Source organism: Aotus nancymaae, unplaced genomic scaffold (genome assembly GCF_030222135.1).
Source record: "Aotus nancymaae isolate 86718 unplaced genomic scaffold, 86718_ANA_hifiasm-v0.15.2.pri h1tg000028l, whole genome shotgun sequence".
Classification (NCBI taxonomy): Eukaryota; Metazoa; Chordata; class Mammalia; order Primates; family Aotidae; genus Aotus; species Aotus nancymaae.
Window position 1 is genome coordinate 8,086,805 of NW_026988441.1, and position 250,285 is coordinate 8,337,089.

At 49.0% G+C, this 250,285-nt stretch overlaps 4 protein-coding genes across 7 annotated transcripts; 2 read left to right on the top strand and 2 right to left on the bottom strand.

The window, feature by feature from the left end:
- The first annotated feature begins 10,044 nt into the window (after positions 1 to 10,044).
- On the top strand, positions 10,045 to 13,744 carry TMEM160 (transmembrane protein 160). Its single transcript, XM_012446757.2, has 3 exons — positions 10,045 to 10,262; positions 12,937 to 13,029; positions 13,397 to 13,744. The coding sequence occupies exons 1-3, from the start codon at positions 10,055 to 10,057 to the stop codon at positions 13,660 to 13,662; spliced, it is 567 nt and encodes a 188-aa protein (XP_012302180.1). The 5' UTR covers positions 10,045 to 10,054; the 3' UTR covers positions 13,663 to 13,744.
- Positions 13,745 to 13,933: 189 nt separating this feature from the next.
- On the bottom strand, positions 13,934 to 38,700 carry NPAS1 (neuronal PAS domain protein 1). Of its 2 annotated transcripts, XM_064381133.1 has the most exons (11): positions 38,579 to 38,700; positions 37,879 to 38,114; positions 27,159 to 27,232; positions 26,773 to 26,862; positions 23,291 to 23,459; positions 20,748 to 20,863; positions 20,334 to 20,491; positions 19,078 to 19,184; positions 18,512 to 18,659; positions 16,932 to 17,026; positions 13,934 to 14,394 (listed from the first exon to the last, which is right to left on the bottom strand). In XM_064381133.1, the coding sequence occupies exons 1-11, from the start codon at positions 38,698 to 38,700 to the stop codon at positions 13,934 to 13,936; spliced, it is 1,776 nt and encodes a 591-aa protein (XP_064237203.1). The 2 variants fall into 2 exon arrangements, with proteins under 2 accessions (XP_064237203.1, XP_064237202.1); XM_064381132.1 differs by lacking the exons at positions 13,934 to 14,394; positions 37,879 to 38,114; positions 38,579 to 38,700 and having other exon boundaries at positions 16,938 to 17,026; positions 18,512 to 19,184; positions 20,334 to 20,494; positions 20,748 to 20,896; positions 27,159 to 27,750.
- A 17,832-nt stretch (positions 38,701 to 56,532) lies between these two features.
- On the bottom strand, positions 56,533 to 194,176 carry ARHGAP35 (Rho GTPase activating protein 35). Of its 2 annotated transcripts, none has more exons than XM_021668552.2 (7): positions 194,143 to 194,176; positions 138,470 to 142,338; positions 121,798 to 121,942; positions 72,681 to 72,758; positions 71,083 to 71,214; positions 62,137 to 62,242; positions 56,533 to 61,221 (listed from the first exon to the last, which is right to left on the bottom strand). In XM_021668552.2, the coding sequence occupies exons 2-7, from the start codon at positions 142,148 to 142,150 to the stop codon at positions 60,864 to 60,866; spliced, it is 4,500 nt and encodes a 1,499-aa protein (XP_021524227.1). In that variant the 5' UTR covers positions 142,151 to 142,338; positions 194,143 to 194,176; the 3' UTR covers positions 56,533 to 60,863. The 2 variants fall into 2 exon arrangements, with proteins under 2 accessions (XP_021524227.1, XP_012302067.1); XM_012446644.3 differs by lacking the exon at positions 194,143 to 194,176 and adding an exon at positions 147,784 to 147,929.
- Positions 194,177 to 204,959: 10,783 nt separating this feature from the next.
- Positions 204,960 to 216,301, top strand: AP2S1 (adaptor related protein complex 2 subunit sigma 1). Of its 2 annotated transcripts, none has more exons than XM_012446738.2 (5): positions 204,960 to 205,109; positions 209,908 to 210,057; positions 214,927 to 215,040; positions 215,672 to 215,731; positions 215,921 to 216,301. In XM_012446738.2, exons 1-5 carry the CDS (start codon positions 205,107 to 205,109, stop codon positions 216,020 to 216,022), a joined length of 429 nt encoding a protein of 142 aa, XP_012302161.1. In that variant the 5' UTR covers positions 204,960 to 205,106; the 3' UTR covers positions 216,023 to 216,301. The 2 variants fall into 2 exon arrangements, with proteins under 2 accessions (XP_012302161.1, XP_064237204.1); XM_064381134.1 differs by lacking the exon at positions 204,960 to 205,109 and adding an exon at positions 205,192 to 205,210.
- Positions 216,302 to 250,285: the final 33,984 nt, after the last annotated feature.

Below are 250,285 nucleotides of genomic sequence, written 5' to 3' on the forward strand. Positions count from 1 at the left end.
ACCAACAACTTGTGCCAGGTACTCTTTGGGTACCTGCCCTGATCCACTGCCCAGATTCTACAGGTGTTTCCTGTTTCCTGTATTTGCTTGTTTTTTGTTTTAGTTTTTCTTTTTCTTCTCTTTTTTTGTGGCAGGATCTCGCTCTGTCACCGAGGCTGGAGTGCAGTGGCATGATCTCAGCTCACTGCAACCTCTGCCTCCCAGGTTCTAGTGATTCTCCTGCCTCAGCCTCCCAAATAACTAGGACTACAGGTGTCTGCCACCACGCCTGACTAGTTTTTTTTTTTCTTTTAAGACAGAGTCTCGCTCTGTCACTCAGGATGAAGTGCAGTAGCGCAATCTCAGCTCACTGCAACCCTCGCATCCTGGGTTCAAGCGATTCTCCTGCCTCAGCCTCTTGAGTAGCTGAGATTACAGGCTCATGGCATCACGCCCAGCTAATTTTTGTATTTTTAATAGAGACGGGATTTCACCATGTTGGTCAGGCTAGTCTCAAACTGCCAACCTCAGTTGATCTGCCCGCCTCGGCCTCTCAAAATAGTGGGATTACAGGCATGAGCCACTGTGTCTGGCCGGCTGATTGGGTTTTTGGAATTCCATTTTGGCATTCCACTGGTATTAGCGCCCCAGGGCTGCCTACATATCTCCACAGCTGAGTGGCTTAACATGACAGCAATTTGTTCTAGAGGTCAGAAGTGCACCATCAAGGTGTCTACAGGGCGAGGCTCCCGCTGAGGCTCTAGGGGAGAATCCTTCCTTTCCACTCGAGGCTTCTGGTGGCTGTGGGCAATCCTGGGCTTGCAGTGACATTGCTTCAATCTCTGTCTCCATCTTCCCCGGGCTTTCTCTTCTGTGTCTGTGTCGTCTGCTGTCTCTTAGAAAGACTCTTGGCTGTGCGAGGTGGCTCATGCCTGTAATCCCAGCATTTTGGGAGGCTGAGGCGGGTGGGTCACGAGGTCAGATAGAGATCATCCTGGTCAACATGGTGAAACCCCGTCTCTACTAAAATTACAAAAAAATTAGCTGGGTGTGCTGGTGCACGCCTGTAGTCCCAGCTACTCAGGAAGCTGAGGCATGAGAATCGCTGGAACCCAGGAGGCGGAGGTTGCAGTGAGCTGAGATCCTGCCACTGAACTCCAGCCTTGGCAACAGAGCGAGACTCCTTCTCAAAAAGGAAGCAAGCAAACAAACAAACAAAAAACAACTAATATCCTGTTTCCCAGCCAAGTGTGGTAGCTCACACCTGTAGTCCCAGCACTTTGGGAGGCCAAGGCAGGAGGATTGCTTGATGCCAGGAGTTCAAGGCCAGCCTGGGGAATATAGGGACACCCCCCGCAATCTCTACAAAATGCAAGAAAAATTAGCTGGGTGTGGTGGTGCACACGTATAGTCCCAGCTACTGTAGTCCCAGATGCTCTTTGGGGTTCAAACAATTCTCCTGCCTCAGCCTCCCCAGTAGCTGAGATTACAGGCGCACACCACCATGCCCAGCTAATTTTTGCATTTTTAGTAGAGACGGTGTTTCACCACATTGGCCAGGCTGATCTCGAACTCCTGACCTCAGGTGATCCACCACTCTCAGTCTCCCAAAGTGCTGGGATTACAGGGGTGAGCTACCACACCTGCCCCCAAATGTATTCTCTCTCTTTTTTTTTTGAGACGGAGTTTCACTCTTGTTGCCCAGGCTGGAGTGCAATGGCATAATCATAGCTCACCACAACCTCCGCATCCCGGGTTCAAGCGATTCTCCTGTCTCAGCCTCCCGAGTAGCTGGGATTACAGGCGCTCGCTACCACACCCAGCTAATTTTGTACTTTTAGTAGAGACAGGATTTCTCCATGTTGGTCAGGCTGATCTTTGTAAGGCCGGTTGCCTAGCCGGGAGTTTGGACGCACACCCGCCCCCTTTTTTCTGAAAGCTCGGACATGCTTGGACATGTTCCCTTCTCCCCTTCTCACACAACCTGGCTTTCCCTTAAAGAACCCAGTATGCAAGTGGGGTCTTGTGATTCTAGCCAATAGTAGCCAAATCTTTCTAGCCAATAGCAGCCGAGTCTTTCTAGCCAATAGCAGCCGAGTAATTCTAACCAATAGCAGCCAAGTCCTGTATGCAAACAAAGGCTCGTAACCTTAACCAATAGTAGTCCTGCTCTCCCACAACCAGTCGAGCTCCTTCACTCCCTATAAAACCCCACGTCTGAGAGGAGTCCGTGCGACTTCTCCAGCCCTTCCTGTCGGACCGCAGAACCTCATCCGGGAGCCTGAATAAACCCTTCACATTGGCTCTTCTTGTGTTGACCTCAGTTTCTTCCTTTTAAACTCGGCAAGAACAAACCTTACAATCTTGAACTCCTGATCTCAGGTGATCCACCCACCTCAGCCTCCCAAAGTGCTGAGATTACAGTGGTGAGCTATTGCACCCAGCCACAAATGTATTCTCTTTCAGAAATCTAAAACCAACATGCAGCCAGGTGTTGTGGCTCACACCTATAATCCCAGCACTTTGAGAGGCCAAGATGGGCGGATTTCTTGAGCCGAGGAGTTCGAGACCAGTCTGGGCAACATAGCAAAATCCCATCTCTACCAGAAAATACAAAAGTTAGCTGGGTGTGGTGGCTCACCCCTGTAGTCCCAGCTATTCTGGAGACTTAGAGGGGAGGATCGCTGGAGCTGGGGAGGTCTAGCTTGCAGGAAGCCATATTGGCACCACTGCACTCCAGCTTCGGTGACAGAGCAAGACCCTGTCACAAAAATACAAATTAAAAAAAATAAAAGTGGCCGGGCACGGTGGCTCAAGCCTGTAATCCCAGCACTTTGGGAGGCCGAGGCGGGTGGATCACGAGGTCAAGAGATCGAGACCATCCCGGTCAACATGGTGAAACCCCGTCTCTACTAATACAAAAAATTAGCTGGGCACGGTGGTGCGTGCCTGTAATCCCAGCTACTCAGGAGGCTGAGGCAGGAGAATTGCCTGAACCCAGGAGGCGGAGGTTGCGGTGAGCCGAGATCGCGCCATTGCACTCCAGCCTGGGTATCAAGAGCGAAACTCCGTCTCAAAAAAAAAAAAAAAAAAAAAAAAAAAAAAAAATAAAATAAAATAAAAGTGGCAGGGTACAGTGGCTCACACCTCTAACACACTCTGGGAGGTTGAGGTGGATGTATGGCTTGGACCCAAGAGTTTGAGGCCAGCCTGGGCAATACGGTGAGACCCCATCTCTACAAGAAATACAAATATTAGCCAGGTATGGCAGTGGGTGCAGGTGGTCCCAGTCACTGGGGAGGCTGAGCCCTGGAGATGGAGGTTGCAGTGAGCCTAGATCAAGCCACTGCACTCCAACCTGGGTAACAGAGTGAGACTCTATCTCAAAAAAAAAAAAAAAGATAAATAAATAAAAAAAATAAAAAAGTAAAAGAGGCCAGGCCTGTAATCCCAGCACTTTGGGAAGCCAAGGTGGGCAGATCAGGAGGTCGGCAGTTCGAGACCAGCCTGACCAACATGGTGAAACATACAAAAAATTAGCCTGGCGTGGGAGTATCCTCCTGTAATCTCAGCTACTCAGGAGGCTGAGGCAGGAGAATCTCTCTTTTTTTTGTTTATTACTTATTTTTATTTATTTTTTCTTCTTATGGCAACATGCATGCCATTGCAAGGAGAATCTCTTGAACATGGGAGGCAGAGGTTGCAGTGAGCCGAGATTGTGCTATTGCATGCCATTGCTCTGGGTGACAGAGCAAGACTCGGTCTCAAAAACTAATAATAAAATATAAATAAACAAATAAATACGTACATACATAAAAGAAAAAATAAATAAAATGAAACCGTTGGCTAGGTTGTGTTTCTCTCACGGCACTCAGAGGAGAATTCATTTCTTTGTCTTTTGCAGCTTCTGGAGTCTGCCTGCATTGTTTGGTTCCATGTAACGAAGAATTTAACCTTCCCCAAAGAGAGGTAAGACCTTTGCCCTCTGTGCCTTCCACGTCCTCTCCTCTAAATCCCTGGAATGTCATTTCTGATAAGATTATCTTGGTTTACCTAGAGGCCTTGGGCCAACTAGTTAGTAGCAGTGTGACTCAGGGAGGGGCCCTGGGGTCACAGGGTATCAGTTGACCTCTGGAAGGGCTGGCGACTGAGGTCAGCCTCAGTCTCAGGGAGGCCAACTGGGTTTACGTGTCTCAGGGGTAGTGAATGTTCTCCACAGTAAGGCTTCCACGAGCTGCCCTGGTCGACAAAGGTCCGCGTGTACTGTCACACACCGTTGCTGGGTAAAGTGAGTGCTGTCCACGTTCTCTGGGGACAAGAGGGCTGGGAGCCTCATGACTGGCCCCTGCCCCTGGGCTCTGCTGAATGCCCGTCTTCCCTCGGCTGATTTTCACCTGTATTCTGGGACTACAGCATTCCATTCTTGGAATACCCCATAACTGGGATCATGACCACTTTCAATGAATTCTGTGAATTCTTTTTCTTTTTCTTTTTTTTTTTTGAGATGAGGTCACTGCACTCCAGCCTGGACGACAGAGCAAGACTCCGTCTCAAAAATAAATAAATAAAAATAAAGATAAAAACTTATTTATTTATTTTTGAGACGGAGTCTTGCTCTGTCACTCAGGCTGGAGTGCAGTGGCGCTATCTCAGCTCACTGTAGTCTCTGTCTCCTGGGTTCCAGTGATTCTCTGCCTCAGCCTCCTGAGTAACTGGGATTACAGGCACATGCCACCATGCCCGGCTAATTTTAGCATTTTCAGTAGAGACAGGTTTTACCCTGTTGGCCAGGCTGGTCTCCGAATCTTGACCTCAGGTGATCCGCACACCTCAGCCTCCCAAAAAGCTGGGATTACAGGTAAAAATTATTATAATTATCATTTTTATTTTTTTCTGAGATGGAGTTTCGCTCTTCTTGCCCAAGCTGAAGTATGATAGTGCGATCTCAGCTCACTGCAACCTTCGCCACCCAAGTCAAGTGATTCTCCTGCCTCTGCCTCCTGAGTAGCTGGAATTACAGGTGCGTGCCACCACACCCAGCTAATTTTTGTACTTTTAGTAGAGATGGGGTTTCTCCATGTTGTCCAGGCTGGTCTTGAACTCCTGATCTCAAGTGATCCGCCTGCCTCAGCTTCCCAAATTGCTGGGATTACAGGCTTGAGCCACCGTGCCTGGCAGGTAAAAATTGTTTTTAATGATGGGGTCTCTCTATGTTGCCCAGGCTGCTCTGAAACTTCTGGGCTCAAGAAGTGATCCTCTTGCCACAGACTCCCAAAGTGCTGAGACTATAGGCTCGAGCTACCATGCCCAGCCCCCCAAAAATTTAAACATATCCAGGCCCGGCATGGTAGCTCATGATGAAACCCCTTCTCTCCTACAATGCAAAAAATTAGCCAGACATGGTGGCGTGTGCCTGTAGTCCCAGCTACTTGGGAGGCTGAAGCAGGGGAATTGCTTGAACCCGGGAGGGAGAGGTTGCAATCAACCAAGATTGCACCACTGCACTCCAGGCTGGGCAACAGAGCAAGATTCTGTCTCAAAAAAAAAAAAAAAAAAAAAATCCAAACTGAAATACTGAGAAACTTTATTTATAAAGTTTGTTGCATTAGAGAGAATGTCCTGGTCTCAGAAATCTTCAAGCACCTCAAAACCAAACAAAAAAGACATTTATTTTCTATGTTAAGCAGGGGTTTGCAGTCTGGAAAAGCTGCGCAGATGACAGGGACTAAGCCAATTGCCAAACAGGGCTGAGTGGGGTCAGGCAGTTCTCAGGACACGAACCAGGAGGCAGCTTCCACGTTTCATTCTTGCTCAGACTGGAGGGTGAGCTAGAAGTTCAGGGGCCCCTGGAAGGAGATAAACCTGACTCACATTTGCTCTAGACAAAGCAGCGGTCAGATGGGGGCAGCTAGGCTAGGCGTGGTGGCTCACACCTGTAATCCCAGCACTTTGGGAGGCTGAGGTGGGCGGATGACCTGACGTTCGGAGTTCGAGACCTGAAGTTCGGAGTTCTGACCGACATGGTGCAACCCTGTCCCAAAAAAACAAAAAGGTAACTGTGAACTCTTGATCAGAAAAAAATGTTAAAGCCGGGGGCAGTGACTCCCACCTGTAATTATAGCACTTTGGGAGGCCAAGGCGGCCGGATCACCTGAGGTCAGGAGTTTAAGACCAGTCTCACCAACATAGTGAAACCCCATCTTAAAAAAAAAAAAAAAAAAAAAGAGAAAAGACAGCGTCTCGCTCTCTCGCCCAGGCTGGAGTGCAGTGGCACAATCATAGCTCACTGCAGCCTCGATCTCCTGGGCTCAAGCAGCTCTCCCACCTCAGCCTGTGAAGTAGCTGGGACTGCAAGTGTACACCACTACACCCAGCGAATTAAAAAAAAAATTATATAAAATGAGGTTTCAGGCCCGGTGCAGTGGCTCACACCTGTAGTTCCAGCACTTTGGGAGGCCGAGGCAGGTGAATCACCTGAGGTCAGGAGTTTGAGACAAGCCTGGCCAACATGGCTTGTCTCTACTAAAAATACAAAAATTAACCTGGCATGGTGGCACACGTCTGTAGTCCCAGCTACTCAGGAGGCTGAGGCAGGAGAATCACTTGAACCTGGGAGGCAGAGGTTGCAGTGAGATGAGTTCACACCACTGCACTCCAGCCTGGATGACAGAGCCAGACTCTGACTCAAAACAAACAAAAAATGAAATGAGGTTTCATTTTGTTGCCCAGGCTGGTCTTGAACTCCTGGCCTCAAGCCATCCTCCCACCTCAGCCTCCCAAAGCACTCAGATTACACGCATAAGCCCTTGTGCTCAGCCTTCAAGGATGCTTTAAATGTGCATCTGGTGATGTTCCCCAGCTTAAACCCATCAATGAGAGGAAGACCTTCCAGAGCCCTCCACTGCCCCTGGGACCTTGTCTACAAGGCCTGCTGGGCCAGGCCCCTCTTGAAATCGGCTCCTTTATCTTCTACTGGGCAGGGCTTGGATTTGATGGAGAGGAAGGGTAGGGGAGCTACCAAGGGGGTTAAGCTAGAGGAGGGAGTTCAAATGGACTGCACTGCACAGCCTGCAGGCTGGCCATGAATGCAAAGCTTTAAATGGGATTAAGTGCAAGCTGAAAATATTCCAGACACATTTTTCACATTCTTGGCTAGTGAAATGTTTTATGCTGATGAGAGAAGGTGAAGCTGAATAGCTGAATACCAGAATGGGTCAAGGCAGAGAAAACAAATCCGCCTTAAAGAGACAGATCTTGGCTGGGCACTGTGGCTCATGGCTGTAATCCCAGCACTTTGGGAGGCTGATGCGGGTGGGTCATCTGAGGTCCGGGGTTCGAGACCAGCCTGACAAACTGTCTCTAAAATACAAAATTAGTCAGGCCTGGTGGCACCTGCCTGTAATCCCAGCTACTTGGGAGGCTGAGGCAAGAGAATTGCTTGAACCTAGGAGGCAGAGGTTTAGGTGAGTTGAGATGGTGCCATTGCACTCCAGTCTGGGCAACAAGAGCGAAACTCCATCTCAAAAAAAGAAAGAAAAAAAGAGACAGATTTTTTCTTGAAAAAAGTTTTTTTGGCCAGGCGCTGTGGCTCATGCCTGTAATCCTAGCACTTTGGGAGGCCAAGGTGGGTGGATCACCTGAGGTCAGGAGTTCAAGACCAGCCTGGCCATCATGGTGAAATCCCATCTTAAAAAAAAAAAAAAAAAGAAAAAAATTTTTTTTGACACAGAGTTTTACTCTTGTTGCCCAGCCTGGAGTCCAATAGCATGATCTCGGCTCACCACAACCTCTGCCTCCTGGGTTCAGGTGATTCTCCTGCCTCAGCCTCTGGAGTAGCTGGGATTACAGGCATGCACCACCACACACGGCTACTTTTTGTATTGTTAGTAGAGACAGGGTTTCATCATATTGACCAGGCTGATCTCGAACTCCTGACCTTGTGATCCACCTGCCTCAGCCTCCCAAAGTGCTGGGATTACAGGCATGAGCCACCACCACCGGCCTACATTAATTGTTTCTTGGTTCTCTGTCCATCCCAAGAATGTCATCACCCTCAGGACATGAATATTTATAATTTCTTTGTTGTTTGCTGCTACATTCCCAGTTCTTCAAACAAAACCTGTCACACAGTAGATTATAAATATCTGCTGAATTAATAAATGGGAAATCTACCTTAGGGAGCCTGGAGACCATTGGTCATCCTGGTTTCAGTTTTCTAGGTGAAATACAATAAGGATTTGGACTAGGGGAGGGATTGAGAGAAATAGATAGCTGTTGATAAGCTCACCTATCCACCTGTATGTCTCCCTGCCACAACAGATCCTCTATTGAGAGACAGAAGGATCTTTTTTTTTTTTTTTTTTTTTTTTGAGATGGAGTCTTGCTCTGTTGCCCAGGCTAGACTGCAGTGGCTCCATCTTGGCTCACTGCAACCTTCGCCTCCTGGGTTCAAGCGATTCTTCTGCCTCAGCCTCCCAAGTAGCTGGGACTTACAGGCGCCTGCCATCACACTCAGCAAATTTTTGTATTTTTAGTAGAGACATGGTTTCACCGTATTGGCCAGGCTGGTCTCAAACTCCTGACCTGGTGGTCCACTCGATTTGGCCTCCCAAAGTGCTGGGATTACAGACATAAACCACAGCGCACGGCCAGGATCTTCTTATTTATTTATTTATTTTTCTTTCTTTCTTTTTTCTTGGAACTACAGGCTGCTATGTCCAGGGAAGGCTCTTCTTTTTTTGAGGGGGATGGAGCCTCGCTCTGTCACTCAGACTGGAGTGCAGTGGCAAGATCTCGACTCACTGCAACCTCTGCCTTCCAGGTTCAAGTAATTCTTGTGCCTCAGCCTCTGAGTAACTGGGATGACAGGTGTGTGCCACCATACCTGGCTAATCTTTGTATTTTTAGTAGTGAGAGAGTTTCACCATGTTGGCCAGGCTGGTCCCAAACTCCTGACCTCAAGTGATCCACCTGCCTCAGGCCCCCAAAGTGTTGGAATTACAGGCCTGAGCCACCACGCCCAGACAGAAGGATCTTCTTCTTCTCCTTTTTTTTTTTAATAAAGACGGGGTTTCACCATGTTGGTCAGGCTGGTCTTGAACTCCCGACCTCAGGTGATCCGCCCGCCTTGGCCTCCAAAGTACTTGAATTACAGGCATGAGCCACCACGCCCAGCCCAGAAGGATCTTCTTAACGCATAAATTGAACGTTGTCTGCCCCTTCATAAATCCTCTGTGGCTTCCCAGTGCACAGGATCAGAAGGATACGGATTTAAAGGTTTTTTTTTTTTTTTGGTCTCATAATAAATAGAGCTGCAGGGCCAGGCGTGGTGGCTCACGCCAAATTAATGCCATGGGTTAATGATCACGATATATTTTTATGTGAAGAAAAATTAGGCCTGGCGTGGTGGCTCACGCCTGTAATCTCAGCACTTTGGAAGGCCGAGGCGGGCGGATCACCTGGGCTCAGGAGCTCAAGATCAGCCTGGCCAACATGGTGAAACCCTGTCTTTAATAAAAAAAAAAGAAAGAAAGAAAAAAAGAAAAATTAATGTGTCAGGTGGCATCTTATTTTACATCTACATAGAAAAAAGAGAGGAATACAACAAAATGGTAGTAGTAATTACTGGTACTCTCCTCTTTGGGATCCTGGAGACTTTGCAAAGGTTCTATATTAAGTGCCGCACGTTTTATTTTGTTTTCTCACCACTGGAATTAACGTTGTTAATACAAACTACAATAGGTGTTCAGCATGTACTTCGTTTAAAAAAAAAAAAAAAGGATAAAAACTACAAGTCCCTGCAGACATCTCGCTTACGGCTTCTGAAGATCGGCCTTCCCCGAGTGCAATGATTTCTGGGATTCGTAGTCCAGTGACAAAACCAAGGAGGGACGCGCACTACCGGCCTAGATGACAGCGGGGGAAATCACTATCATTCCGACCAATGGACAGTTCACGCCGGGCCTGAATGGCGAGCGCATAGCCAATGGGTAAGCCGTTTAGCCTGAGTGACGTGGGTTGCAACCTACGGGAGACCCGTGGGGCGGTACGGCGCGCAGCGGCAGTAGTGCGAACCATGGGAGGCGGCTGGTGGTGGGCTCGGGCCGCCCGCCTGGCCCGTCTCCGCTTCCGGAGGTCGCTACTGCCGCCTCAGCGGCCCCGGAGCGGGGGCGCCCGGGGGTCCTTTGCCCCTGGCCACGGCCCCCGCGCCGGGGCTTCGCCGCCCCCGGTGTCCGAGCTGGACCGTGCAGACGCCTGGCTCCTCCGGAAGGCGCACGAGACAGGTCAGTGGCTGGGGTTGAGGGCGGTGTGGATGGGACGGGGGTCCCAGGCGCGCCTGGAAGCGCGACGGGGCGGGGGCTTCTGCAGGAAACAGGGCCCGGGCTCGGCTGCGAGTAGGGCTTCCTTGTGAGCGCAGGGAAGCGCAGGCTGCAACAGCGCAGGTGCCCGCAGAGAGGACGGGCTTGCCGGGAGGACGGGGACCCCGGGTAACCGGGCGCAGTAGGGATGGGAGGGAGTTGTCGGGTTGCTCGAGGCAGCCTCATAGAATCGCGCCTGCCGTGAGGAGAGGGGCTTCCAGGGAGAGCTTAGGGTCTGTGGAGTTGTATACAAGAAGGATCTGTTCTGATTGCAGGGGCCACCACTGTGCAGAGAGCGGGAGTGTGGATCCCCGCAGAAGAGGGGCAAGTTCAGGATTTGAGGAGGGGACAACCAATAGGGAAAAACCTCTCAGCTGATTGGAAGGGGAGGTGATCTAGGCTGCAGGGGGAGGGGCCTGTAGCAGAGGCGAGGTCCAGAATGGAGCAGACTAGCTATCTTTTTTTTTTTTTTTTTTTTTTTTTTTGAGACGGAGTTTCGCTCTTGTTACCCAGGCTGGAGTGCATCGGCTCACCGCAACCTCCGCCTCCTGGGTTCAGGCAATTCTTCTGCCTCAGCCTCCCGAGTAGCTGGGATTACGGGTATGCGCCACCATGCCCAGCTAATTTTTTGTATTTTTAGTAGAGACGGGGTTTCACCATGTTGACCAGGATGGTCTCGATCTCTTGACCTCGTGATCCACCCGCCTCGGCCTCCCAAAGTGCTGGGATTACAGGCGTGAGCCACCGCGCCCGGCCCTTTTTTAAAATTTTTTAAAATGACAGCGTCTTGCTCTGTCACCTGGGCTGGAGTGCAGCGGTGCAGTGGTAGCTCACTACAGCCTTGAACTCCTGGGCTCAAGCCATCCTCCTGCTTCAGCCTCCTGCTTAGCTGGAGCTACAGGCACACACCACCGCGCCCAACTATTTAAATTTTAATTTTTTTTTTTTTTTTTTTTTTGAGACGGATTTTCGCTCTTGTTGCCCAGGCTGGAGTGCAGTGGCGCGATCTTGGCTCACCACAACCTCTGCCTCCCAGGTTCAAGTGATTCTCCTGCTTCAGTCTCCTGAGTAGCTGGGATTACAGGCATGCACCACCACGCCCTGCTAATTTTGTATTTTTAGTAGAGATGGGGTTTCTCCATGTCAGGCTGGTCTTGAACTCGCGACCTCAAGTGATCTGCCTGCCTTGGCCTCCCAAAGTGCTGGGATTACAGGCGTGAGCCACCGCGCCTGGCTATTTTAATTTAGGTAGAGATGGGGTCTCGCTTTTTTGCCCAGGCTGGTCTCGAACTCTTGGGCTCAGACAGTCCTCCCGCCTTGGCCTCTCAACGTGCTGGGATTACAGGCATGAGCCACCTCACCTGGCCAGGACTGGGCATCCAGATATAGGATGTAGTGGGCTGTCCACACCAGGGACTTGACTGGAGATGGACGTGGATGGGATTGGTCCAGGCCATACTCGGTAGGAGATGGCGACATTTGAAGGAAAGATGGGGCAAGCTAGAGAGCAGCTTGGGTTAGGAAACAGTTTGTCCCAGAGTTCTGAGAAAGGAGTGAGCCTGCAGGCTGTAGGGGTACACGTAGAGGGAAGGGGTTGGCCAAGATGGCTTTTTTTTTTTTTTTTTGAGATGGAGTCTTGCCCTGTCGCCAGGCTGGAGTGCAGTGGTGCAATCTCGGCTCACTGCAACCTCTGCCTCCTGGGTTCAAGTGATTCTTCCGCCTCAGCTTCCCAAGTAGCTGGGACCAGAGGCAAGTGCCACCACGCCCAGCTAATTTTTGTATTTTTAGTAGAGACGGGGTTTCACCATGTTGGCCAGGATGGTCTCGATCTCCTGACCTCGTGATCCGCCCACCTCGGCCTCCCAAAGTGCTGGGATTACAGGCGTGAGCCACTGCGCCCGGCCCCAAGATGGCTTCTAAGAGTCTGGAGGTTCAGCCACTTTGGTTCTAGATTTTTCCCCACATTCTGCAGGAACTATTATTTTTTTAAAATTTTATTTATTTTTTAAGACAGGGTTTCACCATGTTGGTCAGGCTGGTCTTGAACTCCCGACCTCAGGTGACCCGCCTGCCTTGGCCTCCAAAGTGCTTGGATTACAGGCGTGAGCCACCGGGCCCGGCCAGGAACCATCATCTTGAATCCTTTTTATTTTGAGGCAGAGTGTTGCTCTGTCACCCACGCTGGAGTTCAGTGGCAGGATCTCGCCTCACTGCAACATCTGCTTCCTGGATTCAAGCGATTCTCCTGCCTCAGCTTCCCGAGTAGCTGGGACTACAGGTGTGTGCCACCACACCCAACTAATTTTTGTATTTTTAGTAGAGATGGGGATTTTACTGTGTTGGCAGGCTGGTCTCAAACTCCTGACTCATGATCTGCCTGCCTCGGCCTCCCAAAGTGCTGGGATCTACAGGTGTGAGCCACTGTGCCCAGCCCTTGAATCCTTAGTGTTGCAGAGTTTGGGGGAGAGGGGCTCTGAAGTGGTGGCCAGAAAGGGTGTGGGGGACGGGGTGGGGGAGCTGGAGGCCCCTTAGACTGGGTGAGGGGGATTGAGGCAGGGTTGCAGGTGATGTTAATCCCCCCATATCCCCCTCCCTGCAGCCTTCCTCTCCTGGTTCCGCAATGGCCTCCTGGCATCGGGCATTGGGGTCATCTCCTTCATGCAGAGTGACATGGGTCGGGAAGCAGCCTATGGTGAGTACAGACTCCCACTCTTGCCCGCCTCAGGGATCCAGGGAATGCACAGCCCCTGCCCTCTGCCCTAGTGAGGGTAGCCTCTCTCCCCATCCTAACCCCAGTAGTAAGTACAGAACCCCTATTCTTCCCTTACTGGATGACACCCCTCCCATGGGCACTAGGCCCACGAGTGGGTGGCCCAGGATATGGCTATGGTTCCCTCCCCTCCGATCTGATTCTTAAAGGTGCAGTCCAGCCCCTACCGCTGTTCCTGGCTTCCTCCCCATCCTGGCTTTGCTCCAGACCATCCCCCACACCCCGGGATACCTTTTCCTCCCCCAACCCCCCCAACCTTGGGCCTGGCACTACCCTGCCTCTCCCGCAGGCTTCTTCCTGCTGGGCGGCCTGTGCGTGGTGTGGGGCAGCGCCTCGTACACAGTGGGCCTGGCGGCGCTGCGGGGACCCATGCAGCTGACGCTGGGGGGCGCGGCCGCGGGCGTGGGTGCCGTGCTGGCCGCCAGCCTGCTCTGGGCGTGCGCCGTGGGCCTCTACATGGGGCAGCTGGAGCTGGACGTGGAGCTGGCACCCGAGGACGACGGGGCGGCCTCCGCGGAAGGCCCTGATGATGCGGGCCGGCCACCACCTGAGTGAGCCACACGGCCGCGGGGCCTGGCAGGCGCTGGACGGCAGCGCCCGAGGACTGGGACATTAAAACCTGACCTCCCCTCCTCCAGATGCCGAGTGCTGGTTCGTGTTCCTTGGGGAAGGGCGGCCAGGAGCGGACTAACCCGGGAGGCGGGAGAGGGAGACGAGGACCCGCGGGGAGACAGAAACGGACAGAGGAGCTCACAGCCTGGAGCCCAAACCACTGCAGGGGGAGCCGGCGTTTAATTCTCAGGGCTACCTGCGGCTCTGCCAGTCCTCAGTCCCCCTTCCGCGGCAGCCTGGTGCCCGCAGACCCCGGGTAGGGCAGGCCCAGGGGCGGGTAAAAGGCCTCCGGGAGCGCGGGGCCTGGGCCCAGCCTCTGCAGATGCGGGTACACCAGGCCCAGCTCCGCCGGGCCGTAGCGGATGGCACCGGGTGTGCACAGACCCCGCACCACGGGCGGCAGGAAGCCCGCATGCAGGAGGGCGGGTGGGGGGTCCCCGGCGGGTGCCAGGCCCCACGGCCGCACTGGGTCCTGCTTCAGGGCCCCCGCCCGGATGACAGAAGTGAACTCGGGCCGCGGTGCGGCCAGGTGGCTGGAGGGATCCTCATCGCCACTGTCGTCTGAGCCTTTGGTTTCCCTTGGGATGGGCTCCACTTTGATGCGTTTGCCCTGCGTCTGGGGGTCCTCCTTCTCCAGCGAGGCAGTCTCCTTCCCTTCCGTTGGAGGCTCTGGCTCTGGAAGAGGAAGATGCTGAGAGCTTGTGTGTGTCCCCAGCCCTTAGTCTTCCCATCTGTGGAATGGAGCTGTGCTCAGTGAGTGGCCCAGGCCTGTAGTTCTCAGCTGGGAGTGTTTTTTTTTTTTTTTTTTTTTTTTTGGAGTTGGTCTTGCTCTGTTGCCCAAACTGCTGGAGTGCAGTGACACAATCTCAGCTCACTGCAACCTCCGCCTCTGGGGTTCAAGTGATAAGTGATTGTCCTGCCTCAGCCTCCCAAGTAGCTGGGATTACAGGCATGTGCCACCACACCCAGTTACTTTTTCTATTTTTAGTAGAGATGGATTATCACCATGTTGGCCAGGCTGATCTTGAACTCCTGACCTCAGGTGATTGGCCCACCTTGGCCTCCCAATGTGCTGGGATTACAGGCGTGAGCCCCATGCTGTCTAGCTGGGAGTGGTTCTGTCCCCAGGAGACACCTGGCAATATCTGAAAACATTTTGGGATGTCACAGCCCTGGGGAGGATACCATTGGCATCTAGAGGGGAGAGGCCAGGGGTGCCGTGAAATAAACATCCCAGTATCTCCCCAGCATAGAACCACCTGGCCCTAAAATGTCAGTAGAGCCGAGATCAAGAAACCCTGGTCTAGACCTGTGCTGTTCAATGCAAGTTTCCAGGATAGAGCTATGGTATTGGAAATGTTCTATATCCGAACTGTCCCACAAAGCAGCCACTGGCCACATGTGGTCACTGTGCACACGAAATGTGGCAGGTGTGGGCGAGGACATGGATTTAACGTTGTTTTTTTGCAGGGCTCACGCCTGTAATTCCAGCACTTTAGGAGGCTGAGGAGAGTGGATCACCTGAGGTCAGGAGTTTGAGACCAGTTTGGCCAACATGGCAAACCCCGTCTCTACTAAAAATACTAAATGAGCCAGGCGTGGTGGTGGATGCCTGTAATCCCAGCTACTTGGGAGGCTGAGGCAAGAGAATCACTTGAGCCCAGGAGGTGGAAACGGCAGTGAGCCGAGATTTTGCCATTGCACTCCAGCCTGGGCAACAAGAGTGAAATTCCATGCCCCCCAAAAAATAAATAATTTTTTCTGAGCCTGTCACACAGGCTGGAGTGCAGTGCAGCCGTCACAGCTCATGCAACCTCTAACTTGCAGCCTCAAGCAATCCTCCCACCTCAGCCTCCCGAGTAGCTGGGACCATGGGTATGCACCACCACACCTGGCTAATTTTTAAAATTTTTAGTTGAGACAAGGTCTCACTATGTTGCTCACACTGGTATTTTTTTTTTTTTTTTTTTTTTTGAGACAGAGTCTTGCTCTGTTGCCAGGCTAGAGTGCAGTGGCGTGATCTCAGCTCACTGCAACCTCTGCCTCCCCGGTTCAAGCGATTCTCCCGCCTCAGCCTCCTGAGTAGCTGGGACTACAGGCGTGTGCCACCATGCCCCGCTAATTTTTGTTTTTTTTTGTTTTTTTTTTTGAGACAGAGTTTCGCTCTTGTTACCCAGGCTGGAGTGCAATGGCGCGATCTCGGCTCACCACAACCTCCGCCTCCTGGATTCAGGCAATTCTCTTGCCTCAGCCTCCTGAGTAGCTGGGATTACAGGCATGCGCCACCATGCCCAGCTAATTTTTGTATTTTTAGTAGAGACGGGGTTTCACCATGTTGACCAGGATGGTCTCAATCTCTTGACCTCGTGATCCACCCGCCTCCCAAAGTGCTGGGATTACAGGCTTGAGCCACTGCGCCCAGCCTAATTTTTGTATTTTTTAGTAGAGAGGGGGTTTCACCATGTTGACCAGGATGGTTTCGATCTCTTGACCTCGTGATCCGCCCACCTCAGCCTTACAAAGTGCTGGGATTACAGGCGTGAGCCACTGAGCCCGGCCACCCACAGTGGTCTTGAACCCTTAGGATCAAGCAGTTCTCTTACCTTGGCCTCCCAAAGTTCTAGGGTTACAGGCATAAGCCACCACACTTGGCCTCGATTTAAATTTTTTTTTTTTTTTTTTTGGAGACAGAGTCTTGCTCTGTTGCCCAGGCTGGAGTGCAGCGTGATCTCGGCTCACTGCAACCTCCACCTTCCAAGTTTAAGCTATTCTCCTGCCTTAGCCTCCTGAGTAGCTGGAATTACAGGCATCTGCCACTGCACCTGGCTCATTTTTATATTTTCAGTAAAGACGGGGTTTCACCATGTTGGCCAGGCTGGTCTCAAATTCCTGACCTCAGGTGATCACCTGCTCAAGTCTCCCAAAGTGCTGGGATTATAGGCATGAGCCACTGTGCCAGGCCCTAAGTTTTGTATTCTTAGTAGAAACGTGGTTTCACCACGTTGGCCGGGATGGTCTCAATCTCTTCACCTCGTGACTGCCTGCCTTGGCCTCCCAAAGTGCTGCGATTACAGGCGTGAGCCACCGCGCCCAGCCTGGATTTTAATGTAGATATAAATGGCTGCCTGTGGCTAGTGGTTTTTGGACTGGACAGCCAGGACCCAAAGATTCCTTGGTGTTTACCAGGGGCCAAGGTGGGAGGTGGGGCTCACCTGTGGGCTCTGGCCCCGGGCTGGATGCGTCCTCACAGGTCATGCTGGCTGGAAGCTGGAAAGCATCCAAAGGAGTCTGGCCACCCTCAGCTTGGCTGGGGACAAGATGGATGCATGCAATTAGGAGCAGGGGTCTTTGGCCATCCAGGGATCCCTCCTGCGCCTCCCAACAAGTGTGGACACTCCGATGGGCAAATGTGGGAGCCCCACCCTGAGGCATTTACAGGGTTTGGCTTGGCCCTCTAAGGCCAGACCTGTACAGCTGGCGGCCACCTGGAATGTTGTCACCTGGGTGTCCCCTGGCACCTCATGCCTATCTGATGTCTGCGTCTTCCTTTCAAACCTGCTGTTCCTCTCCAGAGCCCAAATCCAGACCCAGCAAAGCCAGAGACCCGGGCAGAAGACGATCTCCTCCCCTCCTCCCGCATAGAGTTGGGCACTGCCCAGGGCTGGCCCCAGGCTTTGCCCTCATTCTCCAGTGCCCATCTTGTCCCTCAGTGCCTCCCTTCATGGCAGTGAGAGGGGTCTCTTTTCCTTGTTTTTTTCTGAGAAAGGATCTCACTCTGTTGCCCAGGCTGGAGTGCAGTGGTGCGATTTCAGCTCACTGCAGTCTCTGCCTCCTGGGTTCCTGCCTCAGCCTCCTGAGTAGCAGAGACTACAGGTGCCCACCATCACGCCTGGCTAATTTTTGTATTTTTAGTAGAGACGGGGTTTCACCATGTTGGCCAGGATGGTCTCGATCTCCTGACCTTGTGATCCGCCCTCCTCGGCCTCCCACAGTGGTGGGATTACAGGCGTGAGCCCCTGCGCCCGACCTCATTTGTCACTGCTTTCTACTCCAGCCCCAAGCACTACCTTTAGGGTTAGGCTGCTGCTCAGAGCCCTTCGTCTGCTTCAACACCCGTCCCTGTTTCTGGCTTCTTGCCGTGAGTTGCTCTGCTCTGCGGGCTTCCCCTAGTAAGAGCCTGCTATGGCTCCCCAGGACCCCAGAGTCAAGAGTCCATGGTCAGGCATGGTGGCTCACGCCTGTAATCCCAGCACTGTGGGAGGCCGAAGTGGGCGGATCACTTGACATCAGGAGTTTGAGACCAGCCTGGCCAACATGGTGAAACCCTGTCTCTACTGAAAATACAAAAATCAGCTGGGCGTGGTGGCACATGCCTGTAATTGCAGCTAACTCAGGAGGCTGAGGCAGGAGAATCACTTGAGCCCGGCAGATGAAGGTTGCAGTGAGCCAAGGTTGCACTACTGTACTCCAGCCTGGGCGACAGAGAGAGACTCAATCTCAAAAAACAAACAAACAAACAAACAAGTCCAGACTCTCCACCTGAGCCTGCTCTGGCCTTCCTCAGAGATACTGTCCCCCTCCCCCTGGCAACTCCTCCTCTCTGTCTCCTGCCAGCAAGACCGTTCCACTCTGGGCCTCTGCCCTCACCATCCTCCCCTCCTTCCCCTTCCTGTCTGCAGACCCCTCAGGCTTGTCCCGAACTATAAGCCCTCCCTGAAGCGCCCCCACCAGAGGTGGGGGAGAGACAGCAGGGCCCCGAGTCCCCTGCAGAAGGGGTGGGCACAGCCCTTACCTGAGCACGTGGCTGACCCAAAGCACGTGGTGCTCCCCGGGGCTCTTCCCACTGCCAGCCACCGTGGCCACAGACTGCAGCCACACGAAGCCCCCAGTGCGCTGCAGCCAACGGTAGTAACCAGTCATCACCTGACCCTTGTCCAGCACTGGGCCCAGCCCAGGGGTGTGGTGGGGACAGGGGCAAGGCAGAGACAGGTGGATAGGAGGAGACAGGAGAGGCAGAGTCAGAGAAAGCAGCAGGGTGGACAGGGAAACAGCAGGGAGGAGAGAGAAAGGCAAAAGCAGAGAGAGAGAGAGGGGCAGAGTCAGAGACTGAGAGGTAGCCCAGCAGCGAGGCCTCTTGGGTGTTTGAGAGGCCCCACAGCCGCCCTGACTCCCCGCTACAGCCTGAGCCATTGCTCAGTCTCCTTGCTGCTCTTCCAGTGCTACAGGGAGCCCCTAGAGCTGTAAGTGCAGCAGGAGGGACTGTGGGCAGCCCTGAAGAAGGACTTTCAGGGACCAGGGAATAGGGTAGTTGGGTCGGGGTGGTGGTAGGCAGGCGTGGTGGATGGAGGCGGGTCTCACAGTCCACATGGCTCTGGCGGATCCTGGTGGCATCCTGTCCGTGGACGAACTGGTAACAGCTGCGGCCCACCAGCTCTGAGGGCCCCAGGTCCATGTGGTCGCTGACTCTGGGGGGTGACAGAGAGAAGAGGGGAGAAGGAGGGAGTCCAAGACCACGGGGTGGGGGAGAGGCAGAGTTGGCTCCAGAGTCACCTGGGGTTCAGACCCTTGCTGTAAAATTAGTACAATAACGGTGTCGGCAGGCATGGTGGCCCATGCCTGTAATCCCAGCACTTTGGGAAGCTGAAGCGGGTGGATCACCTGGTCAGGAGTTCGAGACCAGCCTGCCCAAGATGGTGAAACCCCATTGCTACCAAAAACACAAAAATTAGCCAGTTGTGGTGGTGCATGCCAATAATCCCAGCTACTTGGGAGGCTGAGGCAGGAGAATGGTTTGAACCCGAGAGGTGGAGGTTGCAGTGAGCTGAGATCATGTCACTGCACTCCAGCTTACATGACAGAGCAAGACTCTGTCTCAAAAAAAAAAAAAGTCTGGGCACAGTGGTTCAGGCCTGTAATCCCAGCACTTTGGGAGGCTGGGGCATGTGGATCACCTGAGGTCAGGAGTTTGAGACCAGCCTGCCCAACATGGCAAAACCCCATCTCTACTAAAAATAACAAAAAATAGCCAGGCATGGTGGTGGGCACCTGTAGTCTCAGGTACTTGGGAGGCTGAGTTGGAAGAATTGCTTCAACCCAGCAGGTGGAGGTTGCAGTGAGCCGAGATTGCGCCACTGCACTCCAGCCTGGGCAACAAGAGCAAAACTCTCAAACAAAAACAAAAGAAAAAACAAACCATCAAACAACGTCCCTCCTGGGGTAGCTGCGAGCGTTTCACGCAGATGGTAAGTGGCAAGGCCTCAGAGCGTGGCGCTACACCACTTAATCTGTCTCCACTGCGGGGTACAGGAGAGGACATGGATGAGACACGAGAGGCCAGAGAGATGGGCTGAGACAGGCAGAGCTCTGCAACCGCTGGAGGAGGCCCGGACCTGAGACACAGCCCCTTCCATCCCCTAAGAGCCCCCTGGGCCAGGCCTCTGCCCTGGGCCCCTGCCTTCCCTTCCCTTCTCCCCACCACCCTGCCCCTCCACTGCTCTTCTGCCTTCCATGGCTCCCTGGTGCCCTAGCCTGCAGACCCAGCACCCCCTCAACTTCCCATGTACCCCAGATCTCCAGTGTCCCCATCCACCCACCACAGCCCCCAACCCCGGTACCTGCTCTCACAAGCAAGGATGGTGAGACCCAAGCTGAGACGGAAGACGATCATGTGTCCGTGGAGTGGCAGCTCAGCCAGGGGAGCTGGGGGCAACGTGTGCCCGAGGGCCACAAGGCCCAGGGCGTGGGCCCGAAGGCGCCCAGTCACGTGGATGACCTGCTGGTGGTGGGCATGGTTGGAGGAGGGGTGGGGCAGGCCGGTGGGGGCAAGAGGATCATCACCAGGGCACTGGGCAGGGTTCCATCTGTCACCCACAGGTGCTGGGGAACTGACTGGGCAGTGTGTGACCCTCCCTCCAACCCGGTGCCCTAAGCCATCTGAGCCAGTGAAGCCACCAGCCTGGTTCCCTCCATCACCCTCAGGTTGGGGACATGGCTGGCTGGAACGCAAGAGCCTGACTGCTCACACCCACCTTGTACCCCGAGGCCTTGACGTGCAGCCCCCTCTTGGTGAGCGTGGATTTCATGCGGACAAAGAAGGAGCGCTCCTGGACCAGGGAGGAGGGGGGCACCTTGGTGAGGCTGGCCTCTGGGACGGAGAGTGAAGGAAGGTTATGGGGTCCTGAAGAGGAAACACACAGGCCACCCCAACCCTGCAGAGCCAGCTGGACATAGACACAAGATGCCCATGGGGCCACGGCCACACTCAGAGGCATGGCTGATGATTTTACAAGCTCACGGGGATAGTACGTGGGCTCCCCTGTGTGGCAGTCATTGAGTTTTTTTTTTTTTTTTTTTTTTTTTTTGAGACCGAATCTCACTCTGTTGCCCAGGCTGGAGTGCAGTGGCACGATTTCGGCTTGCTGCAACTTCCACCTCCTGGGTTCAAGTGATTCTTCTGCCTCAGACTCCCCAGTAGTCAGGATTACAGACGCACACCACCATGCCTGGCTAATCTTTGTATTTTCAGTAGAGACGGAGTTTCACCATGTTGACCTCAGCTTCCCAAAGTGCTGGGATTACAGGTGTGAGCCACTTCGCCCGGCCCCATCTGTGTCTCTAATGGTTCAACCTGCCCCACCCTCCCCTGCTCTGAGCCTGCCATAGCTCCTTAAGGCCTTTAGAAGAAAGCTCACCGCTCAAGCTCCATCTTCCAGGTCTCAACACTGACATCTCCAAGAAGCCCTCCCTGACCCCCGGGCTGGGCCAACCATCCCCTCTGGGAGCCCAGGTGGGTGGGGCTGGAGCTGTCACGGGTCACTACCGAGTCACCAGGACAGGGCCTGGCCCACTACAGGGGATTTGGGGAATAGCAACAAAGACGACTCACAAATCCAGATTCTCCTGTAAACCCCACAAAACAGTCTTAAAAATATGCTCACACACAGATGACCCTGTGCCTCAAACTCAGGTACAGACGCAGTCCCATTCTCCGACAGCCGGCACATGTTGGAACCATCACCCCACAGTTGCAAGCACAGCTGATGTCTCAGATGTTTTTGGTGTTAAGCAAACCCAAGATTGGAAAATCCTATTTACAGGATGTTAGCCTCATAGGCCCCCAACATCTCAGAGCTATAAAGAGCCGGCAGGGTAATCTGCAACACCCGCCCTCCCATACGCAGTGGGAGTGGAAATTTCCACTGGAGAGAAGGGTTAGGCGTGCTGACCCCAGAGCAGACAGACCTGGGCTGGAATCCAACTCAGTCACTTACAGCTGTGTGACCTGGGGCAATTAACTTAACCTCTCTGCGCTGTGCCTCCATCTTCTGCTCCGTAAAATGGAGATGACTCTTCCTGCTTTGTGGGGCTATGCTTAGGATCTAATGCAAAAAAAAATTTTTTTTTTTTTTTTTTTTTTTTTTTTTGAGACGGAGTCTCACTCTGTTGCCCAGGCTGGAGTGCAAAAGCATGATCTCGACTCCCTGCAGCCTCCACCTCCTGGGTTGAAGCAAGTCTCCTGCCTCAGTTTCCCAAGTAGCTGGGATTACAGGTGCTTACCATCATGCCTGGCTAATTTTTGTATTATTAGTAGAAACGGGGTTAGACCAAGCTGGCCAGGCTGGTCTCGAGCTCCCAACCTCAGCCAATCCACCCACGTCGGCCTCCCAAAGTTCTGGGATTACAGGCGTTAGCCACTGTGTCTGTTTTTTTGTTTTATTTTTGAGACAGAGCCTCACTCTGTCGCACGGGCTGGAGTGTGGAGTGCAGTGGTGTGATCTCACTGCTGCAGCCTCTGCCTCCCAGGCTCAAGCCATCCTCCCACCTCTGAAGTAGCTGGGACCTGTATTCTCCCTTCCACCTCCCAAGTAGCACGTGTCGTCATGCCCAGCTTTTTTTTTTTTCCTTTTTGAGACCGAGTTTTGCTCTTGTTGCCCAGGCTGGAGTTCAATGGTGAGATCTTCGCTTACTGCAACCTCCACCTCCCAGGTTCAAGCGATTCTCCTAAGTCAGCCTCCCGTGTAGCTGGGACTACTGACTTCAGGTGATCCACCCGCCTCGGCCTCCCAAAGTGCTGGGGTTACAGGTGTGTGCCGCCATGCCTGGCCTTTTTTGTACTTTTTTTGTAGAGACTGGGTTTCACTATGTTGCCCAGGCTGGTCTCCAACTTAAGAGATCTGCGCCCCCGCGCCGCCCCGGCATCCCCAAGTGCTGGGGTTACACTTTGCGAGCAGCGGAGCCAGGCCCTAATGTAATTACGTATTTAAAGGCACAGCCCCGTGTAGATGCCCAATAAGCCTGCCTTCTAATTAATTTACCTAAGCGTCTCCCAACTTGTTTCAGCAGCCGGGGGTGGGGGGCGGTCTTTCTGTAGCTCAAATTCTGGGGAGCTTGGTAATTTTAAGGAGCCAAGTCTCACAGCCTCAATTTAGTCTCCGATTCCGTTTGCAGAGATTCATTCTACCCAGCTCTAACTTCAGTGTTTTTTGTATAAACGAGGCATGGCTGGAAACAGAACAGGGGGCGTCTCCCGACCTACCCTCAGACTACATTCTTTGGGGGCCCTTAGAATTACCGATTTCGGGGGTATCCGCAAGCGAAGAGGAAGAGGAGGAGGAAGAGGAGGAGACGGAGGGCGGGGTTGGGGGGCCGGGGGTCGGGGCCCGCAGTCCCAGTTGCTCCAGCACCTCCGAGTGGTCGCCTGGGTGGATGTAGTCGAAGACGCTGCTGCCCGTCATCTCCACCTGTCGGCGAAGGAGGGGAATACAGGGGCGGGTGGGGTGCGCGCGCAGTCACTCGCCCGCCCGCTGGGTTCAGCCGTATTTGCCTGCACGCAGGTGCGCCTCGTGCCAGTTTCTTTTTTTTTTTAAGAAAAAAAATTACCTTCCAAACGGAAGATACAAACTTAGACTCTTCTCGCTTCATGCCCAGTGATTAGTAAGGATTTTTCCCCCCCGCCCACTCTATTAAGGGGCTGTGTGAGGGTGTGGGGAATGGGTGGGAGGTGTCAGAGCCTCCGTTTACCCAACTCCTGCTTACTCACTGCCACCCCCATACAGCAAACAACTGTGCCCTAGCATGAATCACAGGGTGTCCCAGCAGGAATGAGATTCAGGATACAAACAGTGGTTTTTAAGCTCTTTAAGGAGTTAGAGCTTTTCAATCAGACACTTTTACATTCAATTCTATCTCCTAAATCTCTCTTCCAGCAGTCTCTTCTCTCTGCCTCCCTCAGTCCAGGCCCCCATCTTCTCCCCATTGTCTGTCTGCCCCAGCGTCCTCACTGGTTTTCTGACCTGCAGTTCACTCAAAATTGCCTCCGCAAGTTACTGACCTGACCGCCATGGCTGCCGTGACTCCCACTGCCCCTCAGCTTCGGGGAGGGAGGTCACATGATACTCTCTGTCCATTATCCCTCTGGGCTCCTCCCCCTCGTTAAATCCGCCCCAACCCAGCTTCAAGCCTTTTCTTCTTTTTTGAGACGGAGTTTCGCTGTCCTTGCCCAGGTTGGAGTGCAATGGCACAATCTTGGCTCACTGCAACCTCCGCCTCCCGAGTTCAAGCGATTCCCCTGCCTCTGCCTCCAGAGTAGCTGAGACTACAGGCATCTACCACCACACCCAGCTAATTTTGTATTTTTAGTACTGATGGGGTTTCACCATGTTGGTTAGGCTGGTCTCGAACTCCTGACCTCAGGTGTTCCGCCCACCTCGGCCTCCGAAAGTGCTGGGATTACAGGTGTGAGTAACCATGCCCAGCCAAGCCTTTCCTCCACTCTTCCTCCCTCCCCTCCTCTTGTCCAAATTCCCCTCCTTTTGGTGTCTTCCTTCTCCAGGAATCTCACTGAAAAGTGGCTCACAAGTTGCCAATGCACTGAATTTCCCAAATTTCCTATTTGCCAAAAATATTTGTAAAAAGAATCAAAGTTGATAGCAGTTTGTATTGGAGGGACCCGCAAAGCTTAAGGTGCCTTGAGATGCCAAAGCTCCAAGGATGGGGCTTTCAGTAGGTCTTCCTGCCCTCCTTTTTTTCTTTTTCTTTTTTTTGAGACAGAGTTTCACTCGTTGCCCAGGCTGGAGTGCAATGGCGTAGTATCAACTCACTGCAACCTCCGCCTCCCAGGTTTAAGTGATTCTCCTGCTTCAGCCTCCCGAGTAGCTGGGATTACAGGCACCTGGCACCACGCCCGGCTAATTTTGTATTTTTTTTTAGTCGGGGGGTGGTTTCTCCATATTGGTCAGGCTGGTCTTGAACTCCTGACCTCAGGTGATCCACCCACTTCGGCCTCCCTAAGTGTTGGGATTACAGGTGTGAGCCTCCGAGCCTGGCCACGTGCCCTCCTTTTAGTTACTCATCAGCCTCCATCTGCAGGAGCTGAGGTGAAAACAAAGGCCTGAGGTAAAGACAGAAGCGCAAGCTGGCACACACAAAACCCAAAGCCGGCAAACCTCAATCCCTTCCAATACTAATTGCTCTAAACCTTTATTTTTTGTTTTTGAGGCAGTCTTACTTTGTCATCCAGGTTGGAGTGCAGTGGCTCCGTCACAGCTCACTGCAGCCTTGACCCATGGGCTCAAGGTCCTCCCACCTCAGCCTCCTGAGCAGCTGGGACAACACTGTGCCAACATGCCGGGCTAATTTTTTTTCTTTTCCTTTTTTTTTTGAGACGGAGTTTTGCTCTTGTTACCCAGGCTGCAGTGCAATAGCGCGATCTCGGCTCACCGCAACCTTCGCCTCCTGGGTTCAGGCAATTCTCCTGCCTCAGCCTCCTGAGTAGCTGGGATTATAGGCACGCGCCACCGTGCCCAGATAATTTTTTGTATTTTTAGTAGAGACGGGGTTTTACCATGTTGACCAGGATGGTCTCGATCTCTTGACCTCGTGATCCACCCGCCTCGGCCTCCCAAAGTGCTGGAATTACAAGCGTGAGCCACTGCGCCCGGCACATGCCGGGCTAATTTTTAAGTTTTTTGTAGAGATGGCGGGGTTGGGGGTGGAGGGGTGTCTCACTATGTTGCCCAGGCTGGTTTTGAATTCCTGGCTTCAAGTGACCCTCCTGCCTCAGCCTCCCAAAGTGTTGGGATTACAGGCACGAGCCAGCATGCCCAGCCTCTAAACCTTTAAAATTGTTAAGAAGAAACAAGTGTTGTTAAATATGGTGCACCTGGCCCGCCAGTCATTGGCAAACCGATCTTTCAGCAAACCTGCTTTCCTCAGATCCACTTGTGACGTTTTTTTTCTTTTTTGAGATGGAGTCTCGTTCTGTTACCCAGGCTGGAGTGCAGTGGCATGATCTCGGCTCACCACAACCTCCACCTCCCAGGTTCTAGCAATTCTCCTGCCTCAGCCTCCTGAGTAGCTGGGATTACAGGCATGCACCACCATGCTCAGCTAATTTTTGTATTTTTTTTTTTGTATTTTTTTTTTTTTGAGACGGAGTTTTGCTCTTGTTACCCAGGCTGGAGTGCAATGGCGCGATCTCGGCTCACCGCAACCTCCACCTCCTGGGTTCAGGCAATTCTCCTGCCTCAGCCTCCTGAGTAGCTGCGATTACAGGCACGCGCCACCATGCCCAGCTAATTTTTTGTATTATTAGAGACGGGGTTTCACCATGTTTACCAGGATGGTCTCGATCTCTTGACCTCGTGATCCACCCGCCTTGGCCTCCCAAAGTGCTGGGATTACAGGCTTGAGCCACCGCGCCCGGCCTTAATTTTTGTATTTTTAGTAGAGATGGGGTTTCACTATGTTGGCCAAGCTGGTCTCAAACTCCTGATCTCATGATCCACCCACCTCGCCCACCCAAAGTGCTGGGATTACAGGCGTGAGCCACCGCGCCCGGCCCCACCTGTTACTTAAATAGCCCTCCTCTGCCTATGATGATGAACCATACTGGGTGCCATGTGGGGTGCCAGGAACACACTTTGGGGGACCACAGAGCTCCGGTCCATTTTTCTTGGTGTGGTGGTGAGGCCAGGAGACAGGAAGAGCATGCATGGGCCTGGCAAGGGAGAGCGTGGCTGAGCCAGTCCAGGAGGTCTACTGGGGGCCCCTTACCTGTGAGAGACCCAGATAGATGGAGACTGTCTCTGAGATGTAGAGGAATTTTCCTTCCTGGTTCAAGGCGAACACAAAGCCATCCAGCGACTAGAGCCGGGAGAGACAGGGAGGGGGAAGGGGAGGACCTGGTGTCCCTCCGTCCAGCGGCCAAGTGGTAAGAGAGATTCTGAAGCCTGGGTCTCCGCCTGAGGCGGATTGTTCTGGTGGGGATGGGACTTCAGTGGCCCTTGGGAGGGGCAGGGAGGAGGGGGATTTTGAGCATTCGGCTTCCCAGTCCAGGGACCCCCCCCAACAATGGATGGATGCTGAAGAGGCTGCTGGTCACCAGAGGCGGCCGTTAGGCGGCAGCAAGGAGCAGCAGGTGGGGTCGGGGCTTCACTCACCTGTAAGATGTGTCCTCCCAGGTGCTGCTCGAAGACTTCGGAGACCAGCGCTGCGGGGCCTCGGCGGCCTGGGGCTGGGGCAGAGGGAGAGATGAAGCCAGGGCCTGTTGGTCTGGCTGACCCTGCACAGGGCAGGGCCCCCGGGAGCCAGTCTACAAGCCTCCCTCTCTTCCCCCAAGGCTTGTAGACAAGTTGGGGTATTGGGTCGCCTGTGGAGGAGAGACCTGGGCTGTGGGACACACAGGTGGGTGGGACAGTGAGTGGCAGACTCTGACTCACAGAGACAGACTGGGGGAAGGGGCTCATAGAGGGATTCATTCATTCACCCACCCGTTCACTCAGCACCTCCTGCCCCGGCGTCTTGCACTGGGCACTGCTGGGGGTGCAGCGATGACCAGACAATCCAGCACTCCTCTACCACACTGGGCTCTCACACCAGGGGCAACTGAACAGCAGGCAAGAAACTAACATTCTCTGCTTAGGGAGCCCATAAAAATAAACAAATACAGCCAGGCGCGGTGGCTCATGCCTGTAATCCCAAAACTTCCGGAGGCCGAGGTGGGCAGATCACCGGAGGTTGACAGTTCGAGACCAGCCTGGCCAACATGATGAAACCCCATCTCTATAAAAATACAAAAATTAGCTGGGCATGATGGCGGGTGCCTGTAATCCCAGCTACTCAGGAGGCTAAGGCTGGATAAATTGCTTGAACCTGGGAGACGGAGGTTGCAGTGAGCCGAGTTAGGGCCGCCATCGCACTGCAGCCTGGGTGACAGAGCAAGACTCTGTCTCAAAAAAAAAAAAAAAAGAAAAAAAAAAGGGCCAGGCACAGTGGCTCATGCTTGTGATCCCGGCTACTTTTTTTGTGTTTTTAGTAGAGACGGGGTTTCACTATATTGGCCAGGCTAGTCTCGAACTCCTGACCTTGTGATCCACCCGCCTTGGCCTCCCAAAGTTCTGGGATTACAGGCATGAACCTCCGCACCCAGCCCCCAGAATATATTTTGTTAAATGGGCAAAGGACTTGAATCAATATTTCTCCAAAGAAGATACACAAATGGCCAATAAGCCCAAGAAAAGATGCTCAATATCGTTAGCCATTAGGAAAAAGAAAATCAAAACCACAACGAGACAGCATTCCACACCCACTAGGATGGCTAGCATCAAAAAAACAGAAAGTGGCGGGGCGTGGTGGCTCACGCCTGTGATCCCAGCACTTTGGGAGGCCAAGGCGGGCGGATTGCCTGAGCTTGAGTTTGAGACCAGCCTGTGCAACACCGTGAAACTCCGTCTCTACTAAAATATAAAAAATTAGCCGGGTGTGGTGGCATGCACCAGTAGTCCCAGCTACTCAGGAGGCGGAGGCAGGAGAATTGCAAAAACCCAGGAGGCGGAGGTTGCAGTGAGCCGAGATTGCACCACTGCACTCCAGCCTGGGCGACAGAGCGAGACTCCGTCTCAAAAAAATAAATAATAAATAAATAAATACATTTCAAATAAAATAAAATAAAAATAAAAATACCAAAAATATAAAGAGATGCAGAGACACAGGAAAAGAGTTGCCGAGAGAGACAGAGATGGCAACTGAGACCGAGGCGAAGTGAGAGCCGTGCCCCTGCCCATCCTCCCTACAGTCAGGAGCTGGGATCCTGAGCCTTGTGCTGGGGGTAGGCAGCGACCTGGCTGTCCCAGAGCCTGTCCCCACCCAGGACCTCTGGGTGACCCTGGCCCTGCAGAGGGTAAACCCCGAGGGAGCTCCAGACCCAGTGCTGGGGGCGGGAGGCCAAGGGACACACTCGGTGACCTTGAGGATCCCCACGCACCTGCTTCCTATGGGGCTGAGGGGACAGGTCTCCTGTCAAGCCCCAGCGCTGCCCCTCCCTGGCTGTGTGCCCTGGAACCAGCCTCTCTGTGCCTCAGTTTCCCACTCTGTCAACCAGGTTTGCCAGGAGCAGTGACTTCCCAGGCTGGTTACGCATTCAATTCACTTAACAGACAGAAAGGGCCGGCTGGGGCCTGGCAGAAGCAGATGCCTCGGCACAGAGCCGGGATTGGCATTAATAGTGTGATTACGATTGTTATTACCCCACCATCAAAACACCAGGCAGCGAAACCCCGCCCCTCCCCCACGGGCGCGCAGCCCCCGCGTCCCCAGCCCCTGAGTGTCTGCGCTGAGCCTCCTCCTCCCGGGAGTACCCCACACCCTCCTGGCTGTTCCTCCCTGCCTCCACCTCCGCCTGGAGCTCCAGGAACAATTACTGGGGGGCTGGGGGGGGTGACGGGGACCCCCTCCCTCAAGATAGATCTCGGAACCAGCCGGGTGACAGGCAGGAACAATGCTGCCTGCTAATTGTCGCAATTTTCCCCTGTCATTTTTGCTAATTCCTTCGTTTTCCCTCTCCCAGGATCAGCCTGGGTCAGACTGAACCGCTGCAATTAACAACATTAATGGGCACGTCGGGATTGGGGGGTGCGCTGGTGGGGGCTTGGGGACCTGCTGTTCCCCATCCCGGGGCCCGGTCCCCTGGGACGGGGACCCCCAGAGTCTCCTTCTCATCCCTGACTGGTGTGTTTTTTTACCCTCAGCCTCCACCTCCTGATCCCACCAACGTCCTAATGGCTCCCACTGTTCCCTCCTCTCCCTCTCCCCTCAAAATGTCCCCACTCATCTGTCCCCCAAATTCAGTAGCAGGCTTTTCACTCTCCACATCCGCCCCTCCCCATGCCCAAAACCCAAACATCACCCATCCATTTAACAAACACTTGCTGTGGGTCTTATCAGAGCCTGTTCAGTGTCCTCAACTCCTTCACAGAAAGGGAGCATGGAGGGACAGAGAGAGGGGAGGCCAGGGGCAGAGAGGGGAGGGAGGCCAGGGGCAGATAGGGGAGGGAGGCCGGGGGCAGAGAGAGGAGGGAGGCCAGGGGCAGAGAGAGGAGGGAGGCCAGGGGCAGAGAGAGGGGAGGCCAGGGGCAGAGAGAGGAGGGAGGCCAGGGGCAGAGAGAGGAGGGAGGCCAGGGGCAGAGAGAGGAGGGAGGCCAGGGGCAGAGAGAGGGGAGGCCAGGGGCAGAGAGGGGAGGGAGGCCGGGGCAGAGAGAGGGGAGGCCAGGGGCAGAGAGGGGAGGGAGGCCAGGGCAGAGAGAGGGGAGGCCAGGGGCAGAGAGGGGAGGGAGGCCGGGGCAGAGAGAGGAGGGAGGCCAGGGCAGAGAGAGGGGAGGCCAGGGGCAGAGAGAGGAGGGAGGCCAGGGGCAGAGAGAGGGGAGGCCAGGGGCAGAGAGAGGGGAGGCCAGGGGCAGAGAGGGGAGGGAAGCCAGGGGCAGAGAGAGGGGAGGCCAGGGGCAGAGAGAGGAGGGAGGCCGGGGCAGAGAGAGGGGAGGGAGGCCAGGGGCAGAGAGAGGAGGGAGGCCAGGGGCAGAGAGAGGAGGGAGGCCAGGGGCAGAGAGGGGGGGACTCTGGTAGAGAGAGGGGGACTCGGGCAAAGGGGGGGAGACTCAGGGTCAGAGAGAGAGGGGGTATCGGGACAGAGAGGGGGATATCTGGGGGCAGAGAGGGGGGAACCTGGTGGGAGAGAGGGGAGGGACTTTGTGGCAGGCATGGGGAGACCCAGGGGCAGAGAGGAGGGGAAGACCTGGGGGAAGACAGACAGGGGACCCAGGGGCAGAGAGAGGGGGAACCGGGTACAGAGAGTGGAGGGACCCGGGGCAGAGAGGGGGAAACTGGGGACAGAGGGCAGAAGCCAAGGTCTCTTCCAAGTTCCCAGGTCTCTGCTGTTACCTACCCCTCTCAACTGCCCTGAAGGACTGTGCTGACCCTGAGTCCTGGAGAGGAAAGGCTGGGGCTTCATCACTTGGGAAGTCTGGGACAGGGGTCCCTCACACGCCCCATTGTCAAAGCGCCGCATGCCTGAAGCCTGCGTAGGGGTGGGCATCATGGGGTGGGGCAGTGCCAGGTCACCTCTGCCTTAACTTTCCTCAGCCTCATCTGTAAAATGGGTGTATAGTGATAGAGCTGAATGGGCTAGTGCATACAGTAGGTGCCTAACACTGGCAGTCATGCCACCATTCTTTTTTTTTTTTTTTTTGAGACAGTTTTGCTCTTGTTGCCCAGGCTGGAGTGCAATGGTGTGATCTCAGCTCACTGCAACCTCCGCCTCCTAGGTTCAAGCGATTCTCCTACCTCAGCCTCCCGGGTACCTGGGACTACAGGCATGCGCCACCACGCCCAGCTAATTTTGTATTTTTAGTAGAGATGGGGGTTTCACCACGTTGGCCAGGCTGGTCTCGATCTCTTGACCTTGTGATCTGCCCGCCTTGGCCTCCAAAGTGCTGGGATTACAGGCGTGAGCCACTGCACCTGCCCTTTTTTTTTTTTTTTTTTTAAGATGGAGTCTCGGCCAGGCGCGGTGGCTCACGCCTGTAATCCCAGCACTTTGGAGGCCAAGGCGGGCAGATCACAAGGTCAAGAGATCGAGACCAGCCTGGCCAACGTGGTGAAACCCCCATCTCTACTAAAAATACAAAATTAGCTGGGCGTGGTGGCGCGTGCCTGTAATCCCAGGTACTTGGAAGGCTGAGGCAGGAGAACTGCTTGAACTCAGGAGGCAAGATGCAGTGAGCCGAGATCGCGCCACTGCACTCCAGCCTGGTGCCTGGCAACAGAGCGAGACTCTCTCTCGAAAAAAAAAAAGATGGAGTCTTGTTCTGACACCCAGACTGGAGTGTAGTGGCGCAATCTCAGCTTACTGCAACCTCTGCCTCCCGGGTTCAAGTGATTCTCCTACCTCAATCTCCCGAGTAGCTGGGATTGCAGGCATGTGCCACCACGCCTGGCTAATTTTTGTATTTTTAGTTGAGACAGGGTTTCATCATGTTGGCCAGGCTGGTCTCAAACTCCTGACCTCAGGTGATCCACCCACCTCGGCCTCCCACAGTGCTGGGATTACAGGCGTGAGCCACCGCCCCGGGTGCACTATTTTTTCAGCATGACTTCAAATAACATGGGGGCCCCTCTGCCTTATCGGGTGGTTCCTTGGAGGCCGCCCTCTGTGTCTCTCACACCCACATACATTTTAAGCACGTCCCAGAGGTTGGACCTGACCATGTCATCTGCGTCCCACCACCCATGGCCCCAGCCCAGTCTAGCTGCCCTGCCTGGACCGCCACAGTCTCATCCTCACCCAGCTCCACCCTCACCACCTCTGCGGCTCCCCTCTCACTGCAGGTAACAGCCAAACCCCTACTATGGCGCAAGACGCTGTGTACAGCCTGTGTGACCTGCACCCAGCAAGCTGACACCTGCCTCAGGGCATTCGCACCTGCTGTTCCCTCTCCTGAGCCACTCTCTTCCAGCTTTTCTCACAGGTGCTCCCACACCTCCTTGGAGTCTCATCTCAAAGGTTACTTCCTTGACCAAGCACAGTGTAATCCCAGCACTTTGGGAGGCTGAGATGGGGGGGGAATCACCTGAGGTCAGGAGTTCAAGACCACTGTCTCTATTAAAAATACAAAAAGTAGCTGGGTGTGGTGGCGCGTGCTTGTAATCCCAGCTACTTGGGAGGCGGGAGAATTACTTGAACCTGGGAAGTAGAGGTTGCAGTGAGCCAAGATTGCGCCACTGCACTCCAGCCTGGGGGACGGAGCAAGACTCTGTCTCAAACCAAACCAAACCAAACGTTACTTCCTCAGCGAGGCTGTGCCTGACCTGTGAGCTAAGAAGTCAGCCCTTGGCTGGGCACAGCGGCTCACAGCTGCAATTCCAATACTTTGGGAGGCCAAAGTTGGCAAATCACTTGATTCCAGAAATGTGAGACCAGCCTGGGCAACATGAAGAGACCTTGTCTCTGTGAAAAAATGCAAAAGGTAGTTATGCGTGGTGGTGTGCGCCTGTAGTCACGGCCACTTGGGAGGCTGAAGTGGGAGGCTGTCTTGAGCCCGGTAGGCAGAGGTGGCAGTTAGCCAAGATTGCACCCCTGCATTCCAGCCTGGGCGACAGAGCAGGACCCTGTCTTAAAAAAATAAAGATGTCACACTTCCTTCCCTCATCTGCCACAGTCACCTAACAATTTATGAAGCCCTCATTGTGTCCCAGACACTATTCTAGGCTCAGCAACCAAGGGCCTGTTGGTGAATGACACAAAATAACAAGATAAATCCAGAGAGCGTCAGATGACAGTAAGTGCTATGTGAAGAAAGAAGGCCATAAAGGCTGGAGGCGGGGTTCACGCCTGTAATCCCTGCACTTTTGGAGGCCTAGGCGGGCAGATCACCTGAGGTCGAGAGTTCGAGACCAGCCTGGCCAACGTGGAGAAACCCCGACTCTACTAAAAATATAAAATCAGCTGGGCACGGTGATGCATGCCTGTAATCCCAGCTACTGGGGAAGCTGAGACAGGAGAATCACTGGAACCAGGGAGGCAGAGGTTGTGGTGAGCTGAGATGGTGCCACTGCACTCCAGCCTGGGCAACAAGAGCAAAATTCCATCTCAGAAAAAGAAAGAGGTCAGGTGTTTGAGACCACTGTGGCCAACATGGTGAAATCTGTCTCTACTAAAAATACAAAAATTAGCCGGGCATGGTGGTGCAGGCCTGTAGTCCCAGCTACTCAGGTGCCTGAGGCAGGAGGATCATTTGAACCTGGGAGGCGGAGGTTGCAGTGAGCAGAGATGGCACCAGTGCACTCCAGCCTGGGGGACAGAGAGAGATGGAGACTCCAACTCAAAAAAAAAAAAAAAAAAGCCGGGCGCGGTAGCTCACGCCTGTAATCCCAGCACTTTGGGAGGCCGAGGCGGGTGGATCACGAGGTCAAGTGATCGAGACCATCCTGGTCAACATGGTGAAACCCCGTCTCTACTAAAAATACAAAAAAGTAGCTGGGCATGGTGGCGCGTGCCTGTAATCCCAGCTACTCAGGAGGCTGAGGCAGGAGAATTGCCTGAACCCAGGAGGCGGAGGTTGCGGTGAGCCGAGATCGCGCCATTGCACTCCAGCCTGGGTAACAAGAGCGAAACTCCGTCTCAGAAAAGAAAAAAAAAAAAAAAAAGCGGTAAAGAAAGGGGAGTAGGGCAGTGCTGGAGGGCTGGGGTGGTGGTGTCTTATTTAATGAGGAGGGCAGGAAAGGTCTCACTGAAGAGCTGACATTTTGAGGGAAAGGAGTTCCTGGTGGTCAGCACAGAGTATGCAATGGCACTGGGGTAGCAATACGCTTCTCTGAACACCAGCATGAAGGTGAGTGCTGGGGGGCAGGGGTCAATGAAGAGGTGAGAGGGGTAAGGTGAGAACAGGGAAGGAGGAGGCAGGGGGGCTTGCTGCGAGGGTTTGCAGGTCCCATCCTTTAGGGCAGAGGCTTGTTCTCTGCTGTGTCATAAGCACCTCAATTGAGGTCGAAGTGAGCAGATCACCTGAGGTTAGGAGTTCAAGACCAGCCTGGCCAGCATGGTGAAACCCTATCTCTACTAAAAATTAGCCAGGCTTGGTAGTACTCGCCTGTAATCCCAGCTACTTGGGAGGCTGAGGCAGGCGAATTGCTTGAACCTGGGAGGCGGAAGTTGCAGTGAGCCCAGATCACACCACTCCACTCCAGCCTGGGTGACAGCAAGATTCTCTCTCTCTAAAAAAAAAAAGACTAGGTGAGGTGGCTCATGCCTGTAATCCCAGCACTTTGGGAGGCCAAGGCGGGTGGAATCAGGAGTTCAAGGCATCAGGAGTTTGAGACCAGCCTGACCAACATGGTGAAACCCCGTCTCTACTAAAAATACAAAAATTAGCCAGGTGTGGTGGCAGGTGCCTATAGTCCCAGCTACTCGGGAGGCTGAGTCAGGAGAATTGCTTGAACTCAGGAGGTGGAGGTTATGGTGAGCCGAGATCGCACCGCCGCATTCCAGCCTGGGCGACAAGAGCAAACTCCATCTCAAAAAAAAGAAAGAATAGGGAATGCTGACACGAGGTCCAGGCCATCTCCTCTCCAGACTCAGAGGCTCAGGGCTAGAGCTGACCTTCTGTTGTCCCATTTCACAGATGGCGGACTGAGGCCTAGAGAGGCAGAGACCTAAAACCCATCCCCACAAAACGCTGTTGACCTCCAGACCACGTAGGATGGTCGAGAGGCGGCCTTTGGGGCCAGGCCATCTGTGTGTGAATCCCAGTTGTGTGACCTTGGGTAAACAGCTTCACGCCTCTGGGCCTCAGCTTTCCACGTCTGTAACTTGGGAAACACAATAGTGCCTCTCTCTGAAAAAGAAAGGTATTTTGTCTACAGGGCTTATCACAGGGTCTGACGCATGCATTGCATATGATTACTATTATTGTTATTATTTTAGGTACTGGGGCTTGCTGTGTCGCCTAGGCTGGAGTGCAGTGGCACGATCACAGCTCACTGCAGCCTCGATCTCCTCGGCTCAAGCAATTCTCCCACCTCAGCCTCTCCAGTATCAGGGACTACAGGCGGGTGCCACCAAACCCGGCTAACATTTTTTTATTTTTGTAGGGACTGGGTTTTGCTATGTTGCCCAGGCTGGTCTCGAACTCCTGGCCTAAAGCGATCCTCCCACCTTGGCCCTCCCAGAGTGCTGGGATTGCAGACGTGAGCCATGGTGCCCAGCTTATTACCGAGGAGGGCATGGGAGCCCCCTCCCCTTCAGAGAGCGTGGCCGACAGTGCTCTGCTCTGTGGCTTCAGCTGAAGCGCTGTCCTCAGCTCCCCCTCTGAACTATGGAAGCAGGTGCTTGGCCTCTTGTTGGGGACCCTGTAGAGCTAGAAATGCCCCTGTCCCCCGATTTCCCAATTTGGGGACTATAGGAGTCCACGCAGCACCAAGCCCACCCACACTTTCCTGACCCTCCTTCCACCTGGCACCGTGGTCGGGGGGCGGGCGTCGATTAGGTCCGTGCTCTGCCACGTCAGTGCTGTGACCTCAGCCAGCCCCTGCGCCTCCAAGCCCCGAATGCCTATCCAGGTACTAGGGGGCTGGATGCCGCCGGGACTCTCTCAGCCCCCTCTTTCCCTCCCTCCAGCTCGGGGACAATAGGCAAGATGTTTATCCCCCGCCGGCACACATGTTGTTCGCGGTAATGACAGTAATCAGTGGCGCTAATGCCGCATTCTCTCCGCGCCAGTCAATTCCCCTAATTACCGCCTGGGAAGCCGGATTATTTAAATTTAAATGGTGATTTATTGCGAGCTTAATCAATGCTATTTTCTCTCCCCCCTCTTCCCCTGGGACGGGGCAAGGAGGGGAATTGGAGCCCCTCCAACCCCACCCTGAGGACACCCTCTTCTCCTGGAGGGGTGGGGACAGGGTAGGATGGGGTGCCCTGAGACTTCAGATGAACACCACTCCCTGCCTTATCGTCATAACCGCAAAGCTGTAACAAACACATAAAACAGAAGTAATAATAACAAAAAAACACGCCGATGCCTCAGTAATAAAGTCTGAGTAATAATAATCAACTCAGATGTGTATCTGTATCTTACAGTTTATATTTTTACATAATCTAGATTATATTGCTTTGCCTATTTCTTTCTTTCTTTCTTTTTTGAGACGGAGCCTCACTCTGTCACCCAGGCTGGAGTGCAGTGGCCCGATCTCGGCTCACTGCAACCTCTGCATCCCCAGTTCAAGCAATTCTGCCTCAGCCTCCTAAGTAGCTGGGACTACAGGCACGAGCCACCACACCTGGCTGGTTTTTGTATTTTTAGTAGAGATGAGTTTTCACCACGTTAGTCAGGCTGGTCTCGAACTCCTGCCTTCAAGTGATCCATCTACCTCGGTCTCCCGAAGTGCTGGGATTACAGGCGTGAGCCACCCGCCCGGCCTGCTTTGCTTATTTTATTGCGTCTTGGCCACTAGGATGCCAGCCGCTCCGGGCAGGGACTTTGATCTAGTTTGTTTCTCCTGCTGGATCCCAGCGCTCAGAAAAGTGCCAGACAGGCAGGAGATGCTCCACAAGCGGCAGCCCCCACCCCTCCTCCCCGCCGAACCCCTCCAGCAGCCCGGCAAGGTCACTGCTGATAACAGTATTGGCCACATATAGGTGGCTTGCTCTGAGCTAGGCACTTCCTGGGACTTTAAAAATAGGACCTGCTTGATTCTCTGTTCAGACCCCTGGGGGTGGTTGGACCGTTTTTTCCCACTTCACATTAAGGCACAGAGAAGTGAGGTGACCTGCCCGCGGTGGCAAAGCTGGGGGGTGGCTGCGCGGCGACAGGGGCCCCGGGGCATCTTCCTGAAGCTCCCCAGCTCATTCCCCACATCATCCGGTCTCCCTCTTGCTCCTCCAACTGGGGGCTAAGACTGTATAGTCCTTGCGCCCCTGCTGGGGACCCTCAGGTCGGGAGCCACGGTCTCTTGCCCATTATGAACGGGCGGCCCGGGCCAGGGTGGGGAACCTCTGTGTCCATCCCGCTCATGCAGCTGGGAGTCTCTGGTTGTAATAATGATTCCTTTCCCCTAATAAAAAAAAAAGGAATAGCACTTAGCAGTGACCCCTAGCACTGCCAGCCCCCTGTTTAGGGCAGAATTCACGAAATTTTCCCAACCTCTTAGGCCCATTTCACAGTTTAATAAACTGAGGCTTGGAGAGCAGAAGCCACCTGATAGGGGCACGTAAAGGTCCTGGCTGACTCCAGAGACAAGCAGCTGGCCGAGGGCAGGCCCGCAGCTCAGACCCAGCCTGCGGTGACTCGTCCTGGAGAGCCTGGGCCCCTCGCCCCGCGCATGCACACTCACCGAGGCCGGCCGGCGGCCCCGCGGCTCTCAGCCCCCAGGGCGGCGCCCCCATGGCGGCGAACCGGCGCAGGCGGAGGTAGGTGACGCTGAGGCGCACGATGGAAGCCTTGTCCAGCTGGCTCGAGATGGCGCCGGGCAGCGGGAGAAGCTTGGCCAGCTCGAAGAACTCCAGGTTCTCCTTCCCGCGCCGCGAGCGCGCCGCGTTCCGGGACTTCTCCTTGCGCTGAGCCTGCAGGCTGGGCGGGCGGCGCGGAGGAGGTGTCGGCGCGGCCCGGGGGCTCAGGGGCGTGGGGACTGAGGGCGAGCCCCGCCTCCCGGGGCCTTGGGAACCGGACTGGGGAGTGGATTCCACACCTCTGGAGGTGGGAGCAGACCGGAGTGTGGATTCTGCACTCCAGCCAAGGGAGTGTCCCAAACCTCGAGTGTCAATTCTGAGGGGGAAGGAGGAATTCCGGTGGGGTGGGGGGAGATTAAAGATGTTGGGCGTGAATTCTAAGGACCGGGACTGGAAGCAGAACGCAGGGGACCGGGCTCAGGACGGTGGTTAACTCAAGGTAAGACCTTCTAGCCCCAGTGGGCGGGGCCGGGAGCTGGGTGTGAACTGCCCCTTGGGATGGGGCCAGAACATCGGGTGTGAATTGTCCTCGGGGACACCTCCCCGGGGGCGGGGCCGCGGCCAGGGGGGTGGGGCTTTGCTCACCACGGTCCGGACGGCGCCTTGACCATCAGCCCGGGTAGAAAGTCCCACGGGACGCTGGCGCCGCGGCCTCCCCCGCATTTGACCTCGCTTCCACCGCCACCGCCGGGATAGGGGGCCGCCATCTCCGGGGGGCTCGCTCAGGCGGGCTCCGAGCCCCGTGTCTTCTGCAGCGGGAAAGGGCCAGAGGCAGCGCTCAGTGCCCTCAGGAGACCTTCTAGGGAAACTGAGATCCGCGCGGGGCTCAGGGTCCCAGCAAGGAGCTGGGGGGTGGCGGGGGGTGCCGGATGGTGCCTCAGTTTCCCCTTCCTGGAGGCCTCGGTTCGGAGGCCGCAGCTCCCACCCTGGCCGGTCCGGGGCTGGCGCTCCGGGTGAGGACGTGCCCCGCCGCCTCCTCCCCCGCACCGCCCGCCAGCGCGCCCGCCTCACGCCCGCGCCGGGCTGGCTCCCGCATACCAATGGGCGCACGCGGCGCGCATACGGATCGGACCGGCCCGCGCGCTGCGTGCCAAGCATGCCCAAGACGGGCGGGGGGCGGGCGCCTCCCGGTCCAGGCACGCACGGCTCCAGGCCCTGGAGCCCCCTGCCCCGGGGACCCGCCCCCCAAGCCCATCCCCAGAGTCCGACTCCCCGGATCTGCAGTGAGCCTGTTTCCCCGGCTGGGCTAAGGAGGCCGGGGGCAGAGGGCAGGGACCCCCATCCTGTGTCCTGCCCAGGGATTTCCCCCAGCCCCTCGGGGTGGCTCCACGTGTCCGGGCCGCCACATCCCCACGACCACAACTTCTTCCCTGAAGACCCCGGCGCGCGAGCCCCAGCCCCGGACGCAGCCGCCACAGTCTGCCCCAGGACACCCCCAGGATGGACCCGACACGCGGGGCCCAGGTGTCCTGGTCTTCTGATCCCCTAGAGCCAGGAACGTTTTCAGTTAGATCTTCATTCCTCCAGGACCAGGCGTTCAGAACACTCCCTTACCCCTGGAAACAGGCCGCCCCCAAACCTCCCCAGCCAGGTGTCCAGATGCCCTAGACCCCCGCGCCCAGGTCTCCCAGCCCTGCGTCTGCAGAGGGAAAGGGCCAGGAAGCAAACATCCGTGCGCCCCTTCCCCCAGCCTCGGGATACCCTCGTCCCGACACCCCAACCCCCAGACACTGGAGTTCCAGCCCCCCATGCCTCCGGACCCAGAAGTCCCCCTCCTGCCAGCCGGCAAGCTTCCCCTACCCGCAGGACAGCTAGTCCGGTTAGTTGGCCGCAGAGCAGGCTCCGGGCGCGGCGTGTGGCCGGCCGGGCGGCTCGGAGGGGCCGCTCCATAGACCCCGGGGTGCGCGGGGCGCAGCGGGACGCGCGGGCTGTGGCGCCCAGCTCTCTGCGCCCACCTCGGCCACGCAGACTTGGAGACGCGCGGCCAGCGCTGGCGGGCGGGGGCGGGGCCTGTCGAAGCCCCGCCCCATGTCTCCTCCCCCGGCCCCGCCCCGCTCGCCTTTCCCTGGTAGGGGGCCCGGCTACCCTAGAGTCCAAGTTCCCGACCCCCAACGTAACGTCGGGGGTCAGAATGAGAACCTCGGATCGGAGCTTCCCCAACCCAAGAGGGGAGCACCGGAGTCCCGGCACTGTCTCTACATCCGTTTGGGAGACAGTTAGTGCCCCAGCAGCCCCTCGGGACAAGGCGGGTACCCTGCACCCGAGCCCTCTGCACGAGTGGAGGCTCAGACGTCAGCGCTCCCTCCAGGAACACAAATCCAAAATTCGAGACCCTCCCTTTCCGGGAGAGAAGTCCTGGGTATCAGCACACTCTCCCGCCACAGGGCTGGGACTTCCCATCGAAGTCCAACCCGCCTTACAAGGCCAGACTTTGGAGTCCGGACCCACTTCTACCCCGTCAGGGACCAGGATCCAGCTCTCTAAGGAGCTCCAGAGACCAGGATCCTGGGGTCTTATCTCCATCCCGCGCCGCAGGGACCGGAACCCTGACATCCAAGCTCCCCATTAGATCATAAATGGGAACTCAGCTGTTGTAGCACCTCGCACAAAGGACGCGGACCCAGGCGTCCAAACCAGGCCTTCCCCAGTCTGTTAGGAGATCCTACAGCTCCCCTAGCTCCTTCCCTCCATGCAGCCCCCCACTTCCCGTTCTCAGGCTGCTGCCTGGCATGGGGGTCTCCAGACACTTAAAAGCCTCTACATGACCTCAACATGGAGAATGAGGATGGAGCGGGGGGAGGGCACGGTGGTTTACACCTGTAATCCCAGCACCTTGGGAGGCCGAGGCGGGTGGATCATCTGAGGTCAGGAGTTCAAGACAGGCCTGTCTCTACTAAAAATACAAAAATCAGCCAAGTGTGGTGGCAGGCGCCTGTAATCCCAGCTACTCTGGGGGCTGAGGCAGGAGAATCGCTTGAACCCGGGAGGCGGAGGTTGCAGAGCGCAGAGGTGGTGCCATTGCACTCCAGCCTGGGTGACAGAAGGAGAGTCATCTCAAAAAAAAAAAAAAAAAAAAGGAAGAAAGAAAAAGAAAATAAGAAAATGGAGCAGGGAGTCTTAGAAGAGGCACACAGTCAGGGGCTTGAAGGGAGCACACATTGACCTCCGGTTGGGCAGATGGGGAAACTGAGGCACACATAAACACCCGTGTGCACTTGCTTGCAAGAACACAGGCTCCCTCTTGATCATCATAGTTAACAATGAAGGGAGTGCTTATTTTCTGCTAATACTTTATTCTATAGCAAGTTTCTGAGATGGGCTCTGTTACTAGACCCATTTTACAACTAGGGAAACTGAGGCATCGGGAAGTGATACGGCCTGGTGATAGTGGCCTCTAGACAATAGTTCCCTATTTACCCCCAGAGAGACTTGTTGGGGTTTCAGGGCAGGGATTTGAGCTCAGATCACGGGCTCCTGTCTCCTGACAGTACTTCCTGGCTCTGCATCCTGGGCAGGTGCCATGCCAGCCATGAAAGGTACATATGCCATAAATTTATTTCTTTATTCTTTTTGAGACCGTCTTCTCACTCTGTCACCCAAGCCACACGATCACAGCTCACTGCAGCCTTGAACTCCCAGGCTTAAGAGATCCTCCCACCTAGCCTCCCAAGTGGCTGGGACTACAGGTGTGCACCACCCACCCAGCTATTTTTTAAAAAATGTTTTCTTGGCTGGGCGCAGTGGCTCACGCCTGTAATCTCAGCACTTCGGGAGGCTGAGGCGGGTGGATCACCTGAGGTCAGGAGTTTGAGACCAACCTGGCCAACATGGTGAAACCTTGTCTTTACTAAAAATACAAAAATTAGCTGTAGTCCCAGCTAGTCGAGAGGCTGAGGCTGGAGAATCACTTGAATCTGGGATGGGGTGGTTGCAGTGAGCTAAGATCATACCACTGCACTCCAGCCTGGACAACAGAGTAAGACTCTGTCTCAAAAAAAAAAAAAAATGTTTTGTAGAGAGAGGGTCTTGCTATGTTGCCCAGGCTGGTCTGGAACTCCTGGCTTCAAGCAATCCTCCCGACTCAGCCTCCCAAAGTGCTGGGATTACAAGTGTAAGCCACTGCACCCAGACGAAAACACATTTTTCTTTTCTTTTTCTTTTTCTTTTTTTTTTTTTAAACAGAATTTTGCTCTTGTTGCCCAGGCAGGAGTGCAATGGTGCAATCTCAGCTCACTGCAACCTCTACCTCCGGGGTTCAAGCAATTCTTCTGCCTCAGTCTCCCGAGTAGCTGGGACTACAGGCACCTGCCACCACGCCTGGCTAATTTTTGTATTTTTAGTAGAGATAGGGTTTCACTATGTTGGCCAGGCTGGTCTCGAACTTCTGACCTCGTGATCCGCCCGCCTTGGCCTCCCAAAGTGCTGGGATTAACAGGAGTAAGCCATCGAGCCTGGCCAACATTTTTCATGAAATATTTATGTTGGCCTATAAAGGGTTTATAATTATTATTTTAATTTGATTTGATTTCATTTTTTGAGAGTCTCGAGTCCAGTCTGGAGCGCAGTGGTGTGATCTTGTCTCACTGCAACAGAGTGAGGCAGGAGAATCACTTGAACCTGGGAGGCAGAGGTTGCAGTGAGCCGAGATCTCACCACTGCACTCCACCCTGGTGACAGAGCAAGACTCAGTCTCAAAAACCAACCAACCAACCAACCAACCAAACAAACAAACGAACCAAAAACAGGGCCAGGCTGGTGGCTTATGCCTGTAATCCCAGCACTTTGGGAGGTTGAGGCGGGTGGATCACTTGAGGTCAGCAGTTCAAGACCAGCCTGGGCAATATGGTGAAATTCCATCTCTACTAAAAATTCAAAAATGAGCCAGGTGTGGTGGCGGGTGCCTGTAATCCCAGCTACTCAGGAGGTGAAAGATAAAAGAGCACAACATTGAAGTCAGTGGTCCAGCAGCTTGCTGACGCCACCGGCCTGACCGCAGCAGGGCCCAAGGACTGAGAAAGCAACTCCCTTCTCTGTGACTGGTGCCTATGTTATCTATAAGCCTTGAAAATATTGCAAAAGAATGTTTTTCCTGCTGCCCAAGGACCTTCCCTGAGTCACATACTCCACATTGGCATAAACCAGACCCCCTTTAGGAATGCCTCTGACATTAAGTGGTTTACTGCCTCTGTTCGACTTCTGCCACTCTTCCCCTCGCCCTCCTTCCCGCCCTCCTTCCCCTGCATGCTAACTATGAATTAGCGAATCAATGAGAGCCGAACACTGTGAGGTCAAACGTCCAGCCAGTGGACGATGAGTCAATTTCACTTCTGCTCCCCTTTGGAGCTGTCTGTCTTTAAAAAGGGAAATAACCTGCTTTTCGGGGAGCTCGGCTTTTGGACATGAGTTTACCAATGCTCCACAGCTGAATAAAGTTTCTTCCTTCCTCACTCTAGTGTCTGAGGGGTTCTGTCAGCGGCTCGTCCTGCAAAACTAAAAATACAAAATATTAGCCAGGCGTGGCGGTGGGCACCTGTAATTCCAGCTACTCGGGAGGCTGAGGCAGGAGAATCATGAACCCATGAGGCAGAGGCTGCAGTGAGCTGAGATCAAGCCACTGCACTCCAGCCTGGGTGACAGAGCGAGACTCCATCTCAAGGAAAAAAAAAAAAAAAAAAAAAATAGGGCCAGGCCACGTGGAGGTGAAGGCAAGTTCAGAATATCAGGGTTCAAGGTGACCTTTCTACAAGCCAAGGGACGCCAAAGCTGGCCAGCACACCTGCCAGGGAAGTCTGAGAGCGATTCTCTTTCACAGCTTCAGAAGCAGCCAGCCCTGGCCAGGCACGGTGGCTCAAGCCTGTAATCCCAGCAGTTTGGGAGACCAAGGTGGCAGACTACTTGAGGTCAAGAATTCAAGACCAGCCTTGCCAATATCGGGAAACACTGTCTCTAGGAAAAATACAAAATTAGCCAGGCATGATGGTATACACCTGTAATCCCAGCTACTCGGGAGGCTGAGGCAGGAGAATTGCTTGAACCCAGGAGGTGAATGTTGCAGTGAGCCGAGATCGCGCCACTGCACTCCAGCCTGGGCAACAGAGTGAGAGTCCGTCTCACAAAAAAAAAAAAAAAAAAAAAAAAGAGAGAGAGAGACTCCATTTCAAAAAAAAAAAAAAAGAAAAGAAAAGAAGCAACCAGCTCTGCCGACACCCTGATCTCGGACTTCCAGCCTCTGGCAACTGTGAGAGAAGACATTTCTGCTGGTTCAAGCCATCAGTTTGCGGTCCTTGGTTCTGGCAGTCCCAGCAAGCTAATACCAGGGCGATGGAGAACGATTGCTAATGGCTGCCGGCTTTGTTTCTGGGTGATGAAGATGTTCTAAAATTGACTGGTGAAGGTTGCACAGTCTGTGAATATGCTAAAAACCCCACAACACGCTGAAAACCACTGACTATGCGAAAAGCAACTTTAAGCGAGTAAAATGGATGGTGTGGGAACTCTCTCAATAGAGTGGTTATTAACAGATAAATAACAAGAAAACAAGCCCCAAGGCATTCCTTGTGGAGTTGTTTTGAGCATTCAATGAATTCATTCAACAAATATTTATCAGCTGGGTATGGTGGCTCACACCTGTAACTCCAGCACTTTGGGAGGCCAAAGTAGGGGAATCACTTGAGGTCAGGAGTTCAAGTCCAGCCTGGCCAACATGTCCAAACCCCATCTCTACTAAAAATACAAAAATTAGCTGGGGGTGGTGCTGTATGTTTGTAATCTCAGCTACTTAGGAGACTGAGGCAGGAGATTCGCCTGAACCCGGGGGGCAGAGGTTTCAGTGAGCCGAGATTATGCCATTGCACTGTAGCCTGGTAGATGGAGCAAGACTCCGTCTCAAAAAAAAAAAAAAAAAAAAACGCTGGGCGAGGTGGCTCATGTCTGTAATCCCAGCACTTTGGGAGGCCAAGGTGGGTGGATCACAAGGTCAGGAGTTCGAGACCAGCCTGGCCAATGTGGTGAAACCCCATTTCTACTTAAAAAAAAAAATACAAAACTTAGCAGGCATGGTGGCGGGCTCCTGTAATCCCAGCTACTCAGAAGGCTGAGGCAGGAGAATCGCTTGAACCCGGGAGGCAGAGGCTGCAGTGAGATGAGATCATGCCACTGCACCCCAGCCTGGGCAACAAAGCGAGACTCCGTCTCAAAACAAACAAAGACAAAATACAAAAATGAGCTGGGCATAGTGCCATATATTTGTAATCCCACCTACTCGGGAGGCTGAGGAAGGAGAATTGCTTGAATTTGGGAGGCAGAGGCTGCAGTGAGCCAAGATCGCGCCACTGCACTCCAGCCTGGGTGATGGAGCGAGATTCTGTCCCCCCCAGAAAAACCCAAATATTATTATTATTATTATTTTAGACTGAGTCTTGCTCTATCGAAAGGCTGGAGTGCAATGGTGCAGTCTCAGCTCATTGCAACCTCCGCCTCCTGGGTTGAAGCGATTCTCCTGCCTCAGCCTCCCGAGTAGCTGGGATTACAGGTGCGCTTGACCACGCCCAGCTAATTTTTGTATTTTTAGAAAAGACAGCTTTTCACCATGTTGGCCAGGATGGTCTTGATTTCTTGACCTTGTGATCTGCCCACCTTGGCCTCCCAAAGTGCTGGGATTACAGGCATGAGACACCACACCTGGCCCCAAATATTATTTATTAAGCATCTACTGTGTCCCAGACTAGCAGATATCACTCACCTCCTGTAGCTGACGTGGTTGTGTATAGCATGCTTGGTACTGTGCCATGCACATCACCAGCCATGAATACATTTTAGCATTTGTCACTGAGTGGGGCTGGTCGGTCCTTCTCTCCTGAGGTGGCAGAATGGGAATTCTGTAAATCTTGGCACTCCTCACTCAGTCTCTGTTCTCTGGAGGCACTACTTATTCATTACACAAACGTGTACGAAAAGAAGAGGCAAGGCTGGGCACTGTGGCTCATGCCTGTAATTTCAGTGCTTTGGGAAACTGAGGCAGGAGGCTTGCCTGAGCCCAGGAATTCAAGACCAGCCTGGGCAACACAGCAAGACCTCCACCCCCATGCTCTCTCTCTCTCTCTCTCTCTCTTTTTTTGAGATGGAGTCTAGCTCTGTTGCTCAGGCTGGAGTGCAGTGGTGTAATCTTGGTTCTCTGTAACTGCCGCCTCCCAGGTTCAAATGATTCTCCTGTCTCAGCCTCCTGAGTAGCTGGGATTACAGGCATGCACCACTATGCCTGGCTAATTTTTGTATTTTAGTAGAGACGGGGTTTTGCAGTGTTGGCCAGGCTGGTCTTGAACTCCTGACCTCAAGTGATCTGCCCACCTCGGCCTCCCAGACTGCTCAGATTACAGGCATGAGCCACCGTGTCCAGCCACAAGACCCCATCGCTACAATTTTTTAAAAAGAAATTAGCAGGTTGCGGTGCTGTGCACCTGCAGCCCCAGCTACTCAGGAGGCCGAGGTGAGAGGATCACTTGAGCCCAGGAGTCTGAGGCTGCAGTGAGCCATGACTGGAACATTGCACTCCAGCCTGTGTGACACAGCAAGACCCTGTCTCTAAAAATGAGAGAAGGAAAGTGAAAGAAAGGAAGAGGGAGACAGAGGGAGAGGGAGGAAGGGAAGGAGGGGAAGAGACAGAAGAGAGAAAGAGAGAAAAAAAGAGACAGAAAGGAAGGAAAGGTCAGGGTGAGGTGGCGCACACCTGCAGTGCGAACACTTTGGGAGGTCGAGGGAGGATTGTTTGAGCCCAGGAGTTTGAGACCAGCCTGAGCAACATGGTGAAACACCATCTCTACAAACAAACAAAAAACAAAAATTAGCTGGGTGTGGTGGTGCGCACATGTAGTCCCAGCTACTCAGGAGGCTGAGGCAGGAGGATCCCTTGATTCTGGGAGATTGAGGCTGCAGTGAGCTGTGATTGCGCCACTGAACTCCAGCCCTGGGCAACACAATAACACCCCATCTCAAAAACAAAAAACAGGCTGGCCCACGTCTATAATGCCAGCACTTTGGGAAGCCAAAGTGGGTTGCTCACTTGAGGTCAGGAGTTCAAGACCAGCCTGGCCAACACGGTGAAACCCCGTCTCTAGTAAAAAAAAATTACAAAAATTAGCTAGGCATGGTGGCAGGTGCTGGTAATCCCACTACTCAGGACGCTGAGGCAGGAGGACTACTTGAACCTGTAAGGTGGAGGTTGCAGAGAGCTGAGATCACACCACTGCACTCCAGCCTGGGTGGCAGAGCAAGACCCTGTCTCAAAAAAAAAAAAAAAAGAGAAACAGAAGTTCATTCTCCTGCTTCGTGGCCAACTCCTGGAACACTTCGCTTCCAACCCCATTTCCCAGAGCCCGCCTCCCTCCTCAGTCCCTGCTGCTCTTTCTAATCTTCCTAAAAAGCCGCCATCCGCGCTGTGTACTCTTCCCGGGACGGCCAGGGCTGGGCAGGGCGGCCCTCTGCTGACCCCTGGTGGCCGCATGGAGTAACACAGCTCATTCTCCAGTTTAGGGCAGTTGGCCCAGAGCCCGGGAGCGAGTGCTGAGTGCTGGGTGCTGGCCGTGGCTTCGGGAGCACAGCTGCTGCCCTCGTAGGTTTCAAGGGGAGTGGGGAAGACAGCGGATATTGAGACACTCACATTGCTGTATGCGCCAACACTGGCGTCATCTGCGCCTTCTCTCTCCCGCAGCCTCATGCCATCTTCAACAAATTCTGTCGCCTTGACCTCCAGGATACCTGGAATTCGTGCTTCTCTGGTCTAATCCACCACGCTCCCCTCCTGGCCTTTCGCAGTCGCCTCCTCGCTGGTCTCCCAGAATCCAGGCTCAGTCTTCACTGATTTCTCAGTTAGCCTCAGGCTCCAGTGTGACTCACTTGACACTGTTACTGATTCGTCTTTATTTAAAGTGTTGATATTTTGTTCATCATGGATTTTTTTTTGCACTAATTTTGATTTTTTTTTTTTTTTTTTTCCTGAGAAGGAGTTTCACTCTTATTGCCCAGGCTGGAGTGCAATGGAGTGATCTCGGCTCACCACAACCCCCGCCTTCCGTTTTCAAACGTTTCTCCTGCCTCAGCCTCCCAAGTAGCTGGGATTATAGGCATGCGCCACCACGCCCCACTAATTTTTTTTTTTTTTTTTTTTTTTTTTGTATTTTCAGTAGAGACAGGGTTTCTCCATGTTGGTCAGGCTGGTCTTGAACTCCCGACCTCAGGTGATCCGCCTGCCTCAGCCTCCTAAAATGTTAGGATTACAGGCGTGAGCCACGGAGCCCAGCAAATTTTGATTTTTTTAAAAAAGACTTTACTTTGAGATGGGGTCTCAATCTGTCACCCATGCTGGAGTGCAATGGCACAGTCTCGGCTCACTGCAGCCTCAACGTTCTGCGATCCTCCCACGTTAACCTCCTGAGTAACTGAGACTACAGGCACGTGCCACCATGCCCAGCTATTATTTTTTTCTTTTTATGAGACAGAGTTTCCCTCTTGGTGCTCAGTCTGGAGGGCAATGGCGAAATCTCCACTCACTGCAACCTCCACCTCTCGGGTTCAAGCAATTCTCCTCTGTCAGCCTCCCCCTAGGATTATAGGCATGTACCATCATGCCCAGCTAATTTTTGTATTTTTAGTAGAGATGGGGTTTCACCATGTTGGTCAGGCTGGTCTTGAACTCCTGACCTCAGGTGATCTGCCTGCCTCGGCCTCTGAAAGTGCTTGGTTACAAGTGTGAGCTGCTGTGCCTGGCTTTTTTTTTTTTTTTTTTGAGACGGAATCTTGCTCTGTCACCCAGGCTGGAGTGAAGTGACTGATGCAATCTTGGCTCACTGCAATCTCCGCCTCCGGGGTTCAAGCAATTCTCCTGCCTCAGCATCCTGAGTAGCTGAGACTATAGGTGCCCACCACCATGTCCGGCTAATTTTTTATGTTTTTAGTAGACATGGGGTTTCACCATGTTGGCCAGGATGGTCTCGATCTCCCAACCTGGTGATCCACCCGCCCTGGCCTCCCAAAGTGCTGGGATTACAGGCGTGAGGCACCGCGCCCGGCCCTGCCCAGTAAGAATTTTTTGTAGAGTTGGGGGTCTCACTCTATTGTCCAGACTGGTCTCGAACTGCTGGGCTCAAGCGTTCCTCCCACCTTGACCTCCAAAGTGCTGGGATTACAGGCATGAGCCATTGCATCCAACCAAAACATTGTTTTTTAGAGCAGTTTGAGGTTCACAGCAACTTTGCTTTTTGAAAACACTGTGCCGAAATATTTTTATTTCAATGACTGAAGTCTTGTGACCTGTTAAGTTTTGCACCCCAGGCAAGAGCCAAAGCCGCCTCCTCAGGGGGCCTTCCTGGTCACCCTAAATAGCGCGCCTGCTTCCAGCAGCTGAACCCTTGTGAACTCCTCTGTCCTGCCTGAATCAGGCCACATTCCTTTGTTTACTTGTTCCTTCCACTAGGACGTCAGCTCCCGGGCAGGGATTTTTTTTTAATGGCTCTGTCCCCCAGCCTGGCACAGGGTAGATGGAAATACATGTTAAATGGATGAATACAAGTGAAATGAAGTACACACCGAGAAAAGTATTTTTTTTTTTTTTCTGAGACAGAGTTTTGCCCTTGTTGTCCAGGCTGCAGTGCAATGGCATGATCTTGGCTCACCGAAACCTCTGCCTCCCGGGTTCAAGCGATTCTCCTGCCTCAGCCTCCTGAGTAGCTGGGATTACAGGCATCCACCACCATACCCAGCTAATTTTGCATTTTTAGTAGAGACAGGGGTTTCTCCATATTAGTCAGGCTGCTCTCGAACTCCTGACCTCAGGTGATCTGTCCACCTTGGCCTCCCAAAGTGCTGGGATTATAGGTGTGAGCCACAGAGCCCGGCTTTTTTTTTTTTTTTTTTTTTTTTGAGGCAGGGTCTGGCTCTGTTGCCCAGGCTGGCGTGCAGTGGTGTGCTGACTGCTCACTGCAACCTTGACTTTCTTGGGTTCAAGCGATCCTCCCACCTCAGCCTCCCGAGTAGCTAGCATCACGGCCGCACAACACCACACTCACCTAATATTTTTTTTCTGGAGATGGAGTCTCGCTCTGTTGCCCAGGCTGGAGTGCAGTGGTGCAATCTCGGCTCACTGCAACCTCTACCCTCGCCACCCTCGCCACCCCCACCCAGGTTTAAGCAATTCTCCTGCTTCAGCCTCCAGAATAGCTGTGATTACAGGTGCTTGCCACCACGCCCAGCTAATTTTTGTACTTTTAGTAGAGATGGAGTTTCACCATCTTGGCCAGGCTGGTCTAGAACTCCTGATCTCATGATCTGCCTGCCTTGGCCCCCCAAATTGTTGGGATTACAGGCGTGAGCTATCATGCCCAGCTACTAATTTAAAAAAAATGTTTTGGCCGGGTGCAGCGGCTCATGCCTGTAATCCCAGCACTTTGGGAGGCCGAGGAGGGCGGATCACGAGGTCAAGAGATCGAGACCATCCTGGCCAACATGGTGAAACCCTGTCTCTATTAAAAAAATACAAAAATTAGCTGGGCATGGTGGCGTGCGCCTGTAGTCCCAGCTACTCAGGAGGCTGAGGCAGGAGAATTGCTTGAACCCGGGAGGCGGAGGTTGCAGTGAGTGGAGATTGCGCCACTGCACTCCAGCCTGGTGCCTGGTGACAGAGCGAGACTCTGTCTCAACAACAAAAGAAATGTTTTGTAGAGACAAGGTCTCACTTTGTTGAACAGGCTATTCTTGAAGTCTTGGGCTCAAGCAATCCTCCTCCCTTGGCCTCCCAAAGTACTAGGATTACAAGTATGAGCCACCGTGCCCAGCTCAGAAAGTATTCTTAAAGAGCTTACTTTTTTTCCTTTGAGAGCAGAAAGAGACTATGGCCACACCACCCTAGATGCACCCGATCTCGTCTGAAAGCAGAGACTCATCTTGATTGGGGGAGTCAGGGAGGGCTTTCCCATGGAGGAGTCCGAGGAGGTGAGATCTGCAGGACAAGGAGGAAGTTAGCAAGGTAGGGTGGCCGCAAGGGGGTGCAGTGTTGAAGGAGGAGGGGCAGGCCCTGGGGGAGGTGGGGTGTCCGGACCAGAGTGCAAGGAAAGGCTCCTGGGGGGTGGGAGTGGGACCCTGTGGGAGAGTGCAGGCTTCCTCTAAGGGCACTGGAGATCCCCAGAGGATGTTAGGGAAGAGAGGCATGGCTGGACCTGAGATCTGATCTGCCCTCATGGAGATGGGGGTGGGTGAGCACGGAGGGCAGATGTCTTGGTGAGATCAGACAGGGATGGGGTGCAGGGAACAGGAAGGGGAGCGCGCTGGAAGGCACAATGGACTGGGAGGTGCACCTCGTTGACTGGGAGAGAGACACCCCACGGAGGCCCCCAGGGTCTCTCTCTGGCTTGAGGGGCTATCCTGGGGAATGGACTGGTCTGGAGAAGGGGTCAGGAGTTTGGCTGTGGGTGTGTCACAGTGGAGTCCCCGAGTAGAGTGTCAGAGGCAGGTGGGTATGATGAGTCGCTTGGAGCAGAGGTCTAGGCTGGAGTCACGTGGGAGAGGTTGGTTTACAGATGGGGCACGCGATCCTCCCACCTCAGCCTCCCGAGTAGCTGGCATCACAGCTGCACATCACCACACTCAGCTAATATTTTTTTTTCTTGAGATGGAAAAAAAGGACAAGATTGAGATTTCTGTGTTTGACAAACAGGCTGACAGCTTATCATGAGCAAGGCAGCTTGTTGGACCTCCTGGGGGGCCTATGTGGGAGCCACAAAGCTGCCCCCCAGGGCTGGGCACGGTGGCTCATGCCTGTAATCCCAACCCTTTGGGAGGCCGAGGCGGGAGGATCACAAGGTCAAGACATTGAGACCATCCTGGCCAACACGGTGAAGCTCCGTCTCTACTAAAAATACAAAAATTAGCTGGCTGTGGTGGGGCAGGCCTGTAAGCCCAGCTACTCGGGAGGCTGAGGCAGGAGAATCACTAGAACCTAGGAGGCAGAGATTGCAGGGAGCCGAGATCATGCCACTGCACTCCAGCCTGGTGACAGAGTGAGATTTCGTCTCAAATTAAAAAAAAAAAAAATTGAGTTGGGCAAGGTGGCTTATGCCTATAATCCCAGCACTTTGGGAGGCTGAGGCAGGCAGATCATGAGGTCAGGAGTTCAAGACCATACTGGCCAACATGGTGAAACCCTGTCTATAAAAAAAAAAAAAAAAAAAGCTGCCCCTCAAAGCTCTCAACTTGGGTGCTGGTGGCTGAGAGGCCCATGTATAGAAAGCAACAAGGCTTAACTATCAAGAGCCAGAGAAGGCTGAGCACAGGGGCTCGCGACTGTCATACCAGTGCTTCGGAAGGCTGAGGCAGGAGAATCACCCAAACCCAGGAGGCGGAGGCTGCAGTGAGCCGAGATCACACCACTGCACTCCAACCTGGGCAAAAGAATGAGACTTTGTCTCAAGAAAACAACACAACACAACACAAAACAAAAAAACCACTCCTGGCCGGGCGCGGTGGCTCATGCCTATAATCCCAGCACTTTGGGAGGCTGAGGCAGGTGGATCATGAGGTCAAGAGATCGAGACCATCCTGGTCAACATGGTGAAACCCTGTCTCTGCTAAAAATACAAAAATTAGCTGGGCATGGTGGCGCACGCCTGTAGTCCCAGCTACTCGGGAGGCTGAGGCAGAAGAATTGCTTGAACTCAGGAGGTGGAGGTTGCGGTGAGCCGAGATTGGGCCGTTGCACTCCAGCCTGGATAACAAAAGCGAAACTCTGTCTCCAAACAAACAAACAAACAAACAAAAAAAACCACTCCTTGGCCAGCCAGCCCCTGGGGCCCACTGCCTTTCCTGGTTCTGGTCTCTCCCTCCACCCAACTCAGCACAGAGCGGGGCCCCCAGATGGCTCAGCCTTTGCCCAAAGAAGGGAGGAACAGGCTGGGTGCGGTGGCTCATGCCTGTGATTCCAGTGGTTTGGGAGACAAAGGCAAGAGGATCCCTTGGACTCGAGCTGAAGACCAGCTGGAGCAATAGAGGGAGATCCCATCTCTACCAAAAAAAAAAAAAAGCAAAAAAAAAAAAACCAGGTGCAGTAGCACGTGCCTCTGTACTCCCAGCTACTCGGAGGCTGAGGTGGGAGGATTGCTTCAGCCTGAGAGTTCAAGGCTGCAGTGAGCCATGTTTGCGCCACTGCATTCCAGCCTGGGCAACAGACCAAGAAAAGAAAAAAAAGCTAGAGAAGACAGGTTTCTGTCAGCACACATTGAGTATCAGCTGCACATCAGGGGGATGTAGAGATTTAATTAAAAAAAAAAAAAAAAAAAAAGGAGAAAGCCTGGTGTGCCCACGGGGAGTGACCTAAACCCCCAGCAGGTAAATCCCAGATGCTGGGTGAATCTGTGTGGAGAGGTTCAGGGACCCTTTCTGGAGGAAGGCTGGCTTTGAAGAACAGGGTAGGATCTGATGGGAGGCTGGGGGTTTGGGGAAGGGTGGATGGAAGGCATTTCAGGCAGAAGGAGGTGCTCAAAGTGAATATCTGGAAGCAGAAAGCAGCCAGCTGCACTCAAAGAATGAGACTTGGCCAGGTGCGGGGGCTCACGCCTGTAATCCCAGCACTTTGGGAGGCTGAGGTGGGCAGATTATCTGAGGTCAGGAGATCGAGACCAGCCTGGGCAACATGATAAAACCCCATCTCTACTAAAAATACAAAATATTAGCTGGACATGGTGGCGCGTGCCTGTAGTCCCAGCTGAGGCAGAGAAATATTCTGCTTGAACCGGGGAGGCAGAGGTTGCAGTGAGCCGAGATCGCACCACTGCACTCCAGCCTGTGCAAGAAGAACGAAAAGAATGAAACTCCGTCTCAAAAAAAAAAAAAAAAAAAAAAAAAGAACGAGACTGAGACTCATTTTGATGTTGTGAAGTCAGGTTAGAGGAGTGGGAGAGAGAGCAGAACGAGTCCAGAGCGTGGGGTTCTGGATGAATGCCAAGGAGCCTGGGTTGTGGTCAGTAGGCATCTCTGCCTGTCTGGCTGAGAGTGCCAAACAGCTGTCTTCTCTAGTGCTAGCCCCTATTGATTGGTAGTGGCTGCCTGGAGAGGGGTGTGGCAGAGCACGGTGATCAGCTAACCATGTCTGCTATGGGTACAGGCAGGGAAGGATGCGTTTTGTATGCTGAGTTCACTCTTCTGCCATGAAGATTGAGGGCAGGGAGGCCATTCAGGGTGTGGGGGTGTCTATCAGAGTCTAGTGAGCTTGAATTCAGGTCTAGGCTGGAATGGAGGCAGAGTGAACAGCAGAGTCATGCTCAAGTGATGTTTGGGATCTTAGAAGCAGTAAAGGGTAAGGAGAAGGCTGAGGATAGAGCAAACTTGAGCCCGGGAGACTGGGAAGAGGGAGATATTTTCTTTTCTTTTCTTTTCTTTTCTTTTTTTTTTTTTTTAAGACAGAGTCTCACTCTGTTGCCAGGCGCCAGGCTGGAGTGCAGTGGCACGATCTCGGCTCACTGCAACCTCCGCCTCCCGGGTTCAAGCAATTCTCCTGCCTCAGCCTCCCGAGTAGCTGGGATTACAGGCACGCGCCACCACGCCCAGCTAGTTTTTGTATTTTCAGTAGAGACGGGGTTTCACCATGTTGACCAGGATGGTCTCGATCTCTTGACCTCGTGATCCACCCGCCTCGGCCTCCCAAAGTGCTGGGATTACAGGCTTGAGCCACCGCGCCCGGCCCGAGGGAGATATTTTCTTTCTTTTTTTCTTTTTTTTTTAGGCAGTCTCGCTCTGTTGCCCAGGCTGGAGTGCAGTGGCGTGATCTCGGCTCACTGCAACCTCTGCCTCCTGGGTTCAAGTGATTCTCCTGCCTCAGTCTCCTGAGTAGCTGTGATTATGGGTGAGTCACCACGCCCAGCTAATTTTTTTTTTTTTTTTAAAGACGGGGTTTCACCAGGTTGGTGAGGCTGATCTTGAACTACCGACCTCAGGTGATCCGCCTGCCTCGGCCTCCCAGAGTGCTGGGATTACAGGCATGAGCCACTGTGCCCGGCTAATTTTTTTTTTTTTTAGTAGAGACGGGGTTTCACCATATTGGCCAGGATGGTCTCAAACTCTCGACCTCGTGATCCGCCCGCCTCAGCCTCCTAAAGTGCTGGGATTACAGGTGTGAGCCACCACGCCCAGCGGGAGATATTCTTTTATTTATTTACTTATTTATTTATTTATTTATTTATTTATTTATTTATTTATTTTTGAGACGGAGTTTCGCTCGTTACCCAGGCTGGAGTGCAATGGCGCAATCTCGGCTCACCGCAACCTCCGCCTCCTGGGTTCAGGCAATTCTCCTGCCTCAGCCTCCTGAGTAGCTGGGATTACAGGCACGTGCCACCATGCCCAGCTAATTTTTTGTATTAGTAGAGACGGGGTTTCACCATGTTGACCAGGATGGTCTCGATCTCTTGACCTCGTGATCCACCCGCCTCGGCCTCCCAAAGTGCTGGGATTACAGGCTTGAGCCACCGCACCCGGCCTGGGAGATATATATATATTTTTTGAGACGGAGTTTTGCTCTTGTTACCCAGGCTGGAGTGCAATGGCGAGATCTCGGCTCACCGCAACCTCCGCCTCCTGGGTTCAGGCAATTCTCCTGCCTCAGCCTCCTGAGTAGCTGGGATTACAGGCATGCGCCACCATGCCCAGCTAGTTTTTGTATTTTTAGTAGAGACGGGGTTTCACCATGTTGACCAGGATGGTCTCGATCTCTTGACCCCATGATCCACCTGCCTCGGCCTCCCAAAGTGCTGGGATTACAGGCGTGAGCCACTGTGCCCGGCGCAAGATATTTTTAAGAAGAGTTTTCTAGGAAGTGACCAGAGGAGGAGTTTTTGGTGGTGAGGCTTCTTTGGGAAACGGCCCACCTCTGTCTCTGGAGGTGCTGTACTGGATAACGGTGGTGACAGTGGCTAACTCTGGTCAGGAAAGATGTCCTCGTGCTGACACTGCTCCAAGAGCCTGGGTCTCTGAGCCCAGGGCCAGCACCAGGGGGTGAGCGTGACTTTTGGCTCTCTCCACTCAGAACTTCAGACCTGACCCATCCCTTGAGAAGGGTCTGAGGTTGGCCACCTCCTGGCCATGAGCCTGCTCATGACCCTGCCGCTGTAATGGCCCAGACACTTCCACCCCAACCCAGGAAGTGAACCCGGGCATCTGACTCCCAGCACCGACAGTGAGGCCTCAGGCCGGAGAGGAGTGGGAAGGAAGGTCAGGAGCTGCAGGTCCGGCGGCCCCTCCCCATGCCTACCTGCTGCTCCTGTGGCCATGGGGGTCCGTGAGAGGCACTTTAGATGATGCTGAGAACCACAGGAATGATGCATCTAGGAAGCTGAGCTGGAGAGGAAAGCAGGTGAGAGCGGGACAGGGGAGTTCCTGGCAGTGAAGGCCCCTCCTTTGGGGGGCCTCTTGCTTCCCGTACCCGGCTCAGACGCCCTGGGAGACCCTGGTGTGTGCTGCACTGGCCCGGTAAGGAGGAGGGGCCCCCCTTCACTTCTCTGAGGTTTGCTTTTTTACAAGATTGATTTATTAACTATGATACAGATCACATAAGGCCTTTTCAGTTTTTTACACCATTCCCATTGAGACAAGTACAATACTTTGTAGCAAATACATGATTTTAAAAAACAAAACCAAACAAAGCCACCTCGGTTGGAGATGCCTCAGCCTTCCTTGAGGGCTGATCATGCACTAATCAGGCTGGAGCCTCAAAAACCCACCATGTGTTTTTTTTTTTTTTTTAAAAAGTCTGGAAATTAAGCAAACATTCCTAACACCAGCTAGATGTTCTGCTTAAAGCCCCTAAAATACAAAGAAACCATTGTTATACCTTCTTTACATACAGATCTTCACTTTTGCTGCAAAACAGAATTTTGGGCACACAGCCAGACTACTAACACATTTCAATACCATTAATATGTTTTTGTTTTTCTCAGAAACTCAAAATATTTGTTAATTCAACATATATAAAGATCATTTAACATGTGAAAATACAAGTACCAGAAAAATAAGCTGGCAGCAGCACTATTCCAAATTTTCAAACAAGTTTTATTTCCATACAATTCTGACATTTCCTTTTTTTTTTTTTTTCCTTAAATGTACACAGGGAACATGATTCTTTTTATGCAAACAATAACTTAGGCCCTGTCGTGACTACAGTGAAGGGTAGCATCGCTGCCGGCTCGGCGCGGGAGGGCTGGAGGCGGCCGCCCAGGTCAGCGGCGCCCGAGGTGACCCACCGTCTCCTGCTGTCTCCCCACACCCCCGCATCGGCCGCGCGCCCCCACCGGACCTGCAACAGAAACTGCCCCCTTCCTGGGCCACTTTCTGACCTGGACACAGACGACGTGCTCCAAGGGAGGAAGCCCATCCCCATTACACCTCAGAGCCACGGAGCCGGGGACGCTCCCCCCGCAGCTTCTCCGGATCCCTGCGCTGCCCTGGAGAAAGCAGCGACTCAACCGGACCCAGCCCCCAGCGCGGCAGGCGCCCTCCTGGCCACTGCACCCTACATTTTGTAGCTGGCGCCCCCAAAGCAGTGGCTTCTCACAGGAAAGGGTGGGAGGGGGGCGCAGCTGAGGTGACTCTTGATGACAAGATGCTGCAACTGGCCTGCTGTCAAGTTGTGGGTGTGTGTCCAGAATGCCTGCTGGCCTGTGGGGGTCTTTACCAAGGGGATGCTGGTAAAGACCCAGGCCTCCCTTCCCTAGGAGCAGCAGGAGCTGAGGCACGGGGACGCCCCCATCCCCTCCTGGCCAGCGGGCTGCTCCTATGATGTCACCCTCTGTCCACCATGACAAGGACAGACACTTTGTGCAGAAGAATCTGGGCCGCAGCAGCGCCCCGCCTCCAGCAGGAAGCAAAACCAAGGCGGTGGAAGCAGAAGAGTAAGGAGACAGACGCCCGAAGCTCTCTCCATCTACCTCCCCAAACGCCAGGCGACGGGAAGGACGGGCACAATGCAAAGGAAATGTGTGCTGTGGCACCCGTGTGTGACACAAGCCAAGAATTCTAAGTGGATTCACGAGCCATGCCACCTAGCCTCGGGTCCTCCCTCTGCAGCCGTTCGAGGTCACAGAGCCAGGATCGGTCTCTGGCTTCGCACCAAGGGCTGCTGTCCTCTCACACGGCTGTTTGCACTCTTGCTGGGAGGGGAGGCTGCCTTGCGTCCCCGTTCTGGGCAAGCCAGCGCCCACCGCCCAGTGCTGAGAGCGGCATGAGGGTCCCCTGAGCACCCTCTGTGTAAGCACTTTCCAGAGCTTAGAGCCCCAGTGAAAGTGGGGGTGGGTGCAGCACAGTCCCAGCCAGCCCCAGGCACACTCCTCTGTGGCTCGCACCCAAGTGCCCATTTGGTCGCGCCGAGGCCCGGCCTACCACGACTGGCCCTGCCACTGAAACGACCAAGGTGTCCTCTAGTCCCTCAGCCTGGAGCAGCAGACGAGGCTGAAGAGTCGGCAGGGGAAACGAGGAACCCTGGCTTCCTGTGCACGGGACACCCTCCGGACAGGAGCAGCCGCAGTCCCTGCCCGCCCACCTCGGCTGACTGGGCGCTGCGCTGGGGGTGCCCCAGGCCTGGCTTCAGGTACTTCTGTGAGGGGAGGGGTAGAAAGCCCAGGTGCTCCTTCTCACCGTCCCCTCCCCACCCCTGGGGAAGTCACTGGCCACGGACACATCTGTGGAGTCAGGGGCCGGGTGGCTTGCGTGCTCACACAAAAGATGTGTTAGCTCAAGCAGTGAGGGGGGCCGGGCCGCTTTTGCCTGTTCACAGAGGGACGGCCCAGGCCACCACCTTGCTTTCCCCTCCACCCCCAGTTCTGTGAGGAGCTGACAGGTGAGCATCACCTTGAGAATGGTGGAGGGGTCAGTAAATGGAGCTGTTTCCTCATCTGCTCGGGGGCAGGGCTGGGGGAGTTTGAGATAATGTGTCTGCCGTTCTGCCAACCTCAGCTAAAATGAAACACAGATGTCACCTTCCAGCCAACCCTGGGCCTACAGAGCCAGGCACAGCTCCACCAGAAGAGACAAAAATCCATTGTCCAACATTCACAGAAAACACGCCTGGACCCTGGGTTTGTTCTCCGATTTGTGTTCAAGAGGCGGTAAAACTCGCAAGGGTAGATGAGTGTTTCCAAGCACCTTCGTTGGCCATTGAGAACTAGAGACAGGGAGCCGGGCACCCCCAGAGTATGCTCGGAAGCTGAAGGGCCACTCCCGTCTCGAGCCATTGCAGGCGGGGATAGGCAGGGCAGCTGCAGACGCCAGGGAGATATGCCTGTCAGACCCCTGGAATATACCACAGATCCTGCTTCTTAAAGTGCAATGAGCCCCAAGGGCTGTCTGCCGTGGGGCCCTAGCCCTTGCCTGGGGTGCCTCGAGTCAGGCTTCCTGGACACAGAGGCCACAGCCCAGCCATGCAAATTTGCTGTGCTGGGGGTCAGAGGTGGGCAGAAGAGCTTTTCCTGGGGCAGTGGGAAGGCTGGGCCAGGGTGGTGGTGGGTGACAGGCTGGCATGGCGCCTCTGGGCTGGCCAGGACCAGGAAGGATGCCCCTTCGAGGGGACCAGCAGAATGCCACTCCTTCAAGTGCCCCACCCCGCCACATCCCCATCCACACCCCTGCTGGTGGCCTCCATGTCTGGGATAGAACAATTCAACACCAAACACATCAACCCCAACCCAAGTGCACCTGGCACTTTCCAGCTGTCCCCACCTCCCCAGCAGGCACCCACACACACGCTCACATGCACGCACACACACCCTACACACACGCTCAAGTAGTGTTTCAATCGCAATGGCCTGTGTTCTGGGGCAGCCCAGGCTCCGGCCTGCTGTGCCATCTCCCCGGCTCTCCCCAGCAAGGGCTCAAACCCTCTTCCTGGGAAAAGGGGACATCTGGTGCTTAAACCTCAGTGGGTGAGTGGGACCTCAGCAGGCTCTCAGGCCACAGCTGCAGGCATCCTGGTTTTGCTGCCACAAAGACGAGGGCCACCTCCACCTGTGTGCCTCCCTCCCGGCAGAGGCAGGTGCAGAGTGGAATCTTGAGGTCTGTAGTTTTCTTTCTGTGGTTTCCTCCTTTTTCTTTTAGTGGAAGGGTTTTTCCATTTTTCCTCCTAGTGTTCCTTTGTTTGCGAGGGAATATATGGGGAAGCCTGTGGAGTGGGCCGGTGGGGAGCCCCACTCTCTGCGCTCAGGCACAAAGCTGTCCTCCACTGTTCTCATCTGCAGGGCCCGCGCCCTCAGCAGGTACCTAGTGGTGGCAGAGCTGTGGCCTACATGTTCCTAAGGAGGCCGCCAGCCAGGCTGCACCCCTACCTTGGGGGGGCGTGCGCAGATACGGAAGGTGGGAAGAGACGGACTGACAGAAAGTGTTCTCTTCTCTTCAGGGGTTGCCAGCCCGCCCTGGGGCAGGCCTGAATCTCGGAGCATCTTCCTCCCTGGCAAAGGCCAGGGCACTGTCCCGACCACGGGCTCTGTACAAGCAAGGGGAGGCGCCCTGAGGCTGGTGTGTGCAGCCAGGTGGGGTGGTGGTCCAGGGAACAGAGGGAGGGCACTGGGGCCACTGCCTTCCTAGTTCAGTCCTCAAAGGAGTCCAAGTCAAAGGACAGGGCCCCATGGCTGCTGCCTGCAGCCAGCCCAGGTCTGCAGCGCCGGGCCCAGGGCACCTGCCAGCCCGGCCCATGGTACCATTGGCTGGTACTCCCACGGAGGTCTTGAGAAGGTGATGGGAGGGCCACTGGCCCCTGCCCCTGCCCCCAGTGGACTTGGTTTTGTTCAAGGCCAAATGCCACCCCGACAGAGAGAGGACTGTTTCTCCTGAAACCCCAGGCCTTGGTGGCTCACAGCGTGTGTTCAGCTTGAAGCTGGGAGGGAAGCAGCGGCTGCAGTGGAGACTGGGGGGTAGGTGGAGGTGACTGAGGGGGTGACGGCTGACTCGTGACAGGCGTGGAAGTGAGGAAGGGGACGGTGGAAGCCACGGCAGAGGGGGAGCTGGGCCTGGCGCCGGGGGGCTCGGTGATGGGCCGATTGTAGAAGAAGAAGGGGCACTGCTGGATGAAGAGTTCAATGATTGTCTGGTAGGTGCGCGTGGCTGTGAGGGCGTCCATGGTGCTGAAGTCAGGTCTCATCAAGGTGGGCCAGAAGCAGATGGAGAGGTTCTCGCTGGTCATGAGATTCACCTTGTTGTTGTGGCTGACCCTGCAGGTGACACCAAACTCAACAGTCAGAACTGAGCAGGCCCTGCCTGGCTCTGGGCACTCATGGCCTTCAGCACCCAGGCCGAGCCCCGCCTGCACACCCTCAGACAAAGCCGAAAAGGCCACGCGTAGCTCTCTCGGCCCTGCTCTGCCCGGAAGGCTGCGCCCTCAGTGCCCTCTCCCCTCCAGCCCAGCTCCGCCACATGGCCAGCCTCGGAGAGGCTGCCTGGAGTCCCGCAAGCCCCTGGGGGTGGACGGACCACCTCAGGGATTCACTCTGCAGCCAGCCAGGGCGGTAGCAGTGCTCCAGCTGTGCCGAGGGAGGGAGACTGAGTACCCTAAGCCAGAGCGCCATCAGATGCCACTCGGCCAGCAGCCCTCCTCCAGGCACACGCAAGCTGGGGAACAGCCACACGGCCTCCCGCCTGCAGTGTGCTCCTGGCCGGAGGCTGGCTCTCTCCTGCAGCACACCTTTCGAGGTGCAGGGTCCTGGCCCTCCCCAGCTGGGAACGTGAATGCTGAGAGAGGACTTTCGGGGGCTCTGAGGTGTTTTTGATTCAGGAGATTTGCAACAGTACCAACCAGAGGATCTTCTTTCTCTGCCAGCTTTGGGGCACAGGCTGTACAGGAGGCCCCACGGCCCTGCCGGAGCTAAGTGCACTGTCTGGTGTTGGGCAGGTCTGGGGCCACGTGGGCCTCCCTCATATAGGAGCAGGAAGGAGGCCTGAGGATTGGCGAGCGGCAGAGGCTCTGGGCGCTGAGCCCAGAGGGCCCCATGGGAGGCCAGCCAGCACTCCCTCCAGTCCAGGGCCCGACGCTGCTACTGGCTTGAGGACAGAGCCTTGTTCTGCGATGCACGGTCCCCTGGCTGTCCATTTTCAGAAGGAAAAACCACCCAGAAGGCCCTGCGACTTACTTGTTTAGGTGAGAGATGACGTACTTGAAGACTTCGTGGTTCTCCTTTGGAAATTTCTTTAACACCTCCTTAAGGGCATGCAGCTTCTGCTCCCGGTCGTTGATTTCTGAGGAGAGAGAAAACCAAGGCCTTTCATGGCCGAGGCTGGTGGCCACCGCAGGGTGTGCCCTGTGATGGGCCTTCTCTGAGGGCAGCCCAGGGCTTTCTGATGACACCAATCCCACTCCTTCCCCAAAGCCTGTGCCCAAGGCTGGCACACCTGGCAGTGGCACTGGCCCAGGGACCTGGCCCACCTCTGTGTCCCAGGCCCACGTTGAAGGGCCGCACTGTGTGCCTGGGGCTTCCTGGCCCCCACCACTCGAGACAGAGGGATCGGAGAGGCTCCGCCATAAAGAACACCATTCTTTGCTCATCCGGTTGCCCCTGGAGACAGGCATCCCTAAGCAGAAAGCCTGCTTGCTTCCTGACCAGATGGAGCCAGGCAGCCGCTGCCATCCACCCACGCCAACAGACCTTCGAGGGAGGGAGGCCGTCATGAGACCAAGGCTCTGTCCTTTTCCTAGAGACACAGGGACCCTCCACACATCCCCCTGTTGGACGGGCTCATGGAAACAGTGGGGGAATTCTTATGCACTTCATCAAAGGAACTACGCACCCCTTTCCCCAGCACCCATACTTTGCCCATTGCAGAATCCTAATGTCCTGGGAGAGGGAAACAACGGCCTCGAATCAGCTCGAGAGCCACGCCAGGCCCAGATCAGTGAGTCCCACGATCGTGTGAGGCAGGAACTCGTCACCCCATTTTTGAAGATGAGGCGGCCGAGGTTAGAAATTGCAGAGCTGGGCCTGGCTGCAGGGCCTGAGCTGTGGCCACTGGCCCGACATCCCGGAGTAGGTGTGGCCCACCTTGGCTGGGAAGGGCACCTGGCGAGGCACAACAGTCCCAGAGCCCACCTGGAGCCCAGTTGGCTAAGACAGAGTTCTCTGTGCATGGAAAGAGTCCCTGTGTTTCCTTCTTGGACTCTAGGGCTCAGAAGAACCACAGGAGGGTCTCACAAAGGAGACGGCAGCTATCTCATGACTGGCGGCCGTCGGGGGGTGAAGAAGGGTCTGTTAAACCGCTAATGGTTGCTAACGGGTTTGGGGGCACAGGATCCTTTGAGATGGATGGCGGTGCCATGATGAGACACATGTGTACTATTCTGCCAATGAATCCGGAAGGGGTGCAGACTCCCCGAACCAGGTATTCTAAAGCTTGTGGCCTCCTAGTCATCTCTGCAGCAGGTGATGTGCCCAGAGGGGGAGTTGTGGGAGCTGCACAAGGACCCTGGTGAGAGTGAGACCCAAAGGGCAGACAGAGCGCCAACGGCAGCAGGCTAAGCAGGGAGGAAGGTCCTGTGGTGGTCTGGAGTCCACATCCTGACTCAGGTGGCCCTGGGAACAAATCTGCCCTCTCATACCAACCACGTCATCTTGGGCAAGTGGCACCTTAGGGTCAGTCTCCTTGTCTGTTAAACGGGCTTTGGACAGTGCCTCCTTCATTCGGAGACACCCCGCAGTTAAATGAAGAGGTCACAGCTGGACACAAAATACAGGTACCTGGGAGGCGGTCTGACTCGCAGGAGCCTGTGGGAGAGAGGCTGCAGGGCTGAAAGGGGCAGCGCTCCAGGAGCTCTCCTGGCAGCCTAATGAGGATGAATGAAACCAGGCAAATCTGCGGCCTTGAGTGTGACTTGATGAGAGCAGTGTTTTGGTAACATCTGTCCATCAGAAATGACAAAGTCCTGGGAGCTAGTTATTGGGCTATGAGCCGCTTCATTTCCCTCAGTCCGAGGTTTGTTTTAAGGGCTCCACCTCAAGGGCACACTTTTTTTTTCTGTCACCCAAGCTAGAGTGCAGTGGCGTGATCTCAGCTCACTGCAGCCTCTGACTCCTGGGTTCAAATGATTCTCCTGCCTCAGCCTCCCAAGTAGCTGGGATTACAGGTGCACACCACCAAGTCCAGCCAATTTTTGTATTTTTAGTAGAGAAGGGGTTTCATCATGTTGGCCAGGATGGTCTCGAACTCCTGACCTCATGTGGTCCGCCCGCCTCAGCCTATCAAAGTGCTGGGAATACAAGCGTGAACCACTGCACCCGGCTATGAGCACACTTTTCTATGACCTTGAGTCTTCAAACAATTCATTGCCATGTTACAATAAACTGTTTACATAAAAAAAAGTAAACTGCTGTAGGGAGGACCGGAGACTATTAGAAAACGCAGGCGGCATGTGTGTGGCGCAGAGAGTCACTTCATAAAACCATCGTGCCCCCTTCCAGCTGCTAGCTTGGCACAGGAGGACACGGGTCTCTCTGAAGGTACCTGCACAACCAAAACACAGCTGTGTTTGTCTTAATTAGGCATCGAGTGGCAGCACCTTTACAGAAGAGCCGGGTGTCACCCCATCCTCTGGCTGGAGGCAGGAAACGGGGCTGGCAAAGCCCAGGTCTGCCAGGGACATCTTCTCTACTTCCTATCCAACAAGCAGCAAGGAGGGTGGCTTTGCTTCTTCCTTAGGGGGTGAGGAGAGGCAGGGGTAGGAGTTACAGAGCCTGCTTTGATAATAATTTAGCGACAGGCCGGGCACGGTGGCGCATGCCTGTAATCCCAGCACTTTGCGAGGCTGAGGTAGGCGGATCACTTGAGGTCAGGTGTTCGAGACCAGCCTGGCCAACATGGCGAAACCTTGTCTCTATTAAAAATACAAAAATTAGCTGGGTGTGGTGGCACACCCCTGTAATCCCAGCTACTTGGGAGGCTGAGGCAGAAGGATCACTTGACCAGGAGGTGGAGGTTGTAGTGAGCTGAGATCGCACCACTGCACTCCAGCCTGGGTGACAGAGCGAGACTCTGTTTCAAAAAAAAAAAGAAAATTAGAGGATACCCCCTAAAATCCCAGCCTCCTCCTGCATGTGCACCTCACTGAGTGCCTGTTGAGGTGCCGGTGGCTGGTCTCCTGGCCTGCTCCCCTCCCCAATGGCTGCCTGGTCCAGGTACTCCCACGTACTGAGCAGCACCAGGAGCTCGCTGGGCAGAGGTGAAGGAGGGCGAGAGGCCCTTCCACTCAAGTCTGGCTCATATTAAAAGCAAGGCCAACCTTGTCAATATCCTTTTGACTCAGCCGTATTCACCTCTTCCCTTAAGCAAAGCTTGCCCTCACCCCACCAGGGCCTCTCTGCTGAGGGACCTTTTCCAGTCTCTGGCCGAAGCCTCTCCACATGGCAAAGGCACCAGCGGCTGCTTAGATTTGGGCACTGCCCGAGTGCTGGCAGGACAGCCTCACAGCATTCTTTCTGCCGCCCTGACCGCAGACCTGCATGGAAGGTGGGACTGGGTGTTACCCATATGGTGGCTGAGAAACCCACTCCAGAGGCCAAGCGGAGGCCACAAGGCTGGTGATGGTGAAGGTGGATGGGACCCCGTCTCCCAGCTCAGCCCATCTGCTTTGGGTCCCACGGTCCCCGCCTCCCCACATGTGGTAAAGCCCTCTCTGACTACAGTAATGCTCTGACAGGAAAGGGGATGGGAGGCCCTCCAGGCTGCTGCCTTCACCAGCTAGGACCCCATACTTTTTTCTATACTCACCCTTCCCTGACCCAGGACTGGGGGGTACCAGCAGTGTCTGTGCCTGTGTGGCATTTTCAGTTGCCCTGGTTCGAACCAGGCACAGGTCCCTTCGACAGTCCTGAGAGAGGGAGGAGGTGACTCTGACCCAGAGGCAGGTGGGCCTGAAAGGGGCTGGGCTGAGCACATGGGACGGGTGAGGCTGTGTGGTGACGGCGCCCCATTCTTGCCTCGTCAGACAATGCGAACTGTTTTATTCTTGGATTTGGGAGGACCCCTCCTCCTTGGGTCATTGGTTGGTTCACAGTGGGTGGGGAGGAGTAGATGTTTGCTGGGCCCGCTCCTGCCCGGGCACCATTTCACATGTTGGGGGTTCAGTAGAGAACAAAACCAAATTCTCTGCTGATTACGGTCTAGTGGAATGAAGGGAAGGACCCAGCGGGTCCCTCCCTCGTCCAGGAGCTCCGGACTGGTTCCTCGAGGCCTTCCCGGCCCAGCCCCCGTCTCCCCTCCTGACCACCATCCTGGTCCCCAGCAGTTCACGGCGCCTCTGGCCAACTGCTGCTTGCTGAGCGTGGTGCTGCTGCGGCTGTGCTGCTCCAGCCTGGGTGTGATCAAGCACAGACTCCGGCGGCTCTAAGCCAGAAGCCTGGGGAACAAGCTGGTGGCCAAGGGCCAGCCCACCCCGTGCACCCTGGACATGTTCTGTCCTGTGGCGGACCTGGGTCACAGGGCAGCAGCGCACTCAGGGGAGCCACTCACCATCTTCAGTGGAGCCCTGATCTACAGGGGCCTGCAGCTTCAAAAGGGGGCCGGCCTGCCCGGCCAGGTGTCTACACTGGCCAAAGAAACAGCAGGGGCAACGGGCTCCCTGGATCCCTGCTGGGACAGGGCCGTCAGGGCACCCAGCCCTGGGTGAGCTACTGCAACCCAGACCCACCATGGTACAGGTGCCCAGGGTGGCCCCTCCCATGCCTGGTGTGCGCTGGTTTGTGGATTCCCAGGTCCGCTCCTCCAGACTTTTGCTGTGACCTCATCCCCTTCAGAGTCCCCCCCGGACCCAGACTGTGGAGGGCTGGTCCTCACATCCTTTGCTCCCTCAGCCTGCCCTTCGGGAGTAACAAGAGCAAACCATCTTGCTCCAGCATGAGGTCAGGGGTAGACAGGAGTGCAGGGGCGCGGGTTGGGGGAGACGGCGGCCTACGGAGGAGACGCGGGCTCCACAGTGCACTTGCCCCTCTGCTTGGCTCAGCTCCCGGTGGCTCTGCTCTTGCTTAGGGGGTGTGGGCTGGGAGCAGCACTCACTGCTTAGGGCCCCAGCAGCACTTCTTCCTGGGACATCATACTTTTGAACTTAGGGGCCAGTCGACTGAGACAGCAAGAAACGTCCAGGCGAGGCATTTTTGGGCCAGTTGAACCAAGACAGCCTGGACGCACACCCAGCAATTTAGTACAATTGAGGCCCCAAGAACTCAGGAGGAAGGGGAGGGGACAGCCAGAGGGCACAGGGCCCTTACCGAGCAGCTTCCCATCTCTCTTACGGCACAGAGACACCAGGCCTCACACAGCCAGAACACTGATTCAAGGTCACACAAATTGGCGGCAGGGACCCTGTTCCCAAACAACACTGCCCTGGCTGTGCAATGCCACTTGCCATCACTGGCACCCAGGCTGCCAACCAAGCTCTAGGCCCAGGTCTGCTGCTGCCAGCTTAGTGCCTGGAGGAAAGTCCCTGCTGGCCGCTGCTGACCACCTGCACGCCTGCATCACCAGGAAAAGGAAAGCCTGGCTCAAGGTCACAGCCCTGCCGTCATCATGCAGGCTCGTCCGGCCTCTGCTCTCCCCGCCCCAGGTGGTAAACAACTCCAAGGCCAAGACCTCACTCTGTGGGGCCCAGAATGGAGAATCCAGGCTGTCCCCTGGAGACGTGGCTTTGCCTGTCAGCAGGACCTGTTGAGTGTCCTGTCCCATCAGGCTGAGCTGGGGACCGCATATGTGTGTCCACTGCCATCTGTCCCTGTGCACATGGGGCCTGGCTATCTGAAATTCATGACCCTGTGTGGGTGTGAGGAACACCCCCATGCCCTCGGGCAGCTATCTGGACAGATGAAAGGAAGGCAGGATCCCCGAATCAGCAACGTCCCAAGGCAGCTCATGAACAAGAGCCCAGAGAGCAGCAGGGCCGTCCCCTGGTGGCCTTGGCTGCACTGATTATCTCAAGCCTAAACGGCCTCGTCTGTCAAAAGGCAAGGGCGAGACCATGAGCCGGCATCCTGAACCATGCAGGGCTCACAATCCCCTTCGACAATCTCATGAAAATGGTCTCTCTCTAAATTAAGAAGACCGAGTTTTGTGAGCTGGTACAGGGAGTTAATGGGGACCCTGGAGCCACAGGTCCTTTGCCCATGACCCTCTGGTCTGAGATGGAGCCACCTCTAGCACCCCTTTCAGCACAGAAGCCACAGGGCAGGGCCTATGGACACTGGCTAGATGGGGACAACTCTGGACAGGCAGGGAGGAGGGAGTTGCCAGAGACAGGGGAGACACACCAGGCAAGCAACTCTTGAAGGCAGGGCTGGGCTGCAGGGAGGAGGCAACTCTTGAAGGCGGGGCTGGGCTGCAGGGAGGAGGCAACACAGGTAGCACAAGCCTTTTCCTCTGGCTCCTGAAACCCTGGCCCATCTCCCCTGTGAAGCCCTCTTCCTTGTGCCTTCCTTGCTGGGGCTTGTCTGCACAGAGCTTCGGCTTGCACCCACGGAGGGCAAGTGCTCAAGCCCCGGCTTGCTGCTCCCTAGCGGTGTGACCCTGGGCAGGCTGTGTCGCCTCTGAGAAGCTGCTTCCTTCTCTGTAAAATGGAGATGTATTATAATACCATCTCCCTCAAAGGAAGACCAGTGGTGGGAATCAAATGCCTTGTGGAGAGCTGGGCTGAGCCTAGGCAGGCACATGAGCCCTGGCGCTGTGGCTGCTGCTGCTGTTCATTTCCGAATCTCCCACATGTCACCTTAAACGGAGTAGGAAAATAACTGGCGAATAACCACGACATCTCATTTGGCAGTACATTTTCAGCAGTGTTCAGTATTGTGAAATTCTGGAGCTAAGAAAACCACTTGATAGTGACCTTGATATTTGTTGTGATGGGATTTGAAACTGGTTCCAAGGCCTGAACACATATAGACACAATTGCTCTGAGGGATTAAGTAGAAAGAGCTGGTCAAGTTGATGTAGCCATGGAAACCCAGCCAGTCTGGGAAGAGCTACTCTGGGGCATGATCATCTTTTTTCCATTATATCCCTTAACATCGCTAACTTTTGCACCGCCTGGTATCTGTGGCTCAGCTGAACGCAGCCCTGCTTTTCGGTCAACTGCTCTGGCCGTGAGAGGTGCCGTGTCAGTACGAGCTTCTCCTCTCCCACTCGCTTAGGTCAGGTTCAAGACAGCAGAGCCCGCTGAGTAGCGTGGGGCACAGGAGGCACACGATGGGAAGAGGAAGTGGGAACCTCCATCCTTTCCCAGGCTGCGCAGTGACAGCGGCAAGAAGCCACCTCCTGAGCGGTGGAAGCTGCTGTGGGAGGGGCGGCTGATTCCCTATCAATAGCACCTCCCGCTTCTGCCTGCCCCCCAACCCTACACAAAAAGATGCTATGTCAGCAGTTCCCGCAGACACAATGGGGTTCTGCTGGGTGCCAGGATTTCACGCACCTCTAGATGGCGCCAAGTCAAGACAAATGCAGACAGGAATCCCCGGCTTCCAGCAAACTGGGTACCAGTCCACACCTTCCTCTTTTCCTAACTCCCACTGTGAGATGAGCTTCGGTGGAAAGAAAGCTAGCTGCAGAATAGAGATTTCCTATGCAGCTTCACATCTGTGCCTGTCTGGAGCCTGCTGGAGAAGTGACTGCGGGGAAAGCCTCTATCTTCAGATGGCAGGATCAGAGGAGAAGCCTGCAACCATCCCCACCTGCTAACTCCCCTGGAGAAACCCTGACTCCCGTCTTCAGAAGGCAGATGGGAAGGAGGGCCAGGCTACTCTATGACTGTCCCAGGAATACCACACTCTTCTGCCCCATCCCTGTGGGCTTAGATAAGGTTAGGAGCTGTGAACAATTCCAGTCAGCTGAGAGAGTGGACAGAGTAAGGTGAAGGTGGCATCCAGGTTGTGAAACACATCACAGGAAGTGTAGATCCCGGAAGGGTGATTTTGGAGGCCCCACAGCCTGTCAGTATCAAGGCTCTGACCGTTCAGGGGTGGGCTTCCTCCACACCTGTTTCCCTCAGATGCTATGAGAGTCAGTGACCCAGGACTCAGGGCCATGCTGATCTGTCACCTCCCTCAAATTTTTGCCTACACCATCAGCCTTGTGAATAAATTGTGCTTGCTTAAAGCGCCCTCTTTGGAGCTGAGCAGCGACAAGATGAGACTAAGGTCCTGCCCCCGAGGGACACCTCTCCTTTCCTCTTCCCCACGGCCTGGCCGCTGGATCACGGGGTGGCTGCAGTCTCTGGGCAACTGGCAGACACACTCCCTTCTGCAGCTGCATGGCAAGGGCTGCCGCTGGGTCTTGGCCTGCCAGAGGCACAGAGCAGGAGGGCTGCTGACCACTTATAAGGTAGTGAGGGCCACATGGTGGGACGCTCTGAGAGGTCAGGCCTCCTCTGTGGCACTACACAAAGTCCCGGGAAAGCCTGGCCAGTGAGAAGGCTCACCCACTGGATGGACAGATACCTCTAGAGAAAGGCAGGCTGGGGCAGCAACAGCTGAGGCAAGGTGGATACCATTAACACCAGAGGCGCTCATTTGCTATAGCATCCAGGGGTCTCCTGGCCAGGGCCACTGGACTTGTCTCTTACCCTCCAGAGCTGGCTTCCTGAGAGGCTGTATGACCTAGACCCACATTAGGCTCATTACATGAGAGGTGGGAGAAGACAGGTAAGACGCAGGGAAAGGAAAATAAGAACCACTATTACATAGGCTGTTCACAGCCTTGCTTCTAGGCCTTTCCTAACCGAATTTCATCCACAGGGATTGGGATGGTAACAATGCCAGGACACTAAGGGGCAGGGAAGGTTCAGTCAGCCACAAGCAAAGGAGCCACGCCTGACTCCGAAACCATGCTCTTAACTAATGAGTATGTGGGAACCTGCAACTCTCTGGATGTAACCCCCAGATAAGCACCTACAGTCTACAAAGACAGGAGCCCGATTTGCAAGTCCCATTGGTGCCACTGGTTAATTCCCTTGCCTTCTGTCCTTCAAACCTCAGCTCTAAGAGCCAGCGTCCATTCCGAGGGCAAGGCCCGTTCTTCCTCAATCTGCCCCACGCTGGGCCGCCGGTACTCACTGTGTGCCTCCACCAAATCGATCTGCATGTTGTACGGGACCAGGGGGTCAGGCAGTTCTGAGAAAAAGCTCTTCATGGCACCGGCCACGGTATTCACCGTAAAGTCTTTCTCTGCCAAGTCCAGGTTGTGGTCTGAAAGGAAGTCAGGAGAGTGAGGCCACACCACTCTAAGCCAGGCAGAAGCAACAGGACAAACTGGGGCCTGGGAGAGGCCAGAGAAACCTCAGGAACCCAGGGACGGCCTCAGGCCTGGCAGGGATTGTACAGATGGCACCGTGGAGTGCTAACGCGGGTTCCGAGGTTCAGACAGAGACTGGCCTCAGTCTCTTTCTGAAACTGTTGAACCGCCCGTCCACCACCCTCGGGGCTGCGGTGCCGCCCCCACGCGCTGGTTTTCAGAGCTGGTGATCGCCCTCATCTGGCTTCCGTGTGTTGCTGCCTCTTCCTTACTCCTCTCCCGTCACAGAAGGAGGCAGCTTTTCTAAAGGGTGGCTCACTTTCAGGTAGGTCACAAAGATGTTAGCAACCACCATGACTGCCGCCTCCATCCTTGTCCCCTATAGTGGGAGGGCAAATAGACTCATTTTTTCTCTCTCTGGCCCTTCCCAGCCACCGGCACCACTGAGCCATCTCTCGCTTTCCTCCGTGCTGCATACATACTTTAGTGCATTCCTGATGACGAAGAAATCTCTACAGATGGACAGCAGCAGGTTCCGCTGTCAGGGAGGTAGGCTGTTACAGATCTTCCATATATATATACCAATGCATCCCCACACGGAGGGCTCTACCCTCACTTTGGCCTCATGTCTCCTATCCCACAGATTTTCGTGTGGTTCCCTCTGCCTGCTGCCAGCCAGCTGAGCCCGACTGTGGTGCTGCAAGGTGCCAGGGCTGCCCACCTGGGGAGCGAGTGTGGTGCCTGCTCTGGGTGATGCCTCCTGCCCTGGCCGCGGACCAATGGGAACGTGCCCTGCTCTGGTGTGTTTTGCTTCTAGCACTGGGGGATGTGGCTTCTTATCCCACAGTGTGATTAGTTCCAAGAGGCAGAGTCTGGCTGCCTGACTTTAGGCCTCTTGAAGCTGACCCAGCTTAGGAGAAGGGAGTCCCCACCAAGAGTTCTGTAACTTGGGTCTGCATCCCAAGGGCTCAGCTCCTCACACAATAGTCCCTCACTTTCTCTGGCGCAGGGACTTTGTGAGGAGGGTACATCTGAGGCCCTGGCAAAACAGGATCACCTCTCAAGCCGATTTGTATAGTATGTGCCTGCAACTGGCTCTGCATGGCCAGACAGGCAAAACTCTTCAGTGTGGTGAGGGAGGCATGTGCCCGGCAACCTGGAGGAGCATCTGTGAATGGTGGTGTGGGGAGTGGCCCGGTGACCCAGCCTTGGCAGGGATGGTGCTTCAGTTCACTGACAGGACCTGGTCCCCTCGCCTCCCCACTGGGGCCACACATGGTCTCTTTCTCAGTCTCAGCACCTCATGGCTTTGGGTCTGTGCTGGCAGGAGTGCCCTGAGGTCCCACAGACAGTCCACCAAGACAGCTGTGTCTGCCTTGACTGGCTCTGGCCTCCGACGCCTGCCCAGGCTGCGCCTTACCTTGATCGAACTGTCTCTGCAGGCTCTCCATCTCTGACTTGTTCCCGCTGACCCTGTAGATGCCTTCTGTGCTCAGTCCTGAGGAGAAACAGGCAGGGTTTAGGAGCAGTACTGGAGAGCAGAGAACGAAGAGAACTGGGCTCGAAGACAGAAGGAGAAAGCCAGGGCAAGTGCATGAGGCGCCCGCCGCGAGACAGGGGTGGGCCTCAGCACACTCTCGCCTGATTTTTCTAGATACTTCAACCCATTTGCCCTCCATTTTCTTTGTCACTTAAACATTTTAAAGTACTTGTTTTTTGTTTAAAGTATAGCAGCTAAAGATAACTTGTGTTCATATTTTGATGTCTACTCGAGTTTTTCCATTTTCATTTAAAAAATAGAGGTGGCATATATTTTAACCCATCACTTTCACTTGCAAAAGACATTGTGAACTTATTCTAATCACTTCAAGTTCTTATTCTTTTATGTGATTGTAAAGACATCAAAGTATATGATCACTGTAAGCATTAGTTGTGCTGTTAATCATACAAGGTTGGCTGGGTGCAGTGGCTCATGCCTGTAATCCCAGCACTTTGGGAAGCTGAGGCAGGAGGATCACTTGTCAGGAGTTCGAGATCAGCCTTGCCAACATAGTGAAACCCCGTCTCTACTAAAAATATGATGTCTCTACTAAAAATACAAAATTAGCTGGGTGTGGTGGTGCATGCCTGTAATCCCAGCTATTTGGGAGGCTGAGGCAGGAGAATCGCTTGAACCTGGGAGGCAGAGGTTGCAATAAGCTGAGACTGCCTCACTGCACTCTAGCCTGGGCGACAGGTGAGACTCTGTCTCGGAAAAAAAAAAAAAAAGATACAGGGTTTTCCAAGTTTTTACTATTAGAAAATTAACTCACGGCCAGAAGCAGTGGCTGACGCCTTTGGGAGGCCAAGGTAGGTGATCACCTGAGGTCGGGAGTTCAAGACCAGCCTGATCAATATGGAGAAACCCTGTCTTTACTAAAAATACAAAATTAGCCGGGTATGGTGGTGCATGCCTGTAATCCCAGCTACTCAGGAAGCTGAGGCAGGAGACTCGCTTGAACCCAGCGGGCAGAGCTTGCAGTGAGCCAAAATCGCTCCATTGCACTCCAGCCTGGGCAATAAGAGTGAAACTCTGTCTCAAAAAAAAAAAAAAAGATTAACTCACAACTATGTTTTTTTCTGACAACCAGTAAAAGCTTAACAGATTATTGGAAATAGATGTTCCTTACTTTGTGAATATCCTATTTATGTTTTTGTTAATTTTCCGATTACAGTGGTTCTCATTTTATACTTATGAAAGTCTATAAATATTAAGTAATTATCTCAACATTATATATGTTTACATTTTTCCTTTTTTTTATCTGTCTTCTAATTTTTTTACTGAATCGGTTGAAGTCCATAATTCAAAAATTTTAGGCTTTCAAGACCAGTCATTTTCTTTATGTCTTCCTTCATTTTTATGCTTGGAATAGGTTTTTCCTATTCGTGTATCAGCTATTCGGTTTTTCCTTTTTGTTCTCTTTATCAGTTAAAAATCATTTCATTCTGTGTCCATTCTGGAGCTTATTTGGTATACAGTGTGATATAAGAAAAAAGTAGTAAAAGTCGATTAAGTAAGTTAGAACAAAATATCAAGTGAAGGACGGACTCCCACTCCCTCCCCCCATCCTCCCCTGGGCCAAGGAGCGCTGTTCAGCTTAGAGTGGATTCCAAGCTGTGCACTCATTCCACTTTCCCTGTCCTGGCAGAGGAGGTCCACTGTGTGCCATCAAGATCTAAAGGACTTCGTCTAATGGATGGTGAAGTCACTGTGAAAACGGACATGGGACCTCATGGCTAAAGCAACCCTGGGTCCCATCTGAAGATTGGCTTTGAGAGACTCCGTCTTGCTGAAGGCGCAGAGAGGAAGCCACCACTGAGCACCAGAAACAGTGTGGACAGTGGAGAGCACCAGGCCCTGGAGTCAGTCAGGCTCCCGAGAGCCATGTGTTGGTTATCACTGTCACTGCTGCCTCTGGAGAGGCAGCCATCAGGCAAGATAAAAGCAACTGGCCTGCTTGTTTTCTGGGGTCCCAGACTTCTTCAGACTTCAACAACACTGGAGCAAGAGGCATCAATTCCCTGGCTTAAAGGCTGTTAACTGCACCAACGCTTTTCCCCCGAGAGAAAAGGAGGTTAATGGACCAACGCCAGGGACATCCTACCATGCAACACCTAGTTACGAAGGAGCTGCCACTGCTGTACTCGCCTGGGAGGAGTGCTGGCACTTTCCAAACCAGAGTGGTCACACACTGCGCACTGAGCTAGGTGCTTTGTAGCCATCCACCGTTCGCTTGTTTATTTCATCTTTTTTGAGTAGGAGTCTTGCTCTGTTGCCCAGGCTGTAGTGCAATGGTGCAATCTTGGCTCATTGCAACCTCTGCCACCCAGGTTCAAGCAATTCTTCTGCCTCAGCCTCCCAAGTAGCTGGGATTATAGGCACGCGCTACCACACCCGGCTTTTTTTTTTTTTTTTGAGATAGAGTCTTGTTCTGTTGCCCAGGCTGGAGTACAGTGGTGTGATCTTGGCTCACTGCAACCTCTGCCTACCGGGTTCAAGCCCGACAGGCAGAGCCTCAGCCTCCTGAGCAGCTGGGACTACAGACGCATGCCACCACACCCCAGCTAATTTTTTGTATGTTTAGTAGAGATGGGGTTTTATACCATATTGGCCAGGCTGGTCTCGAACTCCTGACCTCATGATCCACCCACTTTGGCTTCCCAAAGTGCTGGGATTACAGGCGTGAGCCACCGTGCCCGGCCTGCTTGTTTATTAAATGAATGATGATGCCATTTAATCTCCCACACCTCATGGGAGGAGCTGTTGGGTGGGTGGAGAATACAGATGAGAAAACTAAAGTTTGGAAAGAAGTCCTTGCCCCAGATCACAGCTGCTAAAGGCAGGGTGGTCTAAGTCCAGGGCCTCTGCCATCGTCCTGCCTCCTTACCATTCCAGAAGACACCTGGCTCAGGCTTCTGCTGCGTCCTATTAATCCAACAGGCTGGGGTCCAGACCACAGTGCCCCCCGCTCCCGGAAGCAATACTACACTTGGGTGAAGCCATCTGGCCTAAGCACCCGGGCAGCTTTTGAGACGGCACACCCCTACCTGCTGTGCTGTCGAGATCCTGCTCACCAGCCCTAGTCAGTAATTCTTCCATGGACTCTTTTCTCAGCTACTTTCAGGATAATGTGGGCAAGCCTTGCATATGTGTCAGCAGGCTCAAGTCTTCATCTCCTCATTTGAAAAAGAAAACTAAACTAAATCTAAGTGATTCTTCCCTTTCCCTCAGTATCAGTCCTCCATAATACAAAGAAAGTGATAGGACAAATAGCACAAGTCTCAAGAGTCCGGAATAATGCAGCAACGTCACCGTTCCCGAGTCCCATTGTAGAGAGGCAGTCTCCGAGCTGCAGAAGACACAGCCAGCCAGGGCCGCGTATCACCTTCTGGCAACCCTGACCCTCGGTGGGACTGAGGACTGCTCTGCACTGCCTCCTAATGGCCACCAGCCCGGCATCAGAGGCCAGGAGACAAACTCCAAATTAGTGATCTGGCAATTATCAGTGGTGCGGACCTGCTGAAACCTCACTAGATGGATCGTCACAGAAATGGAAGCACTGGAAACCACGAGGCTGAGCCAGAGCATCAATTAATCAGCAACTTAGTACTTCCTGTCATCTGGGCACATGTTTATTTTACGCAATCCCATTTTAAAATAGCAACTCTGCTGCTGTCGTACACAATACCATGGCGTAATTTAGGGGAGGTAGGATTTGCTTGGCTAGTGCAATTTATCATAGCTACTAATTAGACATCAATTTTAAAAAGATAAAAAAAAACTGAGAGCAGGCTGCAGACACCACCAAGGCTGCAGGGAGGTGGCAACCCAGGTGAGAAACAGGATGCTGGAGAGAGCATGGGCAGTTTGCCAAAGGCCTGAGACCGCAGCAGGAAAAAGGCTGGGGTCCTGGAGCAGACCCCGGGCAAAGATGCTAGATATTAAGGCGTCTGTATCTGGAACACCCCAGTGTTCTCACATGCAAACACTCTAGGGGTGACTCTGGCCCACATCTGCCAGCAGCAGAAGGCTGAATTCTTACCAGCAGTGACCTCCACCAACCAAGTCTATCGCAGGCTCCCAAGTCCATCTGAGAAAGCCTCAACCTTAAACTCACAGGCATCCTTACCTACCAGACACCTCCAAAGACCCACGTCACCAAAGCAGAGCCTTGGCTGTAAGCCTTTTCTCTTTTTCTCCTTCTTTTTTAAAAGCCCTCCCTACTGGCTGCAAATATCTTCGATTTTTTATCTTTTTTATTTATTTTTTGTCAGCATTTTTGCAAGCAAAATATCTTCTATGTTTAAGTTAATCTTTGGAAATAGAACAAGAAAAAGCTCAGAACAGCCAAGATCACTATCTTCGAATATCTGAACACGGCCATGTAGAAAAGTCTTGTTCCAATGGCTCTAGGGGACAGAGCTACAACCAAGAATGGCAATTATAGAACAGCAAATATTCTCTCTATATAACCATTACCAGCCATAGCTGTCATTCATTGAAACAGACCAGAGTTTTCGAATCTCTCTCACCAGACAACCATCTGATCAGGGTACTGTTTAAAAAGCTAGCTAATAACAATAATGATAAGCCATTTATCAAATGCTTACTCTGCATGAGGCACACGATGCTAAGTGCTTACATGCCTTTTTATAGCAGTTCTCATAATAACCCCTCCAGACTGCTGATTACTATCCCATTCTACAGATAGGAATGCTGAGGCCAGGAGGTAAAGGAACGTACAAGGTCAGAGAGTGAGTCACACAGATGGGATTTGAATCCTGTGGGATTTTAGTGCCAGCGTTGTTCGTCTATTATGCTCGAAATCACTAGTTCCTAGGAGTGTGCATGCATCAGAGTCACCTGGAGGACCTGTTATGATGCAGGTGGTAGGGGGGTCCAGTCACAGAGTTTTGCATTCAGTTAGTTTGGAGGGGAGTCCAAGAATGTTTTTCTTTGTTTTTGTTTTGTACAGAAGGTCTTGCTCTGTGGCTGAAGCTGAAGTGCAGTGGCACCATCTCGGCTCACTGTGGCCTCAACCTCCTGGGCTCAAACGATCCTCTCACTTCAGCGTCTCGAGTAGCTGGAACTACAGGCATGCACCACCACACCTGGCTAATTTTTAAATGTTTTTTGTGGCGATGGGGTCTCACTTTGTTGCCCAGGCTGGAACTCCTGGGCTCCAGCAATCCTCTTGCCTTTGCCTCCCAAAATGCTGGGATTCCGGGTGTGGGCCACCACGCCTGGCCTCAGAATCTGCATTTCTAAGCATTCCCAGGTGATGCCGCTGCTGCTGGCCAGGGAACCACACTTGGAGAAGTGCCATTCTGGAAGATGTGCCAGAGCTCTAAGGCCTCCAGAGAAGCCTCAGCCAGAGTGCCTGAATTCTATGAGTCCATAAAATCAGGGTCACACACCAGGCAAAACAGACACCAGATACTTTAGGAACAAAGCACTTCCAAAAACTGCTGCTTTTTATATGTAAACAAGCCTTATGCATTATTTAATCTTTCAACCATGGCCATGTATGACTTTCATAAAGCATTTTAAAAATAGCTGACAAAAGCAAAGAGAGACCTTATTCTTTCAACAGATATTTACCGAGCATCCATAGGCAGATAAGTTCCTTTACAAAGTTCTGTTTTTGTTTGTAGATGGAGTCATGCATACTCTGTGTGACTCAATCTAAAAACAAAAAATTACCCAGGCTAGAGTGTCATGGCACGATCTCAGCAACATCCCCCTCCTGGGTTCAAGCAATTCTCGTGCCTCAGGCACTAAAGTAGCTGGGATTATAGGTGCCTGCCACACCACCTGGCCAAGTTTTATATTTTTAGTAGAGATGGGGTTTCACTACGTTGGCCAGGCTGGTCTCAAACTCTTGACCTCAAGTGATCTGCCTGGGTTGGCTTTCCCAAGTGCTGGGATTCTGGGTGCGGGCCACCACACTTGGCTCCTTTACAAAGTTTTCAGTCTTGGTCTTCCTCAAAGATACTTTGGCAGGTCAGTGTGGTGGCTCACACCTGTAATCCCAGCACTTTGGGAGGCCAAGGCAGGAGGATTGCTGAGCCCAGGAGTTCGAGACCAGCCTGGGCAAAATAGCGAGACTCCATCTCTACAAGAAATAAAAAATTAGCCAGGCATGGTGGCACGCTTGTAGCCTCAGCTACTGGGGAGGCTGAGGTGGGTGGATCGTTTGAGGCTGGGAGAGGTCAAGGCTGCTGTGAGCCACGACTATACCACTGCACTTCAGCTTGGGTGACAGAGTCAGACACTATCTCAAAACAAAATAAACAAAACACCAAAAAATATTTTGGTGACATAGGAAGACTAGACAGCCCTCCAGTGCGAGCGGTGAGATCTTCCCCCTGGACTAGGAACTGGTATTTCAGCCCTCTGACTGCCCGTCAGAGCTGTGGTAGCTGGCCCTGCTCCTGAGAGGTGCCGCACAGACACTAGGAAAATCGAGAGAGGCCCATCAGGGGCTTAGAAATCAAGAGGGAAAATCATCTCCTGTCTTGATACCCTGATTTTCCAAAATGTTCAAACAGGTTTTGATTCCTGGACCCCATGTGGGCCCTTCTCAGCAGCAGTGCTGCCGGTCAGCGTCAGGGCTCGTCTCTGCTCCTTCACGCCAGGACTCAGTTCCTCCAAAGTTTCCTTTCTAGCAACACATCAATACTTCCTCCAAGACGAGCTCAGACTCGCTTATTTTTCACTTTCTATATTTAGATATAGAAACTCAGCACTTAGTCCTTTAAAAAAAATTAATCGGCACCGCTAGTACTCTAAAACACCCCGTGCCAGACAGAACTTAACTAACAACTTTTGTTGACTTTTCTGGAAGCATCTAATAAACCATTCCCTTTTTCTTTTACACATGTAAAACTAAGTCTAAGGCAGGCTAAACTGCAAGGCTGGAGAGGTACTGAGCACTCGGGGAGAGAAGGAAACTCTTAGGCGTCCAATTTGAATGGTCTTGAAGAGGACTGACCTCTGTGGAAAGGTACGAAGTCCTTCTTCTTCATCCAATGCTATTAGTGTATCTATAGTGTGTCTTCTGAGGACCACACTGCGGCACTCCCCTAGTCTCGCCTCAACAGAAGATGAAAGGGTGAGGGGGCAGGAGAATGTTTAGGTCAAAATCAAAGCAACTGTGTCTCCATTTCCTTCTATGTATAAGAGAGATAACAGCTCTCACCTCACCCCGTGGTGGCATGTATTTAATGAGATCTTAGCACTTAGCACTGAGACAGTAGCTATTATCCTAATGATCTAAGTGGAAAGCCGGTTGGCAAGTGGATGGGCACCTGAGTGCTGCTGACAGGGAGATATGGGTTCGAATCCTGACCCTGACCTTGGCTCGTCTGACCGTACAATGGAATAAATGAGATTGTCTATGCACGATTCACTGCACAATGCCTGCCAGCACATTTTTTTCTCTACACTCTTAACGAGCCTCAACAATGGCACCTGCCTGTAGGCATGACGTGTTCTGAGGGCTTGGCCAAAACAAGACAGTCTGTAGAAAAACATTTTAAAGCATGCATGGCTTTGACACCAAAGGGACCTCGGTTCTGATCCTGGTTCTGTCTTATAGCTAGGCTGGGTGTCTGAGAGTAAATTGCCTCTCCTCTCAGGGGCTTGGAATCCTCATCCAAAATGGAGTAATGACGTCATTAATGAGTCTGTCAAGATGCTGTAAATATTATTGTTATTATTATTTTTGAGATGGAGTTTCATTCTTGTCACCCAGGCCGGAGTGCAGTGGTGTAATCTTGGCTCACTGCAACCTCTTGTCTCCCAGGTTCAAGCAATTCTCCTGCCTCAGCCTCCCAAGTAGCTGGGATTATAGGCGCCTGCCACCACACCCAGCTAATTTTTTTTTAGTAGAGACGAGGTTTCACCATGTTGGTCAGGCTGGTCTCCAACTCCCGACCTCAGGTGATCCTCCCACCTTGGCCTCCTAAAGTGCTGGGCTTATAGGCATGAGCCACCGCACCCAGCCAAGATGCTGTGAATATTAAGAGATTACACAAATGAAAACAAGTAGTACCGCAAATGGATGGCACACTGAAGTAATCATAACAGTAACGACAACAATGGTTAACTTCCGACTGAGAACTTACTATATGCCATGTACCATTCTAAGCTCTTTACTAGAAATACCAGAGAGTATCCTCCCAATGATTCTTTGAGGTAAATATTATTTTTACTACCAATCTGCAGACAGCAAATGGAGGCTCCGAGAGGCTAAGCCATTTGCCCAAGGCCATGGAACTAGGTAAGTGGTGGAGCTGGAATCTGAATTGGCTAACTAAAGTCTCTGTCTCAGCTGATGGTGCTTTTAAACGTTATGCTAGCTCCCTGTTCCCTTCTCCTTTAAATATGATAGGTACACATCCCATAAATGCCAGATTCATGATGGCTTACAAAGATTTTCCATTTCTCCCTTGTCTATCTAGTCAGATGCTGCACTCGCCTCTTCATCCACACTCTACTCAATTTTCTCTTCTATGAACTGGAGGGAGAGAATCTCTGGCCTGAGAAGAACGATGGCCTCCTCTCCAGAGAGAAAGTTTCCTTGCTGCACCTCTCCTCCGAAGCTCTACCACTGAAGTCACAGGAGTCCACAGCCTCCCCTGCTGCCTTCCTGCTCGGGAGGTGCCTGGGTGGTTTTCTGGCTGCTCTATTCCTTGAACACTCGGGTCCCCTGCCCATCCCGTGCCCCTTTGTTAGCTGTCTTCCCGGGTAATTCCCCTGTCAGTCAAGACCTGCTTCTGCCTGTGCCAGACCTTCCCCCCAAGACAGAAAGCCACTAACGCTCTATATGATGACTTGACTGGGTGTGAGTGCCACCAGCAGGCACTGTGGCCTTATACAGTCCCGATGCCAGCGGATGTGCACAAGGCCGCATCATAAATCTCAGGGCTGAGGAGGGAGGAGGTGTGACATCGCACCAGGTCTGGGGCATCAGATGGCTCCAGCATCTGGCCGATCATTCAGAAGCTGCCCATGCATTTGCTGCCATGAACCACCACGTAGGGCTTCTGGACCTGCTCTGAGCCCAACGGCAGGCTCTGTTCTTTCCCTCACTTTCAGGAAAACACATATCCCAACAGCTGGGCTTAAGAAACCACCCTGGCAAAGAACCTGAGGCCAGCCTAGAGCGGACGCCCTGCCCGTTCTCGGGGAAGAGTGTGACTCATAATCGAGCTGAGCAGACTGCGCTCTGCGAAATGGGAGTGAATGTTCAAAGCCAGAAGCAGCAGGGAGAGCACCCCTGCCAGGAACGTGAGACATCTCCACGCTCTGAAGTGTGACTTTGCTGGCGTGCCCACGCAGGCCCAGTGGCACAGGGGTGATGGCAGTGTGACTCTGAGAAGAGCTGGTGCCACCACAATGAGGGATCTCACAGGCTAAAGACCCACCAACAAAGAAACAGCCTGTGAGCATAATGCAGGTGCGTGACATCCCCACCATCACACACACCACATACACATACCCCGACACAACCCCCACCCCACACACCCCACCACACACACACACATCCCACCACATATACCCCATCATACACACCCCCCCACACATCCCGCCACACACCACCCACCACACACACCACCACACATGCACACCCCCACCACACACCCCCACCACACACACACACATCCCACCACACACACAGCCCCCACACACTGCCCACCACGCACACACCACCACACATACACACCACCACCACACACCTCCCACCACACACACACCACATACACATACCCCAACACAACCCCCACCACACATACACTCCACCACACACACACACTCCACCACCACACACACACTCAACACCCGCTTCCTTTCCACAGCAGGCACAAGTAGAAAAGCTTTTTGGGGTCACAGCATTAAGGGGGCAGAGGTTAGCTTCCTTCAGGGTCCCAATTCCCAACGACCCAGGAAAGGAGGCAAAGATGTCACCAGTCACAGCCAGTGTCTCTACCTTTCCTGGCCTCTCCTCCCTAAGAGAGTACTTTTCAGAGTCAGAAGCCTGTAAGCCTCAGGCAGGAAAGCTGATCCCAGTCCCTGCAATCTACGATAAAATCTATGGGCTCCTGTCACCAGGCTCCAGCCTGCCATCCCCTCCCCAACTTGACTGCAGTCCTGATGACCTTGCAGGGCCTCCCTACCTCTACCTCCTTCTACTTTTACCTCCATTCTGTGGCTAGTCAACACTCCCTCAGAGGTCTCCCCTGACCCTTGACTAAATTAAGTTCCCTGTTATAGGATCCCAATAATTGCTTACATTTACGCAGTGCAGTCGTAAGCATTTGACACACACTGTCTCACCCAGTCGTCACACCAGCTCTGTGACTTGTAGTCTACCATTCTTCTTCCCATTTTATAACTGAACAACCTTGAGCCACATGGCATGGCTGGGATTCACACCCGGGCAGTCCGATTCCAGAGCCCGTGTTTAATCAATCACCACAAGGCACCGGCTCCATGCTCTTCCTGGATAGCCCGGAGTAGCATGTGAAAGTCACTGGATACTTGTGTGATTAGCTGCTTAATGTTGGTCCCTAGTAGACCCCAGAGTCCACGAGAGCAGGCAGAGTTCTTATTACCCGTCTGTGTACAGGGCTCAGCACAGTAACTAGTACCAGGGAAGGCATTCAGTAGCTGTCTTTGGAAAGGAGGGAAAGAGGAAGAAAAGTGCAGTCTCTCCTCTGGAGAGATGGAGGAAGATGACAGAAGTGTTTGTCCTCAAGGGGCCTGTGCCTTAGGCAGGCCAGGACGGCTGGAGCATCCAATGCCTACTTTCCTTTCCAGATGTATTTGAGGTTCTACATCTTTCTCGAAGAAGCCTTCTTCCTCCCCTTCTTCCCCGTGCCTTCACTAGGGACACGGTGGGTTCATTGTTTCACCACAGCCAGTCAGGTGCTGCCTGAAGTCTGGTCTTCAGACCTGATTGCTAACTTTTACTGGGCAGAGCCATGGTTTGGCTGTGGCTGGGATTCCCCATGGGGCCACACTCCTCTGCAGAAGCTGGCCACATTCTTGCTAATGGGCTACTCAGTCACCTTTCATCAGGGCTCAGCCTTCCCAGACTGACCTTATTGGGGGTCTTAGATGTTTTTACAGTGAGTATAACATGGAGGAAAAGAGGCTAGTTCATCTGTGCTTCATTGGTTTTGGTGAAATAGGCAAAAAGCAGAGGTCAGAGAAACTGACAGGGGTTATAGAGGCGTGGGGATTTGCTGGGTGTGAAACCTCATGGGTAAGGCAACACAGAAGGTGTGCATGTGAGTGAAAAGGACAGACACAGAGCAAGAGCAAGGGCCACCAGAGCTCCCAGGTGATAAATGATGGCACAGTCAGGCCAGCTCCACCAAGGGCCCAAGAAGGTCCTGCGGCTGAGAGTGGGTACTGCTCCTTGGGGCCACTCTCATAGGACAACCTGCTGTCCCTTTGTACTGTCCTGTTGGTTCTGCAGAGGCAAATATGGCAGGACAAGCCCTGGGCCTGGCTGGCTCGCTCAGGGAAGAGCAACCTGTCTGCCTGAGTTCCCCACCACGGAGAAGGCGAGTGCAGCCGGGACAGCCAGGCAAAGCAGCCTGTCGGAACTGTCTTGGGGCCCTGGGCTGCCACCCAGACTATTTCTGTCTTGGATGGAAGGGCAGGGTTACTTTGTGAAACAAGCTCTGCTTCTCTTTGGCTGATGGGCTCTCCAGGCGGCATGCCAGGGCACACTGTTCTGATCAGGGCACTGGGGCCTGAGGAAATCCGCTAGCAATGCCGAGTCACAAGCTAAATGAACCCTGCTTATCTGGAACAGGCAAGAGCTGGCGAGCTGACTGCCTGCCTTTATGGCAATGGGGAATTTCTGGAATGCAAGTGACTTGTGCTTAACTTACAAGCAAGCAGAAAAACGGGAGGGTGGTGAGGAATGGTAGCAAAAAAAAAAAAAAAAAAAAAAAAAATGGAGAAAGCGTTGTTTTAAAACTATTTGGACTGTGGGAAAGCAATTCGTTAGTAAACCTAGAATTATAGGGGGAGGGAGAGAGATTAAGTAATAGAGAACCCCCATAAAAATCACAGCATATGAAACCGTATACCTCATATTTTAGCACGTTATCATCAATTCAAAGCAGTGCAAATATGACAATTACTCACATAAAGCCTGCTGGTGTGTTCAAGCTGTAGCTGCACCTATTAAAGTGTTACAGTGATAGATGACAATATCTATACTGAAATTAGCTGCCTTCTCTGAAAGACAGGATTACAGAGATCTAGGCTCTCTGACTGCAGGGAAATAACTAACTGAATTTAACAGCTCCCGTCCCACCAGCTCTCCTTCATGATAGCTCTAGCAAGTGGTAGCTATGATGAATGTGGATGGAAACATAGAGGTTTTTTGTAGGGTGGCTGTTTCCCAAGTGGGAAGGCATTTGGTAAAATTCTGAATCTGCTCAGTCCAATGCTATAAAACTCACAGCTTCATCAGCCTAAAGCAGAGAAGATAGGAAAAGGGCTTTCCTCTGGTTCATGGGAGATTAGCTAATAAAGCGTGTATGGGGTGCACTGCAAGGAACAAGCCCCGTGCAGGACCAGGACTCCCCCTGTGCTGCCACAGCACACTGGCCCCTGAGCTCCCAGGCCCGGGCTGGGCCCTTCCTGGTGCTCATTCCAGCTGGAGAGGCTGGCGGCCTCGTCTCCTGAGCATCCTCAGAAGCCCGCAGGAAGCCCACTAGCGAGGTCTAAAATTTAGGAACCCTGCGGGAGGGGATGGGGCAGTGTAGCAGAAGAAGAAATATATATTTGGTTTTTGTCCCTGGCTCCTGGTGCAGAGTTCCCCAAACTCTTGGAATTTCCTGGGTGACAGAAGTATCTTTTGTTACTCATTAACAAGCCCTTTCCAGTTGGGCTCTGTGGCTCATGCCTGTAATCCCAGCACTTTGGGAGGCTGAGGTGGGTGGATCATGAGGTCAGGAGTTCAAGACCAGTCTGGCCAACACAGTGAAACCCCGTCTCTATTAAAAATACAAAAAATTAGCTGGGTGTGGTGGTATGAGTCTGTAATCCCAGATACTCGGGAGGGTGAGGCAGGAGGCTCACGTGAACTCAGGAGGCGGAGGTTGTGGTGAGTCGAGATCTCGCCACTGCACTCCATTCAGCCCAGGCACAGTGAGAGACTCCGTCTCCAAAAAAAAAAAAAAAAAAAAGCCCCTTCCAACCAAACCTGAGTTTCATGATAATGAAGTGACTCTTGTGGCCCTTAGGATAGTTCAGGATGTGGGGGCTGGTCTACAGAAAGACCGATTCTTGATTAGAGGGTTGGGACTGTCAGCCCCATCCTTGACCCTGGGAGTGAGGGGAAAGGGGCTGGAGATTGAGCTCAATCACCAATGGCCAATGAGTTCATCAATCACGTGGATGTCCTGGAAACGCCATAAACACCCTCAGCGACAGGATCTGGAGAGCTTCTGGGCTGGTGAACACATCGAGGTGCTGGGAGGGTGTGTGTTCAGAGAGGGCACAGAAGCTCCTGGGGCATCGACGCCCTTGCATAGATCCCATCCCTTGCATCTCTTCCATTTCATTGTTCCTGAGTTATATCCTTTATAATAAATCAGCAAATATACGTAATGTCTTTTCCTGAATTCTGTGAGCTATCCTAGCAAATTATGGAGCCCAAGGAGGAATGGGATGGTAACGCCTGACTCTGTAGGCAAGCAGGATGGAGTGTGGGTAAGGTGACTTCTGGTTAGTCACCCAGTACTTGCAACTGGCGTCTGAAGTAAGAGCAGTCTTGTGGGACTGAGCTCTTGAATTTGTGGAGTCTAATGCTAACTTTGGGAGTTAGTGTCAGAATTAAATAAATTGCTGAACAGACATCCAGTGGTGTCAGAAAGCTGAAGAAGTGGTGTTAGAAAAAATACACTTAGCTGGGTGTGGTGACGCACACCTGTAGTCCCAGCTACTTGGGAGACTGAGGTGGGAGGACTGCTTGAGCCTGGGAGGTTGAGGCTGTGGTGAGCTGTGATTATGCTTCTATACTCTAGCCTGGGCAACAGAGCATGACTCCGTCTCAATTTTTTTTTTTTTTGAGATGGAGTCTTGCTCTGTCACCCAGGGTAGAGTGCAGTGGTGTGATCTCAGCTCACTGCAACCTCCGCCTCTTGGATTCAAGTGATTCTCCTGCCTCAGCCTCCTGCGTAGCTGAGGTTATAGGCATGTGCCATGACGCCCAGGTAATTTTTCTATTTTTAACAGAGATGGGGTTTCACCATGTTGGCCAGGCTGGTCTCCAACTCCTGACCTCAGGTGATCCACCTGCCTTGGCCTCCCGATGTGCTGGGATTATAGGTGTGAGCCACTGAGCCTGGTCTGTCTCAATTTTTTTTTAAAAAAGAGAAGAAAATATACACATTTGTCAGGAAGAAAAAAAATCTCTCAGGCAGTTACAGAGGTTTGGAAGTAAATCTTCAGTGTAGGAGATCAGGGTTGAAAACTATCTGCCTGTTTCCATTTCTCTGTGAGTGGCCAGGACTCCCCCTGATTTGTCTTCTGTGGGTGAAGGCAGGCAGTGTGGCTAGCAGGCAATGACTCTGGGTTTGCATCCCAGCTCCTGTCTTCATCCTTCTGAATCCCATTTTTCTTATCAGAAAATCATAGCTATCTAATACGGTTGCTATGAGGCTTAAATGAGACTCATGGAAACACTCGGCACAGGACTTGGCAATGTGAGCTCCAGCCTGGCACTTGGTACACATTATCTCTTTTAATATGCACAAGCACTCTGCAAGAAAGCGACTTTCGTCTTCATTTTGCAATCAAGGACACAGAGACTCAGGAGTGAAGGCACTTGCTCAGGGCCACACCTGTCATGCTGCTTGCAGAGACTGCTTTGGTATCTCTCACGAAAGCTGTGTGCCGCACGCTACGTCTAAAGGAAGAGCACTTCCCAGTGAGATTAAGCAATCTGGGAGTTCACCAACAGCTGTAGGAAATCAGCCCAAGAAATAGTTGGCCTTTTGTCCTGCCGTTTCCCATCAGGGCAACACTGTAATTTGCTCTCAGTTAGTTATAAAGATGAAAATATATGCACATTACTTATCTGAAACACTTAGCTGGCCTGGCGCAGTGGCTCATGCCTGTAATCCCAGCACTTTGGGAGGCCGAGGTGGGTGGATTATTTGAGGTCAGGATTTCGAGACCAGCCCGGCCAACATGGCCAAACCCCGTCTCTACTAAAAAAATACAAAAATGAGCCAAGCATAGTGGCGACCGCCTGTAGTACCAGCTACTTGGGAAGCTGAGGTGACAGAATCACTTGAACCCAGGAGGTGGAGGTTGCAGTGAGCCGAGATTGCACCACTGTACTCCAGCCTGGTGACAGACCGGGACTCCATATCAAAACAACCAACCAACCAACCAACCCACAAAAAAACACTTAGCAGCCATTTTCCATTTACAAGCTTGGTGGGTTTTTTTTGAGGGCAGTTCCAGGAAAAAATGGATTGGTATTTTCTGAAGAACTGTGCATCACCCATCAAAGTGTTCTTAACATTGGGAGCCATTTCCTGCAATCACATAAAAACATAAATGAGATGGATGTGTGTGAGGCCACCTCTCTGCAGCAAAGGATAAAACTGAGGGAGTCATTACACCCTGACACCCCCAGAAGTTTATTTATTTATTTTTTTAGATGGAGTCTTGCTCTGTCATTCAGGCTGGAGTGCAGTGGTTTGATCTCAGCTCACTGCAACCTCTGCCTCCTGGGCTCAAGCGATTCTTCTGCCTCAACCTCCCGAGTAGCTGGGACTACAGATGTGGGCCTGACTAATTTTTGTATTTTTAGTAGAGACGGGATTTCACCATGTTGGTTAGCTTGGTCTCAAACTCCTGACTTCGTGATCCGCCTGCCTCGGCCTCCCACAGTGCTGGGATTATAGGAGTGAGCCACCGCGCCCAGCCAAGTTTGTCTATTTTTAATCCATACCACGGAGTTGAGACACTGGAAATGAACCAGGTTCTACCACTCTGCCACATGGAAACAGTTTGTTGGTTGCTATTGTCACTGTGTGTCATGTGAGTGTACGTGACAATGACTCTCTGTTTTGGAGAGGATCCAATGGCAGGACACAGTCAAGCTAGATGTCAGTTATAACCGCTTTGAGGCCCATAGACTCACAGGGAAGCTATGCAGTCTTCTGTCACCAAGAGCTGTGAAGACAAGATGATTTATCTAGGCTCAATCATTCTATTTCTGCTCATCCTTTAAGTTCCAACAACTCTACCTTCCAGCCCTCCCTGGCCTCCTTTTGTAGGCTCTAAATGGGTTAAGGCAAAATCTTCACCCTTGCTGGATCATAAACCCCGAGGCCTGTCGCGGTGGCGCGTGCCTGTAGTCCCAGCTACCCAGGAGGCTGAGGCTGAAGGATCGCTTGAGCCCAGGAGTTCTGGGCTGCAATGCGCTATGCCGATCGGGTGTCTGCACTAAGTTCAGCATCTTTATGGTAACCTCCTGGAAGCAGGTGACCACCAGGTTGCCTAAGGAGGGGTGAACCGGCCTAGGTCGGAAGCGGAGCAGGTCAAAACTCCCGTGCTGATCATAATGGGATCGCGCCTGTGAATAGCCACTGCACTCCAGCCTGGGCAACATAGCGAGAGAGACCCCGTCTCTAAAAAAACAAAACCAAAACCAAAATAACCCCACTGAGAATGAGGCTGCATCATCATCCTGGCTTGCTCTGGATCAGAGGTAGAGTTTCCACAAACGCTGTGGATGGACAGTGATCTCTTAACTTCTTCAGGGGAGGAGACGCCCCTCACTCTGATCACCTGATGAAGGGTAGAGACTCTGCACCATCCACAGTGCATGTGTACACCTGGGTGTGTGCTCACACATGAAATTTCTGCTGTAATGTTGAGGGGTTCAGACTTCCATAACCTATCCACAGACCTTAGGTTAAGCCCCCCTACGTAGGAAACATGACTGCTTGCACAGTCCTTCAAGTTAGAGACTGCAGGGGTGTTAGTCTGCTCTCCCCCATGCTACCTGCGCTACCACTGCACTGGGTTCCTCAAATCACAAATACTTCTGCAAACACCAAGGATGGCCCCTGCAGCAGCAATATCCCACAGCATTAAGAATGAAACACAGCTTGTATGCAATTTCTTGCCAATAGAAATAGCTTAGGCCTGGGTAAAGAAAAAGAAAAATGTTGACAGACTTAAGCCAAGATGAGATCTTGTAGTGATCAAGCCCCAAGAATTCACCCTGCACCCCATGACTTTCTTTCTTTCTCCCAATCTAATTCAGCCCATGGAAAGAAAAATTCACTAATTCCTTCAATAGATACCCAAGTGCCTACTAGGGGTCACAGGTGGTAAAAAGAAGAGACAGCCTTTGCCCCAATTCCTCACAGTTCAGTAGGGGAAACAGAGAAGCCACAGTAGAGCCGAGGCAGCGTGGTGGCTCTGGGGGTGTGTGCAGGGGTCCTCCTGGCTCTCCCAGTGCTGCTGCCTCGCCTTGCCTTGGCAGGTGGGAGAGGGTATTCACAGAAGCATTCCCAGGAAAATATAGAAGGCAGATGGAAAAACAAAGCTGCCGAATCGAGCCCAGTAACACCTGCAGCAGACAAATCCAACGATGGCATGAGTAGATCTCCTTCAGAGAATCTGGGAAAGACGTGCTACATCTCTGAGCTGATGACACCCACAGAGAACAAGTCGCTCGGTGGTTTTTGAGGGAAGAACTGATCCAACTCTCTGCCCCGAGACCTCTGCAGGAAGCAAGTGTTCTCTAAGGGTCTGTGTGTCACAGCTCACACGGCCTGGATGCAGACGTTCACTGAAGACACTAGGTCTGTCTCCCTCATCCCCTGGTTGCTCCTGAGAGCGGAGCATGCCTCAAGCAGTCGTGCATGAGCCAGACAGGAGAAACCACCAGGCAGCGAGGATCCTTTGTCAAAGCAGGTCTCTTCTCCAAGGACCCTCCTCAAAAAAAAAACACAGGCTACTGCAGACTCAGTGAAAAATTTTAAGTAGCAAACCTGGAGTAAAACGTCTATCCACCCCTCCCCCATTTATTTATAATTATTATTTTACAATGGTTTTATTAAGATATAGTTCACATACCATACAATTCATCCACTGACAGTATCCAATTTGATGGCTATAAGCACATTCAGAATTGCACAAGTATCATCACAATTTTAGAACACTGTCATTAACACCCAAAAAAAAACTGTGTATTCATGAGCAGCCACTCCAAATTCCTCCCTTCTCAAAGCCCCTGGCAACCACTCATCTACTTTTTTCTTACTCTTTTTTTTTTGAGACCGTCCTGCTCTATGGCCCAGGCTGGAGTGCAGTGGTGCGATCTCGGCTCACTGCAACCTCCGCCTCCCAGGTTCAAGCGATTCTCCTGCAGGCCAGTCTCCTGAGTAGGTGGGATTACAGGTACCCGCCACTATGCCCGGCTAATTTTTGTATTTTTAGTAGAGACGGAGTTTTGCCATGTTGGCCAGGCTGGTCTTGAACTCCTGACCTCAGGTGATCTGCCTGCCTCGGCCTCTCAAAATGCTGGGATTATAGGCGGGAGCCACCATGTCCAGCCCACTAATTCACTTTCTATGTTTATAGATTTGCCTACTCTAGATAATTCTGTGAAAATGGGATGATGGACCATGTGATCTTGTGTGACTAGTTTAGCTCACTTAGCATAATGTTTTCAAGGTTCATCCATCTGTAGTACGTCACTACTTCATTCCTTTTACAGCCGAATACTATTCTACCGTATGAATACATTACGTCTTGTTATCCATTCACTCATCAGTGGGATAACTGGGTTGTTACCACTTTTGCGCTATTATGAATAATGCGGCCTCCATATTATTTTGAACCCAAATTCTTAAGTGACCTACAGGTATTTCCCCAAACTCAGGAAGGATGTGCGTGACTCTTCGTGGAGGCCTCCAGCCCGGGGACACCAGGTTTCCCATCAGCCTTGCCAGCAGATTCCCTCGCTTTCTTCCCTCCTGCTCTGCTGACCCACAGCTCCTTCTGTCCAAGCTCATTTATTTAGAGATCCCATGTACACATTTCACATGAACGCCCCGACTATCAGCAACACACACGCTCTGCCCCTACACTAAGCACCGGGCATTTGCTCCTGCCCAGATGCTGCCGCCTTGCTCAAGACCTTAGTGTTATATGAATCTTCCTCCTCCTCCCTCTCTATGTATACAATTCCACATTTTTGGCACTGAATGGAGCTTTTGAGGGGAGAGGTCTTGGGAGTGTATCTATGCCATTCAGTCATTCATCATCATTTACTAGAGCCCTGTATGCTTGGCTTAGAGGAGACAATGAAGACAACCCAGTCCCTTCCCTCAAGGAACTTAGGATCTATTGAGGAAGGAAGACAATTGGAATACAGTGTGCTACGTGTTCACAGGGAAAGCACAGGGCGTGACAGACACAGTGGGGAGCCCTGGCTCACAGAGCAGTTCAGGGAAGGACTCTGGGAGGGACTCTAGAAATGGAACGGCATGGAAAGCCAGTGCGGGTGAGAAATATAATGGCAGCTTAAGGAACTGTGCATAGTTTTAATCCGGGCTGAAGTTTAGAGTGGATGAAGGAAATGGCAAGAGGCAGGGCTAGACAGTGGGCAGGGACCACATCCCGCTGGTAAGTAATAGGATGAAACTTCCTCCTGGAGTGATGCGGAATGACTGATGAGTTTTAAGCAGGTGAAGGCGATGTGATCCCATTTATTTTAGAAAGATATTTGCAGCAGTGTGGATAAGGGACTGAAAGGACATGAGACCAGAAGCAGGAAGGCCAATTACAAAGAGGCTATGACAGTAAACCAAGAGGGTGAGAGATGAAACGCTGGGCAGGGGCCAGACTGAAAACACTTAGGTGGTAAAACAATGGGACTGACTGATGAGGTTGACTAGTGCGGAAGGTAACGAGGGAGAGACCCCCCTTCCCATGTGGAGGACATGCTGTTGACACAGGTCAGCAGATACTCTGGGATGAAAACCTTCAAACCCTACCTTCCCGCTAATGGTAACAGTGAGGGCTGAGAAGCTTTCTCACGAGTGAGAAAATCCTTCTTCCAAATGACATCTTAAACTGAACCTTAAGGCTGAAGGAGCCAGAGTTCCTGTGGCCTGACCTTTCCCCTCCCCCTGCACAAGCACTTCCTTATAATTCTAGGGATCTGAGAAAAAAAAATCTGAAAAACCCAGGCTAAGTCCAATTGCTGGAGGCTGATGTTTAAAGGATTTTAGGGCAATATGGCTATGCATTCAACACGGTCTCTCACCTCTCCACCTGACTTTCATTGAGTCGACCTTCCATGCCTAGAATATTCCTTCCATCCTGTTAGAGAATCCAATGTATCTTTTAGGCCAAGCCTCCACTCCAGACTCCAAGCAAGCAAGCTCCCTGCCTTCTGCAGCCTATGGGCACCGGGCACACTGACGGTGGAGAGACACTAATTTCCTCTTTGATGTGTGCAGTCATCTCTCCAGCGGGGGCTGGCCTTAGGCTTCCTCAGGACCTTCTTGGCTTCTTATACTTGATAGGTTAGATATGTTATAGACTAAGTAACTTATTACACTCACCCCATCGCATCAACCCTAGAAAGTAAGGCAACGATAATGACTACACATGAAAAAAAGAGGAAAAAAAGCAGGTGTCACGTCTTTGGAATGAAGGACCATACATTACAAAGACGTTCAGTTGCATTTTTTTTTTTTGAGACGGAGTTTCACACCTGTTGCCCAGGATGGAGTGCAATGGTGCGATCTCAGCTCACCACAACCTCCGCCTCCCAGGTTCAAGTGATTCTCCTGCTTCAGTCTCCCAAGAAGCTGGGATTACAGGCATGCGCCACCATGCTCGGTTAATTTTGTATTTTTAGTAGTGACGGGGTTCCTCCATGTTGGTCAGGTTGGTCTCGAACTCCTGACCTCAGGTGATCTGCCTGCCTTGGTCTCTCAAAGTGCAGGGATTACAGGTGTGAGCCACTGCGCCTGGGCGCATTTTTTTTATTTTTTGGGGGGGACAGCGTCTTGCTCTGTCACTCAGGCTGGAGTGTAGTGGTACAATCATGGCTCACCGCACCTTCAACCTCCCACGCTCAAGCGATTCTCCTGCCTCAGTTTCCCAATTAGCCAGGACTACAGGTGTGCACCACCACATCTAATTTTTCTAATTTTTTGTAGAGACAGGGTCTCAGTATGCTGCTGGGGCTGGTCCTGAATTCCTGAGTTTAGGCAATCCTACCACTTCAGCTTCCCAAAGTGTTGGGATTCCGGGTGTGAGCCACTGCACCTGACCTCAATTGCATTTTAGACAGAAATAAAATAAAAATCTCAATGGAATGGTAAAAATGCACTAAACAAAGACCAAAAATCACATATTTTGCAAAAAACAAAAAGCCAAAAAACCAAAAACCAAAAATATCTTTAAAAGATCTGATAGAAAATATCACATATGGCAAATTGGAAGGTTGCAAAGTAAACCCTAGGGGCTGCTGGATGCAAAAGTGAAGTGAGGTATTGAGGTTGGGAAGACGGAAGGTTTCCAGCTCATACTTCCTTTACTGACTTGGTCTTGACCACAGAAGACTAAGAGTCCTTCTAGGGGGCAATATGAATAGTCTTATTCATCTTGTACCCTCTAGCACCTACTGGAACTGGCACATAACAGATGTTCAATTATTCTTTTAGGACTGTAAAAACTATAAACATTGTGAGGCTAAAGAATATTCTGGCAAAGACAGCAATTATGGGAATGAGATATGGAATTGAAAAAGATTAATTAAGGCCGGGTGTGGCGGTTCATGCCTATAATCCCAGCACTTTGGGAGGATGAGGCAGGAGAATCACTTGAGTGCAAGAGCTGGAGACCAGCCTGGGCAACATGGCAAAACCCCATCTCTACAAAAAATACAATTAGCCGGGCGTGGTGATGTGCACCTGTAGTTCCAGCTACTTGGGAGGCTGAGGTGGGAGGACTACTTGAGCCTGGGAGGTCGAGGCTGCAGTGAGCCATGACTGTGCCACTGTACACCAGCCTAGGTGACAAAGTGAGACCCTGTCTCAAACAAACAAACAAACAAAACCCAGAGAAAAAGATTAATTTTACCACTATTAAAGCACTTTTGAGAGTAAAAATTCAGGAAACATAATTTTGATATGAAAATAAGAAAGTAAAATCTGTAAAACAAGAAAAATCTCAGAAAATATTCAATTTTAAGAACTGAATATTTGATAAAGAAATTGTCACAAAATCAAAAAGGATATGAAAAAGTAGTACTATGATAACTGAATAAACATATGAAGGGGAAATACATCACTTTAGATCCATGCTCCATATTTGGACAGGCTACCAAAGACTTCATTTCTGCGAGTTTTGGAGACTTTTGTTCTCTCTCTGGGTCCATGTTGGCTTCTGCCCATTTCTTTTTTATCAAAGGATTCACATATTCACCTATTACCCTGGTAAAACCCCCTTTCATAAGCTCCAATGAGCCACATCAGCCCTTCTGCTGAACTGAAACTGCCCTATCAAGCAAATACTATCCCACATTCAGAGGGTCAGCTGAAACCAGTTGAAACTTGAGAATTTTTTTTGTCAGTTTTTCAATGGGGGAATTGGCCTATGGTGTAAAGGAAGACTTAGAGAATGATGCCACTGGCTGGGCACGCTGGCTCACACCTGTAATCTCAGCACTTTGGGAGGCTGATATGGGAGGATCACTTGAGCTCAGGAGTTCAAGACCAGCTGGGCAACATGGTGAGACCCTATCTCTACAAAATATATTTTAAAAAGGTGCCAGCTTAGTGGTGCAGGCCTATGATCCCAGCTACGCAGGAGGGTCACTTGAGCCCAAGAGGTCAAGGCTGCAGTGAGCCATGATCACACCACTGCAGCACCCTAGCTGGGTGACAGAGCAAAATAACCCTGTCTCAAAAAAAACAAAACGAACAACAACAAAAAAAACTGATGTCACCTGCTCAGGTTCACAAAATAAATTACAAGTTGAAATTTCAATTTATAATAATCTTGGCCAGGCGTGGTGGCTCATGCCTGTAATCCCAGCACTTTGGGAGGCCAAGGTGGGCAGATCATGAGGTCAGGAGTCCGAGACCAGCCTGACCAAAATGGCGAAACTCCGTCTCTACTAAAAATACAAAAATTAGCCTGGGTAGTAGCATTTGTCACTAATCCCAGCTACTTGGGTGGCTGAGGCAGGAGAATCGCTTGAACCCAGGGGGCGGAGGTTGTGGTGAGCTGAGAGTGTGCCACTGCACTCCAGCCTGGGCAATAGAGCGAGACTCCATCTCTAAATAAATAGATAAATAAATAAAATAATCTCATCTCTGATGATACACCATGGCATCTGGTGGCATTTGTGAAGCAGAATCACAGCAATAAACCATTATTAAAGCATACTACATGGAGGACACTGATTAAGTCCCATGGGGGATACAAAAATTAACAGCACCGTCCTGTCATGTCCTCTTACGAGGTGACAGGAAGATGAGATAAAGGTGAAAAGTTAGCTCACACTTAGATATAATAAAAGATAAGCTAAAAGTCAGGACGAGATGACTGCTGAACAGATGACACACACAATTGGCATGGATGTCCACAGGAGGAAGGGCAAGGTCAACTCCAACAAGGACGGTCATCAGAGAAGAGGCACGCTTTCAGATGGGGCTTGGAAGGTAGATGGGATAAGCTGAGGCCAGAGTGAAGGCACAGAGGAAGGGAAGCACAAGGGAAGAAAGTGATGAAGGGTGCGAAGGGGAATTTTCTGTTGAGAGAGTGTCCATTTTTAGGGCACCCCACACAGATGTGCTACCAGCACAAGCAGTCAACAGTGTGTGCGTGCTAGCAAGTGCTCAGAACACAGCATAATTTCCAACCAAAGGCAACAGTTTTTGACCACAGGAAGTGCTCAAACATCATACTATGCTCTGAGTCACAGAAGGTTTCCAGATAGAACCCCCACAGAAAAGTACAGAATCCTGGATGCTGAGAATCTTCCACACCTCAGGATCACATACCATGTAAACAACTCCTTGGAATTCACCACTCACCACCCTCCCAAAGCAGGCCCAGGAAGAATGAAACAGAAATCTGCTTTCCTTTTATTCTGAGCGAATAATTTTATGAAAACAGATACAACTTTCTGAAATGGGCTAGCCTGAAAAGGATTAGGAAGCGGCAGCAGAACAGGAAAGATGAGGATGCAGTGAGGAGGATCAAGAGTGAGAGGCTGAGGCTGGGCGTGGTGGTTCATGCCTGTAATCCCAGCACAGTGGCTGAGTGTGGGCAGATCACCTGAGGTCAGGAGTTTGAGACCAGCCTGGTCAAAAACAAAAACAAAAGAATGAGAGGTTGGCCAGAGTAACAGAGAGCCAAACTTTTCCCCATCAGAACCTTTCAGAGCTTGTCTACTGCCTGAGTGTGAGACCTTGCGCTAGAATTTCTGCCCTAAACACAAGAGCATAAGCTATAAAACCAGAAACTCCATTTGACACATCAGCTGGCTCTGAGACACTCCATTATTCTTCAAGGGTCTCAAGGTGAGAGACACTGTCACACATTCACAGCCTTTCCAACTGCCAACAGCATCACCAGTCAGTCTTGGCAAGGCAGGCCAGGGCTCTGGCTTCTTGCACAAGGCTCTCAGAAACCCTCAGCTGCATATGGCAAGACAGTGGGGAGACCCTTCAACTCCTGGGGTCTTATCTTTAAAATGAAAGTGTTGGGACTAGATGCTTTTTTTTAAAAAGAAAACCAAAACTTTTATTGAAAAATAATACACATTCAGAAGTTTACAGTGATGGATTTTCACACAATGACGACACTCATGTAAACAGCACCCACAGATCAAGATACAGAACATCCTAGCATTCCAGAAGCCTCTCGTGCCCTCTACCAGCCTCTATTCCCTTCCGAAAGATATCCACTACCCTGATTTCTCCCTTTTCCCCTTTCCCCTCCCCTCCCCTCCCTTCCCCTCCCTTTCCTTTCCTTTCCTTTCTTTCGAGACAGGGTCTCATTCTGTTGCCCAGGCTGGAGTGCAGTGTCGTGATCTTGGCTCACTGCAACCACCACCTCCCAGGTCCAAGTGATTCTCCTGCCTCAGCCGCTTGAGTACAGGTGTGTGCCACCATACCTGGCTAATTTTTGTATTTTTAGTAGAGACACGGTTTCACCACATTGGCCAGGCTGGTTTCAAATTCCTGACCTCAGGCGATCCAGCCTCCTCGGCCTCCCAAGGTACTGGGATTACAGGCATGAGCCGCAGCGCCTGGCCACTATCCTGATTTTTAGCACAGGTAAGTTTTCTGGTTTTCTGCTTTATAGAAACAGAACATACATTCTATTTGCATTCTTTTATTTTTGGCTTCTTTTACTTAACAGGTCCATGAGATTCACCCATGTGGAGAGGTGGACTGGATGACTGTAAGGCAGCTGCAATTCTAACCTATTACTAGTTTACCACTCCCCTCATATACTGCCAATGCAGGTGCTGTACTGGGGAGCACTTTGGCAATATTCTTTAAAATATAAAATATACATATCCCTCCACCTGCCTATTCCATTCTGAGGTATCTACCCTATAGATGTATTTCCATGCACATGTATGTGTGTGTATACATGTGTCTACGCATGTACAGATAGCCACTGCAGTATTATCTATATTAACAAAAGACTGAGACGGTGCCTTTTCACAGAGGACGGATTAAATAAATTATTATATAACCAAAGAAATACTCTACAGTCAACTTTTTAAAAGGCTGATTTATGCCTATCATTTCAGGAAATTTTTACAATATATTTGTAGGTGGGAAAAAGCAAACCATAGAACAGCACATTCAGCTTGGCTCCACCTATGGAAAAAGCAGCCCAGCACATGAGATCTATTACATGTCGGCACATCCACAGAGAGCTCTGGAAGCTACAATTCAAACTGGAGAATGAGAAAATTACTTTATTTTACTTCTACTTCTAACAATTCTATAATTTTTTAACAAAAGTAATATATGTTCATTGTTAAATTACTTTTCATACAATACAAAAATAAGTGGAATAAACAATACAAGTCCTATTTTTTTCCTCCAACCTGTGCCCTAATAAGAAACTCTCATCTCTGTATGTAGAAATTCTCCATACACAAAAGACCTGAGGAAGCCACAGGAATCGAGGGGTCTATCCCCTCCCATCTCATCCATAAGCTTCCTGTGTGAATGACTGAATTGGTCTACATTGGCTCCTGTAGCACACACTGCCTGGTCAGGGAGGAGACATGGATTCCTTTAGTTTCTTAGCAGAGCGATACATGCACCCAAGAAGATGGATACCTAATGACAGATTTGACTGAAATGCTAATAAAATCAGAGGCAGAGAGAAATAGCCAGGGCTAATGGAGAGATGGCAGGAAAGGGTATAAGCACACATCCCTCCACAAGATCAGGTTACCTTTTTTCTTTTTTTTTTTAAAGAGACAGGTCTTGCTCTGTTGCTGAGGCTGAAGTACAGTGGTGCAATCATAGCTCACTGTAACCTTGAACTCCTGGGATCAAGCAATCCTCCCACCTTAGTCTCCTGAGTGGCTGGGACTATAGGCATGTGCTGTGATGCATAGCTAACTAATAAAAAAAATACAATGTTTTGTAGAGGCAAGGTCTTGCTATGTTGCCCAGGCTGGTCTCAAACTCCTGGGCTCAAGTGATCCTCTAGCCCCTCTGCCTCCCAACATGCTGGCATTACAGGCCTGAGCCCTGACACTTGCACCTGGCCTCGAGTTACCTTTAAATGGCACAAAAGGAGCAGTTCCTAAAACAATGGTAGTGAGGAAGTTCTCATCAGTAGATAAACTATAAAGGCCATTTAAAAAAGGAGATTTCTGACTGGCCGCGGTAGCCCATGCCTGTAATTCCAGAACTGCGGGGGTCCAAGGTGGGTGGATCACCTCAGATCAGGAGTTTGAGACCAGCCTGGCCAACCTGGTGAAACCCTGTCTCTATTAAAAATACAAAAATTAGCTGGGTGTAGTGGTGGGTGCCTGTAATCCCAGCTACTTGGGAGGCTGAGGCAGGAGAATTGCTTGAACCTGGGAGGTGGAGATTGCAGTGAGGCAAGATCATGTCATTGCACTTTAGCATGGGTGACAAGAGTGACTCTTATCTCAATAAATAAATAAATAAATAAGTTAAGGAGATTTTTGGCTAGGTGCAGTGGCTCACACCTATAATCGCAGCACTTTGGGAAGCTGAAAAACTTGAGCCCAGGAGTCTGAGACCAGCCTACTCAACACGGCAAAACCCTAACCCTACAAAAAATTAGCCAGGTATGGTGGCACATGCCTGTAGCCCAGCTACCTGAGAGAATCACCTGAGCCCAGAAAGTCAAGGTTTCAGTGAGCCGTAAGACTGCTCCACTGCACTTCAGTCTGGGTGATGGAGTAAGACCCTGTCTCAAAAAAAAAATTAATTAATTAAATTAAAAAAAAAAAGAAAAGAAAAATTTCCAGAAAGCTAAATTTATTTTACTTAAACTGTACTTCGCTTAAAAATAGCAGAATAAGGCCGGGCGCAGTGGCTCACGCCTGTAATCCTAGCACTTTGGGAGGCCAAGGCGGGTGGATCACGAAGTCAAGAGATGGAGACCATCCTGGTCAACATGGTGAAACCCTGTCTCTACTAAAAATACAAAAAATTAGCTGGGCATGGTGGTGCGCGCCTGTAATCCCAGCTACTCGGGAGGCTGAGGCAGAAGAATTGCTTGAACCCAGGAGGTGGAGGTTGCGGTGAGCCGAGATCTCGCCATTGCACTCCAGCCTGGGTAACAAGAGTGAAACTCCGTCTCAAAAAAAAAAACCAGCAGAATAAAGATTTTACCTCTTTTCCCCTGGAGAATCACACAAAAGCAACTAGGAGAATGAGAAACAGAAATATCACATCTTTGACAAAACTGGAGACATCTGTGACCTCAATCCCCAATATATGAGTAAGAACAGCCAAATGCTGTAAAGGGCAAATGAGGGCGTGGGAAAGTGAAGAAAGAGAATGCATGCTGTTACAGATGTCAGAGAAGGCATGCAATTGCATTTCTCAAAAGCAAATGCTTCACTTCCAGGGTGCAAGACCATTGTTTCAAACAGTGGGAACTGGTTCAGGGATTCGTGACTGAGCCTTCCTCAGATCCCGTCTGGAGTACAGGAACACACACATACAGGTCCAATGTGCAGGAAGCATTCTATCAGTGAGAGAGCAACAGAGTAGCAACTGCCTGAAGCGTCTCTCCGATGGCCAGTTTCAGATGTCTGAGGCAAAGGAAGCCTCGCAGTCTCATCCACATACAAAGCATTTAAGGAACACTCCTGCTAAGCTAGGCCCCCCTACCATAGTAGTTTTCTACAAATTTGTTAGACTAGGAAGGAATCTTCAAAGAGGAATAATTTTAAAAGGATCTAGCACATACTAAACCATGCACTTAAAAATGATTAAGATGGTGGCCAGGCATAGTGGCTTGGGCCTGTAGTTCCAGCTACTCAGGAGGCTGAGGCAGGAGCATCGCTTAAGCCCAGGTGTTTCAGGCTGCAGTAAGCTATGACTGCATCACTGCACTCCAGCTCCCTCCTCAGGGTTCTCATAGTATTCTGAACACAAGAAATCTCCCTCCTGCTATAACTATTCCCTATTCTCATTTCTTTACTCCTAATAGCAGGGGGCATGCCCTATGCATTATCCTCTGGCTTGCTGGAGAGGCTCATTAAACATCCTCATTGCATGAATGTGAGAAGCACAGATCCTGAACTAACAGGTGTATTCTGATGCCAGCATCAATCACCTTGCCACGGTACCAAAATGGTTACTATGCCCAGCCTCACAAATCTATTCATCCTACTTAGATGAATAAATCATCTCAGCCACATGTTTAACAGTTTACTTATTTATTTATTTTTGAGACTGGGTCTAGCTCTATCGCTGGGCTAGAATGCAGTGGTGTGATTGCAGCTCACTGAAGCCTTGAGCTCCCAGGCTCAAGTGATCCTTCCACCTTACCTTCCCAAGTAGCTAGGACTGCAGATGCACACCACCATGCCTGGCTAATTTTTTGTTTTTTGTACAGGCAGGATCTCCCTATGTTGCCCAGGCTGGTTTCAAACTCCGGGGCTCCAGTGATCCTCCTGCCTCAGCCTCCAGAAATACTGGGAGAGTCACCGCACCCAGCCCCACTTAACAGTTTAAATCACACTTTTTAAAAATCAACAAAGGATGGTACCATTTGAGTAGCAGTGTTAGAAGGCTGGCTTTAAGAATGGCTAATTTGTAATTAGTAAGATGAGAGCTATACATGTGCCTCAAATGTTTAGAAACCATTGGTTAAACGTAGGAGGATATATGCATACATAAAATATTGTTTATCATCAACCCTATTTAACAGATGAGGAAACTGAGGCTTAGCCAGGGTAAGTCACTTGCCCCAGATCACACAGCTATCAGGTAGCAGAGCTAGGCCTGGCATCCAAAGAGACTGACTCCAGGTGGCTGCTCCTAGCCACACTGATGTATTACAGTGTGAGCACCCCTCAACCAAAATGCGTGGGACCAGAAGTATTTCAGAATTTGGAATATTTGCATATAAGTAATGAGATATCTTGAGGATGCGGCCGGGTGTGGTGGCTCACGCCTGTAATCCCAGCACTTTGGGAGGCCGAGGCAGGAGAATCGCTTGAACCCAGGAGGTGGAAGTTGCAGTGAGCTGAGACCACATCATTGCATTCCAGCCTGGGTGACAGAACGAGATTCCCTCTCCAATTAAAAAAAAAGATATCTTGGGGATGGAATCCAAGCCTAACACAAAATTTACTCATGTTTCACATACACCTCATACACACAGCATAAAAGGTCATTTCACAATTTTTTTTTTATTTTTCAAGACAGAGTCTTGCTTTGTCACCCAGGCTGCAGTGCAGTGGTGCAATCTCAGCTTACTGTGGCCTCTGCCTCCCAGGCTCAAGTGATTCTCCCACCTTAGCCTCCCAAGTAGCTTGGACTATAGGTGTACGCCACCACACCTGGCTAATTTTGTATTTTTAGTAGAGATGGGGTTTCTCCATCTTGCCCAGGCTAGTCTCGAACTCCTGGGCTCAAGTGATCTCTCTAAGTTGGGATTATAGGCATGAGCCACTGTGCCTGGCCCTATGCAATGTTTTAAGTAATTCAGTGCGTGGAACAAAGTTTTGACTGTGACCTGCCACACAGGGTCGGGTGGGGAAGCATGTTGGTGATCAAAAATATTCAGATTTGGGGCATTTTGGATTTCGGATTAGGGATTGGTGACCTGCATTGAACCTGTCTCATTAAATGATGAGCATACATGGGTGTAGTATAAAGGCTCATTTTTACTTAAAAAAACTTTCAAGAGGAAAAATATGACAATCCTACAGCAATTCCCATTTTTTAAAAAGGAAATCATTTTTTTCTTAAATGGTTTAAAGGGTTGCCCTGTAATCTTGCTTATGTTATTCAAATGCTGAGTAAGTCCTTCCCTTCTAAGATCACTCTGGTGATAAAGCATAAAGCTTCCTGCCCCAAATATAGGAATTACGAAATCCTGCATTCCAGCCTGGTGATGGAGCAAGAACCCTGTCTGTCTGTCTCACACACACACACACACACACACACACACACACACAGTATGAAGTTACCTTCATGCTATGTGTATAAGGTATATACGAAACATAAATGAATTTTGCGAGGCTCAGATTAGGAAGATACTGTTGGTCTGACAAAACTGCTGCCAAGAAGGCTGCTGAAAGGCTGGCTGTGTGGGGGCAAAGGCAACTCCTCTCAGGCTCTTCCCTCACGGGGAAGGTGACACGAAATTACGCTTATCATGTTAGCTATCCTCATCATTATTGTTATTACTCAAACAGCTACTACCACATCCTTGCCATCTGATTATGTTCATCTCTGCCCATTTAAAAGTTTTCCAAACTAGGCAAATTTATCGTTAATACCTATACTTACTGTAACGCCCCATTATCCCTCCCCAGCCAGGAGTTGTATGACAAGGACAGGGGTAGCTTACAATCAAAGACTGCTGCATTGAGCTCTGCCCAGGCTGGGTCTTTTTGCCTTAATCTTCTTCATCTAGCGTTAGTGATATTGAAACGACAACAGTAAATACACAATCTACTTTTTCAGGTCAGACCCTGCCAGAACTATGCCTAAGACTATCCAAGGCTCAGAAGAGTTTTGAATTTACCCGGATTCAGGGTCTGGCTTCATGGGTTACAGAGGAGTAAGTGCTCTCCACAGAGAGCCCAGCCCCAGGAAGTGAAATACCTCATTATCGATGAAGCTGCTACAGACACTCTCTTGATGCTACAGCCCAAATGCTGGCTCCTGACAGCTATAGCAGAAGAAAGGATTTTCAGTTGTTGCTTTTAAAACAAAAAAATAGATCACAAAACAGAAACGCTGATTGTTGTTTCAGTTATCAGGAGCTTCAGACTACATACTAGAAAGGTCTTGTTTCAGCCAAATTGCACCTTACATGAAAAGATAAATTGTGTGAGTTTTTTTTTTTTTTTAAACTGTTGGGAGGCTACCGAATTTAAATAGCCAAAGGATGCCAGCCAAGAGTGAAAGAACGCAAACTGGGGTGAAATCACAAGGCCTTGTACCATCTTTGTTTGAAAAAGTGGGATTCAATTGTCTGCTACCCAAGTCAGCTTACATTTCAAACAGTAAATCACCTGAGACCAGGCACTACACAAAAGCGTGCACTTATCTCTTCAGCCCAGGGTCTCAAGTGGTGTTTGTCCACGTCTTCATCCACCTGTCTCAGCCCTTCTGACTTTCAGTTGCCTCAATTCCCATTCCTACTGACCCAATTGCTCTGTTCTGGTCATGTGGACACAAAGATCCTTGACGGAGGACTCTGGAGTGCCAGGTCCCACGGGGCACATGAATCAGGAAAGAAGGGGCCCCTGCCTTAAGGCTCTCAGATGTTCTGATGCCTGAGTCAGTCACCTTGCCATCTGTCTTAGCTGCTCGGGCTGGCATAACAAAATATCACAGACTGGGTGGCTTCAACAACAGCCACCTTTTTCTCACCAATCTAAGGGCTGGGAAGTCCAAGATCAAGGGGCCAGCCTATTTGGTTTCTGGCAGGGCCCTCCTCCTGGCTTACAGACAGACAGCTGCCTTCTCGTGTCCTCACATGGCAGAGAGAGGAGAGCAAGCTCCCTCCTGTCTCTTCTTCTAAGGCGAGACAGACAGAAACAACATCCCTAACACAAGGGGACAGGTACTATACTTCAGGCATGCTTAGAGTGTGAAGGCTTCGGAAAGGATGGGAATGTGTTAGGTGGGAGAGGAAACCACATATTAGGAACAGTGATGAGCGACATGGAGGCACGACACCGTGTGAAAGTGATAAGGAGCCCAGTGTGAAGGAAGATGGGCTTGGAAAGACAGCGTTGGATGGGAGGTGTCCCCGTCTGCTATGGTTCTGAATTCTCCCTGCTGGGCCCCAACCTCTGTCCCCATGCTGGAGTGTGCTAGTCCTCACTTTCAAGTCTGAAGGAAAGGTTTGGATAAACCCATGTTGGCAATATGGGGGACTCGGTATATACCCAGAGAAAGGAATAGCAGAATGGAGGAAGGTTCGTGGAAAGACAACTAGTAGAAAGGCACACAAGTCCTCAAGAGCGAGGACTGTTCTCCACACAGCAGCTAGTTATTTTATTAAACAAAGGCCAAATCCTGTCCCTCCACTCCAAATCCTCCAATGGCTTCGTACCTCACTCAGAGTAAAAGCCAAGTTCTTTCCCAGGAATGTCCTGACCTCTGGACATTTGCACTTGCTATTCTCTCTGTCTGAACAGCCAGGAGACGGCGTGGATCCCTCCCCCATTTCCTTCAGGCCCTTCTTCCCCAGCACACCTTATCTAAAATGTGAATGCTCACCCCAGACGTTCCATGTCCCACCTTTCCTGCTTCGTTCTTTCCTCCCCGAGCACTAATCACTACAGTTCTTACATTTTACTTACTGTTATCTGTCTCCCCCAGGTCATAATGTACGCCACAGGAGGGTGAGGACTTCTGTCTATTTTGTCCAGTGCTGCATCACCCGTATCTTAAAGTGCACGGCACATAGTATAAGGTGCTCAATATATACTTGCTCAACATGGAAAAAAAGAAAAAAAAGGACAGTGTCTTCACAGTCCTCCAGCTCTCTGGAGCCAGGCAGAGAAATAAACGCACAAAGTACCATTTAGAGTGTGTAGGGCCAGGCAGAGCAGCTCATGCCTGTAATCCCAGCACTCTGAGATCACTCGAGGTGGGCAGATCACTCAAGGCCAGTAGTTCAAGACCAGCCTAGGCAACATGGCTAATCCTCATCTCTCCAAAAAATACAAAAACTAGCTGGGCATAATGGCATGCACCTGTATTCCCAGCTACTCTGGAAGCTGAGGTAGAAGGTCACCTGAGACCCAGGAGGTCAAGGCTGAATATCACAAGCCGAGATTGCATCACTACACTCTAACCTGGGCAACAGAGGGAGACCCTGTCCAAAACAACACAACACAACACAACACAACAAAAACAATCCTCATAGACCTAGTAAGGTGGGTACTGTCCTTGGCTGCATTTTGCAGAGGAAGACAGAAGCTCAGAGACATGAAAGAGTTTAGCCAAGATAAGTGGCAGAGCTGGGATTTTTGTTTGTTTCATTTTAGATATTTTTCTCATTAAGCACGTGGAAATACTTTGCACCTTGGAGAATTACTGACTTCTTACACACTCTTTCGGAGAAAGAGCGAATCATTCATGTAATATAAACACAGTTACAGATTATTTTGCTGGACCTTTTATTTCTGGGGCTTATTTTTCGTAAGATAAATAATAGTTCCAGCTGGGCACGAGGGCTCATGCCTGTAATCCCAGCACTTTGGGAGGCTGAGGCGGGTGGATCACCTGAGGTCAGGAGTTCGAGACCAGCCTGATCAACATGGAGAAACCCTGTCTCTACTAAAAATACAAAAAAAAAAAAAAAAAAAAAAAATTAGCTGGGCATAGTGGTGGGTGCCTGTAATCCCAGCTACTTGGGAGGCTGAGGCAGGAGAATCGCTTGAACCTGGGAGGCGGAGGTTGCAGTGAGCTGAGATTGCGCCATTGCACTCCAGCCTGGGCAACAAGAGTGAAACTCAGTCTCCAAAATAATAATAATAATAATAATAATAATAGTTCCTTCTTTCAAACCATTTTGACAATTTATTTGGAGGATCATAAATTTAAATTGAACGGAACAATTAGTGTAATAAATGACACAATCATTCACAACTTTGAGTATTCATAGTCTTGTTAATATTCTACCCTAAAAATATATTTTAAAAAATGAATGAATAAATATACATATATACAAGACACGTGATATTTTGATACAAGCATATAACATGTAATCATCAAATAAGGATAATTAGGATATTCATCACCTCAAATATGTATGATTTCTTTGAGTTGGCAACATTTCACATCTTGTAGCTATTTTCAAATATACAATAAATTATTGTTAACTATAGTCATCCTACTGGGCTATCAAACACTAGAACTTACTCCTAACTGTATTTTTATAACCATTTAAGCATTTCTCTTTAATGCTCCATCCCCCTCCAGCTGGGATTTTAAACCAATTCCAAAGTCCATGCTCTGGCCCGCCCTGCCCTGCCCTTAGGAACGCAGAAGGGAGAGCCAGTCATGAGGGCTACTGTCCCTGGGGAGACACCCATACCGGGTCTTGAAGACCAGGAGCCTCTGCATGGGGGACGTGGCAAATGAGGGGGACAGCCGGCACAGGGGCCCACCTAGAGTGGAAGATGCATCTTAGATCATTTCAATAATTACATGACCACCAGCAGCAGTTAATTGACTACTTACAACTTGCCAGGTACTGTTATGAGGTCTTTAACATATTGAATCATCTCAATGACTCAAAGTACCATCATTATTCCCATTTTATAGTCAAGGAAACTAACAATAGAGAAGTTAAATATTTGCTCATAAGCAGCAGAGCTGGGATTTGATTCTAGGCAGTTTGGCTCCAGGTTTGTCCTGTACATATTATACACTAGAGAGAAAAAAAAAGCCATCAAAACATACATGGCACATATATGCACAAGTGCAGCCCTCAAGGGCACGTGGCAGAAGCCCCCAGTTGGCTTCTCTGTGGCACGTCCCACAGTTCCTTTGGGTACAGTTGCATTCTGTACTCTCCCCATCCCCGCCCCCTGTCCTGGATGTATTTGTTGCGAGGCTGTCTCCCAAAGGCCTCTGATCTAATGGCAAGCATTCTCCCCTGAAGATGCTAGCATCAATTAGTGGTGAAACTTAAATCTGCCACGCAGAAAGCACTCTACTCATTTACCCAGGCAAATGAGCTGCACTGGGGGAAGGTCACAACCTAAGTATTCTGGCAGAGGCTGTTTGATAGAGGGCTTCCATTTGCAGCTGAGGAGCTGAGGGTCACCTCTGACCTGCAAATGATGTAGACAAACTGATCCACAGCTGCAGGGCTCCACGCTCACCCTGTAAAGGGACTGGCGTAAGAGCCTCGCTCCTTGACTCGCTCCCCCTTCTTCTCCTTACAAACTGCCCACTGAGCTGAGCCTTTCATTTTGGAGTCTTGGTGAAGACTTGCCTCACCACTAGGTGTTCTTGTTGACACCTACTTATCTGTGCCACGAAGGCCAACATTTCATCAGAGAGCACTGTCCTACGATGACATGTCAGGTAAAACCCATGGGGTCATCAAGATGTGTGCTAACCACACACAATCTCAGTGCAAAAACCACAGAGACAGCCACAGCAAGGTAATGGAGGGCCAGCCAGGCCTCAGTAGATGGGAACGATCCAGCTGGGGCAAGAATGTGGTGACAACTCTGGGGAACCCACACTCACCCTGCCAGAATCACTCCTTCAGCCCCGAAGATACAAAAACATAAAGCCACAAGCTCTAGCACAGAGAGATCCCCTGACTGCCTCTGCCATCAGCCTCAGAGATTATTATTATTATTATTTTTTTTTTTTGAGACAGAGTTTCGCTCTTGTTATCCAGGCTGGAGTGCAATGGCACGATCTCGGCTCACCGCAACCTCCGCCTCCTGGGTTCAGGCAATTCTCCTGCCTCAGCCTCCTGAGTAGCTGCGATTACAGGCACGTGCCACCATGCCCAGTTAATTTTTTGCAATTTTAGTAGAGACGGGGTTTCACCATGTTGACCAGGATGGTCTCGATCTCTTGACATCGTGATCCACCCGCCTCAGCCTCCCAAAGTGCTGGGATTACAGGCTTGAGCCACCACGCCCAGCCAGCCTCAGAGATTATTACCCCTTCAGGGACTGATACGTGCTTGGAGACATCATTTAAATTATTGTGTCCAACATGCTAAAATGAATTATTCAATACTGTCTCCCTTCTAGGTATACACATCAATGTAGGTACACACATACATACACCAAAATTCATGTACAAGAATGTTCACAGCAGCCCTATTCATAACTGCCCCAAACTGGAAAGTACCCAAATGTCCAGGAAGAGTGGAAGAAAGAAATAAATTGTGGAACAGTCACATGATGAAAGTCTACACAGCAATGAGAACGAACCATCTACAGTCACACACAACCATGGATGAATTTATGGATTTAATTGTATAGCTGAATCTCATAAACATAATGTTGAGTGAAAGAAGCAAGGTACAAAAATGTACACTTGGTATGATTTCATTTTTAAAATACAAAAGCAGGCAAAAGTATTCCATACCATCAGATGCAGAATACTGTTGTGAGGTAAAATGATGAGGGGCTTTTGGGGGGTGGTCATCTCCTGTTTCCTGACCTGTACAACCAGTGCCCTGATGGGTGTGCTTTTCTTAGTATGTGTTACACTTCAAGGAGAGATTAAAAAACTGGCTACAGACACTGCCCAGTCTCATGCGTGACTGTTTTGGGGAAATGTCCCACTGGGATTTCTACCACCACAGCAAGTCAGTGACAGGAGCCACCAAAATAATGGCTAACGTTGACCGAGTGATCACTATGTGCCAGGCAGTATTCCAAGAACATTACAAACAGGATTTAACTGTCAAAAACTCCCTTTGAAAGAACTGTTATTTTAATTCCCAATTTGAAGGAACAGAAAAATGAGGCTTAGACAGTTTAGGTGTCTTGCCTATGGTTGGCCAGCTATTTCTGCATGGGAAAGGCAGGGTGTCAGCTGTGACTCCAAAGTTCATAAGGGTTTAACTCCTGCCTAGACTAGTGGAAAATAAGTTTATGGTACAAATGGAGAAGTCACATTAGACCCCTCAACTCTTTTCTTTTTCACAACACTGAATTCTGTTGTTGAGTTCAGGCTACTTGTCTTATAAATGTATCATATTCTGGATTTGTCTGATTGCTTCTTCCTGATAAGATTTGGGTTAAACATTTTTGGCCAGGAGGCACAACACAATGCTAGGTTGAGCTGGTAGAGATGCTGAGTGTGACTACTTTGGTAAGGTGGTAACACCCAGATCTTTGCATTAAAAAGGTATGGTCCCCCTTTGTAACTAGTAACTAATGAGCCAGATGATATTCTGAAATTCTATAAACAGCAAGTTTCTTCAAAACTGTTCCCCAATGACTTTTTTTAGGTTTTAAAAATCAACTTTATTGAGGTATGATTTATATAAACTGTATCTATTTAAAGTATACAATCTGATAATTTTGAAATACATAATCTAGGAGTGAAATGATCACAATTAAAATATGGAATACTTCCACCACCCCCGAAAGTTTTCTATTGTCTCTTTGCAATCAATTCTTCTTGCTATCCCAGCTTCCAGGACACTACTGGTCGGCTTCGCATTACTAGATTAGTGTGCATTTTCCAGAGCTCTCTAGAAAGGGAACCGCAGTTCATTCACCGTCTTGTGTGTTTGGCTTCTATCACTCTCAGTAGCATAATTTTGAGATCCCACTGTTGTTACACACAGTGGTACTTATCCTTTCAATGACTGAGTAGTATTCCATCAGATGGATGGACCTACTGGTCTGTTCATCTGCTGGTGAATGGACATTTGGGTGGTTTCTAGTTTGGGGCTCTCATGAACAAAGCTGCTAGAAACAGCTGAGTACAAGCCTTTGTGTGAACATATGTTTGCAGTTTTCTTCGGCAAATAGCTAGAAATGGAATGGTAAGTGTACGTTTAGTTTTTTTTTTCTTTCATCTAAGATAATGTGCCAGAACAAGGTTTGAGAGAGGCACATCTCACACATGAGCATGGAAACCCAACGTGATATTATGCTATATAGTTTTTTGTCCACAGTTCCGGGTTCTTAACTCCCATCGCCCTTGTTACAGTCTTTTATTATAACATTGGGCTGTTAGGTCCCAGAGGGCAGGACTCAGGAAACAATCTCTCCCGTCCTCCTTTCACCTGCCACAAGGCAGGACTCTAATCTTCCCCCACCTTTCCAATTGTGTCTTAAGACCCTCGCCTGAAAGGGTCCCACTCTATACTATGGGGGAAGGAATGTGATGTCATAAAGCTTCTATAAAACACAAGAGGACAGGGCTCAGAGAGCTTCCAGATAACTGAACACTGGAGGTTCCTGGAGAGTGGTGTGCCCAGAGAAGGTAAGGGAGCTCCACGATCTTCCCCTATACCTTACCCTACATGTCTCTTCATCTGTATCTCATGTAATATTCTTTATAATAAACCAGAAAACATAAGCAAATGTTTCCCTAAGTGCTGTGAGCTGCTACAGAAATTAACTGAACCCAAACAGGGGGTCATGGGAACCCCAACTTGAAGCTGGTCAGTCAGAAGTTCCAGAGGCCTGCACTCGCAGTTGGTGTCTGAGAGTGTGGAGGGGAGTCTTGGGGACTGAGCCCCCAACCTGCGAGACCTGATACTCTCTCCAGGTAGATGGTATTGGAATTGAACTGGAGGACACCCAACTGGTGTTTGCTGCCTGGTGTGTGGGGAAAGCACCCCACACATTTTGTCACAGAAGTCTTCTGTGTTGGTGATTGTTGTGGTGGTGTGAGGGCAGACGAAAAATGGGGTTGGAGCTTTTCCCTATACACCCCATCATCATACTTGTCAACTATAAAAGGATCTATTCAACTTTTTAATAAACTGACAAAGAGTTTTCCAAAGTGGCTCTGCCCTTTTACACTCCCTTCAGCAGTGTGAGGATTCTAATTGCTCCATATCCTCACCAACACTGGGTCCTGTGTGTTATTTTACTCTCCAATGATTTTAAAATCTAATAACATTCCTTGTCTGATGAATTATGCATTCATGTGATTATGTCTATCCCCCTCCACTCTCAGACACCATGGGAGCAACCTGAGTTCAAAACAGTGCCTAAAATATCGTAGGTGCTTAATTAATAAAAACAGTCAATTAATACTCATTTAATGAACAAAATCTGCCATCCACCCCCACAAAAAGATGGTAAGTGAATTAAGCTTAATGCTATTAAAGAGTTATCTGGAAGTTTGTCTTCCTACAACCACGTAATCCTCTCTCTGGGACTTCCCCACTCAACCAGAGACAAGAGGTCAAAGTTGACCTGATTATGTGTCCATCAAGGAAGTGCCCCTGGAAGGCAAATAAAGGCACCACTTACATTACACAGTCTCCTAAGTGCAGGCAATGATACCCTAAAGCGGGGCTGTGCAGGCCTTCCAGCAAAGGGCTTTTGAAAATAAATGTAAAGCTGGGCTTAGTAGCTCATGCCTGCAGTCCCAAAGACTAGAGAGGCTGAGATGGGATGACTGCTTCAGGTCAGGAGTTGGGGACCAGCCTGGGCGACATAGCAAAACCCCAACTCAAAAACAAAAACAAAACAAAACCAAGCCAGGCGTGGTGGCACGGATCTGTAGTCCCAGCTACTTGGGAAGCTGAGATGGGAAGATTGCTTGAACCCAGGAGTTCAAGGCTGCAGTGAGCTGTGATTGTACCACTGCACTGCAGCCTGGGTGACAGGGTAACCCTGTCTCTGAAAAAAAGTAAAAAATACAAAAAATAGTAAGAAAAAGAAAATAAATGTGAACTTCAGCTATAATACTATGACAGGCAGGTGCTGCCCTGAGAGGCAGAGCCTGGGTTCTGTCACCAGATTTTACGCAGGACTCCTCTCAAGGTTTTATTTATTTATTTATTTACTTACTTATTTAGAGACAGAGTCTTGCTCTGTCACTAGGCTGGAGTGCAGTGGCACAATCTTGGCTTACTGCAACCTCCGCGTCCTGGGTTCAAGAGATTCTCCTGCCTCAGCCTCCCAAGTAGCTGGAACTACAGGCATGTGCCACCATGCCCAACTAATTTATTTTATTTATTTATTATGTATTTTTGAGACAGGGTCTCGCTATTTATTTATTTATTATTTATTTATTTTTGAGACAGAGTCTCGCTCTGTTGCCAGGCTGGAGTGCAATGGTACAATCTCAGCTCACTACAACCTCCGCCCCCTGGGTTCAAGCAATTCTTGTGCCTCAGCCTCCCAACGATTCTCATGCCTCAGCCTCCCAAGTAGCTGAGATTACAGGCATGCACCACCACACCCAGCTAATTTTGTATTTTTAGTAGAGATGGTGTTTTACCACATTGGCCAGGACGGTCTCGATCTCCTGACATCGTGATCTGCCCATCTCGGCCTCCCAAAGTGCTGGGATTACAGGCGTGGGAAACTGCGCCCAGCCAGCCCAGCTAATTTTTGTATTTTTAGTAGAGAAGGGGTTTCACCATGTTGGCTAGGATGGTCTCGATCTCTTGACCTCATGATCTGCCTGCCTCAGCCTCCCAGAGTGCTGGGATTACAGGTGTGAGCCACCGCACTCATTCCTTCCTCTCAAGATTTTATCCAGGGAAGGGAATATCAATGCTGCCACCTTCTTTCCTGCCAGACTAACCCTGAACTTTAGTGACACTGAGGTACTCCCCACAGTCACAAAAGACTGAGATGTACCCTGACCCCTCCCAAGGGCTAGATTCCTACCACACCCATGTTCTCAGAGCAAAACACTATCTCTTAAGGGATCATATACAATGGAGTGCCCAGAGCCAGGCCTAGGTCCTATCAACGCTCAAGAAACGTGTATGCAACAGAAAGGGGGCTGAGAGAACACGAGGGCAAGCCACCTGGGCATTACGACTTTCAATGCCTGCCAGGGCTTCCCTGACTCCAGGCAACTCTTCATTCCAGAGGGACTAACTGAAAGTCAGCTGCACTAACAAACCATGGCCTGTCAGTTATTTATGTGGAATGGTCTGACTCCATCATAATTCAAGAGAGAAGACGAGGGCCTTCTGCCCCAGTGAAACAGCTTCTCCCTGGGCACGATTCCTTTTCTCAGCCCCTACAGCACTTGCTAGAGAGAGGTGTGGAGGGTGGGTCACCTCAGTAAGCAAACCAATTAAGAAAGGACTGGGGCCCAGGAAATCACTTCCTCACTGTTGGCCTGTTCCCTCTCACACTGCCAAAAGCAGAGGCTAAAAATCACAGAAACAGGGAACGAAGTTTGGTCTCACACATTATTCAAAGAAAGCATGTGTAGAGAATGCTGTTTAAATAGCTAAATTTAAATGGCTAGCAAGTGCGGCTGAGGAGAGGCTGGGGGCCCCGGAACACACGCAGCAGAGCCAAGGCCAGTGGGGCACCAGGATTCTGTCTCCAGGACGCTGAGACCGTCCCGGTTGGGCAGGCTTGACAGACACTTGGAAGCTGCCTCAGGGGGTTCCTCTGCTGTTGAATTTCTTGAATCCTAGGAAGCCTTGACTCAAATCTGGCCCTGAGACCCAAGATTTAAAACCTCAGTCTTGTGACCACCATGAGCAGTAAAGACAGTGTACTTTACCCTGAGAAATTATTCTCAGGAGGACTGTGAGCCGGCTCTAAAAGTAACCTCTCACCCCATTCCAGAAAGGTACACTGAACTGAATAATTCTACTTCCTGCTATGCACTGGAGAGCTCAAATGAGCTTGGCCAATGTCCTCTGCCATTAGGAGCCACACTGCTGCAGAAGGGAGCAGTGACTTCATTGCCTCAACTAATTTTCCACGGAGATGAAAACTGAAGGAAAAAAGCATTCAAGCTAGAAATATAAAGTTAGTCTGACTCCTAAGCTTCCCCCAACCCCCGCCTCCTTCCCACTCTCGGTGGAGGTCCCAGAGCAGCTGTGGCAGTGACATGCCCTCATCCAGCCTTTCCATGTAACCGGAGCTGAGAGAGTGAAAGTCTAATATCCTATTAGCACAGCGAGCACAGAGGCTGTCCCTGGGCTGGCCGCCTAAAAGCATCTGCAGATCAATCTAAAAGCTGTTCCACTCTCTGGCCATTTCTTGACCACGTTCTGATTTTCAGAAATATTAACAGGGTAAATGAACTGGTCAGAAAGCTCAGGAAAGAAGACAGGTGCAAGTCAGAAGCAATTTCCCTCCCAGTGTTAGGAGCTAACCTACGAAGGGAAATATGGTGAAGGAGTCTCAACAGAGTGCCCAGCTCGAAAACATCAGGAGCAGTTAACTGAGGTAAGAAAGTGATGATCCTTCTTCTTGTGTTTAGAAGGAGTTGGCACTTTACTCACAAACTAAGGGCCTGGGAGATGCCAGTCACAGGAACCTGCCATGTGTCACCTCTGTAAACAGGGATTCTCTTCCCACACTTCCAGAGACCCTCCTCTCATACTAGCTCTTGCATCCTCTCCTCATATCAAAAACCAAAATGCGATTGGCCTGGAGGTGGAATTCAGATGTGACGACCGAGGTGTAGGATGTTCAGCTAAAACAAACAACAAGCTGCGGACCAGCACAGAGATGATCTCATGCTCAGACTTTCCAGTGTTTTGGGGATGAGCATTATCAGGAAGCATAATACGTGTATTAAGGAGATGACTCTTGGAGACTGGGATTGCAAAGGACTTTCATTTTCTGTCATAAATATCTATAATGATTAATTTGTTTTACAATGAGCAAGTATATTACTTTTTTTTTTTTTTTTTTTGAGACAGGGTCTTACTCTGTCGCCCATGCTGGAGTGCAGTGGCATGATCTCAGCTCACATAACCTCAACCTTCTGGGCGCAAGTGATCGTCCCACCTCAGCCTCGGAGTAGCTAGGACTACAGGCGTGGACCACCATGTGCAGCTAATTTTTGTATTTTTGGTAGAGACAGAGTTTTATCATGTTGCCTGGGTTGGTCTTAAACTCATGGGCTTGAATGCTACTCCTGCCTTGCCCTCTCAAAGTGCTGGGATTACAGGCATGAGCCACCACACCCAGCCATATATTACTTTTGTAATCAGATAAAAAACATTTTTAGAGTGATGGCATAGTTCAAGTCCCGATTTATCAATAGCTGTGCCACCCTCCTCTCCACGGCAAGGTTTTGGTCTTGCTCATTTTCTGCACTCCCACTGGCTGAGCCCTGGCTGTGCAGACAAGATGAGTGGGCAGCACCAAAGGCCCTGTGGCATAGATTTCTTTCCTACCCTCACTTCAGCAGTGCAAACTCACAAGCCCTGCCTTCACAAGTGATGATGCAATGTTTTATTTTCCAGGACAAGCCTTAAAGTGCCAAGGTACAGGAAATGGACCCAAAAACAGGGACACGATGACTTCTGACTTTGGACTACTTTGACCAGGCCTGACAAACAAGGCTAACTTTAGTATTTGTAGTAGAAATGGGTTTTACCATGTTGGTCAGGCTGGTCTGGAACTGCTGACCTCAAGTGATCGCCCACCTCAGCCTCCCAAAGTGCTAGGATTACAGGTGTGAGCCACTGCGCCTGGCCTCTTCTGCCTCATCTAAGAGGGCTATGTTCAAAAAATGTTGAATGCTAGCTTACCTCATACTCTGAATTATGTAAAAATAAATATATGTGTATATGCAGAGAAATAAGACTATAAGAAACATCTCAAATCATTACTGCACTTTTTACTAAGTAGCAGATCATGAATCTTTGAGATTCTCTTCATAGTTCTTGACATTTGTCCAATTTCTACAATGAACCTGCTTTAATTTTATAAAAGAGAGAAAAAGTTTCCTTAGGAAATAAGGATACACAAAGACATCCCTCCAATACACACTAACCTCACAGATACCAGGTTTACTTTTTCTTCCGAAATTCCACAGAAGTACAAAACCAACAAGGGGAAATATATGGTCATTTTTTTTTTTTGAGATGGAGTCTCACTCTGTCATCCAGGCAGGAGTGCAGTGGCATGATCTTGGCTCACTGCAACCTCTGTCCCCTGGGTTCAAGTGATTCTCCTGCCTCAGCCTCCTGAGTAGCTGAGATTACAGGCGCCTGCCACGGTGCCTGGCTAATTTTTGTATTTTTAGTAGGACAGGGTTTCACCATCTTGGCCAGGCTGGTCTTGAACTCCTGACCTAATGATCCATCCACCTCAGCCTCCCAAATGCTGGAATTACAGGTGTGAACCACTATGCCTGGCCATTTTTTTTTTTTTTTAAGAAGAAAGATAAAAATGGAATTAAGGTGTTCCAGACTGAAAACCACTTATTCAATCAAACTTTTTTTTTTTTTCAGATGGTGTTTCGATCTTGTTACCCAGGCTGGAGAGCAATGGCACAATCTCGGTTCACTGCAACCTCTGCCTCCCGAGTTTAAGCTATTCTCTTGCCTCAGCCTTCTGAGTAGCTGGGCTTACAGGTGTCTGCCACCACACCCAACCAGTTTTTGTATTTTTAGTAGAAATGAGGTTTCACCATGTTGGCCAGGCTGGTCTCCAATTCGTGAGCCACTGTGCCCGGCTTTTTTTTTTTTTTTTTTTAGAGATAGGGTCTCTGGCTAGGTGCAGTGGCTTATGCTTATAATCCTAGCACTTTGGGAGGCCAAGATGGGAGGACTGCTTAAGGCCAAGCATTCAAGACCTGCCTGGGCAACATAGTGAGACTCTGTCTCTACAAAAAATACAAAAATTAGCTGGGCATGGTGCCATGTGCCTGTAGTCCCAATTATTCAAGAAGCTTGAGGCCAGAAGGGTGAGGCTGCAAGTCAGCTATAATTGCACCACTGCGCTCCAGCGGCGTGATCACAGCTCACTTGCAGCCTTGAACCCTTGGCCTCAAGCAGTCCTCCCACCTCAGCCTCCAGGGTAGGGACTACAGACACACGCCACCATGCCTAGCTAATTTACAATCATCAATTACTGTATATGCTGTATTGGGCTCTAGGGAGATAAGGAGAACAGAGAATCCTGTTTTTAGGAAGGTGAAATCTGGCTGAGAAGAACTGCCAGGGCAGTTAAATTCAAACTGCTATTAGGGGTGGAAGCCTCTTGAAGAATAAGGATAAGTTCCAGAGGCAAAGAGGAGTGGGGGACAAATTTTAAACCATACAAGAGACATGCCCTAAGGCAGAGAAATACTAACAAATTCTGCTTGGTTCACATCCTTCTCATATATTGTTTGTATTCTTACAGAACTATTTTAAAATTAATACTTGACGCAATATAAAACAGAAAGAAAGGGGTGAAAGACAGAAAAGAAGGAAGGGAGGGAGAGAGAGGAAAAAACAGAGAGGGTGGGAAGGAAGGCAAAAGAAAGGGTGGGAAGGAAGGCAGGGGATAGGCTGGGTGTGGTGGCTCACGCCTGTAATCCCAGCACTTTAGGAGGCCGAGGCGGGTGGATCACAAGGTCAGGAGATGGAGTCCATCCTGGCTAACACGGTGAAACCCAGTCTCTTAAAAAAAAAAAAAGGAAGGCAGGGACAATGCATGGCAACAGTCCTGCTGTTCCTGAGACCGGGCAGGAGGGTTATGAGTGTGGCCTGCATCTGGTGAGCTGCAAGGAAGCGAGGATGGGTTTTCAGCAGATGAATCGTCATGTCCATAGAACGGACTGAGAAGGTGGGTGATGGTGGGCAGCAGAGGTGAAACGGAGGGGACAGAGCAAAGAGATGGCAAAGCAGAACCGACAGACTTGGGATTTGATCAGATGTGTCAGAGATGACCCTGAAGCTCCAAGTGTTCTGGGACAGGCTGGACGGTGTTGCAGTCTAACAGAGCTTTAAGAGAAGCAGCAGCTTGATGATGGCTGCTGGAGGACTGGGGGCGCATGGAAGAGGTCTTTGTGGCTGAAAGGATTCACAAGTACAACAGCAAGGGGAAGCATCACTTCGTCATTGGATGTAAAAAAGTTATCATGCTGAGTGGGAAGTTTAGAAGCTGGAGAAGCAAGGTTTGGTCAGGCCCACGGCTGCGCTCAGTTAGAGGGCATGTGGGGAACAGTCCAGCACTTGCTGCCACTGCAGTGAATCGCTCAGGGAGACCACTGAAAGGCTCCCCTTGGGAAGGGCAAGCCCTGTCCGACAAGAGAATGCTAACTAATAAGTGCAGGAAGAATGAGCAAGTTAGAAGAACTATGGTGATCACTGTCGCGAAATCATCAATGGATGCTCAAAACTAGTGGGTGGAAGCACTAGGAAAAACCTGTTACTTAGAGAGTCTCAAAGCATCTCCCCACAAAAAATGTATTAATTACAAAGGGGAAATGAGTAACTTCACAGTGGAAAAGTCTGGCAGATACCAGATTTACCAAGTGATCAAAGAGAACAGCTCCAGGGATGGCACACATCAACATCACAGTCCTCCAGATGGCATACACTGAGAAGGACATAGCATTGGTGTCCTGCAGCGTCTGCCAGAAGTGCAAATCCAGAAACCGATCACAAAAACAAAGCCAAGGCCGGGCGCGGTGGCTCATGCCTGTAATCCCAGCACTTTGGAAGGCCAAGGCGTGTGGATTGCTTGAGCTCAGGAGTTCAAGACCAGCCTGGGCAACATGGAACCCCCATCTCTACTAAAAATACAGAAAATTAATTAAAAAAAAAAGGAAAACAAAGCCAAACTGAGGAACATCCTACAAAAGAACTAATCTGTGTTCTTTAAAACTCTCAAGGTCATGAAAAACAGATGAACTCACCTGTTCCAGATGAACCCAACTGACTAAAGAAATTTGACCACTAAATGAAACATGTGGTCCTGGACCAAAACAGTGTTTTGTCTATTGCTATAAAGGACGTTAGTGGGAAAATTGATGAAATGAGAATGTCTACAGATTAGATTTCAGACAGATTAGTACTAGATAAATGTTGATTTCCTAATTTTGATAAACGCACAATGGTTCTACAAGAAAATGTTTTTGGAAAATACCCACTGAAGTATTTAAAAGTAAAGGTGCAGGCTGGGCGTAGTGGCTCACACCTGTAATCCCAGCACTTTGGGAGGCCAACGTAGGTGGACCACTTGAGGTCAGGAGCTCAAGACCAGTCTAGCCAACATGGTGAAACCCCGTCTCTACTAAAAATACAAAAAAAATTTAGCCAGGTGTGGTGGTGCATGCCTGTGGTAGTGCACACCTCAGGAGGCTGAGGTGGGAGGATTGCTTGAACCTGGGAGGCAGAGGTTGCAGTGAGTTGAGATTGTGCCACTGCACTCCAGCCTGGGTGACAGAGTGAGACTCTGCCTAATAAATAAACGTATGTATGTATGTATGTAAAGGTGCATATCATACCTGCAACTTTCAACCATTTTACAGAGAGAGATGAAGAAAGAAATTAATACAAAACCAGTGTCAAAAAGATGGACGGTGAAGCCAGGCATGGTAGCTCAGGCCTGTAATCCCAGGACTTTAGGATGCCAAGGTAGGAGGATCATTTGAAGCCAGGGTTTTGAGACTAGCCTGGGCAATAAGTGAGACCCCTGTGTCTACAGCAGGAAAAAAAAAAAAAAAGATGGACACTGAGAAACGGCTTTGGGTACAGAATGGACTAAAATTAGCCGGGCACGGTGGTGGGCACCTGTAATCCCAGCTACTAGGGAGGCTGAGGCGGGAGAATCACTTGAACCTGTGAGGCAGAGGTTGCAGTGAGCTGAGATCACCCCACTGCACCCTAGCCTGGGCAACAGAACGAGACTCTATCTCAAAAAAAAAAAAAAAAGAATAAAATTATTTTCCCTGATTTGCAATATCCTAAGTAAATATGAGCAATGTCACTCAGCTTCACATGACGGTGGTGGAATTATCAGCAGAGCCCAGTAGGCTGTCCACACCACATGATCCTTAATACCATTGTGGATAACATCAGAGTTAGAAAGAACACATAGCAAGGCTGTCATCCCTACCTCAGTTTCAAATTAGTTTAAGCTTGTGTTCCTGAGCCCAATTCCTAATGCTCAAGAACCCACCTTAGCGAAACTGGAAGGCCAAAGGGACACGAGAGCTCTAAATGAATAAAGCAAACAGTTTCAACACAAGTAAACCTTAATTATTTCAAGAACAATGCAAAAAACTTTCCAAGACAGTCTACCTTTGCAATAGCATCAAGTTGTCAGAAGAGCTACAGAACCATTAGATATCCCAAGCATCCTGATCATTTTCTTACCTCAGAAAAAAATCCCATCAATACATGAGTCTCAGGCACCTGATCAATGCTGAGGGCTGTACTCATTTTACCAAATCAAAATGTATTATGTATCCACCGTAGTACCAAGGACACAATGATAGCAAAACCCTCAAGGAGCTCACAGACCTACAGGGAGCACAGGCGGGCAGGCGACTGACAGAGTGCTGATGCTTTGGTGGGTGACAGAGCACAGAGAAAACACCCAAGTAGCCATAGCTGCCACCCTGAGTGCAGAATGGCTCCTTCGTAGGCCAAGGCCTAAGAAATGCCCAACGACAGCCTCAAAACTGCACACAAATGGAGAATCCACACATCTGACAGCTGTCATGACTGCTCAGCTCCTTCTCCAAGAGCATCTCACACTCAACAACTGATTCCAGAATTTCCAGATGGCTTGGCCCTCCAGTAAGCGTACTGTAGACAGTGAAAGGTATAAACTGCTATGAGGTAACACTCTTACCTGTGGCTTCAATGTACTCAATACATCTTTCAATAAAAATGGGGATCGGCTTCTCTGGAGTCACGACAGTTGTTAAGGGTACCCCAAAATAGTTACTCTCCCAGGTTGCCTTTGTGATGGATGGCCGGGGTTTGGGCTTTGGTTTCTGTCCAGGAAAGAGAAAAGGAAGCACAAAAACAAAGTGAGTATCAACATGTGACTGAAACATCAGTAAGGGTTCCAGAGGGGAAGCAGTGATATAAAAACTGCTAGAAAGATTTCAAGGAGTAGAAAGACTTGCTTGCCACATCTCACTAATTTTCTATATTCTGGCCTCCGAATATCACATAAGATACCAGAAAGCTGCCATGTAGTCACACCTTGAATATGAGACCACGTTATTAGAACAAAGATGTTTATAAGAAGCAGGCCATGTTTATGTAATAAAATAACAATACGATGATTATCTACATCCTCTACCAGGGATGCACTGGAGTAAACAGGAAGTTTTCCAAACACCCTACAAGGATAATAGATGTTTCACACTCAAAGATGGCTAAAATCTTTTAAAGAGATGAAATGGAAAACAGATAATTTCCTGTCTCTAGAAAAGAGATCAGGCATTCTGCTAGGGCTGATAGCCCCAAATGAGAATGTTCTTCGATACATTAGCTTGCGGCTAATTCTCAGTTGTGTCCACATTAGGAAAAAGTAAAATCAACTAACAAGACAAAGTATTTTTTTTGCCTATTTTTTCCCCAGTCACTTTCTTCAAGAAGTCCTAGCAGCAGCAGCAGCAACCATTTGAGAACTTCCTATGCACAGAGTAAGTTCCAGATATTATTATTATTATTATCATTTTGATACAGGATCTCCCGGTGTTGCTCAGGCTGGAGTGCAGTGGCGTGAGCTCACTGCAGCCTCAACCTCCTGGGCTCAAGCGATCTTCCCTCCTCAGCCTCCCAAAGCTGGGACCACAGGCATGCACTCAGGCTAATTTTTAAATTTTCTGGAGACATGGGGGTCTCATTATGTTGCCCAGCCTGCCAAATATTATTTCTTTTAAACCTGATGCCTAAATGACACAACTACTAAGTGACAGCTCTCGGATTCAAATCCAGGAAGGTCCTTCTCCAAAGCCTATGCTCGTTAACATGATTAGCAGAGACCTTCTGCTTCAAAAGGATTCAATCTTTTTATTTTGAACCTTAAATGGAGAAAAGTTACTCTAAACAAATGGTAAATTTCCTAAAGCCAAAGAAATACACTTGAAATTTTGGCCTTTTGTTAAAATACCTACTAAAAAGGGCAAAGTAACCGAACAGGATCAAGGTAAATTAGACCCAGGTGTATCTCCAGCAATTCAGTTTCATTTTCAAGTTGATGAAACCAATTTAGAAAAGCAGATTTACTTAGAAGTGTGCACAGCCCATAAACCTAAAGTGTTTAGGGATTTTACATAAAATCCTCTGAAGGAAACAATGAGCCGCCAGGCCACAGGCCACCTATTCCCTCTCCTTCTCCTGCCCATCTTCGGTCCTACTAGTACCCCTTTACACAGGAAAGAAATCACTTCCTGTTTAGTCTGAGATTCTTTGTGAACTTCCTGGGCAAACAAGTAGCAAGAAAAAAAGAAAGAAAGAAAGAAAGAAAAGATCAGAATAAAATGTACACAAGGAAAGCGCAAGACCATTCCATTTCTGGGCTGCTGGGTGACGTTACTTCAAATGACCAACCAAAGGCAATGATGATCCAATCTTCATTCAGCCTGCTACCTGACTCAGTATGGAGAATGCTATAATGTGAATGGATTCTGGGGTTCCCGGGAAGAACCATGCACTCCATAAAGCCTGTCCCCACCCACTGTGAGATACCCACTCCTCATAAAGTGGTAGCATAGCCTCCCAGGTTTAGGGGAGTGGCTACTGCTTGCTCCCCTTATAGACTGAAGCAAACAGGCTCTGACTTCAGACATTTTTTTTTTTTTTTTTTTTGAGATGGAGTTTCGCTCGTTACCCAGGCTGGAGTGCAATGGCGCGATCTCGGCTCACCGCAACCTCCGCCTCCCGGGTTCAGGCAATTCTCCTGCCTCAGCCTCCTGAGTAGCTGGGATTACAGGCACGCGCCACCATGCCCAGCTAATTTTTTGTATTAGTAGAGACGGGGTTTCACCATGCTGACCAGGATGGTCTCGATCTCTTGACCTCGTGATCCACCCGCCTCGGCCTCCCAAAGTGCTGGGATTACAGGCTTGAGCCACCGCACCCGGCCGACTTCAGACTTTTTACCAAAGAAGTAAGGAAAAGCCAATTAATGATGTATGATATACCTTTATAGGAAATATTTTAACCAGTCTATACTGTCTCTCTATCTAGCATCCTCTACTTATATGAAGTATAACATAAAGAATTTAAGGTCGGGTGCAGTGGCTAATGCCTGTAATCTTAGCACTTTGGGAGGATGAGGTGGGTAGATCACTTGAGCTCAGGAGTTTGGGACCAGCCTTGGCAACATGGTGAAACCCCATCTCTACAAAAAAATATAAAAACAATTAGCTTGGCACGGTAGTGTGCGCCTATAGTCCCAGCTACCTGGGGAGCTGAGGTGGGAGGATCACCTGAGCACAGGAGGTCGAAGCTGTAGTGAACTGAGATCATGCCACTGCACTCCAGCCTGGGTGACAAAGTGAGACCCTGTCTCAAAATAATAAATAAGAGGGCTGGCCAGCCTCGGTGGCTCATGTCTGTAATTCCAGCACTTTGGGAGGCTGAGGAGGGCGGATCACCTGAGGTCAGGAGTTAAGAGACCAGCCTGGCCAACATGGTGAAACTCTGTCTCTACAAAAATAGAAAAATTAGTCGGGCATGATAGTGGGTGCCTGTAATCCCAGCTACTAGGAAGGGTGAGGTAGGAGAATCTCTTGAACTCAGCAGGTGGAGGTTGTAGTGAGCCAAGACTGTACCATTGCACTCCAGCCTAGGCAACAGAGCAGGACTCCATCTCGAGAGAAAAAAAAAAAAAAAGAAGAAGAAGGCTGAGTGCCTCTATTTCACACACTATTGCAATCAGATAACAATGATTCAAGCAATGCTTCCCCCCTTAAAAGATTTCTTAATTTTTTTAACTTAAAGTTTAAAAAGTTAAAAGTCGAAAAGTTTTTATATTTAGAGTTTAAAAGGTTAGCTGTATAATCTGAATAACCAAAGAGCATCTGTACTTAAGTCACATTCATCCATCTTCTGTCATTCAAGTTTTTAAGAACCTCAAATCCTGCAGGATATGCCTATGAAAACTAACAGCCCTGTTCTTCAATAAAACCAAGGCTTCCAAATAAACTGCTTCTGTGAAGGAATAAAAATGGAACTGAAAAGAAGCTGCAAGGAAGCTATTCCTAATCATCTTTTTTTTTTTTTTTTTAATTTTTAAAGGATCCAATTTTCATTTACATACAACCAATACATCTTATTTACATATAAATGACTAAATCTTTATTCTATTTTCTTCATATAAGGTATTTTAACTGGTAGGTAACTGTCTATTCTGTTTTTTTTTTTTTTTTTTTTTTATTGCATTTTAGGTTTTGGGGTACATGTGAAAAACATGCAAGGTTGTTGCTTAGGTGCATACGTGGCAGTGTGATTTGCTGCCTTCCTCCCCTTCACCCATATCTGGCATTTCTCCCCATGCTATCCCTCCCCAATTCCCCACCCCCCCGCTGTCCCCCCCACTCCCCCACAACAGACCCCCATGTATAGTGCTCCCCTCCCTGTGTCCATGTGTTCTCCTTGTTCAACACCCGCCTATGAGTGAGAACATGTGGTGTTTGATTTTGTGTTCTTGTGTCAGTTTGCTGAGAATGATGGTTTCCAGGTTCATCCATGTCCCTACAAAGGACGTGAACTCCTCGTTTTTAATGGCTGCATAATATTCCATGGTGTATATGTGCCACATTTTTCCTGTCCAGTCTATCATCGATGGGCATTTGGGTTGGTTCCAGGTCTTTGCTATTGTAAACTGTGCTGCTATGAACATTCGTGTGCATGTGTCCTTATAGTAGAACGATTTATAATCCTTTGGATATATGCCCAGTAATGGGATTGCTGGGTCAAATGGAATTTCTATTTCTAGGTCCTTGAGGAATCGCCACACTGTCTTCCACAATGATTGAACTAATTTACACTCCCACCAACAGTGTAAAAGTGTTCCTATTTCTCCACATCCTCTCCAGCATCTGTTGTCTCCAGATTTTTTAATGATTGCCATTCTAACTGGCGTGAGATGGTATCTCAATGTAGTTTTGATTTGCATTTCTCTAATGACCAGTGATGATGAGCATTTTTTCATATGCTTGTTGGCCTCATGTATGTCTTCTTTTGTAAAGTATCTGTTCATGTCCTTCGCCCACTTTTGAATGGGCTTGTTTGTTTTTTTCTTGTAAATCTTTTTTAGCTCGTTGTAAATTCTGGATATCAGTCCTTTGTCAGATGGGTAGACTGCAAAAATTTTTTCCCATTCTGTTGGTTGCCGATTCACTCTATTGACTGTTTCTTTTGCTGTGCAGAAGCTGTGGAGTTTGATTAGGTCCCATTTGTCTATTTTGGCTTTTGTTGCCAATGCTTTTGGCGTTTTGGTCATGAAGTCCTTGCCTACGCCTATGTCCTGAATGGTTTTGCCTAGGTTTCCTTCTAGTGTTTTTATGGTGTTAGGTCTTATGTTTAAGTCTTTAATCCATCTGGAGTCAATTTTAGTATAAGGTGTCAGGAAGGGGTCCAGTTTCTGCTTTCTGCATATGGCTAGCCAGTTTTCCCAACACCACTTATTGAACAGGGAATCCTTTCCCCATTGCTTGTTTTTATCAGGTTTGTCAAAAATCGGGTGGTTGTAGATATGTTGTGTTTATTCCTAATCATCTTAAAGCCCTCTAATCACGGTTCTGGTAAACAGACCACAAAGTTTAATCTCCTATTTCCCCACCCTCTCAATACTAGGAGCAAGATGATGCTGGTGTGCTCTAATAATCTAACTTAGCCAGGTAATTTAGCCTCCATCAACTGAACACTCTCTATGTATCAGACCCTAGCATAAGTTCTTTTTTAGATAGGGTCTCACTCTGTCACCCAGGCTGGGGTGCACTAGCGCAATCACAGCTCCCTGCAAACCTTGGCCTCCTGGGCTCAAGGGACCTTCCTGCCTCAGACTCCCAAAGTGCTGAGATTACAGATGAGCCACTGCACCCAGTGAGTATAAATTCTTTACAGGCACTCCAGATTCACAAAAGATTTGTGGGTGTTATAAACTCCATTTTATAGAAGCCAACTCCTGGAAAAAGTCAGTAACTTGACCAAGTTATGTCTGTATGACTGCAAAACCTGTGCTTTTAACCATCACAGCTTATAATCTAGTGAAAATTCTTGGTATGGAGAGAATAAATAAATGGATGACTGAATAGGTGAATAAAGCACACTAGCCAGGCTCGGCTGTAACCCCAGCACTTTGGGAGGCTGAGGTGGGCAGATCGCTTGAAGTGTTTTGAGACCAGCCTGGCAAATATGGTGAAACCCCTCTACAAAAAATACAAAAAAAATTATCTGGGTATGGTGACACATGCCTGTAGTCCCAGCAATTCAGGAGGCTGCAGTGGGAGGACTGCTTGAGCCTGGGAGGTAGAGGCTGCAGTGAGCCAGCACTCCAGCTCCTGCCTGGGTGACAGTGGGAGACCCAGTCTCAAAAAAAAAAAAAAAAAGAAGGCACACTGATCAATGATTATCTGGAGGACTTCTAAAAGTTTCTAAAAGTAATAAAGATCCACTCACATAAAATACCAGGGAACTTTAAGTTGGCAAAGGAAAGAATGGGGCACTCTGATAGCTATTTTCAAATAGCTATAGAGCTACCTATTGACTATGAAGCAGGCTTCTTTTGTATGGCTCCAAAGGGTCACGTTGGGAGTGATAAGAGACGGAAGGCTAACTGAGACAACTGCCCCTATCTCTTTCACCTCAAAGAGTCCAAGATTTAGTTCAACCCTTCCATTTACAACAGTGGATGTGGAGGGTAAGCTTTTGCAGTAGCATCACCCCACCTCCTTGCTGAATGACGTGGATTCAATCTCACTCCCTCTTTTTAAAGACTTAAATGAACTCTGGTTTACAGAATTTCAAAATACCTCCTTGAGATAACTGAAAACTCCCTAGGGTGTCACAAAATTGGAGCTCTTGCAAAACTAATTCTAAACCTTCCTAGTAAGGAAATCAGAGTTTGGGGTGCACGCCAAGAGCTGGGCCAGACTGCTGATAGAACTAACACTTCAGGCATCTGAAGGGTTACCAGGCATATTTCTGATGGGAATGCCATTCTCCTGAGTGGCCTGCCAGATGTCTCATGCCTCCAGTCAGACGTGTGTCACTCTTTAGGGAGTTATTGGGTGCACTTTCAGCAGCAGGTACTTGAAGAAGAGAAAATGACACCACCCAATATCTATCTTCTTCTGGAGGCACTTACTTATTAGCAGGCCAAACGGGAAAAAAGCACCCAGCCTGAGGAAGTTAATTCCTGAGAACAATCTCCACATGTGTGCCTCTAAGTTTATTTATTTATTTTTTTACTGAGATGGAGTCTCACTCTGTTGCCCAGGCTGGAATGCAGTGGAGCAATCTTGGCTCACTGCAGCTCCACCTCCCAGGTTCAAGAGATTCCCCTGCCTCAGCCTCCCAAGTAGCTGGGATTACAAGCGTGAGCCACCATGCCCAGCTAATTTTTGTATTTTTAGTGAAGACAGGTTTTCCCCATGTTGGCCGAGCTCGTCTCGAACTCCTGAATTCCAGTGATCCACCTGCCTTGGCCTCCCAAAGTTCTAGGATTATAGGTGTGAGCCACCATACCTGGCCGCCTCTACGTTTAGAGTCCAACAGGGTCAAAAATGGAATAGAGATTCCTTAGGAGTAGGTGGGCATGGTGGTAGCTGCTCTGCACAATTACCCAAAACCTCACGACCACTCTGCAAGGTAAGGGTTATTTAGACTCATTTTACAGTTGAGAAAACAGAGACTCATGGAGATTCACACCCAGCACTTAGTGTGCTGTGATCTGTGAACGCCAAAGCCCCATGCTCTTTCCCCTGCATGATCAGTTTCCTCCACGATGAAATGCCACTGCCATACACCAAGGACTGGGCCAGCCTGAAACACCTTCCCCTTGGCCTTTTAGATGGATTTAAAAAAATAAACATAGTCCATTGCTTTGTACCTCACGGTTTCCTTAAAAACACATTCGATTTTTGGTCTTGACGCTAACTGTGGCAAAGTTTATAAATAATAGTTTATGCCAGTGGTGCACCGGGGAGAAATGGTGCCTGGAAACTACCTCTGGTCTCTCGGCTTTTCAGACACAAGGGCATAAAGAGGAAACTCCCAACTGTGGCAGAGTAGGAAGCTACGTCTGTCACTGCCTCTGCTCCTCACTGGGCCGTAAGCCCACTCCACAGACCCTGTCCAAGTCCACTGGGGCAAGAGAAAGAGTAGCATGGCAGCCAAGGGATAGGTAAGAGCCAAGAGAAGGGCCTTCTATCAGCTGGGAAGATGGTCGGGTTCCAGGGCCTGACGTGCAGCAGGCACTCAACACACTTGCTGAACACAGTTTCCAATAATGTACTGGGCCAATGTTCTTTTCTTTTTTTTCAAATTTAGCTGAGAGGCAGACTGTCTCTGTGATACAGATTCTCTTTTTTCCTTATACTGTGCTGCTCATACTAGTGTGTGAGGTGGTGAGGCTCAGAAGGCCTTGTTCATACTTTGGCAGTACCGTATCATAAGCCTTTTAAAAACCACCAGATGAAGTCCTAATTCCCTCTGTAGGTCCTGAATGAGGTATGGTCATTTATGTACACAAATAACAAAGACTCTACTGGGTTAAGTTCCTAGAAGGCAAGAGTCTTGGCTTTTTTTTCTTTAATGAATTTATGAATTACCTCAAGGCCACATAACAAACTAGCAGCAGAGCTAATACTAGGACCATAGTTGGCTCCTGCCCTCAATGAACTTCAAATCTATTTGGTAACAGAAGACATATCCACAAGAAACAAAGCTGATCTAGGTACCACATGAACAAGTACCAGCTACGCAACCATGGAAAAAGGTAAGGACCTGACTAACAGCACATGGGCAGTCCCCATAGCTCCAAAGGAGAGGTCAGCTACCCCTTTTGGATAAAGAATATTCCATCTTCTGTGGGAACAGCAGGGAGAGCTACTTACTGACCCTACACTGTCAACTTCAAATATTCTCTTTTGGTCTCCATAAACAACCTTATATATGTGAAGTTACTTATCCAGATTTTAGGGTCAGAAAATATGGTCACTAGAGTTGTACCATCTAGCATAGCCTTTTAAACCTTCTAAATGCTTGGTGACATATCTAATAAAGGAAATAAAAAACAGAACCCAGCCTGTTGGATTCACTGCCTTTTTTTGTCTTTTTTTTTTTTTAAGGGCCTGGACACCAGGCCTAGAGATTCTGATTTAATTGGACTGAAAGCAGAGTGGGGTGGTGGGGAACTCGGCAGCAGTATTGGGTTTTTTGGTTGTTTTTTTGAGACAGTGTCTCACTATGTTGCCCAGGCTGGAGCGCAGTGGTGTAATCATGGCTCACTGCAGCCTCAACTTCCCTGGGCTCAGGTGAATTCTCCACTTCAGCCTCCTAAGTACCTGGAACTACAGGCATGCACCACCATGCCTGACTAATTTTTTATAGAGACAGGGTTTTGCCATGTTCTACAAGCTAGTTTCAAACTCCTGGGCTCAAACAATCTGCCAAACTCAGCCTCCCAAAGTACTGGGATCACAGGCGTGAGCCACCATGTCTGGCCTTTTTTTTTTTCTCTTTCAGATGGAGTTTCACTCTTGTTACCCAGGCTGGAGTGCAATGGCGCGATCTCCGCTCACCGCAACCTCCGCCTCCTGGGTTCAGGCATTCTCCTGCCTTAGCCTCCCGAGTAGCTGGGATTACAGGCACGCACCACCATGCCCAGCTAATTTTTCGTATTTTTAGTAGAGATGGGGTTTCACCATGTTGACCAGGATGGTCTCGATCTCTTGACCTCATGATCCACCCGCCTCGGCCTCCCAAAGTGCTGGGATTACAGGCGTGAGCCACCGCGCCCGGCCATCTGGCCTTTTTTTAAACAGTTAACACCAGCCAGATGCAGTGGCTCACGCCTGTAATCCTAATACTTTGGGAGGCCCAGGTGGGCGGACTGCTTAAGGCCAAGACTTTTGTGTTACTGGAAACATAGCGAAACCCCACCTTCAAAAAAAAATTTTTTTAATGTTTTATGTAAAAAAAGAAAATGAGTAATGGAGTAACACCATATACAGAATGTCATGTGGAACAGAGACTGTGTCATCTGAATGAGGATGAGAGTGAAATCAATACACAGAGTCCCAGAGGGTCACACTCATGGCTTGCCAAGTCGTGTGGTGGCATACTGTGGACTAACTATAACTGGTAGAGTCTTTGAAAATCGGAAAGATTCCGTAAGTGGCATCACTACAGCTGTTCCCTAAACCACTTTCTTGCATTCAGTATTCAACAGCGTGCCTTTCTGATTGGTAATTATTCTCTCCTATTTCCAAAAGAGTTTCAAAAGGATCTTTTCAATTAAGTTATTTGCTTATGCTCCAAATGTATTCTTGGTTAACCAGTGCTCCCCCTCCTGGCTCGGAAAAATTCAACGCCCAAGTTTAAGAGAAAACCTGAAGGCAGATGTATTCTTGCTGGCAGAATCTATTATTAAAGCACAAATGCTCAGCTATGGTCTCCTTCAAGCCGGCAGTTAATACTGGGACTCAGTCACTCGCCACCTTGGAGCATCTTTATTTAGAGATGAACAGGAAGGAGCACAAAGTCCTAGCCTTCTTGACATCCCTAATCCTCTTAAATAATGGGCAAAAAAACAGAGGCATGTCATCCTATTGCAGGACCTAACTAAACCAGACCATAGCTTTTTTTTTTTTTTTTTTTTTTGAGACAGTCTCCCTCTGTTGTCCAGGCTAGAATGCAGTGGTGCAATCTTGGCTCACTGCAACCTCCACCTCGCGGGTTCAAGCGATTCTCCTGCCTCAGCCTCCCCAGTAGGTAGGATTATAGGTGCCTGCCACCACACCTGGCTAATTTTTGTATTTTTTGTAGAGATGGGGTTTCACCATGTTGGCCAGGCTGGTTTCAAACTCCTGACCTCAAGTGATCTGCCTGCCTTGGCCTCTCAAAGTGCTAGGATTATAGGTGTGAGCCACCATGCCCAGCTTAGACCATAGCATTTTGCTCTATAAAGGTGTGAAAGTCTGGTGACCGTGGGTCCACCCTTGAGAAGACAATTCATGGCCAGTGTGATTGGGAGACAAACAGTGAGGAAGGCCCACTAGTTGCAGGAACATTTTCATGAACACATGCCTCAAGTTCAATACACACTGAATTTGGAATTTCCAGTGCTATGGATCAGTTTTTATCTGCTTGCCTCTCTCAAATGCTGGATAAAATCCATTCAGAAGGCCTTTGCCTTATAAGCAAAGGTGATTCCCAACTAAAACTGGAATAATGTGAGTTCCCACAAAGGTGTTTCAGTATCACCAGGTGGTTGAGGAGACCGAGTTGGCTCAGTGAGGCATCAGCACAATTCCTTGTTCTTTGAAAAACAGATTTAGGTTGCCTATTGTAATTTTTTTTAAGAACAGGTGTGCTGTAAGCTAAGGCAGATAGTTAAAGATAGTCTATTTTTATTCACCAAAAACACACTACAGAAGTTCTTCAGGCTTAAAATAAACTGAGAATCGAGTGACACCAGTTTGAAACAATTTCTCAAAGTTCCAGTTGCTATTTCAATGTCTCCATGCCTTTTTTGTCCTCTACTCAACGAGGCTCTGAAGCTGGAAACAAACAGCACCGTGCTGTTCTAGGGAGCAGTGAGGAGAAATGGATTTTTTCAGATAATCAAAGATCCTTTGTTTGAATGAACAAATCGACTGGACTTATTGAGTGGTCTAAATATAGGCACCTGCCGGTTGAATATTAGCAACTTTTCTGCAGAATGGATTATAAAAATCCACGGGAAGTGGAAGTCAGAACACCAGGGTTCAGAATCTCAGCTTTCCCACTCAGTAGCTATACCAACTGGGGCAAGGTGTTGAATCTCTGAGCCTTAGTCCAATCTCTCACCTCTAAAACAAGGATGCAAAACATCGCCTCATTAACACTGGGAGGAGGAATAAATAAAACATTGATGTGAAAATGCCTGGCATGTACCTGGCACACAGTAGGTATTCAATAAATGCACAAAAATACAGAACCCTTCACGTGGTAGCCATAGCCCTCTATTTGGCCTGGGTCTCCCTCACCTCTCCACAGCAGCCACGCTAAGCTTCTTTGAACGCTTTGAATGCATCAAGTTCTTTCAGCTCCACAAAGCTTCCATCTTCACTGACTTTGCCCTCATGCTTCAAGAGTCTCAGCCTTAATATCATTTCCTTGGGGAGCTTTCCTGATACCTCAGCTTAGGTTAAACTCCTTTGTTACACAATTCCTTAGTATCCCATACCTTCCCTCTAGTAATATTCAAAATGCATGCAAGGACATGTTTAAAACATAACATCCCCAAGACTGTAAGCTCCATTAACGTCACTACCACACCTAGGGCACCTAGCACAATGCTGGGCATAAAACAAGTGCTCACTGAATGCCCAGACGCTGAACTGAATGTTGCCTTCCTAAAAGAATGACTGAACTTGTGCTCTGGAGACAAAAGTACCTCATTTAAAAGACACAATTTTTTCAGGAAACAGAAAATCCAAGGTCAAGTTAGTGTGCCCGCCCCATTTTTAAAACCAAGGTATGTATTCAGTCTCAAAGCTCATTGAGTAGGACTAACCACTTCTGAAGCACACACTGAGTGTCTTTCCTGAGCAGGTTACAAAGAGCTCATATTTCATCACATTCAGCTTGTCTGTCAAAAACGCAACATCCCTCCCAGGGGAGCAAGCAGTCCAATTCCCCAGCTGGTTTTTATTCACACTAGAAACTTGAACTCCGTTCTAGGCCTCACAAAATGAGAGCTGTGTCCACACAAAGCCACAACAACCAGCCAATTCACTGAATCCAATGAAATAAGCCAATTCACTGGGGGGACACAAACTGTCAAACTGGTTACTTGGTGCCTTATAGACCAAACAATGCATGATTGAATTGGTTAGCTTTTCAATAGGTTGTCTTGTCATGTGGTTGCTGCAGTGAGTGAAAGATTTTCTTTATCATTCTGTTTTGTCTTTTTTTTTTTTAAGCACCAAAATAAGAACACATCAGATAGAAGGGTAAATAGCCAATAATGTCTTCTCTTTAAGTCCATAGTCAAACACACCGAATACAGCCATTTCAGCATGCCCAAAAGGCATACTTTGTGGAACAAGGCTCCCCAGCCTGTTTTTTGGCTTTAAAATAAGACCCTGCCGATCCTGATCTCCTCTTTGCAAACGCACGGCACTGGGAGACAGAGACCATGTGCAACAACAACTCTTTACAGACAAAGCCACTATTCATGACCCCGCTGAAGTGCAATCGTAGATTTTCAATTTCATTCAGCTGAGTGCGGAAGGCTCCCACTATGAGGGTGGGTTGCTAAATGGTTCAGCTGGGAAAAGCACCCAGAATGAGAGTGAGCTTTACAGTCTACACTTTCATGAGGAGAAATGAAAGCGACTCCCTCACTCTGACTCCAGTTTTACAGTAAAGACCTAATCTAGCAAATCAGCCAAGAGCACTGAGTGATTGTTTTCTGTATCACATTGGTACCCAGAGCATAGCTTTTTTTTGTTAGGGCAGTTGCTAGGGTAAGTACCAAGAAAGCAGCTCAGTAATGCATGGGGTTAAAACTTACACCTGAGGGATGGATAATGTTGGCCCCTCAAGCCCACAGCTAGCTCAGACAAGCGTTCTCCTTTCTCTGAATACAACATGCATATTTCCACCTTCAAGTCCTTCCTCACCTCATGCCACTGCTGCAGTTCCACTCGTTCTGCGAGGTCTAGTTGAATGATGACAGCTGACACCTATCAAGCATGCACTATGCCTGGTGTTCACTTCTCACATCTGATCAGGAAGGTGCTCCCTCTTTTGCAGAAAGAATGTGGAGAGGTGACTCATGTGCCCAAAGTCCAAGTAAGGAAGTGGAGGAGCTGGAGCTGACCGTAGCCCAGATTCCCAGAGCCTGAGCTCCTAAGCACTACACCCTACTCTAACGTGACTACCTCAGCATGCCCACACACAGCCTTCCCTGGGCAGGCCACCGCTTTTCAGTAGCTGTGTAGGTCTTACTGCTTCAACTGGGGACTGAGGTCTGGGCAAGAAGGGTCTGTGCCATTTCCCCATGGTGTCTGGCACGAAAGAGGTACGGAGTGTATTTTCCATTACCAACTGAAATCCGAGGCCGTGGCTGCCCCCTCCCTTCAGATAAAATTGTATTGCTTTGTCATGCCAATAAAAACGTCCAAATTCCCCACATAGGGGTTGACTTGGCCTTCTTTGCCCTGATGGTATCTTGCTTTTCCAGTCAAACAAGTGCCAGTCTGTGTTCCCAACTGCAGCAATTTTACTAGGAGGTTTGCTCTAGGGGCAAAGGATTTGCTCATCTCTGCGCTGGGATACCAAAGCAACTAACCTCATTTCAAAGCACCATTTCCCTGGGCAGTTAAAGAAAATTTCACCTTCTAGTCACTCTTTCCAAAGGATACTCCATAACTGACTTCTGGCACGCTACTGATCTTGGGCCAGAAGTATCATTCTATTTGACTTGAAGAGGTGTGGCCCACATAGCTAAAGATAGACCGGAAGCCGACCACTTCTTGCAGCTGACCCAGCAACCCGGGGAAGGAAGTCTCAGGTTAGGAAGTGCTCACTACAAGCATGAACACAGCCATCTCAGAGGCGCACTGTGACCAGCTGTTTTCTGCTGAGCCTCCACTACAGTGCGTACTCTTGAAAGCTTGGCTTGCATGGAAATGTGTTTTTAAAGCATCATTCAGTTAAATATTAAAAATGGAGCTACAAGTCAGAAAACGGTTATATTTCACTATGCTATTATGCCACCTTCCTAATTCCCAGGTGCGCAAACACCCCCACAAATTACAAGACTGTCAGCATTTTAAGGTGTTCTGGCAACAGTCTTCATTTGAAGAGGAGGAGGAAGAGAAGAAATGTTCAAAATGTTTGGACTCCAGGCTCTGGGAAAATACTGGAGGCAGGTCAGGCTGTTTTCTGGCTTCCTAAATAAGCAATGCTTTCTGCAGGTCTGCCTCCTACCAACCTTTGGAGGAGAAAACACTGGAGGCAGACAAAGGACTCCACGTAGAAAAGCCAGGCAAAGGAAAATCAAACAAGAGGATGCCTATGGTATTCATTATTAGTCAGCACAGGCCGGGCGCGGCGGCTCACACCACACCGAGGCAGGTGGATTACCTGAGATCAGGAGTTCAAGACCATCCTGGCCAACATGGTGAAAGCCCATCTCTACTGAAAAATACAAAATTAGCTGGGTGTAGTGGCACGCGCCTGTAGTCCCAGCTACTTGGGAGGCTGAGGCAGGAGCATTGCTTGAACCCAGGAGGCGGAGGTTGCAGTGAGCTCCAACCACTGCACTCCAGCCTGGTGCCTGGAGACAGAGGGAGACACTGTCTCAGAAAAAAAAAAAAATACAAAATATTAGCCGGGCATGGTGGTGGGCGCCTGTAATCCCAGCTACCTGGGAGGCTGAGGCAGGAGAATCGCTTGAATCCAGGAGGCGGAGGTTGTAGTGAGCCGAGATTGCGCCATTGCACTCCAGCCTGGGCGATAACAGCAAAACTCTGTCTCAGAAAAAAATAGCACAGGCAGGGAGGAGAACAGAACCACTCTGCCCTTTCTCACACTGCACAGGTGAGAAAACTCCGGAAGCTCCTGGACAGCGGTGATACAGGAGCACTCTCCACTATGGGGGAATACAAAGTGGATGCAATTTCCTTAGGAGGGTGATGGCACCCTGTTCCTTCATCTCTCAGGGCCCTCAGGACTGCCAAACTGGCCGCTGTGATATATTTTACAACACAGTTGTCAGGACTGTCAGCTCTCAAGACAGCTTGGATTCTAGAGCCTTCTGATTTGGTATGTTTTGTAATAATAAAAGTTTCTGGCAACCTTTCTTTCCAAAGGTCCCTGCAATACTTTTAGACAAGTAATTCTGTTCTCTGTTCTTTTGTGGAAGGCAGAGTAGCAAAAGCTTTATCATGGAGAAAGCCTTCTATAATAATATGCTGGTCAAAGGTTATGATAGATGTAACATAGTTCTGTTGTGGTGTCTCACCAAAATGACCTTTTCTGAAAAAATATAGAGTGAGTATATATACATATATACATATTCTATATACTTTTTTTTCCTTTTTCTTTTTGAGACAGTCTCCCTCTGTTGCCCAGGCTGGAGTGCAGTGGCGCGATCTTGGCTCACTGTAACCTCTGCCTCCCAGGTTCATACGACTCTCCTGCCTCAGCCTCCTGAGTAGCTGGTACTACAGGCACCTGCCACCATGCCTGGCTAATTTTTGTACTTTTTTAGTAGAGACAGGGTTTCACCATGTTGGCCAGGCTAGTCTCAAACTCCTGACTTCAAGTGATCTGCGCGCCTCCGCCTCCCAAAGTGCTGGGATTACAGGCATAAGCCACCATGCCTGGCCTATATAAAGAGTATTTCAGTATTTCTAAACCAGCTTTGGCAATTAGGGGTGGGGAGAAGAGTATTTCTCCCTATTCCAAATGGAAAAAAAAAAGACAAAGGTGAGAAGCATTTTTTCTTTCTCAAAGCCTAAGCCCAAGGGGACAGAGTAGCTCTCTGCCCTACAAACTACAAACTACAATTCTACACAGGATAAGAGACTTCATCTGCTCCTGCCTCTACATATGACGAGTATGCCCGATGTTTACAATGTATACGGTTAACTTTTCCTTTTCCGTCCCTGCCCCATTGGTGATCCCTAAATAAAACCCAAGTTTCTAACTGATAGCAGGAGCAATTCCCTTGAAGATAAAATAATAGAGCTGGATGGTATTCCAATTTAACAAATACGGGACAGGTTTGTAACTCTCAGTGGTAATTTTCTCTGTTTTCATTTATGTACTCAAAGACTTGTCACTGATTTGTGTGTGCAAGTCATCACCTAATTTTTCACCAATCTAAAATGCAGCAGCCTTTACAGATCAGTAAGGGAGGAAAGGATCACTGAAGAGATGTATGGGTAAAATGTAACATGCTTAGCAGTGAGAGACTGCGGCAAGCAGTTTTGGGTTCTGGTGTTTCAGTGGAAGGAAGAGCAAGTGTATTGTCACTGCGCTTGGCTACTTGTCAGGATAATGACAAGTTCTGTGTTATCTGCTTATTTTGCTAATTAATTAACTATTGTTTTAGACAACAACAACTCAGACTATCCAGAGTCCTAACTACTTGAGAGCTGCCAATAGTAGTAGCTAATTGAGGCACTGCTTTTTTATGCTAAGTCAAACACACACAGAGTGCAGCTTTTTTTTTACCTGAATAGGTTGTCTTTGAAAAATCATCATCATCAAGCAACCCTCACGCAGCCGCAGCCCGTGTACATAGCGCTCTGACTCATCCTAGACTGGTATCTCACCTTAGTGTTTCTCCTTAGACTGCGAAGAATGTTCCTCTTCCGCGGGTCTTCATCTGTTTCGTATGGAATGACGGCATTGTCCCCTTTATAACCCTGGGATGCCTGATCCTCCTCCTTCTTCCGGATGGGCCCCAGCTCATCATCACTCCCCACACTGAAGCTGGTTCGGTAACTAGCAAACCGCCCCAGCCGGGTGCATCTCGTCCTGTACAGCACTGGCTTGCTCACGATGGAAACCTTGCGGCCTCGCTCTAGAGAGCTGGTGTCCATTTCACTGTCAGAACCATTCCCGCTGCCATTGGACTGAGCTTTGTTGATATTCCGAATGGTGATGATTTTGCCTTGGGTGCTGTCATGGGGCACAGAGTATATGTTTTCTTCTTCATTCCTTGGCTTCACCACAGCATCCATGGGCTCAGCATAGTCAGAAGGATCAAACCCATCCTGAGGCAGCCAGGGGCTAGAAGACACAGACTTCCTCTGTCCATCCCTATGGCCTTGGTCTAAATAAGACAGATCCCCCTTTGTAATTTCAAAATGAACAGGAGGCTTTGGTTTGACTGGCGGAGGTACTTTGTTGTTCAGCTTACTCTCAAAATTGCTCATAATGAAAGACAGCCCATCGTTTCCCTCCAGTTCCATAGAGAGCTTAGAATGGTCTTTGGACAGAGAAGGCAGTGATGTGTCTTCTCGAAACAGGCTGTAAGATGGCTCGATATCTTCTTCCGAATCCTGTAGGTTTGAGTTGCAGAGCGGTGACCCTGCCCGGGGGGAATTGAACACCTCTTCAGTGGTGCTACAGGCCTCGGCAGCATTATCGTACATATGAGTAGCCTCGATTATGTTCTTTTTCTCCACCACATCTTTAAAAAACGGGTGAAAGATCTCAAGTTTATGCTGGGGTTGGCTACAGGGGATGCTTGTGAACCTTCCGTCAATTTCTTGAGCAATCTCCTCCCCCTCAGTCAGCTGTTCCCGACTTAAGTCATTGTCCAGGACATCTACAGCGCCATCAGTGAGTGCTACGAGCTGAACAGGGATAATATCCTGCACTTCACAAAGAAAGGCACGTAACATAGCCAAAGAGGCCTTACGTTTGGCTGAATAAAAAACAATGTACCCATGAACCAACCGGCTCTTTCTGATGCTAAACGAGGAATGGTATGAAAGAACAGACAGCTCAATCCGCTTCTTGTGTAGTCCGATTGGTAGTTCAAGTAAAACAGAGTTGTTGCTTCCACAATGGGAAGATTTACAGGTTTGGGACTGAAGGACAGGAAAAAGTATGTCATCTGCACTAAAAGGATCTCCACACATCAGACACATAACAATTCGCAGATCAATATCAGCCAAATCTTTGATGCTAGCAGTAGAACTGACCAGGTTTAAGTTACGCTTAGAGTCCAGGAGTCCCTTCAAAACTTGACTGATTTGCTTTTCATTAATGTTGCGTCCATAACCAATGCCGGCAGAAGCAGGGTCGAGAAAGACACACTGAAGTTTGCTAGCAATTTGCTGACCTTGCTGTATTAAGCTATGCAGAGTCTCTCCACTGGTGTCTCCTCTCTTGTTAACCAAAATTAATGTCAGGGGGAGATGGACTAAATGATTATCCCTCCGGCCAAGCGTGGACTCTCTACTTTTCTCTATACTTTCCACTACATAGGATAGTGATTCTTTTGAATTGTAAAGGCAGAGACAGCCGTGGGGCTGAAATGTTGGCGTCTGGAAAGAGTTCACAGGAAGCCTGACATTCCCCTCTATTGGCCTCAGGGAAAGCTCATACATTTTACCATCTATCACATACTTGTCATCATTTGTACAAAGAGCTCGAATCTCATTGGCCAACTCTCGGGCAAGGCCATCTTTGCCCAATATAACCAAGTTGATTCTATCAATGTTGGGGTCAGAGAGTGAATTTTTCTGATTCCGGTCAGATGGCCGGATAAACCGAGAACTAATCAAGTGCTCAATCTTAGCGTCCACACAAGCTGGGCAGCTGGGGCATGTCTCCTTTGTTGGGTGGTACACAAAATGAATGTGCTTCAGAATAAGGGCATCACGCTCTGCTTGGAGCTTCTGTAATGCTTTAAATCGCTGTTCCTCTCCCAGAACGTCCTGAATGACACCCATCTTCTCCTTGCTGGGCTTAGCATCCAGCTCCAGCTCATAAAACAATTCAGAATATTCCAGAAGCAACTCCTGAAAGTCTTCCTTTGCTTTATCTATAATTTGCTTTTGGTGTTTGCCATAAATATCCATGTATACAGATTCTTCCAGCCACTGGTAGAAATCTTCATTCATGATAAAACTACGGGCCTCTTCCCAAGGTTTTCCGGGAGTTATGAAAAGAGAGGTCTCCAGGTTTTCTTTAAATGCCCTTCGCATCTCAACTCTTTTCCTCTCATTCCTCAGCTTCTCTAAGTGGGCCTCGTACAGCTGCTCTGCAGGGACGGTATCCATTAAATCAAAGGGAATCCGTTCGTTTTCCATGTTGTCAATGTGGCTGGTGGCATCCCATGGTGTCTCTTCAAGCACAACAAACCACTTCAAGAATTCTGGCTTGGTTTCTAAGAGCTTTTTGGCTTTTATGCAGCTTAGGTGGTCTATTTCATCTAGATTAGGTATAAGAGCTTCAAAAGCTAATGGCAGGGCTGCCAGGTACAGCTTTCTCCTACGCTCAATATGCTCGTGCTTGAGGCGGTGGATGTGCTGGAGAAACAGCTTCTTGGCTTTCTGAGTCCCTTCCAGGTAGACATAGTCCTGGTATTCTGGAGAGGCCTGCATCTTTCGGCTGACACTCAACCAGTTCTCATTGTGGTTTTTCACAATGCGACCCACCAGCCACTCATACTTGTCTTTTGCTGTAGCTATCTGCTGACTCTGCTGCTTGAGAGCTTCAAAATAAGGAATGATTTTTGTCTTTCCCCGACTTTTATCAATGAGTTGCACTAAGGTGCTGAAAGCCAAGTCCACATTTACGTTGGACCTCGCTGAGGTCTCCACAACCTGGAGGTTCTTTTTGCTTAAGGCGAAAGTATGTGCATCTCTAATGTACCGCTCAACACCTTCGTCACACTTAGTCAGGACCACCACTATGGGCTTTTTTGTTTTTGCAAGCTGATTGTAGAGATTGGAGACAAACTTGAGCTGGTCATCAAAGTTCCTATTCATGCCCCTGCTAACGTCGATGCCAAGAAGAAAACCATCAACCAGCAGCTTTCCATCTGGCATTTGCTTCTGCTCAAAGTCCTGCTCCAGCCCCAGCTGGTCAGTGCAAAAGTACATGAGTTTTTCAGCTGATGCGAGCTTGGTTGCAGCAGCTCTCTTAATATAGGGCTGCAGGGCCGTGCTTCGATGAGGTTGAAAAGTCTGATCATCAATAAATTCAGTCTGCTCCACAATGTGCATCTTACATTCCACACAGTCCTCCAGGGAGCGGCTAACTTCTCCCCAGTAGAGGAAGTGGTCATTATTGACCACTCGCCCTCCAAAGTCACTGGTGCTGAGGACGGAGGTATGGTCCAAGTGAAACTCGTCAGCACTTGGGCGCACAAAGCGGTTGCACAAACAAGACTTTCCAATCCCACACTGGCCCTTCTCCTTCTCGGTCCCAGACAATCCCACCACACTGATGTTGTAGGTGGGAATTCGGACATCTTGCTTTCTTGCCATCATCATTGTCGACACATCCTGCCACGATCGGCCACTTCCGAGATCAGATTAGTGTTTCCAATGGACCAGACGGCTTCCTACATTATTAGTGGGGGTGGGCTGGACATGCAGCAAAAACGCCAGGTCCCATAGTGTTGTATACCAGTATGGTCACTGTTCGCCACTTCTCATCGCCAAATAGCCAACATTTCTTCCTAGAGGAGGAAAAAAAAGACAACCCATCAGCATCATAATTTTAGAACCAAATTTTAATCAATGAACTACAGTAAAAATCAACTTTTTATTCAACAAGTATTTAGTAAACATCTCATGTGTCAGGCCTTGTGCTGGGTGAGAGCAAATAAGACTTATATCAATGTGTCCTCAGGGAGGTATAATCTAGTCCAATGGAGGAAAACACAAGTAAGCAGTTTTTTTGTGCTAAGTGCTAAAACAAGGGTGTGAAGGCTCCCTGGAAAAAGGGCTGATTCCAAGGTTAGGGTAGGATAGGAACAAGATGAGCCTGGAACATCTTTTTATGCAAGAAAAAACAACAGGGGCCGGGCGCGGTGGCTCACGCCTGTAATCCCAGCACTTTGGGAGGCCGAGGCGGGTGGATCACGAGGTCAAGAGATCGAGACCATCCTGGTCAACATGGTGAAACCCCGTCTCTACTAATACAAAAAATTAGCTGGGCACGGTGGCGCGTGCCTGTAATCCCAGCTACTCAGGAGGCTGAGGCAGGAGAACTGCCTGAACCCAGGAGGCGGAGGTTGCGGTGAGCCGAGATCGCGCCATTGCACTCCAGCCTGGGTATCAAGAGCGAAACTCCGTCTCAAAAAAAAAAAAAAAAAAGAAAAAACAACAGGGCATCTTACAAGGAGACAGGAGCCAGCCTGAAGGGGCTCCCACTGGCCAACTCTGGGACAATTTGAGTGGCAAAATAGTTAAGTATGGTAATGAATTATAAACCTGTTGCAAACAAACAAACAAACAAAATAGGAATCTGGGCCAGGCTCGGTGGCTCACGCCTTTAATCCCAGCACTTTGGGAGGCCAAGGCAGGTGGATCACCTGAGGTCAGGAGTTCGAGATCAGCCTGGCCAACATGGTGAAACCCCGTCTCTACTAAAAATATAAAAATTATCTGGGTGTGGTGACAAGCGCCTGTATTCCCAGCTACTTGGGTGGCTGAGGCAGGAGAACCTGGGAGGTGAAGGTTGCGGTGAGCCGAGATCACATCACTGTACTCAAGCCTGGGCAATAGAATAAGACTCTGTCAAAACAACAACAAAACATGGAAGCAACCCAAAGTATCCACCTACACATGAATGGATAAGCAAAATGTGACATATACATACAATATAATATTATTCACACTTTATTTTTATTTATTTCATTTTTTGAGACAGATTCCTGCTCTGTCACCCAGGCTGGAGTGCAGTGGAGCGATCTTGGCTCACTGTAACCTCTGCCTCCCAGGTTCAAGCAATTCTCACAAATGGGGTGGTAAATGGAAAAACAATAGATGAATCTGGGTAAAGCATTTAGGATACTCCTTTGTGCTATTTTTTTAAGTTTTCAATCATTTCCAAATAAAAAAAATTAAGGGTGTAAATACAAGATGGTTTCCCTGACAAGAACACAAGTTTTGTGAGGCCCATCCCCTGTCTAGTTCTCTTCTGTGTCCTCAGCCTAGGACACAGAGCTTGACACAAATATTTACTGAAAGAATCAATAACTGAATGACTATTCAGCATATTAAAGGGTTCCCAAGCCCAGCCTTTTAGATTTAGGAAAGCCTTTCTGTAGGAAGTTCCATCTCAGGTGAGACCTGAAGTATGAAGTGCATTTAAGACAGAGGGACAGAGTGTGCAAGACCCTTCCGTCCCTGAAAAAAAGGACAGCCAGTTGGGAGAACCAGCTGGAACAAAGTGTGTGGCGGGGAAAGAATAGGTGAGATGCATTAGCAAGGAATCAGGGACTGGATCAAACCACTTTAAGAGTTTGGATTCTTTCCTGAAGGCTATGGGGGACCATAGAATGTGGCCAAAGCATGGCACCTTAAAGGATCTAAAGTTTTAACAGCTTAAGTAACAAACTGTTACGGCTTACAGTCCTTAGCAACTTTCCAGCTGAAATCGGTAGAATAACTAGTCTTTTGACTGCCTCCACAACAACGGTCTTCTGGCTATGACAGTTTATGCTCCACTGCAGTTTACTTATATACTCCAATACGACTGTGCAAGCACTGAACCTGCAGCCAAATGAACAGTCTCCCAAGACAATCACAGACAAGACTCTGAAACGAACAGAGCAATTTTCTTCTGAATCTTACTTATGTTTGGAGGAACCTAGCCTTGCCATGACCTCAATATGCTTTTGTGAGCCTACTGCATAAGAAATGCCACTGGAAGTCAGACCACCATGCATTATTCTGACTGACATCAGGGAGCAATGAATGGGAGAGTGCAATTGTCCCCTGTGATGATAACCTCACAAAAGGTCACAGACCTTTTCCTAACATCCATAGCTTCCTTCCGATATCCCAGAAAGCCAAACCTTCTATGGAAACAAAATGTGACTAGATGTAGTATGCAAAAACTGACCATTTTAAAAAGAGAAATCTTAATGACTGTAGGCAATTGCCTCCCGATAATGGCATGTTCCGAAAGACGCCATGTTCTAGAATTCAGCAGGAACAAGCAGGGTATCCATGGGAAAGAAAAACAAACCTTCCTCATCCTCTACTTTCCTAGGTGATTGCTTACATAAACAAAATTACAAGATGCTTATGAATATCTAAAGCATGTTTACACACATCCTCTGAAATACCTAACAGGAAATATCTGTACAAAATCAATTACTCTGTAATACACATACATAATTTTGTTTCAATCCATGAAGACACTGAGGTTTAACAGAGCCTCAGGCAGGACTGCTGATGAAGGGTTAAGGAAGTCGAGGGTGCTCATCTGACAAAGTCCTTCTCTATCAACTCCTTACCCCAGGATCTATCAGGTCTTAAGGTCACCAATCTTGAAATGCAACTTGGTAGCATCCGTCCTACTTGAAGTGACTGCTGCATGCAACTGGCAGGTCATCCCTTGTCTGTGACTCAATTATTCTCTGTAAAGTGGGTCTAATATCTATCCCTTCACAGAAATCTGAGGGAAAAACTGAACAAAACACCAGCTCTCAAACCTCAAGAAATAAAGATATTGGCTCTATTTTGAAATGAACTAAAATGTATTATTCCATCCAATACTTTGGTTATTTATATATTTTAATGGCATATTTTTAGTTATTTGAAGGATGCTAAAGAAAGCAAAACTCTGAAGAATGCAGAACCGATTATTTTATTTTATGAGACGGAGTCTTGCTCTGTCACCCATGCTGGAGTGCAGTGGTGTAATCACAGCTCACTACAGCCTCCAACTCCTGGGCTCAAGTGATCCTTCCACTTCAGGATCCCAAGCAGCTGGGACTACAGGTATAAGCCACCACACTTGGCTAATTTATTATTATTATTATTATTATTATTATTATTTAGAAATGGAGACTTGCTATGTTGCCCAGGCTGGTCTCAAACTCCTGGCCTCAAGCAATCCTCCCACCTCAGCCTCCCAAAGTGCTGGGATCATAGACATGAGCCACTGTGCCCAGCCACAACTGACATTTTTAAACGCAGAATGCTGCTGATCACTAAAATAGCTACAAAAAATGAAAATCAGCTGGCATGCAAGTGGTTAATTTGGGGACACCTGGTAACTTTCCACTTGTTAGAAACCTAATAAGTTTCTTGGTGTAAGTATACTCTTCTTAGCTTTGATGTCTGGATAATGCAGTTTTACTGGTTCCTCAATTGGACTGAATTACATGGTAAACAAAGACTGTTATAAATCTAAAAATGTCTCAAACACTTGCTTTAAAGGAAATAACTTTAAGTGCTTGGTCACAAACACATTCAACTTTTCTAAGAGGTGGGTTAAAAAAAATTAGCTGAGTCACTAAATTTAATGATCTGAAGGCCACAAAGAAAGAGAAAGTAGGAGACAGGGCATATCCAAGACTCCACAATGTCTTTAGAGTTTAAATCTGATGGGAACCAGTGTTCTTAGCAGGCAACTAAGATACACAACAGAATCTGAATGCCCATTCTAATAATTTTTCCAACGCTAATCCTTCTAAAACACAAGAGTTAAAACAGAAGGGAAAAAAGGGATCCTTTAAAATGGTAACTACTTTTATCTTTGAGCTTTACAGAGATACTCACATTGAAAAATAAAAACACAGGACTTAATAGTTTCCCATTTTATGCCATGAGTCAACTACTTCAGAGAGGAAAGTACTTCACAAGTATTTTGGTTTCTGCTGTAATAAAACATAATGCCTTCTTCATGCCTTCTTCAAACTTGTCACCAAGCATCTAGAGTTGTTTGTAATCTGTTTAACCAAGACACCAGCTCCCCACCAGATTGCCTCAACTGGAAGGTAGAAGGAGGGTGTTTTCTTTTTTAACACCTCTATGAAACACCCAGGGCAAGAAGTGGTAACATTCCCAAGATAGCACACATTTTTGTAGGACCCAGAAATGCCACCGTGATCCCAGATTTACTATGACTGGGAAAGTTCATACTGTCAACAGCTCTATCAGCATATGCCTGGAAGTGTGTAGATCACCATTCCAACCCAGCCACCTCATCCCTCTCTCCCTGAAGTAGGAAATGTTTGTGTACTCTGTAATCTAGAATGCCCCCTAAGACACAAATCTTCCACCATTATCCATAATCAAAATTATCATCTCCACCTATGAGAATATTCAACAACCTCTGAAAACACATCGAGTTTTAAATAATCACATACAGAACATCACCAACTAATAACACTATAAGGAAATAATTTCACACAGAACTACAAGCAAAGGAAGTAAAACACTTATCACAATTTTCCTTAACCTCAATAAGGGAAAGAAATGAAAATATAAATCATAACTAATGGAAAGCTAAAAGCATGCTTTAAACCTCCTTAAAACCTCATATTTCTCAACATCTTACATTTCTGAGTTTTCAAAGCTATGAATCCCCATTAGCAGCTGGTTAAAATGTTTGCATTTGGTAGATACTTGAAAAGACTCAGTTGGAGGGTAGGAAGGGTAGGACAAGAAATCCATCTATGTAGGAAGCACTTGCCATGTCAGGTAGACACGGCAGTTTTCCAGAGGAATGTATTAATATTTACCAAATATGCCAGGAAGGATGAGATATAAAGGCTCCAATAAGAAGAGAACACTGGCTGGGTGCGATGGCTCACACCTGTAATCCCAGCACTCTGGGAGGCCGAGGCAGGTGGATCACCTGAGGTTAGGAGTTTGAGACTAGTCTGGCCAACATGGTGAAACCCCATCTCCACTAAAAACACAAAAATTAGCTGGGCACAGTGGCAGGCACTAGTAATCTCAGCTACTTGGGAGGCTGAGGCAGGAGAATCGCTTGAACCTGAGAGGTGGAGGTTGCAGTGAGCCAAGCTTGTGCCATTGCACTCCAACCTGGGCAACAAGAGTAAAATTCTGTCTTAAAAAAAAAAAAGGATAACACTATTCTCTGGTTTATTAAAACCACTGAATTCAAGCAAAACATTTTCTAAAAACCCAATGCTTACATTTTCATACTAACAAATGTTAAAGTAAATTTTCTTAGGATTCTTCTTTGTTTTTTCTTTTGAATAAAGATAAATTAGAGAAGAAAAGTTGGAAGTGGAGTCCAAGGTCCTTATCCATCCAATTCATTCATCTGTAAAACCCAGATAAATTTAGAGAACCTTAATTAGTAATATGTAAAAATGGCGTGTCAGGTGTAAACAGGAATGATAATCTTTTTGAATCTGAGTGAGATACAGAGGGCATTTTCATTTTCTGTGTATGATTTGTTAGAATCTGAAGCAATATCCTTATTCTACTCAACTGTTTACCACATGAAGAGTATCTTACAGAAGGATTCCATCGAACTCAACAAGGACAACAGAACCTCTAAAACTGAGTAAAAGAGAAAGGTCCCCATTTGATAGCTCTAGTTATACAGCAGCTAAATTCCCTCCTTCCTGCATATTTCAGAGTGTTAATCTTTTTTATATTACCCTAATCTTTGGAATTAAGAACTGAAGTGTCCATCACCCAAATCAAATGCATACTTATACAGCAAAGACAATGTGATGAAACAAAGGAGGACGGGGTACTGTCTTTGCTGACGAGGATCTTATAATTTACTTGAGAGACAATATTTATACTTAAAAGGAAAATCAATCAATCTGGAGTAGGTGGGAAAGGTGTCAGGCAGAAGAAAAACTTGAATTGGTCCTTACAAGACTGGCAGAGTTTGGAGAGGTGACATAAAAGGCAGGAATAACAGTGATTAAAATAGGAAAGCACTAAACGTGTTTTGGGACAGACTGGTTTTCAAGAATGGGAGACAGAAGATGAGAAGGGCAGTCAGGGCTCAGAGGACCAACAAACTGTGTGTTTAGTCTGAGAATCAAATATGAAAATAATCAAGCGGAGCGCAGTGGCTCATACCTGTAATCCCAGCACTTTGGGAGGCCAAGGTGGGAGGACTGCTTGAGCCCAGGAGTTCAAGACCAGTGAGAACCCTTCTCTACAAAAAATTTAGGCTGGGCATGGTGGCTCATACCGGTAATCCCTACACTTTGGGAGGCTGAGGTGGGTGGATCACTTGAGCTCCAGCCTAGGCAACATGGCAAAACCCTTTCTCTACTAAAAATGCAAAAAGTTAGCTGGGCGTAGGGATGCATGCCTGTGGTCCCAGCTACTGGGGAGGCTGAAGTGGGAGGATCACTTGAGCCCAGGAGGCAGAGGTTGCAGTGAGCTGAGATTGCTCCATGGCACTCCAGCCTGGGCAACAGAGTGAGACCCTGTCTCAAAAATTTTTAAGTGTGGTGTGGTGTCTCATGCCTGTAATCCCAGCACTTTGGGAGGCCAAACTGGGTGGATCACTTGAGGTCAGGAGTCTGAGACCAGCTGGCCAACATGGTGAAATCCCATTTTTACTAAAAATACAAAAAAACAAAAACCCCAAAATTAGCTGGGCATGATGGTGCATGCATGTAATCCCAGCTACTCAGGAGGCTGAGGTGGGAGGATTGCTTGAACCCGGGAGGTGGAGGTTGTAGTGAGCCAAGATTGCACTACTGTACTCCAGCCTGGGCAGCAGAGTGGGACTCTGTCTCAAAATAAATAAATAAATAAATAACCAGGCATGTGGCGTGTGCCTGTGGTCCCAGCTACTTGGAAGACTGAGGCAGGAGGATTGCTTGAGCCCAGAAGTTTGAGGCTGCAGTGATCTCATACCACTGTACTCTAGCCTGGGTGACAGAGTTAGAAACCATCTCAAAATAATACTAATAATCTTTTACCCCACTGAGTTATTTATTGTTGGTACACTGCTACCTCAACTACTCACCGAACAAATAACATAGTCTAAGGAGTTAATCATCTTACACAAATGAAAACTCCATTTGAATATAGCAATTATATTTCTACCTTTCAGTCCAATGCAAATTAAAATAATAATACTGAGTTGGGTGTGGTGGCTCACACCTGTAGTCCCAGCTACCCAGGGGCTCGGGTGGGAAGATCACCTGAGCCTCAGAGTTCAAGGCTGCAGTACGCCACGATCAAATCTATGAACAGCCACTTCACTCTAGTCTGGGCAACACAGGAAGACTCTACCTCTAAAAACATAAAAATAAAATAACATTGTGGTGATAGTACGCAAAACCATGGATTTACAAAGGGAAAAAAGAAAGTGACATTTGCCCAGAAGAGTGCTGGTGGTTGTTCCCACTAGTACAGGCTACATACGCTTACTCCTCCCCAATGGGAGAGGAAGATTTCCTCACAGCCGCAGAATCTCACTATATCCCTAGGGCTGTGGGTACAGGCAATCTCTGAAATGGGTCATCTGGATCTTTAGAAAGACTGATTTAAGTGTTTACCTATCTGGTCTTGAAACACATGGTCTCATGCAACAGATTCTTGGATACTGGTTCCGTGCACTCAGCTCTCACCATACCCTCTGTAAATTCAACGTGCAGCATGTTCCAGAAGGCCGAAGGAAACCACAAAGGGATCAGTAGACTTTCAAGGACTAGTAACTCAGATGCCTGTTTTGAAAATAATTTGGCCTAAAGTTTTTTTTGAAATACGGTCTCACTCTGTTACCCAGGCTGGAGCGCAGTGGTGCAATCACAGCTCACTGCAGCCTCAATCTCCAGGGCTCAGGCCATTCTCCCACCTCAACCTCCTGAGTAGCTGGGACTGCAGGTGCATGCCATCCTGACTGGTTAATTTTTTAAATTTTTTTGTAGAGACAGGGTCTCACCATGTTACCCAGGCTGGTCTTGAACTCCTGTGCTCAAGCGATCCTCCCACTTCAGCCTCCCAAAGTGTTGGGATTACAGGCGTGAGCCATACCACTCTAAAGTAAATTTTTTAAAGAGTAGTTATAAAAGATTCTCTGACATTCCATTTATAATTTTTTTTTGTTTTTTTGTCTCTCCATTTATAATTTTTGCAAATGTCCCTTCCTGCCCCTCTTGATTTGTCCTCCTCACTCCCATGCAATCCCTGCTTAAAGGTATTTCTGAATTCCAGGGCAGAAAAACAGAACTAAGTTGCTACCTTACCATCCTCGCCAGCCCACACTAAATACAGCGAGTAGCCCATTTTCCCCCAGCCACAGTTCTCAGGCTTCCGGGCTTGCAGAACTCTCAGGCTGGTCCCAAAGAAAGAGAACGTCTAAGCTATGTTATCCACAGGATGAAATCAAATTCCCCTGATGAATAAAAGGAGCTGCTTTTAGCAGAAGTACTTCCTTAAGCTTTATCCTCAGCAGCTTTCTACCAGGTAGCTATGGAATTCTAATTAAGCTATCTGATCAAAGAATAAGGCAAATATAAACAAAGACAAAATCAAAGCTAGGTAAGAAGTCCTTCTCACTGATTTAGCATAATTTCTGAGTTACCTATATTAAGAAAAACAACAACAAAAACCAGGATTCCGATAAGCTGTAAAAATATTCTACGTCAAAGAAAATAAAAAACCAAGGCAAATCAAAATTGGAGGCACTCCAACAGGCCTAGTATCGCAGCATAATTACCATTACCACAGTGAGCTGAGATTCTCACCAAGCCAAGATACAAAAAAATAGCCAAGTCTTACCTTTGAAATTTCCTGGCATTACGACCAATTTTACACTGATTTTCAAAATGGTAAATAAAACCTGTATAATTAGTCCAGCAGTTGCTTCTAAAGACTTATAATCTACTAAGGTTTTGTTTTTTTTTTTTAAAAAGCTTCTCAGTAGGAAAAAAGTTCCTTTTGAAAGAACATTCTCTACATAAATGTCCCTGAATATGCAAGAAGAGCTGCATCCAGCCAAATGTGCCTTGTCAACAAAGGACAGTGCTGAAGAAACAGGCATTTCTGTCAGTTGGGAAAAATGGGGCAGCTTATTTTCGAGTCCAACAGTAAGCCTTACTATTCCCCGATGGCATGTTAGGATGGCATGAGGATTTCAGCCCATTATTTCTAATTATTCTTCTCTACTCAGTTGCATTATTCTACAAATTGCCAGTCCTAAAACAGGCTATCACAAGTAATAAAAGTTATACAACATGTATACCCTTCTTTTAAAAAGGATGGTTGGCTGTTATTTTATCTAATGCACCTGTACTGAAGCTAAGGTGAAGCTAAGAAGCTAAGAAACAGAATAAATGGAACCAACTTCTAAATCCAGCAAATTTTAGTAGGGAACAATTTGGATTTACAGATTAAAGAAAGAACTAAAGATTCACATCAGCAAAATAAATACTTACAGTCATCTTCGCATTTTCTGGCCTCCAAATTTACTTACATGCTTGTCTTATTCCAAGTGAAGTTAAAAACAGAGGCATGAGAGAAATGAAACAGTTACAAGGCAGAACATGAAGAGGGGTCTGGAATCAGCATGGATGTGTGTCCTAGGTTCAATTAATCATATTCATGATATTTGAAAATCTGCTAAATTGAGGTTGTTTGTTCCTATCTACTAGAAATGAACATATGAGTTAATAGGTTTAAAATTAAATGGATTCTTTGAATGAAAAGATGTTACATGGGGGCATTATTAATGAAAAGTCATTATAAAATATTTCTTATTCATATTTTTTATTAAGAAAAATATTATTATTATTATCATTTGTAGACAGGGTCTGGCCCTATCACCCAGGCTGGAGTGCAGTGGCATAATCACAGTTCACTGCAGCTTCAATGTTCCCAGGATCAGGTGATCTTCCCACCTCAGCCTCCAGAGTAGCTGGGACTACAGACGTGTGCCATCGTGCCTGGCTAACTTCTGTATTATTATTATTTTTTTCTGAGATGGAATTTTGCTCTTCTTGCCCAGGCTGGAGTGCAATGGCGCGATCTGGGCTCACCTCAACCTTCACCTTTTGGGTTCAAGTGATTCTCCTGCCTCAGCCTCCAGAGTAGCTGGGATTACAGATGCCTGCCACCATGCCTGGCTAATTTTGTATTTTTAGTAGAGACGGGGTTTCTCCATGTTGGTCAGGCTGGTCTTGAACTCCTGACCTCAGGTGCTCTGCCCACCTGGGCCTTCCAAAATGCTGAGATTACAAGCGTGAGCCACCATGCCCAGCTGCTTTATACACTTTTCTATACACTCTCCCCCTTCTACACTAGGCCCCTGCCTGGGGTCATGTCAAAATTAGGTGACTCTAATCCTGGCTGCATAGCAAGAGAGAAGAAATGCAGAGAAGGAGCACCCTGGGGAGCCCTGGATGGAACTGGCAGGTTTTCAGGGCTACTAAGAAGGCTCACCAGGTGGCCTTTCAGCCTCAAGAGAGCAAGCCCAACTTGATCTGTTTCTGTTTCTTTTTGTGAGACAGAGTCTTACTCTGTCGCTCAGGCTGGAGTACAGTGGCATAATCATGACTTACTGTAGCCTCGATCTCCTGGCTCAAGCAACCCTCCCACCAAGCCTCCTGAGTGGCTGGACCACCATGCCTGTCTAATTTTTATAATTTTTATTTTTTGTAAACACAGGACCTCACTATGTTGCCCAGCCTGGTGTAGAACTCAGGCTCAAGCAATCCTCTCAACTTGGCCTCCCAAAGTGCTGGAGTTACAGGTGTTAGCCACCTTACCCAGCCTTTGATCTGTTTCGTATGTTGGTGTCCCATGTTAAAAAAAAATAATACTGTGGCCGAGCGTGGTGGCTCACGCCTGTAATCCCAGCACTTTGGAAGGCTGAGGCAGGTGGATCACGAGGTCAGGAGTTCAAGACCAGCATGGCCAAAATGGTGAAACCCAGTCTCTACTAAAAATACAAAAATTAGTAGGGCACAGTGGCAGGCGCCTGTAATCCCAGCTACTTGGGAGGCTGAAGCAGGATAATCGTTTGAACCAGGGCAGCAGAGGTTGCAGTGAGCCGAGATCGCGCCACTACACTCCAGCCTGGATGACAGAGGGAGATTCCAGAATCTCAACAAAAAAAAAGTTTTAAGTTCTACAGGTTTTTTTTTGAGACAGAGTCTCGCTCTGTCATCCAGGTTGGAGTGCAGCGGTGCAATCTCGGCTTACTGCAACCTTCGCCTCCAGGGTTCAAGTGATTATCCTGCCTCAGCCTCCCAAGTAGCTGGGACTACAGGCACACACCACCACACTCAACTAATTTTTGCATTTTTAGTAGAGACAGGCTGGTCTCGACCTTCTGACCTTGTGATCCACCTGCCTCAGCTTCCCAATGTGCTGGGATTACAGGCGTGAGACACCGCACCCTCTACAGTTTTTTTTTTTTTTTAAGAAGTTCAAAAAACTTCATGGTTCAAAAAGCCATTTAATGCTCAGACATCTGGTATTCTAAATTCCAACCTAGGCCAGGAGACAAGGGTCAGAGAGAGCCTTGTAATCTACCCCCAAAACTTTTTTCTCCTCCTCTCGTTTGGTAAGCCTATCCAGAAGAGTAACTGCTGAGACAGAGAGAAAGGTAATAACTCAGCTAGAGAGACACGAACCCCAGTCCAGAACCCAGGTCTCCTGATACCACCCCCAGCTTTTGTCCCCCCAGTCCCCCACACTGCCCTGGCTGGAGAACAGAAACGCAGAGCATAGGCACATACGGCAGGAGATGCTGGAGGCAAGTCTGTGGAGGGCCCTGACATGCTAAAGACAGTCTGGACATCTTCTTCTGAGGAACCACAGCCTTCTGAGTAAGAATGGCTTGGTCAGGACCAGGCTGGAGAAGGGAACTCTGACAGTAATCTGCGTACTTTCTCCGCTCCCTACCTCTGTCCTGCTATTTCATCCTCACCCACTGGGTAAATGCTTCCCATGTAAAGGCCAACTCCAACCTGGTGATGATAAGCTTATGATGGAATCATGGAAACGCTGACACAGTGGTGGTCTGAGATGCTCCTTTGAAAAGCCTTGTTAGGCCCAGTCTTTGTAATTTCGTGGTGGCTCACAGGAAGCGCCTGGGAGCCAGATGCTTTCTGCCTGTGCTCAAGGCCGTAATTTCCTTCCCATACTTAAACCAATGACCCTGTGTCTCCCTAACAGGGGAGTTAGCCAAGGGAACAGGACAGATAAAGAAAAAGCAAAATCTGAAGAAAACTGGCTGATTTGAAAAAATTTCCTAAGATTCTTCTTGAGATGAACAACTAAGAAGACTCCTAGATGAACATGATTTGCTGTCTCTCCAAACAAAAGCCCCTGGAAGGCAGGCAGAGCTGGGAGGGCTGGCAGCCAGCTCCCTCAGGTCACAGATGTGGAAGCTGAAGGGGAGAGGGGAGGGCAGTCCCAGAAGCTGCTGTCAGAGCTCTCTGTGCCCTAAGAAGGGCCTTGCTCCCACTCCCCCGCTACCCTGTGCTGTCTCTCCACTCTCTGCAGAGGTGATGACATTCATCAAGACCCTAGAGTCAAAGTAACTGGGAAGGGGACAAAAAAGAATGACATCCAGCCGGTCTCATTTATTACAGCAATAATCTCCACCCATCACTAAATGTATACATCTATAAAATTCTGCTTATATGTTCTATATAGCACCTAGCCACCGCTTAACACTTTAAGACACATTTCAGAGAAAAAAAAAGACAAATTTCAAACTATAAGTAACACGTCCTGTTGGAGAGCCTGAAAATAACTAAGAAAACATTTGTGATCATACAAGGAATTGAATAAGTAGCATTTTCTCTTTTTCTTTTTTTGAGACGGAGTCTTACTCTGTCGCCCAGACTGGAGTGCACTGTGAAGCGATCTCGGCTGACTGCAAACTTCGTCTCCCGGGTTCAAGTGATTCCCCTGCCTCAGCCTCCTGAGTAGCTGGGATTACAGGCACACGCCACCACGCCCAGCTAATTTTTGTATTTTTAGTAAAGATGGGGTTTCACTATGTTGGTCAGGCTGTCTTGAACTCCTAGACTCATGATCCACCTGTTTCGGCCTCCCAAAGTGCTGGGATTACAGGCCTGAGCCACCGCCCCTGGCCATAAGTAGCATTTTCTGTAAAGTGCTAGCTTCACGATTTTCCTTTAGATAAGAGACCAGAATAGTAATTTGTTCTTCCTTATCAATTGTCATTCCTTAGAAAGTGCTTGGCCAGTAATTTCAGGAAGATCAATGAGTCATCTCTTATCACTGCTTTAGCCCTGGGCCTTAAGAAGGAAAACAGGTCTGGCCTACTCTTCCATGACAGCTGTCCTACCTGCTAGAGGAAGTCACCTTGACCTCATATATTTGGCTGCTATTCAGAACACTATGTCTCTTGGTCCAGATTATCAAAAGCATACATTAGGTAACAACATACCTTTCTCAGTTACATATGCACAGAATGCCCAAGAGAAACCCACTGAGTGGTACCCTCCATGGCCTTCCCTCCCACTCCCTGGCTATGAATGGCCCTGGGAAGAGCATAGAGCAGCTAATTTCTTTTGAATCGTCTTAAAATCAACACACAACAAATAGCTATTGTGGATTTCTAACTCACAGCAGCGAGAGTGGAATAGGAAAGTACATCACCATTATAAAAAAAACCTTGTCAGCAGACTGACTTTGACTCCCATAGCATCTACTATGTTAAAACCTTACGGGAAACTTGGAACGTAGCTAATGTGACTACTGTGTGCAGAATGAAGAGGGTTTGGGGATGAGCAGGCATCTCAGCCTAGTTCCTTCACTACTGCATGTATCTTCCCAACGCCTCAGACCACCCCGCTGCCCCATCTGTGATTTCTGCTTTCTGCTCAGAAAACCTCCCATCAAGGCCTTAACTGAAGAAAGCCTGTCAGGGCCTCAGCTTTGCCGTCTCTAACACCATGATCCTTTCTGCCTTTTACCTCTCCTCAAGGATATAGGTGTGGGCACAGAAACCTATGTAATTTGTTCATAGCAAAATGCGGTACCATACACACCAACGCTTTAGTCTTCTTCACTGAGGACATCATGGATTGCATTCAGATAAACAGCCCTTTAGGCCCGGTGAAGAATCGTCTACAATAGAATAAGGTGGCATTTTCCTCACTGTGTGCGTTGGGGGAAGTTTTGTGATAACTTGTTGCTCCCTGAACATAAATATTCCTCTACTGTCTTATTTAAAACTTAGAGGGGGCCATGGCGACTAAAATGTATGCGTCATGGCTTGTCAAGCCTCATGACTAACTGAGTTCCAAAAACTGAGGCTGCCTGACTCCATTTTCCTTACTGACTGTAACAGAAAGCTAAGCTAAGCCAGTTGAATCATTGAGAGCTGAAAGCCAAGCGAGGTACGGCTGGGCTCAAAAGCTGTATGTCCACATTCCATACCGGTAAGGCTGCCGGGAGCAGATGGCACAGACTAGGTTACAGCGTGTTCAATATGGCCTCTCACACCCCTTTCTCCGCTCCCCTACCCCAGACCTGCATTCCTACAGGCGCAAACCCCACTCCATAGTTGAATACAGTCAGGCCAGTGTTGTCTGGAGTCACAAAGTTTTATATATGATTGCTTCTAATTAAAGACCATTTGATTTTAAGAAGTTAATAAAAAAAAGGCCATAAACCGGTATCATACCGTAAGAATGCCAAGAATGCTAAGTACCCAACTCATATTCTTCCAGAGTGACCTTTATTAAAGGCTGCCTCTACTACTTTGCCAACTAACATGTCAGGTGGCAGGAACATTCCTACCTATCACAGGCTACTCCACTTTAAAAAGCAAAGGCAAGTGAAAAGGCCTTCTTTAGGTAATCAAAGCAGCTCAAATTCCTCCGGCAAAAAGTCCTAGTACAAACAATCTCAAAAATGGCAAAATCAAAGTTTAAAAAGCCCCTTCCAGTGCCAGCAAGTGATTCAGAAGAATTCTGAGAAAGGTAATATTAACATTTTAGTGGTAGAACACTTGGAGAGGAGCCAGGAAGCCTGGACTCTCTCCTAGCTAGGTCATTAAATCTTGCAGGGGGAGGGAAGGCATACACAGATAAAAACCAGTTAAATGGCATCTCACAGCCAAGCTATCTTGACAGCTCTCATCCGTCAGCAGGATCACTAGACAATGATGCTCTTCAAGAAGACAGGTAAGTCTCTAGGGGCTAATGATAACCTAAGTGCATGCAATTATAATCAGAATGATAACAATCAATCCCTACCCTTGGAATGGGCACTCAAATTCAACAGCTGAGAAAGTCAACATATCTGCTGCCAGGGAAGCTAGATCGCCTGGATCCCCACAGTCTCATGTGTTTCTTCCCATGCATACTCTTGCTTTCCTAGAGCAGCAAGTTATCTTTTAAAGAACAGATTTGATCTTATTTTTTGAGACAGAGTCTAAACTCTGTCACCCAGGCTAGAGTTCAGTGGTGTGATCTCGGCTGACTGCAACCTCTGCCTCCCGGGTTCAAGTGAGTCTTCTGCTCCAGCCTCCTGAGTAGCTGGGACTACAGGCGTGTGTCACCATGCCCGGCTAATTATTTATATTTTTAGTACAGACAAGGTGTCACCATGTTGGCCAGGCTGGTCTCGAACTCCTGACCTCAAGTGATCCACCTGCTTTGGCCTCCCAAAGTGCTGGGATTACAGGCGTGAGCCACCATGCCTGGCATGCTCTTATATTAACCCCTCAAATTCTTATTCCCTATGTGATCTCATGTCTACCATTCTAGCTTTTTCTCACTAGACTCTAGCCACTGTGGCCTTCCTTGGGTTCTCTGGATGCCTTCATTAATTTATTTTTATTCACCCATTCAATCATTCAACAAAAATCACTGAGCAAGCACCTACTATTGTGCCAGGCACTGTATTAGGCATGGGGATACAGCAATGAACAAAAAAAGACAAAGATGCCTGCCTCATGAAACTTAAATTTTAGCAGAGGGAAACGATTACAGAACAAACCTAGGTTAGGAAAGAAATTAGAATGGGGAAAAGGTAAAGCAGGGTGAAAGCCTCGGCACGTGGTGAAGGGTATGCACAGAGCTGAAAGGGATGCCAAAGCAGGTCCCATCAAGCAGGAGGCATGAGAGCAGCCATAAGGGAGGCAAGGGAGTTAAGAATGTGGGCACCAGGGGCACAGCGTTCCAGGCAGGCGAACAGCAACTACAAGGGCCTAAGGCCAAGGATTTTCTTTTTTCTGTAATGTCTGTTTCTCATTAAATTGTTAACTCCAAAAAGATGGGGACCTAATGTCTTATCTATTCTGCTCCTCATTTGACCTCAGCACCACATACAGCGCTGGCTCAATAAATACCTGCCAAATGGAATTAATGAATTAGTGTCTAAAGAAAAAACCAAAAAGCTATCCACAAGTAATTTAAGTGTTACCTCAAGTTGTAAAGGCCTTGCAGAACTTGTTGCACAGGTTTCAGATTTGCTAATAAAAGTTGGGTGTGGTGGCACATGTCTGTAATCCCAACAGTTTGGGAGGCCAAGGCAGGCAGATCACTTGAGGCCAGGAGTTCGAGACCAGCCTGGCCAACAAAGCAAAACCCCGCCTCTACTAAAAATACAAAAATTAGCCAGGTGTAGTGGCACATGCCTGTAATCCCAGCTACTTAGGAGGCTGAGGCAGGAGAATTGCTTGAACCTGGGAGGCGGAGGCTGCAGTGAGCCAAGGTTGCACCACTGCACTCCAGCCTGGGTGACAGAGTGAGACTCCATCTCAAAAAAAATACAAAACCAAAAAAACCAAATTTACAAATAAAGTTTATAATCAAAGCAAATTTAATGCCACTTCAAGGAAGATCCTAACAATACCATGATGAGTCTAACTTGTTAAGGCATTATCCCAGAGAGGTAAAAGCATAAAAAGTAGAGAACTAAGACCTTTTCAAGAGCATAAGGTAACCAACAAATTCAATTTATATAGAAAAATCAGCAGAAAATCAGAATTCATTATTTATTCCAATTACTTGCCCCAAGCCATTGACAGATATATCAATTAAAAGCTTGTCTTGAATGAATTATCTCCAACTCCGCTACCATAGCATCAGTCCTTAAGAGAGAAACAATTCATTCAAGACAAATTTGTCTTGGATGTACAAGTTTTTACCTAGTCCTCGGCCCTTAAAGCTTGAAATATCATAAGAGTTTCCTCATTGTTCTGTCCTAGCTGAAATCACTGTGTAAAGTGCTGTGGGTTAATCCTTTTTTTTTTTTTTTTTTAACAGGGTCTCACTCTGTCACCCAGGCTGGAGTGCAGTGGTGCGATTATGGCTCACTGCAGCCTCAACCTCCCAGGCTCAAGCGATCCTCCTGCTGCAGTCACCTGAGTAGCTGGGACTAGATGTGCAACCACACCCAGCTAATTTTTATATTTTTCTGCAGAGACGGGGTTTCACCATGTTAGTCAGGCTGGTCTAGAACTCCTGGGCTCAAGTGATTTGCCAGCCTCAGCCTCCCAAAGTGTTGGGATTATAGGAGTGAGCCACCACACCCAGCCTGGGTTAATCTTAAAACAGTTTTTACTACCACAATCCCAGTTCTATTTGACCCCAATCTTCTTTTCCACCTTCATTTCTAGCTATCCTTCAAAAAGAACTCCATGGTCCAGCTAAGCTATTCCCTGAATCTGCCGTGAGCATTCCTGCCTCCACACCACCACTCCCTCGATCCCCTTATGTGGAATGCCACTGTGCCTCTTCTCTACCTCTCTGAATGTTATCAGCGTAAAATAATGCCTTCTCTGCCCATCTGCATTATGACAAATGCATCACCCCAGCAACCACAGCATTCATTTGGCCACACGTGCCTTTATACACTCTCTTCTCTATCAGCCAAACTGAAAGCCTGCACACTACATTTCCCAGACTCCTTTGCCAGCTGGCTTCCACAGTTAGGTTCTCTATGGCTGGAGACTGGATGGCAAGTGGAAGGATACACCACTTTGTTCCTGTTACTGGTCTGTCTCTGGCAGCAGCAGGAGCAGTGAGCGACTACGGAAGAATGCAGGCAATTAATTGCACACACTGCAGGTTCCAGCACATCAATGCAGTGCTGGCTTCTGGGTTCCTGGTGAACTGCAGCAATACAGCTCCAACAGCAGCAGCAGCTCATCTGTGCGTGGAGGCTCCTGGGTTCTAGCCCACAGGCAGCTTTCTCACCTCTGGATAACAACCCTCTTCTCCCTTTTGCTCCTCCTAAGCCTTTCCAACACCTCTCTAATAAATCCCTTGCATTTAAATCCCTTTCTGCTGGTTTCTACTTTCCTGATTGGACAATAACGGATACGACAACAGAGAAAGAGGAAATAAAAATAGCAATATTAACTAAGATGGAAAATGAAATATAAAATGGCAAAGGACTGAGGACTAGCAATTTAAAAAATATGTCCTGTAAAATGAAATTCCAGAAAATTTCTCCTCCCTAGGTATATTCCAATTGATTTTTGAGTTCTAAAAATGAAGATGCTGGTTGGCTGTGTATTTAGTTGTTTTTCTTCTTAATTTTTTTTTTTTTAAAGAAAAAAAAGTGAAGGTTTATTCTTTTATATAAAAAAAAAGCAAAGTCATAGCACATAAAACATAAATGCTTTCATAGGATGTGCTAGAAATACTCTTTACAAGATAACAAAATAAAGATGTCCTAATCCATACAGATGAAATAATTCTTACCCATGGAAGTAATACTCCCATAGTTCTCCTTCCTGTCATCCCTATAAAGGGACTTCTGGGACTGGTCCAAATGTCCCCATTCCTCCAGGATGAAGGATACAGCCACATCAGCGACCTCTTCAATTTTCACCAACTTCTGGGACCCAGTTGAGAGAAGTGAAGTTGTCAGCTCCTGGCTGTCCTTCAGGGGAAGGGAAGGAACTTGGAGAACAGGAAGGGCATTTTCCTCCAGGAGATGAGGCTTCTGTGGTGCTTGCTCAGGCTGGGTGTCCACAGTCAAGGGCTGGTGACTAAAGGACTCCTGCACTGCTCCAGGTGGTGCCATCTTCTGAGGAAGCACATCAGGGCAGGCAACAATCTGCTGTCTGCGTTCCTCAAGTTCTCGCTGTATATTTTCTACCACGGCTACTGCCTCTTCTCCGCTTTCAGGGTGATATTCTCTCACCCAGGGCTGGAACTCTTCAGGCAGGATAGTCAGGAACTGCTCCAGCACCAGCATCTCCAGGATCTGCTCCTTAGTGTGTAGCTCGGGCCTCAGCCACTCACAGCAGAGAACCCGGAGTTGGCTGAGAGCCTCCCGGGGTCCTGAGGCCTCATGGTACTGGAAGTGCCGGAAGCGCTGGTAAAAAGTCTCAAACGTTGGCGGATTGTACTCCTGCATCCAGGTGCAGTCTTCTTCTTCCACCTTCACTATGAGAAGGTCTTCCTGATCCTGGGAAGTCTCAGCTGGGGGATCTAAGTCTATAACTTCCCGGGATTCGGTCATTATCATTCCAACTCAGAGAGAAGTCTCTAGAGGCTGGCTGTGTTACACTGAACCAATTGGTTTTCTGCTCTTTAAGATCTTCTGAAGGACACTCTCAGTAGCATACAACCTACTCTTTACCACCGCAGTCGGCTCAGAGGGCCGACATCTTCAACGTCACACCCGCGAGTCGCAGGGGCCAGCTCTTCTTAATTTTTTAAGAAAGTCAGTAAGTGTATCTCTTTGGCTAAATCAAGTTTCTGCAGAATCGGGAGAACCCTTCCTTGTATGTTTCCTCAGAACTTCACACACAGTAGACACTTCTTAGGTAACTGGTGTCTGCCTGGTGATTGGTATAAGGCTTTGGGATTCACAGATTGGGAATGAAAGCCATGTAAATGGTCACTCTAATTCTAAAAAGCAATTTGAAAACAAATCTCATCCAAAGCACTCAGCAAAGGATTCCAAAGCCCTTTCAGCCCTGAAATGTAGCCACTGGTGGGGGAAGGTGGAATTCAACTGGCACAGGGGGCAGAGATTTTCTGTCTTTTCCCCTGACCCTGTATAGGCTGTTTCTGGGTTTCTCTAAGGCCTCTTTTTTTTGGTTAAAGATCTAGCCTGAAAACCCCATTATAAAAAACTGCCTCAGAACACAATTTACCTTTCTTGGAAAGATGAAGAACTGAGTCAATCTGGAACAGATTCAAAGCTCCTGGAAGTCTGAGTTTTTAACCCGCTCAGAGATTGTTTAGACAAATTTCTAAGTCTTAACTAAAATTCATTTTCAGGTATTATTTTAAGCCAAGATAAGCATAAAGTGTTGGAGGTCATAAAAAAAAAAAAAGACTAAATAAACCCACTACCTTCAGGGGTTAACAACTACTAAAACGATACTTATGGCCCTTCATCACTGCATCTGCTAACCCAGCTTTTCATTAACAAAAAATGGACACCTTAGAGAAAATAAGTGCACCCCAATAAGCACACAAAGCAGCTTGACTCCTGCTGATTTCCGGGATGACTGATGAAAATGGGCCATCAGCTGCTGTCATTCTCATACTTCCTTTGACAACATGCCGAAGACTGGGCGTGGTGGCTCATGCCTGTAATCCCCAGCACTTCGGGAGGCTGAGGTGGGTGAATTGTGAGTTCAGGAGTTCAAGACCAGACTGGCAACATGGCAAAACCCTATCTCTACCAAAAAAAAAAAAAAACAACCCACAAAAAATTAGCCAGGCATGGTGGCGTGCGCCTGTAGCCCCAGCTACTTGGGAGGCTGAGGTGGGAGGATCCCTTGAGCCTGGGAAGTGGAGGTTGCAGTGAGTTCAAATCGAGCCAGTGCACTCCAGACTGAGTGACAAAGCAGCAAGACCCTGTCTCAAAAGTTAAAAAAAAAAGGCAACAACAAGAAAGTATGATCAGGTAGATAAATGCTTGAACGTTTTTAGCTGGTCCATTATTACTTCTAAAAACCTTACCATAGGAAACCAAACCGTACAACCCATATAAGCATTTCTCACAGTAACCCAACAGAGCAGCTACTATTATAATCCCCATTTTACAGATGAGAAGACAGACAGACTTGCAGAGGTCAAGAGACTCATTCAAGATCACCCAGCTTAGTATGGCTCCAGCTGCCTGCCTCTGAGAACCACACATGTGGCTTAACCCCAGTACTGCAGTGCTGCAAAGCCAGAATGGACAAAAACAGCTGCTGCACGGCGTCAGCTTTCTGGAGAAAACAGAAGCTACTACTGCTACAGTCCACTTGCTCTTTCCCAAAGCTCTCCACTGTGAGGGGGATAGTCCCTTATGTATCTACATTGCAAAACTTCATAATATATTCCCCACAATATTTTGTGTATATACCTTACGCTGCTCAAAGTACTATGACAAAACTTGCCTTATCAGCTTTAATTTTTTTGAGACAGGGACTTGCTCTGTTGCCCAGGTTAGAGTGCAGGTGCAGTGGTGCAGTCACAGCTCACTGCAGCCTCGACCTCCTGGGCTCAGGTGATCCACCTCAGCTGGGACTACATGTGAGCGCCACCATGCCTGGCTAATTTTTTGTAGAGACAGGGTTTCACCATGTTACCCAGGCTGTTCTCGAACTCCTGGGCTTAAGCGATCCTCCCAACCTGGCCTCCCAAAGTGCTTGGGATTACAGGTGTAAGCCACCGCACTGGGTTTCCTTATAGCTTTTTTTTGAGACGGAGTTTCGTTCTCCTCACCCAGGCTGGAGTGCAGTGGTGCAATCTTGGCTCACCGAACCTCTACTTCCTTGGTTTAAGCAATTCTCCTAGTAGCTGAGGCTACAGGCTTGTGCCACCATGCCCAGCCAATTTTGTATTTTTAGTAGAGACGGGGTTTCACCATGCTGGTCAGGCTGGTCTCAAACTCCTGATCTCAGGTGATCCGCCCGCCTCAGCCTCCCAGAGTGCTGGGATTACAGGCGTGAGCCACCACACCTGGCTTTCCTCACAGATTTTAAAACCCACCTGGGAAGGGTAAGTATTCTCTTCATTCCAAAGACAAGGGCATTGGTACCTGGAGACTAAATGATTTGCCCAAGGTCAGAGGATTCAATATGCTGTCTCCTCAATGGTACTACTGATATCACCCAAGCCTCATAGAAGAAACAGAATTCTGCCAGAGTTAACCATAAAGACCATTTCCAATTGATGGGAAATGGTTGTCTTTCAACTTCAGTAACTTGCAATTAAGAATATCATGTTACTTGCCTGAGCATTAAACTGTGAGAAAACACCAACTTGCACTTTTCTTCATTTCCCAAACCATGGAAGGGATAAGATGCTATAAGATTTTGTCCTTAAATTTCAGCTCTTTTTTTCCCCTCATCCTACTGCAAAAATTCATTTCTACTTACATAGAAAGTATATCTTTTAAAAAAATTACCCCAAAAAATGAAGTTCACTATTCTGGAAATATTCTTTCAAGCCTTCAGGAAAAGCACCTTTCCCACCGACTGGACAGCAACATTCACATAAATTCTAAGGGTCTGGCCCTCCTGTAAGAATGACGATAAGTTAAATACCATGGGAAGAAAATCACTCTCAAAGTTAAAGGAATTAAAATGCTTGTAGTAAAAATCAGTGAGTAGGTGAAAATCTAGAAAATCTATCTCTCTATTATCTCAATCTCAAGGACCATTACTCACAAAACGGCAGAGTAAGACAGGACATAGGAGACAGCAGAAAAAGATACATGGCTTTCCTTTCACTAAAAGTATGGCCGGGTGTGTGGTTCATGCCTGTAATCCCAGCACTTTGGGAGGCCAAGGCAGGCAGACCACCGAAGGTCTGGAGTTTGAGACCATCCTGGTCAACATGGTGAAACTCTGTCTCCACTAAAAATACAAACTAGCTGGGTGTGGTGGCATATGCCTGTAGTTCTAGCTACTTGGTAGGCTGAGGCAGGAGAATCACTTGAACCTGGGAAGCAGAGGCTGCAGTGAGCTGAGATCGTGCCACTGCATTCTAGCCTGGGCAAAACAGTGACTCTGTCTCAAAAAAAGAAAGGAAAAAGAAAAAGAAAAAAATAGGATAGAATGTAAACCAAAGTCAATTCCATCTAAAGTTTCAAAGGAAAAAATAAAAACTGCTCCAATGAATGAGTCATAAAGTGATATTTAGAAATCAAGATTATCTTAGAAATTTCACATCATTGATTCATTCTCAAAAACTAACTTCAAGGTAAGAATCTCACTTTATCAAGTTATTTTTTTCTAAGTTCACCAGATCTAAAGAAAGCTTGACTTTGTCCATGAACTCCCAATAGTGTGGAAAATAATTTTCCTTGAAATCCACAGGCGAGGGATTGCATCCTAATTGCATCATCTGCTCTTCGTTTTGAGGATACTGGAGATAATTCTAAGGACAAGGGAAAGAGCTGTGTGCTTAAAAATACTCAGCCTAATCACAAAATGGAACCACTTCAAGAACAACTGCACCCTGAATTTATGGTTGGAAAAAAAAAACCCCAAATCAGTAGAGAAGTTTGGTTTCTCCCTAACATGTAGCCTTCACCAATATGAAATTGTATTTAAGAATAATGGCAGAGACAGTCTAAAATCTGAGAAAGAGAAAGAGAGAAAGAAGAAGGAAGGAAGGAAGGAAGGAAGGAAAAATATTCATAAATAAATGTACCCCCCTCAAATACATTTTTCACTGGTGAACATGGTATTACAAACCGACATTCCAATCTAGTTAAGGGATCATTTATTGAAAGATTTAAGTCCCCAAATCTACCTAAACCCTGACATCACTAGTTTATACTCCTATTGATGCAAAAAGCTTCTTCTATTCAATTTTAAACTTTTAAAAATCTAAGTCAAAACCAAGGGAGGCAAAACCATGCGGGAAGAGAAGAATTCATAATAAACAAGAGAAGTGTGTTTTGTAATCTTTAAAGTGCTTTCTCATTTGCTCCTCAAAACAATCCCAAGCAGAGGCTGGGGCCCATTTCTCAGATGACAGAATCACAGGATTTTAAGGCTTTCTAGAAAGAACTAATTTCCCATCAATGCTTCCCACTAGAACAGAAGAAGGGGTCTTATCTGGTGGCTACATACTGTATTCTCAGGACCTAGAGGAGTACCTGCTATATGACAGATGCTCATCAACATCACCTCTACTATATGTTAAAAAAGCCCAACCCAAACAGTTTTTGAAGGTGATAACGCCAATCCAGAAGTGATATGATCGGCCAAGGCCTTATTACTGGCTACCTGTTCCCCACACTCCTGCTTCCTAATTCAGGGCAGGCTCTTCCCACTACTCAGGCTGTCACTGAGACTCTGAGGGTTTCCAAAGCCCCCGCCCCCAGAAGTCATTGGCATCTGATAATTTTAGCTTACATCCTCCTCCCTTACACAGCTATCTGTTTCCTTCATATGTATCACTCTTCACTTAGTTCCACAACCCTTTGCTTAGCACCTATCATATGCAAAGGACCATGACTGGAGGATTCAAAGATGAGAGTCGCTGCTCTCGAGGGAGTGACAAGCTGATGAGAACTCCAAAAGGCATTACCAGGAAGGAGCTCTGATGCAGAGAACTGGACTTGGAAATGCTGGGAGAAGAGACACTCTAGGCAGAGGGACTTCACAAATGGACAGAGCCTGCACACAGTGTGCAGGAAAGAGCAAGTGGTCCGGCCTGGTTGCAAGGTACAGTGCAGAGAAGCCCCAACTTGGAATCAACCTATGAAAGAACTATGAGGACAAGAAGCTAAAATTATTTAGGTGGTTTCTTACTTCCTCCTGATACCACTTTCCTTTATTCTTGTCCCACCTCTTCCTGGCAAAAAAAAAAAAAAAAAAAAAGGCAGCCAACAAAAACTTCTCAATATTCCCCCTGTATCTTCATTCTGTACTTTATAATTTGGATAAGTGCTCTCAGTAATATCTTATTACAATGAACAATTTCAGAACCAAAGGTACCAACTGTGGCTCCATACCCGCCCAAAAGGTCAATTAACCAATTTTCTTTCTTTTTTTTTTTTTTTTTGAAGAAAGGGTTTCACTCTGTCACCCAGGTCAACCAACCAATTCTTAATCTTTTCGCAGTTAAGAATCCTTTTGACACTCTGATAAAAACTTAAACAGTTTCCGGGCACCCTGGATTAAGAACCCTTGCCCTGACCGGGCACGGTGGCTCACACCTGTAATCTCAGCACTTTGGGAGGCTGAGGCTGGCAGATCATGAGGTCAAGAAATCGAGACCATCTTGGCCAACATGGTGAAATCCCCCCTCCACTAAAAATACAAAAATCAGCTGGGCGTGGTAGCACACGCCTGTAGTCCCAGCTACTCAGGAGGCTGAGGCAGAAGAATCGCTTGAATCCAGGAGGCGGAGGTTGCAGTGAGCTGAGATCACACCACTGCACTCCAGCCTGGTGACAAAGCGAGACTCTGTCTCACATACAAAAAAAAAAAAAAAAAAAAAAAGGCTGGGCATGGTGGTTCATGCCTGTAATCCCAGCACTTTGGGAGGCCGAGGTAGGCAGATCATGAGATCAGAAGTTCAAGACCAGTCTGGCCAATATAGTGAAACCCCATCTCTACTAAAACTACAAAAAAAAAAATTAGCTGGGTGTGGTGGTGTGCACCTATAATCCCAGCTACTCAGGAGGCTGAGGCAGGAGAATGGCGAGAACCCAGGAGGCAGAGGTTGCAATGAGACAAGATTGAACCACTGCACTCCAGCCCTGGTGACACTGTGAGACTCTGTCTAAAAAAAAAAAAGAGCTCTTACCCTAGCAAAAAGCCTAAGAAAAGTGGCCAAAAAGGAGAGACTGAACCACTGTTTTTAACTAGGAATACCCAACTCCCTCATTCACATAAGTAGAATACTCCTTCTTCTACACAACGTAGTAATTATCCTCAATGAATAAATAAATAAGGGAATTTCTCCATGGTTTAAATTCTCATCTGCTAGTAACAATACAGCTTCCATTTATTGGGCTCTACTCTGTGGCAGAAGTAGTACAGGGCGGGTCATAGTTATATCCCCATTGTACACATCAGGAAACCAAGGCTCAGAGCTATCGATGGGCCTGGCCAAGGCTACCCAGCTGGAAGGTGGCAGAGCTGGGTTTGGAACTCTGGTATGTTGACTTCCAAAGTCCAACTATACTACCTCCCACCAGAGGGAACCTTATTACCATACTGATCACTGGGAGACAGCAAAGAATACTGCCAAAGAGCCACAACCCAACCATTTCCATCTGCTCTTCTAGTAAGTAAACAGTCCAGTCCAAGGGTCCAGTCCAGTATTACACACCGTCTGGGCATCCAATAAATACCTCCTGAGTGACTGAGGGCAAAGAGAGCCATATACTGTTGTCCACAGAAAAGCAGAGAAATAGAGTCAATAGTGGTTAAGTGGGTTACATTTGAATTCATGTGTCACAGCTACAGCCTTAGTCACTGTCATGTTTCCAACTGTACCTCTCCAGTTTGGCAATGGCCCCAAATACCTAATCTGTTACACCCTCTCATGCAAAGGTTTGCAACCTATCAATGAAGTAATGAGATAAATCAACAGTGAAATTTCAATGAAACATGGAATAAGTCTAGATAACCTCCCCCGTGTTCCTATTTCTACCCTGTACATCCTCTATGACTGTAGCATAGCTGTTCCCATGAGATTAACAGCAACCATCTCGGAGCACTTACATGTGTATCACTAGAAGCCTTGAAGGGCCAGGATCCGGTCATTTCATCTGTGTGTGACCACTGCCCAGCATGGGCCTCAGCACATATATGACAGATGAATGAATACTTATACCTAGAAACACAGTAATCATTATTTCAAATAGAAAGATATTTTTACTAAGCAATGAGAGAAGAGATGAAGATTTAAGAGCCATAATACCAAGCTTCCAAAACAGAAAGCTTACGTACACCGTTCCTTAGGTGTTCAACAGTAGAGTTCTTTGCACCAAGGACCCCTCCAAGTAAGTATCGGGAAAAAATAAAAGGCAGGTCTCAATCTAGAACAGTAAAGTAAAAGGGAGACAAAATGAGGCCATGGGGCTCAATGTTACTCTAAGCCAGTGGTTCTAATCTTTTTTGGGTCATGGATTCCTTCGAGAATTTGATGAAATCTACAAATCCTTTCTCTGCAGGAAATAAACAGAACCAGAAATTCAGCCTATACTCTGAAAGCATCACAGACACCCCAGACCCAACCCCTTAAGGGTCTACAGACCCTCAAGTTCCTTTAACCTTTGCTTAGAATTTGCACCCAAAACACTAACCATTTAGTTTTTCAGCGGTCACACTGTTAAAGGAAGCTGAAGCAATGGCTTTAGTACTTGTAATGTCTCACCACCCACAATGGCCTCTACTCCTGTTTCCTGATTCATATGGTTAAGCCACAGAAACAAACTGTGGGGTGAGGATATTCTATTTTCCCCTACTAGAAAGTAAGAAATTCAAAAGCAGGAGCCATGTCTGATAGTGCTATATATTCCACCTAGGGAGGTGCACATTTTAGATAATTAATCATGTTGTTTGGTTTACTAAAGAAAATATTATTTTGTGGCCGGGCATGGTTGCTCACGCCTGTAATCCAAGCCCTTTGGAGGCCAAAGTTGGTGGATCACCTGAGGTCGGGAGTTCAAGACCAGCCTGACCAACATGGTGAAACCCTGTCTTAAAAAAAAAAAAAAGTTTTGTTTTTTTTTTTGATGGAGTTTTACTCTTGTCACCCAGGCTGGAGTGTAGTGGCTCGATCTCAGCTCACTGCAACCTCGGCCTCCTGGGTTCAAGCTATTCTCCTGCCTCAGCTTCCCGAGTAGCTGGAATTACAGGCGTCTGCCACCATGCCCAGCTAATTTTTTGTATATTTAGTAGAAATGGGGTTTCATCATATTGGCCAGGCTGGTCTCAAACTCCTGACCTCAGGTGATCCACCTGCCTGGGCCTTCCGAAGTGCTGAGATTAGAGGCATGAGCCACTGTACCCAGCCATTATTGATTGGTTGATTGACTGGAGACAGAGTCTCGCCCTGTCTCGCAGACTGGAGTGAAGTGGCACGATCAGAACTCACTGTAGCCTTGACGTCCCAGGCTCAATGGATCCTCCCACCTCCACCTCCTGAGTAGCTGGAACTACAGGTGTACATCACCATGCCCAGCTAATTTTAAAATTTTTTTTCTAGAGATGGAATCTCACTATATCGCCCAAGTTGTTCTCGAACTCCTGGCCTCAAACAATCTTCCCACCTCAGCTTCCCAGATATGTTTTTCTTTTCTTTTCTTTTCTTTTTTTTGGAGATGGAGTTTTACTCTTGTTGCTCAGGCTGGAGTGCAACTGCGTAATCTTGGCTCACCGCAACCTCCGCCTCTCAGGTTTAAGCAATTCTCCTGCCTCAGCCTCCCGAGTAGTTGGGATTATAGGCATACGCCACCACGCCCCTGCTAAATTTTGTATTTTTAGTAGAGATGGGGTTTCTCCATGTTGGTCAGGCTGGTCTAGAACTTCTGACCTAAGGGGAGTCGTCCACCTTGGCCTCCCAAAGTCCTGTGATTACAGGTGTGAGCCACCGTGCCCAGCCAGAGATATTTTTCAATAAACATTTCCTGAACAACAACAATGCCTACTTTCCTGAGTTGCATGTTTAGAGATACGATGATGGAAAGCACAGCCCCTGGCATCAAGGAACTTAAGATATAGGTGGAGATAGAGTCAAGAAAACAGGCCATTAGAAGGCAAAGTACTAAGTACCACAACAGGGGTCCACTCAGCAGGCAAACTCAGACAAGGGGCTGAGTTCTGCGGGTCAGGGAAGGCTTCCTGAAAACAATAAAATCTAAGCCAGAGACCTAAAGAATGAAAAGCAATGAGTCAAGCCGCATGTTTTGCTTTTTGGATGATCTTTATGAATTTTACTTTTGGTTTAGTCAGGGAGGGGGTAACAGGAGAATATCCCTGATGAGAAGTATATGAAAAGACCCAGAAGCATGGATTTAGGGAAGAGCTAGTCATTCCACATGATGAGAGCACTGAGTTTAAGGAGGGAAGTGAGCAGATAGGCAGAGCTTCTAGAGGCCCTTAGAGAGAAGCCCTATATATGAACATGCTTCCTTGGTGAAGTCACAGCCCTTGGAAGCTCTTGCTAGTCACAGCTTCTATTTTAACTTCTTGCTTTGGAATAATTTTAGATTTACAGAAATGCTGCAGATGTTACAGAGTCCTCACATACCCTTCACCCAGCTTCCCCTAATGTTCACATAACTGTGATGTATTTGTCAAAACTAAGAAATTAACTTTAGAACAAAAAACTCAAACTACAGACTTTCAGATTTTACCAGTTTTTCCATTTGTTGCCTTTTTTGTACCAGGATCCAATCCAAGATCCCGCATTCCACTTAATTCAAAGACTTTTAAAAATTCCTTTCTTTACTTTGGAGCACCACAGTTTATCATTTGCATCAGTCCCCACGTATACTCCCCCAACCCCCAGCTTCACCAACTCACTCAGAGGTAAATATATCCTTTCAGTACCGAATAGAAGGCACCAAAACAGATGATTTGGAGTATAAACAACTATTAGGGAGTCAAGGAAATTTAACAAACAAGAGAAATCAGTGACATATTTACACAAGAAGAATGTACACACGCATACCCACACCCACACCACTTACAAAATGAACCTGGCCTAAGATGCTGCTTCCACTGTGAAAGGAAAACAAATTCAAAATTTAAGCAGACATGTTTCTGCTTTTTCAGTTTTGCTAGTAGTAAATCCTCTTTAATCTCTCTCTCTTTAAAGATCCCAACCACCCCAAGAAGAAGTCAAGACAAAATCACCTGAACGTTCAATCCATCCTTAAAACAAAATTCTAGCAAAATCATCTGGGATTTGGGAAGGGGAAAGCAATGAATGATTCATCCTCTTTCCCATATTTTCACTAAGGACTCTTAAGCCTTAGCATAGAAATTCAATCTTACTACTACAATTGTTATAAAGGCACTTTACCAGTATTAGTCATACTTCTTTCTGTTATATTTATAACCTGCATTCTAAGCCTCCTTCATCTCCTAAAACTCTCAAACCTACAACCTTGAGTAATGCCCGATTTCTAGAATCAAGTGTGTGAATCCTGTGCAGAAATCACTGTAATATTAATACAAACTGGCAATTTATGCTACAATTAAAAAATACAACAATTATGGCCCAGCACGGCAGCTCACGCTTGTAATCACAGCACTTTGGGAGGCTGAGGTGGGAGGATCATGAGTTCGAGTTCAAGACCAGCCTGATCAACATGGTGAAACTCTGTCTCTACAAAAATACAAAAATTAGCCGGGTGTGGTGGTGCGTGCCTGTAATCACAGCTGCTCGGGAGGCTGAAGCAGGAGAATCGCTTGAGCCTGGGAGGCAGAGGCTGAAGTGAGCCGAGATGACACCACTGCACTCCAGCCTGGGCAACAAAGTGAGACTCTGTCTCAAAACAAAAAACAAAAAAACCCCCACAACTATTAACAATGGTTATCCCTGGGAGGAAGACTTCAAGGAATACTTTAACTTTCCTTATATTTCAGCTAGTGAAAGCATTCAACAAATACACAAAGAGCACAGCCCTATGTCAGAATTAGGAGAAGTAGGAAAAAAAGAAAAGAAAAGAAATAACCTCCCTTAGGGAGCAGTTTAGATCTGCACTACTCTCTACTACTTCGGCCATTTAAGTTAAACTAATAATAATTATATAAAATTTTAAAATTTGGTTTCTTAGCCCCACTAGGTACACTTCAAGTAGCAACAACATGTGGCGGATGGCTACCACAATGAACAATGCAGAAAGTTCTATTAGACAGGGCTGATATAAATGCAGACCTGATGCTCATTCAGCCTTGCAAGCAGAGAGGAGGTATTTGACGTGAGCAGCATGAAGGCGAGCCCTCCGGGATGGATGACGACAACATACAGCACTGGCCTCCCTGCAGCATCGTGCCAGACCCCAAGGTATCTCCAAGGCTCTTTCCCCCAGTCAAAAGCAAAATACAAGGAGGCATCAGAGAAATGAAATGGGTGACGGGTTTTGATTATACTTTAACTAAGATAAGCTTAGATGAAAACACCCTAAAATGAAAAAAAATCACATTACAAAAATCTATTTCCAGCTGGGTGCAGTGGCACACACTTGTAGTCCCAGCTACTCAGGAGCCTGAGGCGGGAGGATTGCTTGAGCCAGGGAGTTCGAGTCCAGCCTTGACAACATAGCGAGAACTCATCTCTGATAAAATAAAAATTTTAAAAATTAAGATAAAAAAATCCAATTAGAACCTCACTAAAGGCCAGGTGTGGTGGCTCACGCCTGTAATCCCAGCACTTTGGGAGGCTGAGGTGGACAGATCACGAGTCCAGGAGTTTGAGACCAGCCTGGCCAGTATGGTAAAACCCTGTCTCTACTAAGAAAAAAAAAAAAAAATACAAAAATTAGCCAGGCATGGTGGCACACACCTGGAGTCCCAGCTATTCAGCAGGCTGAGGCAGAAGACTCACTTGAACCCAGGAGGCAGATATTACAGTGAGCCAAGATCGAGCCACTGCACTCTAGCCTGGGTGACAGAGCGAAATCCTGTCTCAAAAAGAAAGAAATTCGAGAACCTCACTAAAAATGTAGAGGGGAAAATGGAACTGGGATTAACTGGTAGATCATTCTGGAAATCTTTAACAAGTAAGATAACCTAGAGATCAAGAGGACAAATCAAATGTACTATGACCATCCAAATACCTTCCAGTGAGAGAAACATCTCCCAATGATCAAGGTTAGAATTTGAAATCACAGGCATTAACCCCACATTAATAAAAACAAGCAGGGCCAGAGAGAGAGGAGGGAGGTGGGGAGAAGAGAGAGCACACAAACCCGGCCTTGTACTTTCTAAGTGGTGGTAGTTTATTTTTCTATTCCTCTAACTCCTTCGCTTACATCACCTAGCATGTGGGGCCTTAGTTTCCTCATCTGAATAATGGGTACAAGGATAGTACCTACTTCATTGGGCTTTTATGTGGATTCCTTGAGTTAATACATGTAAAGTACATAAAACAGTGCCTGGCATATATATATAAAAAAAAACTAATGAAATATTGGCTATTATTTCAAGAGTCGCAAACTATCTCTGAGGAGCTAGTCTCACTTGTCCAAAAGTAAAATGATTTCCCTAAGGGTGAGCTTACAGGTGAAGGGGATGTTGTGTTGACTATCATATATAAGAAGTGGCCTTTCTTTTTTTTTTTTTTCCAAGATGGAGTCTCACTCTGTCGCCAAGCTGGAGTGCAGTGGCACGATCTCGGCTCACTGCAACCTCTGTCTCCTGGGTTCAAGCAATTCTCCTGAAGGGGCACTTTTGAAAAGTCCAATCCATCCCAAGCTGAAACACCTTCCAATCATGTCCTATGGGTTATTATTCATAATTCCCAAAGCCATGGAGACAGCTGAAAGAACCTCTGCAAGCTTTAGATATAGAACCCTGGGCTAGGCACAATGGCTCAAGCCTATCATCCCAACATGATAGGAAGTCAAGGCAGGAGGCTCATTTGAGGCCAGGAGTTTGAGACCAGCCTGCACAACATAGCAAGACCTTGTCTCTACTAAAAATTTTAAAAACTAGCAGGGCATGGTGGGTGCACACCTGTAGTCCCAACTGAGGCAGGAGGATCACTTGAGCCCACAAAGTTGAGGCTGCAGCAAGCCATGATCATGCCACTGCACTCTAGTCCTCAAACCTATAATCTTAGTACTTTGGGAGGCCTAATCGAGGGAAATGCTTGAGCCTGGGAGTTCAAGACCAGCCTGGGCAACATGGCAAAACCCCGTCTCTACAAAAAATACAAAAATTAGCCAGGCATGGTGGCACATGCCTGCAGTCCCAGCTACTAGGGAGGCTGAGATGGATCACTGGAGCCCAGGTGTTTGAGGCTGCAGTGAGCTGTGAGGATGCCACTGTAGGCCAGCCTATGTCAAAAGCCGGGGGCCGGGGGGGGGAAAGGAAGGACATCATCACTATTTTATAGATGAGAAAACTAAGGCCCTAAAAAGTTAAATAGCTGGCCTGTGGCAGTTTTCCTCAGTTTACGTTTAACATGAGAATTATAAGCATATACCTACATCTGTCCCTATAAGGCAGCTAGTGTCCTTGGGAAGGGGTTTCTTTTATTCTGAACTTAGATTCTTTTTGTTGTTGTTTCCCAGGCTGGAGTGTAGTTGACACAATCATAGCTTAATGCAGCCTCCAACTCCTGGACTCAAGTGATCCTCCTGCCTCAGCTTCCAAAAGTGTTAGGATTACACGTGTGAGCCACCATGCCCAGCCTAGATCCTACCTTTTATGAAATAATGGTGGAAATAATTTTTCTTTTTTAAATGCCCTCCTTGGCAAAACTAAAAACTAATAAAGTCATATAGGCAAACTATGTTTTTTTTTTTGAGATGGGAGTCTCACTGTGTCATCCAGGCTGGAGTGCAGGGAGTACAATCTCAGCTCACTGCACTTCCCCCAGGTTCAAGTGATTCTCCTGCCTCAGCCTCCTGAGTAGGCAGGATTACAGGTACGCAGCACCACACCTGGCTCAATTTTTGTATTTTAGCAGAGATGGAGTTTTACCATGTCGCCCAGGCTGGTCTCAAACTCCTGAGTTCAGGCAATCTGCCCACCTTGGCCTCCCAAGTGTTAGGATTACAGGCATGAGCCACCGCGCCTGGACAGTATACTATGTTTTATTGACATTCCTTTTATTGCACTTCAGATACTGTGGTTTTGTTTTTTTTTTTTTTAAATTGAAGGTCATTAGCAACCCTGGCTTGAACAAGTCTATCAGCACCATTTTTTCAACAGCATATGTGCTCACTTCATGTCTTGATGCCAAGTTTTGGTCATGCTTGCAATATTTCAAACTTTTCCATTATTATTCTGTTATGGAGATCTGTGACTAGTGATGTTTGCTCTTAATATTGCAATTGATTTTGGGCACCATAAACTGCACCAATATAAGATGGCAAGTTTAAAAAATTTTGTATGTGTCCTAACTGCTCCTCATCTCTGTCCCTATTCTCTGAGACACAGCCATGTTGAAGTTAGGCCAATTGGCTGGTGTGGTGGCTCACGCCTGTAATCCCAGCACTTTGGGAGGCCGAGGCAGGTGGATCACGAGGTCAAGAGATCGAGACCATCCTGGTCAACATGGTGAAACTCTGTCTCTACTAAAAATACAAAAAATTAGCTGGGCATGGTGGCGCATGCCTGTAATCCCAGCTACTCAGGAGGCTGAGGCAGGAGAATTGCCTGAACCCAGGAGGCGGAGGTTGCGGTGAGCCGAGATCGCGCCATTGCACTCCAGCCTGGGTAACAAGAGCGAAACTCCGTCTAAAAAAAAATAAAATAAAATAATAATAATAATAATAAAAGTGCTACTCTAGTGAACACAAGTGACAAGAAAGTGAAACAGCCTGCAGCCATAAAAAAGAATGAGTTCATGTCTTTTGCAGAAACATGGATGAAGTTGGAAGCCATCATTCTCAGCAAACTAACAAAGGAACAGAAAACCAAACACAGCATGTTCTCACTTATAAGTGGGAGTTGAACAATGAGAACACATGGACACAAGGAGGGGAACATCACACACTTAAAAGCATGATAGGCCAGGCGCGGTGGCTCACACCTATAATCCCAGGAGAATGGCTTGAACTCAGGAGGCAGAGGTTGTGGTGAGCCAAGATCGCACTACTGCACTCCATCCTGGGTGACAGAGTGAGGATCCCTTGAGTCCAGGAGTTCATGACCAACCTGGACAATGTGGCAAGACCCTATCTTTTTTAAAAAACCAAACCAAAACAAATTAGCCCAGCATGGCAGCCTATGCATGTAGTCTCAGCAACTTGGTAGGCTGAGGCAGGAGGATCCCTTGAGCCCAGGAGTTCAAAGTTAGAGTAAGCTATGATCACACCACTGCATTCCAGCCTGGGTGACAGAGCAGATCCCATCTCTTAAAAAAATAAAATAAAACAAAAATAGAAGATTCATGATTCATGAGAGAGGTCACAATATCAACATTAACAGGAATTTGGAAGAAGCTGATTCTAACCCTCATGGACAGCTTCGAGAAGTTCAAGACTTCACTGGAGGAAGTCACCACCGACGTGGTAGAAAGTGAACTAGAATTAGAAATGGAATTTGAAGATGAGACAGAATTGCTGTAATCTTATAAAAAAATGAATATATGAGGAATGGCTTTTTTTTGAGACAGAGTTTTGTTCTTGTTGCCCAGGCTGGAGTACAATGGTGCTATCTCAGCTCACTGCAACTTCCACCTACCAGGTTCAAGAGATTCGCCTGCCTCAGCCTCTCGAGTAGCTGGGATTACATGCATGCGCCACCACACTCAGCTAATTTTTTATTTTTAGTAGAGATGGGGTTTCTCCATGTTGGCCAGGCTGATCTCCAACTCCCGACCTCAGGTGATCTGCCCGCCTCAGCCTCCCAAGTGTTGGGATTACAGGCGTGAGTCACGCGCCTGGACAGGAATTGCTTCTCATTGGTGAGCAAAGAAAGTTATTTTTTTTTGAGACAGGGTCTCACCCCATCACCCAGCCTGGAGTGCAGTGCTGCTGTCTCAGCTCACTGCAACCTCTGCCTCCAGGGTTCAAGCAATTCTTGTGCCTCAACCTCCCAAGTATCTGGGATTACAGGCATGCACCACCATGCCCGGCTAATGTTTGTATTATTAGTAGAGATGGGGTTTAGCCATGTTGGCCTTGAACTCCTGACTTCAAGTGATTTGTCCACCTCGGTCTCCCAAAGTGCTGGAGTCACAGGCATTGGGCACTGTGCCCAGCGGTTTTTTTTTGAGACACAGTCTAGCTCTGCCACCCAGGCTGGAAGTGCAATGGTACAATCTCAGCTCACTGCAACCTCCATTTCCTGGGTTCAAGTGATTCTTCTGCCTCAGCCTCCTGAGTAGATGGACTACAGGCACTCGCCACCATGCCCGGCTACTTTTTGTATTTTTAGTAGAGATGGTTTCTCCATGTTGACCAGGTTGGTCTCAAACTACTGACCTCAGGTGATCTGCCTGCCTTGGCCTCCCAAAGTGCTGGGATTACAGGAGTGAGCCACTGTGCCCAGTCTGCCCAGCAATTTTTAAAGATAGAATCTACTCCTGGTGAGGATGCTGTGAACACTACAGAAATGACAACAAAGGATTCAGAGTACGGCATAGCTTAGCTGATAAAGTAGCATCAGGGTTTGGGAGGCTTGATTCTAATTTTGAAAGAAGTCCTACTATGGATAAAATGCTATCAAACACATTCCATGCTACAGAGAAATCTTTCATGAAAAAAAGAATCAATGAATGTGGCAAACTTCGTTGTTGTCTTAACAAATTGCCACAGCCAGCCCAACCTTCAGAAACCACCACCCTGATGAGTCCGAAACCATCAGCATCAAGGCAGGATCATCCACCAGCAAAAGGTTATGACTCACCGAAGGCTCAGATGATCACTAGCATTTTTTAAGCAAGAACATATTTTTACAGGAGGCTGAGGCCAGAGAACCACCTGAGCCCAGGAGGCTGAGGCTTCAGTGAGCCATGACCACACCACTGCACTCCAGGCTGGGTGACAGAATAAAGAAGACCTCCTCTCAAAAAAAAAAAAAAAAAGGAGTGGGGGAACTGGGCATGGTGGCTCACGCCTATAAACCCAGCACTTTGGGAGGCTGAGGTGGGCGGATCACTTGGCTAGGAGTGTGAGACCACCCTGGCCAGCATAGCGAAACTCCAGCTCTGTGAAAACAGAAAAAGTTTCCTTCTTGTTGACCAGGCTGGAGTGCACGGCTCACCGCAACCTCTGCCTCCCGGGTTCAAGCGATTCTCCTGCCTCAGCCTCCTGAGCAACTGGGATTACAGGCATGTGCCATCAAGTCTGGCTAATTTTTGTTTGTTTGTTTTTGAGATGGCGTCTCGCTCTATTGCCACTGGAGTGCAGTGGTGTGATCTCAGCTCACGGCAACCTCCGCCTCTCAGGTTTAAGTGATTCTCCTGTCTCAGTGTCCTGAGTAGCTGGGACAACAGCCATGTGCCACCATGCCCAGCTAATTTTTGTATTTTTAGTAGAGACAGGGTTTCACCATGTTGGCTAGGATGGTCTCAATCTCTTGACCTCATGATCTGCCCATCTCGGCCTCTCAAAGTGCTGGGATTACAGGCATGAGTCACTGAGCCCGGCCAAAACGTAGCTTTTATATGCACTGGGAAACCAAAAAATTTGTGTGACTGGCTTATTGCCTTATCTGCTTTATTGCAGTAGTCTGGAACTAATCCCACACCATCTCTGAGTTATGTTTAGCTGGTCTATTAAAGCCAAATCTGGCCAGGTGCAGCTGCTCATACCTGTAATTCCAGTGCTTTTGGAGGCTGAAAAGGGAGGCTTGAGTCTAGGAGTTCAAGACCAGCATGGCAACACAGCAAGTCCTGTCTCTACAAAAAATTAAAAAATTTTTAAAATCAGCTAAGCATGGTGGCACATGTACACCTGTGGTCCCAGCTAACTACTCAGAAGCTGAGGCAAGATGACTGTTTAAGCCTGTGAGGTAAGGTTACAGTAAGGTGTGATCGTGCCACTGCACTCCATGGACCGTGGGTGAGACCCTGTCTCAAAAATAAAAAAAGTTTTAAAAAGTCAGGTCCAGATAGCAGGGCACTAATAATGACATATACTAAGCATATTAACTAGCACAGTGACCCTGCGGGTAAAAACTACTATATTCTCCTTTTTAACAGACAAGGTGCCTAAGGCACCAAGAGTTTAAAGGGCCTTGTCAGAGGGTGTAGAGCAGGTAAGAGGTGGGACTGGGACCCAGGCCATGTATCGTGATGAGAAAAAAAGAGTACCTCAACAAATGTGGACAACTGCTATTTAGCCTACGACCTGCTATTTAGCCTTATGACCTGGTGCTAACATTTACCTGTACGAGACACTTTCTGATAAGACCTTCAAACTATGTGCTACCTAGGGGCAAATTACAAGTTTTACAAAGACCAAGAGATAACAAATCGATAGCATGTGCTGCTCCACTGATCCAAAATTTCATCATGCCGCCTGTGCAGCCCTCAAACATGCTTGCTTACCTAAACATTTTAATTACCTAATTGTTCTCTTTCATTCTCCCAGCAAACTAAAAGGTTACCAACTTTAAAGCTATGTTAACCCTTGGCAGTTAGTTCTCAAAAAATAAAAATAAGGACTGTGGCAAGCAGAAAGGGTATTTAAGCCCATTTTATAGACAAAATAACTCAAAATAAGAATAAATGACTCATCCTAAGTCACAAAGTTGGTAAGATGCAAATGAAAACTAACAACAGAAAAGTTTCTTTCCTCTACACAGCATGAGGAATCCCAAGAATCTAAAGACTGAAAGATGAGAGACTTCATCTTTTCTAGGGCTGTCTCATTCAGAAACTCATACTTTTATTCAACCAAGATTGAGCTCATATTGACCTGTCAGGTCATGTTCTAGGTGATGTCACAAAACAAATGGAGGAAGAAAAGACAAAAATTTCACAGAGCATCCAAAGCGCTTTATTTTGCAATTTCTTCCTGATGCCTGAACGTCAACCTCCTTGCAGTGAAGGTCTGTTACTCTCCCCAAAAATAGAAAGAATGATCAGCAAGCAAATATTTAATAGATATATGTGTAGACATCTTGTTAAATAACAACAAAACCAAATGGGGTAAACTTGAAAATCATTGCATATTCAAGACAAAAGGGCCGAGAGTGGTGGCTCACAACTGTATCCCAGCACTTTGGGATACAAGGCAGGCGGATCATGAGGTCAGGAGTTCAAGACCAGCCTGGCCAATACAGTGAAACCCCATCTCTACTAAAAATACAAAAATTAGATAGGCATGGTGGCAGGCACCTGTAATCCCAGCTACTCAGGAGGCTGAGGCAGGAGAATCGCTTGAACCCGGGAGGCGGAGGTTGTGGTGAGCTGAGATCGTGCCACTGCACTCTAGCCTGGGCGACAGAGTGAGACTCCAACTCAAAACAAACAAACACAAAAAAAGACAAAACACGAGCTTGGATTGCTTTCTTTAAAAGTTCTTCTCATAATAAGATGAAATCTGTCTTCCTAGTCAATGCATTCTTGCACTGAAATGCTTAGTCACACATAATTCTTTAAGATAAGATCAAGGAAAAATAATCAGGCCACTGGCCTTCTAAATTTTTTACTTTCTGCTAAAGAAACAGAGTGTTCCTTGTGTTACCTGTAAGGGAAGAACTGCTTTTGTTTTATAAACGGCATACAAGTCCTGAGGAGGAGGAGGCATATTTTGTGCACTCTAAACCTCGTAGACACCCAGATGTCTCCCTCCATCCTCTGGAACTACAAAGATTTAGTTTCTTCTCTCTTCTGCTTACTAGACTTACTGCTAAATTATTTAAATGTTTAAATAAAACTAATTCAAAACAGGACTTCAAAATAGAAGTTTGGGAACAAAATTTAATAGTTTAAATATTAAATAAATTTTAACCTTATTAAAATGTTTTTGGCCCATAAGAGGGAACACATAACCAATTTCATAGCCATTCCTGACTTTGACCAAAGGATCCTTTCTCTTTCTCTTTTTTTTTTTTTTGAGATGGAGTCTTGCTGTGTTGCCCAGGCTGGAGTGCAGTGGCGCAATCTCAGCTCAATGCAATTTCTGCATCCCAGGTTCAAGCAATTCTCCTGCTTTAGCCTCCCAAGTAGCTGGGATTACAGGCACCTGCCACCACGCCTGGCTTTTTTTTTTTTTTTTTTTGTATTTTTAGTAGAGACAGGGTTTCACCATGTTGGCTAGGCTAGTTTTGAACTCCTCACCTCAAATGATCCGCCGACCTCAGCTCCACAACAGGTGTGAGCCACCGTGCCCGGCCCACTCCTTTCTCTTAAAACAAGCACACCTCAGGGGCTAGTGGGGAACTTTGTTCACAGAGAACCGTGGGTTCAGCTCTATCTACTGACCATGCAGTAGACTTGAATTCTCTTCATCTCTGGGCTGAGATCACACTGTGGGAAAGCGTTCTGGAAAGTGTAAAGTCAGCCAGAGAAGGCAGTAGAGAGCAGAGACTCCAGGCCAGACTGCTTTGGATATCGACAAGCCATGTGGCCTCGGTCAAGTCCCCTCTCTGGAACCTCAGTTCTGCATCTAGAAGGTAAGATACCAACTACCCCAGAGGGTTATTTTGAGGACAGTATAAGGTAACATTTTGTAGTCTTCTGGTATGTAACAAACTGATCACTGTTAGTACTTGGTAATATTATTAGTAATTAATTTGATTGCTCTCTAAGAAAGGGTGAATGCCTTACCTTCAAAGGTACTAGAATCCAACAGATGTTACCATGACTAATTTCTTGCTTTTCGGCTCAATTTTTCCTTCATTTGTTTATACCACACTATGAAAAAAAATCTTGTTTAATCTTTTCTTCCCCTGAATCAGAAATAGTAAGATCATTGTAAAAAGCTTGGGAAAATTCAAAAAAGTTATAATCACCCATAATCCTACAACACAGAGTTAAGTAACAACACTTCAGCATATTTCTTCCACTTTTGCACATATATTTTAAAATAACTGGCCTTATGCTGTTTATAGTTCTACATCCTACTTTTTCCCATATTTATTTCGTGTGCACTTTCCCATGTCAAGCATTCTCAAAAACATACTTTTTTAAATGGCTCCATAACCTTTACATAAAGCAAACCATTCCCCTAAGGTAAAAACATTTAGATTGTTTCGCTTTTTTTTCTTTAATTTATAAGCGGCCCTCCATCTCTATTTCTGGGTCCCTATAGATTCTTTTTATTTTTATTTTTTTTGAGACAGAGTCTTACTCTGTTGCCCAGACTGGAATGTAGTGGCATGATCAGATCTCTCACTACAACCTCCGCCTTCCGGGTTCAAGTGATTGTCCTGCCTCAGCCTCTCAGGTAACTGGGATTACAGGCACCAGCCACCACACCCGGCTAATTTTTCTATTTTTGGTAGAGGCGTAGTTTCATCATGTTGGCCAGGCTGATCTCGAACAACTGACCTCAGGTGATCCACCCACCTAGGCCTCTCAAAGGGCTGGGATTACAGGAATGAGCCACAGCCCCCAGCCACCATAGATTCTTATAAGTAGATCAAGGGTTCTATGTGTCTTAAAACATTGCTGGGCAGGTATAGTGGCTCACGCGAGTAATCTCAGCACTTTGGGAGGCCAAGGCAGGTGGATCACATGTGGTGAGTAGTTCGAGACCAGCCTGGCCAACATATTGAAACCACATCTCTACTAAAAATACAAAAATTAGCTGGGCATGGTGGCACGCATTAGTAATCCCAGCTACTCGGGAGGCTGAGGCAGAATTGCTTGAACCTGGGAGGCAGAGGTTGCAGTGAGCTGAGATCATGTCACTACACTTCAGCCTGGGTGACCAAGTGAGACTCCATCTCAAAAAACAAGCAAACAAAACACTGCCAAACTACTTTCCAGAAAGTTCACACCAGTTTACCGGCCTGATGGCAGTTTCAATACCAGTCCCATTTCACTCTCACCAACAGTGACCACTATGTTTTTTTAATTTCCAGCAAACAGAGACCAAAATAATCTGGAATTACAAAACAAGTAGAAAAGATCTGTTGTTAAAAGAATGCTATCACACTTGTGATAATTTATACAATGAAATCACTGTTATCCCATTCTTTATCAGGTATGTGACCTTGCCCAGACAGGTAAAGTTGGAAATATCCTAGATGGGCTGGGCTTGGTGTCTCACACCTGTAATCCCAACATTTTGGGAGGCCAAGGTGGGTGGATCACCTGAGGCCAGGAGTTTGAGACCAGCCTGATCCAACATAGTGAAACTCTGTCTCTACTAAAAATACAAAAATAGCCGGTTATGGTGGCGGGCGCCCGTAATCCCCCCTACTCGGGAGCCTGAGGTGGGAGAATCACTTGAACCCAGGAGGTGGAGGTTGCAGTGAGCCGAGATTGCACCACTGCATACCAGCCTGGGCGACAGAGTGAGACTCCATCTCAAAGAAAAAAAAAGAAATACCCTGCATGTTCACATTTATATATTAAACATAAAGTAATAATTGAAGTGCCGTATATAGAGACTCTCAAATAATTTTCAGTACAGTAAGAACTACGTAGGAAAGGGAATTATGCCCCTTCACATGAAAAAGGGGCTGAACAACGTGCAAAAAATTTAGAAATGTACATTAAGATTTATGTACTTTTCTACATGTAGATTATACCTTAATTTTTTTTTTTTTTTTTTTGAGACGGAGTTTCGCTCTTGTTACCCAGGCTGGAGTGCAATGGCGTGATCTCGGCTCACCACAACCTCCGCCTTCTGGGTTCAGGCAATTCTCCTGCCTCAGCCTCCTGAGTAGCTGGGATTACAGGCACGCGCCACCATGCCCGCTAATTTTTTGTATTTTTAGTGGAGACGGGGTTTCACCATGTTGACCAGGATGGTCTCGATCTCTTGACCTCGTGATCCATCCGCCTTGGCCTCCCAAAGTGCTGGGATTACAGGCGTGAGCCACTGCGCCCGGCCCTATACCTTGATTTTCTAAGAAAAAACTTAAAAGAGGATTTGTACGGAAGAAAATATATACACCTTGTATATACATAAGACCAAATCACAACTGCTTTAGCTAATGCTGCTATTTTTTAAGCCTTTGTGGTTATTGAGTGACTACTACTAGGTACGTGCCAACAGCCAAGACCCACTTCACAGCAGTCAGGAGTCTTTTTTTCCTCATTTATCAAAGATTTTATCTACATTCCTCAACTGACTGACCAATCAAAGGAATAAATTTCTTCTATGCTGGCAGCATTAAAAAAACTACACAGTGATTTCAGGCCATTAAAAAGGTTACATGAAAGCAGCGTCCACCAGCCTCTAACCTACAAAGTTAACAGGCATTTTTGAAAAATAAGGACCTAGTGATACATTTTATCACCAATCATTTAGGTATGCTATTCCCAGTGAAATAATTCCCTTGAAGTGAAAGCTACTCTAGCAGAAGATGCAGATTTCAAGAATCTAATAATCTTGTATTAATGCAGTGCTGACTTTCATTTGTACACAATCAATTTGTTACTGAACAAAGAACTCTTTTTAATTGCCCATAGCAATTAATGGTAATCATTTTCCTTTGTCTCATTGCTAAGTAGTGCAGGCTGCAAAAGATAAAGTCACAATTTTGACCTTTCTTTTAAATGAAAATGGGGAATAAGTACAATGAAATTATACACACACACACACACACACACACACAATGCAAATATATATATAGATGTACACACATATATACACACACGTATATATAATTTTTTTTTTTTTTTGAGACAAGGTCTTACTCCATCACCCAGGCAGGACTGCAGCGGCGCAATCATGGCTCACTGGAGCCTTAACGTCTGGGGGTTAGTTGTTTAGATGATCTGTCCACCTTGGCCTCCCAAAGATTACAAGGCATGAGCCACCATTCCTGGCCAAGGATATATATATATACCTCAGGAGTCTATTAGATGTAACTAACCAGCATACTTTTACACTAACTTTTTTTTTTAATGCAAAAAGTTACTAAAATAAAGTATCATGGCCAGCATGGTGGTCACACCTGTAATCCCAGCACTTTGGGAGGCCAAGGTGGGTGGATCACATGAGGTCGGGAGTTTGAGATCAGCCTGGCCAACATGGTGAAACTCCATCTCTACTAAAAATACAAAAAACTAGCCAGGTGTGGTGGTGGTGCCTGTAATCCCAGCTACTTGGGAGGCTGAGGCAAGAGAATCACTTAAACCTGGGAGATGGAGGTTGCAGTGAGCTGAGATTGCGCCACTGCACTCCAGCCTGAGTGACACAGCAAGACTACATCTCAAAAAAAAAAAAAAAAAAGTATCATAGTGAGCGCCACATAAATAACTCAAGAGGAAAAATGTATTTCTATCTGTATATTTTTTTAAAAAATTAAATTGTAAACTGACAAATTGTAGTTGTATATATTCTATCTATATATTTTTAGTTGCCTAAAGAAAATCTCTCAATTTGTAGCTACCCAAATACTTTTCTACTTGCTGAAAAAAATGTAGATTTAAGGAGTCATTACATGACCAAACATCTCTATCTTCTTCCTGTTAGACTAGTTTACTTACACCTAGTTTTGTTACACCTGTGTTTGAATCCAGGTCAGAAATAAAATGCTTAACTTTTCCAAAATGCTGGCTAAAAGGCAAGCCAGTACTTGTGGCATAGATTCTTTTCAAAATACTGTGATATGGAACCTACTGTGCTCAAATCTCTGAGTATGAAAATCTTCAAGACTATTAATACAGGACTGTGTCCCAAGAAGCCAGACATTCATCAGAATAGTCTATTCAACATGTACTTCCCCCTTCACCCTATACAGTTAATTGTTTACAACTGACTAGAAATTCCTTAAGGTGATGAACTATGCTTATTCTTATACTGAGAGAGGCAATGCAGCCAATTAAACACAAATTTTGAAATCGGACAGATCTGGATTCATAACACTGCCTTACTACTTATTAACTGTGTCATCATAATCAAGAAGTATGCAGATTAAAGGCTGACCAGGCCCAGGTGTGGTGGCTTACGCCTGCAATCCTAGCACTTTGGGAGGCCAAGGCAGGTGGATCACCTGAGGTCAGGAGTTCAAGACCAGCCTGGCCAACATGGCGAAACCCTGTCTCTACTAAAAATATAAAAATTAGATGGGCATGGTGGGCATGTGCCTGTAATCCCAGCTACTCAGGAGGCTGAGGCACGAGAATTGCTAGAACCCAGGAGGTGTAGGTTGCAGTGAGATGAGATTGCACCACTGTACTCCAGCCTGGGTGACAGAGCCAGACTCTGTCTTGGGGAAAAATAAATAAATAAATAAATAAATAAATAAATTTTAAAAAAAGGCTGACCAGGAAAGCATGCCCTCTAAGCGTTTAAAGCCTGCAAATGGTCATTACAGTTGGTACACAGATGTCAAAAAGAAAAAAAAAAGACTTTGGCACCTGCTTATCTTCTATCAACATGAATATAACGGGGGCCTACCAAGTACAAGGTACTTTGCTAGGTGTGGTGGGAAATCAAAGATAGTATGAGAGACTCGTCATCCTCAGGAGTTTACTATCTAGAGAGAGATGACAATCAAGTATTAGCCTCAAAATAAGGCCGAATGGGAACCAACCAGTATACTCCCTTCATTTTTCAAATGAAGGAACTGCAGTCCAGAGAAATGAAAATGATTTGGCTAGTCACACAGCTAGTAAATGGCAGGGCTAGGGCTAGGACCCAGGTTTCTTCAATGTTCTTTACATCACAGGAAGCTGCCTCTCAACTGTTCAAATTCAATCACTAATTTACCACAGCGGCCAGGACAAGGACATCTTCCAAGTAAGAATGCAGAGATATTAGGAGAGCAAAAGAGGCAGGAAATACCTACAGATATAGAATACAACAGTGACAACTGCTGCAAAGTGCATAAAAAGAAAATGTTCGTTTCAATAAAGGAAGATGAGAGAGATAGTCTGGCTATTTTCAACTGAAATAAATCTTACTTTCCTGTAATGCTGCTTCATGGCTGAAAGTATCTGGTTCTCTGCTAAAATATCAACTTCATAGGATTTATCTATAGCAGGGAAGCAAATAAATGAAAATTGGATTGACAGATGCCAAAAGTTATCTTCAAGAATTCTTCAAAGATGAAGCCTGATAAAGCGTTGTATGAAAAGTTAAATAGAAATAAACTTTCGGGAAGATGAACATGAATTATTTGTTTGCATTTCTTAATACCAGCAATACAAGTGCTATTCAGACCATTGCTATTTGAAAGCCTAGGTCAACAATGACTCAGCTTGAAAAATTCCATATTGTTTTTAAAAGAGGCATATGGTTTTAGCCATGCAGCTAATATAATCTGGATAACCCCATCCCCCTAAATTATAAAGTAATTTCCATGTGAATGCTTGAAAAACAGGTAGTGTTTATTTTATATCTGAAAAAGTATACAACAAGGGTAATTCAGTTCATATTACTGCATCTCCCAGGGAAAGAGCCCCCTACCCAGACTCTGGGTTACAGGACTTGATGACAGGCAGTCAGGGGTTGGCAGGTGAGGGAGGAAATCAAAGAGCAGCAGCAACAGAAGTTTAGTCCTAAGCCCCAGCTCTAACTTGGTAAGTGACTCAGAACAACAAGCATCTACAATCAGACCTGGACAGCACATCAGACTTCAGAGTAGGAAGATCAAGTCCAGAGAGTTAAAGCAATTTGTTCAAGATTCCAACTAATTAGAACAAGGGCTAGATCAGAAGGCAGGTCCCTGCCCTTATATAAGTCTAGCACTTTGCTGTGGCAGGAAGCCTGTCACAATGCCCTACACCAGCCTTCCATTTCTCCATCTGTAAATGAGGAGGCTGGACTAGGCACTGATTTTCACACTGAGTTCCAATGAACCAAGGCATCAAAGGAGGTACTTCTGCTAGTCACCTTCTCTCTTCACACAAAGAATCTCAATATAACCTATTTCATATATCATGAAAAAGAAATTTTACCAAGTGGACTACATGGATACTGCTGTGACAAATAATAAGAAAATTTTTTAAAAAGTGAAAAACAGGCCAGGCACAGTGGTTCACACCTGTAAGCTCAGCACTTTGGGAGGCAGAGGCGGGTGGATCACTTGAGATCAGGAGTTCAAGACCAGCCTGGCCAACATTGTGAAACCACATCTCTATTAAAAATACAAAAATTAGGTTGGAGTGGTGACACATGCCTGTAATCCCAGGTACTCAGGAGACTGAGGGAGAATTGCTTGAACCTGGGAGGCGGAGGTTGAGATCACGCCACTGCACTCCAACCTGGGCAACGAGAGAGAAACTCCATCTCAAAAAAACAAAAAAGCCACGATGACTGTGTAAATCAAGACACTGTTTAGACTGCCAGGTGGTGACTGACAATAGTCATAGCTGATTACAGGAAGACCCTGATGGGGTCTCTCAGGAGACCACAGTGGACCAAAGATGGGAAGCAGACCAGACTAGATGGAGAAGAATCACCACTCCCACCTTTTCAATCTCCAGCTATAGTGACCTGCCGCATCACCTCCTCACATGCAGACTCACCAAACATCTATTAGGCTATAGTGTACTGTCACCTGTGCAGCCCTCACCCCCTGCCAGGCTGTGTCCTTTGCCAAAAGTCACCATCGGGTCCATGGATCTGCCCATGAATCTGCACATAGACAACTTCTTCCAACTTCTTATCTGGATTAAGAAGAATGAATATTTTCTGATTTGTCATTGTCCTAAATGCGTCGACCTTCATCATGCCAAGGAAAATGGGGGGCAAATAAAAGGGCGGGGGGTGGGGGGGAAGACATGGCCAAAAAAAGGTTAGTTGAAAACAAGATGATGGAAGTGAGGAACTTTGATCAGATCAGTTTCTAAAAGTCTTTACAAAGATTTTCTAGGCAGAGCAAGAGCCCTTGAAAACATGTTACTACGTTGAAAGCAGTTGTCTACCGCCATCTCCTGCTCCAGCCCCCCACTCCAAATGGCACATTAACTGTGCCAGAAGGCCAAGGATACCACCTCACACTTCTGCAGCATCCAATCCATCATGAAAGCAAATGTCAACGCTGGGGCTGGGGCCTCTGCTAACCTCAGAGAAATCTGACAGTCTTTAAGAACATCAGTTACCAGTTTATGTAGAAAAATCAGCTCTTTATTCTGTCTCCTTTCTCCCCTATTATGTAAACTTAGGCTTTGGGCATGTAGGACCTTTTTATGCTGCCAATGATATTAAAACTCCGGGACCCACATTTAAGCAGTACTGCATACATCATTGTTTTTATTCTTAATTATCCGTCACTTCCACATTAAGAATAAAAAACAACTATTGATATCAACATGGGTAACACAAGCTCTAAGATAAATTCAGAGAATTAATCATGATACACAAGGCTAGAGATTCACCAATGAAAATGAACCAAAATCTTTAAGTCAATAATGGTGAAAGCCCATGCTATACACAGATCATTAAAATTACCAGATTCTGTCAGAAACATTTTAAAAAGTTCAAGGAGCCACAGAGATCTACTATCAGCCCTCTTCACTGTCTCATATACAAATGCCCTAGCATCTGATGAGTGAATGGTCCAACTCTGTATATGACAGTGAATGCTTTTTATTTCAAATGTGTCCACACAGAATCATTTCTAAGTAAGTGCTAAAATAAACAAAGTTTGATCATAGCTCAGTTAAGAAAGTCCTTCCAGTAAATGCTCCTTCACAGCTGGATGGGTACTTTAATACACAATTGCCCCAGGCCACGGCAGGGGAAAAATCAGGCTTTTGATTTACTTAAGAAATAAAATAAATAAACCTAGAACATACAAAAGATCCCCTCTCCCAAGTTAAGGAAGAAAATGGTTAGATGAATTTTCTGTAAAAACCACCTCTACCCCTGAATGAACTTCCTACATGAGCCGGGCTTTTTTGAGTGACCTGAATGAACTTCCTAAACCCCAGCCCAACCATATAGTCACTAAAGAAAATAGCTCAGGAATAGTAGCTAAGACAAATTTCTCAGATAGTAAGACTAAAAATCCAATCACATCCGCCAGTTCCTGGCACCCCTTTCTAACTCTACCAAATCAGGTCACTCAAAAAGCTTAAGGAATGTCAGGGCCCACCCACACACCCCTTGTACACCAATAAGCCCCAGAATCTAGCACGGATCTGCCCAGAGGCACACAGCTCCTGTGGCAGGGAGTGTCTGCAATCCCAGAGGGCAGAAATCTGAGTGACACTTGGCACTCTCTCTTTCAACAAACAACCGCAAAGGGCTTTCCAAACCCAAGCCCTCACCATTTTGAAGACCAGGAAGCTGGAGCCTTCCCAGGGGCAGAGGTGGAAAAGAAAGAAGCCCACCTTCCCATCCCCTCCCCCAAGGCCACACTGCAAACCAGAGGCCATTAGGGAAGGCAAGTGGCTTCCCCCTAGGTCCAAGTGTGGCCATAGCCCCTGGCGGGATCTGGAGAATTTGAGAACTGGCATACTAGCATTTCCCCAGCAAAGGAAAAACAAAATGACTTGTTAGCTGGTAAGAAAAAATAAAAAATAAAAAAGTACACTCCTAGGGGTGCTGGCTTGGAGGTGGAAGGGGAGAGAAGGTACTCGATGCAATGGCTCAGAGAAGGAAAGAGGGAAAGTGAGAAAGAGAAGAAAGATCTGTGAGCAGCTGCATTCCCCTTTTCCAAAGGACACAAAGCTGCAAAGCCCAGAGAACGGAAGGGGGAGAGCAAACAGAGCAGAGGAAGGAAAATGGGGCAATGGAAAGAGAGCTACCTCCCTCCACATTACTAACCTTGGTAGAAGTGGGAGAAATGGGGGAGACACTCCCAGACTCCAGAGAGCAGTAACAATCAACCAACCCCCACCTATTTACCCAGATCTCCCAGGATCCCTGGGGATAGAACCCTCAGGGTTAGGGTGCAGAGAGAGAATCTGCAGTCTCAGAGCTTGGAGAACCTAAGGCCCAATCTAGCCCCTTGGGCTCTGCAGCGGAGGGATGGAGAACAGAGAAAGACAAGCCTGAAAGGGGAAGTGCTCAATGGGGAATGGGTGGGCCCCGGGTGGTGAGCTGCGAGAAGCAGGTCTGATAGGAGCTACACGGGAAGAGGAGCCTGGCAGGATACAAGGGGAAAGAAAAAAAAGGTGAGGAAGGTAACAAGTCAAGGAGGAACAGAATTGGAAAAGGGACATCAAAGGGGAGTGAGAATCTATCACAGAGCTGAGGCAGCTCCAAAAGGGCGGTAGAGGGGGGATACATAGGAAAGGATGATTAAGAAGACATCTTAATGTCAGAATTAGAGTAAGAACTCCAAGAAGAGGCAGGGCAGTGGGGGGTGGGCAAATAAAGCAGACAGTGAAGGGTGAGGGCTGAATCAAAATGGTGGGGGGAAGAGAATGCCATGTGGAAAACTCAGAGTCGGGAGGGAACAGAGGGGGGGCACGGTGACAAGAATGCCAGTCTTAAAGGACCGCTCCGAGATCGAACGGCAATACAGAAGTGAAAAACGGGTCTAAAAATGTGCGGGCAAGTGGACAGCTCCGAAAGGGGCAGAGCTGGGGAGGCAAACACTAAATAAAGAGGATGGAGCAGAATTTTTTAACAAATAAGAGGAGAAAGTGCAGGTGCAAAAAGGATGGGGGTGAGTGGGTAGGCAGGTCTGTGAGATGCAGAACGGGAAGGAGAGTTAACAGGGGTACAGTGAGATTAAAGGGTACGTCTAAGGGCCAAAACGGGGAGGAGAGGACTTGGAGCAAAGAGGGGACAGGAAGCAGTTTTTAGGCAGAGAACTGAAGGAGAGACAGGCCAAAGAAATGAGTAGAAAATGAATGCAGTAGCTCAGAGGAGTGCCAAAAAGGAGGTGGGGAGGAGAGGAAACCTCCGAGAGAACACTGGGGCTGAAACTGAAGGCAGACTGAGTTAGGGAGAGATCAGTTAAGTGAATGGCAGAAATGGGAGACCTGCAGAGTTAGAGAAGGGCGAGGAGGCTGCTCCCCAGGAAGGCAAAGTCAGAAAGCAAGCAGGCGAGGGGAACGCAGCAAGATCTGAGGTCCGGCAAGGGGCAGAGCTGAGAGGCAGAAAGGTCTGGAAGAGAGGAAAGGGTCTGAATGGCAAACGGGAGCAAGAGCTGAGAAGTGGAGGCGGCAAGCACGGTGCAGCCAAGTCCGAGGGGATCCAGGGAATGAACTGGGGCACGGAAGGGTCCGAAAGGCAGCCGAGGGGCATTCCGGGGTGCAGCACGCTGAGAGGGCAGAGACAGAAATGGGAGCAGTAGGGCCCAAGAGGGAACGGGATTAAGTCCAAGGGGAAGACCTGGGGCAGCAGTGCTTAGCCGAACAGTAGTCTCCGATGGATCTCCAAAGGGTTAGAACCGCAGGTCCTAAAGGGACAGCTCCCAAGGTACAACAGATTCTGAGACAGTAATAATAGCATAGCAGGTAGGTCAAAGAAGGGGCCGAGGACAGATGTGAAGGGTGTTGAGAACAGAATCGAGAAGAAGCAGAAGGGTCAAGGATCTCGAAAGTGGGAGCCACAATTAAGGGATGCAGAATGGTCAGTGAGAAGGTGGGTGCCAGTGCAGAGCCCGGGAAGAGCGAAGGGCATCACGGAGGGGCGGAAAAGGGAAGGGGGGCGCAGAATTGGGAGCCGGTTGGCTTTAGTCGGGGAGGCTGCGAGGCAGACACCGAGATCCCAACGGGTCGGGGGTGGGGGCGGCGGCGGGGACAGCAAGGCTAGGCGGGCAAGGGCAAGTCCAAAGGGCAGGAGGGCCCCACGGGCCGGGCCGACGCGCGAAGCGTCCGGGACCGCGGGGCCCGGGGGACTGGGGGGCCGCTCCTCCCCTCCCCCTCCAGCTCCTCCATTGTTCGCGGGCTCCGGGCCCCGCCGTCCCCGCCTCCCCCTGGACCCCGCAGCGGGGCGGCGCCCGGCCTCGCCGCCCGGGGCCCGCGAGCTCGCGCACTCACCAGCTGGGCGCCCTCAGCGCGGCCCCGGCCTCAAGGATCCCGGCAGCGGCGACGGGGGCCCCGGCGCCATGTTCCCCTGCTCCTAGTCCAGCAGCGGCCGAGACGGCGGCGGCGGCGGCTCCGGCGGCGGGGGGCCGGGCGGACCCTCCCTCGCGGGCTCCCTCCTCCGCCTCCTCCACCTCCTCCTCCCGCCGCGCCGCGGCTCTCCCTCGGGGCGGGGGGCGGGGAGGGGAAGGGGGGAGGGGCGGGAACCAGGGGGAGGGCGGACCAGCCTCGCTCGCTCCCTCCCTCCCTCGCAATGGCGGCGGCGGCGCCTCCTTCCTGCGACGGCCGCTCCCGCGCGCGCGCCCCCTCCTTACTGCGCGTGCGCGGCCCGGGGACCGTTGCAGGGGGATAACGGCCCCTGAGCGCGCGCCGCGAAGGGGCAACCAGCGCGAGGCAATGGGGAGAGGTCAGAGCGCGTGCGCACCCGAGGGACCCACTGCCACCGCCGCTGCCTGGGGCTAGGAACGGCCGCGGACGGTGCAGTGCGCGTGCGCCCCCAAAAATGCCGCTACTGCGGCGGCCGCCGTAGCCAGACAGAGCGCGAGGCAACCTGCAAACGAGCAGAGGGAGCAGGGTGGGTGAGCGCGCGTGCGCGGGGGGCTGCCAGCCGGCGCGGCTACTGTCGCGGGGCGGAGGCAGTGGCTCGCAAGAGCAGCGCGCGTCCCTGCGCGCGCCTGAAGGAGCCCGATCTGCCGCCTCGCGCTGGCTCCTGGAGAAAGCCAAAGGAGAGAGGCATGGCCCGGTTTTGGGGGTGGGGGGCGAAGGGCGCGATCCCGCTCGCGCGGGACCTGACCAACCAATGGGAAGCAAGTGGAGGTGGGTTTGCCGCGCCAGCCGCAGCCCCCGGGATAACGGAGGAGGCCAGAAGGAGCGACGTAACGTGGGGCGGTGAGGCGGGGCTGAGAAGGAGGGAGCGCACCCAGCGAGGGAGTTGATTGGACACTGTGAGGAGGCGTGGCCCACCTCACCCCAATCGGAGGCCCGCAATTCGTCGTCCCGGAAGAAGAGGCGGGGCTGGAGAGCGCGTGCTCTTTCTCCTGGCAGTGAAGAAAATCTGCAGGCAACGCGCGCGTCCATACAACTTGTTTTTGGTTCTGTGATCGTCTGATTCCCCAGGAGAGGGAAGACGGCCTGGTCCTGTGTGCAGCTCAAGCCTGTCACTTCGCATTGTGCAAATGATTGCAAATCAAATGTCAGTTAGGGCGCCTGAAGGGGAAATAGTAGTGATGGGAGAGGGCACCGCTGTCACCCTTGACTCCTCTGAACTGAAGAGGTGTTCCTCTGGGACTCCTCCGGAAGTACTGATCGTGGAAGATGAGCTTCCTGGGCGTCAAGCCAATATTTGTGGAATGCATGAAAAAAGGATGTTTCCTATTACATTTTGCAATTCTGCCATCAGTCTCTTCATCTTTAAAATGGGATAATAGGCCGGGCAAGGTGGCTCACGCCTGTAATCCCAGCACTTTGGGAGGCCGAGGCGGGTGGATCACGAGGTCAGGAGTTCGAGACCAGCCTGATCAACATGGTGAAACCCCGTCTTTACTAAAAATACAAAAATTAGCCGGGCATGGTGGCGCACGCCTGCAATCCCAGCTACTCAGGAGGCTGAGGCAGGAGAATCGCTTGAATCCAGGAGACAAAGGTTGCAGTGAGCTGAAATCGCGCCACTGCACTCTAGCCTGGGTGACAGAGCGAGACTCTGTCTCAAAATAATAATAATCGTACCTCCCTCGTAGGGCTGCTGTGAAAATTAAATAGATTATGTTTTGTAAAGCTCTGGAAATCATGGATTGTATGTAGTAAGCACTCTATAAGCGTTACATGGGCTTGTTTATCCCATTAATAGAGCATTTTATATTAAAGGTTGTTTCCATTTACCTTTTTTTTAAATGTAGCACTTTTAGGGTCAAGTGCATTGGCTCAAGCCTGTAATCCCAGCACTTTGGGAGGCCCATGCTTGCGGATCACTTGAAGTCAGGAGTTCGAGACCATCCTGGCCAACATGGTGCAACCCGGTCCCTACTAAAAATACGAAAATTAGCTGGGCATGGCACCCGGCGCCTGTAATCCCAGCTTCTCGTAAGGCTGAAGCAGGAGAATCGCTTGAACCTGGGAAGCAGAGGTTGCAGTGAACTGAGATCGCACCACTGGACTCCAGCCTGGACGACAGAGGGAGACTCCATCTCAAAACAAAAAACAAAAAAAAACACACCACACACTTTTAATGCATTCAACTGATTTTTAGATGTTAGCAACTTAAAAACAACAACTTTTCTTTAAGCAGTGGGGGCTGCCAAATAGAGTGCATGGGCTGTCATTGCAAACACTGGTGTGTAAGGGATTTTTGGGATTACTTGGGGAAACACAGGAAAGACGGGTGGCGGGGGGTGGGCAGTGAAATCCTGATACCCTTACTTCAAATTAATGTCTTTATAACAGCTATGCAGTGTTCCAGGTCCTTTCAATCTTAAATTTGTGAACTGGCAGCACCTGGAGAACAAGGACGACTGGGCTCACTCTGGATCCCCCAAACTGCTCTGATTTACCCTTCAACTCTCAGCTTGAAGTCACCTTCTCAGGGTAGTCTCCCAGATCTGGCCAGATCCCTCATTCTTTAATAATAAAAATGAGGTCGGGTGCAGTGGCTCATGCCTGTAATCCCAGCACTTTGGGAGGCTGAGGCAGGCAGATCACGAGGTCAGGAGATCGAGACCATCCTGGCTAACATGGTCTCGATGAACTGGCTAACATAGTGAAACCCCATCTCTACTAAAAATACAAAAAATTAGCTGGGCATGGTGGCATGTGCCTGCAGTCCCAGCTACTCGGGAGGCTGATGCAGGAGAATCACTTGAACCCAGGAGGCGGAGGTTGCAGTGAGCCAAGATCACACCACTGCACTCCAGCCTAGGACAGAGTGAGACTCTGTCTCAAAATAATAATAATAAATACTTTGTGCCAAGCAACAGTCTTTTTTTATTTTTATTTTTTATTTTGAGATTACGGCTGGGACTACAGACGTCCACCACCCCACCCCACTAATTTTTTTTTTTTTTGAGACGGAGTCTTGTTCTGTCACCCAGGCTGGAGGGTAGTGGTCCAATCTCTGCTCACTGCAACTTCCACCTCCCAGGTTCAAGCGATTCTCCTGCCAGCCTCCTGAGTAGCCTGGACTACAGGCGCCACACCAGGCTAATTTTTGTATTTTTAGTGGAGATGGGGTTTCACTATGTTGGCCAGGCTGTTCTCAAACTCCTGGCCTCAAGCGATTCACCTGCCTCGGCCTCTCAAAGTGATGAGAATACAGGCGTGAGTCACCGAGCCTGGCCGCAACATTCTTTTTACTTGTTTTCTGTGGATTTTTTTTTTTTGAAACAAGGTCTTGCTCTGTTGCCCAGGCTGGAGTGCAGTGGTACAGTCATGGCTCACTGCAGCCTCAACCTTCTGAGCTCAAGCAATCCTCCTGAGCATCTGGAACTACATGCCCTTGCCATGACACTTGGCCATTTTTTTTTTTTTTCTTTTGGGAGAGTCTTGCTATATTGCTCAGGGTCGTCTCAAACTCCTGGCCTCAAGCAGCTTCCTGCCTGAGCCTCCCAAAGCACTGAGTTTACAGGCATGCGCCACCATGACTGGACATGCTAGGCAAAAGTCTAAAAGCACTTTAGACCTATTAACTCACTGAATCCTTATAACAACCTTATGAGTAAGTTATAAGGTACAGAGAGTTTACACAGCTAGTAAGTAGCAGATTTGAGAGTTAAACCCAGACAATTGGGTCACATTACTACACACCTATTCTTCATAGCACTTCATCAAGGTTTGAAGTTCTGTGTTGGATCCCAGGACTTTGAGACACTGAGAAGGAAAGATCACTTGAGCCCAGGAGTTCAAGGCTTCATTGAGCTGTGATTGTGCCACTGCACTCCATCCTGGGCCACAGAGCCAGGCCCTGTCTCTAAAAAGATTAAATGTGGCTGGGCGCAGTGGCTCACGCCTGTAATCCCAGCTCTTTGGGAGGCCGAGGCCAGTGGATCATCTGAGGTCTGGAGTTGGAGACCAGCTTGGCCAACCTGCTGAAACCCGTCTCTACTAAAAATACAAAAAAAATTAGCCAAGAGTGGTGGCGGGCGCCTGTAATCCCAGCTACTCTGGAGGCTGAGGCAGGAGAATTGCTTGAACCCGAGAGGTGGAGGTTGCAGTGAGCCAAGATGGTGCCATTGCACTCCAGCCTGGGTGACAAGAGTGAAACTACATCTCAAAAAAAAAAATTAAATGTTCTGTGTTGGTTTCAACATTTTATGTGTGAACCCTCTGAAGGCAGGGGACTCTGGCTAATTCCAAATTCTGGCAAATGGCCCACAATTAATACTTGTTAATAAATAAAAATGAATGAGTCACCCAGGCGCAGTAGCTCAGGCCTGTAATCCCAGCACTTTGGAAGGCTGAGGCGGGCGGATCACTTGAGGCCAGGAATTAAAAACCAGCCTGGCCAACATGATGAAACCCCATCTCTACTAAAAATACAAAAATCAGCGAGGCGTGGTGGTGTTCACCTGTAATCGCATCTACTCGGGAGGCTGAAGCAGGAGAATCGCTTGAACCCGGGAGGCAGAGGTTGCAGTGAGCCGAGATCGGGCCACTGCACTGCAGCCTGGGTGACAGAAAGAGACTCTATCTCAAAAAAAAAAAAAAAAAAAAAAAAGAATGGATCCAATGCTAAACAAGGGATGGTAGGCACTGCGGACATGCTAGCCAGAGACAAAGTCCTGTCCACTAACTTCTAGTCTTTTTTGAGATGCTCACTCAGATACCCCGTCTTCCAGGAGGCCTTCTCTGACGCGACAGGCTGGGTCAGCTGCTCCCTCCAGACTCCCACAATCCCTTTAGGTCTCCCGTCCAAGCCCTGGCCACCTTGGGTGGTCCATATCTGGAGACAGGTCTTTCCCATCGGACTGCGAGGCCCCTGAAGGGCAGGGCCAGGGCTGTCTCAGTCATCGTCGATGTCTCTAGCACGGATCCAGGCACAAGTCTGGGACTCAGGCATTGTTTTGTTGCATGAGCGGAACCATCAAGGGGCGCATTCCCAGCTTTGCAATTTTTTCCAGTGCGCAAGAGGGCGGATAGTAGCTGAGCAAGCCAACCACAGGAAGCGGGCTTCCCTGGGGGCAGCCGCCTCCGCGCACCCGGCTAGCCTCCACTGCAGGATAAATAAACAACCGAGTAAACAATTAACCGACACAGAGAAGTGCCGACTGCCGGCTTGGGCCGCGGTCAAGATTTCCCAAGCATCGCCCCAGGGGCCCGAATGGCTGGAGGTCACATCTACGTGAGAGCCGGGGTTGGTTGATACGAGGCGGGCGAGGGATCCTGGACCTGTATTGGAAACCTGCACAGGCAGAAAAATTCACAAAAGGATTTTGCAAAGAGGGTGGGACGCTGGGTTATACACTCTCTTCATTCCTGAGAATCTGAAAGAATCAGAGAGGGTGGGACCAGGTCTGCGTGTGACCGAGGAGTCAGTGAGCCCACAGCGCCACCTGCAAACCGAACAGGGAAGCTGCAGCTGGAGGATGCCGCGGGGCTCGCAGAGCGGTGGACTCTTCAGCCATTGGCCCAAGGGCAGCCAATCACGAGGCAGGAACGGGAGGCGGGGATGCTCGGATTCCCCGCAGAATTCCAGTGCCTTGGCCCCTTCCTTAGTAGACAGACACTAAATAATATCTACTGAATAAATGCACAATAAACCTCTATATTAAAAAAAATATTTTGAGACAGGGTCTCACTCTGTCGCCCAAGCTGGAGAGCAGTGGTGCAATCACAGCTTACTGCAAGCACCCCCTCTCTGGCTCAAGGGATCCTCTCATCTCAGCCTCCAGAGTATCTGGGACTACAGGCATCCGCCACTGCACCTGGCTAATTTTTGTGTTTTTTTTTTTTTGTAGAGACAGGTCCTCGCCATGTTGCCCCGGCTGGTCTCGAACTCCTGGAATGAAGTGAACCGTCCACCTTGGCCTCCCAAAGTGGTGGGATTACAAATGTGAGTCACCGCGCCTGGCCAACCTCTTTTTTTTTTTTTTTTTGAGACGGTTTCGCTCTGTGGCCCAGGCTAGAGTGCAGTGTTGTGATCTCGGCTTACTGAAACCTCCACCTCCGTGATTCAAGAGATTCTCATGTGCCTCAGCCTCCCGAACAGCTGGGACTACAGGCACACGCCACCACGCCTTGTTGATGTTTTGTATTTTTAATAGAGACAAGGTTTTGCCATATTGCCCAGGCTGGTCTCAAACTCCTGAGCTCAGGCAATCTACTGGCCCTGGCCTCCCAAAGTGCTAGGAATAAGGGCGTAAGCCACGGCACCCAGCCACAACATATTTTTATAAACGTTTAAAATTGAGGCTGGGCACGCTGGCTTGCGACTGTAATTTCAGCATGTTAGGAGGCTAAGGGAGAAGGATCACTTGAGGCCAGGAGGAGTTCCAGATCCTGTCTCTGGAAGATAAATAAATAAATAAATAAAATTTCCACCTTTTTTCTTTTCTCTCTTTCTTGCTTGCTTGCTTGCTTTCTTGTTTTCTTTCCTCCTTCCTTCCTTTCTTCCTTTCTCCCACTCTCTCTTTCTTTCTTTCTTTGGAAAAAGGGTCTTGCTATGATGCCCAGGCTGGTCAAGTGATCCTCCTGCTGGCTTCAAGTGATCCTCCTGCCTCAGCCTCCTAATGTGTTGAGTTTACAGGCATGAAACATGGTGCCTGGCCTCTACAATAAATTTTAAAATTAACAGACAAAATGGTGGACACCTATAGTCCCAGACACTTGGAGGCTGAGGCAGGAGGATTGCTTGAGCCCAGGAATGTGAGGCTGCAGTTAGCTATGATCAGGTCACTGCACTCCTGGGTAACAGAGGAAGACTCTGCCTCAATAAAAATAACAACAATAAAAATAAATAAGATAGGCCAGGTGCAGTGGCTTACACCTGTAATCTCAGCACTTTGGGAGGCTGAGGCAGGTGGATCACCTGAGGTCAGGAGTTCGAGACCAGCTTGGCCAACATGGTGAAACCCCATCTCTACAAAAAATACAAAAATTAGCCAGGCATGGTGGCACACGTGTGAGCCACCACACCTGACCCTGGATAATACTTTCTTGTGGGACTTTATATGGGCTAGTTGACTCTCTCAAGTGATGTATATCCTATCTCTTTCCAATTTTTTCCTATGGCAAGCATATTGTAATGGACAGCTCAAAGGAAAATGTTTCTAGGGTGAAGTCAAAGTGCTGGGACCTTCCTTCCTTCCTTCCTTCCTTCCTTCCTTCCTTCCTTCCTTCCTGACACAGGCTTGCTCTGTTGCCCAGGCTAGAGTACAGTGGCACTGTCTCAGCTCACTGCAACCTCTGTTTCCTGTGTTCAAGGGATTCTCCTGCCTCAGCTTCCCAAGTAGTTGGAATTACAGGCACGCAGCACCACACCCAGCTAATTTTCGTATTTTTAGTAGAGATGGGCTTTTACCATGTTGTCCAGGCTGGTATTCAACTCCTGACCTCAAGTGATCTGCCCAACTTGGCCTCCCAAAGTGCTGGGATTAAAGGCATGAGCCACTGCACCGGCTTTTTTTTTTTTTTTTTTTTTTTGAGACAGAGTTTTGCTCTTGTTGCCCAGGCTGGAGTGCAATGGCGCAATCTGGGCTCGCTGCAACTTCTGCCTCCCAGGTTCAAGTAATTCTCCTGCCTCAGCTTCCCGAGTAGCTGGGATTACAGGCATTCACCACCATGCCGGCTAAGTTTTTGCATTTTTAATAGAGACGGGGTTTCTCCATGTTGGTCAGGCTAGTCTCGAACTCCTGACCTCAAATAATCTGCCGAACTTGGCCTCCCAAAGTTCTGGGATTACAGGCGTGAGCAACCACACCCGGCCCTTTTTTTTTTTTTTTTTGAGACGGAGTCTTGCTCTGTTACCTATGATGGAGGGTAGTAGCCATATGTCAGCTCACTGCAACCTCTGCCTCCTGGGTTCAAGTGATTCTCCTGCCTCAGCCTCCCCAGTAGCTGGGATTACACGTGTGCACCACCATGCCCAGCCCCACTTGTCCTTCTGATCGCAGCTCAATGTCTCCCCCTCTGGAAAGTTGTCACTAACTGTTCAACTCTGCCAAGTGCTCCTGTTATGAGCAGTTGTGGCAGCCAGCCTCCAAGATGGACCCCAGTGATTCTCACCCAGTATTGGCATTGCACCCTGCATTGGACAGGGTTGATCAGGTCCCAGTAGAATATTGTGGAAATGACAGTGTCATAAAGATCTGAGGCAAGGTCATAAGAGACACAGCACCTTCTGCTGTGCTCTTTCTTGGATCACTCATTCTTTGGAAAAACAGCTGCCACATGAGGACATTCACACGTCCTTGTGGAGAGATCCACGTGGTAAGGAACTGAGGCCTCTGGCCAACAGCCAGCATTCATCTGCCAACCACAGGAGCGAGCCACCCAGAACACAAATCCTTCAGCCCCAGTCAAGTGTTCACATGCCAGCCTGGAAAATAAAGCAAGACCTCTTCTTTCCAAAAAATTTCAAAATTAGTGGGACATGGTGGCCTGTGCCTGTAGTTCCCACTACTTAGGAGGCTGAGGTGGGAGGATTGCTTGAGCCCTGGAGGTTGAAGCTGCAGTGAGGTGTGATTGCACCATTGCATGCCAGCCTGGGTTACAGTGTGAGACCCTGTCTCAGAAAAGAAAAAAAGGAAAAAAAAAAAAAAGATAGCCTTCTTGTGACTGTAGCACTGGGTAATATCTTTTTTTTTTTCTTTTTGAGATGGAGTCTCACTTTATAGCCTAGGCTGGAGTCCAGTGGCGTGATCTCAGATCACCACAACCTCCCTCTCCTGGGTTCAAGCGATTCTCCTGTCTTAGCCTCCCTAGTGGCTGGGACTACAGCCGCATGCCACCATGGCTGGCTAATTTTTATGTTTTTAGTAGAGACAGGGTTTTACCATATTGGTCGGGCTGGTCTCAAACTCCTGATCTCAGGTGATCCGCCTGCCTCGGTCTCCCAAAGTGCTGGGATTACAGGTGTGAGCCACTGTACCTGGTCTTTTTTTTTTTCTTTTTTTTTGAGACAGTTTCATCTGTTGCCTAGGCTGGAGCGAAGTGGCATGCTCTCAGCTCACAACAACTCTGCCTCCCAGATTTAAGTTTTTCTTGTGCCTCAGCCTCTCAAGTAGCTGGGAGTACAGTCGCGCTACCATGCCTGGCTAATTTTTATATTTTAGTAGAGATGGGGTTTTACCATGTGGGCCAGACTGCTCTTGAACTCGCAACCTCAGGTGGTCTACCCACCTTGGCTTCCCAAAGTGCTGGGATTACAGCCGTGAGCCGCCACATCAGGCCTTAAATTTATTTATGTTATTTCATTTAAGTCCATTTTTCCTTCTAGAGTGTGAATGCTGTGAGGGTGGGGGCAGTGCCTATTTTCTTGCTGAAAATGCATTCCTTCATTCAACAAATGTTTTTTCTTTTTCTTTTTCTTTTTTTTTTGAGACAGAGTCTTGCTCTTTTGCCCAGGCTGGAGTGTAGTGGCACAATCTCGGCTCACTGCAACCTCTGCTCCCGGGTTCAAGAGATTCTCCTGCCTTAGCCTCTCGAGTAACTGGGATTACAGGTGTGCACCACCATGCCCAGCTAATTTTTGTAATTTTAGCAGAGAAGGGGTTTCACCATATTGGCCAGGCTGGTCTTGAACTCCTGACCTCGTGATCCACCCGTCTCAGCCTCCCAAAGTGCTGAGACTACAGGCATGAGCCACTGCACCCAGCCCATTCAACAAATACTTACTGACCACCAGACTTGTGCCCAGTATTAAGTTGAGCACTGGAGATTAGGACTGGGACTAAGGGGAAGCAAGTGACGTGTTCAGGGCACAAAATAGAATGAGGCACGTACTCTCAGTCCTGTGTAAGAGAGGAATTGGCATGGAAGAGTGAGGTTCTTTCAAAAACTTTGCAACCTGGACACTTTGCTTATGTCATCCTAGTATCAGCCCTGTTGGAGACGGAAAAGCACACAAGACAGAAATGATCTCTGGCTTCTTTTTGCCCCTGCAATATCCAATAACCATGTGTTGGTTATTCTGCCACCATATCTTAAATTTACATAATTATTATTATTATTATTTGAGACAAAGTAGAGATGGGGTTTCACCATGCTGGCCAGGCAACTCCTGACCTCATGATCTGCCTCCCAAAGTGCTGGGATTACAGGCGTGAGCCCCCGCGCCCGGTCAGTCCAAATTCATGCTCTTAAACTGTTGTCTCCCGAGCGACACACGCAACATATTTTAAGCAAAGCACTGACTTTGTGTGGTGGTGGCTCATGTTTGTAATTCCCGTGATTTGGAAGGCTGAGTGTCGCTTGAAGCCAGGAGTTTGCGATTAACCTAGGCAATATATCTAGATCCCTGTCTCTATTTTTAAAAAAATTATAGAAAGCACTGGATGAGGAATGGAAAGATTTTCTAGCTCCGCAGGACAGTTTTTAAAAATTTAAAACTACTATTCCCAGCATGCCCTTCTCCCCTGGGTGGGGGGGTGGGGCCTAATAGAACTACATTTCCCCGAATGCAACGCCTGCACCGCTGGTTGTTTAGTATCGCGGGAATTGTAGTCTTATATAAAGATGTTTGTCCACAAATCCCAGCATGCACCTGTGATCGACTCGTTTGGTAGGAAAAGGACGGGCTCTACTCTTCACCCATCTTCACCCCGGCTGGCCCCATTGGTGAAACTACAATTCCCAGCGCTCTGTGCGCGAGAGGGCAGGCGGGTTTTTCTGCCGGAAGTCCGCTCCAGCCCTGGGCCCCCCAACTGCACCCTGAGCCGGAGCTGCCCAGTCGCCGCGGGAACGGGGCCGCTGGGGTCCGGACGGGGGTCGCCATGGTAACGGGGGCGCGCTACGCCGGGTACTGGCGGAGGGAAATGCACGTGTAAATAGCTGAGGCTCGATCCGGCGCTGACAAGCCCCTCCTCTGCCGCGGATGGTCTGGGCCGGGCGCGGGCTCTGGGGATTGGGGCCGATCCAGGGCCGGGAAGGAGGGCACAGGGCGGGGATTCTCTGCGTGGGGGTCACCAGGGATCTCGCGGCGAGGGGCATTGGGGGTGCGGTTCCAAGGGGAAAGGGCTGTGCAGGTGGGAGACATCGTAGATGGTTGGGAGTTTTGAAACGGGAGGAAACTCGCAAGGCACGGTCTTGGGGGTTGCAAGAAGGCATTGGAGGTGGGGAGGGGGCTTCCGAAAAAGGAAGGCGCTCTGGGAGTGTGGTGGGAGCGCTGGACAAGAACGGGGACCTTGGAACAGGGGAGGGAGGTTTTCTTGGTGTGAGGAGTCTCTAGAGACGATTGCAGGTGGAGAGGGGATGTTGAACCAGGGGCAGGAGACTGCCTACGAGAGAGGGATCATCTCAAGAAGAGACCCGGCCCAGGAAGCCAGAAGTAGGCAACTGTAGGGAGTGAGACTTAAGGGTCAGGGAAAGCGCTGTAAAAGGAGTGAGGGCCTGGAGGTAAGATGGACACTAGGAATGAATGGGGAGCAGCTGAATAGCAGTTGAATAGTAATTGAATAGGTCTTTCCAAGAGGAGAGATCTTATGGGGTGGGGTGTAGGCTTGGAAGTGTGAGATCTGGGGAGGGATCTTTGTTGGGGCAAAGACCGGACATTGGATTTAGGAGTGTCCCTGTCCCCCAGGCTGGGGCTTTGGATCTAGAAAAGGGTTGTTTGGGCCGGAAGTTTGGAAAGGGTGTCAGAGCAGGGGGCGGAGTCTCCTCCAGGAACAGGGTCCTTGGAGGCAAAACATGAACTTTTGAAGAAGGGAGGATACCTGGGAGTGGAGCAAGGCATGTCACCTTGTTAATTACAAAGCCCACTGAGGCCCCAAGGAGGGGAACTGAGACTGGGAAAGTGGAGGTGAAAAGGGAACAACTCCAGAGGAGGGGGATTGGAGACAAGGAAGGTTGGGGGGCATCTAGAGGGAACAGCAGAGGCCCGAGGATGCAGGGATTCAGGACGGAGGGGACTTCTCAGGGTGGAGTCCTTGAGGAGGAGAGATTCCAGGTGGGAAGAAAACAGGAAGAGGTATACCAGGGAGTTTGGGAGTAAGAGGCAGAGTGTTTTGTCAACTCTGTGGGTTCGCCTCTAGTTCCCCTTCTGTGTGCATGTCTCTGGCTCTGCTTCTAGGCTGTAGCTACCTTGTGTGGGTCCTCTAACGTCCCTTCCTGCCTGGGACCCCTGCACTGCTAGGAAGTGGTTTTCTCTGGCTCAGCAGAAGGAGTTCTTGGAAGGAGAGTGTAATATCCTGTTCCTGTCCAGTTTGGTTGGTTGGGGGAGGGAGGATAGAGTGTGGAGAATGAGGCTTAGGAAAGAGAGTGAACTCTCTTTCCTAAGAGAAGACTCTCAACCTGGGGCGGTGACTCACGCCTGTAATCCCAGCACTTTGGGAGGCCAAGGCAGGCGGGTCACAGGAGGTCAGGAGTTTGAGACCAGCCTGGCCAACATGGTGAAACCCCATCTCTACTAAAAATACAAAAATTAGCCAGGCATGGTGGTGGACGTCTGTAATCCCAGCTACTTGGGAGGCTGAGGCAGGAGAATCGCTTGAACCCAGGTGGTAGAGGCTGCAGTGAGCTGAGCAGAAGTAGGCAACTGTAGGGAGTGAGACTCCCTGCACTGCACTCCAGCCTGGGTGACAGAGTGAGACTCTGACCCCCCCACACACAAAAAAGGACAGGACAAGAGGACTCTCTTTCCTAAGAGAAGAGGCTCCCACAAGTTGGGGTTGGGGGTTCAGAGCAAAGCCTTTGGACTCCCACCTCTGCTTTCCCTGAATCTCAGTTTCCTCATCTATAAAATGGGCGTAAGCATGCCTGTCTCAGACAGAAATGGGCCCAGAGCTTCCAGCAGGGTAAGCTTGGGCCATGGTTTTCTGAAAGTCACATAATGAAACATGTGATGCTGCTAAGAGCTGGTACTTTTTTTTTTTTGAGAGGGAGTCTCGCTTTGTCACCCATGCTGGAGTGTAGTGGCACGATCTTGGTTCACTGTAACCTCCGCCTCCTGGGTTCAAGCGATTCTCCTGCCTTAGCCTCCCAAGTAGCTGGGATTACAGGCATGTGCCACCACACCCAGCTAAATTTTTTCTTTTTTTTTTTTTTTTTTTATATCTTTAGTAGAGACAGGGTTTTGCCCTGTTGGCCAGGCTGGTCTCAAACTCCTGACCTCAGGGGATCCACCTGCCTCAGCCTCCCAAAGTGCTAGGATTACCAGCGTGAGCCACTGTACCTAGCCCAAGAGCTGGTACTTATTATTTTTTTTAATTTTAAATAAAGATAAAGATGGGGTTTCACCATATTGGTCAGGCTGGTCTAGAACTCCTGACCTCAGGTGATCTGCCCGCCTCAGCCTCCCAGACTGCTGGGATTACAGGCATGAAACACCGCGCCCGGCTGAGCTGGCACTTATATAACACTTTATACTAGTCACTGTACTACACCTCTATGTTTTTTTCTTTGAGACAGCGTCTCGTTCTTTCACCCAGGCTGGAGTGCAGTGGTGCCATCTCAGCTCACTGCACCCTCTGCCTCCTGGATTGAAGCAATTCTCCTGCCTCAGCCTCCCGAGTAGCTGGGATTACAGCCAACCCCCCATCACACCTGGCTAATTTTTGTATTTTTAGTAGAGATGGGGTTTCTCCATGTTGGCCAGGCTGGTAGTGAACTCCTGACCTCAAGTGATCCACCTGCCTTGGCCTCCCAAAGAGCTGGGATTATAGGCATGAAACACCGTGCCCAGCCAGGAATATTCTCTGCCCCTCACAGTAAACTCAGGCAACCAAACAGTTAAGTCAGGAAAGTGGCAGACCCACTTTCAGAAACAGCAGTTTCTGAGAAAGGTAAACATAGTGTTACTCTATGACCCAGCAATCCCACTCTTACACCCAAGAGAAATGATACATCCACACAAAAACCTGTACACAAATATTCATAGCGGTATTATTCATAATAGCCGCAAAGCAGAAACAACCCACATGTTCAAAGTCGGCCTTATCCATCCAGCAGCATCACTCAGTCACGGAGAGGAATGCAGCTCTGCCGCTTGCCACCCCACGGATGAGCCTGAAAACGTCCCGCCGAGTGAAGGAAGCCAGACGCGAAAGCCACAGAGCGCATGAGTCCACTCACATGCAATGTCCAGAACAGACGCATACACAGAGACAGAAAGGAGACTCGTGGCTGCCAGGGGCGGGGGACGGAGAGTGACTGCTAATGGGTGGGGAGGTTTTCAGGGAGAGATGATGAAAATGTTCTGGAATTAGACAGTCAATTAGATAGTGGTGACATTAGGTGGGGTGTGGTGGCTCACGCCTGACCCAGCCCTTTGGGAGGCTGAGACACAAGTAGATCACTTGAGGCCAGGAGTTCGAGACCAGCCTGGCCAACATGGTGAAACCCCGTCGCTACTAACACAAAGATTAGTGGGACGCGGTGGTGCGTACCTGTGGTCCCAGCTACTTGGGAGGCTGATGTACGAGAATTACTTGAACTGAGGAGGTGAAGGTTTCAGTGAGTTGGATCGAGCCACTGCACTCCAGCCTGGGCGACAGCTAGACCGTCTCAAAAACAATGATAGTGGTGATTTGTACACAATTATGGATATACTAAATGAGTATACCATCTAATTGTCTACATTTTAAGGGGATAGATTTTATGGTGTGTGAATTGCATTTCAATTTTATAAAAAATTAGTAAGCAAAGAGAAAAAAAGAAGTGGCAGAGCTGAGAATTACACCAAAGGAGTCTAAACCTCAAACGTTTATTGAGTACCTGCTACCTGCTGGCCACTGAACTAAACTTATAAACTTTTTAACCTTTAAAAGACTGGTCGGCTGGGCATGGTGACCCATGCCTATAATCCCAGCACTTTGGGAGGTGGAGGTGAGCAGATCACCTGAGGTCATAAGTTTGAGACCAGCCTGGCCAACATGGTGAAACCCCATCTCTACTAAAACTACAAAAATTAGCTGGGTGTGGTGGCGGGTGCCTGTCATCCTAGCTACTCAGGAGGCTGAGGCAGGAGAATCACTGGAACCTGGGAGGCGGAGGTTGCAGTGAGCCGAGATCGCGCCACTGCACTCCAGCCTGGGTGACAGAACGAGACTCCATCGAAAAATTTAAAATAATAAAAATAAAAAAACCACCCTGGCGAGATGAATTTTCTTGGGAAACTTGTTTTGCTGGTGAGGAAACTGAGGACTAGGGAGGCAGATGAGGCCAGGTGCGGTGGCTCACACCTATAATCCCAGCACTTTGGGAGGCTGAGGCAGGAGAATCACTTGAGTCCCGGAGTTTGAGACCAGCAACATAGCAAGACCCCATCTCTCCAAAAAAAAAAAAAGAGAGAGACAGAGAGAAGTGGTGGAGGCTGGGACTCGGGGCCCTGGAGCTGACTCCAGAGTTGGAGACTTGTGGAAGGGATGTCACTCCACAGGATGCTGGAGGGACCTGGGATGGAGTGTGTGGCCAGGCTGGCCTGGCTTGGGTCTGGGGAGCAGCTGAGACCCCTGGAAGGCAGTCAGCAGGGAGGCCCTGAGCCCGAGCTCCCCTCTGGGTGGATGGGTGGGGCCGCAGGGCAGCGCCCAGCCCGCCCTCTGTGCCCCTCTCACTTCCTCCTTCTCCTGCTGCCCCCAGATCCGCTTTATCCTCATCCAGAACCGGGCAGGCAAGACGCGGCTGGCCAAGTGGTACATGCAGTTTGATGATGATGAGAAACAGAAGCTGATCGAGGAGGTGCACGCCGTGGTCACCGTGCGTGACGCCAAGCACACCAACTTTGTGGAGGTGACGCCCGCCCCATGCCTCCTGCACGTCCCCCGCTTCCTCCTGCCCTCGTTCCCCACTCCCTGCCCAGCCTGTCAGCAAGAACCCCTCAGACCCTCTATCCGTCCCATATGCATTCACTCAACCCGATTTGAGCTTGCTGGCTTCTTCCCTTCCTTTTGTTAGTACTTTTCATTGTGAAAAAATCGTAAACACACAGATGAGTACAATGAAAGAAAAGTGGGTTGGAGATTCCTATTACTACCCAGCGTTCATCAGTATCCATATTTTGCCTTTTTCTTCTGCATTATTATGAATTTTTTGCCTCAGATTAAAAAAGTTTTGGTTTTTTTTTTGCCAAATAATTTTTTTTTTTTTTTTTTTTTTTTTTGCTGGTGCCTTTTTCAGACTTCCCATAGAACGTTGCCCTGGCTGATCTCAAGCTCTTGAGCTCTAGTGATCCGCCCGCCTCGGCCTCCCAAAGTGCTGGGATTACAGGCATGAGCCACTGCGCCTAGCCAGGGTACAGGTTTAAATGGTTTGGTCAGGATGCGTTGCTGAAAAGGTAACATTGGAGCCAAGACCTGAAGGAGTTGAGGGGGGAAGGAAACTGTCAGAGAGGAACATTTTAAGCTGAGGGAAGAGCAAGTGCAAAGGCCTTGGGGCAAGAGCATCCTCAGGGCAGGCCAGGGACAGCAGGAATGCCAGTGGGAGGTGGAGGAGATGGAACAGGGGAGATAACAGGGTAATCTCTTGGTGCAGGGCTGCAGGGAAGACTTGGGCTGTCACTCTGAGTCAGACGGAGACATAGGAAGGTTATCTTTGTTTTTGGTGTGTTTTAGAGACAGGGTCCTGCTGTGTCACCCAGGCTGGAGTGCAGTGGTGTAATCACAGCTCAGTGCAGCCTCCCAAGCTCCAGCCAGCCTCCTACCTCATAATTCCAAATGGCTGGGACCACAGGCATGCACCACCACACCTGTCTAATTAAAATACTTTTTTTTCTCCTGAGAGGGAGTCTTGCTCTGTTGCCCAGGCTGAAGGGTAGTGGCACAATCTTGGCTCACTGCAACCTCCACCTCCCAGGTTCAAGCGATTCTCCCACCTCAACCTCCCGGGTAGCTGGGACCACAGGCATGTGCCACCAATGCCCTGCTAATTTTTGTATTTTTGGTAGAGACAGGGTTTTGCCATGTTGCCCAGTCTGCTCTCAAACTCCCGATCTCAAGCCATCCGCCCACTGTGGCTTTCCAAAGTACTAGGGTTATAGGTGTGAGCCAGCGCATCTGGCTAATTTTTAAATTTTTTGTAGAGACAGGGTCTTGCTATGTTGTCCAGGCTGGTCTTGAACCACAGAGGGTTTCGAGCAGAGGAGGGCCATGGACCGACTTGAGGCTACCCAATAGGGCAAGAGCAGGAGACTGCTGGGGAGAGAGGTGGCTGCAGTGGTCCAGGTGGGAGATGCTGGTGAGTGGACCAGCATGGAAGGCATGGGGTGGCCAGGAAAGTTGTGGAGGGGGACCCAGCTGGAGCGCCAAGAACTGGACATGGAACGTGAGAGAAGGCAGAGCCAGGGCGACAGCTAGATTTCCCACTTGAGCCCGCGGGTAGCATGCAGCTGTCATTATCTGAGATGGCCAGACGGGAAGAGCAGCGGAGGGAGGTGTTGGGGGCGTCAGGCCCAGGGTATCGTCCACATCCCAGCAGAGATGTCCAGAGTCACGGTTCTCGGAGAAAGCTGGGTAGGAGATGGAAATGGCGTTTCCGCACAGAGGGAAACGAAGGCCGAGGGACTCGCCGGGGAAGTGAGGACAGACCAAGGAGAGGAAGGAGCAGAGGGCCACGTCTGCAGGCAGAGAGATGAGGCGGGAGAGGTCGGGTGTCCCAGCAGCCAGGCGGGGACAGTGTTGGAGCTGTCTCTCCAGGAGGAGGTCGCTGGTGTTGTCACCAAGAGCAGCAAGTGGGGTGGCGGAGAGGAACTGGGCGTCGGTGTGCCGGCTGTGTGGGTGCCTCGCTGCCACTGTAGCGGCCGGTTCTGTGCCGAGGATTGGGGCCTGGGAGGGGTCAGTGAGGCACCATGATATAGGGGCAGCATGAAAGGTCGGCTGGGCAGGTGAGGATGTTACAGGAGAGGCTGCCTCTCAGGTCTTGGGCTCCTCCAGGATCAAGGCCCACCCATTCATTCAGTTGTTCATTTGTGCATTTATTCACCAAATGTTGCTGTGAGCCCCTCTGTGATCAGCCCACTGGGTTCACAGTAATCACCAAGGCAGCCTTGTGCTGGCTTCTTGGGACTCACAGCTCAGGAAGGGACACAAGCCTGTCCCTAGACAGTGACACTCAGAGTGGGCAGGGCTGAGATTGAGGAGCTTGGTTTGGGTAGGGCACCTGACCCACCCTGGGGGTCTGGAGGGCTTCCTGGAGGAGGGGACTGCTGAGTGAAAATCAAAGGGAGGAGTAGGCAGCTGAAAGATGCGGGCTATCCCTCTTGGTATTTGAGACAGGATCTCACTCTGGCCCAGGCTGGAGTGCAGTGGTGCAATCATAGCTCACTGCAGCCTCTGCCTCCCAGTCTCAAGTGCTCCTCCCACCTCAGCCTCCCAAGTAGCTGGGACTATGGGTGCACACCACCACACCCAGCTAATTTTTTGTATGTTTTATGCAGACAGGGTCTTGGTATGTTGCCTAGACTGCTCTTGAATTGAGCTCAAGGGATCCCTCTGCCTTGGCCTCCCTAAGTGCTGGGCGACAGGCGTGAGCCCCCGCACCTGGCCCTCTTCCAGTCTCTCTCTGACCCGCACTGTCCCGCCTTCCGCTCGCCGTTGTTAGGAGCCCTGCGATGACCCTGGTCCCACCCAAACGATCCAGGATGTTCGCCCCATCTCATGCTTCTTAACTTCATCACAAGTTAAGGGGCTGCAGAGTCCCTTTTTGTCATATAAGGTCCCATACTCACAGAGTCTGGGATTGGGATGTGGACGTCTTTGGGGGCCATTATCCTGTGCCAGCCCTGTGCAGGGCGGCACTGGGGACAGTGTGACAGCTCCAGGTTTCCTCACAGGCTGAGTCCAGTGGGGAGACAGACCCATCCCCAGACAGTGACAACCTGCTGTGGTCAGGCCGGGGTGGGGCAGGGCTGCCGCAGTGGCATGGGATGTTCAGGGGGTCACCTGCCCCAGCCTGCAGGAGGAGAGAATGTAGCTGGAGGAGAGATGGCAGTCTGGGGCAGATCCCTGAGAAGCCTGAACATTTAAAACGGGGAGAGGCTAGAAAGATGGAGCGGTGGCTGGAGGCGGAGGAAAGCGAGAGCAGGAGAGGCCGAATTGCAAGAAAAGAGCACTGATGATCAGTGTCAGGTCAGTTACCCGCGCGTTCTATGTAGGCCTTAGAGTAGTCACACTAGAAATCGTACTCAGGCCGGGTGTGGTGGCTCATGCCTGTATTGCCAGCATTCTGGGAGGCCGAGGCCGGTGGATTATCTGAGGTCAGGAGTTCGAGACCAGCCTGGCCAACATAGTGAAACCCCGTCTCTACTAAAAATACAAAAATTAGCTGGGCATGATGGCTCAGGCCTGTAGTCCCAGCTACCCAGGAGGCTGAGGCAGGAGAATTGCTTGAACCCAGGAGGCGGAGGTTGCAGTGAGCCGAGATTGTGCCACTGCACTCCAGTCAGGGTGACGGAGTGAGACTCCATCTCAAAACAACAGCAACAACAAAAACCTGAGAACGTGCTCGGAGTATAGCAATGAACAGGAGATTGAGCTGAAAAAATGCGTAAAAAGCTGAGGACTGACGATGGCACTCATAGCTGCCAGCAGGTGGCGCCACATGCACAGCCCAGACCTAGACCGCTGTTTGTTTTTTAAGACAAGGTCTCTGCCGCCCAGGCTAGAGTGCAGTGATGTGAGCATGGCTCACTGCAGCCTTGACCTCCCAGGCTCAGGTCATCCTCCCACCTCAGCCTCCCGAGTCGCTGGGACCACAGGTACATGCCATCATGTCCAGCTAATTTTTGTTTTTTTGTAGAGACGGGTTTCACCATGTTGCCCAAGCTGGCCTGAAACTCCTGGGCTCAAGCGATCCTGCACCTCCTGGAGTGCTGGGATTTTTTTTTTAATGAACCTGAAAAACTGAACTGGGATTTTCAGGTTTTGGCCAAAGATATTGTACTTTGTAACTCAGTATGCGTATATATGTGTGTGTGTGTGTGTGTCTTAACACACACATAAAATTAGAATCTGTGTCCCGGATCCTGACATATTTGTTCACGGGGTGTGTGTGTGTGTGTGTGTGTGTGTTACTGTGCTAACTGTATATATCACATATTTTAGTGAGGGCAGGACCCAGGATCGTCTTGGTGACAGTGGTGACCCTCCTCCCCGCACTGCCTATCACAGGCTTGGCATAGAGTAGCTGCTCAGGAAATATTTGTTAAATAATTGAGTTAATTCCAGGCTAAGGAATGTGACTGTCTTCAGAGGTAGCAGGAAGTCACAGAGGAAGTGGCAAGGCTGCATGGACACTACCGAACATGCCAGACTCAGCCTTGGGCTTTCGCTATCTGCTCGGAACATTCCTGCCTCTCCTCCAGGTCTCAGCTCCGATACCGCCTCCTCCAGGAAGCCCTCCCTGACTCCCCAGGCTCGGAGTGGGTTAGGTGCCCCCTTTAGGTTCTCACAGACCAGTCCTGTCCACACTGGGGATGCCTGCCCCCACTGCACTGTGAGCAGAGTTAGTGCTGTCTCAGCTACTGCTGTGACCCCAGCGCAGGGCCAGGCACAGAGCGGGGCCTCGGAACCACGTGTGGAGTGAAGGACTGAATGTTTTGGCCCCAGTCTGACGGCACGTTGGGTCCTGACGCGCTCCGTTGCTCACACTCTCTCTGTCCCGCAGTTCCGGAACTTTAAGATCATTTACCGCCGCTATGCTGGCCTCTACTTTTGCATCTGTGTGGACGTCAACGACAACAACCTGGCTTACCTGGAGGCCATTCACAACTTCGTGGAGGTGCGGGCAGGGGGAGGGGGAGGTGCGGGCGGGGGGAGGGGGAGGTGCGAGCGGGGGGAGGGGGAGGTGGGCGGGCAGTCCTGGGGTGGCCCCCGAGGACTGGGAACCATCCCCTCTGCGATGGCTGGGACTGCCTGTTTTTCTTTTTTTTTTTCTTTGAGACAGAGTCTCACTCTGTCACCCAGGCTAGAGTGCGGTGGTCCAGTCTGGGTTCATTGCAACTGCCACTTCCAGGGTTCAAGTGATTCTCCTGCCTCAGCCTCCTGAGTAGCTGGGATTACAGGCACATGCCACCACACCCAGCTAATTTTTGTATTTTTAGTAGACACACGTTTCACCGTGTTGGCCAGGCTGGTCTAGAACTCCTGACCTCAGGTGATCCACCACTTCAGCCTCCCAGAGTGTTGGGATTACAGGCGGGAGACACCCCATGTGACCTTTCGCCATCTCTGCATCGATCTTTGCTTTTCTCTCTGCGTGTCTCCTCGCCTCTCTCACTGTCACCGTCTCTCTTCCCTGCCTCCCCCTTGGTCTCTATTTTCGCTGTCTCTGTCTGATGACCTTGTTCCCGTCTCTGCGTGTGGGGCTCTCTCCCTGCCCGTCTCTTACCATCTCTGCCTTCCTCTCCCAGGTCTTAAACGAATATTTCCACAATGTCTGTGAACTGGACCTGGTGTTCAACTTCTACAAGGTAGGCTCCTGGTGATGAGGAGGATGAAGGAGCCAGAGGAGGGGGAGGGATGGGGCCCATGGTGCAGTAGCCTCCCGGAGCCTCTGCTGAGGTCTGTCCTGGCTCGAGGGGCACCAGAGCCCCAGCTTCCAGGGCCTGGGCCAGCATCCCCGGGGGGCCTCCTCTCACCGCAGGGTCTTCCCCACACAGGTTTACACGGTTGTGGACGAGATGTTCCTGGCCGGTGAAATACGTGAGACCAGCCAGACGAAGGTGCTGAAACAGCTGCTGATGCTGCAGTCTCTGGAGTGAGGCGGGCGAGCCCCACCCCGACCTGGCCCCAGCCCCTCCCGGACTCGCCTGCTCGCTTCCCCTTTCCAGGCCCGCGGCCAACCCAGCAGCCCCTCCCTCAGCCGCCCATGAGGAAGGGACCCCGCTGGGTCTGGGCCACAAGGGAGGAGACTGCACCCCACTGCCTCTGGGCCCTGGCTGCGGGCAGAGGCCACCGCGTGTCCTGAGTAACCGTGCCGTTGTCCTGTGATGCCGTGAGCGTGCGTGGAGCCCCCAATAAACCTGTGGTCCTGCCTGGCCTGGCTTTGAGCACTTGCCTGTCTCTCCTGGGAACCAGATACCCAGGATGCCTTGCCCTCAGTCCATCAGTCAGTCAGTCAACAAACACCCCTCGTGGTGCTGAGCAAGATGAGGGACACAGGTGCTCTTCAGACCTGGTCCTGCACACAAAGGGCCCCTGAGGCTGGAAGGGGTGGCAGGTTTAGATTCCAGCACTTGCTGCTAAAATAACAGTACTCAGCTGATACTGAATGCCACTCACCCTCTCCCAGGCATTGTTCTAAGCAATTAACATGTCTTACCTTCCTTACAGCTCACAAGATTATGATTATGAGAAAGACTATTTTCTTTCTTTTTTTTTTTTTTTTTGAGACGTGGTCTCGCTCTGTTGCCCAGGCTGGAGTGCAGTGGTAGGGTCACGGCTCACTGCAGCCTTGACCTCCCGTGCTCAGTTGATCCCCTCACCTTGGCCTGCCAAGTAGCTGGGACCACAGATGTGTGCTACCATGCCTAGTTAATTTTTTTTTTTTTAAACAGAGTTTTGATCTTTTTGCCCAGGCTAGAGTGCAATGGGGCAAGCTCGGCTCACTGCAACCTCCACTTCCCAGGTTCAAGTGATTCTCCTGCCCCAGACTCCTGAGTAACTGGAATTACAGGCATGCACCACCACACCTAATTTTTTGTATTTTTCTTTCTTTTTTTTTTTTGAGATGGAATTTCACTTTTGTTACCCAGGCTGGAGTGCAATGGCGCGATCTCGGCTCACCGCAACCTCCACCTCCTGGGTTCAGGCAATTCTCCTGCCTCAGCCTCCTGAGTAGCTGGGATTACAGGCATGCACCACCGTGCCCAGCTAATTTTTTGTATTTTTAGTAGAGACGGGGTTTCACCATGTTGACCATGATGGTCTTGAGCTCTTGACCTCGTGATCCACCTGCCTCGGCCTCCTGAAGTGCTGGGATTACAGGCGTGAGCCACCGCGCCCTGCCTAATTTTTTGTATTTTTAGTAGAGACTGGGTTTCTCCATGTTGGTCAGTCTGGTCTCGAACTCCTGACCTCAGATGATCTGCCCACCTCGGTCTCCCAAAGTGCTAGGATTACAGGCATGAGCCACCACGCTCAGCCTTTTTTTTTTTTTTTTTTTCCTGAGACAGTTTCACTCTTGTTGCTCAGGCTGGAGTGTAGTGGCACAATCTCAGCTCCTGCAACCTCTGCCTCCCAGGTTCAATCAATTCTCCTACCTCAGCCTCCTGAGTAGCTTGAATTATAGGGGGCCCGCCACCATACCCAGCTAATTTTTTGTATTTTTAGTAGAGATGGGGTTTGACCATGTTGGCCAGGCTGGTCTTGAACTCCTGACTTTGTGATCCTCCCGCCTTGGCCTCCCAAAGTGCTGGGATTACAGGCATGAGCCACCGTGCCCAAACTTCTTTTTATTAATATAAAGTAGCATGTTGGTTACTGCTGCTGTAACAAATTATCACAATCTTAGTGGCTTAAAACACCACAATTTGATTACAATTCTTGAAATCTGAAATGGGTTTCAGTGGGCTAAAATCACATTGTCAGCAGAGCTGTCTGCAAGTTCTAGGAGAGAATCCTTTCCTGCCTTTTCCAGCTTCCAGAGGCCGCCTGCAGGCCTTGGCAGGTAACTCCATCCTCCATCCCTCAAGCCAGCTGCGTAGCATCTTCCAATCTCTCTCTGGCTCTGACTGATTTTCCTGCCGCTCGTTTTTACTCATAAGGACACCTGTGGTTACGTTTGTCCTACCTGGAAAATCTGGATCATCTCCCCATATCAAGCCCCTGACTGGTGACATTTGCAAAGTCCCTTTTGCTGTGTAAGACAACACACTCACAGGTTCCAGAGAGGAGGATGTGGACATTTGTTGGGCAGGCAGGGCGCTATAATTCTACCTGCCAAACAGCAAACACTTATATGGTGTCTATATAAAAATTGGGGGCCGGTTGCGGTGGCTGATACCTATAATCCCAGCACTTTGGGAGGCCAAGGCAGCAGATCATTTGAGATCAGGAGTTCAAGACCAGCCTAACCAACATGGCGAAACCCCGTCTCTACTAAAAGTACAAAAATTAGCCAGGTGTGGTGTGGGGCAACTGTAATCCCAGCTACTCAGGAGGCAGAGGCACAAGAATCACTGGAACCCAGGAGGCTGGTTGCAGTGAACCGAGATTGCGTCACTACTCCAGCATGGGCGACAGAGTGAGACTTTTTTCTTTTTTTGAGGTGGGGTCTCACTCTTGTTGCCCAGGCTGGAGTGTAATGGCGCGATCTTGGCTCACTGCAACCTCTGCCTCCCGGGTTCAAGCGATTCTCCTGCCTCAGCCTTCTGAGTAGCTGGGACTACAGGCATGCGCTACCATGCCCGGCTAATTTTTGGATTTTTAGTAGAGATGGGTTTTCACCATGTTGGCCAGGCTTGTCTCAAACTCTTGACCTCAGCTGATCCGCCTGCCTTGGCTTCCCAAAGTGCTGGGATTACATGTGTGAGCCACCTTGCCTGGCCAGAATGGTTAATTTAAGAAATAAAATTGGCCAGGTGAGGTGGCTTGCTATAATCCCAGCACTTTGGGAAGCCAAGCTGGGTGGATCACGAGGTCAGGAGTTCAAGACCAGCCTGGCCAACATGGTGAAACCCTATCTCTACTAAAAATACAAAAAAATTAGCCAGGCGTGGTGGTGCATGCCTGTAATCCCAGATACTGGGGAGGCTGAGGCAGAGAAGTGCTTGAACCTCAGAGGCGGAGGTTGCAGTGAGCCGAGGTCACGCCAATGCACTCCAATCTGGACGACAGTGAGACTCCGTCTCTAAATAAACAAGCAAATAAATTCCATGCATGTACTTGTGAGGATAGAATTGGTTTTTTCGGTGTCTTAGCATCACACCGTACGTGGTTCTGCAGTTTGCTGTCCGTGCATCTTGGAGACGCTTCTGTGTCTGTACAGACCGTGTGGAATCCCATCATGCAGGTGCGTCACATGTTACTTCACCAGGCCCGCGCAGCTCCTCCTAATGAACTGAAAGAATGTCTTTGTCCATGCGCATTTTCACGCGCATCTGTAGATAAGTACCTGGAAGTGAATCTCAGCCAAAGGGTACACGTGTCTGTAACAGGTCATTTGATGGATTCAACCCAATTGCTCTCCACGCGGGCCGTGCTGATGTTTACTCTCCGGTAGTGAAGGAGGAGCCCGTCTGTTTCCGTGTAGCTTTGCTACTGTGTGGTCTCACCGTTTTTATTTTATCGTCCCTGGTTACCAGTGAGGTTGAACATCTCTTTATATGATTACTGGCCATTCATATTCCTCTTCTGTGTCGGTATAAACCTGTTGACCATTTTCCTCCTGGGCTGATTGTCATTTTCTCCCTCTCTCTCTCTCCTTCCCTCCTTCCTTCCTTTTTTGATATGGAGTCTTGCTCTGTAGCCCAGGCTGGAGTGCACTGGGGTGATCTTGGGTCACCACAACCTCCGACTCCTGAGTAGCTGGAATTACAGGTATGCACCACCACTCCTGGCTAATTTTTGTATTTTTAGTAGAGATGGGGTTTCACCATGTTGGCCAGGCTGGTCTTGAACTCCTGACCTCAGGTGATCTGCCCACCTTGGCCTCCCAAAGTGCTGGAATTACAGGTGTGAGCCACTGTGCCTGGCTGCCGTTGTCATTTTCTTGTTTATTTGTAGTAGCTCTTTATTTATTGTTGATCTACAGTCTGTCACACATGTCACAAACATTTCCCCCAGGTTGCTTTTGTCTTTTGACTTTGTATGTGGTATCTTTTTTTTTTTTTTAGGAAGAAGCATTTAGTGTTTTGTTTTCTGTTAGTCTTTCTTCAGTGTATATTATGGCCCTTGGGAAGGTTTCTCTACGACAAAGTGTTTATAAAAATAGAGCAGGCAGTTGTTTATAAAAGAAATGGATGAAGCGAGAGACTAACGTCAGAGCTTCCCTCTTCCCCGCCACATCCTGTGGAACAGGGCTCTAAGGAGCTATTTCTGCTGTTCTTCCCCCTCCCATATTAAATAAAAAGGGATGTATTGCAGATAAGAAAACAGGGGTGTGTGTGTGTGTGTGTGTGTGTGTTGGGGCTGTGTGGACGACAGGGCAGGAGGGAGAGGTAAAAATGAAAGCTGTCTGCCAAGGAACCTCAAGTCGCCAGCCTCTGACTTAGTGACTCTCAGCTCAGGGGTGACTGAAGGAATCTGCTGAAAATGGGGAGGAAGCTTTTAGTGCCTGAGGACAGATGTCAGGGCTTCCAGCACATTCCTGGATACCTGGGGGTGAGGGTGGTCGCAGCCACTCAAGGACAAACCGTGTGGCCTGGACACTCAGCGCGTCTGTAGGAAGTCCTTGGTATTTAATTGCCTGGGGAAATGCGTCTCTGCCTGTGTGCGAAATGGGGAATCCACAGCAAAGGCGTCTGTGTGTCTCAGTGCACGGAAACTACATTTCACATCTGAAATTTACATTGAGAGAAAAGCTTAAAAGTACAGAACTCAGCCAGGTGCAGTGGCTCACACCTGTAATCCCAGCACTTTGGGAGGCCAACATTATAGGATCACTTGAGCTCAGGAGTTCGAGACCAGCCTGGGCAACATAGGGAGACATCTCGACTTCTCTTTTTTTTTTTTTTTTTGAAGACAGAGTCTTGCTCTGTCACCCAGGCCGGAGTGCAGTGGCATGATCTCAGCTCACTACAACCTCCACCTCCTGAGTTCAAGCAGTTCTCCTGCCTCAGCCTCCTGAGTAGCTGGGATTACAGACACCCACCACCACCCATCAAACCCAGCTATTTTTTTTTTTTTTTTTTTTTTTAGTAGAGGTGAAATTTTACCGTGTTGGCTAGGCTGATCTTGAACTTCTGACCTTAGGTGATCCACCTGCCTCGGCCTCCCAAAGTGCTGGGATTACAGACATGAACCACCACACCTGGCTCATCTCTATTTTAAAAAAGTTAGCTGGATGTGGTGGCATGCACCTGTACTCCCAGCTACTCAGGAGTAGGTGGGAGGATCGCTTCAGCCCAGGGGTTGTAATGACCTATGATGGTGACACTGAGCAATCCAGCCTGGGTGACAGAGCAAGACCCTGTCTCTTTAAAAAAGAAAGAAAAGTAATGAACCAGTGGTACATGCAACAACACAAATGAATCTTAAATATTGAGTCATTCTGCTGAGCAAAAGCAGCCAGGCTCAGAAGGCATGAGCCAGGCTCAGAAGGCACAGTACAATACTGTAGTAGGCCTCAATACAATACTGTGTAGTTATAGAAATTGGCCAGGCACAGCAGCTCATGCCTGTAATCCCAGCAGTTTGGGAGGCTGAGGTGGGTGGACCACCTGAGGCAGAGTTCACAAATCTGTAACCTGACCTTCCCTGTCACTTCCCTGGCTCTTTCTGCTGGCTAAGCTTCATTTCCCCAAAGTAACTGAAGCCTTCTGCCACCGCCCTGGCCACCGTGGCTGCTGGAACCACCGTAGGCATCTTGCTTTCATGTTTTGGCAAAATCTTGGCCTCCGTCACCACAGGGGCCAGGGCTTCTGCCCGCAAACTCTCCTCCCTTCGTGGATCCAAAATTCGAAGACTGTTTGTTGTAATGGCCAAAATTACTGCAGCTTTTGCCACCTCCAAAATTGCTTCCATCATTACTGTGATGGGGTTTCCTGGTCTCTTTTTTTGAGACAGGGTCTTGATCTGTTGCCCAGACTGAAGTGCAGTGGCTCGATCTCGGCTCACTGCAGCTTCCACCTCCAGGTTCAAGCACTTCTCCTGCCTCAGCCTCGCGAGTAGCTGGGACTACAGGTGGCTGCCATCACATCCAGCCAATTTTTGTATTTTGTTTCTCTTCCAGAAACGCCCTTACAGACACACCCAGAAATAATGTTTTACTATGTGGGCACCCCTTAACCCAGTCAAGTTTACACATAGGATAAACCATCACCGCTGGGTGTGGTGGTTCACGCCTGTAATCCCAGCACTTTGGGAGGCCAAGGCAGGTGGATCACCTGAGGTCAGGAGTTTGAGACCAACTTGGCCAACATGGTGAAACCCCACCTCTACTAATACAAAAATTAGCCAGGCATGGTGACAGGTGCCTGTAGTCCCAGCTACTTGGGAGGCAGAGACAGGAGAACTGCTTGAACCTGGGAGGCAGAGGGTTGCAGTGAGCCGAGATCACACCAACGCACTCCAGCCTGGGCAACACAGCAAGACTCTGTCTCAAAAACAAAAATAAAAGAAAAATTAGCTGGGTGTGGTGCATGCCTATAATCCCAGGTACTTGGGAGGCTGAGGCAGGCGAATCACTTGAACCTGGGAGGCAGAGGTTGCCGTGAGGGGAGATAACACCACTGTACTCCAACCTGGTGACAGAGTGAGACTCCATTTCAAAAAAAAACCTTTAGATGTTGTTCTTCAGTGTCCTCTGATGCCATCAACAAATATCTTTATATATATATATATATATTATGTACACACGTATAGAGCATAGTTATCAAATTTAGGAGAATACTGAAATATTACATTTTATTTAATATGAAATATAAGAGGAAGAAATCATATACACAGTTGACACTTCAGATTTATAAAAAGCATAAAATCAACATAGGTAAGTTCTTGATGACTGTTTAATGGCGCTGGATGTAAGTATCTACTATAGAATACACCGACTGTGAATGTGGGTCATTCTGCCACTAGACTGAGTCATTGAGCACAGAAGATGCATCAATTTTATCTGTTAGCCACATGTACAATTTTTTTTTTTTTTTTGAGACGGAGTTTCGCTCTTGTTACCCAGGCTGGAGTGCAATGGCGCGATCTCGGCTCACCACAACCTCCGCCTCCTGGGTTCAGGCAATTCTCCTGCCTCAGCCTCCTGAGTAGCTGGGATTACAGGCACGCACCACCATGCCCAGCTAATTTTTTGTATTTTTAGTAGACACGGGGTTTCACCATGTTGACCAGGATGGTCTCGATCTCTTGACCTCGTGATCCACCTGCCTCGGCCTCCGAAAGTGCTGGGATTACAGGCGTGAGCCACCGCGCCCGGCCCAATTTTTTTATTTCTTCTAAAACACAAACGGGATCCGTGTACAGAACGTGCAGGTTTGTCACATAGGTCTACGTGTGCCATGGTGGTTTGCTGCACATATTGACTGTCCTCTAACTTCACTCCCTTCACTTGATCCTTTTTTTTTCCCTTTTGTGATAGGATCTTGCTCTGCTGCCCAGGCTGGAGTGCAGTGGTGCGATCACAGCCCACTGCAGCCTTCAACTCCGGGGCTCAAGTGATCCTCCCACCTCAGCCTCCCAAGTAGCTGGGACTACAGGCATGAGCCACCATGCTTGGGTAATTTAATTTTTATTTATTTATTTATTTCAGAGAGACAGGGCCTTGCAATTTTGCCCAGGCTGATCTCAAACTCCTAGGCTCAAATAATCCTCCAGCCTCAGCCTCCCAAAGCTGGGATTAGACGTGAGCCACCATGCCCAGCTCAGAACATTTTTGTCACCCACAAGACAAACTCCATAAACATTAAGCAATCGCTCCATATTCTCCTCGTCCCTCAGCCTCAGGCAACCACTAACCTACTGTCTGTCTGTGGTTTTGCCTATTCTGCACATTTCGTGTGAATAGAATCCTATGCTAGGCAGCCTCTTGCGTCTGGCTTCTTTTACTCCGCGTCACGTCTGCAGGGTTCACTCACATTGTAGCGTGCGTCAGTGCAGAATTTCTTTTCTTTTTTTTTTTTTCCTTAAATGTAATTTCGCACTTGTCACTCAGGCTGGAGTACAATGGCACCATCTCAGCTCACCACAACCTCCACCTCTGGGGTTCAAGTGATTCTCCTGCCTCAACCTCCTGAGTAGCTGAGATTACAGGTGCCCGCCACCCCACTCGGCTAATTTTGTATTTTTAATAGAGATGGGGGTTTCTCCATGTTGGCCAGGCTGGTCTTGAACTCCCAACCTGGGGTGATCTGCCCGCCTCGGCCTCCCAAAGTGCTGGGATTACAGGCATGAGCCACCGCAACTTGCCAATTTTTAAAATTTTTAGTAGAGACAGGGTGGTCTCTTTGTTGCCCAGGCTGGTCTTGAACTACTGAGCTCAAGCAATCCTGCCTCAGCCTCCCAAAGTGCTGGGATTACAGGTGTGAGCCACTGCGCCTGGCTGAAAATACTTGTTTTGGTTTTTCGTTTGTGAGACGGGGTCTTCCTGTTATGCATGTGCAGTGGGAGATTGGATCTCTACCTTGAAGCATACTCAAAAGAGTGGAGTTATAACCTATTTGTAGTTATCAGCGACCTGGGTCAAGACACAGCTGGCAGAAGGGTTTGGGAGCCTCATTAAACCTGGGTGAGAACCAATTCGAGGTGGAGATGGGAGAGACGATTTATTTGCTGGCTGGGGAAGGAAGAGGCAGGCCCAGCCCAGAGGGAGAATGAGAGGCGGAAGGAAGATGACGTTGGCTTCGTGCCTGACACCTGTGTGAAGTTAACCAGGGGCAGCCCAGCCTTTCCCCCCCAGAGATGTCTCCAACGTGGCTGACAACAGCCACTTTAGTTAATACAGCACAGGCAGGACACTTCCTGTGTACAGCTACACACAAAGCGCTGTGAGTAGCCTAATTTCCTAGAGCTGCAGAGAAACCATCATCTGTTCAAGCGTGCAGTTTGGAAACTTACAAAGGGCTCATGGCTCCTTGCTGCTTTCACGCCTACATCCATCCAGAGGGAAATCCCATTGCGTTGACCTTCAAAATACATCCAAAGTCTGACCAGCCCCCACAAGGCTGGGCGCAGTGGCTCATACCTGTAATCCCACTACTTGGGGGTGCTGAGGCGGACATATCATTCGAGGTCAGGAGTTTGAGACCAGCCTGGCCAACATGGTGAAACCCTGTCTCTACTAAAAATACAAAATTAGCCGGGTGTGGTGGCACACACCTGTAATACCAGCTACTTGGGAGGCTGAGACAGGAGAATTGCTTGAACCCCGGAGATGGAGGCTGCAGTGAGCCATGATTGCACCACTGCACTCCAGACTGGGAAAGACATAGCGAGACTCTGCCTCTAAACAAAACCAACCAAAGTCTGACCTCCCACATCTAGTCCAGCCATAATCATCTCCCACCTGGACAACTGCAGTCACCTCCTCGCTGCTTCTGCCCTTGTACCCAACAGAAAGGTCCCCACATGGCAGAAGAATCCTTTTACAACTGTGACGTGATGTCAGTCCTCTCCTCAAATCCCTCCTATGGCTCCTGCCTCATTCACTAAAAGACGAAGTCTTTACCGCGACTCATAAGCTCCCTGTTCTCTCTCTGACCTCGTCTTCCGCTCGCTCTCCCTCTATTCCATGCACACTGGCTTCTTTGCTGTTTCTTTTTTCCTTTTAAGAAAAAGTCTCTCTCTGCAGCCCAGGTTGGAGTGCAATGGCACAATCTCGGCTCACAGCAACCTCTACCTCCCAGGTTCAAGCAATTCTCCTGCCTCAGTCTCCCAAGTAGCTGGGATTACTTACCACTATACCCTGCTAATTTTTCTATTTTTAGTAGAGATGAGATTTCAACATGTTGGTTAGGCTGGTCTCAAATTCCTGACCTCGTGATCGGCCTGCCTCGGCCTCCCAAAGTTCTGGGATTACAGGCGTGAGCCACTGCGCCTGGCCACGGGTATTGCTCCTGTAACAAATGACCATACACCTAGTGGCTCCATAGAAGACAGATCTGTTTATTACTGTTCTTACTGTCCAATTTTTTTTTTTGAGACAGGGTCTATCTCTGTGGTGAAAGCTGGAGTGCAGTGACCTGATCATGGCTCACTACAGCCTCAACCTCCTGGGCTCAAAGCCATCCTGTCTCAGCCTCCCAAGTAGCTGAGAGTACAGGTGTGTGCCACCCTGCCTGGCTAATTTTTAAGAAATTTTTTGTAGACTCTTCCTATGCTGTCCAGGCTAGTCTCCAAGAAGTGATCCTCCGGCCTCAGCCTCCCAAAGTGCTGGGATTACAGACAGGTGTAAGCCAATGCGCCAGGCCCCCAGTGTGGGTTTTGCAGGACTAATATCAAGGTGTTGGCTGGGCTGCATCCCTTCTGGAGGCTCCAGGGCTCTCTTGCCCTGTCCAGCTTCAGGAAGCTGTCTGCATTCCTCAGTGCAAGACCATCCTTGCATCACTCCAACTGAAGCAGGAGAGCCTAAGAACCTAAGGCTGATCCAGGCTGACCGGATATCAGAGGCTACTCCCCTTTCAAACCCTCCTTTTTCTGCATGGGAGTTGAAAAATGAAAGTACCTCTGATTGGTCCTCTCCTGTAACCAATCAGACAGATCATGAGCCTACTCTTCTTTTTGATTGGTCCCCTCACACAAGCAATCAGACTGGCCGTGAGCCTATGCTTCATTCTGATTGGTCCTCTTCCACAACCAATCAGACTAGTCACAGGTCTACTTTTCATTCCGATTGGTCGTCTCCTGCAACCAATCAGACTGGTCACGGGCCAATGGGAAACTTCCAGAGGGTATTCAAACCCCAAAAAGTTCTGTAACTGACACTCTTGAGCTGCTAGCTTGAGCCTGCTGCTACCCTGTGAAGTGTACTTACCTTTAAAATAAATCTCTGCTTTTCCTGCCTTGCTTTTTGTCCAATTTTTTTTGTGCATTTTGCTTTTGTGCATTTTGTCCAATTCTTTGTTCAAAACACCAAAACCTAGACAACTACCTTCAACTGGTAACACAACCTCACTTTCCTCATCACGCCTGTCTCTCTCTAACCCTCCTGTCTGCTCTTTCCCTCATCAAGACCCTTGAGATTCCATCAGAGCCACCCAGATGATCCAGGGTAATCTACCCAGCTCAAGCTTCTTAATGTAGTCGCATATGCAAAGTTTTTCCTGCCACTGGGTAACATGTTCACAGATTTTAGGAGTTAGGACCTTGACATCTTTGGGGGCCTTTATTCTGCCTACCAAAGCTGGCTTAAATGTTTTATTAAAGTTCATTTTGCCTGTTTTTATTTTTCGAATGTGACTACCAGAAAGTTGACTAATTGTCTGCCTATATGGCTTGCATTCTATTTCCATTAGCTAGCACTGCTGTGTATGTGCTGCTAGTCATTTCTTACCCACCTCCCTTCTACTGACAGAATGTCATCCCTGAGAAAAATGAGTGAGGGAGGGAGGTCGGACAGGATCTCTCTCTGTTGTCCAGGCTGGGGTGCTGTGGTGCAATCTCAGCTCATTGCAACCTCTGACTCCTGGGCTCAAGCAATCCTCCCACCTGGATTTACAAAGTGCTGGAATTACAGGTGTGAGCCACCTTGCCCAGCTGGATTTTGTTTTATTTGCCACTAGATCACTAGTACTGGCAGTTAAGCATTAAATACATATCTGTTGCCAGACTGAAGTAGATACAGAAAATATTATTTAAATTAAGAAAAAATAGGGGCTGGGTGTGGTGGCTCACGCCTGTAATCCTACAACTTTGGGAGGCTGAGGCCGGCGGATCACAAGGTCAGAGTTAGACCTCATCTCAGAAATAAATAAATAGAAATATTTGTTAAATGAATAAACATTAGGGATTTTTTTTCTGATGACCTTTTTTTTTTTTTTTAAAAAGACAGAGGTGCCCAGGCTGGAGTGCAGTGGCACAATCTTGGCTCACTGCAGCCTCTGCCTCCCAGGTTCAAGCAATTCTCTTGCCTCAGACTCCCAAGTAGCTGGGATTACAGGTACCCACCACCACGCCTGTCTAATTTTTGTAGTTTTAGTAGAGATGGGGTTTTACCATGTTGGCCACACTGGTCTCAAACTCCTGGCCTCAAGTGATTGGCCCGCCTTGGCCTCCCAAAGTGCTGGGATTACAGGCGTGAACTACCATGGCTGGCCTGCTTATTTATCTTTGGCATGAACTCCCAGACCTTCCTACTCCCACCCAAGCCTCGTGGCTACCTCCGCTTCTCCCAGAATCAGGAATTCAGGGTAGGAACTAGATTGATCGGGGGGAGGAGGGATTTAGAACAACCCCAGAAGGTCTTCCTAGAGGAGGAAGTTATGCCGGTAAAAGAAGGAATCCCAGTCAAGGTCTACTAGATGATGGTCTTTCCTTCCAGGATGTGGGTCTGGCTGTTTCCATGGAAATAGCTGCCAGACCCCACCCACTGATGCGAAATGATGAAGATGTGGTTGCCATGACGACCCCACGTCCTCAGGACAGTGAGGTCTGTACCAACCAGATGCTCTTTGGGGAGAATTAGCATGATGTGAGATAAAAATAGTGCAGGGAAGAGCTAACCCCTCAGGGGTGAGGCTCGGGAATCACACCCTACCACCCATATGCTCGCTGATTACAATCAGTGGCGGACACCTGTCTTTTTTTTTTGTTTTTGAGACAGGGTCTCACTCTCACCCATGTTGGAGTGCAGTGGCATCATCATAACTCACCGCAGCCTTAAACTCTTGGGTTCAAGTGATCCACCTGCCTCAACCTCCCAAGTAGCTCGAACTACACGGATGTACTCAACTAATTTTTAAATTTTTGTAGCGAGGGGGTCTGTCAGGCATGGTGGCTCATGCCTGTAATTTCAGCACTTTGGGAGGCCAAGGCGGGTGGATCACCTGAAGTCAGGGGTTCAAGACAAGCCTGGCCAACATGGGAAAATACCATCTCTACTGAGAATACAAAAACTAGCCGGGTGTGGTGATGGGCACCTGTAGTCCCAGCTTCTTGGGACTCTGAGGCAGGGGAATTGCTTGTACCTGGAGGCGGAGGTTGCAGTGAGCCAAGATTGTGCCACTATACTTCAGCCTGGGCAACAGAGCAAGACTGGCGGCAGGGGTGGGAGGGGGAACCAGACTGAGACTCAAAGAGAGAGAGAGAGGGAGAGAGAGCGCGTGCGAGAGAGAGCGGGGTTGGGGGGGGGTCTCGCAGTGTTTCCCAGGCTAGTCTCAAGTCTCTAACTCCTGGGCTCAAACCATTTACCTGCCTTGGTCTCCCCCAAAGTTATGGGATTATAGGCGTGAGCCACCATGTCCAGCCCCAGCCCCTCTTTCCTGTCTTAAGTGTTGGGTATGAATGCACAGAGATGACTCTAAATTTTTTTTTTTTTTTTGAGATGGAGTTTTGCTCTTGTTACCCAGGCTGGAGTGCAATGGCGTGATCTTGGCTCCCCGCAACCTCCGCCTCCTGGGTTCAGGCAGTTCTCCTGCCTCAGCCTCCTGAGCAGCTGGGATTATAGGTGTCTGCCGCCACATCTGCCTAATTTTTTTGTTTTTTTAATAGAGACAAGATGTCACCATGTTGGCCAGGCTGGTCTCAAACTCCTGGCCTCAGGTGATCCACCTGCCTTGGCCTCACAAAGTGCTGGGATTACAGGTGTGAGCCACCGTACCCGGCCGACTCTTCAATTTTCTGACTTCTCAGTTCCTTCACCTCTTCCCCCAAGACCTAATCCTCCATCTTCCTTCGGCCACTCACTCCCGGGATCAGAGCCAAGACCTCATCACAACCAATAACCACACTCGCGACCGCCACAATCTCAACTTCAAGCCTCCCAAACAAGCACCACCATTTGGAGCGTTCCAGCTCACTCTCTCTGGTGTCCCGACTCCAAATTCCTTCAAACCAACCAGGACCACCAACCCATTAATCCAACCACTATTATACTGTCTCCAGCCCTGTTATGACCACCCAGCTTAGAGCCTGTGGCTGGTCATTATAATTATTTCTTCCTGCACCGACCATCACCTCTCTTGTGCCCGTTCATCTCACTGGTCTCAGGAAAAACCTCCAACTCTGCCCGCTATGGGCTACACCTGCTGGGCTAAGTGGCTGGAGAAAAATCCACAATCCTGTGCACAGGTCTTACCTTAACTTCAGGAACATGACCTCAAGAGGGCGCTCCATGCTGTCTGGCAATTTGATCTTAGAACCCTAGTCCACTCTTCTAATAGCCCTAGACGTTTTTTTAAAAAAATCGTGGGCTGGGCAGGGTGGTAGGATTACACCTGCAATCCCAGCACTTTGGGAGGCTAAAGTGGGAGAATCAGTTGAACCCAGGAGTTTGAGACCAGCCTGGGCAACACAGTGAGACCTTATCTCTACAAAAACATTAAAAAATTAGCCGAGGCCGGGTGCAGTGCTCAAGCCTGTAATCCTAGCACTCTGGGAGCCCAAGGCGGGTGGATCACCTGAGGTCAGGAGTTCCAGACCAGCCTGGACAACGTGATGAAACCCCGTATCTACTAAAAATGCAAAAAAAAATTAGCTGGGCATGGTGGTGGGCACCTGTAATCCCAGCTAATCAGGAGGCTGAAGCAGAATTGCTTGAACCAGGGAGGTGGAGGTTGCAGTGAGCCAAGACCACACCATTGCACTCCAGGCTGGGTGACGGAGAGACTTTGTCCCGCCCACCCAAAAAAAATTAGCTGTGTGTGGTGGCGTGCCCATGTGGTCCCACCCACCTGCTAAGGGGGCTGAAGCAGGAGGATTGCTTGGGCATGGGAGGTGGAAGCTGCAGAGCTGCAGTAAGCCATGATCGCCACAACACTCCAGCCTAGGCAACAGAGCAAGACTCTGCCTCAAACAAACAAACAAAGAATTCCAGAACGTTTTCCCTGTGTGTTTGCGTCTTGCTTCCTCGTGGTCTGTGATGCCAGCTGTGGTCGTCAGTACAAATGAAACCATAATAAATCGGACAGGAGCCAATTATCCCCTCATTCTAGGTCTTTGAGTTGCTCAGCAAATCTGGAGCTGATTGCTTCACATTTGCTTAACCTGCTGGTGAGGTTTGCAACAATCCCCAGCTCTCCGATCTCAGCAATTTCAAATTCACCCGTGTAATCAAGCTTCATCACACACTTCGCAGCACAGCCGGAGTACAAGCGGCATGATCATCGCTCACTGCAGCCTCCAATTTCTGGGGTCAAGCAATCCTCCCACCTCAGCCTCCTGAGTAGCTAGGACCATAGGTATGTACCAACACACTTGGCTAATTTTTTTTAATTTTTCTTTTTTGAGACAGTCTCACTCTGCGGCCCAGGCTGGAGTGCAGTGGTACGATCATGGCTCACTGTAACCTCTGCCTCCCAGGTTCAAGTGATTCCCCTGCCTCAGCCTCCTAAGTAGCTGGGACTACAGGCGCCCACCACCACGCCTGGCTCAGTTTTGCATTTTTAGTAGAGACAGGGCTTCACCATATTGGTCAGGCTGATCTCAAACTCCTGACCTCAGGTGATCCACCCACCTCAGCCTCCCAAAGTGCTGGGATTACAGGTGTGAGCCACTGTGCAGGCCCTAAAATCTTTTTGTAGAGACAAGGTCTCACTATGTTGCCCAGGCTGGTCTTGAACTCCTGGCCTCAAGTGATCCTCCCACCATGGCCTCCCATGTCTCTCTTTTCAACATTGTCGGTGCTCTTGAGAGCATCACCCAGGACCTTCATGGGCACCATGCTGGCAGCACAGAAACATGGCAGCTCATTTTCATGGCTGAATCATTTTTTTTTTTTTTTTTTTTTTTTTTTTTTTTGAGACGGAGTCTCGCTCTTGTTACCCAGGCTGGAGTGCAATGGCGCGATCTCGGCTCACCGCAACCTCCGCCTCCTGGGTTCAGGCAATTCTCCTGCCTCAGCCTCCTGAGTAGCTGGGATTACAGGCACTCACCACCATGCCCAGCTAATTTTTTTGTATTAGTAGAGACGGGGTTTCACAATGTTGACCAGGACGGTCTCGATCTCTCGACCTCGTGATCCACCCGCCTCGGCCTCCCAATCATATTTCATCATATGGATATGCCACATTTTGTTTATCCATTCATTTCTTGATGTTATAACTTGAGTTGTTTTTTGCATTTTTTTTAATTTGAAAAAATAGAGCAGCTGTCGTGATGGCTCATGCCTGCAATCCAAGCACTTTGGGAGGCAGAGGCGGGCTGATCACCTGAGGCCAGGAGTTCCAGACCAGCCTAGCCAATGTGGTGAGACCTCGTCTCTACTAAAAATACAAAAATTAGCCGGGTGTGGTGGCGTGGGCCTGTAATCCCAGCTACTTGAGAGGCTGAGGCAGCAGAATCGCTTGAACCCGGGAGGTGAAGGTTGCAGTGAGCCGAGATTGTGGCACTGCATTCTAGCCTGTGACAGAACAAGACTGTCTCAGTAAATAAAGAAAATTTAAAAAATAGAGGCAGGATCTCCCTATGTCGCCCAGGCTGGTCTCAAACTCCTGGGATCAAGCAATCCTCTCACCTGGGTCTCCCAAAGCGCTGGGATTACAGAAGTGAGCCGCCACACTCAGCCATCTTCCTACATTTTAAAATAACTTCTCTTCTCTCCTCAAACTCCTATACCTCCTTTCTTCCTGCTCACCCTCAATAGGAATCTTCCTTTGTACGTCACTTAAATAAGAGCCCATAGTAAGAGAACTTCCCAATTCCTACCACCATCTACCCACCTACCTGCTTCTCCTCCTATGACTGGGCAGTCCCATTATCTGCTGCTATATAACAAACAACTCCAAAACTTAGTGGTGTAAGACAAGCCTGGTATCATGTTCATGGATTCTGCAGGTCAGGACTTGGATCAAGGCCCTGCAAGGACAGCTTGTCTGTGATCCCCAATGTGTGGGACATTAGTTGGCAAGACTTACAGACTGTGGCGGAGGAGGGGGGTGGTGACTCAATGGCTGGGGGTTGGGATCAGCTGGAGGAGTCTTCATGTATGTCCACTGCTGCTGGCTGTCACCTCATTTGAGCTGATAGGTAAAGCACCTTCATGGGACCTCTCTGTATGGTCTTTCCGTTTGGGATGGTTGAGCTTCCTCACAGCATGGCGGTTGGATTCCAAGAATGAGTGTCTCAAGAGAGCAAGTGAGGCATGCCTAGTATTTGATGATGTAGCCTTGGAAGCCTTACCTCCACCATACTCTATTGGTTGAGGCAGTCATAAAGTTCTGCCCTGGCTCAAGAGGAGGGAACATAACATCCCCCGCAACCCCGGCCTCCACCCACATTCAGTAGGAAGAATGTCAAGTTCACACTATAGGAAGAGTATGTGGGATGGAAAAGGTTGCTGTGGTCAAGTTTGAAAGATGCACATTTTGTACCAATGATGAACTATACTCTCTTTTTTGACACAGGGTCTCAGTCTGTTGCCCAGGCTGGAGTGGAGTAGCATGATCTGGGTCCACTGCAGCTTCCACTACTCTGGGCTCAGGTGATCCTCCCACCTCAGCCTCCTAAGTAGCTGGGATCACAGATGCATGCTGCCACGGCCAACTAATTTTTTGTATTTTTTTGTATAGACAGGGTGTATTAGTCTGTTTTCACATTGCTATAAAGAAATACCTCAGACTGGGTAATTTGTAAAGAAAAGAGCTTTCATTGGCTCACTGTAGGAAGTTAAAAAAGTTCCTCTTTAAAGTTTCCTTTCTTGTTAAAGAATAAATCCTGGCCGGGCGCGGTGGCTCACGCCTGTAATCCCAGCACTTTGGGAGGCCGAGGCGGGTGCATCACGAGGTCAAGAGATCGAGACCATCCTGGTCAACATGGTGAAACCCCGTCTCTACTAACACAAAAAATTAGCTGGGCATGGTGGCGCGTGCCTGTAATCCCAGCTAGTCAGGTCGCTGAGGCAGGAGAATTGCCTGAACCCAGGAGGCGGAGGTTGCGGTGAGCCGAGATCGCACCATTGCACTCCAGCCTGGGTAACAAGAGCGAAACTCTGTCTCAAAAAAAAAAAAAAAAGAATAAATCCTAAGTGTGCTAATAACTTTGTTAAGCCCTATCCTATGTAGCTGTTAGCCATGCCACACTTACAGGCACGTAGTACACTCTATGTGCTTGTATCTTAACCAAGATAATCTGTGCTGGACGTGCTCACAGCCCTGTCCCAGCTCTCCATCGCTTTTACCTGTTTAGAAAAGTTTTAAGTCATTAGCCAATTGGGTTTTAGTCTAGATTGTGAGGTCTGGCTCCAGCCAATGGAGATCAGACACCAAATGCGGAAGGGGTAAATATGTCTGTTTCCTTTTGTTCACTGTACTCTCGTGGCAGCGTGGCTAGTGAGAGTACCCTTCCTGCAGTCCAGGAAGTAAAAATTGCACTGCTCTAAGATCCTTTGTCTCAGTGCTCGTTTTTCTTCTCAGCACCAAGCATCTGTTTCCAACACAGCTCTGCAGTCTGTACAGGAAGCAGAGCTGCTTCTGCTTGGGGGAGTTCTTAGGAAACTCAATCATGGTGGAAGGCAGTGGGGAGCAGGAATGTCCTACATGGCCCCAGCAGGAGGAAGGTGCAATCTCGGCTCACCGCAACCTCCGCCTCCTGGGTTCAGGCAATTCTCCTGCCTCAGCCTCCTGAGTAGTTGGGATTACAGGCGTGCGCCACCATGCCCAGCTATTTTTTTGTATTTTTAGTAGAGACGGGGTTTCACCATGTTGACCAGGATGGTCTCGATCTCTTGACCTCGTGATGCACCCGCCTCGGCCTCCCAAAGTGCTGGGATTACAGGCGTGAGCCACCGCGCCCGACCCTTTTTTTTTTTTTTTTGAGACTGAATTTTACTCTTGTTGCCCAGGCTGGAGTGCAATTGCGTGACGTTGGCTCACTGCAACCTCTGCCTCTGGGTTCAAGTGATTCTCCTGTCTCAGCCTCCAGAGTAGCTGGGATTATAGGCATGTGCCACCATACCCAGCTAATTTTTTGTATTTTTAGTAGAGATGGGTTTCACCATGTTGGCCAGGCTGGTCTCAAACTCCTGACCTCAGATGATCCGCCCGCCTTGGCCTCCCAAAGTGCTGGGATTACAAGTGTGAGCCACTGTGCCCGGCCGTGCTACACACTTTTAAACAACCAGATCTAGGGATAACTTGCTCACTATCATGAGAACAGCACAGAAAGGAAATACACTCCCATGATCCAATTACTTCCCGCCAGGCCCCACCTCCAACACAGTATTACAATTCCACATGAGATTCAGGCGAGTATACACACCCAAACCCTATCACGGGGATTTGCCATGTTTCCCAGGCTAGTCTCGAACTCCTGGGCTCAAGGGATTCTCCCGCCTTGAGTAAGATTGCAGGCATGAGCTACCATGCCTGGCTGAACTATACTTGCTTTTTTTTTTTTTTTTTGAGAAAGAGTTTTACTCTGTCACCCAGGGTAGAATACAATAGTGCCATCTGAAGTCACTGCAACCTCCGCCTCCCTGTTTCAACAATTCTCATGCCTCAGTCTCCCAAATAGCTGGGATTACAGGTGTGTGCCACCAAGCCCAACTAATTTTTTGTTTTGCTTTGTTTTTTAAGTAGACATGAGGTCTATATTGGCCAGGCTGGTCTCAAACTCCTGGCCTCAAGTGATTCAAAAGCCTCAGCCTCCCAAATTGCTGGGATTAGAGGAATGAGCCACTGCTCCCGGCCTTATACTATGTTTTTTTTTTTTTTTTTTTTTTTTTTTGAGACAGTCTTGCTCTGTCACCCAGGCTGGAGTGCAGTGGCACAATCTCTGCTGATGGCAACCTCTGCCTTCTGGGTTCAAGCGATTCTCATGCCTCAGCCTCCTGAGTAGCTGGGATTACAGGTACACACCACCACATGCAACTAATTTTTGTATTTTGAGTTGAGACAGGGTTTTGCAATGATGGCCAGGCTAGTCTCGAATTTCTAGCCTCAAGTGATCTGCCCGCCTCGGTCTCTCAAAGTGCTTTATACTCTTTCTTAAGACTTCTCCTCCTAAGCCTAGGGATGGGTCTCTTGCCTACTGAAACACAACAATCCAGCCACTTGCTCCTCTTGCTTCTCTTCCGGAATCTAGGAATCCAGATCATTCCCATCAGCACACAAACCTGCTGTTTCATCTTCCCAGCTCTTCTGACTTTTCTATCAAAAGAACTGGCTTTTAGCTGGGCACGGTGGCTCATACCTATAATCTCAGCACTTTGGGAGGCCGAGGTGGGAGGATCACCTGAGCTCAGCAGTTCAAGGCTGTCTTGTGCCTCTGCATTCCAATCTGGGCGACATAGTGAGATCCTGTTTCTATATATTTTTTCTTTTTCGAGACAGAATCTCGCTGTGTCACCCAGGCTGGAGTGCGGTGGCACAATCTCGGCTCATAGCAAACTTGGCCTCCTAGGTTCAAGCGAGTCTCCTACCTCAGCCTCCCAAGTAGCTGAGACTCCAGTCACCCACCACCACGCCCAGCTAATTATTGTATTTTTAGTAGAAATGTAGTTTCACAATGTTGGCCATACTGGTCTCAAACTTCTGACCTCAGATGATCCATCTGCCTCGGCCTCCCAAAGCGCCCGGATTACAGGTGTGAGCCACCGTGCCCAGCCTACAAAACATGTTTTTTTTTTTTTAAAGACAAAGACTTGCTCTATCGCCAGGCTGGAGTGCAGTGGCACGATCTTAGCTCAGTGCAACCTCCGCCTCCCAGGTTCAAGCGATTCTCCTGCCTCAGCCTCCCCAGTAGCTGAGATTACAGGCATGTACCACCACGCTCAGCAAATTATTGTATTTTTAGTACAGACAGGGTTTCACCATGTTGGCCAGGATGGTCTCGATCTCCTGACCTCACGATCTGCCCGCCTCAGCCTCCTAAAGTGCTGGGATTACAGGTGTGAGCCACCATGCCCAGCCCAAAACATTTTTAAAGTGCCACTGCACTCCAGCCTGGACAATAGAATGACACCCTGTCTCAAAAAAGAAAAAAAAAAATTAACCCCATACCTGGCTGTAATGAATCAACAATTGGACGTTGTGTTATTGTAAAGACAGGTGAACATATGGGCCCCTTGGCTGGTTCCCCACCTGGCCTGGCTCTCCTGTTCTCCACCCTGCACTCATGCCTGGGAATCTGCATCTCCTCTGAGCCTCTCCCACAGCGGCCCAGCCCAAGTGGCGTTTGATCTGCCCACTTCAGAGCCTTCACCTCCGGTCTGCAGCCCATCAGAGGTGGTTAGAGCTGGGCATCCTCCCCACATGGGCCTTTGAGGATGGGATGAAAGAAGCTAGACTGAAACCAGTGTGAGTAGCCAGATGGAGAAATCAGGAATCCCTGGAGCTGCGCCCCCGAACAGGGGTGGGAAGCAAGGAGGCAGAGCAAGGGAAGCTTCTTGGGGCTTGCTGGCAGTGCCAGAATGGCCTGGGGATATACTGAGTACCTCCTGTGTGCTCAGGCCTGTGCTAGGTGATGCCAAGGACTCAGAGGTGACCGGCCTGGCCCTCACAGGGCTCACAGTCCAGTGGAACAGATAGGCCAGTGTACTGAGAGCAACAATTTAGTGGGAACAGAGCTGGGATGGGGGAAACCAAGTTGATGCAGTCAAGAAGGGCTTCCTGGAAGAGGAGGCGCTTAAGTTCTTCACAGTCTACGGTGTCCATCTCAACCTACTCTTCAGCCATATCTGATGATACTTCCTCCCAGTCCCTCAAATCTGGCCACACTGTTCCTCCTGATTCTTTTTATTTTTTTATTTTTTGTTTTTTTTGAGATGGAATCTCGCTCTGACCTCGTGATCCACCCACCTTGGCCTCCCAAAGTGCCAGGGTTATAGGCATGAGCCACTGCACCCAGCCTCTGATTCTTCTAAAAAAATTTTTTTTAAGTTTAAAAAACCTAAATTTAAAAAACTTTCATTTTCATTTCACTTTTATATATATATATTTTATTTTTGAGACAGAGTCTTGCTCTGTTGCCTAGGCTGTAGTGTGGTGGTGTGATCTCAGCTCACTGCCACCTCTGCCTTCCTGGTTCAAGTGATTCTCCTGCCACTGCGACCAGCCCATTTAACGTTTTTTAATTTAAATATAATAGAGACAGGGGTCTCCCTATGTTTTCCAGGCTGGTTTCAAACTCCTGGCCTCAAGTGATCCACCCACCTCGGCCTCCCAAAGTGCTGGGATTACAGGCATGAGTCACAGCACCTGGCGGCTGTCTGATTCCTGAACATGAAGCTTCACGTTCATTCCCACCTCTGAGCCACCGAACGTGCTGCTCTTCTGCCAGCTTCTCTCTTCTCAGACCCTCACCAGGCAGGTTCCTTGTCCTCATTCAGATTGCAGACAAATTTTTCATGCAGCGCTGAGCTCCTTTTAAAAGATTCCTTGGTCAGGTGCAGTGGCTCACACCTGTCATCTCAGTACTTACATCGACAGCGGGGGCTCACACCTGTAACACCAGGATTTTGGTGAGGCTGAGGTGGGAGGATCACTTGAGCTCAGAAGTTTGAGTCCAGCCTGAGGAACATAGTGAGACCTCATCTCAAAAAATAAATAGGCCAGATATAATGGCTCACTCCTGCAATCCTAGCACTTTGGTAGGCCGAGGTGGGCAGATCACCTGAGTCAAGAGTTTGAGACCAGCCTGGCCAACACAGTGAAACCCTGTCTCTACTAAAAATGGGAAAAAAAACTAGCCTAGCATGGTGGTACACATCTGTAATCCCAGCTACTCAGGGGGCTGAGGCAGGAGAATCGCTTGAACTTGGGAGGTGGAGATTGCAGTGAGCTGAGATTCTACCACTGCACTCCAGCCTAGGTGACAGTGAGATTACATTTCAAAAATAAATAAGATAGATAGATAAGATTTTGGCCAGGCACAGGAGCTCACGTCTGTAATCCCAGCACTTTTGGTGGCCGAGGCAGGAGAATCACTTGAGGCCAGGAGTTTGAGACGAGCCTCACCAACACAGGGAAACCCTGTCTCTACCAAAAAATACAAAAATTAGCTGGGCGTGGTAGCACTCAGCTACTCAGGAGGCTAAGGCAGGAGAATCGCTTAAACCCAGGAGGCGGAGGTTGCAGTGAGTGGAGATCACGCCACTGCACTCTAGCCTGGCTGACAAAGCGAGACCCTGTCTCAAAAATAAATAAATAAATACACTTTTAAATCAGCCCATCAATGCTGGAAAAGAAAACAAAGGAAAGGAAAAGAAAAAGGAAAAGGAGGCCAGGTGCGGGGGCTCACGCCTGTAATCCCAGCACTTTGGGAGGCCGAGGCGGGTGGATCATCTGAGGTTGGGAGTTTGAGACCAGCCTGACCAACATGGAGAAATCTCGTCTCTACTAAGAATATAAAATTAGCCAGCCGTGGTGGCGCATGCCTGTAATCTCAGCTACTTGGGAGGCTTAGGCAGGAGAATTGCTTGAACCCGGGAAGCAGAGGTTGCAGTGAGCCGAGATTGCGACACTGCGCTCTAGTCTGGGCAACAAGACTGAAACTCCATCTCAAAAAAAAAAAAAGAAAGAAAGAAAAGAAAAATCCCCTTATTTGCAGTCTCTGTTGACTCCTTTATTTCCTGCCTTTTCCACTAGGATGTAGCCTCTCCTCACCCTGTGTTCCCCAGTCCCTGGCAGGGTGCCTTGACACAGAGTTGACGTCTGGCAAATATTTGTTCCATGAAGGAAGGATCCAAGATCTCCAGGAGAAAACAGGGCGTGGTGAAGAGGCCGGGGGGCAGGGAGTTCCAGGCACCCCATTTCAAAATGAGCAAAAGACCTGAATAAACATTTCTGCAAAGATGACATACAGATGGCCCGTAATGCACAGGAAGAGATGTCCCATGTCACTAATCGTCACAGAAATTCAAATGAAACCTACCAGGGAACAGCATGGGCAAAGTGTGGAGCAGAGAGGGTCGGTGTTTTGGGGGCCCTGGAGGAGGTTGTGTCTGGCTGGAAGGAGGGAGGGCGAGAGAGGCAGTGGGAAGAGGAGGGGGCAGAGGAGGAGGAGGGATAGGAGGGGAGGAGAGAGAGGAAGAGAGAGGACAGAGGTGGGAGAGGAGGTGGGGAGGAGGAAGGTGGAGGTGGAGGGCCAGAGGAGCTTCGGCTCCCACCCTTACAGACCTAGTGTGAAAGAAAGATCCAGAGTTTTTATCCACAGGACATTTGGGGATCTTTTTGGGTAGGGGCAGAGGTAGTGGAGGAGTTTGAGACCAGCCTGACCACCTGAACATCCCCGTTTTTACAGAACATCCCTGAAAGGTGGGTGCCTTTCCGGGAAACCCTCAAGTTGGCTTGGAGCGGGGGGCCTGAGGGACAGACCTCACCCTCAGAGCCTTCTAAGGGCTTTCTGCATGGCATTCCACCGCGGGGCCTTCTGGAACAGGCTGTGACTGCTTGGCAGCCTCGGCCGTCCCCGCTCCCGGGTCACCGCCCAGGCCTCCTCACGCCTGGACTCACCCTCCTCCTTCCCAGCTCCCCACGGTAGCCTCAGGCCGGCACTTTTTATAGAACATTTGAAAAAATGTTAATAGGTAATTGAAGTCACATGGCTCATTTCTACAGTCACAAGAGGGGACACAGTGGAAAAACCTTCTCCTCTCCCCGGTCCCCTCCCCTCCAGGCCCCTCCCTGGGAGGCACTGGGACCTCCACTCAGCCTCTTTCATCCCATCCTCAAAGGCCCATGTGGGGAGGATGCCGGGCTCCAGCTGCCTCTGATGGGCTGAAGGCCAGAGGTGAAGGCTCTGAAGTGGGCAGATCAAACGCCACGTGGGCTGGGCCGCCGTGGGGGAGGCTCAGAGGAGACACGGTTCCCAGGCATGAGTGCATAGGGTGGAGAACAGGAGAGCCAGGGCTGGTGGGGAACCAGCAGACGGGGCGGTTCCTCGTGTTTTCTCCCACAGAGTCACAGAGTAACAAATGCAAGCGCAGGTGGAGAAACGCCACCCAGGTCATTCACATGCGTCTGCGACTTTCATCTATTTATTTTTGAGACAGGGTGTCTCTCTGTCTCTGTCACCCAGGCTGCAGTGGCACAATCAGGGCTCACTTGCAGCGTCCAATTCCTGGGCTCAAGCCATCCTCCCACCTCAGCCTCCTGAGTAGCTGAGACTATAGGCGTGCACCAGCACACCTGGCTAATTTTTTTTCCAGAAACCGGTATTTATCAAAGTCATATTCGATGTCAACAAGATGCCACAACTACACAAAACAAACTGCACACATTGCAATCTCAATGCAGACAGTCAAATGGAACCCCAGCCATTAAAGAAGTCATTAAATGAGCCCAAAAGGCAACCGATTTTTTTTTTAAAACATCTTTATACATCCAGCCAACAAATTAAAATGGTTAACAAGCGCCCAGCACAGTGGCTCACGCCTATAATCCAGCACTTTGGGAGGCCAAGGTGGGTGGATCACCTGAGGTCAGGAGTTTACTCTTAAGGAAAAGTGACCAGCCTGACCAACATGGTAAAACTCTGTCTCTACTGAAAATACAAAAAAATTAACCTAATGTGGTGGTGGGCGCCTGTAGTTCAGCTGTTTGGGAGGCTGAATTAGTGAGGCAGGAGAATTGCTTGAACCTGAGAGATGAAGTTTGCAGTCAATTGAGATTGCGCCACTCCACTGCAGCCTTGGCAAAGGGCGAGGCTCTGTCTCAAAAATAAATAATAATAAATAAAATGATTAAAATGCTAATTTTTTTTTTTTTTTTTTTTAAAAGCCGATGTAGTGGCTCACGCCTATAATCCCAGCACTTTGGGAGGCTGAGGTGGGAGGATCACTTGAGCCCAGGAGTTTGAGACCAGCCTGGGCAACACAGTGAGATCCTATCTCTATATAAAAAAAGAAAAATTAAAATTAACTGGGTGCGGTGGTGTGTACCTGTAGTTCAGATGGCTGAGACGAGAGGATCGTTTGAGCCCAGGGAGCTGCAGTGAGCTGTGATCACACCACTGCGCTCCAGCCTGGGCGACAGAGTGAGACCCTGTCTCGAAACAAAAAAAATTAATGAAAACTAAAGAGAGTGAGCAGTGTAGAACCTCCCACGCCATTTTCCAAAAGTTGGCGTTTGCTTTCTCCTCTTGGAGATCCATTTGTGTCTCTGCGAGTGCTCTGGCCAGTTCCCAAGAGCAGATTGCTGCACTTTTGGGAATTTCACAAACCAGTTGTACACAGCTATTTCTTTTTTTCTTGAGACAGTTTCACTCTTGTTGCCTAGGCTGGAGCGCAGTGGTGCAATCTCGGCTCACTGTTAACTCTGCCTCCCAGGTTCAAGTGGTTCCCCTGCCTCAGCCTCCCAAGTAGCTGGGATTACAGGCATGCGCAACCACGCCCAGTTTATTTTGTATTTTTAGTAGAGATGGGGTTTCTCCATGTTGGTCAGGCTGGTCTTGAACTCCTGACCTGAGATGATCTGCCCACCTCAGCCTCCCAAAGTGCTGTGATTATAGGCGTGGACTACCACGCCCAGCCAAACAGAGCTATTACCTCGCCTGGCCAAACAGCTATTGTTAACAATGAAATGATACAAAGTTACAGATAAATGAGTTATGTTAAAAATAAATACAACAAATAGTTCATATGTATTGCTTCCTTATTGCTACATTTTTACTAAGATCTGTGCTCTCCAGGTTACTTACCTCTGCCTGGTGGAAGCCCTGCGTGATAGTGAGCAATTGCTTGTCTCTTCCGAATTCCACGTCCAATGACATTGTGTCAGTAACTTGAAATCTGCCACAGTGGGAATATTGACACTGTAGAAATTGGCAAATGCTACAAATTAGGGCTGTTTCTTCCCTAGAGAGCTGGTGGTTCAATTTTTTTTTTTTTTTTTGAGACAGTCTCCCTCTGTCGCCCAGGCTAGAGTGCAGTGGCACCATCTTGGCTCACTGCAACCTCCGCTACCGAGAGCCAGCTCGGCGGTAGAGACCCCCACTCGGGTGGCGCTGAAGGAACTGAGAGGAAGACACTCAGAACAGCCAAGTGGGACTATCCTGGGGCCCAGCAGCCTTCCAAGCTGAGAGCCTCAGGGGCTGACAGCATTCCAGGCTGAAGGCCGGGAGCAGCCTCTGATCCCCGCAGTCTCTCTGAACAGGTGATCATTATTAACATGCAGGTGTTCAGTATTTTCTCGTAACACAAAACACGCCAAGTAGGCAGCTGCTGCCCTTACCACTGATCACAAACAACCTATGAAGTATTCTCCACGAGGGAGCCACGGGGGCAGGGTCAGCTATCCAAGGAATGGTTTTAACCGGTGTATGATGTTCATCCGTTGTCCTGCCACTTCGGAATACCCCGAGCAGTTTGCTGCTGGGGGTGGGGGACGGCTAGGTTTTCCTTGCCATTGTTCTTCCTAGCAAACAATATATTCTATCACACACTCGGCATTTCTCAATATCCATAAACTTAACATTTCTCAACAACTTAATGTTTATCAACACTCCACCTCCCGGGGTTCAGCGATTCTCCTGCCTCAGACTCCCAGGCAGCTGGGATTACAGGTACCTGCCACCGCGCCTGGCTAATTTTTGTATTGTTAGTGGAGACGGGGGTTTTACCATCTTGCCGAAGCTGATCTCGAACTTCTGACATTGTGATTGACCCGCGTCAGCCTCCCAAAGTGCTGGGATTACAGGTGTGAGCCACTGCGCCCGGCCTTTTTTTTTTTTTAAATATACATATATATACACACATATGTATATTTTTTTGAGATGGTTTTGCTCTGTCATTCAGGCTAGAGTGCAGTGATGCAATCACAGTTTCCTGCAGACTTGACCTCCTGGGCTCAAGCAATCCTCCCATCTCAGCCTCCTGAGTAGCTGGGAGTATAGGCGTATGCCACCACACCCACTAATTTTTGTATTTTCTTTGAGACAGAGTCTAGCTCTGTCACCCAGGTTGGAGTGCAATGGTGTGATCTCAGCTCACTGCAACCTCCACCTCTTGAGTTCAAGTGATTTTTGTGCTTCAGCCTCCCAAATAGCTCAGATTACAGGCGTGTACCACCACACCTGGGTAATTTTTGTATTTTTAGTAGAGACAGGGTTTTGCCATGTTAGTCAGGCTGGTCTTGAACTCCTGGCCTTAAGTGATCTGTCCACCTCAGCTTCCCAAAGTGTTGAGATTACAGGCATGAGCCACCACACCCAGCTGAATTTTTGTATTTTTTTTGTAGAGACAGAGGGTCTTGCTATGTTGCCCAGGCTGGTCTCAAACTCCAGGGCTCAAGCCATCCTCCCACCTTGGCCCCTCAAATCCTGGGAGTACTCGTATGAGCCACCATGCCCAGCCTGGTTAAATATCCATCAGCATGTCAGGACGGTGCCTGTAGATGTGGCTCATTCTTTTCTAGAGCTGCGTAGTGTTCCACAACATGAATGGGCCACAACATATCTGGCTGGTTCCTTCCTGATACGTGCTTACTTTGTTTCTAGTCTTTTTTTTTTTTTTTTTTTTTTTTTTGAGACAGTCTCGCTCTGTCACCAGCCTGAAGTGCAGTGGCACGATGATCTCGGCTCACTGCAACCTCTGCCTCATAGGTCCAAACGATTCCCCTGCCTCAGCCTCCCAAGTAGCTGGGACTACAGACGCGCACAACCACGCCCAGCTAATTTTTGTATTTTTAGTAGAGATGGGATTTCACCATGTTGGCCAGGATGGTCTTGATCTCTTGACCTCATGATTTGCCCTCCTCAGCTTCCCAAAGTGCTGGGATTACAGGCATGAGCCACCACCACGCCCGGCCCTGTTTCTAGTCTTTTGCTACTGCAGGCAGAGCTGTGATGATTTTTCACATGCAAGACAATAGCCGTGGAATGAATCCCTCGGAGGAGAACTGCTATGTCAAAGGGTGTGGGAGGATCTAAAAGTAAGGCCTCTTGCCTAATGGCTTTCCAGGGAGGCTGTACCAACTTCCACACCCACCAGCAATGTGTCTGAGTGCAGCGGCTTCTAACAACACAAACTTGATGGTGTCACGCTGCTGCTTAGACCCTTTGATGGTCCCCGCGGTTCCTGCATGAAGCCTTTGGATTTTCCCTTCATGATATAAGCCAGTGTCGGCAGGGCACGGTGGCTCACACCTGTAATCCCAGCACTTTGGGAGGTTGAGGTGGGTGGATCACCTGAAGTCACGGGTTCAAGACCAGCCTGGCCAACATAGTGAAATCCCCTCTCTACTAAAAATACAAAAATGAAGCTGGGCACGGTGGCTCACGCCTGTAATCCCAGCACTTTGGGAGGCGAGGTGGGCAGATCACCTGAGGTCGGGAGTTTGAGAGCAGCCTGACCAACATGGCAAAACCCGTCTCTAAAAAAAAAAAAAATTAGCTGGGCGTGGTGGCAGGCACCCGTAGTGTCAGCTACTCCAGAGGCTGAGGCAGGAGAATCGCTTGAAGCCAGGAGGCGGAGGTTGCAGTGAGCTGAGATCCCAACACTGAACTCCAGCCTGAACAACAAAGCAAGACTCTGTCTAAACAACAACAAAAACCAAGTGTGTCCAATCTTTTGGCTTCCCTGGGCCACATTAGAGGAAGAATTGTTTTGGGCCACAAATAAAATACACAAACAAGAGCTAATGAGCTTAAAAAAAGAAAAATCCCCGAAAAGTTTCGTAACGTTTTAAGAAAGTTTATGAGTTTGTGTTGGGCTGCATTCAACACCATCCTGGGCTGCATGCGGCCCAGGGGCTGTGGGTTGGACAAGCTTGATATTAATCAAAAAGTGACTGAGGCAAGTCTCCATCGATTACAGGTTTATTGTGCTAAGATTGAGAATGCACCTGGGAAATACAGCCCGGGCAACAGAGTGAGGCCCTGCGTCTTAAAAGAAAAAAAAAAGAAATGTCATGTGAAAAAGAGAATAGTGAATTAGGCTATGGGCCGGGCGCGGTGGGTCATGCCTATAATCTCAGCACTTTGGGAGGCTGAGGCTGATGAATAACATGAGGTCAGGTTCGAAACCAGCCTGGCCAACATGGTGAAACCCCATCTCTACTAAAAATACAAAAATTAGCTGGGAGTGGTGGTTTATGCCTGTAATCCCAGCTGCTTGGGAGGCTTAGGCCTGAACCCGGGAGGCGGAGGTTGCAGCAAGCTGAGATTGCACCACTGGACTCCAGTCTGGCGACAAGAGCAAAACTCTGTCTCAACAACAACAACAAAAATTAGCTGGGCATGGTGTTGGGTGCCTGTAATCCCTGCTACTCAGGAGGCTGAGGCTCAAGAATCTCAGGAACCCAGGAAGTAGAGGTTGCAATGAGCTGTGATTGCGCCACTGCACTCCAGCCTGGGCAACAGAGTGAGACTCCATCTCAAAATAAATAAATAAATAAAATAAGAAAGCTGGCCGGGCGCGGTGGCTCAAGCCTGTAATCCCAGCACTTTGGGAGGCCGAGGCGGGTGGATCACGAGGTCAAGCGATCGAGACCATCCTGGTCAACATGGTGAAACCCCGTCTCTACTAAAAATACAAAAAATTAGCTGGGCATGGTGGCGCGTGCCTGTAATCCCAGCTACTCAGGAGGCTGAGGCAGGAGAATTGCCTGAACCCAGGAGGCGGAGGTTGCGGTGAGCCAAGGTCGCGCCATTGCACTCCAGCCTGGGTAACAAGAGCGAAACTCTGTCTCAAAAAAATAAAATAAAATAAAATAATAAAAAAGCAAATTGGGCTATGATACGGGGAAGGAAAATTACAGCAATCTGTTTGGGAACAAAAGGAAGACAGCATTGATGCCTCAGTTCCCAGCTTAACCTTCCCTTTGGCCTAAGGAATTTGGGGTCCTGAGATTCTATTTTTCTTTCACCATAGTCACAGCTTCTCGCTTTCTCTTGCAACTGAAAGGTGGCACCATGACCTCACCGTGACCCCTTATACATTTTGCATGACACCACCCTGATGATCTGCCGTCTGTCCCCTGGAATGGCTCATGTTCGCACACACTCTTGCACAGTACCGCCTTGCCCCTTCCGATGAACCCTGCTTCCCATTGCCACATCAGCAGGCTGAATCCACTTGTCCATCCCCTGCTACGGTTGGTCTCTTTCTGTTTCTTTTTTTTCTTTTCTTTTTTTTTTTTTGAGACAGAGTCTCGCTCTGTTGCCCAGGCTGGAGTGCAATGGGGTGATCTGGGCTCACTGCAACCTCCGCCTCCCAGGTTCAAGCAATTCTCCTGCCTCAGTTTCCCGAGTAGCTAGGATTACAGGCGCCCTCCACCACACTCGGCTAATTTTGTTTTTTTTTTATTTATTTGTTTATTTATTTTTGAGATGGGGGTTTCTCCATGTTGGTCAGGCTGGTCTCGAACTCCCAACCTCAGGTGATCTGCCCGCCTTGGCCTCCCAAAGTACTGGGATTACAGGCCTTGAGTCACTGCCCCGGCCCTCTTTCTGTTTCAAGTGGCTGAAAACCTGATTATAACTGTCTTCAGTGACATCAGGAATTGATGGGCTGGCTTCAGGCATAGCTGGCTCCAGGAGTTTGAATGCTGCCATGAGGCCCAGCCCAGGCTGTGTGTGTGTCTGTGTGTGTGTCTGTGTGTGTGTCTGTGTGTGTCTGTGTGTGTCAGTGTGTGTGTCTGTGTGCATCTGTGTGTGTGTCTGTGTGTCTGTGCGTGTCTGTGTGTGTGTCTGTGCGTGTGTCTGTGTCTGTCTGTGTCTGTGTGTGTGTGTCTGTCTGTGTGTCTGTGTGTGTCTGTCCGTGTCTGTGTGTGTCTCTGTGTGTGTGTCTGTGTGTCTGTGTGTGTCTGTGTGTCTGTGTGTGTCTGTGTGGGTGTCTGTGTGTGTGTCTCTGTCTGTGTGTCTCTTTGTGTGTGTATCTGTGTCTGTGTGTATGTGTCTGTGTCTGTGTGTGCCTGTGTGTGTGTGTCTGTGTCTGTGTGTGTGTGTCTGTGTGTGTGTCTCTGTGTGTGTCTCTGTGTGTCTGTGTATCTGTGTGTGTCTGTGTGTGTGTGTCTGTGTCTGTGTGTGTCTGTGTATCTCTGTGTGTGTGTCTGTGTGTGTGTCTGTGTGTGTCTGTGCGTGTCTGTGTGTGTGTCTGTGTGTGTGTCTGTGTGTGTGTCTGTGTGTGTCTGTGTGTGTGTGTGTTAAGACAGGATCTCACTCCGACGCCTAGGCTGGAGTATAGTGTTGCCATCACAGCTCACCGCAGCACCGACTTCCCAGGCTCAGGTGATTCTCCCACTTCAGCCTCCCGAGTAGCTAGTATACAGCTACTGTAGTTTTTGTAGAGATGGGATTTTATCATGTTGCCCAGGCTGTTCTCCAACTCCCGGGCTCAAGCAATCCACCCTCCTTAGCCTCCTAATGTGATGGGATTACAGCTACTCAGGAGGCTGAGACAGGAGAATTGCTTGAGCCCAGGAGTTCAAGGTTGCAGTGAGCTGTGATCGTGCCACTGCATCCCAGCCTGGGTGACAGAACAAGATCCTGTCTCTAAAAATTAAATAAATAAAATTTAGAATAGTAATAAAAAGGAGAAAGAAAAAATGTGACTCTATCAATTAACCCGTGAGACCTCGGCCAAGTCACACCACCTGTCTGTACCTCTGTTTACTCCGCTGTAAAATGAGGATATTAATAGGACCCATTGGTGTGCTGAGAAGCTGTACCTCTAGGCTATAGTAAATGTTCAATAAATATTAGTTGTGGAGTCCTAATTAGGGAAAAAGAATCAGGCTGGCAGGACCAGGAGAAAGCAAAGAGATAAAGCAAAGAAGCTTTTTACTTTCTTTTTTTTCTGTTGAAACCCTGTCTCTACTAAAAACACAAAAATTAGCCGAGCGTGGTGGCACGTGTCTGTAGTCCCAGCTACTCAGGAGGCTGAGGCAGGAGAATCGCTTGAACCCTCGTGAGCCAAGATCGCGCCACTGCACTCCAGCCTTGGGGACAGGGCAAGACTCAAACAAGCAAATATATATGTATGTATTGGAGGTGCGCACCTTTAGTCCCAGCTGCTCGGGAGACTGAGATGGGAGGATGACTTGATCCCAGAAGTTAGAGGCTGCAGTGAGCTATGATCTCACCACCACACTCCAGTCTGGGCAACAGAGTGAGACCTTGTCCCTTAAATAAAAATAAAAATAATAAAGTTTTTTTTTTTAATTGGCACTTGGGCTGGGGGCAGTGGCTCACACCTGTAATTCCAGCACTTTGGTAGGCTGAGATGGGTGGATCATTTGAGGTCAGGAGTTTGAGACCAGCTTGGCCAACACGGTGAGACCCTGTCTCTACAAAAAATACAAAAATTAGCCAGGCTTGATGGCATGAGCCTGTAATCCCAGCTACTCAGGAGGCTGAGGCACAAGAATTGCTTGAACCCGGGAGGTGGAGGTTGCAGTGAGCCGAGATCGGGCACTGCACTCCAGCCTGAGCGACAGAGCGAGACTGCATCTCAAAATAATAATAATAATAATAATGGTAAATTGGCCCTTGGAAGAAAACAATGGTGTGGAATGTGTGTTGCTGATCTTCTCAGGCCATAAGATGCCCCCACCACAGGACTTTGGTGGTTGGAAGCATAGCCTTCCCAGCTCCTGGATTCTCTGGTTTCATTCATTGGCTGTGGGACTTTGAGATTCGGTTGCCTGGTCTATATCAGGACAGGATTGGCCTCACTGCCTTCTTTTCTTTTCTTTCTTTTTTTTTTGAGACAGAGTTTCACTCTTGTTGCCCAGGCTGGAGTACAATGTTAATGGTGCGATCTTGGCTCACTGCAACCTCCACCTCCCGGGTTCAAGAGATTCTCCTGCCTCAGACTCCCCAGTAGCTGGGATTACAGGCACGCACCATCAAGCCTGCTTAATTTTGTATTTTTAGGAGAGATGAGGTTTCTCAATGTTGATCAGGCTAGTCTCGAACTCTCGACCTCAGGTGATCCACCCACCTCGGCCTCCCAGAGTGCTGGGATTACAGGCGTGAGCCACTGCGCCCGACTGCCTCCTGGCTTCTAAGGTGCCCTCAGTCATGGGCCTAGGCCTCACTGGAGCCGCAGATGGGCTCATCACTGGAGCCCCTTTGCCCTGCCCCTCCTGCCTCCCAAATGCCAGGCTCTTCAGCTCTGGGAGGATTTTGCCCAGTTCTTGTTAATAAGTACTCACACTGTTGCTCACTATCCAGGCCCCAGGCCTCACACTTCTCCCAGAAAGAAGTGGAGGTTGGACTTTTCATCAGCCAGTTTATTCAAGGGCTGTCTAGCCCCAGGCGGTCTGAGCCAGTGGCAATGTCTGCCAGACTCAAAGTGTGCTGGTCCTTCAGGCCAACTGCCC

Bases quoted from the DNA above. Each gene is read 5' to 3' on its own strand.
- TMEM160 (XM_012446757.2), top strand. From the start codon at position 10,055: ATGGGAGGCGGCTGGTGGTGGGCTCGGGCCGCCCGCCTGGCCCGTCTC. The intron at 10,263-12,936 runs GTCAGTGGCTGG...CCCTCCCTGCAG, and splicing joins CCGGAAGGCGCACGAGACAG to CCTTCCTCTCCTGGTTCCGC. The intron at 13,030-13,396 runs GTGAGTACAGAC...CCTCTCCCGCAG, and splicing joins GGGTCGGGAAGCAGCCTATG to GCTTCTTCCTGCTGGGCGGC.
- NPAS1 (XM_064381133.1), bottom strand. From the start codon at position 38,700: ATGGCGGCCCCCTATCCCGGCGGTGGCGGTGGAAGCGAGGTCAAATGC. The intron at 23,460-26,772 runs GTAAGGGGCCCC...CTTCGCCGACAG, and splicing joins TCTATCTGGGTCTCTCACAG to GTGGAGATGACGGGCAGCAG. The intron at 19,185-20,333 runs GTACCGGGGTTG...GTCACCCCCCAG, and splicing joins ATCCTTGCTTGTGAGAGCAG to AGTCAGCGACCACATGGACC.
- ARHGAP35 (XM_021668552.2), bottom strand. From the start codon at position 142,150: ATGATGATGGCAAGAAAGCAAGATGTCCGAATTCCCACCTACAACATC. The intron at 62,243-71,082 runs GTGAGTACCGGC...CTCTCTCCTCAG, and splicing joins CGATTTGGTGGAGGCACACA to AAATCAACGACCGGGAGCAG. The intron at 61,222-62,136 runs GTAAGTCGCAGG...TGTCACCTGCAG, and splicing joins GTCATCTCTCACCTAAACAA to GGTCAGCCACAACAACAAGG.
- AP2S1 (XM_012446738.2), top strand. The intron at 210,058-214,926 runs GTGACGCCCGCC...TCTGTCCCGCAG, and splicing joins AGCACACCAACTTTGTGGAG to TTCCGGAACTTTAAGATCAT. The intron at 215,732-215,920 runs GTAGGCTCCTGG...TTCCCCACACAG, and splicing joins TGGTGTTCAACTTCTACAAG to GTTTACACGGTTGTGGACGA.